The sequence below is a fragment of the Nycticebus coucang genome, chromosome 2 (assembly GCF_027406575.1).
Source record: "Nycticebus coucang isolate mNycCou1 chromosome 2, mNycCou1.pri, whole genome shotgun sequence".
Taxonomy (NCBI): Eukaryota; Metazoa; Chordata; class Mammalia; order Primates; family Lorisidae; genus Nycticebus; species Nycticebus coucang.
In genome coordinates this window covers 85,671,291-85,936,042 of record NC_069781.1, presented here as the reverse complement: position 1 = coordinate 85,936,042, position 264,752 = coordinate 85,671,291, and the positions used below count along the sequence as shown (strand labels likewise).

Here is a 264,752-nt window from a genome sequence, read left to right as displayed (position 1 = left end):
AATCAGTAATTTTACAAGTGAGATACCAACTTCCCAGAAATATAGAATTAGAAATGTGAGAGCAAAAAGGATAGCTAAAGATAATGAGATCCAAAGAAATTGTGCTTCACCCAAAGTGAATATACTTACTGTTAGTGGAAGAACTAGAATTCAGGCCTCCTAAATCACCATTATTTAGGTTGAAGGTGGCCACATTTTCACATTAAAGCAAATAATGTTCTCTTGTTGTATTAAAAAATCCTTTTCTGCTTTCCTGAAGAATAGTCAGATATTTATGCAACTAAATTTTTAAAAGAGATGGGCCAAGTGAGATTTTTAATTGTCTGTTTTTCAATGAATATAATTCATTAGGTAAGTGAGTTTAGAACTCTAGTTGCAAAATGATATGCAAATTAATGATTTTTACCAATTTTCTTTGCTTATTTGTTGCACTCCCTGACCCCCATAATATGTATTTCATAATTAGAAAGTAGCTACTTGGGCGACTATTGCTGTCAAGTGAAAAGCTTCTGTAAGACTTAGATTTCAATGTATGTCAAAGATTTAATATTATGTAGAATAATTTATAACTATCTTTCATTGTCATAAAAAACCTCTTAGGCCTGTGGCATCTTGAATTTTCCTAGAAGAAGCTGCATGGGTTGGTAGAAAGTTCTCTAGGTCTTGGAGACAGATAGACTTAGGTGGGAACTGAAGCTCTGCCACTGAATAGTTTGTGGCCATGGGCAAATTGAACTTCAGTCTGTTATTTAAAAGTGGCAGGATAATGTATTAATATACTGACTTCTGTTTATTTTCACTGTTCTCCATCCCAAGAAGGTAAGTGGACGCTTGCACCCCAGGACATTAATGGCAGATGGCAGAAGTTGCAAGGCCTCAATATGCCAACCTCCCTTCAAGGCTTCTGGAAACGGCTGAGAGCTTTAACTTGGAGTTGCTGAAGCAGAGGTAGCTTAACCTAGGAAAGAAACTCAAGATTAATTCACAGAGAGAGGGATGATGATGATGATGGTTTGATAAGAAATGTAGAGCTAGGCTCAATGCCTGTAACACAGTGGTTATAGCGCCAACCACATGCACTGAGAGTGGTGGGTTCAAAACCGGCCTGGGTCAGCTAAACAACAATGACAACAGCAATAACAACAATATCAACAACAACAACAGAGCCAGGTGTTGTGGTGGGCACCTGTAGTCCTAGCTACTTGGGAGGCTGAGGCAAGAGAATCACTTGAGTCTAAGTTTGAAGTTGCTGTGAGCTATGACGCCACGGCACTAAAACCAAGGGTGATATAGTGAAACTCTGTCTCAAAAAAAAAAAAAAAGGAAAAAAGAAATGTAGAGCTGGGCGGCGCCTGTGGCTCAGCGGGTAGGGCGCCGGTCCCATATGCCGGAGTGGCGGGTTCAAACCCAGCCCCGGCCAAATTAAAAAAAAAAAAAAAAAAAAAAAAAGAAATGTAGAGCTAATTCATAGATATCAAGAGGACTGGCAAGAGCTATGACCTTGCCAACTATCAGTAAGTCCATGCTAGTTATAAAACAAAAGGAACCACCTGCCTGCAAATCAGCCACCTGGGTCTGAACTATGGGCCTTGTGGTCTAATTCCTTCCCATTTTCCAGGCCCCCTGTAAACTATTTTTGTTCTCATATGTTTTAGAATCTGAGATTGACTCTCATCGTGGTAGAGAGGTGACCTATATCTAGATTTAGACAAATAAGATAATATTCCATCTCTTATACCTGAGTGTTGTAGAGAAAATTCATCTCTGTTACCTGATGTCTACTACGTAGTATGATTCTGAGAATTAAAGATAATGTACATAGTTTGGCACACAATAGGCATGATGGGAAATTATGAATAATATCATATTTAAATTATGAATAATTAAGTTATTTTGTTTCATCATCAAAATGATCTCCAAACCCAAGACTGATGGAGCTGGAGGTGCTTCTTTTTTTTTTCAAATGAAAGACCAAGTAGTTCATGACTTAGATGCTAGAATGCCAGAATTGGAAGGCTTCCATATTAGGGTAGGCTAGGCACCAACAGCAAACAGACACAAAAATGTGATGACTTAACCCGTTAGACATTTATTTCATGCTTACTTAAAATTCTAGGATAGACTGAGGCAAATGGTTGGTTTCTCTGTGCCACATGGTATCTCTGGAACCCAAGCTGACAGGGTTCCACCATCTTTGACAGATGAATCCCAAGATAGCCCTGGGGGCTCATCAGCTCAGTCACCAGAAGGGGACAAGACCATGAGGAGAACATATAGGAGATTTCATGGGCCAGCCCAGAAGTAGCGCACATCCTTTGTTCACATACCATAGGCTACCACTCACTTATAAGGCCACCCTACCTGCAAAGGAGACTAGCAAACGCAGTCTAACAGTATGTCCAAGAAGAAGAGAAAAGAGATTTTAACGAACAGTTAGCAATCTCTGTAAAATTAGGGAATTCTGCTCCCATTCTCCATTTGATTAAGTGTGGCTCTGGAAGGTGGGGTGTTCTTTATTGTGGTTTTTGAGAGTTGTTTTTTCTTGCCATAAAAATCCTAAGTACAAAGTTCTTGATTAGTATATGGAGCCCTTTTGTCTAACTCTCCATGTTTTCTTATACCAGGCATCTTCAAAACCCCATCAGATATATATCCTCTTTTATTTCCCCATTGTGCATTTATAATGGCAAAATTCGTTGGACATAAGAAATAAAATCTGATTAGAATGAGCATTGGCTTCACTGAATACTGTCAGTTTGCTGACAGCTATGAAATATGTCCATTGTAACTCTCCTCTCACTGCTTGGCCGTATCCATTCCCTCTGCTTCTTATTCCTCCAAGCAATATAATATGAAGTCAAATGTTTCTTGTCCTCCTTTCTCAGTTGCATATGACAAGCCAGCAGGCAAATAAAAGAGCTGAAATTTACATAAGGAGCCTATTATTATACTATACAAATGAGGGTCCTGTGAGAATGTTATTCATTTCTTACTCTGAATGGCCATGATCACTGTGAATTTTCACCACAGCACCACCGCAAAACCAAAAAATGCAAGTGGAGAGCTTAAGTATACATAAGAGATGGGAATTAACTAAATATTTATTTATTTATATGTTTATTTTTGAGACAGAGTCTCTATTGCCCGGTGTAGAGTGCTATGGCATCACAGCTCACAGCAACCTCAAACTCTTGGGTTCAAGTGATCTTCTTGCCTCAGCTTCCCTGGTAGCTGGGACTATAGGTGCCTGTCATAGCACCTGGCTAGTTTTTATTTTTATTTTTATTTTTATTTCCTTATAGTTACAAAAAAAGAGTATCTTTCTTTTGGTTAGTTTTCTGTTTTTAGTAGAGATGAGGTCTCACTTTTGCTCAGGCTGGTCTAAAACTCCTGAGCTCACGCAATCCACCTGCCTTAGCCTCCCAGAGTGCTAGGATCACAGGTGTGAACCATCAGGCCAGGCCTTGACTAAATTTTATGAGGAGCATTGAGTTCATTACATGTATCTTTTCCACAAAGTAGAAGACCTTAAAAGGTGCTCTGACTTTAAAACTTGGGCTCATAAACTTGAAAATGATTTTTAAGAGTCATTTTGAATCATTTGTTCGAAGGCAATGAACGGATGGGAAATTGAAATCCCTCAATGAAATGTTTTAGTCAAATTTTAAAATTGGAGACATTTCTAGAGTACTACCACAGAAATGTAAGATCTACCTTTTGAAGCCCCCAAGATCCATGGCTGACAGAGTGTGTGATCTTTCATAACTTTCCAGTCGCTGCTTGATTACCTTATTGGTTCAGTCATTGATTTATTGTCTTAATTAAGATTAATTTCATGCCTAGTATTTGCCAGGCATTATGCCCAGATTGGTAAAGCAGGCACTCATAGGTCTATGAGAAGACAGACGTGTAATACAACTTCCTTGAACCAAGTGCTATAATTGAGGCATTTGAAAAAATGTGACGAGAGTCAAGCAAAGAAGGGTCACTCTCTCTTGAGAGAGGACGGAAGGGATGGCTTCACAGAGAACAGTAAGCAGGTTACCTGGTAGAGAGCATCTGGGAAAGATATTTAGGGAATGGTGAGCAGTTATTTTTCTAGTTAGTGGGCACATAGTGGAATAAGGTAGGATGTAGCAAGAGATGAATCTGTAAACGATGTTTGGGTCAATCTGTTAAAAGCTTTTCATGTAATCATAAGGAGTTGAGTTTCATTATGCAGATTAGGGAAGTTAGAAAATGTTTAAAACACGATCGATTCTGAGTCAATGAACTAATGAATTAATTCTGCAAACATTTGTGAATCACCCACTGAATACAAACGACCTGGTAGAAGTATGACAGTGAGTAGGAACTTCAGGGTTGGTGAATGATTACAACCAGGAGGGATGGTTCTCAGGGTTTTCTGGAAAGGGTTTTAATTGCTCCCATCATCAACTCTTTCCAAGTTCCCTTTATGTCACCATTAATTTCATCATTGTCTTTGATGTTGCTGATGGAAATTTTCTCAAATCTTTGTCAAGTGGGTTTCTGGAAAACACTGCTGATCTATAATGTAAACCCCAGGTGAAAATGATGTTCTTAATATGCAAGCAAGAAAAAAGGATGCCCTAGCCCAGGCTTTCAATCTGATTGTCCCCTCCCCACAGTATGATGCAGCCAACAGTTATAGATTTATTGTACTCAAGTTGCTCTACACTGTGTGCCCTGAGAGACCCATAGTCCAAAGTAGTTGTTATAGTACAAGGTAGCAACTCAGAGACAATGTACACGCAGAAACTCTCCTGTTGGCACTTGGTGTGTTCGCTTGGGTAGAGGGAGGCTTTCTGGAGAAAATACTGGGGGAGAGAGGATTTTCAGCAGAGGGCAGGAGAGGAAACAAGGAGTGGCTAGCTTTGACTGGAAGATCAAGTTTTGAAATGACTTGTTCTGTTTGCTCTGTAGAAGAGAGATTAGAGGCTGAGAGTGGAATAATCATTTGGTCATCTTGATGAATAAAAGGTTTTGGAGATAGTGTTCAGACTCATTTGACCAACATCTACTCATTTATAGCCATCCAGGGAACTCAGGTGAGGTGTGAGGATAAAGGAAGCTCACTGACTGACTCACAGAGCTCTCCCATAAATTCATGCTCTTGCTCCAAGAAATCTCATAAGACAATTAAAAGTGTGCCCTGGCATAAACTGTCAGACACGTCTTCTGCCGCAGTCTACTTTTCAAGGATGTTACCATCTTTTTCATGACCTGTGTGTCCTTTCTGAGAAATTGAATGTCATATGTTTGATGCTGTTTGATTTCTCTCAGACCGAATGGACCATCGGACTAGTAAGAGATGGATCACAGAGTCTGACCTGGGTGCTCAGGGGAAGGATGCTGGGATAAAACACACAGAAAAGATCAGGTGTCTTGTATGGTGTAATCCCAGTGAATTGGGAGGCCATGATGGAGGATCACTTGGAGGATCCAGACCAGCCTGGGCAATATGGCAAAACCCTGTCTCTAAAAGAAAATGAAAAAAAGAAATTAGCAGGGTGGGAGGGCTTGTGCCTATAGTTCCAGCTACTCATGAGCTGAGGCAGGAGGATTATTTGAACCCAAGAGTTTGAGGCTGCTATGAGCTACGATTGAGCCATTGCACTGGGTGACAGAATGAGACCCTGTCTCCAAAAAGAAAAAAGGCTATAGGAGTGCATGATTTCAAAAGATGAAAATTTGCCTTTCTTCGATTTAATTTTTAGTGGAAGCAAAGGAAGCTGAAGGGTAAAATTTCTTGCAGGGAAGTGGTATTTTCTTGGGTCTCTGACTCCTGACCTTAACCCTATTAAAACAATTCCTAAATCATGAGCACATTTTAAAATTGTGCATCTCTACCTGATGTACTTTTGAGTTTCCAGAGAAAATCTTTTATTAGGCTTTGGAGAGTTAGCAAAAAAAGTGTGTTGTTCTCTGGACTAGGGAAGATTCTATTGCTCAGGGCTGCCCTCGCAGCCACTTGCCTAGCTGGGCAGGATGCTTTGGCAGGCTTTGGGAGGAGAAAGGCCATGCAAGGGCAGGCAGTCTCAGCAAGCCCATGCCCTGTCTGCTGACACAGAAAGCTTCTGTGCCTTCTCATCTTATTTTTGGCCTCACTCAGGTATAGTAACTTCCCACTGGTCCAGCCGTGATCAAGACAATCACCCCAGCCTCCGTCCTGAGCCTCCCAGCCCCAGCTAGGATTTGAACCGGTGGTCCCGAGAGCAGGATGGATTAGTGCTCCAGGGCCCCCATGCTGACTCCATCAAAGCTTTCCAGCATACATCTCCATTATGTGAACAGCACTGTTAACCAAACCTATTATCTTGCCCCCTTGGTTTTCAACTTGAGAAAGGGAAAGCAACTTTTTAATGGCCCACAGATTGATGATTAACATTTTACATGTCCCTGCTGCTAAGTAAAAGAACTGCTTTGTGGACAGTGAAATGCCTAGGAGAAGGAAGCGGGAGTCAACTTGGTTTATTAAGTTGTGCTGCTTCATTAATCACAATCTTTTTTTTATGGCAGTGCTTAAAGGCCCATCCATTGTACTTCCCGGGAATGGGGTAGATCAAAACCTAGTGCTTTTAGTGCACCTTTGACATCTGGCATAGCAGCCGGCTATCTGTGATATTGCTCTCAAGCAGTATAGGGAGCTGCATTTACTGTGACCAGGCTGGCCCCTCTGATTTAAGCTACTGCAGAGGGCAATGAATTACCTTAAAGGAGCTCCACTGCCGAACTCCAAGTTTTATGCCGGACCCCTGCCAGCTTCCCTACTTTATGAGTATGAACAATCAGACAATTGAACTGATTTGACTTTGCCACTCCTGGAGTTTCATTGCTGTGAACCTGGGGATGTAATGATGGCAGTGCCATGCTAAGTGCTGCTCTGACTAGCAGCAATGCCTGCTGCCCGTTCAAGTAGGGCACCCATTCTTGTTAGCTGAAAACTGCTCTGATTTGCAGCAAGGGGGAAAAGAGATCCCATGCAATCAGATTAACTCCACTCTGAATGTTATTTTCATTTAACACTGTGGAACCAGGCAGTGTCCCAATTTTTTTTTTTTTTTCCCTAATGGTAAACTCATTAAAAGGCAGGGTTCTTTTGCAAGGAATCTTACAGCATTGATGTGGAAGGCACCTGCCAAGTCCTGAAACAGATTGTAGACACACACACTCAAAGAAACTTACATACATAACACACATATACATTGACTCCACAGACAGGCTCCGGCTGTCTTATACAAAGAATCAGCACCATAAATATTTATTGAATTGACTAATTAATGCAAGATGATAAAACAACTCTTCTTTAAGGGACAAAAATTGCACTGACTTTTGCAATGATCAATGCTAGAAAAAAATAAAATGCTATTTACTAACTTTCAGGGAAAATATTAAAATGCATTATACTATATTTCACTGGTTTCTTGTTCTTATGTGAAAATGCAGAAAAAAATAATATTCAAATATGCATGATTGCAAAAGAATAGTAAGTACATGACTTTCTTGGATAAAGAAAAAGACATTTTCCAAAGACATTTATCAGAACACTGAAAGACGAAAAACACAAAGAAAGGAGAAAATAACAATGATAATAACAATAATATGAATAGTGCTCACTATGTGCTAGCTATGTGCTAGTCTTCTAGCATGTATATTAATTAATAAGTGCATATGTTAATCGATTTAACTCTTTTTGTGCAAACCAATGAGGTAGCTACTATAATCATCCCCCATTTCCAGCGAAGAAAGGGAAACACAGAGAAATTCACTTTTCTGCTCAAAATCATCCATCGAAGGGTGTGAACCCCACATTTTGTCTCCAAATTTCACACTTGTAGCCTTTATGCTGTACTGCTTCTAATAAATTTTTAAACATAAGATATAAATTAATATTGATTATTTTAAGTGATTACTTTACATATTTTTACAAGATTCAATGCTAAAGAAAAAGAATTTTTATTTCAAATGATATAGTTCAGAACTCCAGAAAAAGATAATGAAGACAAAAAAGTAAAGGAAGATCTCTATTAGGCAAAAATACTGAACTTTTCACTTAAAAAATTAAAAATAATTGTTTTGATTTTGATGCCGAATATAGGTTGAAGCACATTCTTAAAGAAAAAAAAGCTTTACCATAACAACTTATACAATATTTAAAAGAATGTCTAGGTACAATTCAGATTGAACTTCTGTGAAAGGCATCTAAAAATGCTGGATAAGGACATAAGATGAAATATAAGAATATCTAACTAACAAGTTATAATTTAGGATAAGTAGGACCAAAAGATAGCCATCTTGAATGAAAAAGAAAGAAAATATGAAAATGTAGAAATTGGTCCATTGGTAACAATTGTCTATGGTAATTCATATAATGAGTTTAAATCCCCCCATTAAAAGTCATTGCAAACTAAGTTTTATAAACCACCCCACCAAAACTAAATAAGTAAGTTTCTCATATCCACTGCACCTTTGGGCCCTGGAACTCATATCCCTTTGAAAAGGGCATAGATAATTGAAAAAAGAAATGTGTGGTGATGCTAATCTGTGCATAAGACACCCTTGTGTGTTCAAAGCGTACAAGCTCTGACAATTCTCGAACTTGCTTATGTTGGCAGCACTGTACAAAAGAACTCAGTAAGGCTTCATAACCCTGGTATCTCAGCAGGGCCTCACTGCTGCGTTACTGTGACACGTGGCAGTCTCTTGCTGAGTGGTGTTCCTTATTGTTGTTGCGTGTTTTTGGGTGCTGTTGTGAGAATGTCGGAGCAATGAACAAACATTAAATTTCTTGTTAATCTTGGAAAGAGTGGAAGTGCAATCAGGGACATGTTAGTCCAAGTTTATGGGGATAATGCCATGAAGAAAACGGCAGTGTACAAATGCAGTAAAGTTTTTCCTGAGGGGAGAGAAAGGGTCACTGATGAAGAGAGGTCAGGGCAGCCAGTAATGAGCAGAACTGAGGAAAACGTTGCAAACATTTGTTGAATTGTGTGTCAAAATCATCGGAGAAGCATAGCAGACCAAGTAACATTGATAGAGAAACCGTTAGGGAAAGCTTGACTGAAAATCTTGGCATGAGAAAGGTGTGTGCAAAAATCGTCCCGAAGGAGCTCACGGAGGAAGAAAAGCCAGGGGGCTCACACGGCACTGAGCACAAGGGAGTTTTTAGCCAGTAAACAAGTAAGTATATTGTAACAGCCTCCCTGCTCCCCTGATGTGGCCCCCAGGGACTTTTTTCTTTACCCAAAGATAATGGAAGCATTGAAAGGAAGATATTTTGATGACATTCAGGACATCATGGGTAATATAACTACGTCTCTGATGACCATTCTGGAAAAAGAGTTCCAAAGTTGCTTGGAAGGATGGACTAGCCATCAGCACATAGGTTCCCCAGGGGAATACTTCAAACGTGATCACAGGGATACTCAGAAATGAGGTATATAGCACTTTTTCGAGGATGAGTTCAAGAACTTAGTCATCAGACCTCCACATAGCAGTGAACCAAACCTTGTGACAGTGACAGCCTAATTGGGGTGGTGATGGTAGTAAGGGGAAGACAACAGCCTAATTACCCAAAGTTAGCTAAACTGCAAGGCCAGAGGGAACAATTCCCACAAGACTGCCCTCACTTTTGATACTATTTGTAAATTTGGAGGATGCCCCAAACCACCGCCCAGGTGTAATAATTTGCCAGGAGGACACATAGAACTTACTCAATGCTACTATACTCATGTATGTGGTTTATTACAGGGAAAGGATCCAGATTAGAATCAGCCAAGGAAGAGATGCACAGGGTCAAATCCAGGAGTCCAAAGCTTCTGGTCATCCTCTCTGCATGGAGTCCTAGATGGCATTACCTGGTGTCGACAAGCCATACAGAGTGCTACCAACTAGGGAAGACCACCCGAGTCTTTGGTGTCTTATTGGAGCTTTTATTTATTTACTTACTTAGAGACACAGTCTCACTCTGTTGCCTTGGTAGAGTGCTGTGGCATCACAGCTCACAGCAACCTCAAACTCTTAGGCTTGAGCAATCTTAGCTGGAGGGGAGGCTACTCTTAAAGGGTGGCCAGCCATTTATGGAAAAGCATTTCAGGCAGAGGAAACTACAAGTTCGAAGGCACTCAAGTGGAGCATATTTGGGCAGGGACAGCAAGGCGGTCATTTTAGCAGAAAAGGGGTGAGCAACATGCGGGCTGGCAAGAGAGAAGGTGAAAAGAGGTTGGGAGTTAGGGGGAAGCAGATCCTACAGAGCCTTGCAAGCTTTGGATTTTATTGTCATGGACATGCAAAGCCACTGGTGGGAGGCGTGAGCAGGAAAGATAGGCTATGACTTGGATTGTAAAAGTTTTGCTTGGGTCCTGAGTGGAGTAAGGGAAGTGTCAGAGAGTTCCATTAGGAGATGACAGCGATGGTGAAGGGCAGAGGGGATGGTCCCTGGGCTTGGGCAGGAGAACAGATAGGGAGATGTGGGTGGGTCCTGAATCTGCCCTACATTAAAGGAAGGAACAATCAATCAATTTGCTGATAGGCTGGGTGCCTGAAAATTCCTCATTCTAAAATGTAAACATTTACTGCATGGATTTAGGCATGGATCTTTTTTCAGGAGATTGCCTGGAGCACAGTGAATCCCTCTCAGTCTCAAACATCTTTATTTTGTCAGTCCTCGATTATTCCTCCTATTTCATTTGTTCATTTGTTTTCTTTCTTCATTGGCCAGAGCTCTCTGATTTGTTCTTGGTCTCCAGTTGTTATTTTCTCAAATCATTTTTGTCTCTTCATTTTTTCCCCTTGCATTCGGTATGTGCTTCTCAGGTTATTTGTTTGTTTCTTTTGTTAAACAGGAATGGACATGTTTGCAGTCCTAAGAGGCACATTCAGGGCTAGACAATCAGGTAGGTGGTCATTTCTAAGACAGCTTTGTGACCTGGGGCAGGAAGGGAGGTGGTCAATATAGGACCGTGACCTTCAGTAGATGGGGACACTCAGGCCTAGGGATCCTGGCAGAAGGGAACATAGGATCAGGGCTGGCCTTGCAGCAAGGGAGTTCCCGCTTTCCTGTCAAAGTCAGGTGACTCCTCTTTGTGCCCACAAACAGGGGTCTTTGGGAGAGAAATAGGAGCTCATGGATTCCAGGATTCCCTCTGCCAAAAGGCAGATGTAAATTATTTAAAAAGTTATGCCGCTCAGAAGCCTGAGAGGAAGAAATTGATAAAATTGACAGCATAGATGTACACATAATTAAATTCTCATACTAATGTCTGCTTTTTGCTCTTCCCCACTCTGCCCCATGTTCTGATCTGTCAGTAGATTGTCTGTTTTATAGCTTTGTTTTCAAAGAGTCAACTGTTCGTTTTATTGATCAATTCTACTAAATTTGGATGAATTTCTGCTTTATTTTATTTCATTCTTTCAATTTTATTTGTGATTATTTGAATTTCTTGAGCTGAAAGTTTGGTTCAGTTTAAATATAGCTTTCTGAATAGCAAGAGCACACACACATATTTCGCTAAGCTCCATTTGGCTACATACCATAAGTATTAGTATTTAGAACTTGATTTATTTTTACTTCTAAGTCATTTGAAATATAAATTTTCATTTCTTCTTTAGTCGAAGAGTTACTTAGAAGTTTACCGTTAAGTCTCCAGATTCATTTACTTTTTGGTGGTAGTGGTACCTTTATTTTATCATTTAACTTGTAATTTTTCCATTGTGTTGAGTAATTTCTTTCTTTTGGAATTTATTGAGAATTTCTTTGTGACTCAATACCCAGTCGATTTTTATGGAAGTTTTGTTTGAAAATAACGTGCATTTTTTGGTTTATTAGGTACATAGTTAAATATTTTTATCTATTAGATCAAACTTATTAACTGTGTTATTAAAATCATCCCTAAATTTTCTTGAAAAAAAATTGTTTGATCTGCTAGGATCTGATTTATCCTGTAACTTTAAAAAATTCTCCCTGGAAATCTAATCTTTTTTGCTTTATACAGGGTGGCCCTAAAGTTTGTGTGCAATTTAAAATAGTTTATTATTATGGCCACCCTGTATATTTCAAAACTACGTGCTTAGGTACATAAAAAAAGTAGGCGATAAGTGAATCTTCTAGGTGGATTTATAACTTTTTGAAATACTAAATAATCGGGTGGCGCCTGTGGCTCAAGAAGTAGGGCACCAGTCCCATATGCTGGAGGTGGCGGGTTCAAACCCAGCCCTGGCCAAAAACCAAAAAAAAAAAAAAAGAAATACTAAATAATCAACATTACAATTTTTTTGAATTTCATTTTGTCAGATCACTATTTCTACATCCTTAGAAAATTTTGCTAGCATTTATCGGGGGAATTTTTTCCATTACAGGCAGTCCCTGAGTTACGAACAACCAACTTAGATACAGCTGAGACACAAAAATGGAGGCTATTATAGTGAAGTCCCCAAGTTACAAACATCTGACTAATGTACAACTTGCACTTAGGAATGGAGGCTGTTGCAAGGAATAGGTAAATGTACCTGTTCAACTTACATACAAATTCAACTTAAGAACAAACCTGTAGAACCTATCTTGTTTATAACCCAGGGATGGCTGTATTTTTTTTCAACTTTTCTGTGTCATTTTGTTTTAAGGTTCTTTTTTTTTTTTTTTTTAAAAATATATATTTTCTAAAGAATCTGATCTGTGACTATGTCTTTATGAATGGTAATTAACAAATCTGTTGTAAAGTATTAATATGCATAAACTTACTTTTGTGTCTCATTTTTCCTTTCTTCCTTTTTTTTTTTGAGACAGGGTCTCATTCTGTTGCCTAGGTTAGAATGAGGTGGGGCATCATCACAGCTCATTGTAACTTGAACTTTTGGGTTCACGCGATTGTCCTGTCTCAGCCTCCTGAGTAGCTGGAACTACAGGCCTGTGCCACAATGCTGGTTAAGTTTTAAAATTTCTTGTAGAGACAGGGGTCTTGCTATGTTGCCCAGGCTGCTCTTGAACTCCTTGCCTCTAGTAATCTTCCCACCTCAGTCTCCCAAAGCGCTGGATGATAGGCATGAGCCACCAGGCCTGCCCCATTTTCTACACATTATGCCATCTTTTGTTTCTTTTCTCACTTTCTAGGAATGCAATATGTTCCTCCATGTACTTAAATCTTTTTTTCTTACAACAAGAGTTTATAATTTTCTTCATATAGGTTCTGTACTTAATAGTATTTATTACTGTACTGAATGACTTTTTTTCTCCTTTTATTTCTAACTTTAAATATAGATTTTTTTTCAGGTGCAGTATCTTATTTGAACCCAAACTTACGTGGGAAGTTTAGTTTATAGCTGTTAAGAGGTATTTTTCTTTATTATCAGCATATGCAGACAATAAAAGGGTCACATTACTACAATAACAACACAATGTGATGTATAATTTATTTCAGTAATATAATTTACTTTAATAACTTTATAAATAAATGGCCTTAATCTTGAATTTCTAGTAATATAAAGATCTGAAGGGCTTTATATATATATCATAGCTGTGTACATTTATGCAATCATGGGGCACCATACACTGGTTTTATATACAATTTGACATATTTTTATCAGACTGGTTAACATAGCCCTGAAGGGCTTCTTTATACTTCTTATTAGTACCTTACTTCATTTCATGGTGGGAAATTGTACTTTAGAGTGAATTTTTGGAAGTACTTCTTAGAAATATTGATCTACAATATCAATATTGATATTGATAATTGTATATTATCAATATATTATCAATATATTTTGATAATATATTTTTTTTTCTCATAATGGGCTATTGTGATACTCAAATGAAGAATATATGTGAAAATGTTATAAGATATAAAGAATTCTGCTACTGACCATTATTGTAATAGGTGTTCAATCAGTATGTGTTTATTTGATGAAATACCTAATTTGGCCACCTTCACTGCCACCTTTCCTTTTTCAATTATATATGCCCTTTCTGAAAGGGATATGAAATCCTGCGCCCAGGGACAGAGTGGATATGTGGAGATAAAATCAATTACAACACACAGCTTCCTTTTAAAGGTAGACATGAGATCTTTTTTCACTGATGATTCTGAAGACGTGTCTGTGGAATACATGCGTCCCAGTGGTCATTTTGGTCAGAACGAAGCGGAGCAGATGCTTGTTCAAGCCCTAACCACGTGGCAGGCCTTTGTTGACTTGGCAAGAGTCCCCAGACTGGGAAATTTGAAGAACACATTTCATTCCAGCTGAAGGCAGGATTATGAGTTCCTTTACGGTGAGACTCAAGGTTTACAGAGGTACCATTCAGAATGAAATGGCAAGCTTGGGGATTCGGGTCCATCAGACACAAGAAGTAGGAGCCAGAAGGTGAATTATAGAGCAAAGCTGTTTCGCCAGCTGGAGAGACTTTGCAATTCAATTCGGATGCAGGCAGAGCTGCACTTATTAACAAAGACGACCAGGCAAGCTGGCTTGGGCTTTGCCAGGGTCTGTGTCTGTAAGAAAGGTATCTTTCCATAAGACAAATAGAAACTTGGAGAAAATACCCTCTGGTTTTTCTCAGGTTGAGTTCCACAAACCACTTCTCTAATAGAAAAACAAAAAGCCTCAGATAGGTTTCTCCTGTCTTGTGGTCAGGAGCTGTGTTCAGGTGTCAGAGCTTCTGCGAATCATGTTGCTCCTTACAGAAAAACAATGCTACCCATCAAATAGTAATATTAGTCATGAAATAATTTAATAAATAGTTTTAAACATTAGTTCATCATTTATTAAATTCTAGCATAAAGTTGGCCAAGGCTGGTGATATAACACAATTCCATGCCTATGAACATCTAAATCTTTTCTAAAGATTTCTGTGAGTTTCTGGATATTTAAATGCTGAACATCACAGAAACCGTTTTGATGTTGACCTCACTAAAAACCTGGGACAGCAGGGGGTGCGACTGTTTACAGACCAGCAAACAATTTAAAGCCAAATGTTAGCCATCCCTGTCCTTAAACTCCCCCGGGCCATCTTGCCTTCAGGAATGTCTCATTGACCCATTTGGTTGTCAGAGCCCAAGTTTTGTGGTTTCTTTGAGTCCTTTCTAGGGGTTTCCTCATGTGCTTCCTCCCTTTTGGAGAGCCGTAGAAACTCTGAATTCTTCCCCTCTAAAATTTGTCAGTCCAAAGCCATTAAATCTCAACAGAACTAAGCATTTTCTACTTAACAGAAACTATCTTTCTGAGCAGGTAGTTGTGATTAAAAGTAACAAATATTCACCTCTTGGTAACCAACATAGGTGATTGCAACCAGTTCCAATATTTGAAAAAAGAATTATAAGGAACACAAATCAGCTGTTTGATCCAGCTTACGGCTGACCAGTTTGGTGAGGATAGAGCAGTAGAAACATTGAGCTAAAAATAAGCTTCTCCAGCAGGCATTTCAGAGCCTTTGTAAACAGCCTACATTTGACCTTCGTCTATCATTGCTCACCATGTACTAGGCTGTCTGCAGAACCAGGCAGTTTGCTAGTTACATAAAGAGGAAAACCAGACAAACAAGTGTACTATCTACAGGCACTAGTCAATTTTTCTGTGTGAGAATGTGGAAATTATGTTGCTGGAACTTCTGACTACAAAAGAATCTGGAAATTTTAATTTTATATATTTTCTAACGAGGGGTAAGCTGAAGAAAACACATGTGGGGCAATGTTTGGAATGCAGCTCCTAGTTGCTTTGTGTTCAACCTCTCTCTCCCCCCACCCTTTCCTCTCTCTACGCCTTTCTCACCCTCCCGCTCCCTCTTTTTTCCCTTCCCCTATACTCCTCCTTTCCTTCTCCTCCTCACTCCCTTCACGTGCACAATAGATGTTGTGACAAACATCTTACCATCCTTTAAGGCTCAGTTCAAATGACACTTTCCCCAGATTTCTCCATTTTGTCCTCTAGCTATTCCCGAATAGATTCAATCCCTCCTTCTTTTACAGTTCCCTGAGTTCTTGCTTCAAATACTTTCAAAATGTTTGACATATTTTCATCACACTGGTTAACATAGCCTTCCTGGCATTTTCTTAGTTATTGTGTTAAGACATTTATATTCCGCATTTACTAAGTTTCACATGTGTCACTGCATTTGTTTGCGGGTCAACCTGCTTTGATTCCTGTGAAAACTTCAAGGACAAACATGAGGCAGACTAATAGAAGAAAAGGCATAACACATTTCTTTAGTATATATACTCAGGATCCTTTAAATGAGGACCCAAAAGTATGGAGAAAATTGCCCATTTTTATGCTTAGGTTCACCAAAGCATGGACAGATGTGTAGAAATATGTTGGGATAAAAAGGATCTGATTTAATGCTAACAGACTGAGTGGGAAAACTCAGCAAGGCCTATTTGTTCAGAATTTTCCCTGTGTCTCTGAGGGTGCCTTCCTTCCTGATGGGTGTGGGGCAAGCCTCTCCCTGAAATGGGGGGTGGAGGGACTTATGACCTTTAGTTGAACAAAGTAGAGCAGATAATTTCTTTATGGCCAATATTTTTACATGGAATAATTTTTGGTTTTATGGCTGGTTTTTACAAGAGGGGTTCTGGTTTTTATGACCTGCCTTGAGGAAGAAGGATTTGGGTTTCTATGGCTGCCCTCAGGGAACAATGAGACTGAGAGACCAGAGGCTGGGAGGAAGAGAGAAACTTGCTTCTGAGGTCTTCATTTGGGTGACTGTTTACTAAGCTCCAACATGAACTTTTATGGAGAAAGGGTCTTTACAGAGGTAATCATCTTAAAGTGAGGCACGAGGGTGTGTCCTAATCCAATATGATGGTGTTCTCATAAAAAGGAGACATTTGAACACAGACATGCTTACGGGGAGAACACCATGTGAAGATAAAGGCAGAGATTGGGATGATATTTCTACAAGCCAGGGATGGCTAATGATTACTGGCAAACTGCCAGAAACTAGGGGGACAGACATGGAACAGGTTCTTCCTATATCCCTCAGAAGAAGCCAACTTTGCCACACCTTAGTCTTGGATACTAGCCTCCAGAAATGGCAGGAAATTAATTTCTGTTGTTTAAATTTTTTGTGAGAGCAACCCCAGCAAACTGACATAATAATGATTAGTGAACTGTCTAGTACGTGCTCAATGAACAGCAGCACCTGAATGAGTTAGTGAACTGATGTCCCCTTCACAGAGCAGGCCTGGGCCCTATCCATGTGCTAGAGTCATCATGATCTCTGCATCTCTCTCCATGACTGAAACCTTGAAGGTAGAAAAATTCTCCTCTTTGTCACCCTGTATGAAACACAGTTGTCTTTGCTGGGGCAGAGACCTCAGGAACCTGGGAGTCAGCTTTCTACTTTGTAAACATTCTTGAGGTTATGGAATTACAAAAACTTTAAGCATAAGTTTGAACTCAAAGGAGGGGAAAATAGAGAAGGAGAAACATATAAGTATCTCAAAAAAATTTCCTTCCATGATGGACAGATATTGCTCTCTTCATACATAAGGTTTAGGATCAGGTATTTTCTCACTGGGGGTCAATTGGACAGGTTAGTTGTATTAAGCATGTCTTTTTATCCCGATGCTTTAACATCATATGAATAATTAGCCTAGCTGACCTGGGAAAGACTGCCCTTCCCAGAGCTGGCTAATTCTTAGATAGTAAATGATCTGCCCACCAGTCTGGAGCCCCTGCCCAAGCACCTGCTTTATGAGGTGCCACTCTCATAAAGAGTGATGGCCACAGGGTGGCCACTCTCCCCCGACCTCGTCACCTAAGGCCAGGTACCAGACAACGAGAGTTTCGGTGTCAGCTGAAATGATTTGCACCAGTCAATTCTAAATCTGCTTTCTCCTGCCTCACCTGCTTCTTTTCATAGAAACCGCAATCAAGCCTAGGCAGATTTTAAAAAATTTCAGTAATGACAACAAGAAACTGCAACAAAGGCTCTTACCCACCTTCTCCTTGATCTCTCTGCCTCCTGATAAACTCTGGTGCTTCCCTGTGTGGTCCTACATGGTGTCACATGTGCTACCTGCTCTCAGGATTTGTGAGGAAGAAACTTTTTTCAATGGTTCAAGAGATCTCCTGATCTCTTGACCTCCCTGTACCTGAATAATAATAAAACCGACATTCTAAAACACAAATGCCTTCCAAAGCCGTGTTCTAATGCACGAGTGACTGACGTTACTGACATCAATGGTAGACTTGATGGGACCCTGCACCACTGACTTGTGTTCCTGGTTGCTCTGATGACATTCTTCAAATGAACAAAATTTGCTTTCATGAGCATATTTAATTGCGAGAACTATTTGGAGTGAGAATTTTTATTGTGCAAAAAGTAAGATGAGGAATGATTGCAGTTCAGCCTGGGCCAGGTTTGAACCCGCCACCCTCAGTATATGGGGCCAGCGCCTTACCAACTGAGCCACAGGTGCCACCCTAAGATGAGGAATGAGACTGAAAGATACATTGATTTTACCAAAGGCCTCTTAATATGACAAAGACAAGTTTAGACATACGTTTGCCCCCCTCAGTGCTAGCTTTAAGTGGAGGTAAATGATACGAGAAGAAAGATTTTATTGCCCTATTAAGAAATTAATTAAACAATTAGCATTGTTAAAAAAACAAACCCTGAATGGGCTATGATGGATGATAATGAGTTCAAGAGGAGAGCTAAGTGGAGAGTAATAATCTCCAATGGTGATAATCTGTAGGGACATCTTACAAGTTTGTTTCTAGCTACTGTAGCAGTAGTAGTAACATTTCTCCTTTATAATTTTATATTATGTCTTTGTCCTCGTGTATATTCACCTTTCTTGGACCTAGATTCTGTAAGGACAGAGTCTGTACCTGTCATATTCTGCCATCATACAGCCATCATTGTTCCGTGAACAGTGCCTGGCATCTAGCAGGGGAGCAATACATATTTGCTGAATAAGTAAGTTGACTGCGTGTTTGTTGAAGTATCTGGGGGCAAATGCAATGAGAGACTTTCCTGAATTTCTTTCATATTTGTGTCAGGGCAGCTAAATGTTTCTCAAACTCTGTTTCCTTTTCTCTGTGAGCATGAGACTAGCTGACATTGCTCAGCTGCCTCCACTGCTGTGTGGCGTTGTGGGTTAATTCTGGATGGTGGCCTGTAGGTAGGCCTCGACATGCCAGCCAGATTACTGTGTAATCCTGTCTGCTCTTTCTCGCTTCTTTCATTTCCTACCCTCATGTAAAGCCTTTAGTGCCCAAGCAGACATCCAAGATGACCTTTGACCAACTGCTAAATATGGTCACTGCTATAAATGTTTCCATCTCTTGAAAAATAGTATTGTCTCTTAAATTTCTTACCTGTGCAGTGATAGAGTTCGAGGAGTCAGTTTTCCAGATCACCATCTTTTTGACTGAGATTTTGCAATTTGATCAAACCAGATTGGAAGATTGGAGAAGGGCGTGCCCAAACCAAGCTTTTATGCTAAATTTGTTTTAAAATTAGGCTCCTTGATTTTTCTGTTTCTTGTTTCCTACCCAACTAGATTGTCCATGAAAATCTGAGAAGATGCATCTAATAAAAAATACCCTCTAAAAGCCACTCAGGTTCATCTGTTATTGCTTTTGGTTAAATCTCTAGAGAAAAGAAGGGAAAGAACATTCTTTTTTTTTTTTTTTTAATTTTTGGCCGGGGCTGGGTTTGAACCCACCACCCCCATCAACTCCGGTATGTGGGGCCGGCACTCTAGTCCTTTGAGCCACATGCATCGCCCAGAACATTCTTTCCATGTCCATTGATAGCGTGCTGTCATTTTCCTTCTCATTGTTTATGGTGAATAGCACATCAGGTGCCTCTGCTGGAGGATGATTTGCTCAAGGGCCAAGCCAGTGAAATGACAGCAACTATATAGTTGGGTGGCTAAAATCAGAAAAGGACCGTAGTTCCCAGTACACGTCGTTGACACGTTTATTGAAAGCTTACACATTTATGGAATGCCATGCCCTATCCCAGGAACTTGGATAGTTTAAAGGTCTGTGGGACACAGCCATCCAGAATTTTATAGTCTTTTAGAATAACATTTAACCAGTGAAGCTTAGCAAATTCAAATTCAGAAAACAATGAGAGAAAACTTTTATAGCCTGGAGGCTTTGTAATCTGAGACACTGCGCTGTCAGGACGCAATTAGAGGATTTGCTTCACTACTTTTTCGTCTCTAACTGAAGATGGGCGGCCACTGGAGTATCCCTGTGATAACTGACATGGCCCATGCACCCTAGCCTGGTGTGATGATGGAGATATGTTGCCAGTGCTTGTCCTTGAATAAAGAAGAGAATTCACGAACAGAATAAAACTTTATGTAGAAAAAGGGCTTAACGATCCACAAATGGATTAATAAATTGTGGTATATGTACATCATGGAATATTCTGCAGCCTTAAAGAAAGATGGAGACTTTACCTCTTTCATGTTTACATGGATGGAGCTGGAACATATTCTTCTTAGTAAAGTATCTCAAGAATGGAAGAAAAAGTACCCAATGTACTCAGCCCTACTATGAAACTAATTTAGGGTTTTCACATGAAAGCTATAACCCAGTTACAACCTAAGAATAGGGGGAAGGGGGAAAGGGAGGGGAAGGTTGGGGGAGGTGGGTAGAGGGAAGGGGATTGGTGGGATTACACCAGCGGTGCATCTTACTAGGGTATATGTGAAACTTGGTAAACGGTCTGTGAAGCTAGTGAATGATGCCCCATGATTATATCAATGTACACAGCTATGATTTAATAAAAAAAGGGCTTAATTCATAATTTTGATAACTGCTATTAAAACTTAAGAACATCATGTTATATGGTTCAAGCTGAATTAAAAAAATGGTAAGTTTTATCTTCTATTTCAATGCTGCCTTGATTGAGGTTTCTGAAGAAACATTAGATCACCTTATAGAAAAGAGTTGTATGACCAACCATTAGTGACAATTGACCTGAACCTGGGATAGGTTGAGATAGAATGTTTGTCATCTCTAATTAGTCACCCAAAGATCTCATTAACAATCAAGGGACACAAATGGAACTCTCACAGAAATATCAGGGCAGTTCTGTATTTCTGTATCCTCTGAAGAGGGCCACATGGGATACGGATGTCTTGAATAGGGATGTGCTTCAAAACATACGGCAAGTATTTTCATTAGTTCCAAAGAACGGTGAAAGTTGGGAGAAATCTCAGAGGCTGTCTTAGGCTCCCTCTGTTGTTTGCATCAATGCTTTCACTTGTAAAATCCGCTAAATCTTGCTTCAAAATGATGTGTTTGGAACATTTCAGCTGTAGGGACCCCAGTCTACAGCAACTTCCGAGCACCTGAAAAATCACTGGGCTCTCTTAGAACTGCCTTTTTCAACATCACCGTGAGACTATGATTATCCTCAATTGCTTCCTACTTCAGCCCCAAATAAGATTCAGAGCATTCATATGTAGGTGAGCACCGATTTTGGTAGTGGAACAGCTTGGTGAAGGTTTGTTAAAAAAAAAAAAAAATCAGACAAACTAAATCATTAAATATTATCTGGAGGCTTTCTTTCATCAGATGTAGGGATTATCACATCCATTTCAAATATGCTGCAACGTATTTCAACCAAGTGTTTGCAGGGGAGTTGCTTATAGTTCTGCTAGCCAGGGCTTCCTCTTACGAAAGTGCTCAGACAAGGAGAGCTTTTCTTTTCTTTGAGAGATGCTGCTCCCATTTTAATTGCAACTTGGTAAAGCCATGTGGCTAGAATGAAGTCTGGGTCTTTTCTCAATGACCATTTCTAACTCAGGCCAGGTCCACATAATAATTTCCAGAAAAATAAAATTACCCATTATTTACTAGAAAAAGGACAACTCTGCAGGTAAGAACAGGTGTAATAGTGTTTCCAAGACAAAATCTGTCTAACTTTTCCACCCCTTCCTTGTTCCCTGTGGGGTTAAAGAAAACTATTAGGCAAGACTTTTTTTTTTTTCCTTTTTTTCTTTTTTTAATTTTGTTCAGCATTAAAGGAGGGAACTTCATAAACATTGATTGTCATTTACAGAAAACATTCAGAAATCATGTGTGCATTATCTGGGAATGCTAACAGCATACAACTAATAATTTACAGGACATAAAATAACGACAGAAACCTATTACATTCTAAAGTAATATAAAACTCTTTTTTTAATCGTTAGGGAGTGCTGTTTTATTCTAGTATATTTATAATTAAGAAAAAAACAAAACAAAACAACTCAATGCTTACTTCCTAAATGACTCAGGCTGCAGTTTTACTCACATACACGAAATTAGGTCTTATATATTAAACAAGGAGAGAGAGATCAGAAAATTGTAGATTTTAAAACTATATATGTCACTGAGTTTATTCGTAGTTTGCCTTTTGCCTCTATAGGCTGATAAGAATACATGGTAATAAGGTAATTAATCTCCAGAAAAATCAATGGTGACTATAGGCGGCATTATTCTTTAAAAAAAGTAGAATTATTATGCTCTTTAGAGTGGATACTTTTATTTTACATACTTGTGACAATGCAGCTTTTGAGCGTTGCCAACAGTGGTGTACATGCTCATGAGATGTAAACGGTACCCCTGCCATGCTGCCGCCAGGGTGCAGTAGTGGTTAGTGGGTACAGCCAAGCCCCAGACAGCCCAAGGTTTCGACCTGGAGGACTTAGAGTCACTCTGCAAGTATAGGCTGGAGCTAAGGTAAAAGCATTTAATCTCTGAATGTTGGAAGTATATGAAAATCATTTCTCTCAATCCTAAAAGCAAGGAAGCATTGTCAGGGATTTAAAAAATATTGGAAAGTCTCATTTAAATCTAAATATCTTTTTTTATTATAAATCAATCATCATAAAATACTAGCCTTTTAAAGTCATATTTGGGATGCAGGAAAAGCATCAGTTTCACGGACTTGCCCCTGCCTGTGTGGCTATAGCTCATGATGCATTAGATTTTCTTCCCTCTCAGTCTCTCCCCAACCCTCCCCCAGGTTCTTCACAACATTTTATTTGGTGAAGGTCAGTTATGGCTTCAGCGAATGAATGGTCTGACCTCAGGTTATTCATATGAAATAAATGTGTATAAAAATATTTTGTTCATCAGAAAGTGGAGTTTGTTTTCCTTAAGTCAGTCCATGCAGAAAGGTTTTGGACAAAGCCATTTGCTACAAGGAAAGATGACTTAACTCAGGTACCTTTTTTTTTTTTAAACTTTCTTTTTTTCATAGTGTCTAGTTCAGATAGAGTTTGCAGGTCTTAGGCCAATCTTTAATCCGAATTCTTTGGAGCAGATTTAATTGACAGCCCAGTCCCTTTCTCAGTTGTATTACAAAAAAGAAGCATACACTTAACACCAATGACCCGCCAAGATGCTTAAACTGTTACAACCAGTTTCTTTTAAAAACTGAGAAGTCTATAACACGCAGAAAGGAAGCAAGTACATATTTGCTCTTCGTTGTTTTTCCCCTCTAAAAAAATTGTTACAAAGTCTTATGCTTAAACAGAGACATAGAAAAATCAGTGTATTCACTGTCTCCAGTTATTTACAGCAAAAATTACAGAGACAGCATACATTGTATTAGACCTTCCACAAGCATATATTAAAAGTAATTACATTTGAAAAAATATTTTTATTTTTCCTCTACATTTCTACAATACATACTCAGTTTCCCGTGGGTGTAATTTTTCTTTCTTGGGTGTGTGTTAATCAGATGAAGCAGACGGTACTGTGCTTTTCAGACATACCTAATGTGTGCCTGCATATGGTTGTGGCAGAGGCTGGGGAAGGCTTGCCACTAGCCCCAGCCAGAACAGTAGCGTTAAATACAAGGATCATGCCGCCCAGCTGGGGCGCAGATAACCCTGTGCTTCCCTGCACAGGGCTCTTTCGATTCTGGTAACCTTGTGCTTTATTTTTGGCCGTGAGAACAATCACTGAGCTGCCTTCTCTGATCCACTGGAGGCCATACTGACAGTCATGCAGGAGGCAAAGATTACTGTGGCCAATTGGCTTCGGAGGAATTTCAGCAGCTTAGGAAAAAGTGCACGAACAGACAAGCCTGTCTGCTGCATAGGAATCCGTGGTCTGCACTTGAGCACAGTGGAGGACTGCATGATCATGTCTATGGAATAAATTCTTCACATATGACTAAAGGGAAACTAAAACTTGCTGGAGATACTGAAGTCACACAGTTCAAGAAACATGTGGAGACCCCAAGGCATGAAAATCATGCATTTGACTTTCAGAAAAAAGTGGCATAAAATCTAGCCCCCTGTCTTTAGGAAGTTGGAAGTTCAGGCAAGACAAATCGAAGAGTCTTTTATAAGCCATCGTTAAATGGAATGGTTTTCGTTTTTAGACTGTTTGCTAGGTTTTAAACTGACCTCTTGCTATGTCCTCTAGTCATGATAGTCAAATATAGAAACCAAATTGAATATTAGAAGGGCAAGATCTCTACCCCCTCCAGGCCAGCACTAATACTCTAATACCATCCAGGGTTGAATCTGAGCAGACCTGCTCTAGCTGAACAGGGCCCTAGTTGGGATTTTGCTTCATACCAGAAGTGTTCTAGTATTAGTGTTCTAGAAGCCCTCTTCTGCCCAGAGGTTTTGGTCTGTCCTAAACTCTGAATCAACTGCCATCGTTTACAACTTGAGAGATTTTATAAAATTTAGAAGCTTTAGCAACACTCAAGTTCAGCTGAAGAGTGAATGTCCCCTTTTTACATGGGACATGTCCTAGCCATCTTGTGGCTGGGCTGTTCAACTCAATTGCACCAACTCCCTGGCCCTTTTAAGCTTTTGAATTTTCAACCCCTGCTTTAAATTGATAGGTACCTGTGGTCCTGAGACCTCCAAAAATGAATAGAGGGTCAGTTCTTTTTTGAAAGATCCCGGTGGTTTCCCACATCAGGCCTTTTCTCTAGTTGCTACTTACACCAGCAGTTAGAATATCAAACTGGCACTTTGTTTAAAGCAAATGAGGGGCTTTTCCCTCTTCTTCCTATAGGGAACTTGGAGCAAAGTCTCACTACCCAAGCACACTTCCAAGTTATGTTGTTGTACTGAATGGTGATTCTATCAGGGCACAGATGTGCATGGCCTGAATTTAGTGCCAATTGCAGTAACTTCGTTGGAAATACAAGTTTATAGAGAAAAAAGAGCCAGGAAGAAATTATTTCTTCTAATGTCTAATAGAAGTTTTCTTTGCTTCTGTATTAAACAGAAAGAAAGGCCATAGAACAACACTGACATTATTAGCATCTCACTGATGTTTTTTTGTTTTTGTTTTTTTTAAAGCTGTTAAGTTTTAGATTGTCTTGGGACATAAGAACTGTTTTTGCATTCAAGCCGGATACATGTAGCATTGGAGATAGGGAGTGAGAGTGGATGGGTCTGTGTGGTTTCCTACAAACAGCTTGACTGCTGTGAAGTTACATGTTGAACAAGGCAGCAGTAACAGGAAGTGCACTGTGGCCTCCCTGGCTCGTCTTGTTACTCTGCAAAGTTCATTATGATTTAGGGTCTCTTTGATTTTGTCAAAGAAATATCATCACTTAAGAGACAATTTTATTCTCTGTTTTTACCTACTCAGAGGTCCTTTAGTCCACGGCCCCGAAGAAGGTGTCAAAAAGGGGCATGTTTGTAGAATACTTCTCCACCTTCAACTTTTGGTCTTTGGAGATAAAAGGGCGACAGAAAAAGGGACGTAGAGATGACATGGACATAAGGGGTATACGTGGGGTGGCAAACCAGATTTGGAGTCTGTTATTCTTCTATTTCCCCTCCAAAATTTCCCTTTCCTTCATAGATCACAAATATGTAGGAGTTTGAATTCACACAGCTTCACACCCTCTGTCAATTTCGTCTAATGGCAGTTAGAGTTCTGTATTTCCTTGCTCTGGATTGTACAGAAAAATTTCTATAAAAGAAAGCTTGGATTTGCTGAGAGATAAATATCCCTATGAATGGGGCAGCTGGATTATTTGGCTCTTAGCAGACATTAGAAAATGAGGCTACATTGTCTTTACCCATGTGCAACTGTTCAGCAAGTCCACATAATAAAAGCAAATTCAGTTTACAGCGTGAAGTTACTGCTTGTTGGTCTGAAAGCCTTGTCAGAGAGGTCCCTCATTGGCATACTTCATTTATCCCATTTATATTTTGTTGTCATTTTCCTGTTTTTTAAACATTTTTCCCTCCTTCTTGATGTACCATTTTTTTCTCAAATGAAAATATCCCTGAGTGGATACAGTGCAACATCTGCGTCAAGCAGTGATTGTCGTTACGAAGTGTGAAGTATAGATCATGACTTGTTTCTTCCAGTGCACATTTTATCATGAGTGTGTTGTGAACATTTGTTAGTCCTCATGGGGAAGGGACAAAGTGCTGGGGTGGCATGTAAAGAAAGTTATTTTTGCCAAAATTTTAAAATACTTTGACATGTAGTATTGGGCGATGTTCAAAGGGCAGCTTTTTAGGGCTTTTGTTACCACTGAAAACATGATTTGATTCTCTTTTAAGGGGAGATGGGGCAACTGTGGTTCAAACTAGAAATCTCTTCTCACAACTGAAATGGGCTGAGCCTGTACTGGTTTCCACTGTTTCGTTATGGTTCAGTCACCAGTTCTGTTTTCTGTCCCCTAGCTTCAAAAGGTCCATGTCGTCCCAGTAAAGTGCTTGCACTAGTGGAAACGACACATTCAAAACCAGTACCTCCCCAGGCAAATGTGGGGAACAATCTTTTTCCTACATCACCCATGGGACAGAGGAGGAAAAAATTCTCAGCCACTTCATCAATTGAGCCAATTTAAATCCTCTAAGGTAAATTGGAGGAAGCAAATGATTCCCTTCGCAACTGAGCAGAAATTACAGGCTGACAATGGAAAACACTTGGCCAACAAAACAATGAAAACAAAGTTTGACATAAGTTCAAAGCTCAAAGGGAAACACCAAGTAGACACATTAAGCCTCGCCTATCACAAGCCAATCATAAAACATACATTGCATTTGGAAACGGCTTGGTTTAATTGAGTGCCTTCCATTACCCTGTTTTCCTAGCAATCAGTAAAGTAATCTTTCCATTAGAAGGAAATATGACTCTTGGAATTAATTCTTTATACAAAGAGCTAGCAGGAGTGACATTTACACCAAAAAGAATTGAGTCCCTGTGGCAGCATAATAAGCAGTCTACAGCTGTCTTCTTAGAACCAAAGGTAATTTGGTTCAATGTAGTTAAATTAATTGAATATAACAGTAGTTGAGAAAGAGATTCATTATTTTAAAGGCTTTTTGTTTTTCCCCATTGGTTTGGAATTTATCAATCATGAGGTGAGAAAAACATCCATTTTCTGAAAGGAAAAGACTAACATTACTGTTTTGATCATCATGCAAGAGTTCTGAGGCCTCTTGGAGATGGCTCACAACCAGGAACTTCCGGAGAGCATAAGAGACAGAAAAAAAAAATCAAAGTGGCCACTGATGTAAACAAAGCAGGGGTATGTGTGTCTGTGCGTGTGTTTGACAAAGACAGAAGGGCAGGTGTGTGGCTGGGCTACACGTACAAGAGATCATAATTCTCATTGCCCTGTACACAAACTTCTCCCCTAGCTTCCTTCTTTATAAAAAACGTCTTATTTTGGATCAGATAATACCAAAGGTGTAGGCCTCCAGAATGCTGGCAGAATAGTGGCCTTGGAATTGATGCTTTTTTGATGACTAATTTTATCAAGGAGCAGGTGAAGAAGTGAGAACTTGTACAAAGAAGGCTATTATCTCTGATCCTGATGTCATCCTTGTTATGATGTGCTTCTAAAAGTTGCTAAAAGCTCTCCTAGGTAACTGGAGGATGTGATTGTAATCTGCTTAGGGATCACTTTTGGTTTGGGGGAATATTAATTCCATAGAATAATACAGATTTTTTCCTAATACATCAGGTTTTTACTATCATTTTATCATATAGCACTTTGGAGTTAACAAAAAATTAGAAAAAAACTTAGAGGCCCCAGACAAGAAGGACATAAAAAGTGCTGCCTTCCCTTTATGATTACTTTCCGTAACAAATATATTAAAGAGAAGAAATATAAAGAATGACTATTTACTTTGTGTCTTCTCTTTCTATCTCTCTCTCTCTCTTTCTTTTTTTTTTTTTTTGCCAAAAAATGATTAGAGAAAAAATGTTTACATGAAATGGCATTGGGACCCTGGGTTCTGATGTGCTCTTTTAGTTTAATTTTTCTAGAAAAAATTGCTGGTGGTCATCATCCACAGACTGTATTTTTCAGCTGAAGACACAAGAAGCACCAAGATCAAGTTTTTTCACAGTTGGAAATCCAAAGGGGGGAAAAACGTTTTACATATTATGATGAAAAATAGGAAATACCTATTGTTTGGTCAAAAAAGTCCTGGACCTTACAATATTATCTGTGGCCTAATTTTTGAGACAGGAAAATGGCTCCAAATACTTCCCACCTCCCCCTTACGTACCGTCTTGACAAGGCTTTGATGTCACTGACAGAGTTTACACAGAGGCCGGGCATTATAGTTATTCCTCGGTAGACTTATTTCTGAATTGGTACCATCCTGCTTTTGACTACGGATGAAAACTCTGGCTGGGAAAATAAATCCTGATTGTCTAACATAAAGGTAACATATAACATAGAAAGTAAATAATATGAGAGAGCTTGACTGAACCTCCACTGCTAGTAGGCATGGTATTTAAGCCACAGTGCATGTGCATGTATCAGTAATAGTCATATATAATATCTCACATATTATATACTTATTACATACATGCACAGTACTTTCCAAGACAGCTACAAATTTACACATGCATCAACTATCTAAAAACATAGAAATAGGTAAGCCTAGTAAGTGGAATTTTCTTAAATTATATTTGAACAATCGACAGGAAAAGTAATCATGTAAAGTACCGCTCTGTTCTCGTACATATCTACAATAAAATTCTATAAACAGTTGTCTCCCCAAACATACCCGAAAAAATTAAAAAAAAAAAAAGGATAACACCCAGTGTCCTATATTTGTATATTTATGATCATTTCAAAAACAAACAAATAAAAGAGCCCCACTCAGGTGCATATTTACATTCTTCAAACTGTAGCGGTGAAAAATAATTCTATTAAGTGCAGAACATTCCTAATGTTGCAGTAGTGACAATTTCCTTAAGTCTTCATGAACACATTGCTTTTGTCTTAACGGTGATGCATTCCATGACGACGAGACAGTTCTCTCGTCCCCTTCATTTGCAGACCGTGGCACAGTCAGGATTAAAGAGCTCCTTGTATAACGGAGGAAACAGTGTATTCACTATGTCTGGATGAGATTGCTTAAATACCTGCAGTTTCTCCCCGTGCAAGTTGCAAACTGCTGTGATGGTGGGTATCTTGGCTATTAACTGCAAAATGGAGAGACAGGGAGGGAGACAGAGAGGGAAGCTCATTAGTGCTCTGTCTTCAGAATCAGTGTCCTTTCTGGCCCCAGATGAAGGCAAATGGCTTTGGCAAAAGACGTTCAGAAAAAAAGTAGGTTCACTTTCAGCTTCTCTTTTAGAACAAAACAAAAAACAAAATTCACCCTCCCCAACTTCGTCTCCTGCAGGAAAAATAAAGAGAAAGAAAGAAAGCAGGACCAAGCTTCCTGATTCATTGTTCTTAAATAAATTATGTATGGGAGGTAGTCTAGTTTAATAGTTACAAGTGGGTGCTCTGTAGGCAGGCTGCCTGAGTTCCAAAATAGCTTAATGATGGTGTGGCTGTGACATATGCTTCGTCTCAGTTTTCTCATTTATAAAATGGGCTTCCTAGTAGCACCTACTTCATTGGGTTGCTGTGTGCCCTGAGTTAGGTAATTCCTACAAATATGTTGAACGTTCTGTAGGCATGGAGTATGATTGTTAAGTAACATTGTTAGTATCCATTATTTCCTACAGATTTTTGTGACGGGAATATTAGATTTTAGCTTTGGAAGGTGACGATGTTGGGAACATATAACCAAACTGCACTAGGTGGGATCCATCCCTCTCCATTGTATCCCAGAACATGAAACTTAGGTTTAATCAATGGAGAATTTGGGAGGTCACTGGCACTTAGCATGTTTTAAAAACGAATAAGAGAACATCCACTTATAATTGCTAGGTTTTGATATATGTGTATAATGTAGGGTATAACTTTTTGAGTTGAAATACCCAGAAGGCAGTGTTTTATAGTAATTTAAAATGCCCATAGTTTGCTGAATGCAGCATAGGTTTTAGGAGATGAACAATTCCAGATTTTATTATACTTACAGCTCAGGAATACTTATAATCCATCATTTAGACTCAAAACTAGCTTTAACAAATGTCATCATTATCAAATTACTGTGAGAAATACGTTCTTGTATAGAGAACACTCTTATAAAAGGTAAGCGTGATAGTTCATATAGCTGACTAAAGATACACTTGAAAGTCATGATAAAATATGATTAAATAAAACTCATCTCATTACCAATTAAGCTTATCACACTCCCTACCCCATTCAATGGCAAGAATCCACTTCGGCCTTTGAAGTAAAAGAGGAAATAGACAATTAGTTACTTTGTGCTTTTTCAAAATCGGAAATTTTCACTCTTTCATTAACTTTCCTTTTAGCAACTAATGACTCAATAACCATACTCTGAGCAAAGTAAAAATAGCATCAGGATAAGAGCCGCTGACACATTCATGAAAGGGATCTAGACCATGTCAAGAAATTTGGGGGTTCAGACTCTCCAATTCAACCATCTCCACTGCTATTTAAAGACAGGGATAGAAATGGAAAATGTGGAATCTTTGTCTCATTGAATGGATGGCAAACTTTAGACTGAAAATCAAAATTAAATGTTTTCATGCTACAACATTGAAGAGTGTGCTTACTCCATAGCAGGCACTCCGCTTGACACCAGCATGCATAGAACAGTTATGATTCTTATTTGTAGTCTACTTGAAGAGGTAGGTGGGAATAGGGTGCTGCATAGTCAAAAGCAGGCTGAAAAGCTTTGGTGTGCGCCATGGAAGAATGATGGAAGGAGAAGTGGTAGATGAGTATACTTCTTATAGCAGGCCTAGGAAGGCTTCCTTGAGAAAGTGACCCTGAGGCTCAGAGCTTATGGAAGATGAGAGGTAACTAGGTTCTGGGGCAGAGGGTACCTAACAGACCCAGGATCACATGTAAAGATGCTGCAACTCTTGGTGCACTGGAGAACTGAAGGCAGGTCAAGGTTTTTGGGAGTGGTGGCAAGGAAAATGTGGGACAGAGGCTCACAGCCAGTTTACGTAAGCCCTCATAGTCCACTTTATGGTCTTTGGGAGGGTTTTATGCAAGAAGAAAGATGATCAGAATTCCATTCCAGGAGAGTTGCTTTGAGTCCATGGTAAAAAACTGTCCTTTCTATATTTTCGTAGGTACAGAGTGTACAAGTGTCCACTTAACGGGAGTCCCTTGGGAAGTTATTCAGGCTCTCTTAACCAGCTGCTCACACAGAAGGAGACTACAACAAATTAGGAACACTTCTTGCACATGACAATTCTCCTTGAAATAGCTGTTGAATGCAGCAAGGCTTTGAAAACTTTCTACAATCACCTTCCATTGAATTGATGATGTGCAGAGCTCCTGAACCTTCCGGACGCACCTCTGTGATGACTGCTAGTCGTTAGTGTGTGTACAAGTCACTGGGGTGCCTCCCCATAATGCAGGTCACTGGAACCCACTTCTAGGAATTCAGGTTCAGTCTGAGTGAGCTCCTACAAACGTTCCCTGCAGATACTGGTGCCATGGGTCCATGGGATGGAGTAAGAAACACTGCCTCAGAGGGGGAGGCTTTGTAAATTTACAACTGGCTTTCACAAGTGAAAAGTAAATTCTATATTGTATTGCGATAGTCCTGTGAGTGGAGTATAAAGTTAACTCCTTTTCAGGAGGCAAATAAGGAATGTCTATCTAAAGAGGGAGGTGTCCACCTGCTTCATTCTATTAGTTTGGTGAAAGACAAAGAATGGAGATCCCTGGGACGCTCATGTGGTACCTAGAGAAGATCAGCCTGCTTATAAAGACCGTGGCTTTGGAGCCAGGCCTCCTGGGCTTCAGTCCCTGCCCTTCATAGCCTTGGGCAAGTCACATAACTGCTCAGTTTCCTTATCCATCCAATGGTGGTAACAGTCCCTGTCTCAGAGGGATATTGTGAAGATTGAATAAGTCAACATCAATTTTTTTACAGAGCTGCCTGGCACATCTGTACATAATAATATACGTGGCAGCTGTCATGCCTCCGTTCCCACATAATGTTTTCTTCAAGGAAAGAAAGAGTTAAGGCCACACTTTTCAGTCAAGTGACATGCAGGGCAGAAAACTAGCTTATCCCTTACCCAAGCATCCAAAGTAGCATCTCTGTGTATTACATATACATGTGGGAAAATCAACCCTTGGCTTTTATTAAAATGGCAAGGCAAAATCATATTAGTTTTCGTTTTCTTGTAGCAATTCAAGTAAATGGCTCATGTTATTAATCATGATCCATAAAGTAGAATCCTATGTACTACAATCATTGAAGCACTTTTCTGCTTTTTAGTTTATTTACCTTTTTTTTTTAGAGACAGGGGTTCACTATGCTGCTCAGGCTGGTCTCAGGTGATCCTCTTGTTTTAACCCACTGGGTAGCTGGTACTACAGGAGTGCACCACCACACCGAGCTTCTTTCTGCTCCTTTAGTGAAGAGGTGGTGTGGGATATTAAATGTGTCAAAGGATGACCATATCCCTTCTACAGTTGCTCATTTGCCCTGGAAATAGTCATCTAGGTGTCTGGTTTGGAGAAGTGAATATGGACCCTTGCTTCTTTCCTGCCAAAAATTGGGGTTCAAGAAGAGTCTGGGTCAGGGCCCCGTGCTGCCCTGTTTTCTGGGATTTGGACCAGTCCCTGATGCTCATCTGAAGAATGGGTCGACTGGTGAGAATTCCTTTTTGTTAAGAGCACCCTGACCACTTGAGCAAACAGCACCGGGAAAGACAAAGAGCTTCCCCAGCCTCTATGCTCTCGGAAGAGGTTGATAGCAGGACACCAATCAGTTGAGGAAACAGAAGTGCTGGCAGGGATATCCATCACTCTGGAGGCGTGATGGGCCAGGAGGCCTTGCGGAGGCAGCAGTAGCACTTGTCAGAGCCCAGAAGGGCCTGGTGGAGGAAGCAGCAGGCAGTCACTTACTGCTCATTAATATTATGTACTGCAGCCAGGGGACCCCCATTTCAAAGGGAGCTCAGAGCAGCCTCAGCAGCAGTTAATGGCTCAACAACTTTTTAAACAGCTGGGGAGGTGATCCAGAAGCACTTGGAGATGGAGGGGGTAGGCAATTTTAAATCATCATGAAATTCCTTCATGTTTAAATAATCCTCATAGCAGAAGTAGACAGAGGGTCTATAAAAAGGCATTTTCACACTCATCCCTTTCTTATGACAAGCATTTCTTATAAGAAGGAAGCTTTAGCTTATACCTACGGGGGTCTACAAGAAGAAAAAGCAGCTGTTTGAGAAGAGATAACAATCCTATACTTGTTCCCAGACGACGGTTTTATGAGAAAATTCACAATTTTATAACTGGCACATTTGATGTTAGAAAATGGAACACGCAGAGGGTAAAACCAGTGATGTTGTAGATGTGGGCTTCCCAGCCATCAAGATGCCCCCCAACTTGAACCAGGAAGCCGGCAACAGTTTGATCAAAGTGGGAGAAACTTCAGGGGCACCGATGAAAACAGGGTGCATCAAGTAAGGTTGAACACATCTATTTCATGTGTCCATTCAATTTTCTTTGGTTTTGGCTGAGCCAGATGTAGACAGTTGGATTACAATTATGAAAGTGAATCTGAGATAGCTTTCCAGGTCATAAGCCCTCCCTTCCCAGCCTCACGCTTGGCACCCATGTTGTAGCGCGTATTCTTTCTACCCTGCGCCTGGCTGACCACTGTGGAAACCAACCCTTGACTCAGCTGGGGCTGGGATGTAGCTGAAACTACAAGTAACCTAGGGAGCTAGGAGCTTGCTACTTCATCTTGAGGACCGGGAAGCAGAGAAGACTGGATTCAGAGAGGGAAAAGAATGCCATAGATGCCTGCACAAAGACAAACAAGATTGAGAATTCTGAAGACTTCCCAACTCCTTGTTCCAGTAACTCACGAACGGCGATTGAAGTTTTGACCTTGGGTTCTGTGAGATCTCTCTCCATTATTTTATTTATTTTTTTATTTTTTCAGTTAAGGTCTTTGGAGTTGTTTCCTGTTACTTGTAACCGAAGAGTCCTAATGAATACATCAACTTGAAGTTTGGTGAATGAGGAGTAATATCAAAACCTCTCTTCTCATTTACAGATCATTAATCTGATGGACAACCCTTGGAACTTCTGCATGTTAGGCCTGGAGTGTATGCCAGCAAACTAGAAAAGCTAAACTAGATTGAAATAATCTGGCCTCTCGCTGGAGTTCCTCAAGGGAAACTGCCATGTGTCATTCCCATTCTCTCCTTGCACCTGGCACACACTACCTACACATAATAAATGTAGGTTGAAGTAGGAAACTATCCCAGGAGAGAGCTATGTTTCTTGAGTTTCGATTTGAAATTTAAAAATGTGGGGGAATCTGTGAAGCTGTTTTCTACAATTTTACCTATCCTTGCATTATTTTAAAGTCTATTTCCTTTTGGGAGGAAGCCTGAGGGGGGCTTTGGGGAAGCTGGTTTTACCTCCCTAGTGGTCACCCAGGTATGTTAACATCATGATAAGTCACTGAGCCGTACACTCAGGACTTGAGAACTTCTCACTATGTGTGCTCTATGCTTTACAAAGGTATAGACATTTTAAGGTATAAAAGGCATTTCTGACTAGAGAAAAACAGGAATGGGGAGGCTGAGACCACAACTCACCTCATCTAGGTAGGGGTTTTTCATGTGCTCCTTAGGCAGTGCTTGCTGTTCAAGATGAAATTGAATTCAACTCCCTAGTCCCACTTGCTAGGAATTCTAATATAAGACCTAGTATCTTGCAAGAAGAATAAGCAAGCTTGAGGCATCAACTTCCCATTATTCATCATAGTATAGTCTATTTTGATTTCATTGAGAAGGCAAGTACAAATCAATGGAAGTGACCTTTTGCAGTATTCATTGATCTTTCAATGAATGTTTGCTCTACAGACTCTATCTACAAACAACATGGCCGATTTTTATAAATTTGTATCCTAACAGTTTTACTTATCTGAGACTGACCAGAAATAATTTCTTTCAAGTAAAATCTCAATTATTAGTATGTAAAATAGGATTATTTAAGCCTTATATCTTTTACATTTTTATTTAATGGGTTGGTTTTGTTATAATAGAAAAATGAGCTTCCTTCTAATGTTGATGATACAGTTGTGTTATCTTATGCTGGGAACAGATGTAGAGATTATGAAGTTAGTAAACCTGTTGGCATGCATCTTTCCTAGCTCATTCTATTGTAATTCTCCCTGGGAACATACAGATTCCTGAGCCAGAAAGAGCCTCCTGAGCCTCTCATATACTTAGGAGTAGTTGCACCCAAATTAAGAGTTTGGGGACTGGAATTGGCCTAATTGGGTTTATATTCTGGCTCCCCCACTTGCAAGCTGATTAACCTCAGGCAAGATACATAGTCACTTGAAGAGATAGATAGATAAGAGTGTACTTTTGATGGCTCAGCGCCTGTAGCTCAAGCGGCTAAGGCACCAGCCACATACACCAGAGCTGGCGGTTTCGAATCCAGCCTGGGCCTACCAAACAACAATGAAAACTACAACCAAAAAATAGCTGGGCATTGTGGTGGGTGCCTGTAGTCCCAGCTACTTGGGAAGCTGAGGCAAGAGAATCGCTTAAGCCCAAGAGTTGGAGGTTGCTACGAGCTGTGATGCCAGAGCACTCTACCCAGGGCAACAGCTTGAGGCTCTGTCTCAAAAAAAAAAAAAAAAAAAAAAAAAAAAAGTGTAGTTTTGAGAGTTAAATGCCCATCTATTTAGAATCTATCAGCATAGTGCCTGGCACATAGCCCTTTTAACCATCACCAATCTTTTTATCAGTCATGTTGTTTTTTTATTTATTTTTTGAAACAAGAGTCTCATTATGTTGCCCTCGGTAAATGCTGTGGTGTCACAGCTCACAGCAACCTCACCTCACACTCTTAGGCTTAAGCGATTCTCTTGCCTCAGCCTCCCAAGTAGCTGGGACTCCAGATGTCTGCCACAATGCCCAGCTATTTTTCTGTTGCAGTTCATTGTTGTTTAGCTGGCTTGGGATGGGTTCGAACCCCCCAGCCCGGGTGTATGTGGCCAGTGCCATAACCACTGTGCTACGGGCGCCGGGCCTATCAGTCATGTGATTCTGATCATGCACCACTTTTCATTATAGTCATTGAGATACTCCACAGCATGTGAGTTTATGTCGCATATGTTTATACATCTTGCATATTTGATCCGCAAAAAATATTTGTTGAGTGAATAAAAATGATGAATCCCATAAAAACTTCTTACTTCATCCTATTTCCATGTAAATGTTTTCTTGGCAGCATGAAAGCTGTGGCTATGATGTTGTATTCAGATAGTAAGTTACGTCCTGCAAAGTTAAGGCTGCATAATTTAGATAGTGTTTCAGCTGGAAGGTGAAGGTAATGCTCAGGTCTCTCACCTACATAAAAGGATTTTGCTGAGACAGAATGGTGGAAAGGAGAGGACATGTCCGAAGTAGGCAGGAGAGGTGAATTGTCCTCTTATTTGAAATTTAAAGAATCTACATCAATGACATGCAATAGAAATATGATGAGGGTTACCGATGTAATCTAAAAATTTCTGGCAGCCACACTAGAACAAGTAAAAAAAGAACAGGTGAAATTAATTTTATAATAAATTTTATGTAACTCAAAATGCCTAAAAATATTATTGCAACATATATATATATATATAAAATCATGAAAAGTATAAGCGAGGTGTTTTACGTTCTTTTTCACTTCCTTTCACAAGTCTTTGAAAGGCTCAGGAAGGAGATCTTGCATAGAAGATATTCAAGGTAGTGCTGGCCACAGTGAAATAGGTCAGAAGTCAGGAAATGAAGGGACAGTTCTCTCCCTCATCTTCCTGAGGCCACATTAAAATGTGATGGGTACGTGCTGGGGAAAACTGGACCTTTTAAACCTGATTATTTGGATTTAGGTCAATCTTCCCTATGTCACAGCCTATATGGATTATGTCTTTTTAAAAATCCCAGCTTCTTCTCCATGGTGCTGTGGGGGACCAGGAGAAAGGTCTAGTGTTTATTCTTGGGCTGTGCTGTGAAAGAGAGGATATGCCTCCTCTGAGGCCCACTTGTGGACGGCAGTGAATCAAGCAGAAAATCTGAAAAGCTGAACCTTCAAGAAACATTTTTGTCCCTACACGGATCAGTCATTCTTCTTGGTCAGGATATTCTCTTCCCATAACTAAACTTAGAGCCCCCCTACATTTCCATCAACATGGTATAATCTTAGACAAATATTTTTTGCGGATCAAATATGCAAGATGTATAAGTGACAGCTTAGGGATGAAGGGATGTGGCCAGGACATCTACTTGGTCATTAAGAGCTTGGGAAGACTAGCTGGAAAGGAGAGAGCCCAGAAGAGGACAGGTAATAATGTTCTGGATAGCCAGAAATAAGAGGAAAGAGAGGAGTGAGATTCTGATCTTCAGCAAAAGAATTACAGACTCTTCCACATCCTAGAAGAATTAGAAAGGGTTTGTCAGCATGGAAAGAAGTGTGGTGAGACCTGTGATTTCCAGAAAACTAGCATGGACAGCTCATAGTAAGGCACAAGTACAGAAGGTTGAACATGTTTTGAGAAGTGAATTGAAGGCATGGTACTCGCTGAGTGTTAAGGCTATGGGAAAATGAAAAACAACATTTCCTCTAAGCCTGCACATGGTGAGCTGAGTGGCTCTGCCTCTGAGATACGCCAAGAGTTCTCTCTGCCTTCCTGTTTGATACACATATTGTTATAGGGTTTGCGATTCTCAAACTTCTCAATCCAGCTTTGAGCAAGGACATACCTCTAGGAGTGCTGAGAAGAACAAACAGGCTTTCTAACAACATTTCATGATACTAATTACCCAGGAGGCACAAAAGGAGAAGCTGGATGGGGCAAGGCCAACATCAAACATGGCTCTGGCTGCTTTTAGGAAAGGACTAGAAACGTGCACGGGGGGGCCAGATGAGCAGGATCCAAGCTTTGCCCTTGGCCGTGAGTGTACCACAGTCTGGCCCTAGCTGGTCTGACTCCTCCTTCTTCTACAACGTGTGCCTGTACAGTCAGGGCAAGAAGAAAGGCAGATCCAGTGCCTTTAACAGAGGAAGCCTGGGAACAGAAGCATCCGTTTTACAGTCCAAACACTCACTGCCTCTTTCTCTTTCCCCGCAGTGGCCCTGCTGTTCCTGACTGAGTGGAGAAAGAGCTTCCCAGCTTCCCAATCTTCACAGCATTCTGCACCCTGAAGTAAGCCTGTCAACGTGAGTCCCGGCAGCCCCCAGAGCGCAAACAATGGAAGGTGCATCTCCCGCCTGCAGGGAGCCTGACAGGGATGCTGCCCTCCAAACCTGGCTTTACAGACTCTGCACACTCTGCAGCTTTGGGGTTGGACTATCACCCATGACCATAGTGCACAGAGTTCTAATTCGGATCTGCAAGACTTGGCAAAATCAATCTTTGTCTTTGCTTATTGTAACGGTAAAGCATTGAAAGAGTACTTAACACAGTCACACCAGACTGAACACAGCAGGACAGAAGATGTCAGGAGGAACCTTTGTTTTTCTCCTTTCGGGAGTCAAAGAATATGAAACTGAAGGGACCTTAAAGACCAGGCAGCCCAACCTACTCATTTCCCAGACAAGAGAAGTGAAGCCCAGAGAACAGATGGGCTGCCTCCTCTAGTCATATGGGGCTTAAAAATATATATGTATATTTATTTTAAATATATATGTATGTATTTTTTCATGAGTTTTAGTGAAAGTGACCAGTGTTATCTCATTTCCTGGCTTCTCAAATCCAGGATCCAGCCAGACCTGACTATTATTTATAGCCTGAATGTACCTTATGCTTTTCTACCTCCGTGCCACGGCCCCTCCCTTAGAAAGCCGTCCTGCACGTGTCCAACCTCCCAACTTCCTTCTTGTGAAATAGTTTTCAGCCATCAGTGATTAGCTCAAAAATGCTATCTCTTGGATAAAAATTTTCCTGCTCAAATAAAATTTCTCTGTCAAGAACCACCACCACAGCCATGGTACCTCCACGTTACCTGTTATAGACTGCCCAGCTTACTTGTATTTTATCTCATTTAGTCTTTGAAATAAGCACCCTTTGAGGTGACTGGCACGGCATTGGTACTATCTGTAGTCACATTATATAAATGAGTGCTGAGGAATGGAGAGGTTAAGTCACGTGTTCAGGTCACTCAACCAGCAAGTTTGTTATAAAACTGAAGATTCATTATAAATATGCTACATGTCATCATTATGCTGATGAGGAGAGGAAACTAGATTCTTTTTTTTTGAGACAGAGTCTCACTATGTCACTCTCAGGAGAGTGCTGTAATGTCACAGCTCACAGCAACCTCAAACTCTTGGGCGTCAGCAATTCTCTTGCCTCAGCCTCCCACGTAGCTGGGACTACAGGTGCTGACCACAACGCCCAGCTATTTTTTGGTTGCATTTGTTCAGCTGGCCCGGGCCGGGTTTGAACCCACCACCCTCGGTGTATGTGGCTGGCACCATAACCACTGTACTACGTACGGGCACTGAGCCGGAAACTAGATTCTTTAACAGCGTGTGCTTTGCCCTAACCACTCCTCCCCCCAAAAAAACTTCAAGCCAGATTAATATAGAGGGACTGAAATCTTCTAGTTAATGGACACAGAATCCCTGAATTTTCAAACCTTCCCTGGGTTAAAGTTTGGCCAAAGGTAGAAAGCTTGCTACCTGAACTTTAATTTCAGGAAGTGGACATGGAGAAAGTGTGTTAGAGACTGTGCTTTCAGGAGGAAGTTCAATGAGTGTGTGTGATCCCTGTACCTCTAACCTTATGTCTGTAACACCTGCACAGGGTTGAACTGGTTGGTGGTAGAAATACTATTTTGAACATTACACAGAAAGCAGGTGTATTCCCTTCCCCCCCACTACTGCAAATTTAACCTAATTCTCTGGATTTGAACACAACATTTTGGGTATGTGTGCATTTTTCTGGAGATAGGTTTCACACCATTTACTGGATTTCCCCAAGAGTTCTATAAATGAGGAACATCAAGGATGACCATCATTGTTTTAGAGGAATTGTGGAGGCAGAAGAACCCCAGGACTACAAAGGCACAAGGAACATTTCCGAAAAGATGAGAAGATCTGTGGTGGAGTGGAACAGTTTTTCTGGTGTTTAAATAAAACTGTTCCTTCTGGAGAATTCAATGTCACTGTGTCTTATACACTAGTGGTTCGTTTGTCTTCTGGGTGTTAAATCAGTCAGGAGCTGGAGGAACTCACTCAACACTCCCACCTCCTCCAGCTCTTGACAGTTGATGAGTGTGAGACTCACACAAGTGGAGTGACTTATCCGAAGCCACAGATTTCAGAGCTGGGATAAGTGAGAATCCAATTCTCACTTGGCTTCGTGGTCAGTCTGCATTCATTTGAATAACATCCCATTAAAATGATGATTGTTACAAGAAAGGGTACACACAAAAGCCCAGGGTCTACACATGGCCTTGGAAACCAGGCTTTGTTATCTGGCTCCAGTGAATTCTATACAAGAAATCATCCTCTTCTAATGCATTCTCAGTTTTGCAGCATTACCTCTCTATAAAAGAAGAACTGACTTGTGTACTTTTCCCACTAAAGAGGGAGGAAAGGGAGTTAAATTGATCTATAGTGGATGTTGCAATTTTTTTTTCCCTTGGCATCAAATACATTTCCTTCTTCAATCTCTCTGTCTTCTTTCTATCTCAAATTCCTCAAATCACCAGTGAGACATTGAGAGGTAGAAAGGAACATAAGCATGAACATTTTACCCTCCCAAGGGAGTAATAATCACAATTTTACAGTGTGTTAGAATTTATGTGGCATATATCTCATTTGGACCAATAACACATCTGTACGGAAAAGAAATTCTATTCCTTATTTTATAGATGATGAGACCATGGTTTTCAGGCTAGCAGACAACCCCTTTGGTAGAAGAACAAAACTTTCACCTAACTCTGGGTTTTTTAAGACCTCAATTTTAGGATGGTAAATACGGGGACCAAAGTTTCTGAGAGATCCCAAATACAAGAAACATTCCCCCACATTAATTAGCCAGATGCGCATTTGCTACCTAACAGGCATATGTTCACATTACCTTCTTTTCTGCCCAGTGAATCTGAAAACATGTTGAAGTTCTGCTCTTGACTGGGAGAAACCAGAGGTGCAGAGAGCAGGCGATCTGTCCTTGACCACATAATAAGTGAAAAGCTACGTCAAAGAGAACTATCACTCCACCATGTGGAGATGTTCTTCCTAGTGATGCGTTAATTTTAACAAAATGTTACCATAATGAAGCAGCATATTTAACTCATGGGGTTTTTTATAGCAGTGCTCTGTATGTGCAAAGTAAAATCTGATGGTGTCTTCAAATAGAGTCTTTACCCTCCCCCTTTTTAAAATAAAATACTTCAAGGGCCGAGTGGGAAGGTTTTAATGGTAAAAATACAAAGAGTAGGTAGGATTCCTATCATATTTATCTAAGAATAAGCTCCATTTCCTAGTTTCTTACTCTCTAAAAAATTCCAGTTCTGAAGGTATAAAATAGTGCTGAGTATCAATCATTGAAAATAGTTCTTCTTTTTGTGATTATTGTACTTTGGTAAACAATTGTTCTTAGTGTTCTTAGTTCTTCTTAAACATCATGATTCTTAATTAAGCTGAATCCAGAAATTAATTGGTGGCATGTTGCATATATTTTGCCTGTGGGATACGTCGCCATTTCGAAAGAACCTCAGGGAAAACCCTGCTTTAAGATATTAGCATTGAAGGGAAATTTACAAATCATCAGTCTAATCTTTTACTCTGAGTAAGAATGCCAATTCACAACACACCTAGGAGATGAACAGGGCAGCAGCTACCAGAACCTGACCAGGGACAGGGAGCTCACTATTTCAAGCGGCATCCACGCCTCTGTTCAACAATTCTCATCATGGGATTGTTCTTCCTTACTTTGAGTAAGTATCTGCCCACTCTTAACTTTTGCCCAGACCGGACTCCAGAACTGGCAGAAAGTCTTTTTTTGTTTGTATATGAATTTTGAAGGCTTGTTTTCTTGCTCCAAGCTTTGGTTCTTCTCATGAAACACTCTCAGTTCCTTTGATTTGTCTTCTTACATCCTTCTCCTCTCTATCCATTATATTTTAACTAGTCTCTCTCTTAAAATGAATGCCTCAGGTTGGGCACGGTGGCTCACACCTATAATCCTAGCACTCTGGGAAGCCGAGGCAGGAGTTTGAGGTCAGAATTTTGAGACCAGCCTGAGTAAGAGTGAGACCCTGTCTCTACTAAAAATAGAAAAATTAGCCAGGCATTGTGGTGGGAACCTGGGTGTCAGCTACTTGGGAGGCTGAGGCAGGAGGATTACTTGAACCCAGGAATTTGAAGTTGCTGTGAGCTAGGCTGATGCCATGGTACTCTAGCCTGGGCAATAGAGTGAAGCTCTGTCTCAAAAATAAATAAGTAAATGAATGAATGAATGAATGAATAAATAAAATGCACACCTCCAAGTTCATGCAGCCTTTGGTAACTTTCAGAAATTGATGCTGACAAATTTCCCTTGGTCCCTAACTAGGCCTCCTTTGCCCACTGCCTTCTCTTGGTGGTAGTTGTGCTTCTGTGATCTGCAGACCTACCTTTGCCAAGGTCTCATCATCCAGGTGATTCTTCTGAATCACATGTTGAAGTGCAAAATAAATTTTTTCCTGAAGCTTCTGGACTTTCCTTGGTTCTATGAGCCAGGCTCGGTCTGAAAAAGGAAAAGGAATTGGATAAGAAGGGGAGAGAACATAAGCTTTGTTTTATTTTACCAATGGCCTGTAAGTGCCGAGTTTCAGACCCACTTCAAGTTACTTAGTCCTGAATTGCTTCTGAAGATATGTCATTATATATGCAAATCATAAATAAAAGCAATACCATGATGACAGTAATGCATGCTGTAATGGCACAGAAATCAGTTTGGAGAGAACGCAATGGTTCAAACAAACTCCTTTACTGTTTCTTATTGTTTATGACAATCTAAAGGAATCTCTCATTCCTTCTTTGGATTTAGGCTTATATTTTCTTTAAAAGCGGAAGTTAGAAATTTATGAAGAAAATGAATTATAGAAGTAAAGAAAGTCTATTCTATAGGAATATTTTTGGTAATCAGGATCCCATTTCTTTTTCTCAGTGTATTCAATAATCAGCGGCGGAAGCTATTTTATAATGTATGTGACATAAACATGAACCAATTTTGAAAATTTATTCTTGAGTCCTATTTTTCCATATTTAATTTTTATTTATTTATTTATTTTTATTTTATTTTATTTTATTTTTTTGAGACAGAGTCTCACATCGCCCTGGGTAGAGTGCTGTGGCATCACAGCTCACAGCAACGTCAAACTCTTGGGCTTAAGTGATTCTCTTGCCTCAGCCTGCTGAGTAGCTGGGACTACAGGCACCTGCCACAATGCCCTACTATTTTTCGGTTGCAGTTGTCGTTGTTTAGCAGGCCTGGGCTGGGATTGAACCCACCAGCTTTGGTGTATGTGGCTGGCGCCCTGCTATGGGCACCGAGCACATATTTAATTTTTAAATGAGAAATACGTAATCCCTCCTTCCTTCTTTTTTTCCCTCTTTTTTTACTTCTCCCTCCTTTTCTCCCTCCCATACTACTTCCCTTTCCTCCATCCTTCTCTCCTTCTCTCCATACTTTCTTTTTTCCTTTCTTCCTAGAAGCTTTATGTACCGTAGTGACAAAATTCAGCCCAGCATTAATGCCTCAGGTTGAACCTTCAATGAAGAGACACCTAGAATCTTCTGCTGAACAAACACTCATGGAAAAGAACTTGGACATGATCCTCCTGAACACCGGTCAGGTCAGGTGAGAAACTTGATTCTGTAATTTTAGACAGGGCTAGGACAAGTCTAGCCAACAGTTAAGCAAACCCTTACGTAAGTGAGTACAAAAAGCCTTCAGTGACAATTGTCAATCAGAATAAATTAAGTTTCTCTCTTTCTCCCTTCTCCAAGCCACTTGGAGCTGAATAGACAGTGGCTCTTAAGTTCAGAACCTGGAGAAGCTGGTGGTGGGGGGTCTAGCAGGAGATGGAGACTACACGGGCTGGATCAGTCTTCCCTCTCTTTCTGAGTATGGCAGTAAGCCACGGTGGTGCCAAACAAGGTATTTGGGGTTGCTGAAGCCTCTCTGTGGGGGTCTGCTATCAACACTGGAAGATTCCCCATTAGGTAGAGTAAGCCAAATCTTGTGCTTCCAGACTCCTCAGAATTTGATGGCAATAGTACGTTCTTTCTAGAAAAAGGCTAAACAGCTCAGCTGATTTCTAACTCATAAGGAACAGGCTAGCCTTCCTTCTGGGCAGTCATTTTCACAGATCATTCAGGTTTAACATTTCATGTCTTAAATATTTACTGCTTGACATTTACTGACTTGCCACAAACATATCCAAAGAGGAGAGTGACTCTTTCTAACACTTCCTCTGAACAAGAGTAAAACCATCTACTTCATCCATAGACCCAGAGGCTTAGATTTAGTTTTCTGTTGAAGTGTTCTCAATGAAAATAATCACATGCAATGAGAAATTATTTGGCATATGGTTGCTATCAGAAATAAGTATTTCTTGTCACTTCTCTCTATCTTTGTGTTTTCAGTCCTGGGAAACTTTCTAGGGTTTAAAAAAAAAAAAAAAAAGGCCCAGAGGAACAGCTTGATTTTAGACAGAGCCATAAAAGAAACTGTTAGTAAAAACACTCCATGTGAGAACTAATTTCCATTTTTGATAAAGTGGTTAAATGAAAAATAGCAGCAAATTAAAAAAAAACTCTGATAAGACCACTGAGGATCATCTTAGGAATGATAAAGCCCAACAGATAAAAAGTGTAGAGATTGATGTTATTGGCAAATACAGCTAGAATGACATATCATAGATAAGAGATGTAATTTTACATCACAGGTAAGAGTAATTTCTTCCAGCCTTATTGAAAAATATATTAGCATATAAGAAAGGAGATCTAGTCTATAGAGAGAAATGGGTTACAGAAGGAATGAATTTTTCAATCATAAAAATTAGCCTGGGGCTGGGAGTGGTGGTTCACACCTGTTATTCTAGCACTCTGGGAGGTGGAGGAGGAAATTGAGGCCAGAAGTTTGAGACCAGCCAGAGCAAGAGGGAGGCCTCATCTCTACAAAAAATTAGAAAACTATCTGTGTGTGTTGGTGTGTGCCTGTATTCGAGCTACTCAGAAGCCTGAGGCAGGAGAATTGGTTGAGCCCAGGAGTTTGAAGTTTTTGTGAGCTAGTCTGATGCCATAGCACTCTAGCCTGGGGTAACAGAGTGAGACTCCCTCTCAATAAAAAGAAAAAAAAAATGAGAGCTTTCAATGATGCCATTACCCCCCTGACTTGAAATCTAACCATACAGACAGCTAAGCGATTCAATTCTCATCTATGCGTTTATTATCATATCATTGTTACATATTATCATGATTATATGTTATGATTATACTGTTATTACATTTCAACCTGGTATATGCTTTTAAAAAGTATTTTAATTTCTATAATTCTAGTTGATCCCTAAGAGTCTCACCTTGACTTCTTTGAAAACTTTTTGGTATTTTATTGCATTTTAGAGCTGGTAGAGGTCTTAATTATTTCTGAGTCCTGCCCTCTTATTTTATAGATAAGGAAACTGAAGCTCTGAGGGGCCTGGTATTTAAGGTCTCACAGATAAATGGTGACAGTGCTGGTACCAGAACGACCAAATCCATGTCTGAGATTCTTTCCCTTCCACCAGCCAGGCTTTAGCAGGGGCCATTGTCTCCTCTACTGTTCTCCCTCCTTTTAAAGCTGTAATACAGTTGACCCTTGAACAACATGGCTTTAAACTGTGTGGGTCCACTCGTTGGCAGGATTTCCCTCTAAGTGTGAAGACATAGAGGATGATCCGCTTCCCACTTAAGAAATAGTAAATGCATTTTCTCTTCCTTAGGATTTTCTTTTTTTTTTTTTAATATTAAATCATAGCTGTGTACATTAATGCGATCATGGGGCACCATACATTGGTTTTATAAACAGTTTGACACATTTTCATCACACTGGTTAACATAGCCTTCCTGGAATTTTCTAGATTTTCTTAATGACATTTTCTTTTCTGTAGCTCATTTTATTGCAAGAATATAATATATAATACATATAACATACAAAGTATGTGTTAATCAACTATATATGTTATTGGTAATACTATGGTCAACAGTGGGCTATTAGCAAAATTTGGGGAGAATCAGCAGTTATACTGGAGTTTTTGACCTCATGAGGGTCAGTGTCCCTAACCCCCACATTGTTCAAGGCTCAATGTACTGCTAAGAAAATAGACATTGGTGTGTGCCTAAAATGAGCACAGCAACATTATCTGGGAGGCAAGAGCCAATGAAAGACGTTTAAAGAGGAGAAAGTGTACCTTTACTTATTTAAGATCCCTATTCTGAATATGGTCACCCTACTAAACACTTATTTCCTACACACTTTATCCTTAAGTCAAAATAGAATTAGCTGTAACTCAGACCACTTATGTCTTCATTATTAGCTAAGTAAAAATATTGCTTATTTGAATCCAGAGTGGTCCCTACCATATGCCCTACTCTTGCTTTTGAGACAAAATCAATTATTTTAATAAATATTAGACTATTTTCCTTTTCATTGTCCAAAATATTAAAAGCTTGCTAAAGAAAATATAGTTTTTTAATGTTTCCCCTGAACATTTTGACTTAGGTAGGTGTAATCAATGTTAAAGATAGTAAAACAAGTTTAATAAAAGGATAAGGGATCTGAGACCTCCCTACCTGGAGATATTAGAACAGCAGATGAGAACAAAGCAATCTCTTCCTCTGTCAGTTGTAAGGAACACAAATTCTTAGCAAAGTCAAATGCTTCATTCACTAGGTCATCAGAACCTATAAAGAAGGAAGGAAAATTTAATGAAAATACTTGAACTTGGAATAAGGCATACGTAAGACAAGTTTCATAATCAAAAAGTTATTCAAGGATTTGTATACTCAACATCTAGAAAAGATATTTCTAAGTTCCTAACTACAAAAAACAAAAAAAGATTTGATACTAAATATAGAACAAGGAAATTAGGCAACATCTTTGCAAGGATTGAAATCAACATTACCGAGGGGCAAATTGACACGGTACGTGTCCATCATGACATCTGGCCGGCAATACATAACCTGAATCTAATCCTATAAATTTTAAATTATTTTCAACTAAAAAAATCTTAAATAAGTGATTTGGGGAATCTTTAATGATAGAGAGAGATTCACAGAAAACCTAAATCATTACAGAGAGGGGCTAAGGATTGTTAATCTTAGTGGCACTTGAACTTGCAATGTAGAATGTCCCGGGCTTCAAACTGAGATGTAGAAACATCTTATGGAACAAAGATGAGGTATCTTTAAATATGGTAATTTCCCTGGAAATTTGATTGAGGAGCCAGAGTTTATTTTTACCTTCTAATTCACAGCTCACAGGTCAGCTACTTAGCCATGGTGAGTTTTGGCAAAATAATGTTGCACCTCTACACTGATCCCTGATAAATGTTTATTTGATGAAAGTGGAAATATACTGGGGTTGCTTGCCAAGGCTTTTCCTCCTTTCTTGAAAATCTAGCCTTGGAGATGACATGGATGTGTATCAACTGTAGACAGGAAACATTGCCAGCCCTGATGGACTTGCTGTTGGCTGCCATATCAACTAACAGCACAAGAGGTGAAAGGGCAGTAGCCTTCTTTGGTGTCTGTGGGCAGGATACGGAACAAATGACACTATCAATCACTAAAAACTTTCCTGGCATCAGCCCATCTTTGTTAACGTTTTTCTTAGCCACACCGTCATGCACTGATGACTGGATGGGATGACACATGACCTTTCCAAAGACTCTTTCAGTGCCCTCCCACAAAGACAGTCTGAGGATCATTTTGGATAGGCTGGCATTGACTCTGTCTGTGCTTCCCCAGAACTTCATGAATTAAGTGTTCTTGGTGAGAAGCAAGTGATGGAGCACATCTTTCAATTAAGTATCTTATCTCATGATTATGAATTTACATAAAAACTGTAGGAAGTCACCCCCATGGATCACTAGTGGTCTGTCTACATAATGTATTTTGTGAAACAGGAAACTAAGAAGTAAAAGAAAGGATAATTACATAAAGAATGTAATGCAGCCTATAATGCAGCCTATAATGCAGCCAAGCTCTTTCAGCATCTATCTTCATTTATTTCTGAATAAGGCCTCAATAGGTCTGTACTCAATAGAGTCCACAGTCCTCTCCTTCCCTTCAAATAAGAAATCACAATTGTAAAATCAAGAGAGGTTACCTGGACTAGAGACTTACTCGGTTCATTTCTTACTGAATGAGACATTAGTTCACATCAAAGAATCGAGACATTTCATGGATCAATTTCAATCCAAGTGGAGAAACTGATGGTAGCTAATAAAATTGTGTCCTCATTAAAGGGAAACTTACCTAAGGATTTGAACATTTGCATTCCTCCATATTTTCCTTCAAACAGAACAGTGTTGTTTAATGGGTTGAAGGCACGACACATTCTCACTAAAACCACTTCTAAGCAACCTGTGATGAAAAAAATTTAAAATCTGCAATGTATGTCCAATAATAAAGAGGTTATTACTATGCACAGGTCAAGAGACTTTCAAGAACTTTAAAACACATACATACTACACATGCACATGTGCACAGACACAGGCACACACAGAGACGCCTACATACAGAAATTCTGCAATATTCCTTGCTTCAAAATAACCATATTAGAAACAAAGTTCTCTTGGTACTTATGTGAGGAATTAAAGAGAAAATGTAGTTTACAGGTAGTTAAACTGGAGGGTAGCAACATTTTTTTCTGAAAACATTTCTCTCTATTTTTTGACTAATATTAAAGCCAGTTTCAATTCTTAAATGCACTATTAATAAAATAAGGGCAGGAACCTTGTCTGCAGCAATAGGAAATTGTGGTTATTTTGTTTACTCTTGCATCTCCAAGACTCGGGGCAAACCTCTGACACATGGTAGTTGCTTGGTAAATATTTATTGAATTAATTTGTTTCCTACCTTTGTTTTTTCCTCTGAACTTCCATTAACACGCTGAGGAAGTATTGTATAGTTTCTCCATGTTTTAGAGAAATGGGCTTTTGCCTCCACAGAGTAACACAAGGTGGGCACAAATTTGTATCTTTGCTGCATTTCTTATACGCCACCTCTTTGTATTTATTGCTATATTTTATTTTCTTTGCTATGTATGTTGACTTGATTTCTCTTTGCTTTCCCTCAGGTATGTCACCTAGTATAGGAGCTTATCCATAAGGGAGGATTTGTAAATATTAATTGAAGCAATGCTTTTCTATTTATTATTTATACATGGATGGCACTTTCTTTGGTCCCTTACATTCATTATCATATTTACTCCTTGCAATAACCATTTCAGGGTTATTTCATTAGCCCCATTTTGTAGATGAGTTATAGGAGGGTTAAAGAGATTAAGTATCCCTCCTTTTATACTTGGGTCAACATTTTTATACTAGAAGGAGATACTAATGATTATATGGTTCAGTAGTCAGCCAAATGTCAGCCCATGAGTTGGTCATATCTGGGTCTCAGAAATAAAATGAACAGGGTTCCCCTTCAGGAGATTTGGATTCCATGGGGTTGCGATGGTGTCTATGTCTCTGAACTGTTAATAATCTCCCTTGATGCTGCTGATGCAATTGTAAGTTTGGAATTCATTATTTCTAGTTCATCTATTTATTTTATAAATAAAGAAACTGCCATATAGAGAATTTAGTTCAAGGTGTGGCAGACCTTATTTTCAAAGAGGGTCAGGATTACCTTCAATTCCACATGTTTTCTAGGACCTTATCAACCCTTATCAAGGAGTAGAACTATGTCTCCTATCCTTGAATACAGGAGGGTTTTTATGACTGTCGTGATGGATAGAGTATGGTGGAAGTAACCCCAGGTGACTTTTGAGACAAGTCAGAAAAATCTAGCACACACCGCCTTGTTCCTTTGGAATGCTAGCTTTCCAAGTCTAGTGACTATGCTATGAGCAGGTCCAGACAGTCTGTGGAGAGGAAGTGAGGTCCCATCCCAGAGCCTTGGCTGAACTCCAGGCTGTCAGCCAGCACTCCACGGCTGGCAGCCTTGTCTGATTCAAAAGTGGATCCTCCTGCCCTCAGTCAAGGCTTCTCAGTGAACACCATGTGGAGCAGAGATGACATCTCCCTACCGAGCCCTGCCCAAATTGTAGCTTTGAGAGCAAAATAAATTGTTGTTCTTTAACTAAGTTTCAGGGTTGTTTTTACATACAGCAATAGGTAACTGATACATCAAGTTAATGCTTGGGTCAAGATCTGCACCAACTTGATCATTTGGTAAAGAAGCAGCAACAACTTAGGAGTAGTGTAACAATTGACATTCGGCCCAAGTTCAAAACCCAGCTTTGCCATGCACTGGCTATGTCACATTGAAGATAGCCCTTGACTTCCCTGATTCTTTGCCTCCTTCTCTGTAACATGGAAATAATAATACTAATTTCACAAGATTAAATATCATAGGTAAACACAAACATGTATGAATATTATATATATATATATGTTTTTATTATCACCATGGCGTAGGACCATGAAGAGTAGTAGAAACATGACAATGGATCTTATTTTCTATATTTTAAAAGAAGCCTAGAAAGACAAATCATTTTTCTCCTGTTTCATAATAGCATCTGCAAAGTCAATCATAGGCAGAGTTTCTCGAGCTACTTCCAAAGCGATTGTGTGTGTGTGTCAGAGAGTGTGAGGGAAGGGAGGGGGGAAGATTAGAGCTCCAGGAGCTTCCCCCCGTGTGTACTGGCTGCAGGCTACCCTCATTAAAATGATTGGAAATGACCACAGAGGCAGCGCTCAGCTAGCCCACATTTTTTTTCTGCTTTACAGAAGGCAAGGAGTATGTTTTAGCGCCAGCTCAGCAATTCAGCTACCTTGACACGCTAATTACTCACACTGCCTGTCAAGCTGGGTATCTCAACCTCCGCAATTAATAACTCCACTTTCAATGAGCAAAATTGTATTTGACTTCAAAGGGGAACTGAATGAATATCAGGGCATTTGTATAACTGAGAGTTTCCTCTGGGAGTTGGCTGACAATGTGGGTGGTAAAAACCAGCTACATCTGGGAAGGAGGATTTCCTGGAATCAACACAGAGCTAAGGGTGAACCACATCCTGGTCTAAAATGGGCCCCCCATGACTCTCCTCCTTACTCACCTGACTTCAGAAGTAGAATCTGATCATTTTGACAGAGCTCCATGAAGCCTGTTATCCGCTTTGCAAACTCCACCACGTACTGGATGGCATGAGTGATCTGGATGGCACACTGCTGCCACAGCGCTTCCCTGGACTTCAAGAGAGAGAACACAATGCAAACAGGGCCAACAGCTCTTGGGAGAGTCAGTAACATACTCAGGCTTGCCTTCCTGCTGCTGTCCGGCACTTGGCCCAAGGTGGGAATTTACATGATGCCTTTAAAAGAGGAGGGCAGTATTTTCTTTTCTTTCTTTCCCTAAGATAATAATTTGACCTGTTTGAACCTCAATATGCCACAATTATTGAAATACTGATGCTAAAATAATGGAAATATTGCTTATTATTTTTCCCTCCTTTTCTTTCTTCTCACCAAGTAAATCTTATAATTGAGGATCTTTATTCCAAAATAAAGCAATGTGAATACTGAAAAACAACAACAAATTCCTTTCCTTAAAAACTTCTTCAGAGGATCAAAAAAAAATAGCAATAATAATAATAATAATAATAATGATATGGAGTGAGTTGTCTTTTTTTATCTGGGCCCTTTTTAAATGAGTAGGGCAAGGGGAAAAAAAGTAGAAAGCTTTGTTCTATGCTTTTGTTGTGAGTTGTGACTATTATTACTGCTGTGGTTATTCTAGTGCACCTACTTCTTGCCTGGACTCAAGACGTCACCATGAGATTTCCTAGAATCATCTGATGGACACAGTCCCTGCAGTCACTCAAACAGGACAGTGGTTTTCAATAAGGGCAGTTTTGCCTCCACGGGAACACATGGCAGTAACTGGAGACATTTTTCGTTGTTACAACCGCGTGTGAACTGGGTATGCAGTGGGTAGAGATCAGGGGTGCTGCTAATATCCTATTATTCACAGGGGAGACCCTACAACAAAGAGCTATCCAGCTCAGAATGTTGATAGTGCCAAGGTTGAGAAAGCCAGAAATAGGGTGATCACAGAATAACTTCCCCATAGTTCTTCAGAGTACCTTGCTTTGATACGCCTTAATTTCTTCGTATGTGTGGGTCTGCCATGCCAGCTGGTGCAGCTCTTCCATGGTGTACTGACATGTCTCCAAATGGGACTTAATGATGTTCTGTGCAATTCGATCTATGAGAAGGAATAGTAGTTTGTTTGTGAATAAAGTCACTCTGCTCGTGAAATTTGCTTTTAACGTGTTTACTGTAGGAATGCCTTTTGGAGATACTCTAGTTTATTGAAGTGTCCAACACTACTCATCTATCTTAAAATCTCCAAACTCTTTATTGCCTTCTTTCAATTTTCAATATCTTAATCCAAATTTACTGCTGCCCCCTCTTTAGATCACGGCCTTGAGATTTGACAAGTCATAAAACATTCAGAATTATTAATTTGCAAAACAGGCACAAAATTATCATATTTCTTGCCTTTTGGCCTAAAAGCCAACTAACAGTGTTAACCCTTACACTTCACATACTTTTCAAAGTGTTTTGAAAATTATTAGAACCCTATTGTTTATCTCAGATTGGGGAAATTAAAATATAAATGCATTTACTAATATTTTTAAAAAGTCACACTTTATGGGGGCAAGACATGATTGCAAGAGGGACTTTACCTAACAATTGCAATCAGTGTAACCTGGCTTATTGTACCCTCAATGAATCCCCAACAATAAAAAAAAAAAAAGTGTAGATTAAATGGTAAACTAAGAAAAGGTTATTTATAGAGGGATAGAATGGGGAGTGGTGGAAATGTTAGACTTCTCCGATGATATTATTTTTGTAGATTTGACTTTGGGGCAATGTAAATATCTTACATAATTAAAAATGGGTGAGGCTGTATAGCTGATACAACATATGATAAAAATTTTCTTTTAAAAAAGTTAAAGGAAGAGAAAATTCCTTTAAAATTCACAATCAGTCTTGATAGGCAGTTTATTCCAGATGAGATGTATTTCATATTGTTTCTTTAATACTAATCATATTGGACTTGGAAAGTAGAGAAACAGAACCAGATAGGAGGGCTCTCTTTAAAAAAAAAATCTGCTGTGGATCCCCCGAAGGGGGACAGAAACAGGGGGTCCCTGGTGATCTCATCTGCTATTTGAACATACAGAACAAGTAACAACTTGGGAAACCAAAGTACTCAGGAATCCTGCTGTGGGGTATGAGTGGAATGCACATGACCACATCATGTGCCTGATTTCTGCTCTTGGCAGATACAGAAATGGAATATTTTTTGTGTTTCAGGTTGTGTCATTCCAAATGCAATTTCTGTTCTTTCTAAATGGCCACTTCCATTTCTCCAGAATAGCCCTCAAAGTAGCACTTGGATATCTTCTCTTTACCTCACTAAGCTTCAGGTAGACATGGTATGAAGTGAATTAAATGTCAATGAAGTCAAGAACAAAAAATGTAAAAATTTAAGCTTCTAATGAACTTGCCAAGGAAAAATCTCCTGTAGCCCATTGCCTGGCACATTATACACATGGAATAAATAGTAGCCACAATGATCACTACCAGGATGTTCTATATAGCTTGTCATCAGGGAAGCAATGTGATGCCTCTGATAAGGACAAAATTAAAGGGAGATATTTAATTTGCAATCAGTACTACCAAAGGAATATATTTCAGTATTTATTAGAGTTTTTCAATCAAATAGAATTTTTCAATTAAAATAAAGTGATACATGTAGAAGGTGCTGCCAAATGCTAACTTATGATGTGAGTTACACTCTGTTGGATTCAGCATTGAGCATTTCCAGGCTTTCATTGCTTATAATATTACAAAATTTTTTCTTTCAAAAATCCTATATTCAAAGTTTTATTGAATATCCTCCTATGGCATAAAAAAGGGAAAATATTACTCACACATCATGTTAAAATAGATTGGTATGTCATGGTTCATCAATTTTCAATTTCACTTGGGCAGTCTAATTACTTAGAATCTAAAAAAACATATTTGTTCCCCAGTAGGTATATAATGAAAACATAAGATTTTATAGCACTGTGATTTTCAAACCTTTATCTTCTTGGTATAGTTTGTTTTCATCTTCAAAGATATGCTGATTTGTTGGTAATTTATAGGCTTTCGGGTTTATAAACAAAACTATAACTACCACTCAGAATTGTATTATGGAAACCCCCTATCTGTTCCTTGGTGGGATCTCTCAGGCACTCTTGGCTAAGCTGAAGAATTCTCCAGCTTTCTGCCATCAAAACTTAGAGTTCTGTTGGTTTGAGGAGGGGTAGGCACAGTAAACACATGGGTGGATGAAACAAATGGGATACTACATCCACATGGAGGTTTCAGGACCCAGCACAGATCCCCCCGAGTCCGCAGGTGGAAGGGCTGGCAGCTATCATGTAGTCATTCTGCCTCACTTGAACCCTTATTCCACTGAGACTCCTACTGTGGTTACTGGTGTGGGTCTGTTTGATTACAGCCTTCAAAACTGGGAGCTCTTCAAGAACTGGACAGCTGAGCCCAGCACAGTGCTTTCATAGATACACTCTACAAATACTTTTAAGAAGCTACTCCTTATCAAGTCAAGGTACAAATTAACAAACAAAGGCATTGCTTTTGCTTTTGAGCATCTTACAATAATATCATTTCATATCATGATGCAATAAATGCTATGGTTATTGTGGGAGCCCAAAGACGAAAATGTCTAACTCAGTCTGGGGGAGGCAGAAACATAACCACAGAGGAGATGCCTGGGTCTTTAAAAATGAGTAGGAGTTTGTCACATGGAGAGAAAGGTAATTTGCCTCAGGCAGAGGAAGTGATATTATGAAGGCATTAATAGAAAACTAGTTCTAGGCTAGGTAATTTCTGATATGATCTTACATCTTTACAAACAATCTCCCCTTTACTGGGGAAAGAAGTGAGGTTCAGGCAGAGTGAGTGGCTCTAGACCAGTTTCTACAGAGTTAGTAAACAGTGTCTTAAAATTCAGTCTGTCTTTTCAAAAGAAGTCTCATGAGTTTGCAACAAAGGTGCCTGGAGAAGATGGGGAGAAATGAGTATCCGGTAGAATTTGTGACTGAAGCAGGGAGACGTGAGTCTGCAGAACAAGAAATTTCATCTTGTAGGATTTGGGGGTTTCATCTTTAAATTTTATCTTGTAGGCAACTGGAAACTCGTGGAAACTGTAAGGCAGGAGAGTGATGTGACCAGTGTTTTGCTTTAGAAAGGTGACTCTGGGCATGGGAAAGATAAGATGGCAATAGCTAGTATGTGAGATGAACCATGCTGGTGTGAAAAATCAGGTAAGCTATGAGGAGGGTCTGGGGTAGGTGATAATAAGAAGGATGGAGTGGGGGGAGTGGATTCAAGATAATTCTGAAGGACAGTGCACAAGACCAGGGGACGAGTTACAGAGAGAAAGAGAGAAAGGGAGAGAAAACATTAAATACAGTAGGTGCTTGACCAATGTTGAGTTAGTGAAGGTAATATTGAAAATATCCACCCATCCATCTATCCATCCATTTATTTTTCCACTGTGTGCCTTATTGCACAATAGATTTGAAAGAGTTAACGTTGATTCTCTGTTTGATGATCTTGAAGCCAAAGCACTCAGAATGGCTTTGTAGTCAGACAGTCAGTACACACAATTATTTCCCATGCCCTTCTGAGGAGACATAAAAGTCAAATCTTTTTTGGCCAAAAGGCTTACAAATGGCAACAAAGGCAAAGGCACAGTAGCAGCAGTTGCAGACGCTTTCCTCCTTGCTTTCCCTCACTGTTCTGCAGTGCAGAGGTGAGCCACGTGCAAAAATCGACTTGACCCTTTCAAAGCTCAGGTCGCTAAAACACACAGTAAAGCTAGACTTGGTCTCATGGGAGCATCTGTCAATTAGAAAGATGCCTGAACATCAGAGGAGATGGTTTGCTTGGACTGAGAGTCTGCAGTTGTGAAAAGGGGAGAAGGACTTACAAAGAAGAGATAAAGAGAGAGACAATGAATACAGTATGCAAAGTTCCTGCTGGGAGCCAAAGGAACTTTCAAGAGTCCTTGCCTGGAAAAGTAGAAAAGGTGATAGTAAACGTAGTCCTCCCTAGGGACCAAGCACATGAGAAAGTCCAGACAAAGGGGACTAAGTAAAAGAGCAGAAGATACAGAATCTTTCTGGGCAATCTCACATCCTTCATCCGTTACCCTGACTTGGATTGCAGCTGTTTCTCTAAGCTCAGTTTTTGTGGGATTCTTTAACCAGCTTGAGCTGCAGGTGGTACATGTCAAGAAGTTGTCAGCATGGTCTGTGCTAGGAAAATGGGTCCAACAAGAATGTGACCCAGATAACTAACTGATGGAAATCCTGCCACTTTGCAAGGTGATGTGCATGGACTCCACACTCTGCTCTTCATGAGTCCAGGAACAAAGCTGGAGATTCTTTAAGCAGATGTGAAAGGGAAGCTGTAGTGGGAATGCAGCTGTAAGTTCTTAGTAAATTCTCTACATTCGTTCAGTGAGACAGAGGTTTGTCCTCAACTCACTTGAGGAGTATATGGGCTGCTTTGATAATTAATAAAGGGAAGTTGAGGAAAGAAGATAACTATTTTATACGTTCAGTCCAGTCACTGCTTTTCTTTTCTTTCTTTCTTTTTTTTTATTGTTGGGGATTCATTGAGGGTACAATAAGCCAGGTTGCATTGATTGCAATTGTTAGGCGAAATCCCTCTTGCAATCATGTCTTGCCCCCATAAAGTCAGTCACTGCTTTTCAATCACAATGAGGCAAAATGTAGACACCAATGCAGGCAAGGGAAAATCAGGTGTATAAGTTAATACTAAGGCTAAGTCTTAGTCTCTATTTGCTAATTTCATGAAAAATAGTTGGCTCTCACTTTCTCTCTCTCAGTTTTTTCCCCTTCTATATCCCTGTATGTCATATGTCTAAACATATGATTTTTTTTTTTAAGAGACCCTGCCCTTTTGCCCAGGCTAAAGTGCAGTAACACTATCATAGTTCATAGCAACCTCAAACTCCTGAGCTCAAGTGATTCTCCCACTTCAGCCTCCTGAATAGCTTGGACTACGGCCATGTGGCACCATGCCTGTATAATTTTTTCGTTGTTTTGTAGAGACACAGTCTTGCAATGTTGCTCAGGTTGGTCCTGAACTCTTGCCCTCGAATAAGTCTCCCACCTCATACTCCCAAAGTTCTGGAATCACAGGCATGAGCCACTGTTCCCAGACACCACCCTCCTCCATAAAATTGCTGTTTTGTTTTAGACTTTGACCCTGATACAATTCTTGGAGGAAGGCTTATTGGAGCCCAAGATTTATATCCTATTAACAGAATTTGTAACTTTGTATGTTAAGTGACTTAATGGGATAGAAAAGACAATGTGTGATTCAAATGAAAGACTAACCCTAGAAAGCTTTAAAATAATTGATGTAGGTAAATATACTTCTTTGTCATTTTTGATGAAAAAATATTTTAAAATTTTGTTAAAATTGTCACATTTCCCTAGAAGTCTTAAGGGTAATCTTCTACTTTTGATGTAGGCAATAAGAAGAGAGAAATTAAAATTTTTTAAGGGAAAAGTAAACTAAAATTGATGATATTCTCAATAGTGTGTACAATAATTAATTATATAACCCTGGAGCTGGAACTAACCTCTTTCCTCCATTTCCAAATGGAACATATCTAAATAGCCTTAGAAATGAGTAAATGAGTTGGGTTTTCCTTCTGCCTCTTTCCCTCTCTCTTCCTCTTCTTCTCTTTCTCAGACTGTAAAGGATTTCCACACTGCCTACCCAATACACTTCATTGTAGTCTATGAAATAAATCATAGATTCCACTCATCCTCAATACACTTCACTGTAATCTATGAAATAAATCAAAGAAGGAAGGAAGTCCTTTCTAAGACATTAACAGCATGGTTGAAATGCACGTGATACAGTCTTCACAGGTAAATAGAGCTTTGAAAGTATATTGGATGATGTAAAAAAAGTAAGAATAATATTTTGAGGCTATTTAAAGAATATATGAAAAATAACTTTTGCTACATATTGATCCATGTAGTGAAACGCAGTTTGGAAACAAGTCATCTCAATTACCTAATTCAATGTAGAAAAAAGGCTACATCTGCTTATTTTGGTGAGAAAGAAGTAAACTGACAAGCAAGGTGACAGTTTCTTGTTTATAACTGTGATATTATAAAACGACGACCAGCTTGCAACTCCTAAAATAGGGAGTGACCTTCTGCAGCTCTCATTTCAACCACTCAGCAGGTTTTTTCCCACCAAAGTGGCTTATTTTAGCTCCCACTAGACATTTTAGCAAATGGTGCTCTCCAAAGGCTATAGTGTCTCAGACACAGATTGTACCGGTGGTTTCATTAGAATTCCACATCCTGGGAGTGAGGAAAGTTGAATATTGTCTTTAAAAACTGCTGCATTCAGTGTTATTACCAAGAGCATGTGGTGCCCCCCTGTACCAAGGCAGGAAAGCTGAGACTCGAGGCTATATATAGTGCTAGAGGGTGCTGCCCCAACTTCCTGATTCTCTCCTCCACCTCCTCCTCATTTTTTTTTTTCTTGTGAGAAAGAATGATTTCTTCTTGGTGAACTATACCCTCTATTCTTCCGCAAGGCATTTTTTTTTTTAAACTTGGGAGCATTCTTAAAATACTGTATCTGAGCCTCCATCCAAATTATTAATGGATTTTTAATTTGCCACTTGCCTTAAGGATCTGGAGAACCACGGAATTCTTTGTTTGGTTTATACTACCAGTGTGAAAGTGGAATTCTTAGGGGATTTACTTTGAATTAATGCCAGGATATCTCTACAGACTCGCTCAAGGCATGTTTTAAGTGTCTGTATTAGGTTTTCATAAGATCCAGATTCCTCAGAATCCTTGCTCTGAGGTAGTAACTATCATATATTGGAACAATTGGCTGAAAGGTGAAACATTTAACCAAATGCACATTTTGCCTTTTTCACAATAGACCACCAGTTTTGCAAGTTTTCTGTCATTAAATAGAATAAATCTAGTGGTAATGTCAGAGGAGAAAATGTCATTCAAAGACCTTTCTGATTTTTCTAGTCTCTACTTAGAGATCATTATTTTTAGCATAAATAGAACTCAGAATAAAAAATGTCAGAATAAAAATATCAATAGCACTTAAGTTTGAAACAGCAATCTTCTAGTGATCTGCAGCCTCAAAAGAAAAGTAGTAGGTTTAGCATTTTGATTCCTTGAATACTTTAAAGCAGAAACTGGTGCATCAATAAATCTATAACTTGTTTGTTAGCTCAGTTCATGGCCATTACTTTCCCCCAGTGAATGAGGATAACTTCCAATCACCTTTTCATGCAAATTCTCTTGCCAACTTTTATATCAGAGAATAGCATAAGAGATTTTTACTTCATGGAGACTTGAATGTTCTAAGACTAGTTTGTTCTTAGAATTTTCAGAAAATATATATATATATTCTTTCCCTCGGCATATGGGACTCGTGCCCTACTCCTTGAGCCACAGGCGCCACCCCAGAAAAAATATATTGATAAAATATAAGACTGTATTGTTAACTTTATTCTTTTTTTCTTTTTTCTTTTTTGAGACAGCCTCTCACTCTGTTGCCCTGGATAGAGTGCTGTGGCATATGGCAATCTCAAATTCTTGTGCTCAAGAGATCCTCTTGTCTCAGCCTCCCAAGTAGCTGCGGGGTATAGGCATGCACCACCATGCCTGGCTAGTTTTTCTATTTTTAGTAGATACAAGGTCTTGCTCTTCCTCAGGCTGGTCTTAGACTCAAGAATTCAAGCAATCTGCCCGCCTCAGCCTCCCAAAATGTTAGGATTACAGGCGTGGACCATGACACCCAGCCAGTTAACTTTAAACAATAATAAAAATATGATAGAAATACAATGAAAAAAATCAGATTAATGCAAGTAGTATCTGGGTAAAGATTGAATTAACATATTAGTACAATGGTTAACCTGTCTTCAAATTTCTGGAAGTTCAAGATAGCATTTGTTTTGAGAGAAAGTCTCACTACGTCACCCTTGGTAGAGTGCCGTGGCATCACAGCTCACAGGAATGTCAAACTCTTGGGCTTAAGTGATTCTCTTGCCTCAGCCTCTAGAGTAGCTGGGACAACAGGTGCCCACTACAATGCCCGCCTATTTTTTTGTTGTTGTTGTCGTTGTTTGGCAGGTCTGGGCCGGGTTTGAACCCACCAGCCCTGGTGTATGTGGCTAGTGCCCTAGCCGCTGAGCTACAGGTGCTGAGCCTCAAGATAGCATTTTACTAGAAGTAAGAAAACAAGAAATAAAGTGGAAAGAAGAACTGAAAGACCCTATATGACATTTATGTTTAATTAGAGTATACCTAAAGGAAAAAAATCACAAGCAACTAAAACAACTTAAGTATATAAGAGAGGGCTTTCTTAATTATTTAATAATGAAAAGCTGCTTTGGATCACAAGCATTTTGTTTTATTACAAGAATGCATATCTAATTATTCTTATTCTTTTTTTTTTGTAGAGACAGAGTCTCACTTTATGGCCCTCGGTAGAGTGCCGTGGCCTTACACAGCTCACAGCAACCTCCAACTCCTGGGCTTAAGCGATTCTCTTGCCTCAGCCTCCCGAGTAGCTGGGACTACAGGCACCCACCACAATGCCCGGCTAGTTTTTGGTTGCAGTTTGGCCGGGGCTGGGTTAGAACCCGTCACCCTTGGTATATGGGGCCGGTGTCTTACCGACTGAGCCACAGGCGCCGCCCTATTCTTATTCTTTTTTAATTTTTTTATTATTAAATCATAGCTGTGTATATTAATGCGCTCATGGGGCACCATTCACTGGTTTTATAGACCATTTGACACATTTTCATCACATTGGTTAACATAGCCTTCCTGGCATTTTCTTAGTTATTGTACGTAGACATTTATATTCTACATTTACTAAGTTTCACATGTACCCTTGTAAGATGCACCGCGGGTGTAATCCCACTAATCACTCTCCCTCCGCCCATCCTCTCCCTTCCCTCCCCTCCGTCTCCCCCTTCCCCCTATTCTTAGGTTATAACTGGGTTATAGCTTTCATGTGAAAGCCATAAATTAGTTTCATAGTAGGGCTGAGTACATTGGATACTTTTTTCCATTCTTGAGATACTTTATTAAGAAGAATATGTTCCAGCCCCATCCATGTAAACATGAAAGAGGTAAAGTCTCCATCTTTCTTTAAGGCTGCATCATATTCCATGCTGTACATATACCATAATTTATTAATCCATTCGTGGATTGATGGGCACTTGGGCTTTTTCCATGACTTAGCAATTATGAATTGGGCTGCAATAAACATTCTGGTACAAATATCTTTGTTATGATGTGATTTTTGGTCTTCTGGGTATATACCTAGTAGAGGAATTATAGGATTGAATGGCAGATCTATTTTTAGAACTCTAAGTGTTCTCCAAACATCTTTCCAAAAGGAATGTATTAATTTGCATTCCCACCAGCAGTGTAGAAGTGCTCCCTTTTCTCCACATCCACGCCAACATCTCTGGTCTTGGGATTTTGTGATATGGGCTAATCTTACTGGAGTTAGATGATATCTCAAAGTAGTTTTGATTTGCATTTCTCTGATTAAGGTAGATGAGCATTTTACATATGTCTGTAGGCTGTGCTCCTGTCTTCTTCAGAGAAGTTTCTCTTCAAATCCCTTGCCCAGCCTGCGATGGGATCACTTGTTCTTTTCTTGTTTATATGTTTGAGTTCTCTGTGGATTCTGGTTATTAAACCTTTGTCAGAGACATAACCTGCAAATATCTTATTCCATTCTGAGGGCTGTTTGCTTGCTTTACTTACTGTGTTCTTGGCTGTGCAGAAGCTTTTTAGTTTGATCAAGTCCCAGTAGTGTATTTTCGAAGCTGCTTCATTTGCCCCGGGAGAAATACTTGCCCAGACTGATTTCTTCAAGGGTTTCCCTGCACTCTCTTCTAGTATTTTTATAGTTTCATGTCTTAAGTTTAAATCTTTAATCCAGTGAGAGTCTGTCTTAGTTAATGGTGAAAGGTGTGGGTCCAGTTTCAGTCTTCTACAGGTTGCCAGCCAGTTCACCCAGCACCATTTGTAAAACAGGGAATCTTTTCCCCACTGAATGTTTTTAATTGGCTTGTCAAAGATCAAATAATGGTAAGTAGCTGGATTCATCTCTTGGTTCTCTATTCTGTTCCAGACATCTACTTCTCTGTTTTTATGCCAATACCATGCTGTTTTGATCACTATCGATTTATAGTATGGTCTAAGGTCTGGTAGCATGATTCCTCCTGCTTTGTTTTTATTTCTGAGTAATGTCTTGGCTATTCGAGGTTTTTTCTGATTCCATATTCTTATTCTTATTCTTATTCTTGACTCCTGAGCTCAAGCAATCTTCCTGCCTCAGCCTTCTGAATAGCTGGGACTACTGGTGCCCACCACATCACCCAGCTAATTTTTCTATTTTTAGTAGAGACAGGGTCTGGCTCTTGCTCAGGCTGGTCTCAAACTTCTGATCTCAAGTGATCCTCCCACCTCTGTCTCCCCCAGAATGTTAGAACCACAGGCGTGAACTACCACGACTGTGTATGTCTAACTTTTGAGAAATTATAGTGTTCTTTCTTGAAACTAGTTGACAAAATTGAGAAAGAATCCATTATTAAAGCATTACACTTCAAAGTTAACTTTCCTAGAGTAAAAGACCTCCTTCAGAGAACAATCAGAAAAGATTAAGTTACTTAAATGTTCTGCAAATTGGTGAATTTTAAGGGAGCTCTATGCTAAGATGGAGAAAGTCAACACTGCCCCTTTAAGTCTTTTAGTCTGTGGTTTCAGGGAAGTTACTTAACCTCTTTAACTCTTAGTTGTTGTTGTTGGTTTGTATTTCCATCTGCAGAAGGACTTGGCAGCCACAGAATTTTCCAAGGGCTGTGTGAAGCATGATAACTTGCCTCTGAGAGGCTGTGTGGGAATTTCCCTTTGTTTTGATGCCTGGGGAAGTCTTGCAGGGTTACAGAGGGCAGGAGCACAGCACACAGTCTTAAAAGCACTTGAAAGTCTTAGGTAGGATGAACAAAGCAGTACAGTCTGGAGCCATTAAAACCCTTCCTCACTCTCCTTTAAAAACTGCACCTCTACATACCACCTGAAAGACCACTCCTGGGACACAGATGCTGAAACCTAATTATGGAAATTGCTCAGGGCCATCATTAGGATTGATTTGTACTATTTAAATTTTGTTGACATATGGATTGGTTGTTAAACAGAAGCAACCTCTCTCCCTCTCACCTCCCTTTCTGACCTTTAGGAAGAACTAATTTAGCTATAATCTTTGGAGGCCATTTTTACATTTTCAAACCCTTAACCTAATATTTAAAAAGTGATTTGATTATGTCAATAGTATATTGAACTGACTATTGTTTTAAAAGAAGTGTTTTCTTGGCCAGTGGCTCACTCCTGAGAAAGAACAAGACCCCTTTCTGGTAAAAATAGAAAAATTAGCTGGATGTGGTAGTGGGCACTTGTGATCCCAGCTACCTAGGAAGCTGAGGTAGGAGGATGTGGTTGAACCCAGGAGTCTGAGGTTGCTGTAAGCTAGGCTGGTGCCGTGACATTCTAGCTAGCCTGGGCAACAGAGGGAGCCTCAGCTTCAAAAAAAAAAGTTAGAAGAAGCCCAAGTGTCCATTGACCCACAAATGGATCAATAAATTGTGGTATGTGTACACCATGGAATATTATGCAGCCTTAAAGAAAGATGGAGACTTTATCTCTTTCATGTTTACATGGATGGAGCTGGAACATATTCTTCTTAGCAAAGTATCTCAAGAATGGAAGAAAAAGTATCCAATATACTCAGCCCTACTATGAAACTAATTTATAGCTTTCATATGAAAGCTATAACCCAATTATAACCTAAGAATTTGGGGAAAGGGGAAAGGGAGGGAAGGGGAGAGGATGGGTGGAGGGAGGGTAATTGGTAGGACTACATCTATGGTGCATCTTACAAGGGTACATGCGAAACTTACTAAATGTAGAATATAAATGTCTTAACATTTTAAGAATTATTATTCTTAATAATTAAGAAAATGCCATGAAGGCTATGTTAATCAGTGTGATGAAAATGTGTCAAATTGTATATAAAACCAATATGATGCCCCATGATTGCATTAATGTACACAGTTATGATTTAATAGAAAAAAATATTTTCTTATTGCGTTTTATTACATCACATTATTCCAGAAAGAACCTGTTTGAAAACCAAGTATCATTATAGCTCAAATTTAAATAGTAAATTCTCCTCAGTATCATGTTGTCAATAGAAAGCTCACACCCACAAATAAAGGAAAATAAAACAAACAAGCTTTTCAGCTGAAACAACATTTCCAACAGGTTTCCCTATATTTATTTGTAAACATCACCGAAATAAATACTCTCCTCTAGCACAGGGTGCCTGTAAAATTGGTTGTACATTTAAGGACATGGAAGTAACCTGAACTTCGTCAACCTACAGCTCCCCTGGCATGTCTGTGTTCCACAGCCCATGTGGAACCCTAACCAGCTCTTCCAAAAACAGGTGTTTGAATATGTGGCTAACACAGTCAAGGTCAAAGCTGGCAATACCTTAAAAGTATGGCTTGTCTGCAGTATATCTTGAAACACTCAATGTGGAAATTGTTGGTAGGGACTGCTTCAGAGGTCACCTCATAGACACAACCATTCTCTCTTTCTGCAAGGCGCAGAGGCAGAAGCTTCTGAAATTGCCTTTCCTTTTGCTTACTGCAGAGTATTTTATATCTACTATGGCTTTTTGAAATTGAGTGTATAAAACGGAATGGGCTTTCCAGTAGCTTCTCAATAATGCTCTTTTTTTGTTGAATCTTCTTATAAAGTTCTGAATTCTAAGTAAAAAATTAATCTCAAACTAATATCTCCAGGGGAATTCTACTGAGCCAGATCAATTTTACACAATTTCAACTCCAAATAGAAAAGGTGCTTTAGAAGATTTATCTAGTGTAGTGAATGCTAGCACGTTAAGAACATTGTATTAACAGAACTAAAAGCATGTAGTCCCTAATACCCATACATGCACTACTAAGTAGCTATGTGTAAGTAGTTGAATTGAGCATATATGTGTGTGTTACTTGTGATGAAAATCATCTTTATATTTATTTGGAATCTTGCTAGTCACAAAGTGCTTTAAATACCTTATACCATTTATTTCAGTTAAGAGAAATCACTGTGCATATTACTAGGTGATGATAGACTATCTTTGGGGGGGTATTACAGGATACCTAGAAAGATAAGGATTTGGATGACCCTAGGAAAGTTCCAGGTACCCTCTAGAGTAATTCATGACCAGGGACTGATTAATATCATATTTGTAACCAAGGTAGAAATTCTAGGAATATGGAAAATTGGCCCCACACTTGTGGAATTTCTTTCTGAGATAGAAGGTAGGATTTTGGAAATAAGCACCCCTTGGGAGATATTTTGTGGGTGCAAAGAACAAAGTGGTGTTAAAATTTCAGGAGTCAAGTTAAGTCACTCTTCAGGAACCTAGGTGACTTGGGTAGGTTGGCTCCTTAGTAATCAAGAAAATATCTTCCTTTTATGAGCCATACATTTGGTTTCCCCTCAGAAGGGCCTTGGAAGAGATCAGGTTGCAGTGAGCTCAGGAGGACAGGTGCATTTGCCCTAAAACTGTATCCATATAGCAGCACATGCCTTAATTTGATTGTATGTCAGCTTGGGATGGTTTGGGGTTGTCTACCACGCTCTTCTGGACCTTGCTGTCATTGTCCTCCATGTTCATTTTAAACTGGTTTCTCTTTTTGTTGTTTTGTCAGGAGGGTGGATGCATAGTTCTGATTTGAAAGTGGTTATTTGCAGTGGCTCACGCCTGTAATCCTAACACTCTGGGAGGCAAAGGTGGGTGAATTGTTTGAGCTCAGGAGTTGGAAACCAGCCTAAATCAGAGCAAGACCCCGTTTCTAAAAATAACCAGGTGTTGTGGCAGGTCCCTATAATCCCAGCTACTAGGGAGGCTGAGGCAAGAGGATCGCTTGAGCCCAAGAGTTTGAGGTTGCTGTGAGCTATGATGTCATAGCACTCAACCCAGGGTGACAAAGTAAGACTCTGTCTCAAAAAAAAAAAAAAAGGTAGTTATTGGGCAGCGCCTGTGGCTCAAAGGAGTAGGGTCCCGGCCCCATATACTGGAGATGGGGGGGTTCAAACTCAGCCCCAGCCAAAAACTGCAAAAAAAATATATATATTTGGCAGGGTCATTCTACCCAGTGAGGGCCCAAGCATGGTCCTGCTCCACAGGAAGGCAGCATGCTGGCCACTGCCATCCACAGATTCTTCAGCATCATTCGGGACTTCCTAGCTGCCTCCATGCCCATGTGGAGTGGCTACAACAAGGAGCATATTTGGGCACATGGCCAAAGCCCTCCAAGAGGTGAGAAGAACCATCATCCTTCAGTCGTTTAATGCAACTGTATTGTTTTTCAGATGACGAGACAGGCTCTGATAGCTAAAGTAATTACGAGCAAGTTCACGTGGGTAGTATGCAGAGTTAGGGCACCCAATTTCAATGTACTTTCCCTACACTACTTGCAAAGGATATGTGTTTGAGGGGAGGTTAACAGAGGGCAGATTACAATAGAAGGTCACAAGATGTTTTTCCTTGAGGGAAGAAAGAAAGCTAAAGACACAGTTTTTTCTTTCTTTTTTTTTTAGATACAGACACTCACTTTGTTGTCCTCGGTAGAGTGCTGTGAGCATCACAGCTCACAGCAACCTCCAACTCCTGGGCTTAGGCTAGTCTCTTGCTTCAGCCCTCCAAGTAGCTGGGTCTACAGGCACCCACCACAATGCCCAACTATTTTTTTGTTGCACTTTGGCCGGAGCTGGGTTCGAACACACCACCCTCAGTATATGGGGCTGGTGCCCTACTCACTGAGCCATAGGCGCTGCCAAGACACTGGTTTTTCCCTTTCCTCATAATATTTAAATAATTTTTCCTTGTTAATTTAGTCTACTTATGTCTGTTTTTATGACCTTTTAGGCAGTTACTCCTAAATTGAATGCCTACCTGTATTGTGATATCACAGGACACAGGAAATATATAGCAAAAGTAAAATTCTATTCTCTGCACCATTTATGCATAGGTAGTTAAACATGCATAATAGATTTAAACAGTTATAAAATATTTATCCATAAAAGCATATGTCATTAAAAATGCTGCTTTAAGACCACAGCACCTGCTTGGGATTCTCAATAAGCAACAACTGAAACACACTAACTTTTACAGAATTCTGCAAAAAAAAAAAAAATAAAAAATAAATAAAAATAAAAACCTAAAAAAACCACTATTAGTAATTCTATTTTCCTTTGTAGGCTTGATAGAATAAGTCATATATTATAGGGACTAAATCACTTTTAGGCCAGTCTCTTCTTGTAATTTCTAACTATTGATATTCAGTTTCTGTAGTAGATTAACTAAAAAACAGGAATTTGTAACTATTTTTGATATTTAAAATCCCAAGTTTTATAACTAGAGCACAAAAGAAATATGAAAATAAATCTATGGTTAAGATGATCTACAATGAAAATATATATATGTTTAAGACTACATCATGAATATATGAGGACTATAATGAACACATTCATACAATGAATATGTTTATCTGGACAAGAAATTAATGAATGCTGGGCGGCGCCTGTGGCTCAGTCGGTAAGGCGCTGGCCCCGGCCCCATATACCAAGGGTGGCGGGTTCAAACCCGGCCCCGGCCAAACTGCAACCAAAAATAGCCGGGCGTTGTGGCGGGTGCCTGTAGTCCCAGCTACTCGGGAGGCTGAGGCAAGAGAATCGCTTAAGCCCAGGAGTTGGAGGTTGCTGTGAGCGTGTGACGCCACGGCACTCTACTGAGGGCCATAAAGTGAGACTCTGTCTCTACATTAAAAAAAAAACAAAAAACCTTAAATGAAAAAAAAAAAAAAGAACTTAATGAATGCGATAGCAAACCCAGGTGAGGCATGTGGAAGGAAACTTGTCCCCTTAGCATCATAGCTAACTTGCTGTATTTTTTTTTTCTCTGTTTTAAAAGCATTTTGTTTGGTTGTTTGAATAGTCTTGTCTTGGACCTCAAAGATAGTATACATTGTCAATCACCTTTTGGCTTAAAAGAGTTTTTGGGAAGAGTATTCATCCCGCAGAATCACACAACCCATCTAAGCACTATAGCTGAGGAGCAGAACCAAGAGGTTCCACTTTCCTCTTCTGCTTGTTTGTTGAGTATCTTCCAGCTCGTTTCCTCTTCCTGCCACCAAACATTGCAAAATTTTCTTCCCAAAGATACGACACATTCATCTTGCCAAACTGATGTAAAATTCCAGCTAAACCTAGTTAACATTTCTGTCTAAATAGTAATCTGCAGCTTACTCTTACCCTCCTTTTATTTCATGGCTTCTTTCTCCTATGGGATTTTGAAAAATTCCAGGATCTAATTCCTGAACTGTTCCATGGTTCTCCTGTGGCTTACCCACATTTTGTCTTCTATTCTCAAAACTATGGGAATAGAATGTTCCTGATAAGGGATGTAGCTCAGAGGAATCAATACCCAAGTCTCTCTCATCTCCATCAGTGTGGTACCACTATGCCCGCAGTGTGGAACGTGTGGCATTTTGAACTGCAAGGGCTCTAGGAATCTCTGTGGTGTTTCTTAGTTGGTGATGTTGGAAACCTTGCTCTGCTCTTCTTGGGAGTCTGACACATTTTAAAAATAGGATTTTGGAGAAACGCCTGGCATCAAGGGCAGTGGAAGAACTTACTATTGGAATTTAAGCTTCACGGCTTAACTCTATGCCCTGGAAACATCCTTACTTCTGACCCTTAATTTCTTCGTCTGCACAGCGGGATTTGTTTCTTCACTGCTGACCTGAAAGCATGGGTATGAGGCTCAAATTGACTAAAATGCACGAAAGGATTGTTTACATTTCTGTCCATACATAAGGCATAATTATTAATATTCTTTATCTAGGAAGTTTACAGTTCCTTTGGTAGAATTTTAGAAAGAGAAGTTTGGTTTTTCTGGAGGATATTTCTGACTCTTACAATATTAATTTAACTTACTTTTTGGGATCTGCATGCAGTCACTTATGTAGTTGTGTAATAGTCCTTAAACATACATTTTTATTAAAAATTTCAAAATCATAAGACCTTATACTACATGGAATAATCTAAAAACTGTTTTTTTTTTTTTTTAAAGATCCATTTTAAGATGACCTAATCTCAGAATAATGACCTGGTTGCACACATTTCACTATTCTCTCAGAAACCAAACGAAGCAGATCACAACTTCCAGGAGTCAACAATGATAAATTTTTTTTTAGCACAACATAACTTTGAATTCACCCTGTCAGACGGTGGCAAAAATCAGACTTTCTGTGTCGTCTGCACAGGGTTCTTTCAATGACAGGTTGTCCCCAACCAGATTGGTTTAGATGCCCGTTAATTAAATCAAGTCAAAATGTCGGCTTGTGAGCTCTGCCCGGTTTGCAGTCCTTAGAAGGACGTCAGACAGGCAGCAAACACCAGATGTTTTTCTGTGAGAATGCCCACCAGCTAGTGAGGGGCTGCCATTGTTTGATGGGAGGAAATACACTCAAATAGTTACTCAGATGTGGGTTCATATGTATTTTTTATCTTTACAAGCTCTGTCACTTCTGAGCCTCAGTTTTTTAATCTGTAAAATGGGTATACAAGAAAATCCATAACAGACTTAGAGAGATTGTTAGGAGAATTAAATATGGGACGTTGCTTAGCACAATGCAGGTACTCAATAGAAGCTAATCAGATGACTTTCAACACTCAGCGATTATTAAGTAATAATTAACTATATTAATCATATCCTTAATCATGATGATGCTTACACATGACAAGTACTGTACTAAGAACTCACCAATGCACATTAACTCATTTAGTCTACACACACAAATCAGGACTATTATGTGGTATTGGCTTAGGTTTACAATTGCAACTAAGAGAAGTTAAATAAATTGCCCAAGGGAAAAGGCTTTCAGGCTTGTGAAATTTTGTACTCAGGCAGTTTGAGTCCAGCAGCAGAGTTCTCAGCCACCAGGCTGTGCCCCCGATGTCTGCCTGCCAATGATGCTGTTAAGGACTTAATGTTCCAGTGAAATGAGTGGCAATTTTTTGGAAGGTGCAGGAAACAGCTTATCACACTACTATTGCTCATTGTTAGTACCTAAGATTTGACATTCAGGGAATGGGTTTATGTCCACTAGGTGGCATTGCTGTTTTAACAAAATGTGAACCAAGCCAATATTTAGGCTTAGGCGTCTGCTAAATTTGAGAACACTCCCTCAAACACTCATCCGACTTTGAAACTTTGCAGGTTTCAAAGTCTGATGGAAGAAGCCGCTGAAATTTAGAACATATCCAGAGGTTTGAAAAGGCTAATGGTATCTTAACATAATTAAGAAAAGTAGGTATATGTTAGTTAATTTTGCTTGTTAAGGCACATGCAAACTATTATGGATACATTTTGAGATTATCTAGCCCAGTTCTCTCAGTTCACAGAACAGACAGAGGGCCAGAGAGGAAAAATGACTCGTTCAGGTTAGCCCAGACCTGAGCCTTCTGGCTACACTTCTCTTTCCATAATACTTCCTTGCTGATGCTAAATCACAACGAGACTGTGATTTCTGAACATTTAGAAGACTTCCCTTTGGGGTATAAGGCAGAAAAAAGGGCTCAATAATTATGAGTTTTTATTTCATTAGGATTTAAATTATGTCCAAACTAATAGTAGACTCGGGAACTTTGATATCAATTACTATAAATGTGAGGAAAAAAATGGTGCCTTTTCCCTCTTGAAAAGGTTGAGTGATTCCCAATGATGGTCTCTGTTAGTTCTGATGTAGTTTATCAATACTAAACCCATGGCAGATAGCAGGTTAATGGAAGAGGACCAGGACTCTGGAACCACAATGCCTGAGGTGGACACTGGCTCTGCTGTTTAGTAACCATAGGACACTGGGAAGTCATGAGATACCTCTAAGTCTATTTCAGCATCTGTAAAATAGAAATAATGTTTTTACCCATTTTTAAAGGTGTTTGTGAAGATTAAACATGTGAAGTACCTGTGATATAGTGAAAACAAGGTGAAAGATAACAATAATAATCGATTATTTTTGTTGTTACAGTTGATGTTTTAGTTTGCTATGACTGTCACAGTCATCACAGGAGGCTTGTCAACCACCTTGCTCACTGTCACATGCCCAATTACTAAAAGGAAGAAATAATATTTCAGATTTGCAACTGTGGAGCCTCGTTTCTGCCTCAGCCAGATGGTAGAATATGGCCACGTATTTCATTATGTGTTCACAGCAGCTTAATTAAAAACACGTGTAGACTTTAGGCTCCTATTTGCAGGTTAGACAGAGAAAGTGACTGAGAAAATGGCATAAAACAATAATGGGTAAGAATTATTGAGCACTTAGCGAGTCCACCGCATTGCGATGTTTTACAAGTATTAGCTCATTTAATTCTCACAACCTCCCTGTGGACTAATGGTTTCCCGTTTTTAAGATGAGCGAACTGGTATTACGACACTTCCAGTTGAAATAAAAAGCCACAGAGCCAGGATTTGGACTCACGGCCTGGTTCTTAGTCACTGTGCCCTATCATCTCTCAGGGTGCACGGTGAGGGAGCCTCCAAGGTTCCCAAGCTCTAGATTGCGATCCCCAGTACACTGACCACTGCAGCAAAGCCCAGGATAGCCATGGTTTGCTCACCTCTTTCAGGCTACTGTCAACACACGACATTGTTACCCAGTAGGGCAATGTGTTAAGCTTATATCTATCTTTTTATGGCAGTTTATTGAGGAGAGTAGCTGTCAAAACATTTAATAGGCTTTTGAGTTTCACAGGGTTAAACAAAGTTGCAACAGGTCAGAAGAGAGCTTGCCTAAGGTAGGGCACTCTTGAAGCGAGCTCCTGGCTCCTTAGGAACAGAAGAAAGAGGATCAGGTGGCTGATGCAATCATGCCTGTGAGCAGCATATTTGTTGCTCTTGTGCCCTGCGACATTCCAGGCTACACTCTTTTCATTACTGTAATGAAGAATCCCGTATGGAGTTCTTGAATTCAGACTTACGAGAACCTTAGCTGTCTTCTGGTCTATTCCCCTGACTTTACAAAGAAGGGAACTGAGATAACCGTTTGCTTTAGATTTTAGAGGAAGAGTTGGACCCCTGTTCATTTGGATATTCTACACTGTTTCTGTATCTCTTAAGCTATTTCACTTTGAATAGCATCAACTTTGAATACATGCCGAAATTTCCCTGTTTATACCAATAACATTTTTCCTTCAGCAAGAACCCACATCCAACAGATAGCATCTGTTCTTTACAGATAGCATCTTCCTATTTATAGTTTCCTTTTTCTTCCTTTGCTTGAAATAAACTTTTATGGGGCAAGGGAACAACAACATTTATTAGAATATATCTTAATATCAATTTATTTTCTCAGTAGAAGACATGAAATGCAAGTAATTCAATTTAGATCTAAGAAAACGACCTCCCTACGTGGGACCAAGGCCACTTCAAAGCAGAATTTCCAAAAATACACTGTGAGGGGGAGATGTCCACTTACCAATTTCTGTCATTGTTATCCCTGGGGCTAACTGCCCATTGTTGAAGGAGCTATAGGTAAACAAGTTGGGTACGGACGTGAGGTCATAGATAGGTTCTTGCTTTATCTGTTTGATGCCAGTCATGTCAAGTCCTGACTGATCAGGGGATGGTTGACCGGAGTCGACGTTGTAGTAGCCCTCGGACTTGGGCAGGTCAATGACGTGCCCGTTGGCATAAGTGCCGCTGGTCTCGCTGTTCAGGCTGCTCAGGCCGTTGCTGATGCTGCTGCTGTACACCCTGGCAAGGGCCTCCGCCTCCCCACTCTGCTGCTGCCGCTGCTCTTGCAGCCGCTGCTGGTGCTTCTGCACCTCAGCATACAGGCTGTCCCTTTGCTTCTTGGACATCCTCCCAAACTTCACCGCTGGGTTGGAGAGAAAAGCAGAAAACAGCCCTTGTGGTTATTATTCTCATTAACCACCTCACATCCCAGGGGTCATGGATGGCTGTCCATGCAACATCGAATGCCCAAACTTCCAGCACCATAGCTTAAGCATGCGTTCATTTGCACTTCACATTTGGGAAACAGTTATACTCAGAGGGTGCCTGTACTGGGTTGTGTCCCAAGCTGGGAAGAAATGTAAAAAACCTACGTGTGCATTTCTCATTGCTATGAAACTAGAAGGCATAGTTTCTTGTTCTTTTTTACTTGTGAAAAAAACACCCCAAATCCAAATTGCTAATAATGCCTACTATTAAAAAGTCAACTAACATATTACTGACTTTCCTCCTAAGCATTAGGGCTACTGAATTGCTGGATAGAACCCTTTTATTTCATGTTCAGATCTATTTTCTAAATAGCATGGTGGATAAGACCAAGGATGGGGAGCAACGTGATCAACACAATTTTAAGTGAATCCCATCATTTGCTTTCATCTGGCTTTGGGATCAAATTATAAGAATGTTTGGAAAAACAGCAATTTTGTGCATCTCGTGCTTAGCAGGTGAGTTGACAGTAACTCCATTCCATCACTTCCAAGTTTTATTTTGCTCATCTTGTCTGGCAAAATTCTCAGCCATTCTGAAGAAAAAGGAGGAAGAGTCTCTACAAGTAGTCACAGTAACATAAAGATGCTTTTATTTCAATATGCTGTTTCTTAGCTTATAGAGCTTAAATTAACCTCCTGAACTATTACGATGACGATGAGAGGTTGTCAACTCCCTTTTTAGGATGGGAACATCCTGAGCCATGGGGCTGCCTTGTCTGAATCACCAGCACTATTCAGCTGATGCCAACAGTGAGGACTGTGACAAACTTGGAGGCTCCCCTCTGAGTTTCTGTTTTCTTTTGTTTTGTGACAGTGTTCCATCATCTCTTGGTGTTAGGAGTCAGAGAATGGAGAAATAAGGAAATAGATGCCCATCGACCCATGAATGGATGAATAAATTGTGGTGTATGTATACCATGGAATATTATGCAGCCTTCAAAAAGATGGAGACTTTACCTCTTTTATGTTTACATGGATGGAGCTGGAACATATCCTACTTAGTAAAGTATCTCAAGAATGGAAGAAAAATATCCAGTGTACTCAATACTATTATGAAACCAATTTACAATCACTCACACTTGCATATGAAGAATAGATCACAACTATGGCCCAAGATGAAGGAGGGAAGAGTGGGGGAGGTCAGATGGAGGGAGGGTAGGTGGTGGGATCACACCTATGGTGCTAATGCAAGGGTACATGTTGGATCTATTAGTATAGAGTATAAATGTCTTAACACAATAATTAAGTAAACAAGATGAGGTATATATTAACCATTGTGATGTAAGCATTCCTAATTCTATATGAAATCAGCACAATGTGGAAGGGCCGCATTCACTTCCTATTAGTGGGGCACGTGGGTTTCCTCCTTCCTGCCTATTGGACTGTGGACGTGAGGGTGGACTTGGAGAGTCCCAAACTCTTTCTATTTCTCCTCAATCCTTCTTAAAAACCTATAATAGGCTTTCTGATGCTGCATAAGTAGGCAAATGAAGTAGCAGTTTTCTAGTCATATTTCTGAATAAAGACAAACAATCCGATTAATTCAGAGCACACTCCTCTTTCACCTCAGTGTCACTTTTATAGGTTCTTGAATCATTTAGATTATTTTGTTTAACTTTGTAGAGACATTGTCTTTGTTAGCTTCTGTTTCTCAGAGACAGAAGGTATTTGTTTACTACTGGCAGTGATATTGCTAGTTAGTCTACAAACAGAATTCTGTAGTAACTTTTAGGACAAGCCATTTCTATACTTTCAAGTTATTCTTCCCAAATAATGTACTACATGTTATTCTCTATGAGGAAAAAAGATTTTGTGTAGAAAAAAATTGAATGATAATAAATATTAGTTCATGAAGGACATCTTTGCTTCCCCCAGGAAAGTACTGTGACGTGGCTTCTTATCTGCTGACCTTATATCCTTTGTATTCACATGGGTTCAGAATAGCTTTTTGTTGTAATTAGGAGGTGAATGCAAGATTTCTATCTATTGCTATAGATTAGTATTGTTTTTTTTTTTGGTCAGAGTAGATCTACTTTTTGACTTACTTTAGTAGAAGAGTTTTGCATTTATTTGTTCAAAATGTATATGTTAAAAAGTGAGAACCAGAGACTCTTCTCACAGGGAGGCAGAAATGCAATGTCCCTTTTGAAAACTCTTTTCAACTAATCCTTGCTTTAGATTTCTAAATACCTTATATTTAGGGGAAATATACTTTGTGTCAGACTGAGTCCATGAACGATCCTGATTCCTTTCTTATTTCCTCCAATGCCCTTCCCTACGTCAATCCATAGTGCCCTTTCATTCTGTGAGGGCACCCTGCCCATCTCCTGATTTAGGGGCATGTGACCTTCTCTGGGCCAATGGGATATTGACAAATGTGACATAAGCAAAGTCTTGAAAAGAGCTTGTGAGCGGGCACCTCATCAAGATTCAGTGAGAATACATGTGTACAAGCTATCAACTCATGCACATATATACATACATACACATGTCACCTTTTTATACACATAAACACACATGTGTATGTATTCCAAGTATTCCAAGTGGATTTGATTTTTGATTCTTTGCCTAAGAAAAATTTAAATACATTTGTTATTGGTGACTTTGACACATGCTACTAAACCAGGATAGCAGTGGAAATGCAGCTTGGGCAAGGGCAAGCCTGAGCTAGCTTGCTGGAGGATATGTTCAGGGATCTGAACATATCCATGTACACTCAGCAGAGTCATAGAAGAACCCACGGCTGACACGTGCAGAACGCTGCCATTAATCAGAGGTGTTACAACCAAAGCTAATGTCAATAAAGCACTCTGCCGAGCCCTCTGCCCTGGTAAACATCTGAAAACTCAACAGAGAAAAGCTACGCCTTTTGAAAAAAGTTGATTTATCAGGTCACTGAACAATTGACGTATTTTCAAAGGAAACAACTTAAAACTGTACTACATTTTAAAATTATCATGTTGCATCCTAAATCAAAGACTCCACTGACAATGATTATAGCATTCTAGAATGAATTTCCACTCATTTCAGAAACACTGATGAAACCATGTTTCAGTTTTATGCCCTTTCCTGCAATAAAAGTGGTGACGTATTTGGGGAAAAATTACAATACATGGCAAAAATACACCTACTGGACTTTTCTGACATAAATAATTTCTTGTCACTATTTGTAAACACATTTGTTGTATTCATAGGACTGTTTTAACAAAGGTCATGTTACTATTATATTTCAAGTATAAATTGTCACTACACCTTAATCAGACTGGGATATATTTTAATTGCCCCTCTCAAACTTGAATTATTCTGTTAACGACATTCACTTGAGTATAGAGATAGCCTCTTGCTAACCGACACCAGCACAATTTTCTATACGTTGCAAGGGCTTTTTGAAAACATTCAGGGATGATGCTATATTTTCATGATGTACCCTTAACCCTCATTTTGATCCCATACTAGCAAAGAACAATTTTATGCAAAATCACCAGAAATCATTTCATATTTATTTGAATTGTGGGATTCTAAATGGAATGACAATTTTAAAAGTGACTAAAAAATAAAAGTCATTACTCCTTCAAAGATTTCTACTTGCATTATACTTCGATAAGAGAATCCAGTTGTACAACTATCATCTATGACTTTCTGTAGTCATTTTGGAAATCATTTTATCTTACTATCATTAGTCATGCAATTCCCTACGTTTGCATCATGCTGCTTATACCACTGAATCTGGTTTAATTTAACTCTTTTCAGCTTTAGAGATTATGTTCCTTCCCCTTCTTCTGTTTATTTTTTTGCAGTGTTTTGGCTGGGCCGGGTTTGAACCCGCCACCTCTGGTATATGGGGCCAATGCCCTATTCCTTGAGCCACAGGCGCCACCCTATTCCTTCCCCTTTTTACTGCTCTAAGCTTGGTTTAGAAGTCTGGTTCAATCTACCTAACCCTATCCATTATTTTAAAATCTTCTTTTACATTTCCTTTTACTTTTTCTCCAGCAGAACTTCTTGTGATGATAGAATGGTCTCTGTGCTTTCCAATGTGGTGGCCATGAGCCATATGTGGCTACTGAATCTGTGAAATATAGTTAATGTGACTGAAAAGCTGAATTTTAAACTTATTTCATTTTAGTTCATTTAAATTTAAATTATTTAAATAGTGACAATTGGATTGGATAGTGTAGTTCTTAGTAGAAGAAGCCTGATCTGTAGGACCTGTCCTTGTAGGGAAGCTTCTGTCTTTTTGTGGAGACATGCCATTTAGGAGGACATATTCTAGATTTTTGCAAGGTACCATATTTTCTCTTTGGGGTCAATATTGTCCCACTGATGGCAACATTTTTTTTTTTTTCCCAGTAGACGCATCATTGGAAACACTTATACTGAAGATTCTTTTGTAATGGGTCCATATAAAAGAACATTTGTGAAGGGTCCAGTTAAAAAAATAAAAAGATGGTTAAGAAGATTCGGTGGGAATATACACATCCCTGCTATCATTTCACACACACATATACCTATATGTATGCATTCGCCTTTTTATACACATAAACAAATATGTGTATGTATTCCAAGTAGATTTGATTTTTGATTCTTGGCCTACGCTGAATTTGAACAAATTTGTTGTGACTGAGTTTGATGTCTACTCATTCTCACACTAGTAAACCAGTATAGAAATGGAAATGCAGTAGAGAATGAAAATCCACTGATTTTGGAACTTATTTAAGATATCTACTAGGAGCCTTGTGGTTTCAGTGGCCAGCTATGTTGAAGCAAATACTCCTGGAGCCTAATTGATAAGATTGGGCATGTTCAGGATAGCATGGCCTGACACTTGGACCCTCACTGATAGAAAGCAAATGCGTTTACCAAATGAAGGTGCCACTTTATCTCTGACGGAAGGTGGGAGGTTGTAGAAAGAGGTGAAGTGTGAGGGCATCTTGCCTTGGCTACTGGTACTAATATGCTAAAGCATTTGGAAAATACTTGCTTCATCAGTAGAAGGCAGAGATAATAAGTAAGTGGCAGGGAACTCTCCCCACCCCATTCTTGAGCCTTTACTGAACATAGCTAAATCAATCCTAGCTTTGGGGCACTGGAAGCCTTCAATGCTCCATAGTAGGCATTAGTCATCAATAGGAGATAAAACCTACCCAGCTTCCTTGGTAATTTATTTTTTATACGGTACCCTTGTTAATCGAGGTTCAGACCAAACTATATGAGATAGTTAAGAAGACAATTTTTTCTTCCTAGACAGAATCATTTTTTTCTTTCATTTGAACCTCTTCTCTGCTTCCCAACCACTATTACTATTACCACCCCTGACCCTTTCTCCTCATGATTAGTTTGTCATAGATGTGCTTAGGTGGCATTTTGAAAGATGTCCTGGGCAGCCTCAGAATTGTTTCTGGATCTAAACTTAAAGTGGATCATTGTCCTTAATACCCAGTGTCTTTAGACACTATATTTTTATTTGCATAGGGTTTTACATGCTGCAGTGAATTTCTTCCCCCTTGAGAATAAATTATGGCTTTATTCATTAAATGATCCCCCCAAAACGTTTCTTTTATGTCATGGAATTCAGACATCTCCTAGATTTTGTGAGCTGATGTTGCTGAATCTGTGTTGGACCATACACACATTCCTTGCCTGTTATTCTGTTCCCCAGCACAGACCCAGAGGACCTGCTTTTCCAGAGGAGATACTTCCTTTTATGGTAGGAAGATGTAATACAAACAATAACCCAATGGTTTATCTCTTTGCTTAATTATTAATGGGGCTCTTCAGACATCATCGACTGATACATCGCTTCCACATTTTGAGGTGCAAAATGATCAACTCAAATTCCCATAGAATTTCACAAGTTCTGAAAACTATGTTTTCTCCCTTTTATTTGTTTAGTTATATAGAAGTACACGGTGCTATAAATTTACCCTAGGTGTAAATTTACAGGGATAGTGAGCCCCGAAAAACAAATGAAACAAACAAAAACTCAGTGAGTTAATAGGAAAGTTTTGGAAATTTTTTCTTTGCCACTTTAGAAGCCACCTATAAACTAAAAGGTTTGATTCAGATTCTTTGAATTATTTTTGGTCAGATTTGCTTTTGGATACAGCCTTGAACTTCACTAGAGGGAGTGTGACTAGAGGCACAGAAGCCAGTGATTCACATAAAAAGAGTAAGTATGAGGGGTGCTGTCTATCTGTTAGCCTTTAGATGGAAGAGAATTCTATGGCTCGTCCAACAAACATTTAGCTGCCTGCTTTCGCTCAGATCCTGATGTTTCAGTGGAGAGAACACAGACAGGGCCCCAGGATGCAGGGCCACTTATAATCTGGTACAGGAGTGTTATGGCCAATATCAGTGGGGAAAGAATTAGCTTAGATGAATGTCTAAAAATGAAAACAAAGCTGGGTGAAATTCTTTGTCCTCTTTCATTAATCTAAGATGTTCAGCTGGGGAGCCACGCTGCCCAGTTTTGTTGGGAGCGAAGGTGGAGTGCACGCTGTGTCTTTTTCTGAGTAGGAGACCACCTACACAACCCTGCTAAGAGTTGGACTTCCGCAATAGCCTTTGCAATCTTTATCACAGCTCAGAGAGTCTAAATCCTGATCTAGGTAGCTGTGACCAGCCGAGGGAACTTTTTTTTGCTTGTTACAGAAGCATCGCAAGTCCCTTAGCATCTCCACACACTAAGCAACTTCTGCCCCGGTCAAAACTACCCGGGGACGACATGGTCCCAGTTTGTCTGGGACTTTCTGGTTTTAGCTCTGAAAGTCTCATGTCCTAGGAAACCCTTGTTTGCAGGAAAAACTGGATAGGTGGTCACTTTCAACGTAGGTTTATACTTTCACTTAACCTAGTTAGCCTACAGTAAAGTCCTTTTATTTCACAGGCAACACTATATTTTTATATGTTCTTTCCCCCTTAATGTACTACTAGCCCCATGATTTTCTTTTCTTCTTATCCCCAATTCCTTCTTCTAGAATTCTTCCAGTGGCTTAGATAGACTCCAGCAAAGCATCCATTTGAAAGGCCTTAAGTAAGAAATAGGAAGGCAAAGCCTTACCATCTCTCGACATTCCTAGGGCAAGACACTTTTGCAGTCGGCAGTGTTGGCAACGGTTTCTGTTGGTTCTGTCAATTAAACAGTTTCTCTGCCTTGGGCAGGAATAAGAGGCATTGTTCTGCTGGCTCCTCCTAAAGAATCCCTTGAGGGAACAAGAGAAGGGGAGGGAAAAGGATTTATAAAAAGGGAAACAGAAACCATTAATATATACATTTGCTATTTTTTTTTAAACAGCGAACATAACTGAGTTTAATTTTTAAAATTCTTTGGGTACCTTTCTTCGTATAGCTTGCAGATGTGTATTCTGGGAAAAACATGTGCTGTCTGAAGAGACATGAAGTAGCTAGCATTTGTTCACTCATTCATTTACTCACTGAATCAATGTTTGCAAAAGACATTTGTGGCTGTGCTGCTCTATGTTAAAAAAAAAAAATCCAAATTATAACAGAATTCCTGCTTCCAAAGAGCCGTAGGGAAAGAGCCGCAAAGGAGAGTGTCCCTGCTAAGTGAAACGCAGTAGAACTTGATGAGGACAATAACACTAGCTTGTGCCAAGTGCTGTGGTGGTGAGGAACTTGGGGCATTGTTCGCAATAGCTGCATTAAGGACTATGTGTTACTGTTTTAATTTTTCCTCGTTTCTAAGATAGTGTTTTTAAGATGCCTTTTTGTCCAATAGAAAATTTTGGCATTTGGCTAGAATTCATCTGAAAAGTTCTTTTTTTTTTTTTTTTTTAAGGAGTCTTGCTGTTTTGTTCAGTGGTCACAGTTCACTACAGCCTCAAACTCTGAGGCTCCACTCATCCTCTTGCCTAAACCTTCTGAGTAGCTGGGACTACAGGCAGGTGTCACTTTGCCTGGCTCTGCAAAGTTGTTTATGAAACCAAGGATGGCCTTATAATCAACAACATCTTTGAATAAAGGAACTAATATAAGCTGTTCGATAAAAAAATAAATAATAAGGAAAAACTGAATGAATAGTCCTCGCTTAGCTTCAGGTTATTGCAATATAAGAAGAGGTTTTCATGTTTGAGACCAGTGACCATTCACTACTTCTCTAATTTTTTTTTTTTTTGAGACACAGTCTCACTCTGTCACCCAGGGTAGAGTCATTATAGCTGACAGCAACCTCAAACTCCCGGGCTCAAAACGATCTCTCGTGTCCGCCTCCCAAGTAGCTGGGACTACAGGAGGCCACCACAGTACCCAGCTAGTTTTTCTAGTTTTAGTAGAGACAGTATCTCATCTGCCTTGGCCTCCGAGAGTGCCAGGATTAAAGGTGTGAGCCACTGTGTCCGGCCTTACTGCTTTTCTAAATAATCCACAGCTGAGTTAATTTTTTAAAATAATTCTTTAGGAACTACCCATTATCTTCTAGGAAACTCTATTAGGAAAAATAAGCATCTGTCCAAAGACATAAAAGTTATCCATTTATTGATGTATGTAATTGGTTCCCTAATCACTCTTTGCTCTTAAATCATCTAGAGCAAAACAGAAAAAGTGCAAAGAGAAAAATGGTGGTCTACCAAGAGAAATTTTAGGAAACATAGCCACAGCATCATCTTCAGGGAAGAGGAAGTCTAGCAAAGTTCAAGGAGAGTAAGCTCAATGTCTGTCTTGCAGAGGAGCCTAGAACAGGTCCCCTGACTTCCCTCAAATAGCTTCTGTGTTTCCCCAACTACTTCTAGGAGGATAAAGCAAGGCTGGTACTAGGTGAGGCTAATGAGGCAATCACCATGGCCACAAATTTCAAGGGTCTCCAGAAAATTTGGTAATCAGGAAAAATAATATTTTAACACAACATGTTAAAAATCAACATTAATGCCAAAAAGATACCAATAGTTTAAAGAAAGGCAGGGTTGATATTACTGATTTTTTCTTTTGTGCCAGGATCCAATACTGCTCAGCATGGCATCGTGGAGAAAAATTGGCCGACCTGTGAGAAGCCTCAGAGATGGATACGTGGTCAAGATCTCCTTAGAGAGAGAGAACCAACTGGCTTTGTGGTTTTAAGTGCAAAGCTGTTTAATAACGAGGGCTAGTTTCATCTCCATTATAGCGACATGCATTCTTACTTTGATGGACCAGTGATGGCACAATGAGACATTTGATTGTCTGGCTTGACTGGATTCATGGAACCCCTTAAAATAGAGATCAGAAATAAGACCCCAGGGATTGAAACGATGCCCTTAATATACCACGAAAACTGTCAGAAAGCTGACCTCAGCCTGATGGTCTTGATTAAAGATGACTTGAGGCTCAGCGCCCGTAGCACAGTGGTTACGGCGCCAGGCACATACACTGAGGCTGCCAGGTTTGAACCCAGCCTGGGTCAGCTAAAACAATGATGACAACTGCAACAACAACAAACTAGCCGGGTATTGTGGCCGGTGCCTGTAGTCCCAGCTACTTGGGAGGCTGAGGCAAGAGAATCACTTTAGCTCAAGAGTTTGAGGTTGCTGTGAGCTGTGATGCCACAGCACTCTACCGAGGGTGACATAGTGAGACTCTGTCTCAATTAAAAAAAAAAAAGATTTGAAATTTACATTTTGAGAAAGAATTGTGTAGTTTTTATCTCTGGATACTCTGGTGCCTCTTAGCAAAAGAGCTGACAGAAAAGACTTTTCTGAAGTCACAGCTACATCCCAAACGTAAGGCCAATTTGACATTAATTACAAAACATTTCTTGCTTATCTGTTGCTCATTATTGCAAATGAGGTTTTTGGCATGAAAAAGAGATTCTGTTCCAAATTTTGTTGAATGAATAGAAATTTGAATAAGTGCATGAGCTGAATTGATGTTATTTAAAATGGGTTGTTTATGTTGACTGGAAAACAGTATAATGAAAACTCCGAGGTTGATACCGAACGTGCTGACACTGACATCTAATTCTGAACGGAATTTCTTGAGTTTTCTATCTGGAAAAAAATGTAGCATCTCTACAAATGTGGGTTTTCCATGAGTTAAAAAAAAAATAGAGTGGTATAGTGTCATTTTGATTAAAACCTGAAAGTATGCTTCTTAACAGCATACTTTTTTTGATTGTGGATTCCTTCTTTAAATAGAAAAGATGACAGTTGTTCCTGGCTATTGGCCTGTTGAATTATATTTGTGCAGTAGTTAAATCTCTTGGAAATTACTGTTTAAAGTGTTAACATGAACATATCCCCATATTTTGAAATTAGACATTTTCCAAATGGAGCTTATACCATGAAATGCCAAACATCCCCATTCTGACACTGATCTAAAAAAACACTTTTAGTGGATATTATGTAAGCTAAACTAGAGCTCTTAAAATTGCATAACAAGCCAACAGAATGGTAGAAATGCCTTTAATGGAGAGGGCTGTGATGTTGAAATTACTATAATTTATGAGGAAAACTATTTGTCTACCTGCCCAGAGGAAGTAATAACTTATTCAGGGAGGGTAAAAAAAAATGCCAAGTTGTAATTTTGCTTTATTTTGCAATTTAATTTGCTTTATTTTGATGAGTTGAAAAATTTGCATTAAGGTGAATAACATGCAATTCTTAATTTCAGGTCTTCAGAGAAAAAGAAGGAAAGGAACATCTCACGCACAAGGTTCACTTGTGGATTATCACTCATCATTTCTAAAGCAGATCAATATGTTGACAGGTTAGTATGTTAATATGATCCCTCACCTTCCTCCCTCTCCTGCTTTATTCTCATTTATTTCCTTTTCTTTTCTTCCCTCCAGTTTTAATTCCAGGAATCCTACATTTCTGAGACTACTATGAAGAGACTGTCATTTTTTCCTACAGCACCACTATTTGATGGTTAGAGTATGTTTTGTCTCCTTTATATTTGAAAGTCTATTAAGAGTAAGGTTGTATTTTAGACTCTATGATTGGACTACATCTCCTTCAATTTACTAACCTTAAATTAATAACCCTTTTCTTGTGTCTCTGATCGAAAAGGTAATGGCTCTTGCCAGTAACTCTGCCAGAATATCACTGTTTCCCTCCCAGACCATTCTTGAATTTTATTTGTTTTGGTTCCACATGGCCCTTTAAAGTTAGTTGTAGAACTCTTTTCATTTCCCCTAGCTATTTTGTTTCTTATTTTTCTTTCCTTCTAAGGATTAATTTTAAAAACTCACTCTTAAGTTGTAAATTTCTCAGTCAGGCCTGGTGGCTCATGCCTATAATCTTGGCACTCTGGGAGACTGAGGTGGGGGGATATCTTGAGCTCAGGAGTTTGGGACCAGCAGGAGCAGGAGGAAGACCCTGTCTCTAGTGAAAACAGAAAAATTAGCTCGGTGTGGCGGCAGGCTCCTGTAGTCCCAGCTACTTAAGAGGCTGAGGCAGGAAGATTTCTTGAACCCAGGAGTTTGAGGTTATGTGGGTCCAATGCCATAGCATTCTAACCTGTACCACAGAGCAAGACTGTCTCAATAAACTTTTCTTTTCTTCAATTATCTCTTATTTCAGCTTAGGTCTATGTTAACTACTATTCCTTCAGCTGTGTATTTAAGAAGTAACTTGCTCACAGGAATTAGTTTGTCACAGGAAGGACTGGTGAAACCTTTTCTGGAGGGGAATTCTGGGCAGAGACTGAAAAATCTCGTGTTTTGGCTGTGCAGGCACTGTTTTTTATTATCTGGATGGATCTCTGATGTCGGTGAAATGTCAGCATCTTATTTATACTTCAGGACCTCATCAAAAAATGAAAAGGTTGGTCAGATGGTTTTTAGTTGCTTTAGAGATTATCTAGTCCACTTCTAGCTTGCCATGCTTCTGATTTTCTTCATTTTTTTCCCCTGGAATGTGAGAATAAAGGATGGCCACCTGCATATTGTAGCTGTTACTTTGATTTACTCTTAAGGAGAAAGATAAATACGTGCCCACCAGTTTACCATGTATAATCTTCATTTTAACCTTTTTCTTTTTTTCCCATATAATAGTAAGTGCCTGGAGTTTACTGGAGACAGTACTGCTAAAACAGCAAGCGTCAGTATTTATATCTATGTAAATGGAATAATTCAAACTTTTAAATAAGAGTCCATTTTTAAGGAGCTGCTGACCAGGTTTGCAATAACAAAAAGGGAAAAGGCAAAGGACCACGAGATCAACTCTCCCATCCACCAAGCGAGAATTGCTGAGAGTCAGCAGCAGGCACCAGACGTGTTAGCCAGCCTTCTTACAGAGGCGCCACCACGTGCTTTGCCAGGGACACCGACGCCTGAGGCAGTACAGAGCAGTGCGGTATTAAAGCCCCATACCTTGCAGCCTTCGCACGTGATGACTCCGTAGTGGATCCCGGAGGACTTATCGCCACAAATTTTGCATGGTATCACTTCAATTTGTGCTGAAAGAAAAAAAAAAAAAAAAGACATTTTGAGTTTACAAAGTTGTCTTCTTCCTTTCACTCCTCCTGCTTCGTTTGCCGTCTATCCCTGCCCTGATGTTTGTGTTTGGAAATACAGAGGTGGGTGGTGGTGTGGGCCTCATCCGTTACTGTTTGAATGTCCTTCTTAAGCTGCTTCCATCTGCTAATGTTTGCTTTGCTTTTCTCAAACTAAAAAACATAGCCAGAGACCAGAAGTTTTTTAAACTCTTGCCTTTGCTGTTTTCTCCTTTATAAACTTGACTTTAAAATAATGTGCCTTGTAGGGGCTCAGTGCCTGCCTGTAGTCCCAGCCACTCGAGAGGCTGAGGCATAAGGATGGCTTGAGCCCAGGAATTCCAGGCTTCAGGGAGCTATGATTGTGCCACTGTATTCCAGCATGGGTGACAGAGCAAGACCCTGTGTCTAAAAAATTAAAAAGTTTTAAAAATTAAAAAGAAAATAGTGTGGCTCAAAAATTCCTCAAACCCACGGCTTTAGATTTGTTATTTTGCACTTGAAATGTTAAGTCACTGAGAGCTTTCACATGGCCTATCTCAAGAATTTATTTATTTTTTTTAGAGACAGAATTTCACTTTGTTGCCCTCAGTAGAGTGCAATGGCGTCACAGTTTACAGCAACATCCAACTCCTGGGCTTAGGTGATTCTTTTGCCTCAGCCTCCTGGGTAGCTGGGACTACAGGCAACTGCCACAATGCCTGGCTAGTTTTTTGTTTCAGTTTGGCCAGGGCCGGGTTTGAACCTGCCACCCTCAGTATATGGGGCCTGTGCTTTACTCACTGAGCCACAGGCACTGCCCTCAAGAATATTTTTAATAAGTAAATAAAGCAAAACTGGGGGGTGGTGATGCATGGTAGGTTTATACATATATAAAGTATATGGCAGATGGATGTGAAATTGCTAGTAATGTACCAGTTTAGTATTTATCCAGTATGTTGTATATGTCCACTGAGACATGAAGGCTACTGACACAAGACAAGATGTGTTTATCTAAGAGTATTAACAGCCATCTCATCTTTTTCTACAATAAAAAAAGAAAAAAAATAAGATGTAGTTATGAAACCAATAATCTAATTAATAAAACAAAATTAATGCTTGGGAAAATCAGAGAAAAAAAGATAAATTATTTGGGTGCCAAGCATGAATTTAATAGGACCTTTAAATCATTTCATTGAAGAGGAAGTCATTTTTGTTGATTTTAAAAATTGTGTAGGATTTGGTTAGGTGGAAGGGAGGCAAAGAGCATTTCTGCCAACAAATAGTGGGACGTGGGCTTTTCATTTGCATGTGTGAAATTTGGTGTAATGTCCTAGCTTTGTATATGTGATGACCTCTTGTGAAGATGATTATAAATCATCAGCATAAAGGCTATGGATGACTCTGTGAGAAAATTTATTTAGAATGTAGTGGTACTTATGTCCCTGATAATATTCTAAGAGTTGTTAAAATGATACACACTATGAAGATCTCCTATTTCCTCTCCCAATTTGAAATAATTATGCAAAATATACTTTAAAATGCTTTGTACATCAATCTGTCGCTTGGATGTTTTTCTATAAGTTTCTCATTCTTGAATATACAAAACAAATAACATGGAAGACATTAACCTTCTTTTTCTTATTGTTTTATCTTTTTTAGAAAGAGGTAAAATATTAGCTTAGGATATTAGCAATATTAGCAAAATATTAGCAATATTTATCTTAGGATAGTGCATTACATTTTTCAAAATTACATATTTCACAGGAACTTTAAATTGTCTTTGTAAGCATATATTTCTACTTGCTTCTGATTCTTCTCATTTTTAGATTAGATGAACTAGCAACTCTTTTCAAGATTTTGTGTTAGGGGAAAAGCGTAAGATTTGATGTCATTCTATTCTGTTCACCAGGACTTCACCTTTTGCCTGATAATGATTGGAACTACGGCCAGGACAAAATCTCTGATTTTGTGTTTTCTGATTTATAAAATTTAGCTAACAAACTTTACAGATGTGTGAGGATCAAATGAATATTTTATGTAAAAGTGTCTTGTAAATGGTGAAGACCTAGAAAATGTCAGTCTTTATCATCCTCCTCCTCCTTCTCATAACTGATTTTGCTAACTCTTTTTTGGACAAGCCACGTAATTATTCCTTTAATTATTTTGTCATTTTAACATAACTTAATAGATAATACTTATGAGTTATTTGTGTAATGAGGGGTTGTTTTTTTTAAAGCAATAACCTTTCAAACAGTGGTTTATAAAGATTACAAAATTGACTAAAAAATCCCAGGTATCCATTGTATGGTTTTTAGCTTATATGATATTAAGTCAGAGGTTCTCTTTGCATAAATTACTCCCCAGGGAGTAACTTACATGTGGGGAGAATCTGCTTCAATAAGTTCTTAATTATAAAATGATCTAACTTTAAAGGAAATGAAAATAGAGGTAATTTGCCCCCTAGGGTAAAAGAAGATGTTTTTGAAAGCCACAAAGGTTATCTTTTACACAACTTCAGAAATACAAATGAGATAAGGAACATTCGATAGAGCATTTGCATATTTATATTTTTTTATAATCCTGGCTCAACATGTGATCCTGAAGAACCATAAACATTTTAACAGCATTTTTTAAGAGAAAAAAGTCACTTAAAGGGTATGTGTGTATGTTGCTGTGTGGGGGAAAGGGTATCAGTTTGTAAATTCTAGGACCATTTTTACTTATTACGACAGAATAAACAGCTGAGGTTCATTATAGGTGAAGATCAATTTAAATCATTTTAAAGTACAGTTCTCTTCCTTTTCATTCATTTAGAAAAATGAACTGCTTCTGAGCCACAACTTTATAGTTTATACTACGTATTTGATAAAGCACATCGTCAAGGTACAGTATTTCAGAATCTGAGTAGAACAGCAGATTAAGTTATTGTTCTAACATTTGCCATTTCTAAATGTCTTGCCATTTATGCCAGGAACAGCCTCTTGTGAATTGTTTTGCAGTGAATACAGATCTAGTGACATGTTGTTTACCATGGTTTCCAACTGGAGATCTTAGGAGGATTTGGTGGCTTGGATCTCACCAGCTGTGACAAGGAGTGTGGTAAGAGGAAACTGAGGAAAGAGTTGGACTTTTGTAATATTGGTTGACTCGTGGATTTATTCAACAATAGCATTTCTGAGAGCCAAACTTGGAGGAGCTGACATGTCCTGCAATTTGTTCATTTCCTCCCCAATTTCCTATATATTCCTCTCACTTATATTTTTTCTATTGGCATTTCTTTGTGGATATGCTTATTAAAATCCTATTTAACAATTAGTTTTCTTATTTATAAAAGCAATGCTGTACAGGTTTTCCTTTCTGAAATAATATTTTCAGTGTCAAAGAGTGTCATGAAAGACTTAAAGTACTTTAAGGCTTTACCTTATATTAGAGCAATTTATGAAGTGCAATTAACTTACTATCCCATGACTGGCATGCAGATCCTATTCAACAATATGGAGTTGTCAAAATTTGTCTCCCTCTTGGAAGATGGAAATTCCTTTCCCCAGAAGCCCTTGAAGGCCTGTTTGTTCATTGGAGTTCCTTGCCACAACTTAGCACAAAGCCACCATGTTTTCTGTCCTTCCTGTTTATTCAAACTTACACAGTTTTTTTTTATCCTGCCCCTCAAAGCACCCGCTGGTGAAAACAGGTGTTAAGATTACATAAATTAATTCAGGCTAGTGAGTAACTAGAAAATGCATCACTTTGATGCAATAAAATACCTTAAGTCTTAAAAAAATCCATCAGAAATGGTAATAATTAAAAAAATAAAAACAAACAGACAAACAAAAGAAATGGTAGTAATTAGCCGGGAGTTGTGGCAGGTGCCTGTAGTCCCAGCTACTCTGGAAGCTGAGGCAAGAGGATCTCTTGAGCCCAAGAGTTTGAGGTTGCTATGAGCTATGATGCCACAGCACTCTACCCAGGATGAGACCCTGTTTCAAAAAAAAAAAAAAAAGGAAGAAAAGAAAAGAAAAAAGAAATGGTAGCAATAACAGACTTTTCAGTCACTCTCTGGTTTGAGGAAACATTTTTACTGTGTATAATACTTTTGTGGTTATTAATGCTCACCATTCCATCTCCACCTCAACTCAGTCATTTTTATATTCTGGGCATTTTTAATCCATTGAGGACAGGGACAAGGTCATACTCCTTTTTTGTTTGGTATGGTGCCTAAAGAAGAATTTTTATAATTCCTGAAAATAATGGTCCTCAATGTTTCCTTCTTTCAGTACAACCAAGATATCTCACATACTTCCTTTTATAAAAATGGCTTTAAGCAACCCCGATTTTTCATGTTTGATATGAAGAGATGAAACCAGAGTGGGGAACATGTTAGAAAAGGCACCCAAGTGACTCTGACATTCTATGATAAGGATCCCATTGGGACTTCAATTAGTCAAGTTATTAGCTCGGAACTCGACCGTGCAAATCACCTGCAAAGGTGAAAACTCCCAGAGAAAGGCCAGATCTGAAAGTTTTAAGGAGTGACCACTTATTCTTTCCATCTTCACTTTGGGCTTGGGGTTAGAGTAGCAGTATCTTTGTTTACTGCTTTTTCTCCCCTTGAGGGGGATAAGAAGCCTCGGCCCAGCCGAGGCTGTGATTCCTGAACACTGGACACTGTGTTTCTGGACACAGGCCACATTCCTGGACACTAGGTTTGCCTGTCAGTTTCTGTTTTCCATACTTTTACAGTTATGCTAAAAGTGGGCAGAGCAATTAAATCTCTTAATGTCTGAGCAAAGCACAATTTACACATGTAGAAATTTCCAATAAAGATGACTATTTTGGTTAAAAATCCTTTTGCAGATGGTCTCAGTAGCCCAAGTTGTATCTCATCTACCCAAATTGTATCTCATCTACCATCTGTGATAAATCCAAGTTAAAATATCTGTTTGTACTTTTTCCCTCTCTCACTGGCAGACTGATAAATATCTATGTCTTTTAGGTACAAAATCTTCTGATGTCACATAACAACAAACTCAAAGGCCTATGATGAAGCAGGTATTGGTGGGACCTGGTTCCACTGTAACTGTGATAAAAATAAGACAATAGCCCTGAGGTCGGGGTGAAATTGGAAGTGTGGAAAAATGAGATCCCCCCAGGAGATAAACACCAATGTTTTGAGGTCTGGCCCTTGGATCATGCTAGGAGGTGGTGATTCTGAAAGATTCCTGAAGTGGCACCAGGAATTTTGCCCACTCTCATGTATCTCATTAGTGCAGAGTGCATTCAGAACGTGCAATCTACTGCATGCAATTTAGTCTGCTCTAATTTCTACTACAACCCTCTCCCATTTATTCTTTCAGCATCTGAGGTTCCCTCCTTCTCAAACTCTTCTCTGTGCTACTCTGGGTGGTGGGTGGTGGATGGTGGGAGCCTCGGCTCCATTCGGTGGATAGATAGAAACTAAATGCCATAAAGATACACTAGGCTTTATATTAGTATAATTCCCTTTAGTATTTATCATTGTTAGGTGGCTTAGTACCATATGACAATGACAGAAAAGAGAGTTTTTTTTCCCCAAAGGCATAATTTGTAGGATTATCACGAAGGGGGGCTGATTTATCTTCTACATAGGCACGTTTACCATCCCTTGCTCACTCTAACCTCCCAGAGGACTGAAACGACAGAAAATGAGAGCAACAAATAACAATGACAGCAATTAGCATAATCATTAGAGGCAATTACTGTAAGTTAAATACTCCCTTTGTAAGCAAAGTAAATCACTTTTATAAGTTGTTGTGGTTTTAAACTCATAATTTATGAATTAATTCCCACTAAATACATCTTGTCCTGTCAACATTTTAATTATAGTGGGATAATACGTGTGTGGGATCAAACATCAATTAAGTTGAGAGTAATGTTTTCCATGACCATGGCATTGGCATCATGTGGGATTAGGCTAAAAATGAGGTCTACCAAGACTCAACAAAAACAGTTGAATCAGAAATTAGAATTTGCTTTTTTTTGTTGTTTTTATTTATTTATTATTATTATTTTTTGAGACAGGGCTTTGCTCTGTTGCTGTGGCAGAGTGCAGTGGTCTCATAATAGCTCACTGCAACCTCAGACTCTTGGGCTTAAGTGATCCTCTTGCCTCAGTCTCCCCAGTAGCTGGGATTACAAGATTGCACCACCATGCTTGGCCCTTCCTTCCTTCCTTCTTTTTGTAGAGACAGGGTCTTGCTATGTTGCTCAGGCTAGTCTTAAACTCCTGACCTCAGTGAATCTCTCACCGTAGCCTTCCAAGGTGCTAAGATTACAGGGTTAAGCCACTGCACCCAGCCTTAGTTACCCTGTTTTTGCTTGTCTACTATATAGGTGCCAGCATTCTTTTAGATAAATATTTTATCTAATTTAATTCCAATTACAGTTGTATTCTTTAGAAAAGAAAGAAACAGAAGCTCAAGGAACATAGGCTTAACATTCAGAAGGTCACATAGTTTTTGCACGGCAGGGTAAGGATTCTAGTTAAATGCTTCTGATTCCCAAATCCCAGGTTTTGAAGCCACAATATCTATCATTCAAATGGCACATTTCCTATCAGTCTGTAGTTAGAGCTGAGGGTATAATCCATGGCTCTTTAGCAAAGCACTTCTGTAGGTAGCAAAGATGGCAAAGACCAAGCAGGGCCTCTTAGAACACCATAAAAGCCCTTTGCTTTTAGGCCCAGAATTTTCTCTTCAATGAGCTCTCTAGGATTCAAATGTGATGTTCTATGTTGTCCAGATGGAATTTTAAATTGGCATTAAGATCAAAACTTCACAGGCTTCAGGAAAAGTAGTTTCTGCTATTGCCCTTTGTTTATACAAGTAGTAGGGTAACCGAAGGGGTTAAGAAAAAGGGAAAAAAAGGCAGAAGAAAGAGAAGCCAGCATATCCCAGAAGCATCTTCTGTTACTGTGATTAACACGCAGTGGACGGGTTTTCATTTGCAGATTTCATGGTTGTTAGCTGCACCCACATGCTTTCCATATTCTAGCACTGCATGGCGGTGGCTCCTCCCTCTTCCGGAGAGTCACTCTTGGGGTTATGGTAGCCCACTCCTTCCCTGGATACTCAGTACTGACAAAGGCTTTCTCGAGAAGATTGTTTAAAAATACAGTTTTCCTGTTTTAAAAATCAAATTGCACAAAGTTTGGTAAGGTAAGCAAGTCAGGTAATTTTAGAGACTAAGAGTTGGTAACATGGTAGCTTTGGAAATGCAGTGTTGAAAAGCTGTGCCATCTCATGGAGGCAGATGAGTTAACCTAGAGTTCAATGTCCGTCTTGGAGACTCGTGGCATTCTTTTCATCTCTCATAGTAACACTGTCCTGAGACTCACCATCTCAAAGTATGGTCCCTGACCGGCAGCATCCTGGTGTTTGTTAGAAGTGTAGATGCTTAGGTCCTACCCTAGGCCTACGTAATTAGAATCTGTGCTGTAACAACATTTTTGTAGTGCATATACACAGTAAAGTCTGAGAAATTTAGAAGTTCTGGAAAAGAGAAAGGTAACACATTCTACACTTTACCTTTCAAGATTTCTGCTCTTAAACTCCAATTCTCTGCAAAGACAATGGAATATCTATCTATCTAATCTTTATTTTTTAAATACAGAGGGTGCCAAAAAATGCAAACACATTTTAAGAAAGGAAAAAAACTGTATTAAAATGGTAATACTCAATATGTACAGATAAAAAAAGATAAATACAAGTTAAATTTGAGTGACTCCTGTAATTGCAGAAGTCAAACATGACTTGAGTATGACAATTTTAATACAGTTTTTTCTTTCCTAAAATGTATATACTTTTTTGGCACCCTCTGTATATAAAGAAGACATGCACTCTACTTGATAGCTAATTTTTCCAGTTCTGAAAAAAGCAATTATTTGGCTTCAATGAATAAAACTTGTATGTCTTTAGTTCCTTAAATTTTTTGCAACCCCTTTCTCTAGTCTATGTTTAGTTGAAAACTTCAGCAAGAAGGATGTTCATGTTTATAGAGCCCCACTGTCGCTGAAGAGGAGGGATAGAGGCATGTCACAAAACTCATTCCAGACATGATTCAGAATGACCAGGTAGAGTGTCTTCCCTGAAGAACAATTCAAAAAGAGAAAAAAATCTTCTTTTCAGAAAATGAAAAAAAATGCAACTTCTCTATGTTAAAAATCAAAGTGCATTAGGAGAAGGAAGAGACAAGTCACAGACTGAGAGAAAAATTACTAAACACCCATCTGATAAAGGCCTTGTATCTAAAATATACAAAGATCTCTTAAAATTCAAAAAATGGGAAAAGATCTGAACAGATACGTCACCAGAGAAGTTGTAGGAATGGCAAATAAGCATAGAAAAGATGCTAGACGTCATGTGTCATTAGGGAATTGCAAATGAAAAACAACGAGGCACCATGACATGCCTATTAGGAAGGATATGTACAACCTAAAAATGTGACAACATCTGATGCGGGAGGTGACGCAGAGCAAAGGCAAGTGCACTTGTTGCTGGTGGGAATGCAAGATGCTCTACCCACTTTGGAAGGCAGTTCAAGAGTTTCTTACAAAGCTACAACAGTCTGATCACAGGACCCAGCAATTGTGCCCCTAGGTATTTACCACCTGAGTTGAAAACTTACATCCACACAACCCACACAAGAATATTTACCCATATGGCAACTATACTCATAATTGCCAAAAACTAGAAACAGCCAAGATGTTCCTCATAGGTGAATGGTGTGGTTCAACCATACAGTAGAATATTATTTGACAATATAAAAAAAGCTATTAGGCATGAGAAGACTTGGAAGAACCTTTAGTGCATATTATTGATTGTATGATTCTAACTGTGTAACATTTTGGAAAAGGAAAAACTATAGAGACAATAAAGAAATCAGTGGTTGCTTGCGATGGGGGAGGGGGATGAATCAGTGATGTACAGGGAATTATTGGGATATGAAACTGTTCTTTTTTTTTATTAAATCATAGCTGTGTACATTGATATAATCATGGGGCATCATTCACTAGCTTCACAGACTGTTTACCAAGTTTGTGAAACTGTTCTGTATGATATCGTAATGACAAATGCCCTGATGCCTTCATCAAACCTATAGAATGGTACAGCACAAAGAGTGAACATTACTGTAAACTTTGGATTGTAGCTAATGTATCTATATTGGTTAATTATTATAAAAACATGCCATACTAACACAAAGTATTAATAAAAGAAAAAATTATGTGTGGGGATGGGTGTGTATATGGACTCTATGTGCTCTCTGATCAATTATTCTGTAAATCTAAAATTGTACTAAAAAGTCTATTAATTATTCAAAAAAGTGAATTGCACAAAGATGCCTTTTTAGCTGGAGGTAGTGAGGATCATCTGAGACACCCAAGCAAAAACAAGTAAAACGTTCTTTAAAAATAATAAATTGAGCAAACATCTGTTTATTTTAGACTACATGTATGTGCAAAACCAAGCTTCTGTCTTTAAAATGAATGCTGTGCTTGTACAGCTTAAATTTCCACAATATGGCGACCTAAGATCGCTGAATGTACCCAAGAGAAGATGTTAATTTCAACTGGGGGAAGCTGGTGCAGGGGTGGCTTTTGAGCTGGGTCTTGGAAAGTGAACACGCTTCAAGTACTAAGTATGTAGGAAAAAGGAAACCTTAAAGTTGGTTGCTAAAGATTGAAAGAGGAAAATCCAATAACAAGAGTAAAAAAATTCCAGATTAGGTATTTAAATGAGTTTTGGGGACCTGGTTAATGAGGTTAAATTAAAAGTAAATAGTAGCAGAAGGCTTCTAGAATTATCAAATAACCATGTTTTCACCTGTAGTCACTCACCATATGTTAAGTTGAATCACATGAAATTGCCACCTTTTTGTGCAAAAAATCACCAAGGTTGGCAATTTCATAGAGTTCAACCTCGTGCTGTTATTCCCTGTGTTCTGAGATGTAGCTCCTGTGCTATCGTGTTTTCAAGAATACTTGAAAAGACTGATGATACAAGGACTTGCTGAATAAATGTAAATGTAAAGCCATTAAATTGTTAATAAGTATTCAGAGTCAGACAATTCAAAGTTCAAACACTATTTAAGCACCCTCCCCCAATATAAAGAGAATAACGCCAGTGGCTAAAGTTTGGGATGGAAAGCAAACAATATTCTTTCTCATTCTCTTCATTGACACAAGCAGTTAGAGACCATTCCTGAAGTTCCCAGCACTTGTTCAGAGAGTTTGAAAATAAGCAAAACATGTCTTTTTCTGGTTGGTGATAAAGAAAGACTAAATCTCTTGAGTGTGTTAAAAAAAGAGACAAGCCAGGACTGCGGAGAAAAAAAAGGAGGATATGTTCTAAAATATAGCCATCAGAATCTAATTTCAATGCCTTTGTTCTTGAAAAAAGAAACCTTTCAAAATAAAAGTGACATCATACCTTTTCATGAGGTATTTGGGTACATTATTGCTCCACATGAAGATGATGTCCATGTGAGATCAGATGGTTAATATTATATGAACAGTTACAGTCCTAATCTAATCACAACTTTAATTAACTGGCTCAGAACATCTCACTATTAGCCTGGGTGGCCAAAAACTAAACAATAGTATTCTTTGCCACTTTTTCATGTTTACAAACACTTTTGTTTTTTAATGTGCTCTTAGCCATTGATGCAGCAATACTTGGATAGACAAATGATAGAACATAGGTTAGATATTTACATTTGTATGTGTGGGAGAGAGACAGGGAATATGACACCAGAGATCTTTCTGCAAGAACTCCAATTTTAGGAACTCATTTTTTTTTTTATTATCTGCAAGACCTTTGATTTTTGTTAAACATCAATGATGCTATTGTGGCTAAATATGTTTTTAATTTCCATATTAAAAATTACAATGTTATATAATTTGTGTTCTAGCTAAATTGCAATTCAAGCTACATTGCTTCAACACTGCATCCTGAAATAAAAAGAAGTGATAGAATTGAAGAGAAAATTTTACTTCTAATGATATGAATGACTGTAGAGATTAGAGAAAGGTATGTTTGGGTTTACATATATATACCCTGTTTCCCCAAAAATAAGTCATCCTCCAAAAATAAGACCTACTTACAGGAAAGATAAGAAGTCCCTGAAAATAAGACCTAGCGCATCTTTGGGAGCACACCTTAAAACAGGGTATATACATACATATAGATTTCTTTTTTAAAGGAGACATATAGAATATATAGGAAAGTATTCTCACTTGCACATAGCAATTGCTTCAGGAGTAAAATGACAATTTAGAATGTCACTCTAGAAGCAGTCTCTTACAATTTCACTCCATGATAAATATCGCAAAAGGCCAATGTCCAATGTGGGACTGAGGCAAAGGCTTAGCCACCCAACAAATGTAGAATTAGTGACTGGCTCCCTCAAACACTGAAGTGCCTGTTCTGCTGATACTGCACACTTTCTTTAAAGAGATTACCAGCATAATCCTAAATATTATAGGACCCGAGCGATCTTATTTTTGAGCTCATCAGTCCAGCATGCTGCGCGTAATCCCTAACAGCTTTATTCCGTGTTTATGTAAGCTGGTGAAGTTGTGTGAATGCAATGACCATCCCCTCTCATTCCCAGATGCATCACTTTGTATTTTTGCCACACAAACAAGTAAGAAAAGATCTTATCATTTTCAAATTTTGTTGTAACAAATTTCCTCCTTTTGAACTGCTTTTCTCTAAGTGGAACTTTCAAAATGACTGTTTGGTAATACATAATAATATTTGAATGGAGATATTTATGTTTTATTCCAGTTGTTAGTTGTATTTTTTATATATTAATTTGTACTATGGGCATTTTGATGAAACTAGGTGGATTGAATTGGCAGAAAAAGGGTCCCTCCCATTTTTTAGAGGCTTAAATTACTTTTAAAGGTGCAGAGATGCTTCTTTTTTGGAGAAAATGTTAGGGGAAAAAGACATTGGTGACAACCAGAAATTACTAAGCACAGTACCAAGTCTTCTTAACTTGAAAAAAACAAAACCCTCCAGCTTTAATTTAAGATACTCCTTTTAATTTTGTTAAAGTTTAAAAGGAAAATGTAGAAGTACATTTGTTCATATTTTTCACTTAAAAAGTGAGTTGTGTGTGTGTATGAATGTACATATAAACCCCTAAAATTGAACAGTGTGTTTTATGTAAATTACAACAGAAGGTAACTTAATGTTTGTTTTTAAAAAGCAATGAATCAGAGGAGAAACATTCCTGTTCATCTGTGAGCCCCTGCTAATTGTGATTCAGACCCAAAGAGGATTAAGTACATAGACGTTAGTATGTCCAGTGTTATTAATTTCTAAACAACAATAGCAACAATATCCTGAGTAAATCTGTCAGTAGTAAGAATAAATAATTGCTTAAAGACTCCATTGATGTCAGAACTGCAATCTGCTGGTAATAGCTTATTTTACCAATGAGATCTTTAAATACATATAATTTGAAATTAATGAGTAATTGCATAGAAACAGTATCTATTTAACAACAGGCACTTATAATTCTGAATTATAATTCAGAATTATAGAATGTCAATGTACATTTTAATATTTCCAACTGTTGTTCATTGCTATCTAGTACCAGCAAAGAAATGACAAGAAATCATTTTACTCTGAAATAGTTTTAAAACAAATGATCAAAAACCTGTCTACATTATGAGACAATATGTGAGACAATATGAGAAATTGTGCACTAACTTAGTTGTTAAAAAATTAGGAGAAAAACTCAGGCGTAATTTATATCATTGTTAACAATCATTCAACCAAATATTTATTTTTCTTGAAAATAGAATTATATATGAGAAAGTGTCTGGTGTGTGTGTATATATATTATATCTATATATGCATGTATATGTATACATTATATATATATACACTAAATGAATTTTTTTAAAAATTAGAAAAGTAAAATGCTCTTAACTTCAGCAGTGCCAATGACTAAAAATCAAAGCTACAAAATTGTGAGAAGGATGTTCATATGGTTAACATAATGTTAGTGCAATGTGGTCGATAACTACTTGAATTTAATCTCCAAACGTATGCATCTGGTAATTCATCTCAGGATATGACAACATTTATATATAAATATCTTCTTCATTGTAAAATCAAGCCTGAGTGACTTCCTTATCATATACATTCCTGAGTCAGACAATATTTTATTGTTCCCACAGCTAGCTAGCTATCTAGTTTGCTGAGAGCTTATAAATGCTTACTTTTTTGCCTGGAGGATGGTTCAGACAGCTAAATGCCAGAAAAGAGAAGAAAACGTAAAACTCACCGGTGGCGTCAGCTTTGGTTTTGAGCTGGTTCTCACACATTTTGACGTAGCAATTAAAAGTCTAACTGAAAAATATTACACTTTTCACTTGAGGTCTGACGACTGCCCCTACGTTATCCCACACGTACAATCCCAACAGACTGCATTAATGAGATTAAATGAAAGAGGAGTTAAAGGCATCAACGGTTCCATTTCATTAAGTAAAGGTGAAAGGCTGCTCAGGCAAGGAAGGGAGGAGGGAGAATATTGGTTTTTCTTTTTGGCACTACTTATTTGCTGAAGAGTGCGTACTTTGCTTAATAGTAATCAGCAATTTAAAAACATAATTCTCCTCCCCAAACTGTACAGATAAATTCTCCTTTGTTTTCATCCTGTTGGAAACAGATCTGATATTCATGTAACTAGAGTCATCCCCGTGACTATAAAAGTATAACATAAATTTCCCTCAGAATGAATTTATCTCCAATGACTTTGGACCCGCTTACTGAGATCCAGTGATGAAGGACTGCATACAGAAATAATTCTGTGCCTGTTCTTGCAAATATTGGACCTATGAAGTAATTAATACAGCACAGGAGCATTTCACAGTCAAAGAAAACATGCACACATCTTACAGCAGCCAGCGCAGCAACAAAACCTGAGGACCAGTTTGAGGATTTTCACACCAAGCAGCCTTGCCTGGCCCCATACCTGGAGTCTAAAGTGATTTCCTTCTCCCACCGTGCCTCTCTAAGAAACATAAGGACACAGCGACAGACGTTTCTGATCCTCAACCCTTGTCACTAGAAAGAATAAATAGATGAATATGTAAAAATTGCTTTAACTTCTACAGGAAAAACAAGCTGTTTACACAAGCACAAAATGCTTATGTAAGTTGTAGCATTGTTTAACTTTGCCTAGAGCTGCTGAATTGCTTCAGTGACGAAACTCACATCTTTCTTTCTCTTCACCCCTCACCTCCCGTACCACCATCTACACCTCTTGAATTCTTTCTACTAATCACTATCATGAATGGTTTCTTTTTTATTTATTTTTTAAGAATGAATTTTATTGTGTGTGTTTAAGGTACACAACGTGATGTTATAAGATACATATACTGAATATAGTAAAATGGTTACCGTAAGGGGAACAAATGGATGTATCCATCTTCTCACATAATTCCCATTTTCTCACTCCCTCACCCATGGCAAGAGCAACTATAATCTCATTTATCAAAAGTCTTGAATACTCAAACAATACACTATTACTGTAAATAGTTTCTTGATCTCTTTCCCTTCTGCTTCTTTCTTCTCTTGAACATCTAAGCTTTCTCCTAGCCTGTATCATAGGAAGACTGCTTTCCTAGGGGCCCAAGGTGGCGTGGTGAGTAGAGGCGGCTGGGAAATCCATTCATTGTTGTTGCCAGCTTGGAGGAGTTGAGCCCAGTGGTGCCCATCGCCGTCACATGGAGACCTGAAACACACCGATGCCTAGGGTTTCCCCTCTTTCACTCCTTGATTTACTTGGTGTGGGGCAAAGGCATGTGGAGTTTTAAACACTTCCAAAATGATCCCAGTGGGCTTCCAGGACTGAAGACCCCTGGAAAGTTCCTCAGAACCGTAAGACACGTATGTTCTAGATTGGTCACCCCCACTAACCACTGAGTCAGAATCTGAGCAGGGGTCTGAGACACTATAGAGATGACGAGATTAACTTGGTAAAAACTTGAGGAAAGAATGTTGGACTTTGAGTAAGCATATCTAGCTGTAAATTCTTGGGTAAGTTACTTAACTGTTTTCTGGGCCTCAGGCTGCCCATCTCTGAAATAAGATTGTGACGCCTACTCATTGAGTCATATATGGAGGGAATGAGAAACTGCTTAGTAGAAATTCTGAAACAAATCAGGAATCTGGGGAAGGTCCTTGAATATGAGCTGACCTGCCTCATCCATGTGCATTTTGGCTGATGACTCTGGATATCGTCCATTCATTCAATTCTCATTAATTCACAAGTAATTAACACTATTTGCTTTGCTTTTTTAAATTTCCCATCAAATAATATATGATAAGCTCATAGCTCAGTCTGTATTTAAAACTTGTGGGTTGAATTCTATTTAGTGCATTTTATCATAATTGATAGTTTTCTGTATAATACTGGAAATCATATTCTTAGAAGATCTGTAGGTAATTGAAGATAAGGAAGAAAGCCATTTAAGAACTACCCTTTCTTTGTCAGAAAGCAAACAGATACGGGGATACCAAATGTTTCAAGTGTTTCGATATGTTAGAGTTCATATGTAGAAATGGAATTGGTCTCTGGGAACTATTTAAAGGTTATTCGATATTAATTTCAATGGGATAGAATTTATAGGCACCATTCACAGGGGACTGACAGCCAGGTATCAGGTGTAGAAACTCATGCCTCCTCATGCCTCCTGAGCTGTGACACTAATCAAACTCTTGCCCTGGCCGACCAGGGAACGGCACCCCAAGAGACAAAGGGAGGGTTAGAGCTAAGGACTCAGGTATGAGAGGTGAGTCTAGCCTGTGTTCAGGAAAGAAGGAGGAAATGGTTTACATTATTTTAAAGTTCTAGTTTTATCACGTTCCTTATCCAAAGCTTTTCAGCCCTGCAGGGTGCACAGAATACGCCCAAACTCCTCCTTGGCCTTTCCACACGGGGGCCAGCTCTGCCTGCTGGCCTTCACCTGTGATCCATTCACCTTAGCCACCCCAAACGATTCGCTTCTCTGCCTGTTTCACGCCACCTCGCTCCTCTGTCCAGGAGAGGCTTCTCTCCACTGCACTCTAATTATCCACACCCAACCTATTCTTCAGGGCCCAACTCAGCTTCCATCCCCTGTGGAAAGCATCCTGGGTTCCTATGTCTCCATTGCTCATTTGGTCTTGGAGTTCTTTGTTAATCCTGCTTATATGCTTACCTTTCACCTTGACTGTAAGCTCCTTAGGGATAAAACTTGCTCTTTGTGTCCGCTAGTGTCCAGGCCAGGGACTCCAGGACATGTCTGGGGTCCATCAGCAGATGAGTGTACACTGGTTGATCCACCACGACACAGGGACCCGTGTGTAACTCCCTCCTCCTACTGCTAGCATTTCCCCTAACTTGAGTTTTACATTGATGGCTTATCTTTGGGGTATGTTTGTTGGATTGCTGGCTGCTATTCAGTGGAGATGATGGATTGGTTAAAAAGAAAAGGACTGTCCAGTTTTTGTCTTTTATTTAATCATGGTCAGTTCTAAGTGTAGGAATAAGGAAGTTGAAACAAAAAACTTTTCTTGAGGTTTTCTTTTCCTTTAATATATTACCTTTCCCTTCATCCCCTTTGTCCAGCATTTAATTTGCACTTTGGATCCTTATCCCATTGCTTCAGGTTTCTCTTTCTGTCCTGCTGGTGGCTTTCTTCTTATTAGAGGTCTTACCACTCAAGACCAGAGGAGGCTTGTTTCTCCCCTGCACAGCTTTCCCTTGACCCTGTCCTGCAGCAGAAGCAACTGTTACACACTTTTCACACCCACATGGTGCTCAGGACGGTCCCTGACATTAGTGAGGCAAAAAAATTCTACAACCTCCCCACCCCAGCCTAAGATTCAAGAGGGAAATGAGAGTAAAACCTTCGTAAACAGAAGAAATGTCATTAAAAAGAAAGAACTTGATTTTATAGAAAATGGTTCTCTTAGCTAAGTGCCCATTGCTCAGTGGTTAGGCTACGTGCTCCAGGGCTGGTGGGGTCAAAACTGGCCTAGGCTTGCTAAACAAAAAACAAACAAACAAAAATAGCCAGGTGTTGTGGCAGGCACCTGTAGTCCCAGCTACCAGAGAGGCTGAGGCAGAAGAATTGCTTGAGCCCAAGTGTTTGAGATTGCTGTAAGCTGTGATGCCATGACACTCTACTGAGAGTGACAAAGTGAGACTTCTGTCTCAATAAAAAAAAAAAAGAAAGAAAGAAAATACCCCTCTTTACCACAGTGGTTGTCAAGTGTGGTCCCTAGACCAGCTACGTCAGCAGCAACAGTAGCACTGGGAACTTGTCATCTGTGTAGATGGTTAGACCCTGCTCCACACCTACTGAATCAGAGGTTCTGGGGTTGGGCTTGACCTCACAATGGTGGTGATGCATGCTTGTGTTTCAGAACTGCTGGTTCATAGCCTGCATTTATCAGTCAGAAGGAGCTGGACTTGATTCAGAGCTCCATCACACACTAGTTCTGTGGTCTCGGTAATTTATTTAATCTTCTGATGTTTCTGTTTCAACAGCTGTAAAATGGTGATGATGGACTGAATGTTTGTGTCCCCCATAAAATTCATGGGGTGACCCTCCTATGGTATTAGGAGGAGATTAAGGCATGCATACATAGCCCTCAAGAGTGGGATTTGTGCCCTTATAAAAGAAGCCCAGGAGAGCTACTTTGTCCCTTCCATCATGTGAGGACATGGCAGGAAAGCTTGAACAAGAGTGAGCCCTCACATCAAATCATGGCACCTCGGTCTTGGACTAACCAGACTCTAGAATTGTATGAAATAAAATTTCTACGTTTTATGGTACTTTGTTATAACAGCCCTTAACATTGGTGATAAGAATTCCTACCTGATGCAGTTGTTGAAGAATTTAAGTGAGGTTAAAAATCCCTGCAGAGTATTGAGTGCAGTCCTGAACACAGAGTAAGACTTCAGGGACTGAGAGTCCCTGCTGGGATATCAGATTAGTGGAGACTAGAGAGGGTTACATACTTTTAAAACGTCTGTATTTTTCTTTACACGTTTCTCAAAAGTTGGAAGCACATGAAAATTACTTGGGGGAGCTTTTAAAAAAGCATCTGATTCTTAATAGAGGCATGCCAGTCTAATTTAACAAGAATTTTGAGAAGAGGAGCCAGGCATCTTTATTTCATAGAAGATACCAGGCTCATTCTGATGTACAGGATAAAATACCGTTGCCATGAAGTATAGTCAATACTATCTTTTCCTGCGGGAAAGATCTGTGAGACAATACAGTGCTCAGGCAAGAAGGAATCACCAGCAATGTGAGATGCATCCGTTATTTCCATGGTTTTGCCCGAATTCAGCAGTAAAGAAGTACAGAGAAATGCTAACAGGCAGGTTCTAGACCAGGGTTTCTTACCCTTGCCATTATTGAAATTTTGGGCTGGATAATTCTTTTTTTGAGGGGGCTGTTTTGTGCTGGTAAACATCCTTGGCCTCTAGGCACTAGACACCAGTATCTCCTCTCAGTTATGACAACTAAATAGGTTTGCAAATATTGCTAAACATCCCCTGGGGACAAAGTAGGTCCCAGTTGACAACCACTGTTCCAGAGTTGCAGTGCCTGGGTACAAATCCAGGCTTTACTACTTAACAGTATGGTTAGAGCAAGCTTACTCCTCTGTGCCTCAGTTTCCCCTCTTGTGAAATGGGGATGATAATGGTACCCCAAATGATAAAGTTTTGTTTTGTTATTTGAGAAATAAAAAGAGAAAATGATTAATAAAGGACTGATAACAGTGTCTGGAATGTGGAAAATATTCAGTAATGTTAACTATCATTTATAAATGTATGGTCTCCTGTTGGTTCTAAACCACAGGAAAAAAGTCTACTAAGGTCATAACATAGTAGTTGTGTATCACAATGAGTAAATACTTATTACATCTTAGAGTCAACAGCTGGTAGATAAGACAGAAACAAAAGCAAGGGTGTGTCAATTAAAATCGTTCTGTAAAAAAAAAAAATCCCATAAAGAACTCAAGCAAATCAACAAGATCAAACAATCCTATTAGAAACTGGGTAAGAGACATGAACAGAAACTTTTCTTATGAAGATAGACTAATGGCCAGCTAACATATGAAAAAATACTTACCATCTCTAGTCATCAGAGAAATGCGAATCAAAACCACATTGAGGTATCACCCAACTCCAGTGGGAATGGCCTATATCATAATGGCCCACATCTGTATCAGAGAAACAGATGCTGGCATGGGTGAAGAGAGAAAGGAACACTTATACATTGTTGGTGGGACTGGAAACTAGTTCATCCTTTTTAGAAAGTGGCATGGAAATTCCTCAAAGAACTTAAAGTAGACCTGCCTTTTTGATCCTACAATCTCTCTATTAGGTATTTACCCAATGAAAAAAAGACATTTTTCTTTTTTTTTTTTTTTTTTTTTGTAGAGACAGAGTCTCACTGTACCGCCCTTGGGTAGAGTGCCGTGGCATCACACGGCTCACAGCAACCTCTAACTCTTGGGCTTATGTGATTGTCTTGCCTCAGCCTCCCGAGCAGCTGGGACTACAGGCACCCGCCACAACACCAGGCTATTTTTTTGTTGCAGTTTGGCCGGGACTGGGTTTGAACCCGCCTCCCTTGGCATATGGGGCCAGCGCCCTACTCACTGAGCCACAGGCGCCGCCCAAAAAAGACATTTTTCAAAAAAGGCACCTGCACCCGAATGTTCATGGCCTCACAATTCATGATCTCAAAGATCTGGAAACAAATCAAGTGCCCATCAATATATGAATGGATTAATAAATTGTGGTGTATGCATTCCATGGAGTACTACTCAGCCATAAAAAGATGGAGATCTACTATCTTTTGTAACAACCTGGATGGAATTGGAGACCATTATCCCAAGTGAAGTATTAAAAGACTGGAAAAACAAATACCATAGGTACTCAATACTAGATTGGAACTAGTCGATAAACACCTGTATGCTGATATGGAAGCAAATCTCAATGAAATTCAAGTAGTGGGGAGGAGAAGGAGGAGATGGGTAAATTCCCACCCAACAGGTATATTGCACAGGTGCATCACACACTTTCTGGGTGAAGGGCGTACGTATAACTCTGACTTTAAATATACAAAAGCAAATTATGCAACCCAAACGTATGTACCCCCACAATATTCTGAAATTAAAAACAAAAAATGTTCAATTTCCACATTTTGTAGCAATTCAGTTTTAGGAAGTGATCTCACCTCTCAGAATCATTGTTTGTTCATTTATATGTGAGAAAAAGTAATTACTATATTATGTATTTTTATGACAATTAAATCAGATAGTATAGGCAAAAGCATTTAAGCCAATGTACTGATATATAATAGGCACTCATTAAGCATTTAATTCCTTTGAAATTATAGTAGATGACAGGATAGTAGGAGACATGATGGGCATATTCCAAAGTGGCTTCTTGGACTTGACGTGGCATGACATCATTTCATCTGAATTCATGAATAAGCAGTGGGAAGAGTTTCTCCAATCCTGACAGCATTTTTTTGTGACAAATATACATTTGCAAAATGAAGTCTCTGAAGGGTACTTAGTGAAATTAGATACATGTTTTACTGTAGTCATTTCTTCACAAGACAGAAAGAACGGGTTAATCTATTAACAGTTTTGTAAAGGCATCGTTTGTGCTACTGAGCCCTAATCTTTTTTTTTTTTTTTAATTAAATCATAGCTGTGTACATTAATGCGATCAAGGGGCACCATACACTGGTTTTGTAGACCGTTTGACACCTTCTCATCACACTGGTTAACATAGCCTTCCTGGCATTTTCTTAGTTATTGTGTTAAGACATTTATATTCTACATTTACTAAGTTTCTCATGTACCCTTGTAAGATGCACCACAGGTGTGATCCCACCAATCACCCTCCCTCCGCCCTCCTCCCCCCTCCCTCCCGTCCCTCCTCCTCTTCCCCATATCCTCAGGTTACAACTGGGTTATAGCTTTCATATGAAAGCCATAAACTAGTTTCATAGTAGGGCTGAGTACACCAATTGAGCCCTAATCTTTTAGAATCCACTAAGAAACTTAGCAGTTTAATTTTGCGGCAATGCATAGTAGTGATTATTGCTTTAATCAGTAGCTACATTATTCCGGTGATTGAGTTTGTAAATCTCTTAACTTTGGTTCAAACCCATATTATAAAAAGCCTTTTACATTTCCAAGTACTTCTCCTTCACTGCTCCTATTTATTTTTCATCCAAGGGAAAATTAAATATGTAACAGAGTTGACAACAAAGAGACCAGCAATCTTCTCATTGGATGACATTAGGAGTCCAACCCCAAATTCAAACAGCAGAGATGTTGAGCCCTGATTCTTCCTTTGCTAACACATTCCCCAGCTTCCTTCTGACATTTCAGGTTTCAAACCCTAAGAAAGCAGCAGGAATAGTTTCACAGTATCATGTAAAATAGATTCCTTCTGTTACATGAGTTATGAGATAGGTAAAATACGTAAGGTAGACTTGGGGAAACTATTTTTATTTTTATTTTTTTTAAAGTGCTGAGTGTTTTTGATATTAAGCAAACACTTTTCAACTCAGTAAAAATCTAAGGTATTTGAGAACAGAAATCTGTATGTTAAAAAATGGCCCAAACTCCATACTTTGGAAATTGTGCCATTTGTTTGTTTAGCAAATACTTCTTTGTTGAGTGCATATTCCAGTACCTGAGTTAGGTCCTGGAATCTTCCAGCCCATAAACTTACTGTGCAGGAAGAGAAATAGAATGTTTCTGCTTTTCATTCAGCATCTATTTGGTGACATTCATTGATGGGGTGTCCAGCATTTTGCAAGACAGCCAGTTTCCCTATTGCTTTCTTCTGTAAACAAGTATGATTCTAGTCCGTATGTATGTAGTCTGCCTACAAAACTTGCTGAGATAAAAACATAACTTATGTGTTTTTCTGTTGATCTTATCAGTACGGTAAACCCTATCAGAAGTGCTATGGTGTTAGTTTGTCATTACTTAATTTCTGGTGTGCCCACGATGATTATCAATAGTATTACTTCTTTTTTTTTTTTTTTAGAGACATAGTCTCACTTTATCACCCTTGGTAGGGTGCAGCGGCGTCACAGCTCACAGCAACCTCCAACTCCTGGGCTTACGCAATTCTCTGGTTTCAGCCTCCCAAGTAGCTAGGGCTACAGATGCCCGCCACAACGCCCAACTATTTTTTGTTTGCAGTTTGGCTGGGGCCGGGTTTGAACCTGCCACCCTTGGTATATGGGGCCAGCACCCTGCCCACTGAGCCACAGGCGCTGCTCCACCAATAGTATTACTTCTTGAGTTGAATTGCTTTAGTAAATAATTTTTCCTAGGGCTTTGGTGTTGTCTATGGTGTTTATAGCACACCCATATAAATACGGATACATATAAATGTATGTAGATATCTTTTATGTACATAGGTAAACATTTATATAGTGTGTGTCCATATATAATATATGTACAGTATAAACATGTGTCCATAGGTAATTTATCTTTCTCTTTGGAATGTGGGAAATTTCACTTATTTCTAATCTTCTGGAAGGTTTTCATTTCCCCTGGCATCACACAAATTGTCATCAAAGAAGAAACAGATTTCTAGTTCTGCCGTGTGTCTTTCATCTGGAGACTTAAGCTTATGTAAAGCATAAGCTTGCCTGTTATAACCCTCAATTCAGTAGTGACCTTCAGTTCTGTCTTAATGATGCTTACTCCACCTCCTTTCAGTCTGACAGTCATTCTTCAGAGTGAAGGAGACTCCATACTTAGAAAATATGCAATAGATCGATAACGTAAGAATCTTTCCCAAGGGATCATAACGAGGAAGTTGACTTCAGACAAGCTCCTTTAGAGGCTTGTGTGTGATGAAGACTTCTGTTATCTGCTGTCGTGGGTGACAGCAGTAATTTTGCTTGTTGATGAATATGCATTATTACAGGATGAGCTTTGATTGTTTTCATCCAAGAAACATGGCTATCAGCGGCTGCATTTGGTGCCTAAATTATTATATATCCTTGCCTGTGCTTCATCCATACCAGCTCAGAATTTTCTAGCAAAGTCATCCCCACATCTCAAGAGTCTCATCCTCCATTGTGGTCATCAAAACAACAATAAGGACCACAAACAGAATGGCTTCTTCCTTTATAAACGTTAGTGATTTTTAACCCTAAATCTGGAGGTTCGGTTATTGCTATTGTTTAGGTCCTATTTTGTTTTCCTTCTGTACTAAGGCACTAACAACTTATTCTCGTTTACATTAGAGCAGTGGTTCTCAATCTTCCTAATGCTCCACCCCTTTAATACAGTGTTGAGAACCGCTGCATTAGAGCCAGGCGATCCTGTCAGAAATTCAGGTATAGTCATTAGTGTTAAACCAACTCAGCTTTATTCTACAACCAGTAAAAGAGGTGAGTTTCTCATCTTATATCTTCTAGGGAACATATTCACCGAGAGACAGCTTAAAAACCAGATACAGTGAATTTACTTAAAAATGTAGAAAAGTCCAAAAATGGTAGCATTATCTCTGTGTGCAGCCCCAGTTTGCTTTAGCAGAAAAAACATTTGTCCCTATAGTATCTCACAAGGTAGAACTGTGCACGGTTCTTTTCACTCACCCATCCTGGGACATCTTACAGCATCTTACAGCCAACCAAAAGCATGAATATTTCACTGAACAGAGTGAGAAAGAAATGAAGAATGTAAAACCACATAAACACATCACGTTGCCAAACTAAATGTAGATTTAGCATCCTTGAAAAACTAAATCTTTCTAGTTTAGAAGTAAAAACAGGAGTTTGGTTGACCTAAAAGTAAAAGCAGAAAATCCAGAGAAGCAATCAAAGGCAAATGTATCAAGCCATTGACTGTTTTCATTTTCAGATGCCTCCAAGGTCCGTAGAAGGAAACCGTTACAACAGCAAGCATTGATTGAGAAGTTTGTACAGTATGTACCAGGCATTGTGTTAAGAGATTTAAATGCATTGCCTCATTTATTTAAGCACAACTCTGAGTGGTAGATGTTTGTACTCTGGAATAACCGGTGAAGAAACTGTTATCTTAGATTGGAGATTCTCCAATTACCATCAGGGCTATCTCCTGCTCCTCTTGCTAGAAATGCAAATTCCATGGCCCACCACAAACCCACTGAGATGTGGTCCAGGAACTCTAGGAGTGAACAGTATACTAATCTTTGTCTTAAGATGCTCTCCAGGTGATTCTAATGCTTGCTAAAATTTTCCAACAATGGCTTAGATTACATAATTAATCATGGTGTACCAATGGCTGTTCAGGTATTTAAACCCATTCTCTAAATTACATACGCAATGTTCACAAAGGTAAGTAATATTTAGGAGTGTTTCAAGAAAGACATACTTTTTAATATTTCAGTAGTAAGTATTAATACATACTTCTTCTATTTGAAGAAATCTCAAAGAATCGTGTTTCTAACCCCTGTAATTTCAGCAGAGTTAAGTGATTCTTGCAAACAAAGACAAACTGCATATTGCAAAAGCTTTTCCCCCTTTAATCTAAGGATCAGACAGACACTGGGTGCTATATTTGCATGTCCCTTCTAAATCTCATGTGAAATTTGATCCCCAATGTTAGAGCTGGGGCCAAGTGGGAGATGTTTGGATTATGGAGGTGGATCCCACGTGAATAGATTCATGCCCTCCCTGGGGGTTGGTGAGTGAGTTCCCTGAAGAGGTGGTTGTCAGAGCCTGGCACCCTGCCTTGCTTCCTCTCACCTGTGATCCCTGCACATGCCACCTCCCCTTCCCCTTCTGCCTTGAGTAAAAATAGCCTGTTTTACCTTGATTTTCCAGGCATCAGAGTGATGAGCAAAATAAATCCTCTTTTTTGTTAATAAATTATCCAGTCTCAGGTATTCCTTTCTAGCTATACAAATTTAATAGTGTCTGCTTCTTATTTATTTACTTGTTTATTTTTGTGTTTTCACTCAATTTCTTTTTATTTTTTTATTTTTTTATTTTTGGGGATTCATTGAGGGTACAAAGATCCAGGTTACATTGATTGCATTTGTTACAACAAGTAATTTTGTGATTTCCAGGGTGGACAGACTGTCAGTGGAAAATAGAGGATGTTACTTTTGTTTGGGTTTTAAATTCCCCAAAATGTCTCCATTGGGACACTGCTGGTCCACAGGAGGTCATTGACCAACGCTATTGTGAGTTTGGGTTCTAAAATCTATCGAGGATCCTCCTATCCTTCCCTGGTGTAAATCTGCATCTGTGAATAAGAGTTGTTCTTTGCTCTTACTACTTTTCACTTATGAACATTAGGCCAGGCTGGAATTTTCATCACTACTATTTTTGCCTATTACCATTAACACCTTTGCTATACTTCATGCTGAATGTTATTTAAGGACTGAATAAAAGACTTAATCTCTATTTTCCCTGAAGAAATAAAACAAGGAAGGAACAAAGAGAAACATATGTTTGTGATCCCTTTCCTTTGCTTTCTAGGATTAGAAGGTTACAAAATGAAACTTGGGGGCTTATCCTATTTTGTCTGAACCAAGCTAAAAATACTGTATGTAGATACAATTTAGGGAATGTACCAGCATTTGCCCTTCTATTTTATTTATATTTCGTTTCTTATTCTTAATACTTATTAGGTGTCCAAGTCTCTTTACTAAGCACTATTTAGTGGTTAATTAAAGTTATTTTTAAACTGCTTGAAAAACATTATCAAAACATAGCTGCTTTGGGGGTCAAGAAAGCCTAGGGAATCGTCAGTGATAAATGTCATATAAAAGACTTAAAAGACCTCTTTGGCTTTATTTAGACAATTTTTTTTTTCCAGTGCTGAGATAAAAATTGCCAAGTAGAAATAATTGCTATTTAACACTATCACATTTACGAACAATAATTGGGTGATCTAGAGGAATAAATGTTGAATCATTGTCCTTTGGTTGAAAATTAAGAATTGTATCCCAGTGGCTGAAGAATTTTTCAGATGAGCAGGAGCGTTTCAAGAAAGGACAATATATGTTGTCAACTCCGTGTCAGAAATGCTCATAGAGTGAATAACCCAATTTGCCATGCCCTTGCAACTAATGGGTCCCAGAATAGTTAATGCTGGAATCTAAAAATTATCTTTTGTTTGCTAAAGGCAGTTGATGGGTGATGTATTGAATGAACAGCCGCCTTAGGTATATTTCAGAAAAGTTCTTATTCCGATTTTCTGAAGCACAACTAAACGGCCTCACTGACGAGTTTATATTTCAGAAAGTATGCAAAAGACAAGATCATCAGGATCCCTTAAAACAGGCAAGGATTCAAATAATATTTACCCAAAAGATGAATAAATGTGAGAATTAAGACAGAACTAATCATCAGCAATGGATAGGTCCTGACTTACTTAAGATTCTAGATCATTAGTTCAGAAACTAGGAATAGGCACTTTTTAAAGGACTGCGTCCTATATAAATTATAGGAATATGATAAAATATCTTCTTGTGTTCACACTTCCTTTCCATTACAAGGAAATAATATTGGTGTGCTCTGTTCCCTTCACGGGCAAGGGAATAAATGCCTCTCTCCTCTTTCATTTCAGCATGATGGTTAGGACAGTGGTACCCTACCTTTTAAAAAAATTTATTTTGGCACACTGAAAGCAGGAAAAAAGACATCATGGTCATCCTATTCACCTATCCCCACCCCTACTTTCTATAGCTGGATTTCCAACTGTATCTGAGCATCACATATCCAAAATAGCAAGTTTACAATGAGATATGCTAGCTTGAATTCTTGGTGATGAATTAGAGCCATTTATAAACTATCTACTAACACGTTAAGTTTCGTTTGTGAATAACAACATTTTAATAACTCCTAGAAATCAACGAGGTGACTAGTGAATTGGATTTTATTTTTATATGAAAATGAAACTCAATAGAATTTTCATTTACATACTTTAATAGCTGAATAAAGGGCTTGTGATACTTAACTAGAGGCTTGCCTAGAAGAACTCATGATCTTCCCAGTGGACTGAGAATCAAACTTTGGGAAACACTGGTGTACAACAGGAGCTTTGGACCTGGGCTTCGATTCTGACTAGTTCACGTAAGAGATACATCCTTAAGAAAATCAGCCTTTCTGCATCTATGTTTTCCTGCTAATCAAACTGGTGTGATGATTCCTACCATATAGCATTGCTGAAAAAGTAACACGAACTCCTGGTGTAAGGCGGTTGGCATGGAGCAGGTGGTCAGCGGATGGAGACTAAACCTGTAAACTCTCACCCTGCAGCCGAGGTATCCTCAAGGAGCCACACCCCAGACATGCTGAGTGCCTGCCTGGAGGGTGAGTTCTTTTAGAGAGCTGTGGGGATGTGTGTGTTTGGGGGTTGTATACCTGAAACGCCTGTGACTTGGCAGATTACATATCAACAAGAGCTGTCCCACAGATTATGCATTCATCCCTTAGAAAGGACCCAAGTTAGCTCTTATTCTGCGTAATTCAGTGACAGGCAAAATTATACTTACTGATTAATTCAGCAATAAATTCTTATCAAATGCGTTCTAAATGCCTGCGTCCATATTCATTTCCACTATCTAGTTATCCAGCTAACAAGTTGCCTGTTATTTTGGGAGAACATTATAAACATCATTATTCTTAAAAGAAGAGCGGTAATATTTAATAGTTATCATAAATAATAACACTTTATATTTATATGGCACTGTGCATTTAATGTGAAAATGTTTGCCATTTTATAAATGAAACCAATTTATATAGTGAAGAATTTCTTGACACAATAGGAGGAAAGGCATTAAACAACCAGATATGGGGAAAGGAATTTCCAACTAAGAACCGGATTTCTTTGGGTAAAAAGGTGTGATATAATTCAAGAATTGTTAATTTCATCCCCTTCTCTGTGACTATGGCTCAGTTCAAATAAAATGGCTTGGGGATATAACAGTCTATTGGTAAGGTCAGGTGCCAAGGGCAGATCGTCACTTGTTACCATCTTGTGTACGCTGTTATCCTTAGGATTTTGGGACAAAACACCGCATAGGACCTTTCTCAAAGACAAGTCCAGAAGTGCTTCTCATCTCAGCAGCAGAACTTCTCCCTGTGCTGCTTCTGTTTAGCACAAGATTCAGGGCCCAAAAGTACCATGCCTGCCTCTTCACTATTTATTCTTTAAAACTGCAATACAGGGTTCTTTCATTTAGGCATCTCTTTGAAAATTATTGAATAGTTATCCTGTATCAGGCCCAGAAATTCATTAAATAGCTTATATAACAATTTTTACATGTGGTAGTATGACTTTAATCTGAGGAAAAAGCACCAAGTCTGAGCAAAAAGGCCCTGGTGGAAGACATTTTATCCTGCTCAGGGAGACTACTCGAGAGGGTGACTCTCCCAGGTTCGCAAAGTTTCCTCTAAGCACAGCAAGGGTGGGGCTGTTGCTGATGGAGTATTATCCTGCTCCATTCAACTTGGGGGGATGTAGCTAGTCCCGTGGCCTTAGTGTGATGGAGATTAGGAAGAGCTGTTGCTCGGGTGGCCAGCCTGTAGCTCTGCCGACCACGTGCTAAGGTAAATGCAAGGTCTCTTCTTGCTTTCAAGGTGTGAATATGGTTTTTCCTTATCACCTTAGCCAGGGTCAAGATTGGGAGGTTACTCCGCTTGTTGGGCACATCTCTTCCAGGAGGTAGATGGATCTCATTTAGGCTGAGAGAGAAGAAAACTCATTCACTCCCTAAAATATAGCCAGCTAGTAGGAGTTTGGAGGGAAACTGCTTGCATGACAACTCCTGTGTCTTTTGCTCTTATTCAGAAGGCCTCTACAGATAAGTAGGCAAAGAATTCTAGTAAAGTTATGTGACTTCATAGGACATATTCCTTTTGTACTAATTTTTTTTTTTATAGAGACAGAGTCTCACTTTTATCATCCTCTGTAGAGTACTGTGCTGTCACAGCTCACAGCAACCTCCAACTCCTGGGCTTAGGCGATTCTCTTGCCTCAGCCTCTTGAGTAGCTGGGACCACAGGCATCCACCACAGTGCCTGGCTATTTTTTTTTGTTGTTGTTGCAATTTGGCTGGGGCTGGGGCTGGGTTTGAATCCACCACCCTCAGTATGTGGGGCCGGCACCCTACTCACTGAGCTACTGGTGCTGCCCCTTTTGTACTAAATTTTTTAGAAATCATATAGAAATCTTTATAGAGAGAAATAAAACAGTTGAGTAGCAATCTCTTTTAAAGCTCTAAATCTTATATGGTATTATTGAAGGAAAACAAACTTTCTCTCATGTGTTAGATATACATGAAATATCTTTGACTTGGTAAATGAGAAACTGGTAATACCAATTGTCTCTAGGGAGATGATTAGGCAGGTAAAGAAAAACATTTAATTGAAAATTTCATTACCACTAAAATATTATATATGATTTGTTCAAATATTTCCTATGCAAAATTAGATTTAAATTAAAGATAGGAAACTTCAAATGTTAAGAGATTCCTTTTGGTGGATATATAATATTTCTTTATGTGACATGCCTTAATTTATTCAAATTCTCTCATAAGTGGATGTTTACATTGTTTCTAAGATTTTTTGCCCTACCATAAATTGCACATGTGTTTGCTTCTCCTATTCCTAGAAAAGAAACAGCTGAGAAAAAGGGTATGATTATTTTAAAAGTTCTTTGAAATATTGAACATCATCTGGCGTGGCTACATTATATTCTTGCTGACACTGGACATTATTTTCTAGAAATCATAATTGCTAATGTGATAGGTGAAAAATGGCCTTGTGAAATCTTGGTGTTATAATATGGTAACATATTTTGCCCCAGATTTACTTCTACCTGCCACTTTACATGAATCTTTGGCTCTTAGATGTTTTGTATCTATGGAATTCAAATTACCAAAGCATTAGTCTAACAAAATTATAATTTTAAAGTGCAATTTACTTGACCCTAGATAGAGAAGTAGTCACTAAATTTCTCATAATTCTAGTGAAATCCACACTGTTTTGGTTCTTCATTAGAAAATAATATAGATAAATTGTCAGTGCAGAAGACATTTACACTTTAATGAGAGATTTCAGTATATTAATATTTTTAGCTCTGAAGCTTTTGAAATCTTTTAATATCTTGATATCTGAGTCTATCTCAGTAAGAAAACTATAGTAAAGCCAGCATAAACTTGGTTCAGCTTGTGTTGGGACCAGCGATGGCTCAGAAAATGATCTGAAATGATGGCTGGGGGTGACAGCCTGTGTGAGCTAGCAGCGATCTCAGGGACAGTGACTGCCCTCGGAAGGACTTCAGGAAGATTTCTACATCTCAATTAACTTTCAGTAAGGCAGTCAAAGTACCTCAAGGGTGTTTTGAATATGATCTTCTCCTATAGAAAAAATGATTAAGAACACCATCAAGTCTGAAAATACCTCATTTCTGGACTGTGCAGTGTCTGAGAGATTTCTCCTTTGATCACTTATTTCTTTAAGACATTGCTATCCCCAAGGAATCACTTTAAGGAATAAAACCACCTGTAAAAGAGACATTGCTATCCTGAATATGAATTAATATTTTAGAGGCCTGGATCTTAAGCAAAGCTCCAAGTGAAGGAGACTCAAGATGGGTGAGTTTTAATAGAGGCGAGGGATGTGTCCAGAGCTGCCCTGAAGGCCATTATTGGAAGCTAGTCTTCGTGAAGCAGTGGCAAAGTGTTGGTTATCTAAGGAGAGAACTGAAACTGGGAAGGAGATGGCAGCATAAGAAGAGAAGTTAGAAATTTGCTAAAGAAAAATGTCAACCTCACAATTTGTATAGAGTCATATACACTGTTCCTTGTCCAGTGTCTTACCTGGTTCTGGACAGCTCCATAGCTAGTAGTTTCTAAACAAGGTTGGGTTTCTGAGATGTTTAAAGTTTGTCCCATGGTTTGGCTCAACCTCAATTCCAGGGAAGCCATTAGGACCCCAGATGAAGGCCAGATATGGTGCAGGTAAAGGAGCCAGAGCATGGAGGAGGAGTTCTGACTCTGTACAGCTCAGCTTCGTGACCTTGGCCACATCATTGAACCTCATTCCTCAATGTAGCTAACTAAACATACATATAGCATTCATAATGTCATTGGTAGTGTAAAGTGAAATACTACATTTTAAAATGCTTTGTAATTTTAAAATCCTGCGCTAAGTACTGCACAACTACACAATGAGTGTTCCTGTTAATTCTACTGTTATTATTCTCTGGGATGCAGTGCTCTTCAGGGACAGCAGAGGCAAAGAGATGGCAGCCCTTGTAATCTAATCTAACTCAAAATGCTGGATACTCTGTGAACTTGTTTTAATTTTTTTAAATATGTCATTTGCCTGTGGTTGTGAGTCCCTAGTTTTGATCTCAGAGACCACTGACCTATTTCAATGCATGACATTTTTGTGTCTTGTGGAAAGACTGGAGTTGAGAGTCCGATATTTTGCTATATACAAGACAACAAGCCTGTTCTCACTTGGTTACACAGGTGTTTGTTTAAAAAGTGCAGGCTGCAGGCTGAGTGGTGGGAAGAATGGGAGATGACAGCCAAAGGGTACGAAGCCTCAGTGCTATGATTTGAGTTTGTCCTTACCAAATTTATGTTCAAATGTTATCCCCGAATTTCAGTGTCAGGAGGAGGGACTTAGTGAGAGATTTTTGGGTCACAAGAGTGGATCCCTCATAAATGGCTTCATGCTGGATTCATGGTGGTGAGTTCCAGCTCTCAAGAGACTGGATTAGTTCTTGAGAGAATGGATTATTCACGGGGGTGGGGTTGCTATAAAGTAAGGCTCCTCTGGCCGTTGGTTCTCACTTTGCATGTATGGGCTTTCTCCCTAAACTTCTCCACTGCGTTACGATTCAGCACAAAAGCCTATGCCAGAAGCCAGGACCATACCCTTAGAATCCCTGGCCTACAGAACCAGGAGCAAAAGAAACATTTTTTTCTTTTTAAATTAGCAGCCTTACATATTTTGTTACAGCAACATTAAATGGACCGAGACACTCAGATAGGAGAAACAAGTCTGATTTTTTTTAGATCAACTGTACAGCGTGTTGAATGTAGTTAATAAATGAATACTGTACTTTAAAAGTGCGAAAAGTCAATTTCCAATGTTCTCATCACAAAAATGCTAAATATTTGAGATTATGGATGTACTAATTAGCTTAATTGAATCATTCCATGTAGCATTTAAAAATCATAACACCGCTTTATGCCCTATAAATATATAAAACAATAATTTGTCAATATATCGTAAAAATGAGTTTAAAAAAGAAGGGAAGCCCGGTTAGAAAAGTATGTATGGGCTGGAGACGCACGCAGTCTTCTATGGCTGAAGGAGATTTGATCATTGTGTCTCTTTTTCTCTGAGCTGCAGATGGAGAGTAGGCTATCTTGACCTTCAGAAGGGAATAATTGCCAGATTTTGCCCAGTATTTGGAGGAAAAATAGAGAAGAAAAAAGATTATTTTCTAGCAGATTGTTTCATGGGCATTACAGACTTATGGAAGTGTAAGTGGCCCTAGTTTAGTACTCTTCCCATGGGATTGATAAGGACTGGTAGATAGGCCAACAGTGTGAGGTTCACTTCCAGACTAGCGCAGCCCAATGGAAATGTAATACACACCACATTTAAACTTTTCTAGTATTAAATGTTTCTAGTAAATTTAAAATTAAATTAAAAACCAGCAAGTAATAGGTGAAAGGGATTTTAATAATATTTTTATTTAACTCCAAATATAGTATATATTATCATTTCAGCATGTAATCAATATGAAAATGATTAAGAGATTTTAACTTTTTTTAATATTGAATATTCATATATATTTTACACTTGGACTACATTTCAATTTGTTTTCATTTGAATTTTCTCAATTTCTTTTAATGTTAAAGTTTCTTTTTCTTTTTTTTTTTTTAGACAGAGCCTCAAGCTGTCACTCTAGGTAGAGTGCCGTGGCATCACAGCTCACAGCAACCTCCAACTCCTGGGCTTAAGCGATTATCTTGCCTCAGCCTCCCAGGTAGCTGGGACTATAGGCACCCATAAGAACACCCGGCTATTTTTTGGTTGCAGCTGTCATTGTTGTTTGGCAGACCCAGGCTGGATTTGAACCCGCTAGCTCTGGTGTACTTAGCCGCTTGAGCTACAGGTGCCGAGCCTAAATTTTCAATGATTGATGCGAATGAAACATAGCTTGCCAAAATGATGTCATTGTGCTTAATGGAAATATTTCACACTGATTTTGAGATTCACAGTTAGTGATATTAAAATCCAATTCCAGTCAGTGGCTACCATATTAGACAAGGGAGGGTCCAGATAATATTCCTTTTAGGTTATAGAATCAGAGCTTGATATTTGCAGCTCTGCTCTTACCCTGGTCCTTGGCTTGTATGTACAGTAATATTACTTATTCGGTAAGTAAGTGTTGACTGAATTGAGACTGAAACTTAGGTATTCTAATTTACTAGTTGGACGTGCCAGTTACCACTCACTACTTTCTGTAAAGCAGAGCTTCTTCAAGGGTGATGCTCTGTCTGACTAGAAGCATCTGTGTTACTCAGGAGCTTATCAGAAATGCAGATCATGGGCGGCGTCTGTGGCTCAAGGAGTAGGGCGCTGGCCCCATATACTTGGGGTGGCGGGTTCAAGCCTGGCCCTGGCCAAAACTGCAAAAAAAAAAAAAAAAAATGCAAATCCTTAGGGTCCTATTCCAGACCTACTAAGTCAGAAACTCTGGGGGTGGGAACCAGCAATCTGGGAGAACCACTGTTGGAGGTCTAAAGAAATCCTACTTTCCTGGGAACTTTTCCTGGGAGCAGAAGCATATCAGGAGAGCAAAGTCTCTTAATTCTGCAGTGCTGTCTAATAGAACTTTCTATGCCTACAGGAAATGTTCTGCAATTGCACTGTCCAATATGGTAGCCCCTTAGCCATGTGGCTGTTGGCCACTTGAAATGTGGTTGGTGCAAATGAACCAAATAGAACTAAGTTCTACTTAGTTTAAATATGAATTTAGAAGTCTGCACATTATTGTTGGCATTCAATTAACTTCTCTTAAAAACAGGCAGTGGAAGCATGAAGTTCAGCAATAGTGGGAGGGGGGATCATCAACCCAAACTTGGAGTAAGTTCAGGGTTAACTCTGAGGCAGAATCTGTTAGGCGACAGCTGGATCTTCTCAAGAGCTGCTCTCTTACAATGGAGAAAAGATGGATTCACTAAACCAGCATGTATTCCAAAACCCAGGATTAGGATAATCAAAAAAACCTGTAGCCCATTGTCTGCTCAAGACCCATGGACTTATTTTTCCAGGTCAGAGGTAGAACCATGAAGTCTAATAAGGGGGCCATGTTCATTACAAAATAATCATGTTTTGCAATTAACAATTATACAAGCCATATTCTTCCTTCAGCTCCGGATTTATCAGAACTGGAAATCTATCAATTTTTTAATGGTGTAGGCTGTCCGGCTATGCTTATGATGACTTTTTTAAATTTGTTAATTCTCTTTTGTTAAAAATGCTTTCTGGAGCTAAAAGATAACTCTGCCTGTGTTCTGGACCCTTTCTCCCCTCCCCCCCACCGTTCTTGGGCAATTGCTATGATTTCCTACATTTCCAAAGTACAGGTGTTTTCCATAATGACACAGAGAAAAAGAAAATGACTGGGTTTCAAGGGATGAGAGAGAAAGCTCTCAGTGGTACAGCTCTCATTACTTGAAATAAGAGTGAATAGGAAGAAAGTGATGTGCATTTTTTTGTATGGGTCATCACACCTTACTTAAACCAACTCAAACACCTGAGTTTCCCTGAACATGAGTCATATGTGATCACTACATTGAAGTGAGCTCTGTGAAGCTGGATATAGTTCCTGATACAATTTATTCACTAAGACAGGACTGCACAGCTCTGGGGGTCTGAGGTACCTCTAAGGAGCCCATCACAACATGCTTTGTAATTTAGGTGCCCCTAAGAGAACAAGTGTGACCTCAAAGCAACTCCTGAACTTCAAGGAAACTTAGTTTGTATTTAGTTGTAAAATTTATATGACTCCTAAGCCCTTTTTACTTGCAAGAAGATATTCTGAACACATGGTATCATACAAACTGGCAAATTGGCAAAATAATTCTTCAACCAAAGGAAAGTGATAGCAAGCCATTGTTCTCCATCGGTCCACCTGAAATCTTGCTGAGCACTGTTCTCTCCCTACCTCATCGATCTAATGCTTTAATTGGCAGACAGTAAAGTCTGATGGGAAAATAATGGTCTCTTAAATACTTGAGAATGAAAAGCAAATTAAGTTAGCACAGTGTAAAAGGCAAGTAATTACATAATGTCAATCTCGTTTTATACCGTTTAGTCTTAGAGAGCATATAAAGAAAGGGCATGTTTAGGAGAGAAAAAATAAGACTGCTTCCTTAGGTGACTTAAGCTCTGCTTACGGTGCTGACAATGAGCTTCAGGGAGGTTTCCCGAATGGGAGTGGGGCTGTCTCCAAAGCTTTCACTTTCTACCGCCTGTCCTATTTGTATCCATCAGTGACAGGGTGATCATCATTTTAAGCCAAGAATTGTTTTTGGGTACGTGGGCATGTTTCTGAATAGGAAGATAATCTGACTGCATTATGGAATGGAGGGGGAGGATCCCAGCACACCTTAGGTTTCTGGGAGAGTGACTCTATGGGTGAAGGGTCACCAATCTTTGGCTGTGCCCAAGACTGGCATTGTGGCTTCAGGATGGTTTTTATCCTTGGTGCCTGGATTTTATCATTCTCTAGAAAGGGACCTTCTCAAGGACTGGCTGTGTAGAATAATCAATGGCAATGATAGGAAAGCCCCATACAAATAAAAAGGGAATGATATCCTGGGCAGGGAACAGTGAGGTGAGCCGACAGGGTAAGTGACATCTGGGAGATCAGTGAACCAGCTTCCCGCCCTGTCTCAAGTCTTTGCTGCCCCCTCCATCTTTCCCTTTTTTCCCTCCTTCCCTTCCTCCTTCCTTTCCTTTATTCCTTTCTCCTTCCCTCCTTCCCTCCCTTCTCTCCTCCCTCCCTTCTTTTTTTCTCTTTCATCCTTTCCTTCCAAATTGAAACATAGAAACTTTATACACATGTTATGTGTACTCTTTACAAACACTTCACAGAATGCAGAGATGTAAAGAAAAAGGTAAAACTGCAAGTAATTCTATCAATAAATTTCCAGAGAAAACCCACTGTGAAGAGTTTTTTCCATGCATAGTCCCAACTCTCTGTTTTTCTCTCAGGTATGTGTGTGATGATACAATATATAAATATATATTGATAAAATATGATGGATTAATATACAAACTATATACATTTGCATACAATTTTCATGATACTTTATCTTCAGATATTCTCACTTTTGAATATTCCTCAAGGAGTAAGCAATAGGATTATTTGGAACTTCCTAGAGGTTTGATTGTAATGACCATGAAGGATCTGGAAACTGGAGGTGAAGGATGTGAAGGGTGTGCTGAGGGCTCTGAGTCCGTGGATTGTCATGGAGAAATGCTCTGCAGAGTTCATAAATGTACAGCTGGGGCAGATGATGTACAAGCCTCACTCAGGCAAAAGGCCTGCAGATGAATTATGGTCCATCAGAGTGAGTGTTTCTTATTTCAGTCTACTGACATTATGCCAGGCAAGTTTTGTGCTTTTAAATACATGCCAAAGTCTCGACTATTTAGAAGTTTATAGATTGAGTCTTTGCAAATTCCCCCAAAATACTGTGGTTGCTATTTCAAGCATCATGATTTTTCAACTGGAGCCTCTTTGCATGGAGAGCTTTTTAAAATATATTACATAATTTTATGTTTCTTGAATATAACATTTTGAATATGAGAGAGCTTTCGTGGAGCCTCAGCTCCCTTTTAAGGGTCTATTGATCACTCTGTGTAAGATCACCCAGCTCTTGTGAGGTGTGTAGAGATGTAGGTATCTACACAAAACTGGCTCCGGATGCTGGAGCATCTCTTTGCTCTCTCTTTGCTGACCATCTAGTGCTCTTCTGGCTGGATGCATGCATTTTCCTGCAGCAACGCTATTGATTGTCTTGCCCCTTCCCTTCACCTACTCCACTTCACTCCTTCTTATGGAGGACTTGGGAACCAGACAGCCATGCTTGCTGGAATTATATGTAAAGTAAGTAAAGTGGGTAAATAAAAATAGAGTCATCATTAGGCCCAGTCTGGTTCTACACGGAAGAGTGATGCTCTTTAGTGAAGAGCTTTGCCACCTGCTTTGATTATTTGGAGACTTTTCTTCTTTCTTTTTAAAGTCAAGTCATGGCCATGATGCCTGCCATGCAGCCATTGATTTGAGTTGAACAAACTTTCTGGTGTGTATCTGCGGAACAACTTCCATCGCCAGGTAGCTGAGTGATGGATGGACAAGGGGCGGTATTTCAAGATGTATTGTTTGAGTAGAAAGTGACTCTTCCCAGCCCAAGAAACAGTGCACAGATACAGGAAGGTCTTCTTAAGGTTTGGGAAGCTCCTCCCAGTCTATTCTCTAGTTTCCTTTCTCCCTGGATCTTTTGGGACATTCCGGTTAGACTCCCAGGGCCTCCTTATTATCCACTGTAGGTTCCTGGACACATTACTGGCCACTGCTATCCAGGCTGTGTCTGGCTTCTCAGCATATGTACCAGTAGTATCTATTTTTTCCCTTGAAGTTTTTTTCTCTACTTTCCATGAGCACTTAAGTAATTTATTCCCAGAAATTTGGTCCAGGCAATCAGTGGCAATTAGGACAATTGTCTCTATACCCTTGCTACTTCTTACTCTCCAATTCTACGGCAATGTCATGGGGACACACCACGCCATCTTCCAAACTGTTACATGCACACACGTCACTCTTACCAAAGCAGATTCTGGTTTAATAGGTCTGGGATGGGGCCTCAGAGTCTACACTTTAAAGAAATCTTTCCACTCCAGGTAGCAAGAAAGTGAGCCCTAGTCTGGTTATTCTACAAGTTTTGCATCCCCACTGTTTATTTTCTAGGGATGTGTGGTTGCCAAAGAAGGAGTTTGAGGGCCCCAGGGAAAGTGAGTATGGATGGCTGTGGTCAGTTTCTGAGCTATCAAAATCTGGGCCATTATAGATAGTAATCTAATCACTATTTGGCAAAACCAAGAAAGAAAAACAATCAAAAAAAGGATACACTGTTAAAAAACATGATCAACTATTAATACACACACACACACACGCACACACACACACACCCCATCTCTGTAACACTGTAAGCATTAAAAACGATGAGAAACATACATGGTTAAATGTGAGAGTCAGGATCCCTTTTACTCATTGTACATTAATAAATGAAATGTACTTAATCTATCTAGTGGAATCCCTGTGCTATAAACAATTTAATGTGAATACATTTGGCTTACAGCTGTCAGTGAATTTAGGTAAATCCAGCTTTGAAGAAAAACATGTTTTATGTGAAAAACAATTTCAAATTCCACGAAAGCACCTCTTTATTATCTCAATCATAGCACACTAGGGCAGCAAAATGAATAATCAGGCGAGTCCCCAGGACTTTATGATCTATGTCCACTTAGTATCAGCTATCCACGTTAAATTACAATGTGTATGGCCTCATTTTATTTACATTATCTACCATAAATCTGGAGTTTTCTCTTCTTTGTAAATAGAGTGTGTGTAACTTTTGTGCTCTCTTCAAATATTTTTGAAGCTAAAAAACTCCATCTTCAAGAGGGAGTTAGTAAGAAGACCATGACGTTTTGCCCACTGAATAGATACTGACTCGAACAATGGAAAGAGGTTCATTCACATGCATAGGATATCATGGTCCCAATTCAAGGGTGGGGCCATGTTTTAGAGGCAATATAAAGCTAGTTGAGTTTTAGAAGTTCAGTCCACATTAAGATCCATTTTATAAGAATTCAATTCAGCCAATCAGTGTAACTGGCTTATTGTACCCTCAATGAATCCCCAACAAAAAAAAAAAAAAAAAAAAAAAAAAAAAGAATTCAATTCAGCCAGAAAGTTCCGTGCTTTCTAATAGTTGGTAGAAAGGATTTTTCATCATTCTCCCTTTTCACTGCTATTCATCTGGCTTTGAAATTTCTTTAAAAATAACCAAGTCATTTAGCTTAGGAAACTTTTCCAAAGTGAAAACACAAATAACTCCTATTGGACGGAGCATATGTGTGCTAAAAGCTGTTGTGCCTTGTGTGAGGCAGAACACCTCGCTGGCTGGACTAGAGGTCTCTCTTGACATGACAGAAGACCCCAGAAAAAGCTTACCACTGTGTGGTCAATGTGCTTAGCACATTATACAATTGCCCTACTTAGTCCCCAGGATATTTTCCATTTATCAGTGAGGAAACAGAGAATTAGGGAGGCTATGTAAACTTCCTCAAGCTACGCAACATGTGCGTGGTAGAATCAGGGCTTGAACTGAGGTCAACAGACAGAGTGGTAACCACTACAACTCTTAGACTATCACCCAGATTATTACCCAGACTATCACCCAGATTATCACCCAGATATAATAATTCATATCACAGTTTAGAAAGATTTGTAACTGATCCAAAGTCATTGGTCTGTCAACAAATGTATTTGACCATGTGCTATTTGTCAGGTACAAGCCTAGGCACTGGGGGTACGGAGGTAAACAGAAACATGTATCCCAGTGCAGAAGGGCAGCTGCTACTACTGATACTATTACTACGTGGATCCCACCATGTGCCCAGAGAGATTTAAAGGCTTCATACTGCCTCACTGAGTAGGTAATTTTGTTTTTTTGAGACAGGGTCTTGCACTATTGCCCAGGCTGGAGTGCAGTGGGCCATCATAGTTCACTGCAGCCTCCAACTCCTGGGCTCAAGAGATCCTCTCCCCAGCCTCAGCCTCTTGAGTAGTTAGGACTGTAGAAAAGTGTCACCACACCTGCATTGCTTTTTGTAGAGGTGAGGTCTCACTATGTTGTCCAGGCTGGTCTCACATCCTGGGCCTCTCGAAGGGCTGGGATTATAAGCATGAGCCACTAGGCCTGTTTGAGGTAGGCAATATTTTTATGCTTATCTTATAGATGAGGAAACTGAAACACAGAAATGTCAAGTAACTTGCCCAAGGTCACACAGGTAGTGAAGGAAGAGGAGGAATTTAAATTTAAGTGGTCTGATACCAAGGACCGTGTTCTTTTCCACTACAGCAAGCTACCAGCTATCATGAATTAATTGATCATGAGTGTGCAAATTTTGGCAAAGAAGAACAGACTCCTCAGCCTGGTCCCTGTGGTGAAGAAATTCTTCCCTGAGGAAGACCTGATGCTTGTGATTCAGAGGGGAGCGTGGAACAAGTCAGCTCAGCAAATCCCTGGGAGAGGAGAGGGTGGGCCATAGGCGAAGGCACACAAGGAGCCTCCAGGGATGCTCTAATCTTTTGTTTTTAAATTCAGTTTTCATGGATATGGAGATGAGGAAGCAAGGTATGAAACGGAAAAATAACATTTACTGAGATTTAGGCACTTTGCTAGATGTATTCCATATAATAAATTATTTTTTAGTTCTCACAAATGTCCTGTGAGATGTCTTGACACCATTTTAAGAATGAGAAATTTGAGGCTTATAGAGTAACTTGTCAAAATCTCATAGCAAGTAGGTCAAAGCCAGGATTTGAATCCGGTTCTGGTCTTGGTTCTTATCACAGACCCATGAGGGTACCTATTTGAGGAGAAAGCTCTAACCCACAGTTTGTGTTAGGGGTGGGGCAGGGGTCTGGGATCTGTGTTACTCATATTTCAGCAATTAGGAAATAGACACAGAAACTTAAAAATTCTTTGGGGTTACAAATGCTTTTGTATAATCACTGATATTCTCCTCATCTTTAATTCCATTTTCTGTCCCTCCTTTCTGTTTCAAAAATCACTAAATCCTTAGATTAAATTTAGCTGTGGACAAATGATTCCAAGGCATAATCTGACCTTAGACATGAGCAAGTTTTTGAAAGTGATGTTTCTAAGGTGCTCTATAATTGAATGCCTAGTGAGTTCCACCTGTATGAAGCTGTGAATTTTAACACCTGGTTTCATTTTAAAGAAAAATTGTGGTCAGAATCCTTCATTTGCCAAGCATTCACGTAAAACCTCCATTTCTTTCTGGGTTCTTTATTTGTTCTTTTTTTTTTTTTAAAAAAAAACTCATCTAATGGTTAGAGCCAAATCCAGAGGAAAACAAAAAGAAATAAGAAACGTTAGCAGTGAAAGCAAGCCAGAGAAATATACAACTGTTTTCCTCAGAGGATTAAAAGATATCTTGCTTTGAATCACTCTGTACCCATACAACAAGGTAATACATGTACTTTAGCTGACTAAACAAGATTCCATCGATAGCTTAAAAGCTCCAGGTCTTATGTAATGAATATACTATTTCATGTACTAATGGCCCAAAAAGAATGAGAAATGTTTTTTATCTTTCCTGCAGAAGAAAAGTTAACTGGATGATGAATTAAGAGTTCCAAATCAAAGAATACCCACCATAATGAATGACGATATATAATAATATTACACTGTTTATAATGGCATTTATTAGGATGAGTGGTAGACTAATTTCAATCACTAGCTTTGGTCCTTGAAAAGCATTATTTTATGTGTAGATAAAAAAGTAGGTATTGATTAATTTTGAGGCAAACATCAAAATTTATTGACGCGAGTTTTCCAAGGTCAATACTTTCCTCATAGGGCAATATAGCTATATGTTTATTGAATCATAGAATCAATGTTTGTATTGTTATACATATTCCATATGTCTTATAGTTAAAGAGTATCGGAGGCAGGCAGCTTATCCAAAATCCCTCAGTTTCCCAGGGAGGAGATGGAGTCTCAGGGAGAGTGAGGCAATTGCCCTGGTTGTGCCACTGCCCACACATCATGTTATAGCAAAGCTTGCCCACTTAGATCTGGTCTACTATTCTTGTCATTATATGCCCTGCCTTTATTAAATATTTTGAAGATTGCCTTCTAAATTTAGAGAAATTGTGTTAAAATAATTCCTATGAGCAATGTACAATTCTATAACCTAAAAGGCATGTGTGAAAGGGGAGAAATAATCAAAATCTAGTGACAAATTATGCAGATTTATAGAATTGTATTGGAATGTTTTTTTAGTGATACACCATGCTAGTTCGGGAGATTTTTGCAGCAACTGCCCTCAATGCTGCACATTTCCCTATATCCACACTTTCTAATAGTGCCTCCCATTCTGATCCTAGATTTGGCCCTGTGACTTGCTTTGGTCAATGGAACAATAGCAAATCTGAGAGTAGAGGAGCTTGATGTGTGTGTACACACTGGGGTTTGCCATCACTTCTTGCTCTTTGGAACACTAACACCACAAGTGATGAGACCCAAGCTAGCCTACTGGAGGGTGAGTCATGCCAGCCAAGGCCTCCATGAGCACCACCATGCTTGCAGCCACCAGATTCACTAATAAGTCCATCCCTGTTTTGGGGGTGGTTTGAGAGGCAGTAGGGTTGTGTTCTATTGAGTCCTACATGGGATAGAATGAAAGTGTACAACTGTCAAACAGAGAAGAATACGTAACAATAGGCAACAGGGCAGGTGTAGGTTCATCCCCGAAATCATTCCCAACACAAAAACCATCCAAATGACCTTGCCTTCAGAGCTGATAGCATTTCTCATACAGCAGTAACTTACTTACTTATTTATTTATTTAGATACAGAGTCTCCCTCTGTTGCCTGGGTAGAGTGCTATGGCATCATAGCTCACAGCTACCTTAAACTCTTCAACTTGAGTAATCCTCTTGCCTCAGCCTCCTGGGTAGCTGGGACTACAGGCATCTGTCCCTGTGCCTGGCTAGTTTTTCTATTTTTAGGAGAGATGGGGGTCTTGCTCTTGCTCAAGATGGCCTCAAACGCTGAGTTCATCCTCCCAGAGTGCTAGGATTACAGATGTGAGCCGCTGCACCCAGCCAGGAGTAGAACTTTACTTGCAGAATTTGGTCTATCCCATTGGGAAGTAATCAAAAAAGACGTGACAGGAGCCGTGTTCGACGGTGGCAACGGAGCTCCCAGCAATGCAAACCCAACTCCTCAAACTACAATTTCAAACTAGGCTGAACTCCTTTAATTATTTGAACTTTATTAATTCATAAGTATTCCTATTGTCATCACATCACTGTCAGTTTAGATGAACGTGTTCCTTTTACTAATGCAGAAAGTGGGAATCCAAAGTTAAACAATCTGCCAGGCAGGGCAGTGCCAGCTAACATCTGTACCAAGAAAATGGACAGATCGGTAAGGAGCTCATCAGGCAACAGATATGACTGTTAATATGGAACATTAGATAAAGAAACTGAATAGGCATTTACATCGATATAGGCAGAAGAGGGCTAGGCTGTTAACCGTATGATTAATTCAGAGTTAAACATTGTGTTCAATCTAACCAACCTCCTGAGTGATATTAACACCCACTACTAGAGTTGTTCTCTTAATCCCTTCTGCACTCTAAATTCAAATACATGGCAAGACCCAAAGAAAAACATTTTCCAGATTCAGAGAAAATATTCCAACTTTGTCCATGTGGAGTGGTATAACATAGAAGCAGGAATAAGGATTCCAAAAATAAAGTATTCTGAAAACATACACACACACCCTCACATGTGTACACTTTCACATACAATTTTATTTTTCCTGAAACAATAAAACAAATACAACCAAATAAAATACATTTCTTTACAATATAAGTTATCTGTTAGCTCAAGAACTTCATATGCCACTGGCATCTGTGGATCATTAGCACTTTGGTAAATTTCTGGGTGTGCTGTGCTTTCGTATCCTCTGTGTAAAAGAGGATTTAAAAATATATTTAAATGCTCATCAACTTATACTCCGTGTAGGCTGAGAATTGAGTGAAAATATACACAAACCATGTGACTAGTTTTCTATGGAGGAGAGAGAAGGGACTAGCTGACAAAATAGCACCAATGAGGTTATTCTTCATAATCTAATGATCAGGATAAGGCAAAAGGTAGACTATGGCTGTCAGCTGCATTCCCTTTAACACCTAGAATTCAGAAAGAGGAGAGGACTTACCAAGATTGCCAAAAGGCAATCCATTTTCAGTTTGACAACCCCAGAATAATTTATGACTTGGTTTAATAATCTGATAGTAGATACCTGGTTATATATATATATTTTTTTATAAAAGTGCATAATTTTATGTGGAATATGTTACACAACCTTTGGAGAGCTCCATTTGCTTTTGTATTTCCCTATATTTTTCTTCTTCGGTACTTGATATTTTTTGAAATTAGGCTAGAGAGAGTGGTTTCCAAAATTTGGAATACAAAGTCTTCTTTTAGAGCATGCAAATTTTTAGGCGCATCCTAAGGTGTACTTTTGGAATTTGTTGATAAGGAGTGTTCACAATCATAAAATGCCACCAATGCACTCAGTAAGACCTTTGAACAATGGCCACATTTATCTATACAACCAGTCTTCAGGCAATAATTGACGTGTAGATGTGTTGGGAAGCTCTGCCATTTCCCTGAGGTCTCTGGTTGGACTACTGCGTTAGTGCTGAGACTTGAAAGGGGCCTGGGGATGGAGACTCAGTCCACCAGAGCCCTGGGGACGTCTTCATTTTCAACACATTCCTAGCACTTGCTTCTGTGTGGGTGTTTCATATTCAACAACCTAACTTCACATCCACTGATATCCAGTCCCAGGGTCCGAAGCTTTTGTTAACATAAGTGGTGATGCAGTGTGAAGGCAGCCTCCAGACCCATCCCACTGCTTCTGCCTCACTTTTGCCTGTTCTCCCTTAGTCTAAGGGTCTCTGACAGTTTCACTGAGAGAAAACGGAAACTCTTACAGACCACGTGTCTCTGTCATCAATGAACAATGACTTTAAATAGAATAAACTCAAGTCTGGCTGAATGTGTTCTTAATGGCTTTGTGGCCTCTGTGATATGGGGCTGATGGGAACAGTAGACTCCCAGCTCTGAGAATCAAGAGACAACCTCTCTGATGCAATAAGTGGCCCTGTAAAGCTCCAGACTGCTCTTTAGAGCCCAGCACACCATGCCTCTGGAGAAATATTAATACACCAACATTTAAATGACTGCTTACTACATATCAATTATTGTAGTAAATCTTGTGCTATACGTTATCTACTTTAATGCACATAGCAAACCTATAGGTGGTTATGTTCCTATAATACCCATTTTGACCTAAGAAAACTGAGGCATAGAGAGGACAAATATTTTGCCCAAGATCACACTTGACACGATCCCAGAGTGGCTCCACTCCATCACACTATCTGCAAGTGCTGCTGAAATGACACAGCAGTATTTAAAAAAATATGCCACCACCCACATTAATTGCACAGGGGATGGAAAGAAAATTATTTGTGATTTGCTGCGTGGAACCTACCAGTATTACCCTTTTAATGATATTAATGTTCTTTAATTCCTCAGCCAGAGTCTCGAGGTTGGAGGTTGGAGAGACTGTTTATGGCTGTCAAGACTGGCACACAGAGAGACAACACAAGCTAAGTGGTGTGAAATGTTACCTCACAGAAAAGTCGCATTTTTGTACCACCTCTGCATAAAGACAACATTTGCATAAGCTTGAGCAACACCATCAAAGTGCTGAGCCTGTTTCCTAGTGAGTTTATTTTCTGGCTGGGCAAATTCTGCCTTCTAGAGGGAAAAGACATCTTTAACTTGTAGACTGCCCACCAGAACTAACACTGACCAGATTTAGTTTCAGCCGTGGGAGTCTCAAAAACTTGAGTGGTTTGATGCTAAATAATATTTACTCCTTAGATGCTATAATTCAGCCATACGCCAATACCTTCACCCAGCCTGAGTTATGAAGGAGGGATAGATCTGGTTTGTGGTCTGATTTGTTCATCTCCGTAGTTGACAGATCCTTAACATGGGGGTGACATTTAGAAGTCTATTTGATTGAAAATGCTCCTGGGATAAAACAAATATTTGGCAAATAAATAATTACCTGTAGGATTAGAAACCCAGATAAAATATATGATATGTGTTTAGAGATACAATCAATCTCCAAAAGAGAGGTAACACAGTATGTATTTTGCAGAATTACCAGTGACTGTTTACAGAAAATGGATCCAGTGTTTCTACTGGAAGATGCCTGGGGCATGTCCAGCTTTGCTAACTGCCTGCATAGGTGCAGGCCAGGTCCTCTTTAGGCCACAAGCTGCTTTATAATCATCTACTGAGGCAAAAGTTTGTAAAGAGAAATATTTATTTGAGCTCCACATTAAAAAGTGGTTTTGTGTTGGTCCTTGAAGTGGTAAGGTTTGCAGACTTTTGGGGAAAGAGAGGGGGCAAAGGGAGAGTCATATCCACTCTGTCATCTCCCATTCGTACACACCAGCCTAGCCCTGGGCCACACCACTGCCCTGTGGACAAGTAGAGCCCGTAGGACATGTAATCCCATACAGAGACTCGAGCAGGTCCAAGCTCTTGATTCTTCTCTTGAACATATAGCAACTCTCACTTTTCTATTCATTCTTCGAAGCAAATTTTGACATCTACCAAACAAGTGGATCTTTTCTTTTTCTTTTCCAAAAGATACACTACTCAGATCCTAGGACTGTTTATCTTGTCCATACAGGAAATTTAGGAGGTTGAGAGCTCAAGCACTTTCTCAGGCTTAGGTAGGTATTATACATGGTTGAAGGAAGCTGAGCCTAAGACAATAGGGTGTGGTGGTGACTGAGGTGAGCTAATGCATGTGTGTTGGGGCCAAAGAACAGCAGCTGCTCAGATCCAGCTGATTGTTGCTAAGCAAGAATGCAGACTTGAGGAGCAACCCTGATTTTTGTGTGACATGTTCCACTCTTACTATGGTAACTAGTTCAAGTGTTTATAAAATATTGGAAGAGGCAAACAAAATATTGTGGGGGGTATTTGACATGCTGCCTGCCAATATGCACCTCCTAGAGCTTTCTCCAATTTAATAATTTGCTCATATTTTTGAGTGACACTGGCATTCCTCACTTGCCATGCATAGGGCATTAATTCTGAGCCATTTTTCTAATACAGGCAAAAATTTCCACTGGCCCATTTGCTCTCTTGGGTAATTCTTTTTTGTGTACATAGAAAAAAGCCAGGTGGAAATTGATATTCAGGACAATTACAAAGCCAATTACCCTAAAACGTCTAACTGGCTCATAATTTCAAACCTAAACCTTGGTCTTATTAATATCATGGCCTACCCTGCTAAGTGTGGTTATAAACTTGCTTAGTCTTATACTTTACCCATTCCACTTAAAGTATAATGCTATTTTGGATGCTATTTTTCCCAATGGAATACAATATTTTATCCATGCTGTTAAGTTCAAGAAGAGGTATAAATAGTGACTGAATAGATGATAGAGTATTTATACTGTTACCATAAACCCAAGGAAGATGATTTTTCTTTGAAGTGATTAATACAGATAAGAATTCTTCATTTCACTTCACAAGTACAGAGATAAAATAATGCTTTTTTAAAAATGTTAAATAATAATCTGTACATGTATAAAGTGTATAGCAGGTGCCTTTGAGTTTCTAAAGCTCTAGAAAAACAGTGCTATAAAATACATATAATCAAATAATCCATCAGAGGAGTGCTTGGTGTCCTAATGCCTACTGATAGTCATGAACTCAATATCAAATGATGTTTGGCTCCCGTAGAGAAATCACTTCATTAAGAGAGTATTTCATTGTAGGTTTACACAGACTAAAGCCTCTGAACAGATTGGTGCAGATACTTATATGGAGAGTAAAATATTTAAAAATGAAGATTTAGCTTCATATTTTGTGGTTAATGCCTCTTGCATTTTGGTTTGGGATCTGTAAACACTTCCCATTCAAGCAGGTGGCAATATGTCCTCCAATCTTGGTGAAGTTGTGAAGTCAATCAATGCATTTCTGGCAAATCTCATTTGCTCATAGAAGCCTCCTTTAGCCTTACTTTCCTGTGAGAGCAGATGAAAAACCAAACAAACCTCGTTTCCTTAGTAAATGATCTCTCCCCCTCCTCCCCCTTGAAACTACTATCAGTTTATTCATCATCTGATGTAGGAGTGGAGCACATAGAGAATGTTTGTTTACAGCTGAAAAAAGAGTAGGCCTCTGGATTCTATTTCATGCCCTCTTTATACATCATGGACACACATTTTTGATGCCTAAGACTTCTCTCTGGGGCTTAGGATATTCATGAAGGTATGGGTTGAGCTTCCCAAGCTGCGGGTGAATTTTTCTGGGGGAAGAGGGAACCTAGTAAATACATCCTTACTTCAACTTGGGGACACAGAGAAGTTACATGATATCTCTGTGGTTCTGTGGTATCAGGGTCAGGGACTGCTCAGGAACCAGCCTTTAAAGTAGAGGGAAGGAGTCAGGCTGCTTTTGCATCTGAACCTCCCCACAGCTTGAGTGCGGGAAAAGCTTCATTCACATCTACACATGGAGATTCCATGGGGTTTTTGATTCTAAAAGAGCCATAACTTTCTCTTACTTATCTGTGGTCTTTCTAGAGAAACTTTCCTCTCTGCTACTTTTGCTATTACAGAAATTCCCATTATACAGTCCAAGTAACTGAGGCATCGTTTATTTCCCCAAGGCTTTACCACTTGATTGGGCCAATTTCTGTGAAGTGTCCGGGATCAGCAGCTTGAGGAAGATCCACCTGGCTGTTCTTCTATTCCTTATCAGTGTATATGGGGCCTTTCATTCCTTTTAGGGAAAGTAGCATATTACTAAGCGATCATTATAGAATTCTTTGGGGGCAGTTTCAGTGACAAAGGAGAAAGGCTATTTCTCTTTTTAGTCTTCCCATTAGCCACTATGAATTAGTATACCACAAGCATTTTACTTTAGATCTTACACTGTTTGCTAGGAAATAACTCTTGGAAAGATAATTCTGGACCCCAATCAAGGGGCAAGATCCATTAGAATAATTTCACTTTCTTGAATATACACACATGTATCTTGACAAAAGGTAACACTGGATTAACAAATTACCACAGAAACACATCCAAGTGTATTTCGTGTGAATTTTGGAGATTGTTTGTATCCACGGAAGTTTATCTTATACTGGCTGATGATTTCTACAATGGTCCTCCCTTATCCAAGACAGGTACCTTCCCAGACCTCAAGCGGATGCCTGAAACTGCAAACAGTAATGTACCGTATATTATGTTTTTTCCTATATATGCATACCTATGATAAAGTTTAATTTATAAATTGGGCATAAACAATGATAACTGATAAAAATAGAACAATTTTTATAACACTGTATCCATAGTATATTATAATCAAAGTTCTGTGAATGTGCCATTCCTCTCTCTTAAAATATACTAACATTTTTGGATTGTACTTGACTGAAGGCATTTACCCTTATTAATATTTTAATCTTGTATCATCCCAACTCTCATGCACTGCAATGTTGCAGCTTTTGATAAAACTACAAAAAAAAAGAATGACCCATCCCTCAGAACTCATTTAGTCTTGCTGTGATTCCAGGACGTGAAAGCCTTTGGGAATTCGGCCCGGTTAAAATGCTCAAAGAAGCTGCCAGCAACTTAAAATAGATGAAAGAAAAAGAGAAACATTAAATAAAAGGTGAAAGTACAGTTTGCAATGTGAAAATAATTATTAATGTATACATTAAAAAATAAACAGTTTTTCTACTGTCTAGTATTTAATATCGATCTAGTTTATAAGTTCTATGCCCATTTGCATGATTTCCTGAAAGCCCTATGAAATGGGAAATTTCTTAGAAACTAAAATATTATTTACGAAATGTAAATTGATATTTATTAGCCTCAGTGAGGAAATAATGGAATAAACATTAGCAAATCACAAAAAGATAGGAACTTGAGGATTAACTAAAAATCTTCATATATATAATTAATAGAGTATATAAACTGGCTTATTGGGAAGGGGCATTCATCAACTCACATATATAAAATCAAGGGCAGCGAATGCCCTCTTCTCACACGCAGATAATAGCTGATTGGTAAGCTGAAGTGTGGCAGGACAGGCAGAAGGCAAGGGATAAGGACACGTGGAAAAACATCGGCTGGCCGAGTACCTGACCACCGGCAATCAGAACTCGTACAAATGAATTAGAGGAAAGTTAGAGCTCCAGTAGTGATTAACCACCATGGCCTTCATATGGAAATAACGCAGAAAAGACAAAGGACTTGAACCATTTCAACTAAATCTGTGGTGCACGGTATTGATAAGGCATCCTTAAAAGAATCTCTAATTGAAGTAAACTTTTAAAATTCAAAATAAGGTATTTTCACAGCATTTTTAAGGATTCATTCCATAGACATCAGTATCATCCAGTTGTTTTAAATGACTTCCTACACGCCTTCATATCCTAAACTTAAATATACTTTACAAATAACACAGTGAAAGGGCTATGCCCAAGATTATGTCCAATTTGGATCTTAATAATTTTCTCTATAAACATTTACTGTTCCCTTTCTCATATGAATCATGAACTTAATATTATCTATACTTTCCCTGTCCTTTCTTTTTTACCCTTATTTTTACCTTATGATCTTGGTGGTGATTGAAAGTGACTAAAAATTTAGAATGAGGGTTGCTCTTGGCTGGCCCCTACTGGCCCAAGATTTTTATTGCAAAGAGAAGCAGCCAGTGTAATGAAAAATGCTCCAGGAGGCTTGAGTGTTTAGTCTAATTTTATCTTCATCACTTGCTAGATGTATGACCTGGAACCTCGCCACTTACCTTCCCAGGTCCTCAGTTTCCTTATCTGTATAATGGGAGGTGGATAGGGATTAATGCCTTTCCAGCCAGACTAGATAATATTTTGGGATTTCTTTCAGTTCTGCTACGTCAGATTCTTTGAGGTTAGGGTGGCGACTCATGCCTATAATCCTAGCACCCTGGGAGGTCGAGGTAGGAGGAGTTTGAGACCAGTCTGAGTAAGAACAAGACTCTGGGCTAGAATGCAGCGGCATGAAGACTTTTGGAGCTTCAAACTTCTCTTTGTGAATCCTTAAGGTGCTTAACAAGAACCGGAAGCAAGAACCTTCCATGAGGAAGCCTCTGGGCTTCTATTTAGGCTCCCTTTGGAGAGTCAGCTTAAAGAAGTACCACTTACAAAGTAGGGAAAGTAGTATCTTACTTCCCATTCAATCTGAGATGCAAAATCTAGATTAGAAGTTTTTAAAGGTTTTATTGTTTTAATGCACATTGGGAGCATATAGTCATTAGATCACAGGATATTTGTTGCCTATGACCATGAAATTGAATATATGATTGACATACAACTAGATTCTCAATTGAGAAGTTGTATGACTCAACATTTTAAACCATTTTCAGACTACTGTAACACTCTACAATCACATATTTTGCCCACATAAGCAGTGATATTGGACTTGGATATACTGATTGGGTGTCCATGGGATTCAGTGGACTACTACAGAACAAGTCCAAAACAATTTGGCAAAGAAAAACAATTGGATATGTAATGTCTGTCTTTATCAACAAAATTTCTTACAATATTATTTCTGGCGCATCTTCACAAATGAGACCATATATAACTGTGTCATTCATTTTTATTCTGTATCTCTGCTGATGGATTTTCCAATTCTTACTCTTTTTATAATAATATAATAAATATTTATCAACAACAAAAAAAGAGCAAGTCCCCGCTCTACAAAAGATAGAAAAATTAGCTGGGACTGGCAGTGCATGCCTGTCATCTCAACTACTTGGGAAGCCCAGACAAGAAGATTTCTTTCTTTTTTTTTTTTTAGAGACAGAGTCTCACTTTGTCGTCCTTGATAGAGTGCCCATGGCGTCACAGCTCACAGCAACCTACAGCTCTTGGGCTTAGGGGGTTCTCTTGCCTCAGCCTCCCAAGTAGCTGGGACTACAGGCGCCGGCCACAATGCTGGCTATTTTTTTGTTGCACTTTGGCTGGGGCTGGGTTTGAACCCACCACCCTGGGTATATGGGGCTGGCGCTCTACTCACTGAGCCACAGGTGCTGCCCTGAGACAAGAAGATCTCTCGAGCCCAGGGGTTTGAGGTTGCAGTTATCCATGATGATACCATTGCATTCTAGCCTGGACAACTAAAAATTATTTTTTGAGTTCTAGGCTCTACCTAGAAGCTGTAGAGCGAACTTCAAGGAAAGTCACAGGTTCCATTTATTTATTTATTTATTTATTTTAGACAGAGTCTCACTTGTCATCCTCAGTAAAGTGCCCTGGCGTTACACCTCAGAGTAACTTCAAACTCTTGGGCTCAAGCAATTCTCTTGTCACAGCCTCCCGAGTAGCTGGGACTACAGGTGCCCGCCAAAACACCTGGCTATTTTTAGAGACGGGGTCTTGCTTTTGCTCAGTCTGGTCTTGAACCTGTGAGCTGAGGCAATCCACCCTCCTCGGCCTCCCAGTGTGCTAGGATTATAGGTGTGAGCCTCCATGCGTGGCCACACAGGTTCCTTTTAGTTAAGGGACCAAATTCAACAGAAATAACCATTGCTTGACACCACAATTAATTAATCAGCTACTATGCACCAGGTGCTTTTTTCAGGTGTTCATTCAGTTCTCACAATAAACCTATAAAATCCTCATTCATGCTTCCGTTTTACACAGTTGGAAACTGAAGATCAGTGAGGCTAGCAAACTGGGAAGCAGGACAACCAGGGCAAACCCTGGTTGGTATAGTTTCTGGGTCTCTGTCTGATTACACTTGGCATCCAGAATTTTCTTGGAGGAAGTGTTTTGCTCTTGGTTTTGAAGGACATCTCTCATATACCTTGCTGGTAAGTGTCCATAGCACACTTCCCTTAAAAATAGAAATAAACACACTATTTTTCCTATCAACTAGTATTTTACATTTGAGTCATGTCCTGTGATGTTTGACAGTGTGAGTACGAATCAGGGTGAGGCAGAGCAAATGAAATACATAGATTCCTAAAGGTAGGCTGAGCGTCACCCTGTACTTAAGCTCTTGGCTATAATTTAAGGTAGTAATAATTTGGAAGACAAAGGAAAGATACCAAATTCATTCTTGAATGGGGATCTTCTACAGAACCATCATGGCATTAGTAAAGAAACTAAATCTGGTTTATAGAACTAATTGTACAGGAAAAAACTGATGAACACAGAGAGAAAGAAACCAGAAAAAGTCAATTGCTTCAATTGTGTGTTTGTTATACACACTGATATATGGTGCACAATGTAGTTTATCATGGAGTAAATATTTTCATCCTGAACATCTCTTAAGCAGTAAATATTTTCATTTTGAACATCTCTCTTAAGCAGAATATGTAGACACACACACACATACACGCAGCCTTCCTTGTAATACACATACAGTTGAAACCTCTATAGCACTAGCTTTGGCAGGCAGTGAGGTGTGGCTGGGAAGAGCATTGATTCTGCAGCCATGCTACCTGGACACAAAAACTGAGTTCTGCCAGTATAGGCAGTTAATTAATAGCAGTGTGCCCCAGTTTCCCCATGGGTTCATTATAAGTATTGCGTTAACAAATATACAGCGCTCACCAGTACGTGGCATGTAGTATGTGTTAGTTAAGTGTTTGCTATTATTATTATATAAGAATGTTCTTTAAAAAAGGCTTTTGGAACCCTACCAGCATGAAACTAAAAAAAGGCTTTCTAAATAATGTTTTCTTAGCCCACAGATTACTTTCATGGGCAGGTTGAAAAAATATACACTGATTAAAAATTTCATTTTAAAATAAAGCTAAACAGACTGATGGACAGGTTTCCAAAATGAAATCTAGAGGTTTCCCTGCTAGACTTAAAAAAAAAAAAATACGTTTGCATTATAATCGTGGTGATAGGTACAAGGACAATTCCATCTTCTCCCTCCTACTGAGCCCTCTTTTGTCCACTATGAAACCTTGAATTCCCTTCAAGTCCCTTTCTCCCTGAGCCTAGCTAACGCTATGGTCTGCCACCCTTGCCCTTCTCCCCACTTCTGTGATGTTTCCATACTTCAAGGCAGGCCACAAAACGGCAGACATACAACTGGGAATTCCTGCGAGGCTCGCTGAGTTAATGGTGATTAGCTGCTTCACATAGGAGCCAGGCCCGATGTGGATGGTCCCAAACAATGGAGTCTAACATACATCCACAAAAGCTTTCATCTTGAGAATATAACCTCTTGTGAGATATAACCAGAAGTCTCAAGGTAATTGCATTTTACTGGAATCAAACCTAACAAGTATTTTATAATTAAAGATCACGCTGGTTTCCTTTACCATCACCTGCAACTTAATCGCGCACTTGAAGCTTCCCACAAATAGTGAGGCTGTTTAATATTTATTGAACATCCACAATTACCTTTACATTTCGTTTCTCTGGAAACACACTCCTTTGGTTTGGCTTCTTGGGACCTTGAAGAAGATCATTATTTTTATTAAGAAGGAGACAGAGACGTCCTGCGTGATAATATTGACAACAATGCCAGCTCGTATTTCACAGGGCTTTTTCATTTACAAGGTGCTTTCACGTACCTTATCTCATTTGATCTCACAAAATCATGCCCAATTTGTTGATTTGTCCTTCCTACTCTGTGGAGTGTAATATTCCCTGTAGCACACTATAAGGAGACTGCTCTTTATCCTTGCCCTGTCTGACTTTTAATCCATGCAAGATTTTGGAAATAAATTTCCAGCTTAAACATGGGAAACCGTGCAATTGGATTCTGTGTCAACTGCCTTCTGAGCTGGTGGTCGGATGTTTAACAATTGGGCCTTTAGGAATAATTCACCTACTCTTGGGTGAATATCCAGGCATGTACAGATGTCTTGGAAGATTATAACGGTAAATAAAAGCTACCATTGATAGACAATTTTGCAGGCAATCCGTAAGAGCACAAGCCTCACTGTCAGGCAGATGGATTCAAATCATCCTGGCTTCACCATTTACGGTACTACTTGGCAGACGTGGGAAATGTTTCCCAACTTCTCCGGTGAAGAGAGTGGCAGTGTGATGCCAGGACGTCAAATAAACAATCAGTTTGAGTGAAAAGAGGGCTGGCTGCTACGTGAATGCAGTCTACGGGTCCTCCCTCTTCTCTTGGGCCTTGGCCTGCCTCTTACAAGTAGACACTGTCATGGAGCAATTCTGGAGCCGGTCCTGAGGCTGAGACTCAGTTTCCCTGTTTGTGAAATGAAAGGAATAATGCCATTTTGCAGGGTATTTTAGAGTAAACAACCTGATTCTTTCAGAATCTGGGCAGAGAAAACATAGTCTTGCCGTTGTTATTCAAGCACAATCTGCTTTTTCTGTACCGGTCCTGATATTTGAGGTGTCTAGACTCATTTTTGACATGGCTCAACAAGCTTTTCCAGGTTTGGGGACACACTTTAAGTAATTTTAATTTCTTATAGTTATTTACTACTATATTCCTCCTGAGCAAATATATATTCCCTTGCCCTCAAAAAGCATCAGGCTTCAGTTCCGTATAAATTTAGCATGGTATTGATGTGATTGGCACTTCATGAGATGAAGACTCTCTTTCATTTTAATACTTCTTTATGGGCCATTGTTTTCTGTTCTTTTCTGTTTGTTTATAACCTAGGAAGTCAGAATCATTAGAATTTTAAGATTTCTTCTTGATCATTCACATCAAAAATCACATCATCTGTGGCTTGGCTTCTCAATTGCATGGCTAGTTTAGGGGCTTTTCCACGGAAGTTTACATGATGAATTTACCTATCAGTTACAGAAGGTCCAAAAAGGCTGAAGTTTGTGCCCAATTCTGACTTTATAAGACTTGGTTGATTTACAATAACTTGGTTGCACTGTACTATGGATAACAGTAAATGGGCATGGTCTCACCTGGTTCCACGTTTAATTTTCTTTTTGGATCTCTGTATGGTGATAAGTTTATGCAATTGGTATTAATAGTATATTTAAATTAATAAAGAAAGATGCATCAAGGGAAATGTCTATGAGGTAAAATGGAGAAGATACTTTGAGAAATAAATATTAAAGGAAACTGGCTTGAAGTATTAAAATAATATAACACCATGACAGAATATCGGCTTCCACCCACCCACCTTAAACTCTTTCTAAAAATGCAGATCACACTTCATTTATTAGATATTGTATTTACAGAGGATGCCTGACCCTGACTTGAGGCTGGGACTGTTTGCTGATCAGACACCGGGAGTTGTACATGTGAATCAAATCTGTCCTCATTCCCTTTGGCGGGGAGGGAGTAGGTACAATAATGCGACTGCCTGACGACCAGGAAAGGCACAGTGAGGAGGCAGTGAATAAAAGCTGTGGAAATCTAGAATGGACATCATCTTCATCTTGCTGGGCTGATGCAGGCATCATAATGGCTCCTCTGTACCTTTAAAACGCTGCTCAGATAATGGCCTGGCCTCCCACACATTCAGAGAGGGTGCCTCTAGCTTTACTGAAACCCTACCCTGTCCACAGACCTCATTTCCCCTCGCAGCTTTGATACCCTGTCCAGCCAAGTGATCCTCCAGAGACACGTTTGTCGTTTCTTTCCACGTGCTCCACTGCGGCTTTAGAAATTGCTTCAAGAGCACCTGAGGACAGAATTCCCTCTGCCTTCTCCCCCCTTCCCCTCTCGTCACCCACAGACGGTTGGAGAGTTTCATTAGTGCAGTTCTGTAATGTTCATCTAGGGGATAATCTGGCAGTGGGCTGTTTTTCTCTGAAAAGCAACGAAAAGGAGTTGGGAACTAGACAGTAACCAGGAGATTTTTGGCCAAGTCCTTTGTCCTTGTGAGTTTTTGAAGCAGTGTAAGTCATTAGCGAGCCCATGCTAATTGAATTTGATTTCATGTCAACACTGTCACAGTCGCATAGAGTGCATCAATAAAATCCCAACCCTGTCTGCTGCAATCATTAGGCCCAATTTTTCTAACAACAAAAGCCTAGCCTGTGGTTGAAGGTTGTCACATCAAGCTCAGGGAACGCAGTGCTTCCTGGCCTTCCGCGGAATAAATTCAAGCACTAAAGTCGTCAGTTAGCATGGAACTAGAATTGAATGGAAAAATCAACTGGTACAAATGACATGCATGGTCCCTTGTTGGTGTGTGATGTGTATCTCCCTCAAAACAATTATAAATCATGCTTGGATTCTTTACAAGATGGACCAGTTAATTAAATGTCCAAAATGGCACCATGTATTTGGTTCCGACAAGTGAGACCAATAGAATTAAGATGTGGGAAAAAAACTTTCCAAAATTCTGCAGTCATCAGAAACCAACCATTGGGAAACTTTGGTTACCTTTATCTCAAGTTGTATACTTCATAGGTTGGGAAAATGGGGCACTAACTGAATTACCAAAATAATTTAATTCAGAAGAGAAGAGATTTTCGTGATCCACAATTAAGAGATGCTGAAGGATGAAAATTACCCTCTCAAATTCAGTCAGCTACAATTTGCTAAATTTTGAGCAGTCACTCCATAAGCAGTTTCCTCACATTCTTATACTTTGTGCTACAAGGAGGGGAAAATTGGGAATATCTTTCACAAGGTGCCACTGGGACTTGATTTAACTTATGTTGTCATGTTACACCTGGATGAGGAAACATATAAAGTAATTAAGTGAAACCTATTGAGGAAAAAGGGGATTTCAGCTGAATTTAGCTAATTAGTCCCAAGACTAGCCCTAAGTGTAGAAGAAAAAAATATTCCAAGGGGTTTTTCCTTACTGGTTTTAACTTTGCTCTGGGCAAGGGTAGTGTGATTGTGCTGGTTTTGTATCTCATTACCCTGAAGAGTACCCTTTTTTCCTCCTGTGACCTGCACTTAAAGGATGATACTATCACCTCATCAATTGCCAATGCCACCAGTTCAATAACCGGCTATCACGGTGGGACATCTTCCTTGAAGAGAGGCAACCGCAGATCGTAGCTCTCTCCAAAAATAGCCCGCACATCAGTGCCAGGGCCATCCCAGATTTCCTCAGTTGTCTAAGCTCAGGAAAAGACTTTCATACCTGCGCTTTCTTTGGGACACTTTCATAGTCAATTAAAGATTGTATTTCTCGTGACTTTGGCCTTGAGACATACCCGACCATGATATTTTCTTTCATATCAGTACCAATCATTCCCATTTTTCTTTAAAACTGGTGACAGTTGTCTATATAAATGTTATCTGTGCTTCCCCAACCCGTTGAATTTAGCAGTCTGAATTTAAAAAAGAAAGACAGAAAGATAGAGCTTTTTATTTAGCATTGCACAGTACAATAAGAGTTTCTCTAGGGAATTTGCTTTCACAAAACCCTAGCAAAAGTTGCAAATCGATATCTCAGGTGGTGATATGTTAGAGTTTAGAAGTTCTTCCCTTAGGTAGAGAAAAACGTTCCCTAGAGAGCTCTGAATTATGTAATATAATGTTAGGTGGAAACCAGGTAAGAGCCACAGAAGGGCGGAGGAGGGGCAGAGATACAACAATTGGAAATAATTGTTGACTGAAGGAATTATCATCTGTTCCTTGGGTGAGGAAGATAGCTCAGAGGGCACTTACTACCCCTTTGCTGGATACCCTGCCCGGATTCATTCTTGCCTTTCCTCCCAAAGAAGAGGGCTATATTAATATCTACAACCTCACGTTTTATCAAACAGAAGCATGAACTTTCAGAGGTGAAAATTATAATCTTAGGGACTCACACTCTCATTTCAGAAATTAAGCTCAAAATTTAAAAAGAAAAAAAACATTGGTTCATTTTTTTCGATTATGAATTGAAAAGGGAATTATGACAAAACACTTCCAAAGTTTGGGTAATATTAAGTGCTCTTCATCAATGATAATATTTGATAAAAATATAAGAGATCATTTAAGTTAAAACACAGGATGCCAATTTAGTTTCTAAAATGCTTTTAACAATGGTAACATTTTTTCAAGTAAAAAAGTAAGACTGAATAGAGAATTCTTCTTTTTTGAAGAGAATAACTATTTCCAAGCTATAGCAATTAAAACTATTTGGTTTTTTGAATGGGAAGTAGTAAGTACTGTAGTAAAAAATGTTGCCCCTGAGTTCTCTCTGCCTGCAGTATTGTAACTTACCAATTCTCATGTGTCTTCCCACCACAATATTCTAAAATAAGTCTTTAATTTGAGGAACCAATGATAAGTCATAGCCTATGTAAAAATTCTTTGTTTCAAATTTAGGCAATATACATTTAAAACCTTTTATTTTGCTTACATAATTTAATTCTTTAGGAAACTCTCTGACTTGCTGTCAATACCAATATCAACCACACGGTGTCACCAATAACTACTGTACCAACTTAACAGCGCCTTGGGGAAGAAACTTTAATGTACACATTTCTCTATAGATTAAATTATTTTCTGTCTTTTTCAAGAATTTTCTTTCTATATACCACATCAACAAGCATTTAACATTCATTTATTAATATGGTATTTATTATTAATCTGAAACTATAGTGTAATTCCCAGAATTTACACATTTTGAAGTTTGTTTCTAAAAGAAATTAGTTAACAACATTTTAAAAATAGTATCCTTTCAAAAGATCATTTGCTTATTAACCCTTATATAGGTTATGATTATAAAATTTGAATTTTGAAGGAAGAGTAGAAATTTATGAAAGGGAATGTATAGAATGCTATTTTTCAAGGTCTACCATCAGCTGCAAAATAGACACATTCGTAATACACACAAACACATGAGCTGTGGTACCCTCAAGTCTCAACCAACACAGCCTTCTACAATTCTTTTCTTATGAAAAAGATAGAAAGAAAAGGATTCTCTTGCAACTCTGAAATTGTACCGGTCATGTTTAATATTTATGTGTTGTACAACTACTCTTCTTGGCATAACCTAAGATAGTTTTAAATAATATTTGACCTCTCTTCATAAGGGCAAAGAAAGTCTTTCTTACTTCCAATTCTTTTCACAGATCTATGCTGAATTTACAAGGTTAAAAAAAAATAAACATACTGTGATTGTCAGACCAACTTTTCCCCTTAAAAGAGTTTATCATAATATTATGCTTAATTATGCAAATATGCCGGAGGCTTCTTTTATGGATGCATCAGCCAAATTCAAATACATTAAAGATGACAAATACATATTCATTTACACATTCGGTGCATACATGCTTGTATGCAGAATTCCATTCATTTACTACCAAATAATAGTACAAATATTAAAAAGTGATAAGTCATAACACAAAGCTGTGTGATGGACGCTCATGGAAAAATTCTTCCATTAACAATAACTAACTTGTAAAGAATTATATGTTTATTTTGTTGATTATTCTTTACGTCATTCCCCCAAAGGTTTCAAGGGCAGAAAGAATTTTAGTGTTATAAGATGGACATAGCTTCATTAGCCCTAAAAAATATCAACTGAAATGGTATATGTTACAATACGTATGCTGTTCTTTTTTTAAGGTATATAGGAGAAAAGGGGAGTTAAAAAAGATGATCCTAGTCAAACACTTTAATGAAATCTAAAGAGCTGGAATAAAAAGTTCAAATGTTTCCAAATATTTGGCAGAGAAAACATACAGTGGATTCATTAATTGAATATTCTAGATATTTAGACTTATTTACATACAGCTAAAGAAAGAGAAATCTGCATTTGTATTATAGTTGCTAGAATTTCATATTTGTGAAAATGCAGTAAATAATTTTTCTTATAATTTCCCTGAGGAATTTTAAAATTATTTGTAAATAAAAATTTCTTAATGTTTAAATTATTTTTGAGGCTATCAGGTTGATTCAATGATGAGCAGGGCTTATAACAGGGCTTATAACACATTTTACCTTTAAGGCCAGCATTTGTGAATACTTTTTACATTTTCTATTTCCATGCAACATGTTGCATTTATGAATTAATCTTATCCTCAGACATCTGAAAGTGAAATGTAAATAGTTATTACATTTTTGTGTGTGCAATAAACACTCTTCAATTGGCCTCACTTTTTAAACTGTCATCATAATGAACTTCAGCAAAAATAGCCCTGACATTTTTAATAAACCTGTCTAGGGCTATTCTACATACTATTAATATATACTTCAATATATGTACCTTCCTAATGTCTTTGAACGCAGTATTTTTAACAATAAAATTTTATATATTCAGAAAAACTCATATATTTATAAAAGCCAGGAAAGTAAATGCAAGCTATATAAGATAAAGCTCGAAATTATGACAAGTGTATCATTGCACTTGTCATGCACCAGCCATTTATACCATGTATAAATAAACAACCCCCCCAAATCGGACTTCCATGATAATAGTAATGATTTCATTTTTTATGATTCATTAAGAATTTTTCCAATTGATCTATGCTTTATTTACACAATTAGCAACTCAACAGTTTATATTTATTCCACTAGCAACCTGTTCAGCTGATAGCAAACTAGGCAATAGTGCATTCTTGGTAAGGTGCCTAGCTAGACATATTGTGTGTACTTAGAAGAGGATATCTCCTAACAAAACTTTTTCAAGGTTACATTTTTTTTTTTTTGTTAAATCATAGCTGTGTACATTAATGCAATCAAGGGGTACAGTGTGCTGGTTTTATATACAATGTGCAATATTTCAAACTATTTTGAAATATATCAAAATATTTCAAATATTTCAATATTTCAAACTAATTTGCAATATATCAAACTAGTTAACGTAGCCTTCCCGGCACCCTCTTAGTTATTGTGTTAAGATAAATATCCTGGGGAAACTGCAAATATTTTCATACTATGTATTTATATTTATAAATGTAATTTTAGGCTTAGATTTCAAATGTTCATTTCACTGTAGGTGATAATGCTAATTCAAGCTAATCTAACATTTTAAAGACAACTTTCCAGTTAATTTTCTTAAGAAAATGAGTGATTGCTGCTCTCACTGTTGTTTTTATTTTGCTACTTTTCATCACTTTAGGGGACCTCTCTTTATTCCTATTGTAATGACCTAATGAAAAATCACAATAGTTTTGTTTGTTTTTTATTTTCAAAAAAATTACATAAATGGATGCTGAGGTAGAGTACTTTTTACCCAAATCAAACGGCTCCTAGGAGTGTTGTCCAGTGCTGAATTTTATTTCATTTTGTTTTGTTCAGCTAAACTGTACACGTTTAATATGTGGAAGGTGTTATAAAAATCTAGACTGTTTGGACTCTATTTGGAATACACAGTATTGAGAACAGGAAGAATTGGGAAGAATGTGTTAGATTCCTAAGCAGGAACATTTGTCTGTTTTAAATTTCAGATTTATAGTTAATGAGCACATAGGAGGCCTCTCCAGTAGCTAAAACCCTGGGCTGTAAAAGTAAAGTAGCACTAGGCTTAAGAGTTCTAAGACAAGTCACCTGAAAGTTCTTGAGGTTCGCTCTGCAATTCATCAAAACGTGTTTTCTTTCTTGGCAATTCCATTCCAAAGGAGGCACAGATCTTTGTGACATGGTGGGAAGTGAGTAACAACTCACTTGGGGGAAGGAATGTGCTGCTTCAGAGATTTGAAAATAGGACTGCTAGTGTTCATCTTCATATGAGTGGTGCCATTTTCCTTATGGCTGGCAGCAAAGTTCATAATCAGGGGAGGTTATGCTGAATTCTACTTGATACCTGTTATGGCTTTGGAAAAGATGGAACCCATCAAAACTATGGTGTTTGTGGAGACCCTCATTGTCATTTCCTGTCGGGTTTATTAATGTTCCTGTGAGCTATGACATTGAGGAGCTCTGCTTTTGTGCTTTTGCTATTACCTGCTTGGAATTCCTCTCTTTTTCCTTTCCTTGGTTATGTGAGCTCAACCAAGAAGATGATGTGAAGGTCCAATTCTATTTTGTCTCCAGTGTATCTCTGCTTCCCTCCATTGGAATTCTCCCAGCTTGCCCTAAACAACAGCGTCCTCTCAAATAGAGGGTATTCCTTGCCCCAAGTAAGGCAAGTAAGCAACAGCTTCTGGAAAACCAAAATAATCCACAGACAAAACTCCTTTAAGCAGAAGCTTCCAGGTTATTCCCATATAGGAAGATCATTTATATCAATAAATGATGATAGCAATATGGCTGAATAACTGAAATACTGATGACTTCTCTGATTTAATTGAACATCTTATCCCACTTCCTTCAGCTAACTTAGAAAAGATGAAGATTTGGGGAGGGAGGTATAAGAAACCACTGTGGGAATACAAAACTGCTGAAGGTAGTATAGACAGGATAATAAAACGAATACTACTAACAAAATAAGTAGAAAACAACATAAATAATAGGTTCTCAAAACATGAGAAGAGATATACATGGATTATCTGATATCCTCCCAGCAACTGTATGAAGCAGGATGATTTTGAGATTCTAACTTAGAAAGTTTAAATTTCATACAGCCACAATGAATCTCCAACAATAAAAAAAAAAAAAATTGAAAAAAAAAATTTCATAGAGCCAGAAAAAACGGAAGAGCTGTAAAAGGTTTTGATGAGAGACATTAATGGAGAGCATCTTTCGGCTAATGTGTTTCCCTGGTCTTGGATTTTGTCATTTCCTCACTCCTCCAGTCATCGTTCTAGGTGACGGAAGTTGGTAAAGGACAGAAGAGGGAGGGAGCAGATTTACCATCTCCCTCAATAGGCAACAAACACATGGTTGACTATGGTCTTTTCTACTCCCATTCTGTTATTGCCTAAGACCAAGATTGGAATATATGAAGTATTCTTACACAACCCTTTTACCAGAGAATTTTAGGATCCGAGATCATCAGAACATCTTGTTCAAAGAGCACTTGTCATTAATCAGAGCAGTTTCATCTGAATTAGGCAATTCTGATGTTCATTTAAGAGACAGGAAGGGACGAAGACTTATGCCTAAGTATAGATGATAAAATTAGGAGATCTCACTGGACAGAATGTCCATAGGACAATCATAGATAACCTGAAAAAGATTTATTTTTGCCAACACACAAGCAGAAAAACTTAAATAAAAATGTATAAAAGAGAAGATGCTTTTTTGAGGATAGTCATCTTTTAAGATATGAAGATACATTTTTACATTCCACTTTTTGAATAAATGTAAAGATAAATGATTTTCATCTTCACTTTCTCTAACTTTAACTGTTTAGAGGTCACTTGTCTGCTCACCAAGTGGAGAGTCTTTAAAAATGAACAAAAACACTTTGATTTCTAAAGTGTGGAATGCTTATGAAAAAGTCTGATGCTAATATTATGCAGTTAAAGTAAGAACAGGCAGTGAACTGTTGCCCAAATTCATTGTGTATGTGGTATTAATCAATACACTGGTTTTAATGGGAATAAGTCTCAAAAATTTATTCTTCTGCCCAAAGTTGCTAAATGTTAAACTAAAGAAGAAACAGTTAAAATCAACCTGTTGTTTCTGTCTAGAAATTCTCAGTCATTTTATTTCCACAAATTTGTATAAACAAATGAATTTTTGCACAGGAGGCTCTCTTTTGAGTGAGCATACTGTGTTGTGTCTTTGCAAAGGGTGGGTGTTTTCAGCTAAGAGTCATCCTGATATGATATCTGCTTTTTCATGTCATTAGGTCTTGAATACCAGATTCAAGTAACATAAAATAGGAACAACCACTGAAAAAGAAGATTGCTGATAATAGGACTACTGTGTATTTATCTTCTGTGAGTGGAAGTAGAAAAAGAAAATTTTCTTTTTTTTATTGTTGGGGATTCATTGAGGGTACAGAACAAGGTCCAACTGATTGTATTTATTAGGTAAAGTCTCTCTTATAACTATGTCCTGCCTCCAAGAGGTGTGTCACACAAAGACAAATTTTAAAAGATGCTTGTTTTCTTTTCTCATACCTGACAAGTGCCCATTATACTAATGAGATTTTCATGTCATTCACCACTATTTGAAGTTGCTGGTGAACCAATATTTACTCAGCCCCTGTTGATAAATTATAAACAGAAAGATGTTCTGAATGTTTGCTGCCAATCAGAGAGCCACACTTTCTCATGCCACCAATCTAAGCTCCAGAAATCTTCACACTATTAAACAAAAGGTACTTGATTTGAGAAAATGAGATCCCATTAAATCTTAACCTGTCAGTTCTCTGTTCCATTTCATCTTTTTTTTTTCAATTCTAAGTCCTTTTGAATCCTAGTGAATGGTATGCATTTTTTAAAATGAGATTTAACATGAATATCATATTTATAGTCATTCTATCTACCTACCACTAACTGAATATTTACCAATTTTTGAAAGAACGAAAGTCAACTCTACAAAGTAGTGAGTGCAGACATGAAAAGAGGTGAGAAAAACAGAGAAACCAAGAGATAGAACAGCCAAAACAAGTGCAAATCTTTTCAACAATATCCCAAGAAGGGAGAAATTGGTGAGCTTGCAAGTTACAGTAATTGACAATTTATGCAGTCCACAGGAAAGTAGATGCAAGAAAGGCACACTCCATGAGAAAATGGTTTTCTTAGAAAACAGGTGGAACAGAGAAGCACAGACATTCTTACCTTGAACATGAGGCATAAAAACAAATCGTTGTGCTTCATTTGTTTTTAGCTTTAAGGTAATGAATTGTAAGTAACTTCATAGCTTTACACCTGTACATGTACAAGGCATAATAATCTTTCCAACTACACCACGAAGGAGATGGGCAGGTGTTAGGATGCTGCCTTTACAGAAACTCAGAGAGGCTAAGTGTCTGGCCTAAGGTAATGTGGCCAAAAGGAAGTGATATGTGGTATTAGCAATTGAGTCCAGGTTTTCTGACTCATAGTTTAGAGCTCTTTACGTGTTAAGCTTGATTGCATGTGTTGATTAGAAAAAGAATAAGAAATAGAAATAATCTCCCCATTTTCTGGTACAATGGGAATTGGTAGATTCTGAATTAATGTAGTTCTGGTTGCTTGAGAGTTATAATTAAAAATAGGCCTAACTAATTATATACCCCATATCATACCATATCATAACTTCTATACAGACTTGATATTAATATTGAGATACCTAATTAAAACCAAATTGAGAGCTAAGATGCTAGGAGGCTATTTTTTCTTCTCTCTACCCTTCACCATGACCCAGTGCTGTGTAGCTCTGCAGCAATGAAAAAGTTGGGTGGTGGGATCATCATTTATTAACAGACATAAATAGATACAAACTTCACTCATTTAATTTTACTGTGTAATAAAACAGCTTTGTGAATACAGTGTCCAATTTTAGTTAAATGGCAGTCAATACACTTTTCAATTTTTTGAATTCAAATAACACGCATTCATACTCAAACTGTTACAAAGAACGCAGGAGAGCTGTGGGAGTGATGCACATGCCCCACTGACTGACAGCACAGCCACACCAAGTTTGAACTCTGATCTTTTTCTTTTGGCTGGGTCACCCACCCATTTCTAGGAAGGTCCGGTTGCTTGAATTCCAGATAACAGGGAGTTTACTCTATTGAAATTTCGCAATGGCTGTTTTCTATTTGCCTGTAGCTCCATTCTCCACCATTGTTTGCTTTGCCCTGGGCCACAGAAGGCTGCCATTTACCAGTTACATCACTGGTCTTTTTTGCCTCTGGCTTGTCATTATAAGCAGTCATTGAGAGGAATCTACTTCCACTCTTACTGTGCTTTGGCACCTCTTCCGCAGTGCCTGCAGCCTGCAGGCCTATTGCTTTTCTGATCTCCTCTGACCTGCTGCCTCTAAGGTTCTAACTGTAAACAGGCTCCCCTAAGGTGGCAGCCACACCTCTGTTGCTGGTTCTGAGCTCCTTAGCATCCCTTGCTGGTTTGTTCAACCCTGCCCATACCCGTGTACACAGCCCTTCACTGTAATTCTCTTCAAGACATATCACTGTCAGAAATGCACAGCTTCAAACTCATTACGAGGAAACATCAAACAAATCCAAAGGGAAGAACCTTCTAAGAAATAACTGGCTTTTATACTTTAAAATGTCAGTGTCATCAAAGAGAAAAAAAAAAAAAAAAGACTGAGGAAATAGTTCAGGTTAAAATAAAAATTGGAGAACCGGGAAAACTAAAGGCAACTTGTGATCCTGGATTGGACTTTTTATGTTTTGCTGCAAAGAACAATATTGAGAAAGTAGGAGGTATATAAATGAGGTCTGTGTATTGTTCCTTTTCTCATTTTTGATGATTATAGTATGATTATATGAGATAATGTCTTTATTGTTAAGAAACAAATATTGAAGTAATTGGGGAAGTAAGGGAACATAATGTCTTCACCTGACTTACAACTGAACAGAAAAATGTATTTATATATATTGATGCGTACACGTATAGATGGGGAGGAGAGGGAGACAGGGAGAAAGAATGGAGACGCAGTAGTGATAAAGTGCTAGTAACTGGGACATCTGGGTACATAGGAGTACATAGGAGTATTTTGTACCATGCTTGCAACATTTCTGTAACTTTACAAGTGCTTCAAAATTAAAAATAAAAAACTTAAAAGAGTATTCAGTTTTCAAAAATACTAGTTCAGCATGCTGTCTCAGTCTGGCCAGGACCCTCACTTATTGGGATTCTAATCTGCACATCCACTGATGTCTGTTAAGAAATGATGATCCCACTACCCAACTTGCCCATTGCTGCAGAGCTACACCAAACAGCACCGGGTCATGGTGAAGGGTAAACAGAAGAAAAATAAAGCCTCCTAGCATCTCAGGTGGTGCAAACTCACGGGAAAGTGACATTGACACTTCCCAAAGCATTCAGAAGCTCTTGCTCTGCATTCAAATTCAGTTCCCACATAAAGAAAAATGTATAATTTTTTTTTTTTTCTTTTTTATTTTTTTATTGTTGGGGATTCATTGAGGGTACAATAAGCCAGGTTACACTGATTGCAATTGTTAGGTAAAGTCCCTCTTGCAATCATGTCTTGCCCCCATAAAGTGTGACACACACCAAGGCCCCACCCACCTCCCTCCTTCCCTCTTTCTGTTTCCCCCCCCATAACCATAATTGTCATTAATTGTCCTCATATCAAAATTGAGTACATAGGATTCATGCTTCTCCATTCTTGTGATGCTTTACTAAGAATAATATCTTCCACGTCCATCCAGGTTAATACGAAGGATGTAAAGTCTCCATTTTTTTTAATGGCTGAATAGTATTCCATGGTATACATATACCACATAATTTTTTTATATTCTTGGCATAAAATGCATCACAATAATGGTAATATACATAATCAATAACTTATTGATATACACCCTCATACATCTAGGCAGTCCCTGAGGTATGAATGACATAGGTTTTGTAGGTTTGTTATTAAGTTGAATTTGTATGTAAGTTGGACTTACTCCCTGTAATAGCCTCCCTTGAGAAGTGTAAGTCATACATCAGTTGGATGTCTTTAACTCCAGGACTTACTGTAATAGCCTCGGTTTGTAAGTTTGAGTTGTATATAAGTTGGATGTTTGTAATTCAGGGACCACCTATCCTGAAAAGATTGCAGGGATCACAGAACATTATAATGTCTTTTATTTGAATTCCTGTTCCATCATATCTGACTAACTTTGATATTTTATATTAAATAAGATATAGTGTTAGACTTAACATATAATTGGGTGTACAGTAAGATGGTAGACTCAATGTATGGCACATCTGTGTATGGAAGACTTTACTGGCTCAAGGATAGCAGAGTCAAGATTAATAATGGTTTGCAAGACTACACCTAAGTAAATGATCCAGGTAAGCACCATTAGCAATATGATATATTGACAACAGGCACCACCCTCTGATTAAATAGACTGAAAAGGACACAACATTGCTTTTATGATATTCTGGCCAAAAATGCATATCATCAATTTATTCATGAACATATCAGACAAACTGAAATCGAGCTGAGAGATGTTGTACATAATGCCTGAGTAGTACTCATCAAAAGTGCTAAGGCGATGAGGACCTGAAAGATGGAGAGATTCTTATAGATTAGAAAAACATATCATCAACTAAATGCAACATGGGATTTTAGATTGGATACTGAAAGTGAAAAAAGGACATTAGGGGAAAAACTGGTGAATTTTGAATAAGGTTTGTGATTTAGTTAGTAATATTGTACCAATGTCAATTTGATCACAGTACTCTGGTTATGTAAATTTTTAACATCAGGGGAAGTTGGGAAAGGGTGTGCGTGAACTCTCAGTACTACTTTTATAGTGTAAGCTTAAACTAGTGTATTTCAAAATAAAAAATAAAATATTAACGAGGAATTCATTCTTCTTAATAAAATGATTATACTTCTAGCTTGATTGTTTTTAGTTTTGTGAATAAACGTGGCCCATTAAATTCTAAAATGTTATTTTATACCAGACCTAGAAGGTTTATAATTTTAAACTCATATTCATTTATTTGGTACTTATAGACAAATGTCAAAGCATGATTTACTAAAGCTATTTACTTTAGCACCTTTCAGGGCAACGTAATGTTTTCTTAACTATTCCTCCTGATAATTCAGTCCTGTTTTTGATTGACATTTAGAACAAGAACTACAGAAACAAAATGCACTGGGGTGTAACTTGATGAGCTTGAAGTTTATTCCTCACATCTCTGCAAAAGACTCAATGAAGGCATTCCAAAGAGTTGAAATGTCTACTCCTACAATAGGAGTCAAATATTTCTTCTTCTCATTCTGAGAATATAGAGAAGAGCGTGGATGATTCTCTTACACAATAATGGAAAGGAAGTTGAATCTACTGGAGGTGGCATCATCTTTAATTTGCCCCAGGAGTGGGGAAAAATAACAGTTTCAATCTACTCTACCCACTGAAAGCTAGACTACTGTCTCATGCTAGATTTCAAAGCCTAATCTTGAAACCGACATAGTTTCAGAGAGAATCATGGCAAATAGTGCATATTCTCATGGCTCTAAGGCAGGGGTCCTCAATCTACGGCCCGCCAAGGACATTGATCTTCATCCGGCCCTCTGGGTGTTTTTGCCACTATTGCCTGTCCTGCTACCGTGCACATGCGCGGATGTGTGCGGCACTCTCTGACTCCCCTGCTCTCTGTCTCTCACTCCTCCTCTCAGCCTTGGGACTAACTGATGCACACTTGCATCACTTGTTACGACTATTAGTGACAAATATGGAACCAGACATTGACCATCTCATTAGCCAAAAGCAGGCCCATAGTTCCCATTGAAATACTGGTAAGTTTGTTGATTTAACTTTAGTTGTTCTTCATTTTAAATATTGTATTTGTTCCCGTTTTTTTTTTTAATTCAAAATAAGATATGTGCAATGTGCATAGGAATTTGTTCATAGTTTTTTTTTTTTTAAACTATAGTTCGGCCCTCCAACCGTCTGAGGGACAGTGAACCGGCCCCGTGTTTAAATAGTTTGAGGACCCCTGCTCTAAGGGAACTATGGAGGAGAAACTGAAGCCCACATAGTTGTAGGAAAGAATCATTTCTGTGTTTTATTTCTGAGTTTTATTGGGGGCAATTAATTATGAAACTGTGGATTAATACATATTAATATCGAAATGTTTCAGTTTCTTATTACATAAATTTATTGTTTTATTTCATTAGATAAATTATTATTAGACAAATTTATTATTATTAGATAGGTTTCAAAAGGATGACCAAGATCTTTTGAATCTGCTTCAAGATTTAACCCAACAACTTTCAGTCTCTCTTTAAAAAGATCTCAAATATTTTTACCGAAGCCAAAAACTTCTGAGAATACATACATTTTCTTTAATCTGTGAATAAGAAACCCTAATACAACTCCAACCCAATTTTTTCCATTCAATAACCTGGTTTAAAGTTGAAGGCGATCAGGGCATAGCCAACACAGGCAATTGTTAATTCACAGAACTACAGTGCTCTTGAACGCATTTTGTGTAGTATGACATTCTTACATTGCTAGAGAATTTAAGTGGAAGGGACAATGAGCCTTCAACCCTACCTCAGATTTTGAATGCTTTCATTAAACCACACTTACAAGCACACAATAGATTAAAAAAACCTTGCACTTCAAGTTGTGACCTGCAATTTGAACTTTGTAGTATAGGCTGTAACGAAAACAGCCAAAGAATGCTTGTAGAGCTAGGTCTTACTCTTACGTGACATGTTGTATGAGAACCTTGAGGTTTCTGCATGTCATTGAAGAATAGTGAATAGAAAGAGGTAACTGGTAGAGGAAACATTCCAGTTCCCTTAGCATTTCTGAATACCTTTGCTTTAGTTTTTTGAGACATGTGAATTTCAAGCAGGATCCATTCCATATGAAGATTCAGTACCAATACGTTCAGATGACATTTTGTGAATGGTTTGCAATGTGGTTGCACGGTATTTCTGTGAAATTCTGAGATCTTCTCTTTGTGTCCTTGTGTTAAAGACTCTGACAGTCCCAACTCAGCTACTTTCTGTGTGACCTTGAACAATGCCTGTAAAAGAAGCATGCCTTGGTTTCCTTATAAACAAGGAAGGGTAACAGTATTACAGCTACTGTGTCGGAATGTTATGAATATTTCAATATTGCTATCAAGGTAAATTCATCTCTGTGGCAGGAAAATGTCATAGTAAACCAAAATATTACTATTATTATCCCATCTAGCCTGAGTGATCTTTAAAAGCCCAAAGGTCCTGTCTTTATGTATAAAAATCCAGTCTGAAGTATCTGCATTTGTTTTTAAATTTTATGAAATTTCTACCTCTGTCAATAATGTGCAAAGTCAAAGGTGAAACTATGGCTATATTAAAAAGAAAAATAACTCACAGAGACTTAAAAACAGACAAGGAGACGTGGTAGCTGAGTTTATTGGGAATGAGTTTCATGGGCCAGGGTCAGGGAAGTTGTCCTCCAGTAATTCCGCATAAGACGAGTCTCATTTTCACATTCTGGCAGGAGCTACCAGCTCTGGGAGTCACCTTCCATTTCTTCCTGCATCTTGGAGCTTGGGGGACAATGTATGAAAACTCCCTCTACTTCTTCCAGGATTTTAGAAGCTACTACGTGAGATTCTGATATATAAGGTAAATAAAATTATTTGTTAAAAGGGCATATACACCAGAAAATCCTGTTTACAGAGATCCTCTGCTTTGGATTTTTCAAAATGGTAGTAATTGTATACATTGGTGCTCCCTGGACCATGGTGGTTGTCAAATCTTATGTACCATATTTGGAAAATATTGCTACCAAATTTTAAAGTTGGCAAGAATGCTCCAATCCAAGAGACTGAAGACTTAATTAAACGGGTCATTCATACTCTCCCTAGAATTTTCTTTTCATAATTCTTGCTAACAATGACCACTTACATGTGTCTGCTTTCAGTGAATTCTCTCCAAGGGGGATTTTTATTATAGCAGACAAATGCTCAGATCCTTTCCAGAGCTAAAGTCCCAGGATAACTGTCAAATAACCAGTTTGAAGGCTTATGTAAAACAACATTACATAAGTTGAAAAGCCCCTGAAGAGAAGTGGGGCTTACAGAATTTCATTTCATTTTGTTTCTTTCCAGTACTTTGTCTCTATTCTTCCTTATACTGTATTGCGTCATGATATTTTCACATTTCTATCTCCTCCCACGGACTGGAAACCCTGGATGTCAGGTACTCCAACTCACTCACTCCATATTTGTGTTCAATAAATATAGGCTGAGCGAATAAATGAATGGTGTGAATGAACGCAGTTTATGCCGGAAAGTCAATCTTCTATTCATTTCAGTTCTAGAGTCATGGCAAATAGTGCATAGAGTCAACATAGGTATCTGTTTAACAGTCTTAAAGTGGGAATGAGAACTAAGATAAAAAGAAAGAAAAAGAGGGAAAACTAGCAGAGGTGACAGGCCTCTCTGAAAGAGGAGCCAATACAAGGACAACAGATTCTTAATGATGCAGCAGAGCAGTCCTCAGCTCCGAGAGTCACTCCCTCTCTCAGGCTCTAATGAATATCCTTTCAATCCATAGGCGTAAAAGCTGGGTGTAGCTACCTGTTAGAATTCAAATGGAGTATAACACTCATCAAGATGCTCAGTTTTTTCTTCATTGCTTGAGTTGTGAGGGATGTCACCAAGAGCTCTCGGCCATCAACATGATTAAGGCCAAAGTTGTAGAAAGTCAGCTTAAGAACATATTCTTCTTAGCAAAGTATCTCAAGAATGGAAGAAAAAGTATCCAATGTACTCAGCCCTACTATGAAACTAATTTATAGCTTTCATATGATAAATTATATTATAGCCCAAGAATATGGGGAAAGGGAGGGAAGGGAAGGGAGAGGCTGGCCAGAGGGAGGGTGATAGGTGGGATTACACCTACGGTGTGTCTTACAAGGGTACTTGTGAAACTTACTAAATGTAGAATATAAATGTCTTAACACAATAACTAAGAAAATGCCAGGAAGGCTATGTTAACCAGTGTGATGAAAATATTTCAAATTGTATATAAAACCAGCACATTGTACCCGTTGTACATTAATGCAGTCACATTAATGATTGCATTAATGTACACAGCTATGATTTAATAAACAAACAAACAAACAAACAAACAAAACCCCAGAATGACAGTGAGATCTCCGGTTAAAGCAAAATTATTCTTTCAGTTCAGATGGCTCGTGTAGGCACATTTCCATATCTGAACACATTAGTATTTATTAGGTGGCATGTTCTCAACTATGTCACAGAAACCTTGACTCAAATTAAAAATGGAACAATTAAAAATTTATTAATACACTTAAAACATCCAGAGGCAGGAAAAGTTTAAGACCGAAAACAGTTAGGGATCAGATTGCTCTCGAGACCTTACTCTTCTCCGTGTGTAAGGCTTCTTTCTGGAGCTGGCTTTCTGCATGGTTTCAAGATGTTTGCCGGCAGAACAGAGCTACCTGCTTTGTCTGCGGTGGGTGTGATTGAGCATGTCTGTGGAAGGGCAGGAGGAGCTCCCCCTCAGGTATGGACTAAAGGTCCTTCCTTTCTGTTTATCTGGGCTGATAGTGATGTGAGAGAATGCTGAGTGATGCCTGGCTGAAGCCCGTTTCCAAGACCAGTCTCAGGCAAGGGAGGAGAGATAACCTCAATTCATTCACACTATGATTCAACTTGATAATGGGGTTGGGAATAGGATCAACTTTGCCTGAGTCTTATGAAGTCCATGGAAAAAGAATTTCCTTCCAGAAAAAAAAAAGGGGGGTGGGTGGGAGGGGTAGGATGGTTCTCATAGGTGGAAGAAAGGGAGCAATGAATACTGAGCAGGTAAGGGACAGTATCTATTATATGATAGTACAGTCATTATAGAGAAAACAATTACCAAGATACGAGTCGAGACATCCAGAATCAATTCCAGAGGTTGACATTAACATATGATTTGAATGTGAAGGAAGTCACAAAGTTTCTGGGTCTCAGCGACTGTAGCAATAGCAAGATGGTGTAAAAATATTTCTATGGGCACATTTAGCTTTATGATCAGGTCTTTGCCTACCACCCTCATCCTGGCCATTTGCTCCCTAGCACACAAAGTACCCACTAAAGCATATAGGTAAATGCTTTTAAAAAGAATAACTTTCCTGGTGATTTCTTTCCCCATTTATCTCATGGCAGATCAGCCAATTGCTATGACCCAGCAAAGCAAAACAGTGTGTGGTGCAATTATCTGGGAAATATAAGACCATCTATGCCATCAGATAATACAGGGAAGGGTGGGCTTTGTTTCCTGAACAATTTGCCTGGTCGCTGTGGATGGTCCCCAAATCCTCAGTTAAATGGACAGGGCTCCACTTTTCTTTGGCTGCCTAACTCCAGCTCTTTGTGAATCAGGATTAAACTCCTTGATGTAGAGATAAGATCATTTATGCCACATTTTAAAAGCAAGGGTTCCTTTTGAAAGGCTCATTTTACTCTTTCAGTGTCATATGACACTCTTTCACTATCCCAGAGGGTCCCAAGACCTACAGCAAAGGCCCTTGTGTTTCTACAATAACATATCTCAATAATAAGATAAAATGAACTGAAATCATATAATGTATCTGTCTTTCCAGAGATAATTTCAAGGATTTACAGAAATCATTTCAACCCGAATCCTTCAAATTAATATATACTTATGTTCAAAATTCTAACAAATTATTTTATATCAGTATAAAAATTACAAAGGCAGAAAATAACAAGACCACCAATTTGTAATGGAAAACTTGATCTCAGGGAAAGTGAATTAAAATCTTTCAAATACGTGCAAATAAAGAGCCATTGATATTTTATGACTTAATTAATTAAACAAAATCACCAAAATACATGTAAAAAATGGAAACAGTGCCTAAATTGTGGAATCAGCTATATGAACTCAGAGGTGACTTCTCTGAGAAATTTCTGCTGGGCTTACAGATGCTAATACCTTCTTATTTTCCCACGCTGACATCATATGCAAACTACCATGTCAAGAACGCATTTGCAGAATACATTAAGTGGTGGAATGAAACATTATTAGTTCTTATTTGCAGCTGCTGCCAACCCCTGATCCCAAGCTCTAATTGGAATTACAGTGAATTTAAAAGCAGTGGACACTCCAGGATCTGAATAATATACAGAGAGCTGCCCTCCAAGACCTACATTCTTTCAAAATGCATACTTCTGAAAACTCAAAGTTAAATAAACTACTGTGCTTCGTGACTGGACAAGTGCAGAGTTTAGGACACGTGACTTCAAGCCTTTGCTGAATTATATGTAGATTGGTTTGAGCAGTAATAAATTAAAAATAGAAACATACCATATACTTATAGGTATTAAGGTTTTATTTCTCTTCCATCAAAAGTGATTTTCAAAGAGCCATTGGTTTTTGGATTCTTCTCCATCAAAATGAGCAAACTCCCACATTAAATGTCTCCTGATTGCTGGCTGCTTCTCAGCCTAATAAAAGCTGCTAAATCACTGCTAGGACAAAGGTCCCCACTGTGGTGCATGAAAAAGAAGATTTACAGTCATATGCTATGCTGAACAGCCTTGTCCAGGGCAGCACAGTGCCCTGCGTCTGTGACAGGCTAAAACAAACCGCATGCCAGATCTGATTTCAGACTTACATAAGAGGGCAGCCAGGCTGTAGCCTCAGTGCTTAGGAGAATAAACTAGATTGGGAGGGGACCTTAAAAAAGGAGGGTGGGGGCCAGACCATGCAATTAGCATGTGCCTAGTTTTAATGACTGATTTCCTCAGATAGCCAATTCCCAATGTTGATTTCGCCTCTATGCCCCTTTTTCTCTAAGTCTTTTTTTGCTCACCTCTCTGCACACAGATCTCTCAATCACACCTGCCAGAAACACCACCCAACCATTGGGGTAACTGTATCGTATTTGGCTATATTAACAACTATAGAAAGGAGATGCCAGGCAAACGTCTAGGATGACAAGATCTCTTTTTAGCAGGGACTGAACTCGTAATACCATCTTACTAGCAAAGAAAGCAGGGGCTACGCTGCCATGGCCTGGTGCTACCAAATATTCACTGTTCATCTGAATTTTCAGGCTAGTATTTCAATTACCTTTCCACTTCTACTGGGACCTTTGTATTAACTCAGTCCTCAACAAACAAACAAACAGAAAGCTTGTATTGAAGCTATGATCAGATAAATGCATGTGAAAAAAGATAGTGGACCTCTTTTTTTTAAGTTATTCAAATTGCATCTGGAAGAGGCCGGACTTCGGGTAGCTCTACGCTCCCTTCTAAGTTTTAGCTGTGGCTAAACAGGGCTGGCTGTGCCTGCTCATTATTCATGCAGCTCTCAAAGAACAAACTCCTGCAACCGTCCAAAAAGAAATGAAAGCGCCCAGGTGCTTCAGTGAAGCATACCTTTCCCTGATGCAGGATAGGAAGGCACAGACAAAAAGCGATGATGATTAGACCCAACCTGGGTTTCTCAGGTTGCAGATGTAGAGAAAGGCAGGAAGTCCAGTTCAAGGTACAAGTACAAGCACTAGGTGTCAGGAGGCCCAGGTTCTAGTCCTGGTCTTGATGCTAAAGTGGATTATCTCAAGAAAATTACTTTACTCTTCTGGTTCTCAGTTGTTTCACTTGTGCAATCAAGTTTGGAGTAGAATGGTGGTCTTCAAGCTTAAGCATGGGTCAGGATCACCTGAAGGGTTTGGTAAAGCTCCAATTGCTGGCCCCATGTCATGTCTGATTCAGTGGGTCTACAATGGGCCCTGAGAATTTGCATTTCTAACAATTTCCTAGGTGCTGCTGATGCTGTGGATCTTACTCTTTGAGAACACGTGGACCTAGAAAGAGGCCCACTACCTTTTTTTCACTAGTTGATTTCCAAGGGATATTCAAATTCTAGGGCGGCATCTGTGGCTCAAGGAGTAGAGCGCCGGCCCCATATACCCAGGGTGGCGGGTTCAAGCCTGGACCCAGCCAAAACTGCCAAATTCTATAGTGCTACATATAATTTCATGTTAGTGCTAGTCTAGTTCACATTGCTTATGTCTAAGTCAAGAGAACCAAGAAATGGCTACACCTCACCCTCCTGTTGGTTTAGTAGGAAAGGACAAGATTCCAATTTCCTTTGTACTTATTTGCTTGATAGTTAAAACAGAAAGTGCAATGCAGAGTAAGTTTTTTAAACAAGCAATTTATTAAATTCCAGTTGGTAGTTGTACAAATTGGTCTGCAAAGATTTGTTAAGTTCATGTTGATAGAACCTGTACTTTCTCTTTGAATCCCTTTATTCCTTTTATTTAAAAACACACTGGTGACATAAATTTCATCTTACTGTTCAGTGCTGTCCTTAGTGCCTACAGAAGTGGGCGTCTGTCTAGTCACTGGCTCAGTGAGTAGAGCGCCGGCCCCATATACCAAGAGTGGGCATACCAATTATGTGACATCAACGTTGGCGATAGTTCTGTTATTGAAAAAATATAACCTTAGAGAAGTAATCGTATTACTCTGGGTCTCAAAATTCTTATGTTTAAAAAGAGCATTCTTGCCCAGAATTAGCAATATTTATTTATGATTCTGAATTTTCAAATATGTAAGTAAATGACATGTTTGGTTCCTGAAACAGAACCAAAATATACATGAAAAAAGAGGCAAACTACATAAGACTCATCTGGCAGCTCTAGATTCAGAGAAAAAATAATTGTTAAAACCCATCTGCTCTCGCCAGGGCTACCCAAAATTGGTCTTCCTGCTTCCACTTCTGCTCTCTAGTCCGCTGTGTAAAATCCGCCAACAGCGTCTCATTGCTCAGAATAAAATCCAGACTCTGTATCAAGGCGCCTACTTCTCTCCAACCTCATGTGCCCCAGGTAGTGGCGTCTTGTGGCTTCCTAAACTCTATGGTGACCTTCCTTCTGACCCTTGAACATCCCACATGTATTTCCTCCTCGTGGCCTTTCCACCAACAGTACTTTCTGTTTGAAATGCTCTCTGTGCTAGCTTCTCCCTTCGATTTAGATTTCAGAGAGATCTTCTGTGACGGCCTAATCCTTTTCTATCACGTCGTCCCATGTTAACTGCAAAAGCACTTGTTACTATTTTTCTTTTTGTGTATTTATATCTTCATTGTCTGTCTCCATGGCCATCTCCTCTGGGGGAGGTAAGTTCTGTGAGGGCAGAAATCATCTTTGCATTGACCACCCTGTCCTTAGAGCCATGCAGAGTGCATGGTCCGAGATTAATATATTGGGTTGCTGAATGAATAAGTGGGTGAAAAAATGATATTATAATCTTTTTGCTCTGTATAGAAACATGAGCCTAAATGAAACTACCTAAATACTTCCATTATGCATATTACATGCTAGGCATTTTTTAAAGTGCTAAATATATAAATTTCAGATTAATATGAGGGTATGAACGATTAAGTTACAATGTTTGCATTTGTTAGGTGAAGTCCCTGCTGTAGGTTTTTTTTTTTTTGAGACTGAATCTTACTCTGTCACCTTGGGTAGAGGGCCTTGGCATCGTCATATCTTGCAGCATCCTTAGTCTTTTTGGGGGTTCAAGCGATCTTCTTGCATCAGCCTCCTGAGTAGCTGAGACTACAAGTGCCCACCACAATGCCTGGCTAATTTTTATATTTTTAGTAGAGATGGGGTCTCACTCTTGCTTAGGCTGGTCTCCACTCCTATCCGCAAGCAATTCACTCACCTCAGCCTCCCTGAATGCTAGGATTATGGGCATGAACCACCTCACCTGGCCCTATTATTAATATATTAACATTTAATACTCATAACAAACTTAGGATGTCATCCCACCATCATATCCCTCATTTTTCAACCATAGTGAGTATAGGATTCTATTCAATAGAGTATAATGTAAGGATCACATGTAATTTAAAATTTTCTAGTAGCTGCATTTAAAAAGTGAAAAGAGGCTGAGTGTGGTGGCTCATGTCTGTAATCCCGGAGGGTCAAGAGTTCCAGTTTACAGGGAGCTATGATCATGCCACTGTACTCCAGCATGATCAACAGAGTGAGAGCCTATCTCAAAAAAAATAAAAAAGAGGTAAAAATTTTAAAATATATTTCAGTTGATCCAAAATAAAGTATTTTTATTTTTACATGCAAGCAAATACAAATTACTAATGAGATCTTTTATGTTTTTAAAGTAGTTTTCAGAACCCTTGGTGCATTTTACCCTTATAGAACATGTTAGTTTTGACTGGCTACATTTCAACTGCTCAGCAGCCAGTGGTGCCATATTGGAAAGGCAGCTCTAAATGCTCACAGAAGAGATAATGCCCAAGAGGTATTTGTTCTTTGAGCTGCCCTTTAGATTTTGCTATTTATGACTACCAGCATATAGGATTGACCTGACGATTGCTTTCTTCCAGAGTAGCTGTATAAGAAGAGAAGAGAAAATGGTTTGAAGTGACATGCTTTTCTGTCAAATGTACTGTGAAGTGGTAATTGAAAGGTGGAAGGGACCAAAGTTGGCATTGGCCAATTAAGAGGAAGTTGCAGAGAGCTAGAAATAAAAACTACTTCTCTTACATTGGAAACTAATAGAAAAGTATTTCTTAACCCCGGCTCTGCTACAAGACCACTTGTGGAGCTTTCAAAGCTTACAGTCACCCAAGCCCCACCCTGGTCTGCTAAATGAGAATTTCTGGAGATAGAGTTCAGGTTATCCTGATCTGCAGTCACATTAAGAACCACTTACCATAGTCATGGAGGACTAGAAAAGCGTGTATTTCTCAAAAGAGTGAGTTCTCTTCTTCCCAGTCATTTAGATGGGTATTTCTAAGTGATGTTTTAAAAATTACATTTTAAAAGCATAGATTGGTGTTTTTTCTTCTTTAATCCAAAAACTGCCAGAGATTAAAAACAAATTCAACTTTTAAAATATCAAATAAATTAAGAATAGTGGGAGGATATAAAATATTTCACAATACTTAAGAAAATATTAAGTGCTTTTGAATTGGTGTTTATCATATAAATTGATGCAATTATTAAATGTGGTCAGAAGAAAGGGAATTAGAAATAGCCCATGATCCTAAAAGTGGTGAAATGAGAGATAAGCAGTCTTAAAGAACGTGGATGAGAACGTAATAGGTACAACTTTGGCAGAAACCAACAACTAGACAGTATGCTTATTTCAAAAGTTTTAAAATAGTGATACCATTCAATAGGATATTCCCAATTCCATGTGGTCAAAGACTTAAACAAAATACTGGAAATTTAAATAAAAGACTGGAGTAGCATTATTTGTAATAGATTTTATTTTAAAAAGAACATAAATACCCCAATAATGGTGCAATTATTAAACAAGCACAATTGTATCCATTATCCATAGTATGGATCATTATGAAGATTTGTGAAAATAACTCAGATCATGGGTAAATCATTAGAATATTTTAAATGAAAAAAGTAGGATACTAAATTCGTTTATAGTATGGTCTCAAATTTAAAACACAAAAGTATATCCTTATACATATGTATAGAAAAGGAGGCCGAATGGAAATTCACCAATATATTTAAAACTGTTTATCCATTTTTTTTCTGTCTGTTTCTGCATTTTCTGCCTTCACTGCAATGAGCAGTTATTACTTGTGAAGTGCACACTCTTTCAGGGTGGCAGCGTCACGCCAGTCCAGGGGGCAAACAGCTGCAGTGTACCTGGAATTGTGTGATGTGCTATTTGTGCAGCAAACCCAGATTAGGCTGAAAATCCACTTACTCTGAAAAAGTAAATTGCAAAGTAAGAAACACCAAAAAAAAAAAAATTAATCTGGGAAAAATGGCGAATTCCACGGGATAAAGAAAATCTTTTCTAACCAGAAAACTCATTTCCACTATTGGGTTTGTCCCTGCATTATCTTGGGATTAGGTTTTTCTTACACTTCTCAGCTAACAAAAATGGCTGTGTTAGAGAAGCTGAAGTTGTGAAAATTATAGACATATATATTTATTTATATACATACTCTAACCTATTACCTCAATAAAGATAACACCATTTAATGCAAAGGAAATTTAGAAATGTCTAGGAGTAGAGAAGGTGATCCTGCGGGAAGCCACAATGACAACAGCAGCTAACTCACATGCATCAGCCCCAGATCTGTCCCCTCCACAACCCTTTCACAACTCTCTGCCCCCATGGTCATCCTATCATGGATAACACTGTTGCCCTGCTGCTTTGCTAAAAAATGAAGTCATCCTTGACTGATTTCTCACACCCCATATTCAATTCCTCGGCAACCTACTGGTTCTTTCTTTAAAAACTCTTTTGAAGGCTGGATGTGGTGGCTCACACCTGTAATTCCAGCTCTCTGGGATTTGGAGGTGGAAAGATTATTTGAGGTCGGGCGTTCAAGACCAGCTTGAGTAAGAGTGAGACCCTGTCTCTATTAAAAAATAGAAAAATTAGCCAGGTGTGGTGGTGTGTGCCTGTAGTCCCAGCTACATGGGAGGCTGAGGCTGGAGGATTGCTTGAGCTCAGGAGTTTGAGGTTGTTATGAGAGGGGTCAATGTCACTGCACTAAAGTTTGGGCAACAGAGTGAGACTTGTCTCAAAACAAAACAAAATAAAACTCAAACAAACAAACAAACAAAACTGTGTTGAATACTCAACATTAAAAAACAATTTAATTCATTTTCAGAGCTATGTTTAATTTCTAGCCTGGATTGTTGTAGTAGCCTACTAGCTGGTCTTTCGGATTACTTATGGGCTTCCTTTCAGTTTATTTTCTGCAGCCAGGGCAGTTTATTTATTTTTTTTAATTTAAGCATGTAAGGCCACATCACCTCTCGGTTCCACCTTTGAATGGATTCTTATTTTATTCAACATAAAAAATAATAAAAATAAATTTCTATTGTACTTAACAAAAATAATAAAGGCAAATTCTTTACAATGATATGTGGATACACAAAATATTTACAAAATAATCTCTACATTTTGGCCACTTTTTCATAAAATTTTGTAATGCAGCTGAGCAAGGTGGCTCACACTTGTGATCCTAGCACTCTGGGAGGCTGAGGCCCATGGATCACACGAGCTTACAAGTTGGAGACCAGCCTGAGCAAGAGCGAGACCCCATCTTTACTAAAAATAGAAAAACAATTTTGTAACAAATATTTCATATATAAAGGTACATTTACTACAATTTCCCATTTTTCCCTATGTATAGTGACATTTGGGGCAACTTTTAGGACTCCCTGGGTATGTACCTTCCTTTCTTTCTCGGAACCACACTCATCAATGATCTCTTTTATATATATTTTATCACAGCTTTCATCCTCTTCATCAACACACATACACACTTAGGTATCTACTATTTTTTTTTTTTTTTTAAGATAGAGTTTTACTCTGTTGCCCAGGCTAGAGTGCTGTGGCATTGCCCCATTAACAGCAACCTCAAACTCCTAGGTTTGAGTGATCGTCCTGCCTCAGCCTTCTGAGTAGCTAGGACTATAGGAGCCCACCACCACACTGAGTTAATTTTTTGGTTTTCTAGGGACTGGGTCTTGCTTCAACTCCTGAGTTTAAGTGATCCTCCTGCCTCAGCCTTCTGAGTAGCTGGGACTACAGGAGCACACCACCACACCCAGTTAATTTTTTGTTGTTGTTTTTGTTGCTGTATTTGGCTGGGGCCAGGTTTGAACCTGCCACCTCCGGTATTATATGGGGCCGGTGCCCTACTCCTTTGAGCCATAGGTGCCGCCCCACACCCAGTTAATTTTTCTGTTTTTACTAGAGACTGGGTCTTGCTCTTGCTCAGGCTGGCCTCCCAACTACTGAGTTTAAGGGATCCTCCCACCTCGGGCTCCTAGAGTGCTAAGATTACAGGCAGGAGCCACTGAGCCTGGCGTTACATTTTTACTCTTAAAACAAACCAGAATAACCCAACAACTTGTGATCCTGACATTCTTCTCCTTCACTCTGATCGTCAAAATTCTCAAAACAGTCTTTCCTTATATTTTTACCACTTCTCAACTCACTCACAGGCGATAATAGGCCCCATCCTAAATTTATTGCATCAGAATCTCTAGGTGGATTTTGATTACTGCATTAAACAAAAACAGCAATCCAATCCACAGGGAGATTGGAATGCACCTCCGGGTCTAGAACTACCCAGCACTTCAACCTCAGCCTTTAGCAGTCTGTCGGCTACTTCTCTAAGAATTGTTCCCTCTGAACTTGCCAGTGATTAAACTTCTAAGTACTGAAGCTAGTGACTTTTGCTTATCTTTCTCATTCCTGCAACTTTCAACACTTTGTGATGCCATTGAGTTTGTACTCCTTCTAAAACCTTTTTACTTGCTTCTGCAACAGTGTACTTTGCTAGTTCTTTTCCTTCTGCATTCTTTGTAAGCACCTCTTCCTTCCTCTGCCTCCTAAATGCAGATGATCCCTCCATGTTCCCCAGCCAACCCTGATGTCTTCTCTTTTTGCATCTTTTATCAGAAATAGCAGCTGCTTCAGCAAATTCAGTGATGACCTTTCTGAAGATGAGTCCTCAAACTCTGGCATATCTCCCCTTTCATGTAGTAAACCCAAATTTCTACCTTTTTCTCCCTGGAACCTCTCAATTCCTATATCTAAAATCAAACCCATTATTGTTCTCCATCATGATGGTTTCAAATCTTTAAGTCATATTTCGATTGCTTTATCTAGATCATCCTGAACCATCAGAGGCCAAAGCTCACATCCCACATATATTTCTACTGCCGGGTCTTTATGTTTATCCTTTATGCTGTAACTGTGATGAAAATTCTCATTACTACCGCTCTCCTGGACTGCAAATACAAGACAACAACCTGTAAATCTCTCCCTATTGTCAGTTTCTCTTCTTCTATTTTTATGTCTTTGGCATTTTCAAATTATTTTCTCACAAACATTACCTGTTTCACAAACACCTCTCCTGATGACCTAAACTGGAGCACATGATTAATCCACTTCTGAAACAGACTGTGATTTAGGTATGATAATGTTAGCTGTATTTACTACAAACACAGTCTTGGGGTATGTCAAAAATTCTGCTGGGCCAGTTCTTTATGTAAAATAATGCAGAGATGTGATGCATACGAAAAGGCACCACAGTATGATTTCAATAACAACTGCCAGGGCTGCAAATCCCCATCCAAAAGCTCTCTTTTGAAGCACAAAATTGTAAGAGAGAAGCTGTAGGTAAATTAAGCCATGAGCTTCATCCAACTTAACACGAGCTAGCAGTCACTTGGCAAAGCAGGAGGAAGAACTATCTTCTCTTCACCTCCCACAGTAAGTGCCATGAAAAATCCTGGTGGCAATGGAAGTAGAAGGGAAGAGCAGATTGTTGTGTTGTGTAGTGAATAACAATTCCCCTAGACCTTTGGATATATTCCACTTATGTAAGTGCTACAATATCCTCAATTACTGATCCAAATTTGAAGATGAGGTGAATGAACTTCCGGAGGGTTAAACGGTTCCCTCCGTTGCACCCAACTAGTTAGTGGCCATATCAAATGTAAATTCTAAAGATTTGCTTTCAAATAAAGATTTATTTGTTTATTCCTCTAGAGATGATGGAGACCTGGCTGTGGCATTGACTCTCTTTCTGCAGGTGGCATAGGAGATGGAATTGGCTGGGTAGGAGAAGACTCCCCTCAGGATTCCTGAGCACACAGAGGACACAGGAATCTGTGCACCTGTTTCTGCCATGCATGATAAAAACATAGCAGACAGCTGGCCATGATGGGGCTTCCCTGAACTAGAGCATCTCATGACCGCCTGGTGAGGTAGGGATTGAAGGGAGAAAATAAGCAAGAAGAGAGGTGGAGGAAGATACTTGGTTTCTGAAAATGAACAGCAATTTAGCACAGAACTGCACCTCTAAATCAGGGCTGCAGCCCTCAGAGCTCATTTATTTATTTAGACCCACTGTATGCAAATGAGAAAATTATGAAGCAATCACAAGAGCACGTCCCTTCCCCCTACCTTTGGTTTTAACCATTTACAGTACTGAATTGAGCAAAGACACCCTGTTGTCTCCAGAAACTAAAGCACAGTCTTCACATGTGTGGGAGTGAGGGAGTGAGGGAAAGAGGGCTTGCTGTACTGGTGTGGGCCATTTCAGCCTCCATCATGTGACCAGATAACAATCAATATCAATGGCTGTGTTCTCAAATCAGAGGATAATGATAGAGAACGGAGCAAACAGAGGCACCTAGGCAAACGGCAAGCCTGAGAGTGTTTGGAGGAGGTGGGAACGGAGGCCAAGAAATGAAGACAAAAATAAGTAAGTGGAAAAGGTATTGTGTGTGCTGACAGTACATTTCACTGGCTCTTCTCCGCCAGAGAGTCACTGCTACAATATCCTGAAAGATTTCATCCAATTTAAACCTCAGGTCAAGGGCCTGGAGACAAAACCCTCCAGCAGCTTGTGTCTAGCTTCAAGGTGTTTTACTTAATTGCAAGCCTATATCACATCCTAGTTTATACCTATCTATGAAACTCGGTTTCATGTTATATGCATTTAGCCGAGATTGTGTTTTGCAGTAATTTCCTTCCATGCTCTGATGAAGCAATATTAATTTTCTTTGCATGTCTGCAAAGGAAAATATCTCTCAACTCTGTTTTTAAAGATCATTGATAGAGGATTATGTTAGTTTTTGATAGAAGTGATTAGGGAGATGTTACTTATTGACTCAATTTGTTTTCATGTGAACACATGTGCATTATTTCAAAATGGTTCCAACTCCTTTGCTACTTCTCCACTAAGCTAAGGTTCCTTTTATTTTTAACCCAAAATTCCTTGGACTTCTGAATTTACCTAGAGTGTTCTTTTGAAAATAGCCTCAGAGCTTCTGGAACTGATAGGGTCCTGATGTCAAGGCTAAAACAGGGTCTGGCACACATAAAAAAATGGGCTCAATAAATCTTTGTTGAATGAAATAATAAACAGAAAGAATTCTTAAAAGCAAAGGGATCCCTGTAATGTTTCTATGAGACATGAATAGGAGGACAGACATGTCATGGTGCAAAGGGGAGCTTCCACAAAGGGACATCCCAGCCCTCTGCCTATACCTGAAGTCTGAGACACCCTCTGGAGTGAAAACCAGGATACTTGCTTGTGAGTGGATTGGTTTTGTCTGCTTACTCTGTGTAGTAAAAGTAAAAAAAAAAAAAAAAAAAGAAAAAAAAATCATGTTGGCCCCTATTGAGCTTGCTGGTGTGATAATGCTAAAATCATGGAATGACGGGGTGTACTGGACCAAAGGGCTCCAATTGGTTCTTGTGTCTAAAACCCCTCACTATCAGGCTTAGAAATTAATGACATGAAATGGAAGTAACATGTCCTAAGTACCTGAACTATTGCTGGGTATTTTATATATGCTACAGCATTTAATTTTCATAACAAGAATTCCCATTTTAAGTATAAGATGAAGCTCAGAAAGGTTAAGTAACTATCTTGACACCACAGAGATAAGATATGGGAACACCATAACTCGATCCAAATTCTTAGGCTCCCAGAGGCTTTCCATAGTACCACACTACTTTTCAAAAGGTCCCCCCAAAAGAGATTGAGGATTGTGTTCCGGGGAGAAATCCCTAGGATTCTCAGATAATTAATATTGAAATTATGAGCATTTTGAGTAAAGTTAGCAAAAAAATTGGGGGGAAAGATACTGGATGAGAAGAAGGGAAGGGAAAATTTTGCTACATCTGAGGAATAATGCCTTTTGTTAATTATGCAAAATTGCAGACAGTATTTTCTTAAATATTGCCTCAGACTCATTTTCTCTCTCTTCTCTTTCTGCGATTCTGATTACCTACACATAGACTTTCTTTATCTTCCATCTCTTCTTCCTTCTCTTTTGTGTTTTCTACCTCTGCCTTTCTGTGTTGCCTTGTGGATGATGAAGACATATTTGTCTTCACTGATTCTCTCATTTGTGACTACTTTGTAATTTAACATGTTCAATGAGATTTAATTTCAATCAATATATTTTTCATTTCTATAAGCTTTCATTTCTTTTAAGATATGCTTGGTCTTATGTATTATCTCTTATTATTAACATATTATGCATCACTTTTTATTTCTTGAAACATAACAAATATACTATTTTTTACATTTTGGATCTTATAATTCCAATATCTAAAATGTTAATGAATCTAGATTTTCTAATCAGGGTTTCAGTTAGAGTATTGTGTTTCTGTCATTTTTGACTATTTATGTTTCTTAGAACTTGATCTGTGTTAATTATTTTAGGTCTACATTAAAGTTTCACTTTTCCAGAAAGAATTGCATTTGCTTCTAATAGATATCTGAGAGTACTACCAATTACTTAAAATAAATTTGGGGATTGGATTGGGTTCCCACTCCCAACCCACACACAAGTAGCATAAATTTGAGTTCAAAATCCATAAGAGTTATTTACTTTAAAGAATTCTTTGTAGTTATTAATTCTCAAAAATTCTGAAATGCCAAGATTTAGGGTATTACTGACCCTTTTCTGTTTTTTGTGTGTGGCGGTCTACCATGAGAAGCCTGATTGGGGGAAGGTTCCAAGATTATTATCCTGTCTCCTGTACTTCACATAGATATCAAAATGAAAACTCATGAGGGTTGGTGGATGGTTTAGGAATAAAAGGCAAATCTAATGTCTCCCTTCTTCTGGATTTAAATTTATTTAAAGAAAAGCTTATTTTCTACACAAAGCTTTGTATTAATATTTAAACTTTGAAGGTAAACTCTCACCTATCAGATACAATGTATGGGTATATGGCACACCTCCTGGCTGAAGGGCTCAACTGAAACTTGGACTTTACCTAAATAATGCAAACAAAGTAACCCAATCATATGTACCCTTATATTAACCTGAAATAAAAATAAATAAACTTTGAAAATCCCTTCTAATTTAAACACACATCAAAATTATAAATAACCCATTTCCTGGAAGTATGTCATCTATAAAACTGCAAAATGTAGTTTAGGAAAATAATCATAGGTTAAATAATTTCAGTTTAGGTAAATGAAGGCAGGTTGGAGGATGAGATAGTTGATTTCAGGAGATATTGTCCTTTTTATTACTGTATACGTTGCTCCGAGTTTTTATTATAAGAATTATTTTCATTAAACTGTTGAAATATAGTGGTATAATAGTATAGAAACATAACATAGACACAGTTCTCTTCATTCTAGACTTCATATTGTTTGTTTGTTTATTTAGCTCTCCAGAAGGCTTTACTTTTTTGACCCAAAAATGGATTTTTAAAATATGTCCTCTTATGCATTTTCATAGATTCTTGGTGGGGTAGAACATGGTACAACCACTACGGAGAGTAATTTGGGAATATTCAAAAAATAACAAATGCATTCACCCACAGATTTACCTGCATACCTACAAAATGATACATTTATGGGGTTTTTCACTGAAGCATTGTTTCTAAGAGCAAAAGACTGGAAACATCCTAAAGGATCATTAATAAATAAGTAGTTAAATCAAATATAGTACGTCTATTTGATGTAATACTGTATAGCTACGAAAAAAGAATGAGAAAGATTTCAATACTAAAATATTCTAAGTGAAAAATGCCAAATTTCAAACTAGAGTATATCATATTCTACTTTTTGTATAATAAAGGTGGAAATTACCAACATATTTTCTTATGTGCTGTATATATCAATTTACTTAACAAACACAGCTTGCGCTTTCCACATTTCATTTATCAGGATCTCTTCCATATATTTTTTATTAATATGAACCCAAATAATCTTCATTAAGATACTTTGATATGGATACTGTTATCCTCATTTTTTTCAGATGAAGAAGCAGAAGCATAGAGATGTTAAATAACATGACAGAGGCTATGGCTTCCACGACTGGGAAGTGGAAGGATGTATAAGAGCTAATAAGATGATAACTAAAGGGGTAAGGTTGGGACACAAAAGCACAGGTAGGGGAGGGAGAAAACATTCTCAATATATACACTGTTATATATGCTTTTGTTTTCAAACTCTGTGGATGAATTATATACTCAAACACATGAATGGTATTGTTCAAAAAAAGTATTCAATATTTTTAGTTATTTTCAATGGAAAGGGTTAAATTTGCCATCTTGCTAGAAGAAGAAGATGCAGAGTTGATTGTAAATCCTGTTTACTCCAGCCTTGTCTGTCTCATCAAGCAAAAAAAACCAAAACAAAACAAAGTGAAAACAAAACAAAAGCCCTTTTCATTCAAATAAAATAGTTTTTCCTTTTCCATTTTCAATTTGAAAATGATGATTGCTTTTACATCTGGGAGATGACTTAGGGCTAAAGCAAGAAGCAAAATTACTTTGCTTTTCTTTGGAAACTTTTTTTTTTTTCTTTTGAGGCATTAAGAGATACTAGGTGATTTGGTAATTTAACCATAAAACTGAAGGTTTTCTAGAATGGTGCTCAGAATGATATTTTCTTTCTACCTACACATGGAATTTGTAGGAAAAGGTGGCCCCATCCCACTGCACCCTGGTGTGGCTGCCACCCTTCATTCCCCTGTCCTGCTTTCATTTCCTTCATGGCATTTATTAATAACTGCCCTTTGTATCATTTTCATTGTCATGGTCATGGGCTGTCTCCCCTACTGAGCTAATGACTAAAATGCTCTAGGAGGGCAAGAGGATTATTTGGCTTTATAAAGCCAGTGTCTCAAACATGGCCTGTTTTCAGTAAATATTTATTAAAGTTATTAATAGAAAGTCCCAGTTTACATTTGAAGTGAGCAATTTTGTACATCATTTTCCCTTGCTTTTATTCTCATCTGAACAGCAACCAATCTTGGGATGCTGTGCACTTATTTTCGTGGAATGATAGAATTAATTTCTTTAAAGATGTTGCATTTCAAGGGGAAATACAAAGAGAGACCAGCAATATCTAAAGGAAAGCTAATGCAAAACACACCAATAAGTTTCATAATAAGTATATGTCTTTGATGTTTGCTTACAATTTTCTGCTGTGGTTCTTAATTGATTGCTTACCTCCATGCGGTATTGCTCAATATGTGAAGTGTTTGCATGAATACCATTCTATAGGATTTGTTTAAAACTTGCCTTAATCTTTCTAACCTTACAGAAAATGAACTTTGGCATTTTTTTTTTTTGTATTTCCATATGATTATAATCGGAGAATGAATGTAAGTCAGAATTTTATTTTTCAATCTATCTTTTTCATTTATGTAAGTTTTTGTTTTTTTAAAGATATATTTAATTGCATTAGAGTCTATTAGCAAAAGCATATCAGGAACAAAAACCATGGCAGCCATAGTTAGCTCCTTTGAGATGGACATTCTTATCTCTGCTTTATTGATGCTGGGGCTGGGGATCGGGAAGGTTGAGTAAATTGTCCAAGGTCACACAGCCAGGACATCTTGGATTCAAACCCAGTTTTGTCTGACTTTATAGGTCACGCTTTCCGTTATGACTGAACCATTTTCCTTTTACTATATAGCTCTTCCTTTTACCCTTGTTTATTTTTTGCATCTTTGGCTTTTGCTGTAAGCTACTCAAAATTATTGTATTAAGTAGATAAGGCATAATATATATACATACACATATGTACATATACAAATAAATACCTCTCAAAGTTCTATGATTTCATTTTTACCTTAATTGAATAATTAATAATAATAATTATTATTTTTTTTGTAGAGACAGAGTTTCATTTTATGGCCCTCGGTAGAGTGCCGTGGCCTCACACAGCTCACAGCAACCTCCAACTCCTGGGCTTAAGCGATTCTCTTGCCTCAGCCTCCCAGAGTAGCTGGGACTACAGGCGCCCGCCACAACACCCAGCTATTTTTTGGTTGCAGTTTGGCCGGGGCTGGGTTTGAACCTGTCACCCTCGGTAAAAGGGGCCGGCGCCTTACCGACTGCGCCACAGGCGCCGCCTGAATAATTAATAATTATTAATAAATTATAAATAATTGATGTGTACCATATTTATAATAGTACCGTTGAGGCAAAACGCTTAGCAGAAACGCTTTCACAATAATTTATGCCAAATAGATAACCTCTTTAACTGTTTCGCCTGCTTGTCAAATCCTAAAGTTTTGTTTATTTCACCGGTCTTTAATTTTTTTTAATAAGGGGGTGAATAGTGGGCAAAAACATAAATTTTTCTAGTGATAATGTTTCTTTTTACTGTTTCAAAATTATCCAACAAGTATTCCATGTTGTGGAAAATTCACTGTTAGGTGATTTTATTGTGCAAACATCACAAGGTGTACTTACCCAAACTTAGATAGCACAGCCTTCTGCACACCTAGGCTATGTGGCACCGCCTACTGCTCGTAGGCTATAAACTTGCATAGCATATCATTGCCCTGAATACTGCGGGCAATTCCAATACATGGCAAGTATTTGTGTAGCTAAACATAGAAAAGGTACAGTATAAATAGAGTATAGAAGATAAAAAACGGTGCGCATGTGTAGGGCACTTACCATGACTGGAGGATGCAGTGGGGGAAGTTTCTCTGGGTAAATCAGGGCGTGAGTGTTAGTGAACACAAAGTCCTCTGGGAACTGCTGTACACTAATGTAGACTTTATAAACACAGTATACTTAGACTGCATTAAATTCATATTTAAAGAAAAGGAATTTCCCTATCATGTCATAACCACTCTAATAATGACCAGGTGGTAGGAATTTTTCGGGTACATTATAATCTCATGCATGACCATGATATACGTGGTCCATCAATGACCAAAATGTTATTATGCCGTGTGTAACTGTATTGTTTGTCATCAGCTAACTTTTTTTTTATTATTTCTATGTCTATACTGCTAAAACTCATCAAATGATATTTAAAACTTCAAATAGCATGCGACTAGTCAGCAAGGAAGCACTTTGAAAATGTTTCATTTTGAACTAATGAATAAAATGCTTACTTTTGAAGCAGAATGAGTAAAGTGAAATGTCATTTTTGCTTTTAAGGAAACAAACACCGGCTTGAAGATTCCTTATATTTAACCAGAGTTGAGGGTTTCACGGGGAGGAGTGAAACAAATCAGCCTTTTCAAGTCTCAGGAGATGCTCTGGGAACTTTCTTCTGAGTAGACAAAAGTGAGTAAGAGAAAAAAATAAAACCTTAAGAACTCTAAAGAACTACAAAGCCAAATATAGAAAAATGTCTTTTCTCTGCTTTCAGATGCTTAATACATTAATGCTTCATTCTCCTCTATTTACTACATAAGAGAATTCATAGTCTTCATTCTTTAACTCCTCAAGCAACAACAGAGATTTGTGTCAGGACACATGGGGAGGAGACAGTGATGAAGGAGGCAGCATGATGTTCTAGAAAACAACATTCAATTCAGAGAATAAAAGGCTACATTCTATTTCCAGCTTAGCTCTGAACTACTTCTACTACTTGAAGTCAGTCACTTCATTTCCTGGGGCTCAGTTTTCTTATCTGTAAAATGGATCTTATACCTGCCTTATATATATTACCAAATGATTGTGGACATCAATTCAAATAAATTAACTGCATGTGCAAAAAATAAAAGTGCAATATCAATATAAGAGAAAAATTCTTCCTTAGGTGGGGATGACTAACACAGCTTAGGAAAGTTTAATTTTCTTTTTTTTACGTTCTCCCCTCTCCCCCTGCTGAACCCTCTCTCCAAGTTAAAAACATTTTGAATGGCAGATATTAAATCGCTGTCTTTATTGCTGTCTCACCAGGTGACCTTGGGCTAGTCAGCTGATGTTTCTTCTTTGTAGCTTTTACATCTTCAGAATTTTCTTTTTTCTTTCTCTTGCCATGGGAACAATTTAATAAATGACTCCAGCGAACACAATCCATTTTTGGAACCTGAAGTGACTGACTTGGTCTTACTACTGCAGGGCAGTCAGAATGAGCAATTGGTTTGGAATAATATTGTCAGTTGAATTTGCTCCAGACAGTGAGAGAAAGGGAGATTCAGAGTTGTTTATAATCTTAATTGACCAAATATTTGGACAAAAGGTAAGCTCATGTCCCCCCAAAAGAGAAGAATTTCAGTTAATGTATTTCCAAGGACTTAGATGAACTTTAAGATCTAGTTGTTAACACAGAGTGGTCCTCTTTACATATTACCCTATAGAAATATGTTAGAGTTAATATAATATTTCCAATGTCCACTTCCTCTTCTGTTACATCTTCCTATCCTCTTCCTCCTTCTTTACTTGGCTTCCTCCTCAATATCCTAATCAATTTTAATGTAGTATCTTAGCTCCTTTTCAGTAAATAGATGCAGTAACTGGCTCCTCCTTTTTTTAAACCTAAAAATAAGACGTTATTTTAATTATCTCAACAGAATAAGCCATATACTCAATAAGGTCTTATCTTTTCTAGTGGAAGTAAGTTAATGGAAGAATTTAATAGTTCGTGTAAGCAGAGACATTTGTTAGATTTTGTGATAGATTTACATTTTACATGTGATGCCATTGTTTCCATTTGGGGATATCTGTCGAGTCAATGACTTAAGATCGTCCTAAGACCAGGATTCACTAGCTTTCATGTCTATAATTATTAGATAACAACAACCTTAAAATCCTACATCATTTTATTTTTAAGTCATTTGTTCTTGTATTTAACTTCTGGTAAATGAGTAATGTTCAAATACAGTCATTTGCATATCACAACCCATAAATTTCAACAAACATGCCTTATTACTAGATTGCTTTTATTAGCAGGTGCCTGCTTTTTTCTGAATTTGGATAGCGGTGGGAATGATTTTCACTTCATACCCTGAAACATTTTTGAAGCAGCCAGACATCTTATTTTGTGAATATGCTTACCATAAAATGACAAAGGAAGTTTCTCTAAAATCTTTGCAAATACCAAAGCCATTTCTCAAAGCTCTTAAATTGAACCATACAAGTTGGAGGCTTTGACTAAAAAGAAGCCTCCGGGGAGTGTATTTTACTAGATCCAGAAGGAGAATGATTGGAAAATGTATCCCAATATTTTTCTCTTTGCCATCCTAGCCATAACCCTGGAATCCCAGTGACACGTACACATGTTCTCATTAGCTAGGCACTCCCTTGATTGAGCCATTCTGAGTAAATTAGAAGCAAGTGGGGAAAAAAAGATCTGGTTAGTCTTTATCTAATAGGCAATGTAAATCCCCCTTCTCCAGCACAAAGATTTGCTTTTTCATCTCCTTCCCCCATGTATTTTAATCAAGTGAATAGAACATGTCTCTTTTTGTAAGATAATGTGCACACACACACACACACCCCTATGTTGCTCTGGGAAGGACTGCAGTTTTCATGTAAAATAACTGCATGTTTCACCTTGTTCTCTAGGGCTCCAAATTGCCAATCTTGTGATGCGCTGTCACAACTTCTGCGTGACTGACTGGTTACAGAGCCCGCTGATCTATATGGAGAGGTGAGAATTTGTCACTGTGCATAAGCAGAAAGATCAGTCAGATACAGTGATAGATCTGTTCTTTGCCTGGATTCGTCTGCTGCTATATTAGGGTAGCTCGGCAGCTGCCAAATCCAATTGTGAGCCTGGTTTTGTGGTTGAGAAAACAGAAAAAGAAAAAAATGATGTCCTGACATAGCCACTTTGGGGTACAGTAGCTTCAGAGTGAAAATATTATTGTAATCATTATGCTGAAATACTTTCTGCCTCCGTATTCACCAGAGAGGGAGGAGCGGCCACTTCTGCATCTTTTCTCAGGCACCACAGAATTTACATGTTGGGGCTTTGGGGTTCAAGTTAGCATCTGGGGTGGAAGAGGGTGGACAGGCTCACACAGAACTCAGTCTGACTTTTTCCAGGCCTGCTAATTAGAATTAGCATCTGTAATTAAAAATGAAGCCATCTCCCTAGCGCCAGGGGCAAAATGTGGTCAAATGACCCTTAAACAAGCTGCAATGGTGTTCTATGAAAATATTACCGATTTTGCAAAACTCATTAACGATGTTAAAGACAATGTGCTCGTTAGATCGGAGGGTATAAAATGCGCACAGTGGCTTCTTGCTTTTGTGTTCATTCACTCGGCTGTGTTCATTACTATTCATGTGGATTAAAAAGGGGAGAAAAGAAATAAGATCAAAGAAATAATATCAGGCCATTATCAATCATATTTAACTAGTGCCCTTTAACAACCAGTCTCCATTTACTACTCCATCTCTGAGAGAAACTTCTTTCTCAGAACCCTCTTGGTTCCCTAAGGGAGTGCTAAAAAGGATTTTATTTATTCTTTATCCCTATATGAACCTGGACATTTTAACCATAGGAAGAAAACAGCAAACATAGGAAATAGACACTTTCAAAACAGAAGAACGAACTTCTATTAGAAAAGTTACATTTGGACGTAGTCTGCTGGAGAACACTCAGCAGTGATATGAATAATGTTGTCAACAGAACAGTTATTCTGACACCAGAGAGGCCATTTACTATTTGGATGGATTTTCTTCCTAATACATGATTAAATAAACAAGGCAATGGTTCATGTCCTTCTTTAAGTGGCCCTAGACCAACTTTATTGGATGCATTTTTTTGCAAACTGTCAACAACTTTTAACTTTTCAGTAAGAGGACGTAATTCATATGCTTAAAAAAACCTGAAAATTTACCAGCACTACATACATTAAAAAAGAATTTAAAACATTTCTCTAGGTCCCTCCTAAAGAATCATAACTCCTGTAGCTCATGGATATCATAGCAAAGCCAAACTTGCGAGAAATGGAGCTATTGATTGATGCCTAGTCTGCAATCAATTTAACTAAACTTGACCAGGCCCATTCAGATTAAATTAATTAAAAAAAAATGTGTGTGCGAAGATAGATTAAAATAACAACAACAAAAATATAATAATAACCATTAGGGCTTGTTAACCCTTGGAAAATCGCATTGTGATTAAACACATATAGGTCAAAGGAACTCTGCCTCTGTGCTACGGTCATTGGTATTATTCCAGGTTGGGGATGTTGCTCACTGCCATTGTTAGTAATTTTTTCAGGACGTCGTACAGAATGTTTCAAAAATGCAGATCTCATCATATTCTCAGAGTGGAAGCAGCTGCATATAAACTATAAAGAAAAGTCCTGTGAAATTTTGCATAAATATGAAGAAAGCCCTAGAGAAAACATTTTGACACTCACTGGATCCTCTCAGAGGAAAGTACTTGTCATTTTCCCTCATGGAGAAATTCCAATTTTGAGATGAATTAGAAAGCCTTGGAACAATGTTTGTGAGGAGCAGAGGTAGCAAACACAAACGCCTGAGAGGCCAGGCAGGTAGTGTAAGGAGGGAAGCAAGTTCAGAGGACACAGAAAACCTGGGTGTGGGGGGCAGAGAGGGAACATGCCCATTGGACAATGGAGGCCATGTGGCCATGTCTCAGCTCCGATACCGCTGACTTATGGGAATGGGGGCACAAATCTCCTGCCTTGTTAAAAGAGAAACGGGAAATCTGGATTTTTGCAAAGTTTCCTGCTTTTAAAATGAAGGCAACTTATTTAAAAGGTGCCCAACAAAAGCTAACTATAGGACTCATTATGCCAGCTGCCATTTCTAACTTATGGAGTATGTTACCACTCTATCCACATTTACCCAGGGTCTCCTGGTAAGGTGCTCAGTACTGATGTGCTGAAGGATATGCTGGACATCAAGGATAGGTCAAAGATAAGAATTTTACTCCCATAGAGTAGGATGTGTGGCTGAACCATTAACAAAGCAGGTCTCCCCTGGTCCTGCAAGTATATAGTAAAGTGTTGTATTCTTCATCCTAATTAGCAATACTAGGAGGAAAATAGAATTCTCAAGGAATAAAGACTAGAAGGAGTGAGTGAGAGTGGAAAGGGAAAATGAAAACTTAAGCTTAGAGTGATGTTTTGGAGCTGATATTAAAACTGAACACTGAGAAAAAAGAGGGGTAGTGTGGAAAGTCTGGTAGGTTTTAATGATCTTCACAGACATCCACATCTAGTTAATGTGACTGCTGTTGAAATAGAATTGCATGTACATTTGATCATTCTCCTATTATAGAACAGCATTGCAAAGGATTATAGAAATATTATTCAAGTTTTGATTCTTAGAAACTATTTAATGATACTGACTTTAGAGGTCATGGATAACTGATCAAGGACAGGTAAGCTTGAAACAAATTTTATGATTGCAAACAATTCCACAGCATCGTATGTTCTTTTATTTTTATTCACAGTGACAGTGTGTCAGCTTAGATAAAAAGAAACACTGAAGGTTTTTCATGGGCTTCAAACATCACATAGCATTTATTCTAAAGAAAAAAAATTTCAAGGCATGACTCTAAATGGTGATAATTTTGACACTATGAATTTCAAGACTAAGAATTCAATACCCCTCTATGAAAACTGCACCCCATTTGCAAGAAGTGTAACAGTCTTTACAAAAAATTCTCATGTACGGTTTAGCATGTTTACACTCAAAATGTACTAGGGAAGGGTGGAAAGAGAAAAGCTATTCTGAGTTCATTTCTATTTTATTTTTCTTTCAGAAGAAGATATAAAAAATGTAAGGCTTTTTTTCCCTCTTGTATAGTAAAGCCAAATAACAATAAAACTTGATTGTCGTTCTATTTAAAGAAGGACATTATGCAATGGTTATATATACCAAACGCTCACACGTCTGAACCTAGACGTCTGAGCCCTGTAAACTCATCTCCTAAGAGAACTGCATTTCACAGGGGGATATGATGACATAAAACCACAGACTCGGTATTTCTGAATGGGAATGCCGTTTACTCAGGAAGGGAAATTTGGTACTTCCAGATCTTCACTTTATACTTGGGTATAATATGCAGAAACCTGGCTGCTCTGGGACCATTTCTGATTTGGTGGTGTGCATGGACTTACTCTACAGGTGAATCTTCGCACCCATTGGCTGTAAGAAGCAGCAGAAGCTTGACAGCCGCACTTCACTTTGACCCGTCTTCATCACTTTGTACAGTCATCAGTGAAATCTCAGTGTTTAGGTCATCGGTTTATACCTTTGAGAAGGTGTGTGCTCACTCATTCTTACTGTTTCAAAGTAAACTGCCTCCCTACTAAAGTGTTCCCATGTTTTGGAGGTTTCTTCATGAGATAAGTAGTGTCATTAGGTAGTGTTATATTGCAAGATAGGATCATATTTTATAAAACAGCACAAAAATGAAGAGTTATAAAAAATTGACATCTGGGATAAGAATAACATTTAATAAATAGGTATAAGAAGGAAAACGCTATTTAAAAATGTCTCAGTCATCGGGGAAATAAACAATTAGCTTGCCATAGATAGAAAGCTAGTCATGCCAGGGTGTCTCCTGCTGGTAATCCTGGCACTCTGGGAGGCCAGGGCAGGAAGAGCCCTTGAGCTTAGGAGTTTGAGACCAGCCTGAGTAAGATCAAAACCCATCTGTAGTAAAAATAGGAAATTACCCAGGAGTGGTGGTGGGCCCCTGTAGTCCCAGTTTCTCGGAAGGCTGAGGCAGGAGGATCCATTTGAACCTGCGAGTTTGAGGTTGTTGTGGGCTAGGCTAATGTCATGGTCCTCCAGGCTGGACAATGGAGTGAAAGTCTGTCTCAAATAAAATAAAGGAAAATAAAATAAAGAAGTCCACCTTGAGGCCAGTGTGGAAGGGGTCCATATTTGTAATTGATACTTATAGAAAAGAGAGATATAAAGAAAAATAAATGATCTCAGGCCACAGGTGTGATTTCAGATGTTTCTATATTTTCCTAGATGAGTGCTTTCTGATTATCAGTACAAATAGCAGAATGTGACAATTTTTCCTCTGCGTGGTCCATCATCCCTGCATCTGTATGACAAGGAAGACCAAATTTCCTCTCCAGATGGCTATATGGCCAATTTTACTTGCGGAAAGCAATGCAAAGTTTTCATAGCAGTGTCCATAACGTGGTCAGTGTCCCCTTTAGAGACCCTGGTTTTGTTTTAATTCTCCAGAGTTTATTTGGTTTCAATTTCAGGATATACCAAATATGATAGTTTTGATTTTTCTAAACTTAAAAAAAAAATATTGAGAAATTACAGATAACTCTCAAAAGGAGTGAACAGAATCATGTTTTCTTTTCCAAGCACTGAAATGTAATAGGGAATAGACTTTTGCTTCTGTTTGGAAAATATTTTGCTAATGTATGTGACTTTCCATCATACGTGGACTGGAATTTGGATTTATCTCAGAGATTTGTGGGGACAGAAAGGGAAGATTAATTTTCAGAAATATGAAATGCTTACATATTTGGGGTGACAAAGTATTTACACCACATCACCTGCATGCTGCCAATCTCATGTAGTTCTCTTTGATATAGCTCTGGAGTGTTGCTAAATTTATTAATACACCAACTTAATAAAAAATCCTCATAATTTAGGGCAAAGATGAGGAAATCAGTTTTTGTGTCCCTAGGTATCATGCTTGCACACAAGATATGTAATAATAAAAAATTATAATATCCAACACTTATTTAGTGGTTATATACTAGGTACTGTTTATAGCACTTTTAAAATGCTTTGTATTAGCTCTTAAAATAGGATTTATGTTTAAAAATAAACATAATTAATGTTTGTTCATAGTAAATTTTACTATTTAAAATTTACTATTTGTCAAGCAAAGTCATTATTATTATGCCCATTTGAGGCATAGATTAGAATTTGAGGCCAAAAATCATCAATTCTCAAAGGTTTAAATTCTGGATAAATATGCAGTGATCCTATAAGTAGAAGAAATTAAATAAACTTTTTTTTATTGTTAACAACTAAATTGTTAAGTATGATCTCAGTGGTATTATTTTTCTAGCCTTGCATTAACTATTCATAGCATATTCCTTTCTCATTTATCTTTTTTATTCTTTTGTTCAATCCTCTTGTCACTATAAACTATCGTTCCTTTTTTCTTTCTTAATTTTTCAATAACAAATCAACTTTGAGAAGTCCTTCCCTTCCCTCCCCTCTATCAAGAAAACAAAGCCCACTTGAAAATTTTATAATAGCAAGAGGGATAAGAGGGACTTTTCTTAGTTGTGAAATAACTGATGCTTGCAATGATACTTCTCCATTCCTCAACCATCTTTCATGGATATGACACTCCTCCTAGAAACAGTGGTCAAGTAAAGAAAGTTCAATCAACCCGTTGTTGAAACAAGCTCCATGAACTTGAATCCTGCTAGTCTGAAATCCTAGCTGCAAAGCTCATCAAAGACATAACCTTATGAATGCTATCTGACCTACCTTAGTGTCATTTTCTCATGGAAAATATAGTATTAATAACAATATCCACTTCATGGGATTGTCTGACTAGTTCTGGGGTAGCGTAGGTACACAATGAATGTCACTCACTCTTCTCAATCTTGCAACAAAACCTAAAGAACTAGCACCTAATAGCTCGTCAATAAATGCTTGTTCAATATTATAGATGAAGAAGAAAATAACTGTAGTCATATTCTAAAAGAAGATGTTACGTTCAGAAGAAATAATATTCGGGTTATCCCTAAATGGTATTGGGAACCCAATTCTGCTCGCATTTAGAGTGTAAAAACCACTTTAGGTATAGCCACAGTCCGTCTGTGTCTTTCCCTCATTTGTTCACAGTTTACAAGTGGAAAGGGTAACAAGACTTTGGCCTGGCACACTAAATCCTGCATTCAAACATCCAGGGCTGCTGCCTTTCCCACCGCCAGACGGATGGCTGTGTGAGCAGAGATTAGGAGACACTTGAGACGTTGATGCCTGAGGCTTGCAGTACTAACCAGAATAAACATTTTTCTTTTTTCAGTAAAGCAAATATGCAGGGAGCAGCTGCGCTAGGAGAGTAGTATTTTCACAGTTACTTCTAGTAATAACTGCACTTTAGAAGTGTTTCAACACTTGGACTCTAAGCACCCCCCAGTCTTTTATGTAGATCCCAGTTTCACTCAAGTTGGGTCATTTCTTGCTTCTCTTCTTTCAAGGTCTCTCTCTTGCCCCAACAGAAAAATGATCTCGACTTTTATGTTACTAAAGTTTAGAGAAAAGGGAGTGACAGATTTGGAGTTTCTTTTAAAAACACATAGATAGTTTAAAAATAAATTATAGCAAACTATATTTATGGTCATCTGTTGATAGTCTATATAGATCTCTGTCTTGGAAGAGTAGCTCTGAAACCCCATTTGGAATTATGTGAAATTACGTCACCACTCACAACATGGTGTTAGCAGCCATCTATCTTCAAGTGCAGGAAGTCAACCTGCTACCCTATAAACACGCTGCTGGTGAGATACACAGAGAGAAATATTTTGGAAGAGTGAAAACATTCTTAGTCAAAGTCTGGACTCGTTTGCTCGTTTGTAGTGACAAAACGAATTTGAAGGGACAACTTCTAAACTCCTAAGAGAGGAACAGGATACAGCACAGAGAGCACTGGTCTCCATGTGAGTGGACTTGAACTCAGACCTTGGGAATCTACATCAAAATGTGAACTGCTGTGGGCTCTGTTCTCACTTCTGTGGAAGCAGGGGGTTGAGCTAAATGACGCTGAGCTTATAAATCCTAAAATAATTCTTGGTAATAGATGTGATTTTACTTTGATCATACAGAAGGAAAAAAATAGGAATAATTATCTGTAACTTCTTATAGAGCCGCCACTCTCTAAACCCCATCAATGCTTTGTTTCTCTGTGTAGAACTTAGCACCATCGCAAACACTATTGATTTTATTTTATTTTATTTTTGATTTTTATTATTGTCTGTCTCTCCCTTGTGAAATATAGGTTTCTTTGGGGTAGGGGTCTTTCATCTTTTTTTATCACTGTTGCCTTCCCAAATTTTGGAACAGGCACTAGAACATAATAGGTGCTCAGTAAAGACTTAAAGAATAAATGACCAGAAGTGTGTAATTTATCACACTGTTTTCTACAGTGCAGTATGGTAATTAAAGCTTCTCCCTGCATCCTTTCTAAAAGGTGCTTGAGAATAAATTTCTAACTTAAAACTTGAAAAATCATCAAAGTCTTTTCAGGCTGAAAAATGTATTAGTACTAACAACAATGGTTGACTACCCATATTTTTGGTTTCTAGGTCCAAATCCTCCTGAGATTTTTAATTAGCTTTAATTAATTAAGGTGTCTTTCCCAAATTGTCCTTTGTGAGTAGGTGTAAATACATCCATATAGAAAAAAAGCACTGGATAGAATCTAGAACTTTAATTCCAACCTTCCTTTCAGACAAGTTTATGTTTGTGAAATTCTCCGAAAGGCAACTACCCCAAGCTCTCTTGAGCGCGTCCGATGTTAGAGCCCAGTGCAGCTCTGTTACTGAACATAGTTGTTATGTTTGTTTTTTAAAACATACATTTCTAAAAGGTGTATATACATATATATATATTTATTGTTGGGGATTCATTGAGGGTACAACAAGCCAGGTTATACTGATTACATTTGTTAGGTAAAGTCCTTCTTGCAATCATGTCTTGCCCCCAGAAGGTGTGGCACAAACCAAGGCCCCACCCCTCTCCCTCCTTCCCTCTCTCTGCTTTTCCTCCCCCCCCATGACCTTAATTGCCATTAATTGTCCTCATATCAAAACTGAGTACATAGGATTCATGCTTCTCCATTCTTGTGATGCTTTACTAAGAATAATGTCTTCCACTTCCATCCAGGTTAATACGAAAGATGTAAAGTCTCCATTTTTTTAAATAGCTGAACAGTATTCCATGGCATACATATACCACAGCTTGTTAATCCATTCCTGGGTTGGTGGGCATTTAGGCTGTTTTCACATTTTGTCTATTGTAAATTGAGCTGCAATAAACAGTCTAGTACAAGTGTCCTTATGATAAAAGGATTTTTTTCCTTCTGGGTAGATGCCCAGTAATGGGATTGCAGGATCAAATGGGAGGTCTAGCTTGAGTGCTTTGAGTTTTCTCCATACTTCCTTCCAGAAAGGTTGTACTAGTTTGCAGTCCCATGAGCAGTGTAAAAGTGTTCCCTTCTTTCCACATCCATGCCAGCATCTGCAGTTTTGAGATTTTGTGATGTGGGCCATTCTCACTGGGTTTAAATGATATCTCAGGGTCGTTTTGATTTGCATTTCTCTAATAGATAGGGATGATGAACATTTTTTCATATGTTTGTTAGCCATTCGTCTGTCTTCTTTAGAGAAGGTTCTATTCATGTCTCTTGCCCATTGATATATGGGATGGTTGGCTTTTTTCATGTGGATTAATTTGAGTTCTCTATAGATCCTGGTTATCAAGCTTTTGTCTGATTGAAAATATGCAAATATCCTTTCCCATTGTGTAGGTTGTCTCTTTGCTTTGGTTGTTGTCTCCTTGGCTGTACATTTTATTTCTGATCAGCCACAAGGGTCTCCCATCTTTTCCCTAAATGTCTCTTTTATATTATTACAGATGTGTATGTATTCTGAAATTGGTTATAACTACATAATTAAAAAAAAAAAACAAAAACAGAACGCACGGCAGCCAAAACACAAATCACAGAACATTGGCCATCCAACAAAATATCCCTGCCCTACACTTCTGGCATAAGCTTAACTTTTTGATGGTCAGCAGAAGTTTGCATTGGATGTCTCACATACGCACCCTCAGTAACTTAAAGACGTCATGGGAAATTCTGAGAAGCCGGGGTTTGATGAAGAGAGACCTGTCCCATTGTGCCAGCCCAGGTCTTAAGAGCAGCTTCAAAGCTGAGAAAGCAGAAACCAGGTGATGGAGGAAGCGATGAACAGGAGAAAAAACATGAGCTCCATGTCAGGATCATGGTTGCTGACTGTCTAGTTGAGTCTGGATAAGTCTTTTAGTTCTTTTCTCACTAGTTGCTCAAATTGTAATGTTAAATGGAAGCCTTTATTTCCCTGAGTTAACAAGAATAATGAATCTCAAACTTCAGTGTTAAGAATTATGTTGGGGTCTTTTTAAAAAGTGGATGTTTGTTACATTATTGAGTCCCTCTCTTTTGGTTTTGATTCAGTAATCTGCATTTTAAATAAATTCCCTGGTGGTTCTGATGCAAGTCAGGCACCTACTACAACTTGAGTGATTCCAAATCAGGAGAGTTGATAGTCCATCTCTTATTGGAAAGGGAGCATGTGTGAAGAGGCTGTAAATTAGATTCATAGAAAACTCGACTTTTTCTTAAAGTTGCTGTATTCCGACCTTGTATTTTCTAACTAATGCTTTGCAATTTTTTTCCCTTTTAAAAATTTATTCACAAATTTGTTGGCATTTGTTTTCTTAACGTCACTCATCCTTAGCTCTATGTTAGAACTATCCGAGATACTTTTAAAATGAGATTCTAATTTAGTTGGGATTTTCAGGAAGCAAAGGAGAACACCCATCAGGGTGCTATTGGAATGAGGATGGAAAGCAAAAACACCAGAATTATATATACTTATAAAAACTAAAACATGTACATTTTAATTTATTTATCTTTCTATGGGAACGTGTGAACATAAATCAGGTTTCCCACATACCTGACTACTTGCTGTGTCTTATTGGGTTGGCACCATATATCCTTGTCCTTTTAAGAAGGACCAAGGAAGAAAATCCTGGCTAGTTTAATAACATGTGAAATGCAAGATGGGAAGTAGAAGATTATTTGATCAGTATATATAAAGAGAAATCTCTAGCTTTCTCTAAAGAAACAGTAACAATAAAGTTCTACCACCCCACTGCCTAACTTTATTAACTAGACTATACAACTGTTTGGTTTCCCACTGATTGCTAAAAAAGACTTCTCCCCACTTTGATGTTAGAATCCATTTTATATGGCATGAAAGCCTTTAGCTAGTAATGAAAAATCAGTGTAACATTCAACTCTTTATAAATTCCACGTACTATTTACAAAGGAATTAGTAAGTCACAGTAGTGATTAAGGCACATGAACACATTTCTTTCTCCACTGACTTGACAAAATGAAATATTGCTTGAAAATTTGGAAATTGGGAGCTTGCATTATCATTGTTGATCTAAAGAGTATGTCTTTGGGTTAATCTTTTGTGTTTATTTGCTGGCAGTACGAATGTAGATCACTAAGCAGACTTAGATTTAAGTAAAAGTGAATATAATTTGATGAGTAATTTTTGAGTATTTTGTATATCCTTAGCTTTGTGGTACAACAGATCCAAGGTGAATATAATAATTTCCCTTTTTAAAGATCCTACTTACTAGGTTAGTAAATTATTAGAATATATGATATTAAGTAATTAGAATCAAAGCCCTATTTTCCAAAGGATTTTTCACAAATTTAAAGCATGGTCATTAAATTTCCAGATGTGCTCTTTACAGGCTATATAACACTTTTTATTTTCATTTTTTATTGTTGGACATAAAAGAAAGAGAAATATGATAATTTTTTGAATTTGGATTTTCATATTTGCATTATGATGGTTGATCTAAGCTTTGATTACTGGACAAGGGAAGAATCAATAGTGGATGGAAAAAGTATTTACATTATGCAAACAGAGAAGAGCCACAGGAATAGTTTGAGCAAACAATACAATAGATATTTAAACATTATCTTCTCCTATAAATTAGTTGACCATTTTCATGTATGTGTTTAAATCAACAGCTCATCTTACAGAAAGGAAATGAAAAGGTCAGGAGAAAATGAAGTTAACTAACTTTTCAGCAGAAATCAAGACCTTCTGATTTCCTTCAGGATTTCTTAAGACTTAGGATCTAAGAGATGATAGTAATTATGTTGTAGTATCAATCATTTATGGCAAGTTTTTTCCAATTTAATTATCTTTCATAACTGGTAAGAAGTGGATCACATTTTGGACATTGCTCTTGCTTAGATTGATGGTAACACTTCCTTTCTTTGAAAGAATCTCACTCTTCTTCAGAGCTTTCCTTACCCTTACCTTCATCTGCCACCCAAGGCAGATGAAATTCCCTGTTTTGTGACTTCCTAGAACCTTCTATAAAACTTCGCCCTGGCATATCACTCTGCCCTGGAATTACTGGTTGATCATAGCCCTGGCTTTCTTGATGATGAGATTTTTACTTTGTTCCTCTTTTCCCCCTCAGAACTAGCAGAAGTTTTGACATATAATATTTGCTAAAAATGTGTGGTTCACCCAATTATAAAAGTCATGCCAATAATTTTCGTGTGGCAAATTTTAAACTCTGGTGTGATGTACCATTGACTTATCCTCAAGTATTTCACAGCTCAGGAATTAAGGACCGAGTATAAACTCCAACATGCTCAGCTGCATAATCAATTCATTAAAATTATCAGGCCATACTTGATACTGATTCTAGAATGAAGATTCAACAGGGGAGAAAAGATTACTTATCCTTATCAAAGAAATAAAGTTTATAAAGTATTTGGATGAACAATTTCCTAGACAAAGGGTCTAGGAAAACGAATTAAGAAAAACCTATGAGTGGTTATTTTCATTTTAATGTTCTGATTATGGGGCACTGACAATTAGGTGATCAATTTTATTTTGAAAGCTGTGACTAGAATTTTCCAGGTGTGAAATGTTCATAAATGTAAAATAATACCCATGTGAGGCAAACACACTTTGAGATCAGCTCCATGGCCTATGAACATGGGTTTATGCTTTGTGTTTGAACAAAGTCATGCAGGAACAAGAAGGAGTTTTTTCAATCTTTCTTAATCCAGTGGCAATTTTGATAAACTTTTGTCAAAGGTGGAAATGTTTAATGAAAAGACCAAACATAGACACATTAAAGAAAAGGAAAGTGAGTCAAACAAAATCTTTCAAAGTAAATGAAAAAAAATTTAGAAGACTATTGAAATAAAATGAACGAAAAATAGAAAATAAAAGAGAAGGTGAAAGGAATAGAACAGGAGAGAGAAGCAATCTATCCCAATAGGGAGAACAATGTGAGATGACGGAAAAACTGTGACATGACAGGAAAAAATGATATAAATTTGTAAGAGGGAAACATAAGACCACAGCAAATTAAAGGACTTACAGTGAAGAAACTGTAAGAGAATCAACAGCTAGCAACCAGAATCAAATCTCGAGAAATATCTACCAAATGTTTACTGCTCATTAAGCACCCAAACTCAAGTGGCACCATCTCTACCCCATAAATCAGTGTGATGTGCTAGGTTAATAAGGATTAGCTAAAGCCAGGTGCTAGAAAAGAGGTGCTCACATGCATTTTACATTCTGCTGCTTTTTTTTTTTAGGTTAATAGTGATTTGCAGTGACGTCCCTATTCATCAAAACACTTCCTTCCATTCTTTGGTTTATTATCTGGGAACAGTGGAGAGCCAAACAATGACTTCAGCTTACAGGTTGTTCCTTGTGAAGAATAACCTGCACAGATTCTGATTTATGTTGTTCCTCTTTTTGGTAACCATTTTTAAGAACTGAATATCAACACCATCCTCTAGGGAAGCAAGTGACAGACAATGCACTACATTGTAAATGATTTATTTTAGCAAAATCAAAGAATTAGGCTTTATCCTTATTGAGGTAAATACCCATCCACTGCTGTATTACCAGTTTGTGATCAGCTCTTGGGTTAATAATGTGAACTCTGTTTCTCAGTTTTTACTTGACCTACATACAGATAACTCAGAAAATAATGTAATAAAATCACTGTATGGAATAATGTTGGTCAGTATTTTCTAGAGAGAAGGTAAATTCTACCTTCTGTTTTTTCCTAATGTTTGTGAGTTTTTGATGTCAGTGATTTTGGATCTAAAAATGCTTGATCTTGATTATTATGTTAATGATGCATCAAGCAATGGGCATTTTCAACATGCTCAGTGGAAATCAATAAATCCAGCACAATGCAATTCTCCAAAGAAAGTCAACATTTTAGAGGACTGAAAATGTAAATTTGAAATTGAAAGCATTGAAACATTCAATAATTTTGCTAAGTTTATTGCTAAAATTTGGTAAGGTGTTTTCTGGAGAAAGTTATTTGTCTATCTCTCTATCCATCCATCTTCTGCTTTGTTGCAAAAAGGTCTTAAGTGACTGCTGAATGGTTTTAATGTACAATGTATTAGTGGCATTAGAAAACAGAAGCCAGCTGGGAACAAAACCAAGACAAGAGCAGAATTGGGAGACATAGGAAATAGTACAGTAGGAGCATATTTGTGAAAGATTGAAGAACTGCAGCAACATTGCTTCACAGTCCTTATAATTGTGTGCAAACCATACAAAGGAGGCCAATTGTGCTTTCATATTATTACAGATTAGGAAACAAAGTGTAGTTCAGTTTCCTTGGTGCATTCATTCGATAGATAATCATTGTGTCAGGTACCATGTAGAGCAATAAGCAATTTGCTTTGTTATAGTCCAAGATCAGGAATAAACTGTAGAAGCCTCGTTCTCATGGTTTATCCATGTAACTTACTCAGTAACTTTCCCAGATGATATGAACAGGAGGTTTCAGGAGAGTCCTATGAAAAAGTTCTAAAATACATTATTAAAAGCTGTGCTATTTACTGTAGAGATATCATTCATTGCTCAAACTTATTTGCTGTGAAGACTTCCTTTTGAAGTGTTGAAAAGGCTCACTTTGGTGCACGTTTCCATTTTCTTTCTGTCAAATTTTAAAATCTGAATTTAATTATGTACACCAGAGTAGATTACGGCCCCCTGATTTATCCCACTAAAGGTCATGGGCTAATCCTTTTAGATTATGGTGATGGAAAAGAAACACTTTAGTTAATTATAGAATAAGTTTGCATGATTTATCACCCCCTAGATCTGTTATGGAAAACTTTCAAGGGATTCAATATACATGTGGTTACTTTTCTGGATGATACTGTTGTTACAGCTGGAGTTCACCATCTGAATCATCTTGGGCTTATGATTAGACCCATAAGTGAAAAATTATTTTGAATAAATCATCGTCCCAGAATAAAAACAGGAGTTTCAGCTTAAGCTTTGTGATTAATGCAGTGGTACAATCAAGTTTTCATCAATGGCAGAACTTAGGGACCGGAAAATGCTATGTCCATGTATTTTTCTAGCTAGTAGGGAATGCCAGTCAGCATCCAGTTGCCCCATAACTAAGCATAGGGTTAGACCCACAATGATCATTGCCTCCATGAAACACCTCGACCTGGTCAGTTAATTTCTCAAATCACAGAATTCCTCCTTTTATTTTGTGTTCATGTCTAATAGGCCTGCAATAATATGGAGCCATAGACTGTAAATAGACTACAGGATGTGAAAGACTCTAAGGTTAGTGACCATGCTTTACTTTGTTATCAGGCAAGATGTAAGATCAACAGAACCACAGGCAGGTTCACACTGTGAAGAAAAGAAAGCCAGGCCCCAAAATGGCATATTAAATGCAGCATCGCTGTTGGAAGCCAACTTTTAAAACTGCAAATATTATATATTGTTGCTGTCTATCAGATAATAATACAACTAGTTGAGAACATGCTAGTTTTGATATTTATTGCCTCATTTAATTCTTACACCTATCCAATGAAGTAGGACTCATTATCATACTAAACAGGTGAGGAAACTGAGACTCAGAGGGGCAAGTAAATGATCCCAGCTGACTCAGAACCTAAGTAGAGCAGAAAGACATTAGATTTCAAAGCTCAAGGTTTTCAAAGTGCTCTGTTTGTTTGTTTGTTTTCAAGTCAGCCTGCCTTCCAGTACTACACTGTTAGAGCCGTCCACAAAATTTGGGCTTTTTGCACTAACAACTGTATATTTATGTGGCAAAATTGCTTGTGAATGACAATTTATTAGATTTCGTGCCTGCCACAGAAGAGAAAGAAGAATGTCTAGGTTCTGGTCTCATCCTTTCCATTGATTGCCTATGTAAGGAGCTGATTTTTTTTTTTTCTTTTTACGATACAGCATTGGAAAGAATGTCTTAACTCCATAGTCTGTGAATCCTTAAGGGCAGGCCTCTTCCAACCCCCCTTTTCCCTAAGTTTCTGCGTGCTGCTTTTAGCAGTTAGTAAAAAGTGGATCTTTTGAAAAAGGACAATAAATAGTGCATTATTGTACCTGCCTCTCAGAGGTATTTTAATTGATAGTAGTTAACAAAGGATGTGGTGATGTTCTTGGAAATTGCTGTGAAATGTGAATAAAAAAACAATCAGCTACACTAGTGGCCACAGCTTGTCTGGCCTGTTTTAATTTGCATTTATGTAACTTTCCTATTTCTGGACATCCTAGGAAGGACACATTTAAGAAATTAAAAGGGAAAATTTATTTTTCTGAAATGTTTCCTGACCTTCACAGCATAAAACCCAAGGCACCCGAGCTTCTGAGAGGACAGACTGTCGGAAATTGTGAAGATGATTCGGAAAGCAGGGCATTGTTTGGCGGGAGGAGCTCAGCCTTCCTCTAACAGAAAAGTCTAAGTCAGCATTTACTTAGAAAATTTCTTTTAAAAGTTACAGAAGCAGTGCACAAGTATCAATATTCCCTGTACAAACTCATATCTTTGTTCTGTTCTCTTGCTCTTGTGCCGTCTCTTTTTGAATTTCCTATAAAAGCTAAATTAGGTCTCAAGGGTTCTGCACCACTAAGCAAGGATCTCTTCTAGTCCATTGTGATGGAAGTAAATGTACTCAGGAGGGAGATGTACTTGAAGGAAAGGCTAAAGAATCTCCCTTCATTGAATCCCCTGTCTCCCTCTCCCTTCGTTGAATCCCCCTGCCTCCCACACAACCTACCCGCCCTGACTTTTCTAAATATTTCGGTGTGCTAACGCGTGCGCACACACACAAGCCCTCCAACTACCTTTCAGCAAAATTGTGCAGTAGGTAGGATTCTTCTCTTAAAACAGCACAGCCTTACTGTGTGTGCCCCACCGCAGCTTTGTCAATTGGGGTGGAAGGATCTTTCAAGTTTTCATGCCCTCAAGCTTTCTCCCTATACCCCTATGAAATAATGTGCTCTTGGGAAAAGATTCAGTAAACCCATTTACTAGGATGTAAATAACATTAAGACTGAATTTCTCTGTGGTATATACCTTATATTAGCATTCAGAAACAATCAGACTTTTCTGATCTCTGTGGCTCTTACCCCACAGTATATTATATTATTAGCATATCATAGGACTATGGGCTATGTAGAAATCAACTGTAATGAGTTGGAGAGCAGGCATCTTTTAGGGGACAGAGATACAGAATTTTAAAATCACAAAGGACAGCCCAGTTCAGGTCTTTCAGGATCTCATGGTCCTGAAGTGGAATCCCAGCGTGCACATTTTGGTTTTAAACAGATTGTGTTGTCTATTAAAGCCTCTGTTTCCTCCAAAACAAAATCAGTTGAAAACCAATCCTGCTGACAAGGTAACAAATTTATTGTCCTTTTTTTTTTTTTTATTAAGTCATAGCTGTGTACATTAATGTGATCATGGGGCACCATACACTGGTTTTACAGACCGTCTGACACATTTTCATCACACTGGTTAACATAGCCTTCCTGGCATTTTCTTAGTTATTGTGTTAAGACATTTACATTCTACATTTACTAAGTTTCACATATACCCTTGTAAGATGCACCGCAGGAACCTTGGACTTTGCAAGCTGGACGTGACCCTGGAGACGATCTCATCCCACATTTTCATTTGGAAATGAGGCAGGTATGGCCCCAAGAGGTGACTTGCTCAGGATCATAGTTAAGGGCAGCAAAATGCCTCCTGATTTAAATTCTAGAATTCTTTCCACTGAATCCCCAGAAGACAGTCTGTCTTTTGTGTGATAGCAAAATACTATTGTGTTGGATACTGCTTATACTTGGGTGTGAGCCATATGTTCTCAAATTAAGACAGGTTGCTCAGGGCCAGGTGCAATATGTGGTCATTGGTGGTAATTTTTTAAATGCATATTTAATAAAAAGACATGTTTTCCAATGATTCTGAATGATCATGTTTTCATTCCAGATGTTCAATTAATAGTGCCATGAAGGAAGCTCTAATATTATGCATGATTTAAAAAGGAAGACGAACCAGTGCATTTTTGCAGGTCATTCTCCTCACTTTGGCTTGGCTGGAGTCAGGGAGGCATGTGAAGCTCGTACATCCCAGAAAGGGCCTCTGAGACAAACAAGACAGACCAAGAGGAGAAGGTCAGCTTGAAGCATCCTGTGGCCATAGGTGTGTTAGGGAGGACACAGCTGTTAAAAATCTCATTTGAATGCCAGCAACTCCAGGTGCTATCTGTGTGACCTTGGACAAATGACTTAATTTCCCTGTGCTTTTTTTGTTTTTGTTTTTCATCTGTGAAATGGGGATAACATAATACCAATTTCAGGGGTTTATTCTGGTGATTAACTGAGCTAATTCCTTCATTCAATTACTCACCACAGGGCCTGTCACATAGTAAGTGTTCAATAAGAATTAGCTGTGATGATGATGATGCAGATTTAGACTAACACCAGGGGACATGAACCTTATAATTCAGTTTTATTTACATTATACATTTATAATATTTTTTTTACAAGATCACTTGTAGTGCCATTTTTAATAGACATTTCTCTTTTTCTAGAAATTGAACCTTATGAAGTAACATAATGTTTTTTGGGAAATACCCAATGCTTTTAAGAGCACTGGGTTAGCTCTTTTTTTAAAATTAAAAATGGCTAGTAAAAAATATTTCTTTTTCTGGATTCAAATAGAAGCTCATCAAATGCCTTTCAAACATTGCAGCTTTTATCTATATAAAACTTTGTATTCAGAAATAGGTTCTGCCTGAGAAAGCAGGTTTTTGACTGCTAACAAGGTGCTAATATCCACAGCACCACACTGTACCTTTTTGCCAACTGACTTGGTTTGTATTTAATTAGACCTCAAGATGTTGGACTGAGTATAGTGCAAGTTACATAAGTTTCACAATTTAGATCTCCTGATGTCCGTACTTTCCATTATAGCAGAACACGCCATTGAAATTATGGAATAAAGGGAATCTTAAAAATGAAACGATGAATAAAAACACTGACTTTAAACAGAAATGATGAGGAAATTGGAATGTTTTTTTAAAGATGCATACTTGAAAGTAGACTCAGATGAAAATTTGAGTTTTTCTAATAGAAAAAATAATTTTTATTGAGAAAGAAAGACTCAACTATTTAGATTCTTAGAGGCATCCTTAAAAATTATGTGTGAAGTATGATGAAATGTAATATTGGATATCTCCCATTTAAAAAGTGGTGAGTCTTTCATAAAATAATCCTTTAAAAGAACAAATAAACTTTCCATAGCTATGAAAAAACTCGCAATGGGTATGATAATATTCAGTGAGATGGTATGTGAGAAAACATTGCAATTTATATATGGTAAATATTATGCCTATAAATTATTTTCAGCCAGATTGTGCTAAACAAATGTAAATAAATAAAAGGAAAAAAACACCAGGCTGAAATCGAATACCTCAGGTATGTTCAGAAATGTTAGGTGGGAGTGAGGACATGTGTTATAATACAGGATTTGGTGGGTAACCGATATGTCAGCTAAATTTCTGCTTTTTTCTTGACTCTTCTACCTATCCAATGGCCCCCTAAATCATTAAGGGGCAAGTTTTAGATATTAATACAAGAACAGTCATGAATTTCCTTTTGTTTCAAAAGTTCAAACACTAGGTCCTCAACATTCTCAATTTATCTCAGTCCAACAAAACTCTTATTTTGACATTTCAGCATCTGTCAATTCTTTCCTCTCACACCACATGTCTGCTCCCTGGTGGGAACTTCCTTGGAGGCATATTGTACTTGGAAGATTATACATATATGATAGACGTTAGTCTGTGACTCTTGGGAGAGTGGGGGGAGAAAGCCTCCCTTTTGTCATTTGCAATTCTGAGATGACAACACTTCACATTTTTTGTGGGACAATAAAAATCAAGAACAAAAACAATCCATTTAATGAGGGCTAAATACCAGGCACTATGCTGAGCCCTTTACAATGATATCTCATTTGATTTGGCTCTTATAATTACCCTATAAGAGTATCTTCACTTTACAAAAAATTGGAGGCTCAAAGAAGTTAAGTAACCCAGTAGGTAGTAGAGATAGGATTGGTACCTGGACTGCCTTACTACAATGCTTGGGATTGTAACTAGCTCCCTAGGAGGTCAAGGGTCAAATGTAGTATCTGACACAGGGTTAGGGTAGAGTTAATACTGGTGTCCTCTCTTACACTCTATTTCATTTGGGATGGTACACCTACACGATTTCTGCCTCCAAGCTTCTATTCACTCTGACCTTCCACCTGAAAAGTTTCTCCGTGATTCTTTGTCAATGCAGGCAGTCCCAAGGTTATAAACATCTGACTCATGCTACCAAATGGAGGCATTATATGTAATAGGTAAATGTACCCATTCCAACTTACTTACAAATTCAACTTAAGAACAAACCTACAGAACTTATCTTTTTTATAACTTGGGGACTGCCAGTACCACTCCACACAATTTGAAGGCCTGGTTCAAGTGACGTGCCATGAGGTCCTTCCTAACCACTGTAACATTGCCTTGTTTCTGAACCACTGTAACTTTTATTGGTTATAGGTGTTAAATGGGAATACCATATGGTGTCGTATTCTTACAAGGTCTGAAAATTAAGTTCTCTAATTCATCCTGGAAAACATGCTACATACCTCATTGCTGAATATCACTATGCTTATCTTTAAAGTACTCCCCTTATGCAGCTATGCACCAAGCCAGGGCCTAGTCCACCCTGCAAAGCAATTTAGGAACTCTTTTTCTGGAATAACCATCAGAGCTGTTATCCTCATATGTGGTCTGACAATTAAGTTTGCAAACCTGCCACTGTGGGTCAGCTCCCATAGCTCAGTGGTTGGGGCACTGGCCACATACCTTTGGGCTGGTGGGTTTGAACCCGGCCTGGGCTAGCTAAACAATGACAACTACAAAAAAAAAAAAAAAAAAAAAATAGCCCGGCATTGTGGCAGATGTCTATAGCCCCAGCTACTTGGGAGGCTGAGGCAAAAGACTCACTTAAGCCCAAGAGTTTGAGGTTGCTATGAGCTGTGACGCCACAGCACTCTATTGAGGGTGACATACTGAGACTCTATCTCAAAACAAACAGACAAAAAAAAATACCAAAAAACTTGCCACGGTGCATTTACATTGGCAGCAATGTACAAACAACTTGGTAAGGTTCATAAACTTGGCATAGCAGTGTCTCACAGCTCTTTCATGTAGACATGTGGTGGTATCTTGCTGAGTGGCATTCATTATTGTGTTGTGTGTTTTGTGTGCTATATGTCAGCAGCTCTCACGATCATTTCAGAAAAAGAGTTCCAAAATTGCTTTGAAGTGGGGACCAGGCGTTGGTGTCTATGCTTTGCTACCCAAGGGGAATACTTTGAAGGAGGACTTCGAAGTGATATTTAGCAATGAGGTACGTAGCACTTTTTCTAGGATGAGTTTGAGAACTTAATTGTCTAATTTTGTATTTGTTTAACGGACATATTTTCCTCATTGGCTGTCCTTCAACAACAACGTAACATTTACAAAATACTAGATATACCACGTTTGTTGGTTTGCTCATTGTTTGATTTACTTTACCTTATATATAATTAGTTTGAAGTTTCAATTACCTTTATGGAGTTGGGGATTCAAGGATGTCTGATTTCCAGGGGTTCAAAATATAATGAAGATAAACATAGTAGAAGTTATACTTGAACACTAATTACTCAAATTCTATGAAAATAATTGCATACAGCAGCTTCATTCTATTATCTGTAGCCAAGCTACCTTGTACTTCTAGAAATGTGATTTCTTGGTTAATATCTAAGCTCTATGAGGTTTACAATTCTTCTCGTATTCTCCTCTATTATTCATTATATTGCAGCATATATATTTTTTAATTAAATCATAGTTGTGTACATTAATGTGATCACGGGGCACCATACACTGGTTTTATAGACCGTTTGACACATTTTCATCATACTGGTTAACATAGCCTTCCTGGCATTTTCTTAGTTATTGTGCTAAGACATTTACATTCCACATTTACTAAGTTTCACATATAACCTTGTAAGATTTTATTTTATTTATTTTATTTTTTTGCAGTTTTTATCCGGGGCTGGGTTTGAACCCACTTCTTTCGGCATATGAGGCCGGTGCCCTACTCCTTTGAGCCACAGGAGCTACCCCTCTCTTGCAGCATATTTTAAATAGACTATTATCCTCTTAAGGCTTGAATATTTCCACCCGCTTATTCAACATTCCTTGGGTTTCAGGTTTTGTGCTAGTTGATGAGAATACTAAGTCAATAAAGTTCCTATCCTGTCTTCAGGGACTTGATAGTCAAGTGTTGGATTCAGCAAACTACTGTCCACCCAAATCTAGTCCATCACTTGTTTTCATAAATAAAGTTTCATTGGAACATACCCACGATCATTAATTTACACATTCACTATGGCTACTTTTGTGTTATTCTGACATTTTGTACTATGTACAATGTCGAAGATCAAAGACCACATGGGCCAGAAAGTCTAAAATACTTCCTACCTAGGGCTTTACAGAAAAAGTGTGCCAGTACCTGGTCTAGTGCAATGTACAGCAAGGTCTCTTTTTTTGAGGATACTGTGTCTTCTAATTCAACTAATGCAATTTCTAAGCAATTAGAATACTAAGTTCATATGAACCTGAAAAACCATGGCAGACCATCAAAGAATAGGAATCAGGAGTTCTAGTGCCTTCTCTTTCATTCAGAACTATTATAAAAACAGGCTATCTAGTAAGTACAACATCACTGCAAAGGGTGTAATTTCTGGGGCATTTTAGATTTAATATATTAAAATCTGATGAGTTGCTCTTTACATATACTACTGGAATCTAAATCTTAAAATGTTTTGATACCCATATCATATATTTGAAAAGAAAATGCATAAACAAGTATTCCTTCAGCAAAAATTTTACAACATGTACTTTTCTCCTTGAATTCTTACTTTCCTTTTACTTACCCCACATAATTTTATTCTAATGTTAAAATTCTCATACTTGACAGTCTCTTCTTAACCTTACTTCTCTATAACAAATTAGCAAATATATTTAAATTTTACATATTTTTCCTCTGAGAACACGTTTGAGTTAAAATTCTTCTGGATTGAATTATTATTATCATTATCAGTAGGATATGATTGATAAAAATACATTATACACAGTATAGTACATCAGTATATTATAAAATTTATATTTACTGCACATAAAAATGTGTTTTTTTTTTTTTTTTTGCAGTTTTTTGCCTGGGCCTGGGTTTGAACCCACCACCTCTGGCATATGGGGCCGGCGCCCTACTCCTTGAGCCACAGGCGCCATCCTGCACATAAAAATGAATGTTTAATGGAAATTCATCTCCTAGTAAGCCAGATGGGCTTTTTCTTCTACTTAATTCTGGTACTTACATTTGAGTATTATTTACTATTAGAACATAATAGGGTTTAGCACCAATTCTGGTCATATCTTTGTTTTTAGAAATATGTTCTGAATAACTACACAAATATATCGAAGAAACAGAAACTAACTTTGCCATAGTAATTGAACTCATTTCTTCAAACTCCTTTTGAACTATATGCTTCAAATCACATAGCATTGTATCATCAAACTCTGTTTTTAATGACCCATGATGATTTGCATAGGTTGCCCTCCAATTTTGTTGAAATAAATGGAAGCCACCTGACTTGTAAAAGGATGTTTATTTTGCTCATTCTTTAAAATTGCTTGCTTCCTAAGCATCCATATCAATATTTTAAATTGTCTCCTTTTTCAAATGCCGTGGAAGTTTGTTTTTCCACTAGGGAATTATAAATATAATAAGATTCGAAATGAGTGAGAGTTCAGACTTTATTTTGTGGGGAGTAGAAGTAAGGTTATTGTGAAGGGATGTGGAAAAGAGGAAGCAGCTTTCTCAGAAACTAAATAAGAAAACTGCAGATTGAAATGTGATTCCATTTGGAAAGCCGTCAGCCCCTCCTAGGGCAGCGTTTCTCACTTCAGCATTATGGGCATCTGGAGCAGGAGAATTCTTTGCTTCCCGGACTGTTCTGTAGGTTGTAGAATGTTTAGTGGTATCCCTGACCTCTACCCATGGGATGCCAGTAGCATCTCTTCAGTTGTGGAAATCAGAATTCCTCTAGATCAGCAGTTCTCAACCTCTGGGTAGTGACCCTTTGTTCCATTTGTAATAACGCAGCAATCAGGAAGGTTGAGAACCACTGCTCTAGGTCCTGTCACATATCTCCTGGGGGGTGGGGGTGAGGGTAAAATTACTGCCTGTTTTGAACTGCTGTCTTAGGGATATGAATTTCCATCTATGAAGACTATCTTAGTTTAATATGATGTTTCCTACATCATATTAAATCCAGCCTTCTTAAAACCAATGAGTTTCTAATAGTCTTAAGGGTAGTTAGAGTTCATCTATCTCATCTATTCAAATCATATTTCTCACCTATTCAGAGCACAGGAATATTCAAAATGTTCCCACAACTCCACCAATAGGATCAATTCATCATCTAGTTTCTCATACAGCAGAATCTCTGTAAGTTGGCCACCCAAGGGACTGGGACAAACTTGTCAACATACAGAGGTGGTCAACATAAGGAACTAGGCCTACGGTGCAGATACATACATGTGGTGCATGTCTGGTCTATGAAAATTAGGTCAGCTGAAGGAGGTGGTCAGTGTAGGGAGATGGTCAATTATGGCGGTTCTATACTATTTTGAGATCCGAGTGTTTCTGTGTTGGTATGCTTTAACTTCCCGGGGGGAATGCAGCAATGCCTCATGGTTTTGTGGGAGGATAGATACAGGTTAGTTCAATGGAGGTGAAATGAAGGTGAGCTAATTTCTCTGTATGCTGATCTTAATTCTGCTATTTGAAATAATAATATATTTCCCAAATTAATCTGAGACTTCCCAGACAAAAAATGCCCACTCTTGAAGAACTTAAGGCAGAATGTTTCTTTTACTAGTGATGAAGAAATTCTTCATTTAAAACAACTTGTTCTACTTCTGCTGCTTCTTCATTTTATTCTGTGTATTATTGCTATTTCTAACTCACCTATTGTGAGTTACAGCATATGGCTAGACTACACTCTAAGCTCTTTAGAGCATGGGCCTGAATACTATTCACCCTTGTATCTTGAACACTTAGAATAGTTCTGGTGTGTAATAAGCCCTTGATAAACATTTAGGGCTGATGAATGAAGGAGTAGTGGTGCAAATATCAAATAAGTTAAGGTTCTCAAAGAGCCATTAAACTTTCAACCTTAACCTTACATGAGACTACCTTAGGCAAATGGATAAGCTAAAGTGCAATGAATGATAAAGTACAGACTTGCTACGATGTCACAGTAATTGAGCATTTAATTTGACACTTAAAACTAAATGTGGGGAATTTTGAAAATATAGAAAACAAATGAAGAATAAAATAGTTATCTAAAATATTAATATCCAGAGGTGATGCAAACTGTTTATACATTTTCTTCAACTTCTCTTTTATTCATTTTTATATAATTTAGATCATATCACACAAACAAATATATATTTTTTTGTGTTAATCCTTAGATTTAGTGATGTCAGGGATAATGTCTTTTTTGCTCACCATTTTATGTCCAGTACCTAAAATATGTCATTGAGTGTATATATAGGCACTTAATGCTAGTGAAATATATTGCAGACATGGTGAGTATACAATACCATACACAGTGAATACGCACTACGTGAAAGTTTATCAGAAAGAGCATTACAACAGAGTTTTTCCTATAGTATTGAAAACATCACAATGAAGTTGCAATATGTAGTTAGGTATAAAGTCTTATTGGTACTTTAGTTTATTTTCTTTGGAAAGATTCCCAGAAGGTGAATTACCGAGCTAAAGAGTATGATATATATATATATATATATTTTTTTTTTTAAGAGCTTAAGTTCAAAGATTGTACCACTATAAACTCCTACTATAGAATATAAGAGTATTCAATTCATCACACCTGCTATACTTTGACAGGTAAAGATGCCACTCATATTATTTTAATTCTTTTAAAGTGAGATTGAGCTATCTTCCCCCAAATATTTACTAGCCATTTATACTTCCCTTTTTATAATCCAAATATTTATGCTTTTGATGTGGGACTTTTTTGGAAGTGTAGAAATCACATTTTTAGACTGTTTCAAAAAATAGTCTGTATGTCAGGTTTTTCTTTGGCTTGGCTACTTTGGGCACTTGCCTATGTTCATACCTGTCCTGCATTTCTCAGGAAATTGCTAAGCATATTGTCAAGACAGTGTATACGTAGACTCGTGGAGAACTAGACAGCTCAAAACACAGGCAAGATATGATTATAAATTTTAACTGCTGTTGCATTTGTAAAGAGATGAGACTGAGTCCGTCAGCTCCTCTCAGGTTTACATAGTTTCTTTCTTAAATGTTTTTGGAATTTTCCTTAAGAGCAACTGCAGTACAAAGACTGGCAGAATTAATGAGTACAAAGAAACATACTCCTATTTCTAAACTAGAGCAAGCACAGAAGTTATTTTCTATGCAGTTAAAACAAAGAGGATCACCTGAAATAAGTCTCTATAGTATATTTCAACCTGATATTGTTAAACAGTCCATATTAAATATAAGATGAAGGTATAACCCAGTGCAGTTCATTTTCTTTCTAATGGTATTTGTGGTCAAATTTAGTCCACTTGTGGGAATCAGGACAGGTTTATAATATGATCAATTGGAGTCCTGGAGATTAAATAACAGGGCAGGGTTGGTGATTCAAGCTGTGTTTTCTACAGTATGGTTTAAATAGAAGCAGTTTGAAAAACCAATAACAGGGGACTAATAATTGTGCTTTTAAAGAAATGCAAATGGACTTAATTTGAAAGCATAGAAATTAACCATATAAATGATAGCTCAATGTGAGGAATATTATGTCTCAGCCAAAATGCAAAACAAATTAAATTGCAATATTGTTAAGGAGGAGCGTAACTCTGCATTTCTTTAGAGTTAATGTCACATTTAATTGGTTTTTTACTTTATATCGCTGGGCACAATTAGACATGGCATCTTCTTAATGTTGTCAAGGTTCTTTCCTTAAGAAAATATCTTATGCGTGTACAAAACATAGAAGGATGATAATAGGCCTTTGATACAAATAGTGTGTTGATGACAGTTTCAATCCCAGTGAATCAGACACAATCAATTAAAATCAGGTGGATAAATGGTGGTATGCTAGGCTATTTAAAATGTTTTTTTTTTTTCCCCTTAAAATGCTTATGGCCAAAGATAGATAACCCAAATCTTGACAGACGTAAAATTCAGAGGAGAAAACTAACAAGCCGAACATTAAATGAGTATGCTCACATCACAAACTAAAAGTGTGTATTGGTGAATGAATGAAGAGGAATTCTGTACTTAGCCATCAACTGTCTTTATAACTATTTCTCATAAAATTGCTTCTTTAAAGTATATATAGATTCTTAGTGGGGGAAAATTATAAATACATAATTTCACTAGAAATTTAAAATCCACATAAAAAAGATATATAGGTGAGTTTATGAAATTAAATTTTTAGAACCTTTGAGGGAATAATTATGGTAAGAAAAAACTTCACTATTTGTATATGGAATTTGTTATTATTATGTCTGCATAGTTCATACTCAGAACCTATAGACTTTTCTATAATATTTATTTTAATTTTTGCTAAGATTAGTAAAAGCCATTACCACTATTTGGGGAGTGAGAACTGTGAACTATGGTTTTCCCAAGATTGTCTTATAACTAAATTAATAGTTTCACTATATTATTCTCTAATAAAGACTGATGAGTGTTCCATAAAAATAATTATCTTAAGAGCCAACACTGGCCAAATGGTAGTGAAGGTTGCATCAGGACTTAGCAAGCATTAATGCCATGGTTGTTGTCTGCAATGGGTATAGAAGTGGCAAAAATTAGTATGGTCAAAGACAGAGAGCATAAATTAATGAAAATAGAGCTGGACTTGAAGTCAGAAGCCCTGGTTTCCAGTCAAATTCTAGTATCAATTTCTTTAACAAATAATTATGGATAAGTAATATTCTTTCTTCCTTTAGAAAAAGAAAAAGGGACATTTGAGAAGTCCAAAGGAAACAAGTAGAATCTAAGGAATTCTTTAGGATTTTTATAAGAAATGGAGTTTTGTTGTGCTTGAGACTGTTACCTTGGAGGGCCTGGCTTCTCAAACATTATAAGTGCTCAATAATCAAGATTCGTTGGATCATGTTTAAAACGGATCCACTCCCGGAGGTGTCACTTACACCTTTATCATATAGTTCCTTTATGTTTTAAGCATTTTATATATTATTATGAAAAAAAGTATATTGTTGACTCTAAATCAATACTTGAATCAACTATGTTAGACAATCTTTTAAAAATCATTAATGAAAATAAGGATACAATGAAATTTCAGTGGAAAGAAATTCAGAACCAATTTATTTCATTATAAAAGAACATTTTCTAAAACCAGTCACATAAGTTTTAATTTAATATTCTCACATGAGTGGCAGCCGGACTGATTTTTAGTAATATTAGTAAAAACAAAATAGAACCACAACTGGAAGGATATTAATGCTGTCTTACTACCCTGTTTTCCCGAAAATAAGACATCCTCCGAAAGTAAGACCTACTTACAGGAAAGATAAGACGTCCCCTGGAAATAAGACCTAGCGCATCTTTGGGAGCACACCTTAAAATAAGACACTGTCTTATTTTCGGGGAAACGGGGTAGTATTCTTACTGTTGATATTTCTGAGCTGTCCGTGAAAAGATTTACTCTAAAGTACTGTGCCTTTGGTACTTAATTTTTAAATGACAAGAATTAAACTGTAGGTGCATGGATAACAGTGCTTAGAATTAAATCTATTAAAAAGCAGTCAGCCTTTAAAAAAATAAAACTCAGGATATTGGACTGTTTGTTTTAAATTTAGAGCAAACAGATTAATAGGTTGAGGGCCTAAGGATTTCTAAATAATTTATTTAAAGTATTTTTAGTTTTACAAAAGACAAATTATTGCCAAGAAGAACTGTACCTTAATGATACAATGTTTTTACTGAACACATGTTCCTCTATTGTACCAGACTGCATGGCATTTGCTCATATTCCACAACTGTGGAAATTTGGAACAAGGTTTCTTTTCCTTTCTTTGAAAGTGTTTAAATCCTTTGCATATGCCAGGCACAACTTATGTACAAATTAACAGGAAGTATTTTATTATTTGACCTTGTTAACAATGATAATGATGGCTAATTATAATTAGAAGAAAGTTCTTTAAACTTGTGTGTTATTGTTTGATTCTGAAATCCAGAAGTTAACGTCTGCTGTATGATAAAATATGGTTTGAGTATTCATTCTGGTTTAAGGTATATAATAAAATTTTTAATTGGGAAATTTAGAATATGAGTTTTCATGCTAATGTGGAATTGCAAAATCCATATGAAGCATTTTTTTGATCCATGTCTTGGACAGGTGAAACGAAACATTTTACATGGAGTTTGTCAAATAATTAGTTTCATTTATTTTCTATTTAGGCAAATAGTATGACTGAATTTCGTGTTCTCAGAGTTGATTACAGGCAGCCTCATATTCTGACCCTATTTAATAAGACTGTTGTTACCTAGTCTTTTTAATGGAAAGATCAGAATAGTGGTTTATTGTTTACTAAGTACTAGACATGTTTACATAAGAGCTAAAGTAAAAAATCTTGACTTGTATTACATATACTACTTCAAGTAAAACCACTGTTCTCCAAAGTTTCACTCTACATTTACCACCCAGAATAATATGCTGGCCCAGGCATAACATGAAATAGTTGTACTTATCCACTGTCACATAACATAGGGGCACGGGACAGAAACCACAGTGAGGCATGGCAGAAAACAGATTGCCTTATTAAATAACTGTTTAATCAACACTCTAAAAGTTGGAGGGGTCTTCCAACTTTTGGGGGCCTTTCATCTTTTTAGAAAGGCCTCAAGAAATGGTTTCATTCATCCATGTCTTAAATTTTTCTAGTTCCAAAACATGAACAGAGTATGTACCATAGCCATTATATTATCTGGATGTTGTTACAACAGAAAAGTACAAATTATTAGTCCAATAAATTCTAGTTAATAATCGACAGTTTAAAAAGTTATTTATTTATCAGAACTGAAAAAGTGTCATTCTGTGGTCTTGCTCACTGTATGGAAATTATGAGATTCATGCTAATTCAGACAGTTATGGCTAAGAGTGACAATTTGGCTGCCTGGAAGTTTCAAATGGTGGCATTTACTGATGTGAATTTTCTCCAGTCCAGAGTCTGTTTTTCAGCTTTGTAGGCTCAGAAATTTGATCTTGCCAGGGTTTCACAGTGAATTAGACATTAGTATGGGGAACCACATTAAGTTCACAAGAGCTAAAATATAAGGTATGTATCAGAATGCTTGTTCTTGACTGTATATCTTAATTTGGGTGCCTAAAAATGAGTTGGTCAGCAAGTTTTACAAGGTTTTCAGAACAGAAGGGAATCAAGTATAATTGATTTCAAATAAGGGGAGAAACTTACACTTGAAAGTATTAAAAACAAGACAAAACAAAGCTGATCAGAAAAGAAAAATAAGAATCTACTTTTTTTTTTTTTTTTTTTTTACAGCTAAATAAAATGACAAACTACCAGGTCAAAATGAGGAGCCTTCACTGTGAACAGTTGTAGACACTTTTAAGCCTGCTTCGTGATTCACCCATCGATAATGCTGGGATGGATTGGCCCATATTTACTTCTCCTATCCAGGTTTACTACTAAGAGTCTTTGTAATTTTCCTTCTTTAAATATGCTTAAGAAAGAGAATATCTCAAAAGTCAGAAAGACCATTATGTGTTGATTTTATAACTGGTATTTAGTAATCTAAGATATTCTCCAGAGAAGACACTGCTACTTTCAGATAATAGCTTAAACATTAAAGAAAATTAAACTCTTTAGGTATCAGCCACTTCCCTATATTAAGAAAAAAGAATTTCCTTATAAAAACACATGCTTAAGAATATTGTATTTTCATATTTTTTCTTGATGAGTGATTTTTTAAAACAAGCCATACTTTCATTTTCACATGGATAGTTGCCTCCTTCAGTTATTTTCCTTTTGTAATTTTAAGAATTAACATAGAATTTTTTTTTAATTGTCACTTGAGAACAATTTCACGGGTAAAAGTTGTATTTGAGAACAATACCACTACCTGTGCTTTGTTAGGTGATGGACAGTTCTCCCGTATCTACTTCATATTCTACTAACTGTATGAGGCATCCGAGCAGGACAAATGATAATAATTTAATTGACTTTATTTATGATGAAGAAATTAGCCACAAGAAAGACTTCCACTCATCTGAGAGGCCCATCTCCAATATCACTTCCCCTGCAAGAGCTACTCTGAATTTCTAATAGCATCCTTCCAATATTCTGTTCTGCTCTCACTTTGACCATAGCTCTGACTCTACCAGTTGACTGCTTTATCATTTTCAGTGTTACGAGGATCAGTCCTGTATTTTACTTTAGGGAAGGGTGCGCAATAAATCTTGAATAAATAAATGTGTGGGTCATGTACATTTCTGTTAGGGTATATATGGCTGTAAAAGATGAACTCTTTAGCTGATCCCTTTTACAACTTAAACTGAAACATTTATCATCTCATTCTTGTTCTTCAGAGTATATCTTAATTTGGGCTCCTAGAAATGAGTTGATCAGTGAGTTTAACAAAGTTTTCAGAACAGAAGAGAATCAAGTTTAGTTAATCTCAAATAAGGAGAGAAATTTATTTGAAAATATCAAAAACAAAATAAAGATGATCAGAGAATTAAAATAAGAGTCTACTTTTTTTTTTTTGCAGCTAATAATACTAACATATTTCATGCCAAGTTCTAGTTATAAATGCCAAGGCCTTTTTAAAAAAAGCTTTTGCTGATTCTTTTTAAAAGTAAATTTCTGCCTAAATTCAGAGAGTACCATTTGTACTTCTAATTCAATATTAAAATATTATCTACGTGCTATCATCACATGATTATAATACAATCTAATGAAAGTCAGGTAGTGGGGTAACAGTCTTAAAAAGAAGGATGCTTTATTGGACATTTGTATGAAAAATTTTTAGAAATGTATAACTTAAACTTGCCAAAAGCTTTCCTGTGAGGTAAAATCTATGTAGCAGTTTCTTTAAGGCTCCCAGATCTTTTGTGTGACCCATGGTGCCAGGATATTTGGCTTCCTCGAGCACAAAGTAGTAAGAAGGCTAGAAGAAAAGCGTCATTTGGTAAACAACCAGATTAATTTTCTATTCCTTTGCTGATGTCTGGGATTCCTCTAAATTTGAGAACTACGACCCAGGATCATATGATATGACAACTAATCACACAAAATTGACCTTAATGGACACCCATTCTAGTAAAGCAATTTACAAATTCAGCATACACAGCCGGTTAATATTTACGATGCAAAGGTAAACATGTTTAAGTCAAACCAAATTACATTTGCTCTTTTATAAGAGCATATTTTGAGATAAGTTTTTAGCTATATACTCTGGCTTTTGTAAGAACAGGTCTATGTCAAGAACACCCTAATTTAATTTTAAAACAAAATGTATTGTCTGATTATTATGATACAAAGTTATAATCTATTTCTAATATTTATAAAATAGCTACTAACCAAGTAGAATGCATGCAAATATTAAGTTTAAAGTACTGTACTTTCTAAGTGTCATTTTTAAATGTTTTAAATGCTTACTATGTACCGTGTACAACAATGTGGGTAGAATACATATTGAATAACAGTTTCAACTCCTCAGATAGGCACTAATAAAATCGTATGTATTACAGAACCACCGAATCTGGAACTTGAAATATGAATGGCTGCCTAGATATATTTTGAAGGTAACCTGAGCAAGCCAAAATTCTGAATGGTTTGAAATGTGTAATAATTTTGTCACACTACGATCACAATATTTCCTTTCATAAGAATCCACCCCCAATGCCATTAGTTAACCACATGGTTATTATATGGAGCTCGATTCACTCTAAATGCCGTTATAACACCTGTGGTTTCCCTCATTAAGAATTGAATGGATGGGGTCAGGGGTTGAAAGGGCAGCATATGCACTATGAAAGAACTAGTTAACACAGCCTATTATATTGGTGCACTGGTAAATCTCATTTCTATTCATCAGATGATTAGTTCAATCAATATTTATTCCTCTATGCTCCCTTTGTCTTGTGCTACAAAGGAGGCATCCTTCAAATTCATGGCATAAGCCTTGTTATCTATGAATTTGTTGCTTAATTTGAGAGGGAATATTTTATTTATTTGGCAGTCCTGAATTCTTTGATTCCTTTTCCCTCTAATTATCATTAGGTAGTATAATGGAGTTTTGTGCAGATTATTTATAAATAGATGCTATTAACAGTTTCTTTTTTATGCGGCTCTAGTACCACGTGTATTCATATTTTCCCTTTGAATGCTCAGGAAAGTTGCTTCTGTTTCTCTAAATATGTTTGAGTTTGGAAGTCTGGATTGTGAAAGCAAAGATAAGAATGATTTTCTCTCTCAAATATTCATTCTTCTTGTCTGAGTGGGTGGTTATAGGCACATACATATACATATTGCGTATCAGTGTGTATCAACAGACGCCTCCAAAGACTGCTATTATCTGCTAGGGATTCTGTTAAGTCAGAAATTCTATTCAAAGTGAGATAAATATTTGCAAAAAGCTGTAATTGGAAGATGATTACAAAATTACAAGAATAACGCTTTTTGTTTAGAGTGCTTATTTTATCAAAGATCGTCATTCATTATATCACAAAAGGTTTATTTCATTAGTCTGCTTAATTTTTATCCTTTAGATAGGAATAGATGGAATAGCAGAACTATAAATAGAAAAAAACTTACAGTAATTATTAAGCACAATTTTTATTTCTAATATTTACTTTTCTGTACATTTTAACATCACATAAAAATGTTTTGTTATTGGTAATTAAAGTAATGCCAATATAATTAAAAGCCTTTACTTTTTTTTGTCTTTGTGGAATAAACATGAAAATAGTTTAGTTTTAAGAAATTTTCTTTGTATTACTAGAATGATAAAATATATATTTTAAGTCACTGCCATTATTAATAACTTTTGTACTCATAGCTTACGTGCTCATGAACCTTTGATTTGTTTCAGTTTGGCCAGAACTTGACAGTCTTCACGTTAGCTTTAATTCTCTTATTTCCTAATGTGTTTACCTTTAAGGCTTACATTTCACCAATGTACAGTGGCACTAATGTTATTTTACACAATTTTAATCCTCACTTCCTTTATAAATTTGCAAAATCTCAGCAGACCTATGTGTATAGAATTATTTAACTTAATAATCTACTGTAATAAAATTAAACTATTAATTAAATGCTATAATATGTACTTTAAAATAGAGGTAATTATTCATTGTGGTGAAAAAATCTAGTTAATGTGCTGCGATTCACACTTTTATTTCTTAGAATGATTGTAATGAAAGGTATAACAACTATATAGGCCATCTTATATTCCTAAAAGGTGAATACAGGTTTTTAAAATGTGAAGTTTTAGCTGAAAAATTGATTTAGTATCTTTCTATGTAGAAAAACTTCCTGAATTAAATAATTTTAAAACCTTGGTGGCAATTGTGTATATGCTACATTTTAGAAAATGTAGGTATTATTATAAAGTTCAAATGTCATTTTCTTGAAGACCAACCTTGAAACTATTTTCTTCGTGTTATAGCCTCTTAGGTTTCGTGACTTAGAAACACTTAAAATATAATCTATGGAAATACACACCCGAATAGTTGCTTTTAAGGCTGTTAATAGTTTACTTTTTATCAAATTGTTACCAAAATAAGTAAATGTTGACATTTATTTCTTGTTGAAAGTATAAAATGACGTGCTATTTATGTTGAGTTATCACATAAAACCACTTTAATAATGGTGCAAAAACCCATCTTTTAAGGATTCTCTAAAGAGTGAAAGCTATATTGTTGTTGATAGAAAATCCAAGGATTTCTAAATTTTAAATAAATGCCAACAAAGGAGTTTTAATCTTGTATCCCCTATGTGTATAAAGCCTACTGCTCAAAATTTTTTCCTTTACATTTCTATCTTGGTTTCCCAATCCTGATTATCTGAAAATATAGCAAAGCAAAAGCCGTGGTGGTACTTAAGTCTACCCTAGAAGTCCAGGATATCAAGCACTTCTGTGTCACAATACTTGATATAAATTCACCCATGATGTCAGGGGAGCGAGTCACCAGATGTAACCATTTAAGCAAATAATTTGCTTTTCTGGCTATATATTTTTTTCAATAAGACTTGAAGTACAGCTTTAGAATTTTTCTTTAAACTGTTTGAATGATTACTTTTCTCGGGATAAAGATAGCTTACTGATGATTACTTAATGAGCAATTATTAATGAGCTATAAATAGAGATGCCCTTCCAATAATTTTTTTAATTGTGGGAGGTGGAATGTCAGTTAGAAATATTTAATTGGAACTTGTGGAGGAAATTAAGAGCAAGAACTTGTTTAGGAAATCTAAAGGCCCACCAGCAGGACATTCAGAGAGAGAACTCCGTATTTCTGAAGGGTGGCCACACTCCTGAGAGCAAGCTGCCTCTTTCCTTAAGTTTACAAGTTAATAAATATTAACTACCTGCAAAAAAAACAGATAAAAGCTGGACTTTAGAAAAGCCAAGCCCCATCCTTGTTTACAGCAAGCATAAAACCAGATTTCTAATCCTCCCCAGAGACAATCACCTATTGATTGCCACAACATCTGTGCCCCTGTTTTTGGAAGCAGGAGTAAAAAATCCGACCATTTCGGTGCCCCTGTGTAATAAACAGCTGACAAGATCTTTCAGGAGGGAGCCTAGAAATCTACACATAGGCTTCCTCCTTTCTCACCAAATAGATGGGCAGTTAAAAGTCTTCCCTTCAGCCTTCTGAAGTTATTCCTTTCAATCCAGAAAGAAGCGTCTCCTGAACTCCAGTGGACCCTCTCACAGACAAAGGGTGAAAGGCTTTATGCACCACCAAATACAGCCTCCTCTTGGCCTTCGTTCAGCTGGGGGGTAGGACAAGGATCTTAAAGATTAGAGCTTCCTAACCCCTTTCTTAGCCCAGGGCTTCCCTGGGGATAAAGTCTCTTAAATACCCTAGGTCGGGCGGAGTAAGGTGGAGAGAGGTTTTCGTGATTGGCCCCTAGGAAGACCACTCAATCCTGGGCTAGGTTTGCCTTGAGCAAAGGGCGCTGACCCAGGGCTGTTGTCAGCTGCAAACTGTGAAGCTCAGGCACTGACTGGGACCACGTAGGGATGGGAAGCCTGTGTGTGAGGGTGAGATGGAACAGGCCCACTTCAAAGCCCAGTTCAAAACCCGCCTCTCATCCCAATAAAGGCTGCTTAGTAGCCCTGCACAAGCGAAGCTGTTTTTGTTTCTCGCTTTCACTTCTCAAGTTCGCCCTCAAGTTCAACCCCAACTCCCACAAGACGTCTGAGTAGCCTGGATCTTTTCTCAGTTTCATCCTTAATGAACAGCAGCTGATGATGCAGGAGGGCATTGTCCGCAGGAAACTCCAAAGGACGATAAAGAGAGACAGTAAGTGATCAGGATAGGGAGCCAGAAAGGGTGAGAGAGACCTGGCAACCTTTTATGCTTACTTTCTCTCCAGCGCGTTCACCCCAGGCCGCGTGAGAGCTACCTCAAGTTGTAAGCTGTCGCGGGCCACCTGGCAAAGCTGTCGTGGACCCTCTGGCACAGGGTGTAGGTTTACACTGGCTTTCTCAAGGCGAGCATGAGGACCAGCCCCTGGCTTTTAATTCTTCAAGTTCTTGGAGTCCCTGCAACACCAACGTGGCGAACCCGGACGGACAGTCATCTGCAAACTGCTCCTTCAGGAGCAGCGCGATCCAGCTCCAACCCACTTCCGCCCCACTCCACTCTCCACTCTACAACACGAAGAGACAGTGAAAGTCTCGTATGCCCTAGGTCCTAGTGCCGGGTCCAATCTGACCTGAGGAGGCTCGTGGTTTCCGACCTTCGGAAAAGTGTGAACCTAGCCATAAGGGGAATGTTAGAAGGGAAAAGAAGAGGAAGGACAAACTGTCAACCCCAGAGCAGAGCAGGGCAAACCGAAAGGAGAGTGGATGGGGTGCAGAGATAGGACAGAAATAGAAAAACAAAGACTGGGCGTCTCTAACTAAGTCTCTGTTCACAATGGCCCAGGTATAGTTTCTGGGAATACTTTGACCAGTGGAGCAGGAATCTATCCCCCAACCTGGAACAATCAGCTGGAGTTAGCGCACACACGATGGGGTGCCCCTCTCCCAGCGCACCTCCACATGCAGTCCGTGGTCAATCAAGATTATCCCAACAGGACGTCCTCGTTTCTTATCTATAGTTACTCCCCCCAACCCCTCCAGACGGCTTTCCTCCATTCCTCTTCCTCCTTCCCTTTTCTGCCACATCCCAGCGTCCCTCCAGCTAACCCGGTCCCTGCCTCTGAGTCCAGGATTCTGGCTCCCTGTGTGCGGGCGGGGCTGGGGGTGAGGCCCGCTATCTCCTGGTCAGGCATAGGGCGAAGTGGGTGGGAGAGGAGCGCTGCCTGTGGAAAGAGAAGAGTGAACGCAGCTCAACTCTCCCAAGGGGGTCCAGGACGCAGGAAGGTCCGGAGCTGGCAATTTCCAACTTTTTGTTGTCAGGACCAGGTGGTAAGGGACGTATGAAGGTTAAAGAAGAGCTTCCCAAAAACCTCAGAGAGGTCAGGAAGAAAGATTGCAGGGTGGGAGTTAGGCGCCCAGAAGCTTGCACATTTCAAGTGAGCACCTATTGGCCTCTTTAGTAAAACTAAAGTTGTGGCCGGACACAGCGCTCACGAAACATACAGGTCCCCACCACTGTAGGAGAGGAGACGGACAAAGTGACTCCCTAAAACCAACCAACAAGCCGTTCTGCGGCCCAGGGTGCAGCCGGAGCAGGTGTAGCGCTCCTGTCCCTGGCGCGCCGCTCCACAAACGCCAGCTTGCCGGGGGTCGCACCGCCGCCGACCGCTGTAGTGGCCAGGGTCCTGGCCCCAGGGCTCACTCAGCACCTCCTCTCCTACCCGCCCTTTATCTGACAAAAGAGCGCTCTTAGCTCTCCAGTCACAAGTAGCTTGGCCTCTCCTCGCCTTCGGAACTTTCTCAATACAACTTTTTTGGGGTCTCGCTTGTCCCTGGGCCGCGCAGGCTGGGGCACACAGACCCCGCCGCGGCGCAGCGCGGGCGTGAAGGCGCGCGAAGAGGACTGTCCCCTCAGCCACGTCCAGTCCCGTGACACTACCTCTCTGCCTACCACTCCCGCAAAAGGACATGCCTGTTGACCCGGAGGCTAGTTGGCCTCTTAACCCAAGACGTGTGTGCCCGCGCGTGTACACCCCGCCGCCTGCCGGTGCGCCTCGCGCGCCCAACCCCGGCCGGCGCCCGCTGCCCGCCCAACATTTCCAGCTGCTTCTTCCGGAGGCAAACCTCTCCCAGCGCTTTCCTCATTCTGGGTCCGCATCAGCGCCCGAGAGCAACGCGCAAAAAAAGATTCCGTGCAACTCAAGGACTGGTGGTTACCAACTCGTCTCTCTCGCATCTCCAAAAAGCGCCCTCCCGCGTCCTTTCAGAACTCCCGAGAGGCATCAACACCTTCCCTACAACTTTCTATGCCCAGCCCATTCGCAGCGCCACCTGCGAGCGCCGGGTGCGCCTGGCCAACCTCTCTCCCCTGGGCTGAGTGCCCTCCCCTCCCCCAGGTCCCCGTCTGGCTGGAGTTGGCCGGACCCGGGAGCCTGGGCGCCCTCGGGCTCGCTTACCTCGCATGGTGTGGCTGCTCTCCGGCTCCGCGTAGTCATGAAGCTGCTCCCAGCCCGAATCCCGGAGAGCCCAAAAATCCCGCTCAGCACGAGTGAAGAAGGTGGTCGGTGAAGAGCTGCTCTGCGGAGAAAACCATCCCTTTAGGCAGACGCCGTGGCCGCAGGGTGACGTTTGCCGCTGCCGCCGCTATGTTAACAGTTTGGTGCTGTTGGTAGTGACTGTTTTGATGGTTGTTTGTTTGTTTGTTTTCAGGAAGGGTGAAAAAAATGTTCTGGCTGGCTGGTGCCTGGGTTTTGTTTTGCTTTTGTTTTTCTTTTTTCTTTCTCTCCAATGTGCTTGCTTTTTAAAAATGCCACCGCCTCCGGCTCAGAAGATTTCTTTTGTGATCACTTGGACTGAGGAGGAGGAGGAGGAAGGGCAGCAGCGGGAGGAGGAGTTGGTGGTGGTTTTGTTAGTTACAAAGAAGAGGGAGAAGGAGCAAGGGGGGAAAAGGAAACAGAAAGAAAAGAAAGAAAGGCGGTGTGGATGGCAGAGCATGTGCGTTTTCACATGACATCTGTGCCTGTTAGCGGATCCACAACGTGAATTTTCACTGTTCAGTTACAGGAGGAAGGGAGCAGCGAGAGAGAAAGAGAGCAGAGATGGAGAGAGAGAGCTGAGAAGGGGCTTATACGCCAGGGCGGGTTTGGCGGAGACTTCCAGGCCCCGCCTCCTGTCAGCCGCGCAGCCAATCAGCGCCCGCCGGCGCTCCGAGAAGCCGGGACCTCGGGGAGGCGAAGCGGGTGGAGGCGGGGCGGGGACTAGGGAGTCGCGGGCAGCGGGGGCTGCCACTGGGAACCCGAGCCTGTCCGAACTGGGCTGAGGAGGAGAAAGACCAACTGAGAGGGTGGGGCAGGTCTGCAGGTGACAGTCACTTCTGACCTCAGCAAAGAAGAGGGACGTTGACCCGTCCCTCGGAGGCAGGAGACGCGGGGCTCGCTGGGCCCCGGGTTTTGTCCCTCTCGCGCAACGCCCGCGGGCCGGGCAGAGTTAGTTTTGAATTTATGCCGCAGTTTGCATTTATCGCTTTGCCGAGTGGTTTTCCGGCAAACTCCCCATTTCTGACAGGGGTTTCTGTGGGCAGGTCGCTTTGGTTTTAGTGGCTGAATAATGCAAAGCCACTTGCATCACTTTTTCACACAACTAAAATGCAGTCCCATGCAAGTAGCCCTCTGCTTCCTTTAAAAACGTCCTTCGAATCCTTCCTGGCCCCCCCCCGCCCCCAGCTTGAAAGAAAAGAAAAGAAAAAGCCATGAGCGTGCGTGTGTGTGTGTGTGTGTGTGTGTGTGTGTGGTGTGTTTTCTTTTGTCAAGGAAATTGATTTTTATTCGCATCTCGGGAGAATCCCGGGAAATGGGCTCCATACAGGACTAAAGGATAACAGCCCAAATTGACTGTGTGGTACCTTTGTAGTGCATGGCAGAGGGCTGAGGGTAGAAAGTGTGATTGTGTGGTGCTCTTTAGAAGGGTCAGGGATTTAGGAGGAAGAAACTTAAAGTTTTTTTTAATTGCTATTCGGAAGGGGACAATTACCTGTTCAGAGGAGATTGGCTATTAAATATGTAGGTAAAGTTATTTCTGTTCCTTAGGTGTAAATTGTCATCTGTGACCATCTATTTGTACTTTGATAAAAATCTAATACTTATATCAAAACTGTTTCGTTACAAGATTTTCCCTCTCCGCAGACAATGTATGCATATAGATGATTATCTCTATTTCTTTCCCCACAGTAAGGAACTTCTTAAATACTTTGGTTAATTGTTTACTCTAAAAGACTGGGAGGTGGAGAAATTTGCCTCATTTACTCAGTCTCAAGGCGGTGAGACATCTCCTTATTAATGTACCTCTTGGTAGAGTAGGCCTCATCACTGTTTAGGTATCCAAATAATTTGATTTTTACTAGTATTTATTCATGGTATGTCATGTAACACGAATAATTGCCAATTGCAGAATTGGCAGTTATTTAGTTAATGAGAACACTGTACTCTGCCAAGTAGTTTTTAAATAAAAAAAGGGATTACTCAGTGAATTTTCACCTGTGTTAAATTGACATAGCCCTGTTGTATGCCCTTCCATGTGCAAAGCCAATGTGTAATTTAGGAAACTTTTAGTATTAAGAGTGCAAGTTGATTGAGTCATTAATTAAATGAAATGAACAAAAGGAAGTTACTATTCAGAATAGTTATTCCCTTATAAATACCTTTCTCCTAGATTTGTAATTGACACAGTAGTTAATCTTTTAAGATAATATTTAAGGCTCCCTGGTTTTATCATTTTTAATAAAGTAAAATATATTCATCATAACTACATTAGAGCTGTACTCAGTTATGCCTAATTTAGTTGCTTCATTAACAATTACTGAATATAAAATAGTGAAGAAACAATTTTGTGACTATATCATTTTAATTTTATGTGTTTCAAGCAGACATAGGAATATTGAAAAATCTCAGTCTTTGTAAACATTATATAATTATTGTTATCATTTTAGATTTCTATTTCTCTGTTGAGTAAAGAGGAATTTCAAAATTTAAGGATTTTAACTTTTATGTAATCTTAAATTTCTAAACATTTTTATTGAGTTCTGAAATTTCTTTTTCCTGGCCCATTCTTACACATTTTTATTTGTCTTTGCTTTTTGGGTTCAATAATGCATAATTTTGCCTAGATCATATTTCTTAATCCCTTCTAAACATTTTGAAAAACAATGTTAATTAGAAATAAAGATTTAATTACATTATTTCACTTTTTACAACTGGAGGTATATTATACATACATGGCAATGCAAAAGTATTTATTTTCTCCTTTAGCATAAGATAAATGCTGATCATTGGTTTATAATGTAGTGATTTGGGATATTTTAGATCTTTCTAAAAAAATTTAAAAACTGAGTTCTCAAGGGTTTCTAATAACTTTCACATTTATTTCAACTGAATAGAACTCGTTTATGTAAAATAAATATTAAGCATCAAATGAAAGAAATCAGCATTTTCTAAAAAGTCACAAAATACCTGCCTCTAATCTAATGGTTTTGTAACCTATCTGCCAGTAAATAGCCATATTTCAAGTGGCATAATAATATTAATATAATGTACTTGTTCACATGAAATAAAGTACAGTGTCAGTAATTTTATTTGAATGATTATGGAACTGATTTCCAATAAGCTTAAAACAACTCTGTTTTTGCCTTTGGGACTGAAGGTCTAAACTGATAGTCAAATTTTGATTAATTTAAGTGAAAGTCACAGAGCATTGTCCTCAGTTCTCAAGAATTGATGTAATTTTCCTTAGGCATGCCTGCTTACCTGCTTTTCTGACACATCAGCATGCCTCAGGTTGAGCCGTAAGGCCGTGAAGCCATCAAGGATTGATGACAAGAAAGATCCCGCAGGACACAAAGCTTTAATATGAGCTGCCCAAGTAGGGTGACCATGACATTTAGGATTATTTCAATCCTAAAATGCTTAAACCAAAGTAGGATGTCATAGCTCATTGTATTCTGAGCTGGTCAGTCTATATAGAGAGACTATTTTAAATAATTACGAATCTTGTAATAACATTGGCAATACTGATAACACTATTACATTCAGAATGACTGGAAGATTGTTTTTAACTCTGTTTAGAGGGGTGGGTGGTTGTGAAAATTCAGAAAGAGATACAAATATTTCTTTCCTTTAAATATTGGGAAACTAGAGAGATGTACGCACTTTTGAAATTTAAACCTTTTAAAAATAGAAAACATTAAGTACTGAGCTCCCTGTTGCTGAAGGCATCCAAGAAAAAGTTTAATGACAGGTCCTGGTAAAGATGTGCTGGCATACAGATTTCTATAACCGATTAGAAATTGTCTAGATTACCTTCAAGATCCTTTGCAACTCTGAGTGTACAGTGAGCCCTCTGTGTCCAGCGGATCTACATCTGTGGATTCTGCTAAGCATAAATCAAAAATATTTGGAAGAAAAATCATCTGCAGTAAACATGTACAGACTTTTTTCTTGTCTTTATTCCCTGTACAATACAATATAACAATTATTTACATAGCATATTATTGTATTAGATAGCATAAGTAATCTAAAGATGAGTTAGAGAATGCAGGAGGATGTGCATAGGTTATGTGCAAATAGTACACTACGCCATTTTGTATCAGGGACTTCACCATCTGTGGATTTTGGTGTCTGTGGTATGTCCTGGAACCAATTTCCTAAGGATACCAAGGGACAACTGTATTCACATAGACTATAGGTAGCTAGTAGCTAGCACTCCCAGCTAGCAGCTGCATCGGAGCCACTCTCTTACCTGGCAATGTATATTCTTTAAAAGCCAGAAACAGGATTTTCTAGAGTTTTACAGAGTTCCTGGTACTTTATTGGTGATAGAAACCTTTTTCCCATTAGATGTGAACTGCAAATGGAATGAATACCTGAATAAGACCTCTTCTTTCTGAGTTTCCTAATAAATGAGAAGTGGGTGAGGGGGAAGAGACTGCGTTTTAAACTCTTCTAATTTAGGGAAGAAAAAGTGATAGTTGAGATAGGTTACGTAATTATGAAAGAAAGCTAAATCTAGTTATTTTCATATTTATTACTATTCTCAATTTTATTACCAGGTAGAGAATCTTCTTCATAATCTTTTAATACTTTATATTCGGCTTCATTTGAAAGTATGGATATGAGCTCAGCCAGTTTTCTTTCTTTTTTTTTTATTAAATAATAGTTGTGTACATTAATGTGATCATGGGGCACCAAACACTGGTTTTATAGACCGTTTGACACATTTTCATCACACTGGTTAACATAGCCTTCCTGGCATTTTATTTTTTTCATTCTTTTTTTTTTTTTTTGAGACAGAGTTTCATTTATTAACCCTCGGTAGAGTGCCGTGGGGTCTGTCACAGCTCACAGCAACCTCTGAATCCTTGGGCTTAGGTGATTCTCTTGCCTCAGCCTCCCGAATAGCTGGGATTACAGGTGCCCAACACGACGCCCGGCTAACAGCCTTCTTGGCATTTTCTTAGTTATTGTGTTAAGACATTTACATTCTACATTTACTAAGTTTCACATATACCCTTGTAAGATGCACCACAGGTGTAATCCCACCAACCACCCTCCCTCTGCCCACCTCCCCCCTCATTCCCCCCCCTTTCCCCTTACCCCTATTCTTAGGTTGTAACTGGGTTATAGCTTTCATGTGAAAGCCATAAATTAGTTTCATACTAGGGCTGAGTACATTGGATACTTTTTCTTCCATTCTTGAGATAATTTACTAAAAAGAATATGTTCCAGCTCCATCCATGTAAACACAAAAGAGGTAAAATCTCCATCTTTCTTTAAGGCTGCATAGTATTCCATGGTGTACATATACCACAATTTATTAATCCATTCGTGGATCGATGGGCACTTGGGCTTTTTCCATAACTTAGCAATTATGAATTGGGCTGCAATAAATATTCTGGTACAAATATCTTTGTTATAATGTGACTTTTGGTCTTCTGGGTATATGCCTAGTAGAGGAATTATAGGATTGAATGGCACATCTATTTTTAGATCTCTAAGTGTTCTCCAAACACCTTTCCAAAAGGAATGTATTAATTTGCATTCCCACCAGCAGTGTAGAAGTTGCCTTTTCTTTCTTTTTTTTTTTTTTATTGTTGGGGATTCATTGAGGGTACAATAAGCCAGGTTACACTGATTGCAATTGTTAGGTAAAGTCCCTCTTGCAATCAGAAGTGTTGCCTTTTCTCCACATCCACACCAACATCTTCGGTCTTGGGATTTTGTGATATGGGCTAATCTTACTGGAGTTAGATGATATCTCAAAGTAGTTTTGATTTGCATTTCTCTGATGATTAAAGATGATGAGCATTTTTCCATATGTCTGAAGGCTGTGCACCTGTCTTCTTCAGAGAAGTTTCTCTTCAAGTCCCTTGCCCAGCCTACATGGGATCACTTGTTCTTTTCTTGCTTATACATTTGAGTTCTCTGTGAATTCTGATTATTAAACCTTTGTCGGAAACATAACCTGCAAATTTCTTCTACCATTCTGGTGGCTGTTTGCTTGCTTTACTTACTGTGTTCTTGGCTGTGCAGAAGCTTTTTAGTATGATCAGGTCCCAGTAGTGTATTTTTGAAGCTGCTTCAATTGCCCGGGGCGTCCTCCTCATAAAATACTCGCCCAGACTGATTTCTTCAAGGGTTTTACCTGCACTCTATTCTAGTATTTTTATAGTTTCATTTCTTAAGTTTAAATCTTTAATCCAGTGAGAGTCTATCTTAGTTAATGGTGAAAGGTGTGGGTCCAGTTTCAGTCTTCTACAGGTTGCCAGCCAGTTCACCCAGCACCATTTGTTAAATAGGGAGCCTTTCCCCACTGAATGTTTTTAATTGGCTTGTCAAAGATCAAATAATGGTAAATAGCTGGATTCATCTCTTGGTTCTCTATTCTGTTCCAGACATCTACTTCTCTGTTTTTGTGCCAGTACCATGCTGTTTTGATCACTATCGATTGATAGTATAGTCTGAGGTCTGGTAGTGTAGTTCCTCCTGCTTTGTTTTTATTTCTGAGTGATGTCTTGGCTATTCGAGGTTTTTTTCTAATTCCATATAAAACAAAGTATTATTTTTTCAAGATCTTTAAAGTTTGACAGTGGAGTTTTAATAGGGATTGCATTAAAATTATATATTGCTTTGGTTGTATGGACATTTTAATAATGTTGATTCTTCCCAGGAATGAGCATGGTATGTTTTTCCATTTGTTAACATTTTCAGCTATTTCTTTTCTTAGAGTTTATTAGTTCTCTTTATAGAGATCTTTCATGTCCTTTGTTAGATAAACTCACAAATATTTCATCTTCTTTGGCACTACTGTGAATGGAATAGAGTCCTTAACTGTTTTTTTTAGCTTGACTATTGTTGGTATATATAAAGGCTACCGATTTATGAATGTTGATTTTTTACCCTGAGATGCTCTTGCTGTTGTAACCTCCTGCTGGGTTTGGGATTGGAATGGTCTTTCTTTTCTAGTTGCTTGAGATGTCCCATTAAGTTGTTAACTTCCTCTCTTTCCATTCTCTTGAGGAAGACTTGCAGTGCTATAAATTTCCCTCTTAGGGCTGCCTTTGCAGTGTCCCAGAGGTTCTGATAATTCATGTCTTCATTGTCATTTTGTTCCCAAAATTTGGCAATTTCCTTCTTAATCTCATCTCTGACCCAGCTATCATTCAGCATAAGGTTATTTAACTTCCATGTTTTTGTATGAGTATGTGGATTCCTGTTGTTACTGAGCTCAACTTTTATTCCATGGTGGTCCGAGAAGATGCCAGGAATCATTTCTATTCCTTTAAATTTACTGAGGTTAGACTTGTGACCTAAGATCTGATCAATTTTGGAGTATCTTCCGTGGGCTTATGAGAAGTATATATATTCAGTTTTTTTGGATGAAATGTTCTGTAGATATCTGCTAAATCCAAATGTTGGATGGTTAGGTTTAAATCTAAAATTTCTTTGCTTAGCTTCTTTTTGGAGTATCGATCCAACACTGCCAAAGGAGTGTTGAAATCTCCAACTATTATGGAGCTGGAGGAAATCAAGTTGCTGATGTGTGTTAGAGTTTCTCTGATAAATTGAGGTGCATTCTGGTTGGGTGCATAGATATTAATAATTGAAATCTCATCATATTGAGTATTACCCTTAACAAATATGAAGTGACCCTTCTTATCCTTCCTTACTTTTGTCGGTTTAAAGCCTATTGTATCTGCGAATAGAATTGCAACACCTGCTTTTTTCTGATTACCATTTGCCTGAAGTATGGATGACCATCCTTTCACCCTGAGTCTATATTTGTCTTTTAAGGTACGGTGTGACTCTTGTATGTAGCAAATATCTGGCCTGAGTTTTTGTATCCAGTCAGCTAACCTGTGCCTCTTTAGAAGACAGTTTAAGCCATACACATTAATGGAGAATATTGATAAGTCTGGTAAAATTTTGGGTATTGAGTTTTTTGAAAGACCAGTGGACATTTTTAATCCTTTTGCCACTGTGGAAGTTGGAGTTTGATCAAAAGTTTCTGAGTGAGTTTACTTCTGTGGTAGAGGATTGGGCTGTTCATTATGGAGGATAGGTCTGAGAATATCCTGAAGAGCTAGTTTGGTTATGGCAAATTTCTTCAACATATGAATGTCATTAAAGCATTTAATTTCTCCATCATAAATGAAACTCAGTTTAGCTGGATACAGGATCTGGGGTTAAAAGTTATTTTGCTTTAGGAGATTAAAAGTCGATCACCACCCTCTTCTGGTTTGAAAAGTTTCAGCAGAGAGATCTGCAGTCATTCTAATATTCTTCCCTTTGTAGGTAATGGATTTCTTACATCTGGCTGCTTTCAGAATTTTCTCCTTCATATTAACTTTAGTGAAGTTAATTATGATATGCCTGGGGGATCTCTTATTCGGATTGAGTCATGCTGGGGTTCTGAAACTGTCTTGCTATCTGAATTTCAGAATCTCTTGGCATATCTGGAAAATTCTCTTTCATAATTTCATGGAGAAGGGCCTCTGTGCCTTGCGAGGCCACTTCATCACTTTTAGGGATTCCAATGAGGCAGATATTAGCCTTCTTTGAATTATCCCAGAGCTCTATGAGAGAATCATCCATTTTTGCTCTCCATTTCTCTTCCTCTTTGAGATTTTGGGATTGTTCAAGGACTGTGTTTTCAATGTCAGAAATCCTTTCTTCTGCTTGCTCCACTTTGTTACTGAGGGATTCTACTGTTTTTCAGATCTTTGAGGGCTGGAAATTCTTGCTTCAGTGCATCAAAATCTTTGGTGGTTTGTCTTTAAATTTGTTAAATTCTTGAGACAACTTTTGAATTTCTCCTCAAATTCCTAATTCCAAATTTTCCTCCATTCTATTAATCTTGTTTGCCATCCAAATTCTGAATTCAATTTCTGACATCTCAGCCAGCTGTTTTGAAGGGGATCTTCAGTTACATCTGCCGTATCTTTCCTTGGGGGGCTTGATCTATTCTGGTTATTTATGTTACTAGAGTTTTTCTGCTTATTCCTCCCCATGATTGTTTTATACCATTTGATTTTTCCCCTGGAGTTTTGTTGAGGACCTGTACAGTGCTATGGCCTGAGAAACTGAGGACCTGTTTGGTGTGGTGGGGCTGAGTGGTTCTGTCTTGTTTTCAGCTGGTCTCTGTTCAACCCTAGTGAAACAGTTACTCTGGGTTGAAGTCTCAGCTGTGGAGAAATACCAGCAATTAAGTCACCCCGTCCCCCACAGGCAACAATTGAAAAAGGAAAATCAAACCTTCCTGCAACCACACACCTAGGGCACCACCTGAATAGTCTTCGGACAATTGGCTCAGTTCAAAAGGTCCAAATCAATTGTCTCAGTCAGCACCTGTCTCAGGTGGGAGAGTTTAAAAGGTCTCTGGCAACTGGATCGCAGGGTTCTGGTGACAACTCAGATATGGCTTGCTCCAGTGGTCTGTGGAGTCAGGAGGACCCACCCAGCAAATAGATCAGTCTGGGAAGGTTGATGCCTCATTCCCCACCTTGCACCTCTGTCATACCCATTCACTGATAGTCCCGCAGGGTTTGACCCAGTTGCCTCCAATGAGCAGATACTCCAGGGGTTTGCACCTGCCTGAATCACAAGGAAATTTATTTCTGCTCAGCCAGGCTGCTGCACTCTGCCTCTATCTAGCAGGGGGAGGTGAGGCCTGACAACCTCGGGTGCTTGATGGAGGCAGGGGGGTGTTCACTCAGTTTTGGCCCTGCCCCTGATTGATGTTTCTGATAGAACAGAACAGAACAACTTTGTGGGAATTTGTTTCTTTCCCTGCTAAATTCCCCTGTAGAAGAGAAGCTGTTTTGAGTTCCCATTGCCTGTGCCTCAGGCCTTGTCTTTGCTCCTGCAGGTTTGTATTCAGTTGCCTGTGAATTCTAGCCTCCTGTCTTCCTTTGTCTATAGGCTGACAATCCTCTGAGGGCTGGATGCGTCTTATGCTCAGTAAAGCGGTCCTCTGGGTCAGCCCTGCCCTGGGAACTTCCCAGCTCTGTGTATACATTTCTAGTCCCTGTGCTCCACCCAGGCCAGTACTGCCTCATGGGGCCTGCGTTTCCATCCCAGATTTGTTCCGTGGTATTTGCCACCTGAGTAGATGCCCGGCCTCCTCTGGTTGCCCAGGGAGACAGGGGGTATGGCTTCAGAATATCCGGGAGTGAGCCCTATTATTGCTAAAAGACGGCTGCTGCTTTGCGCCTCGGGGCACCGCCACTCCAGTGTGGTTCCCTCTCAGCCGACCATCCTTTCCTCACTCCCGTTTCCCAGAGTCAACACTAACCAGCTCCAGTTTAGGCCCTGTCCACACCCCTTGAGAAATCACCCAAGAATCTGGACTCCTGGGGGACAGGACTCTAGACCTCAGAGTGAGAGTGGAGGGGAGTACTGGGAGCTCAGAGTTGCAGGTAGAGAATATATACAGTTTTATACAGTTTTATGCCTGGCAGGAGAACACCGTGGCACCCTATTAGGGGAGGTAGGTCCAGTTTTTAGAGGGTCTCTCCTGTGGCGTGTAGTGGGAGGACCTTTGAATTCTGCTCGCTCATTTGTGGGGCACTCCAAGCCATTCTCATGGGGGAGGGGACTCCTGTCCTCTTGATGATGGATTTTGTACCTTTTGTTTATATCCTTGGGGTCACAGCTCACCTCAGCGGGGTTGATGTGCGTTCTTCAACCCTCTATCTTGGTGCTGCTCAAATCCACCTGGTTACTTGCTAAATTTCTGTCCTTCAACTCTCCTTCTGGACGGGAACCTCTGTGGAAAGCTGGCTTCTGTCAGCCATCTTGTCTCCCTTAGCCAGTTTTCAAAATATAAAAAGAAAGCAAATGTTAAAAATGTTTAGCTTGTGCTTTATGTAATAAATTAGAAACAGCATGGGCCAAAACATAAATAAACCCAAATATGTGAGATAGAGGTGAGTAAAACTATTTTTAGAAAAAGGACAAAACATATAGTTCAGACAAAAAAAAGAGTTAACCTTTAGTGGATAAATCACAGGATCCACTGGCCTACGTTCTTTTTCTTACAAGAACCTACATTATACATTATATCTTCCCCCACCCCCTTTTTATGGCATAAGGATCAGTAGCTTGGAAACTTAAGTAACTTGTCTAAGGTCACATATCTAAAAATTCTGGATCCAAGATTTCAAACCCAGGGATAGCCGTTAAAATGTAAATTTCATGAGTTCAGAAACTTTCTTGAATCTTGCCTGGTTAATACAGATACTTAGAAATACACTTGTGAGTAAATAAATGGACATTTGAGCTTTGTACACTGCATAGTAGTATATACCCATGTCCTAGGAACTAAATGCAGAATGGTGAAGTTTGACATTGGAAAGAAAAAGAAACTGTGAAAATTGTATGAAGCAATAATAGGCTGATTCAGTCCCTTATGGAGTTTAGGAAAATACTTTTATAATAAATATTTTAGATTGTAGATAATGTAAGCCTGAATTTAATTGGCATCAGCAAAAATGAAAAAAAAAAAAAAAGAAAGAGTGAATGCAAGAAACATTTTGTAAGAGTTGGGTAAAGAGAGGATAAGTGAAACCAAAACTTCACAAGTGGGAGGCTGGTAGAATGAATATAGCCCATTAATACAAATCAGTGAGTGGGGAAGAGCAAATTCTTGTCTAAATAGAGGAAAATCTTTAGATTCACTTTTAATTTTAGTGCATGTTAGTGACAATGTCCAGTGGGCAGCTGGGTATGTAGAACTGGAAATTGGAAACACCAAAGAGAAGAGAAGCAATATGATATTTAAATGTAAATAAATAAGTACATAAAATAATTGAATCACATTTTTATACATATTTATATAATACTTTAGACAAATTTCCTAAATCAGGAAATGCAGATACCATAAAGTTAGATATGTTTTACTACATAAATATCAAAACTTAATTGTTTTATTATTAAAGGTAATGATCCCCAAACCCAATGTTAATAGACTGGAGGAAATCTTTGCTGCATAGGTGACAGACAAAAGATTAATAGAAAAGGGAAATAATTTAGTAAACAATTTCTTTTCTTTTTTATCTTTTTTGATGCAGGTGATCAATTTCTCCTTCATGTTTATAGCTCTGTGAATACTGTTGAAAAATTCCTTTCTAGATCACTTGACAAAGCTTTAGGATAATTTCTTGCATGTTTGTTAAAATATGAATTAAAATGCAAATGCAATAATTACTCTGTATAATTTCACCTGTGTTGCTGACACTTTCTAAAATTTATCTTAAAATGGTTACTTTTCTCTATCTCTAGTTACTCATCAATCCCAGCTACTGTCCCTCTCCTTGCTAGATGGGAATATTATTGTCAGAATATTCTTTCTACCTCCATTTTTGTATCTTATCTCATTAATTTTCCAATTGACAGTTAGAGAGACCTTTTAAAAATGTAAGTCAGATAACAAATAGTCCCCTGCTAAAACGGCATTAGCACCTTTCTATTCCATTTAGAAAATAACCCATATGCCTTACCTGGCTTAGAGGTAGGGTGCATATATATATATGGTTTGCCTGAAAGCTTGCATAGTTATTAAAAGTGTCCATTTCATCTTCAAATATGTTCCAGTTTTGGAAATACACAATAGAGCTCTCCCGGCTTAAATGTTGTTTTCCAAACTGTCCCTCATTATAACACCTAAAAGAGCACTCATTTATAATTTTTTATCTGAGTATCTCTTCGTTTTTTTTATAGCACTTACAGAATTTGATTATTTATTAATTTTCTTTTATTACTATCTTATTAAAGAAATAATTTATAATTGATATTATTATTAGCTTTTCAAAGTGGTAACCACTCCTCTTATTTTGTATTACATTATCAGTGCCTGGTACAATGGCTGACACTTAGCATATGCTTAGTACGACTATTGAGAGAATTGATAACTTGCCACTACTAAAGTGACATAAGTAATACTTTCTTCTTTTTTTTTTTTTTACCTTTTTAATACTTTTTATTTATTTATTTTTTTATTTAATCTTTTTTTTTTTTTTTTTTTGCAGTTTTTGGCCAGGGCTGGGTTTGAACCTGCCACCTCTGGCATATGGGGCCAGCGCCCTACCCTTTTGAGCCACAGGTGCTGCCCACTTTCTTCTTTTTTAAAACTTGATTTGTGTATTTATTAAGATGTCTCTGTAACTCATGATGGCCATATTAAGGTAATTGACATACAATGATGACTAAGTGTATTGGTTCTGAAGCAAAATGAAATGCAGCTGTTTCATTCAAAAACAAAACTGTTTTTGTTCCCAGATCTGCTGTTTGTGATGTAACTTCTAGCTAGCTGCTGAACCTTCCTATTGTGCGCTGTGTCCCCTCCAGGTTCATATGTTGAAGCCCTAACCTCCAATATGATGGTATAAAGAGGCTTTTGGGAGGAAATTAGATATAGGTGAGATCATGTGGGTGGAGCCTGATGGTGGGATTAGTAATAAGCAGAGGAGGAGACCCCAGAATTTCCTATCTCTCTTTGCCAGAGAAAGAAAATGGCCATCTGAACGCCAGGAAGAGAGCCCTCACCAGACTCTGGCTGTATCTGTCAGCAATTGCCCTTGAAATACTTAGCCTGCTGTGAGAGGTAAATGTCCGTTAGTTAAGCCACTCACACCCCATCTATGCTATTTTGTTTTAGTAGTAGGAGCTGCCTGAAAGTGTGTGTGTGTGTATGTGTGTAAAATAGGGCTAATAAACGCAAAAAGACAAAAGGAGATATACTAATAAAATGCTCAGAATGTCATAATTAAGCAAATGTCATAAGCTATTGACAATTTTTATTATTTGCTTGGGAAAACCAATTTCATGAATTAGCAATAGCTAATTTTTCAATTCTTGTCAATTAGGCTTTGTTCATCACACTCTGTGGCTATTTCTAAATGATCAACAAATGAACAGAATATAAACTACGTACAGGTAGTCCCCAGCTCGTGGATGACCTGACTTACGGTGTCATGTACTTCTGAACAGGTTCTCAAAGCTCCCCGTAAGGATAATTTATAATTAAATGATTACATTAGTAATTTGGGAGCTAGTTTCTTCTACATATGTAAACAAACCCACATGGCATAAGCAGCTTTTTGGCACAGCGTCTTTACACCAGTGGTTGTTTATATAGTTACTTATGCATTTGTCTTAACTTTCTTAATACTTTTGTCTTAACTTTCTTTTTTATTTATTTATTTATTCTTTTTTTTTTATTAAATCATAGCTGTGTACATTGATATAATCATGGGGCATCATTCACTAGCTTCACAGACTATTTACCAAGTTTCACATATACCCTTATAAGATGCACCGCTGGTGTAATCCCACCAATCCCCTTCCCTCTACCCACCTCCACCCTTCCTCCTTTCCCTTTCCCCCTTCTCCCTATTCTTAGGTTGTAACTGGGTTATAGCTTTCATGTGAAAACCCTAAATTAGTCTCATAGTAGAGCTGAGTACATTGGATACTTTTTCTTCCATTCTTGAGATACTTTACTAAGAAGAATATGTTCCAGCTCCATCCATGTAAACATGAAAGAGGTAAAGTCTCCATCTTTCTTTAAGGCTGCATAATATTCCATCTTAACTTTCTTATTTGATTTTGCCAATCTTTTTTTTTTTTTCTCTTTTTTTTTTTATTGTTGGGGATTCATTGAGATTTTGCCAATCTTATTTACTTTATGACCATACCTCTAAAGCAAAAGTCCACTACAAGTTTAGGTGAGTGTACAGTGAAGAGAAAGATGATTACAATGGATGCAAAAGTAAAATAATTGGAGAAAGGCCAGAGGCAGTCATTCATTGGAAAAACATTAGAGTTTTGTTGCTGGACTATTTGCATAATTATATAGGATAAAGTGAGAATGATGGAACATGTGAAAGGCATCAATTATTACTAAACAACACAGTGGATTGATTAATGAAATGGAAAGGTTATTATTGATATTCAAGATAGTGTCAAAATAAGTATAACATTCCTATTAGCCTGGTGTTGATGCAACATAAGATGAGTGTTAACCTTTAACAATTTTTTTTTTTTGAAATTTCTCCTATCTCCTATCTAAACTTTTTGTATGAGTTTGTTTTTGTGTTCTGTTTGTTTAAGTTGAAAGAAAGAGCACAACTGTGTCTGTAACTTATTTGTATAGTACAGGGGTATTATTATTAGTATTATATTGTGTTATTATTACCATATATAAACTGTAATAGTATTGTAATCACTACTGTTATTATCATATATGCACTGTTCATCAAGGATCTGAGTAACATACAAATCTGACCTAAAGATATTTTCAGGAACCTATCTACTGTGTAACCTGAGGACCACCTGTATTTAATATTTACTGCTTTATTAATTGTGTTCAATTTGATTTTTCCCACTTGCTTTAGGACCACTCCTGTTTTTCTCTTTCTTATTTTGAATTAGTCAATTTTGGATTATTTCATTTATTTCTCTTCTGTATACTGGCTATACATTCTTTTGCTATTCTTCTAGTAATTCCCTAGAGATTAATATGTTTATGGATTATTAAAATTAATATTATTAATAACATATTACCATTGATATCATATTATTATTAAAATTATATCATCAATTGTATATTATATAATAACTCTATATATTATTAAAATTATATCATTAATTATATGTTATATAGTAATTATATATATTATTAAAATTATATTAAATTAATATAAATTAGTACTCTTACAATATTCTTGTTAATGCTAAGACTTAAACATTGAACTCCACTAACCTTCCCCAACTCTTTGAATGCTATGTTGTCAGGCATTTTAACTGTCCATATATTTTAACTTAAGATATTATTACTGTTTCCATTACTGTTATTATTATTATTTGGGATAGTTAGCAATTTTTTTGAATTTGCCCAAGTTTAGCCTATCTAGTTTTCCTACATTTCTGTGTTTCCCTTTGAGGTTGCTTTCCTTCTGCTGGAAGAACTACCTTTAGCAGTTTAGCAGCCTTTTTGTTTATGCTACCAATGATTAATGTGCACAAGTGTCTATGTTGCTTCACTTCTAAAAAATTTCTTCATTACTTGCAGATTTTGTTTTTCCAACCTGATCCATATCATTCCATTTCTTCTATCTTACACCTTCTCTGTTGAAAAGTCCATAATCAGTCTTATGATAATAAGACTTTGAAAATAATGTATTTTTTTTGGGGGGGGGGTCCTTTTGTGATGTTTTCCGTTGCTTGTTTGTGATGTGCTTAGTGTGATTTTATTTTTACCTTCTCTGTACTTTGGAGAACCTCTTGAATCTGTGGCTTGTTATGTTTCATAATTTGGAATGTTCTTGATCTTTACTCTTGAATTTAGCCCTTGCCCCATTCCCCCTCTTCTCCCCTTCTTTAGGGAGATGGTGTTGCATGTATGTTACAACTTTTCACCATGTTCCAGATGTCTTTTTCACTCTTCTATGTAGTTTCTGTCTTTTTTCTTTTTCAGACTTCCATCAGGATATTTTATATTTACCTAACTTCTAGTTCACTAATTCTTTCTTCAACTATGTCTGTCTTCTAGCATGTTATTAAACCTATCTATTAAGGTTTTTGTTTCAGTTATTGTATTTGGAATCTATAAAATGGAATAAAATGGAAATTCTAAGACTAAAAATACAATAACTGAAATTGTCTAGTAAATCCTCCATCTTCTGTTTTTTTGAGCATATGACTAAATAGTCACTTTAAATTTCACATCTCATAATTCCAATATATAGGTTATTTGTTCACTAGATGTATTGTTTATTTATTCTCTAGAATTTTTGTTACAGTTTGGCTGGGGCTGGGTTTGAACCCGACACCCTCGGCATATGGGACCGGCGCCCTACTCACCGAGCCACAGGCGCCGCCCAAACTTTTTTTTTTTTTTTTTTTGTGGTTTTTTGGCTGGGGCTGGGTTTGAACCCGCCACCTCCGGCATGTGGGACTGGTACCCTACTCCTTGAGCCACAGGCACCACCCCCTATTCTGTAGAATTTTTAAATTGAAATTCTGGACACAGTTTGAAAAATTAAAAAATTTCCAGATGTTCAAAATGTTACTTTTGTTGGAGGGTGGTAGTGTTTATCTTTCATTGTTCCAGAGAAGGTTATAATGGAAAGAGAAAAAAGAGGTCAAAATAAGTTTGAAAATTTGAGCTTGAAAGGCAATTCTTTTGTCTCTGCCTCCTCAGTAGCTGAGACTAAAGAGGCCACAATGCTTGGCTATTACAGGATCTTGCTCCTGCTCAGGCTGGTCTTGAACTCCTGAGCTCAAGCAATCCACTGGCCTCAGCCTCCCAGAGTGCTAGGATTACAGGGGTGAGGAAAAAACAAATTGAATTTGATAAGACATTTGTTGAAAGGTGTGTACATAGATCAAACCTGACCAAGGGCATTTTCTACTAAGATTAAAGATTTTCTTGTTTATTTCCACTTCCCACGCATCAAAATTGTTACTGGTGTGTTGCTGATGTTTACAATATAACTAAAAATGTTATTCTCTTTTCAACTCACTGACCAAAAATAAGATCATTTCTTAGTACAAAATATTGTTTTTATCTTTTCTATTGCTTTAAGAACTAGACGGGAATCTGCATTTTCCCTTGAGATTCCCCAGTGTAGTGAGATTTCATTCTTGGAATTTACTGCCATGTTTCTTTCCTTGAAATAAAAAAATATACAGCTAACTGCAGCCACTTTAGGGACCAAGATTACAATCGCCATGTCCCTCCCTCAGAATGAATCCACATAGGTGCCATGGGTTGCCTGGTCTGAATGCTTGGCATTCCTGGAGCCTGATGGCATTTTGATAAATGATTCACATACATAATTTAAAATTTAAAATACTTTGGCAGAGATCAGGAGATATTTGTGTTAATAAAAGCATAATTTTCTAGATCAAAGCAGACAAGATGGCCAATTTTCTCAGATGAAGGATGCAGAATCTGTTCAGTGAATGAAAAGAGAGGGAGAGGCAAAATGAACTCTTTAAATAAGGGCAAAGTACTTTATCAATCCAAACCAGTTTTAGAGTAGTCCATCTTCCTCTCCGGAGGGTCCCTGGGAGCAAAGGGATGAAACCAGCATGCTTTTAAAAATCTCTGAACAAGTCTATCTGAACTTCCTAGTGGGACACTTACAACCTCAGTCAATTTGTATCAAAACCTGAAGAAAAAGTTTTATTCAAATGTAAATTCTGTTCACTCAACAGCCAGGACTTAGAAGGGGAGAAAAAAATATGAGTGTGAGATGAAAGGTGGAAATAAAGCAATGAGAAAAAAGATGGGAATTAAGGAATTTAAAAAGCCTTGAGAGAGACAGGGAAGGCATCCATATCTTTAACATGGTCTTAACAAATGTGTGTGTAAATTCAGTGGGACGTATTTTGGATTAGTAATTGTATCATGAATGAGGAACAGTAGGGCTGGGGTTGTAGGATGGAGGGCAGAAAAGGAAGAAGAAAGGATAAAGAAAAAAGAGAAGAGGGCGAGGGGATGGGAAACTTTGACTTTGTTCATTGGCTTCTGTGAAGGGAAGGTGATTGCTTAGAACTGGAATTAATTGGTTTCCTGAGTACTGGTACCTGGGTGTTTGTCATTTATATTTTTGGCAATTGAGTCCCAAAGATGGTGTTCTCACAATGGCTCCTCTAAGTCAGTCTCAATTTTTTTGTTTGTTTGTTTTGGTGCTCAAAAATATTTTACTCCTAGGAATGTCTAGAGTAAAGCAGGAATGTCCGTCCTGCAACCTGCAGGTAGCATGCAGCCCAGCATAGCTATGAACGTGTCCCAACACAAATCATGAATTTACTTAAAACATGATGAGACTTTTTGTGAATTTTTTTTTTTTTTGGTGGAACTTGGTTGCATGGTTCTTAAGTGTGAATTTGTAGACAACTACGCTGTGTCACAGTATCATGTAAAATAAACATAAGCACCCTCTCACTATTTGTACAGTGAGTCTTACGATGGTGTGCAGCTTCCAGTGTGTTGTCTTCCAAGTTCAGACAGTTGAACTGTCCTGCTTTACTCTAGACATTCCTAGGAGTAAAAACCAATAGACATTACATGTGTTCATGGCGACTTGGAGAGGCTTATGCCAATAATATTTCTTTTATTTATTTATTTATTATTAAATCATAGCTGTGTACATTAATGCAATCATGGGGCACCATACACCGGTTTTATATACCATTTGACATATTTTCATCCTACCTACCTTCTCAACATTATGCATTTAATGTTATTTATAAGTTAGATAAGTTTTTATATTTGATTTTTTAAAATTTTGGGTTAATATGAGGGTATATATGATTAGGGTACATTATTTGCATTTGTAAGGAGAAGTCCAAAGTCTGAATTATAGTCTTCCATCCAGGAAGTGTCCCATATACCCCTACATTGTACATTGTACCTGATAAGTGAGAATTTACTGAGTCCCTCCCCCTTTCTTGAATTTAATTATGTTTTTCTTTCATGTGGGCCTGTAGTTGTTGATCTACTTGTTTCAGATTAGTATTGAGTAATGGGATGCTTGTTTTTCCATTCTTGAGATACTTTGCTTAAGAAAATGTTCTGTAGGGTGGCGCCTGTGGCTCAAAGGAGTAGGGTGCTGGCCTCATATATCAGAGGGGGTGGGTTCAAACCCAGCCCCAGCCAAAAACTGCAAAAAAAAAAAAAAGAAAGAAAATGTTCTCTAAATCCATCCAAGTAAATACAAAAGATATGAAAACTCCTTCTTTTTTATGGCTTACTAGTATTCCGTAGTACACATTTACTACAGTTTATTATCCATTCATGGGTTGATGGGTACTTGCTATTGTGAACTGAGCTGCTATAAATATTCAGGCACAAACATTCTTATCGTAAAATGATTTCTTTTCTTCTGGGTGGATACCCTTTCTTTAAGAGGTATGATCTATCATGGGAAGGGAAAGTGACAGGCTTTTCTGCTTGGGTTAAGTTTACATCCAACATGTAAATATGAAACCAATAATACAAGGCAACGCTGCAAAGTAAACCTATACCCGTTAGCTAAGTTGTTTTATAAAGATTTTTTTAAAAATGTACTTTTGTAGAGCTAGTGTCGTTCATCTGGAGATAATGTAAAGTTAATAAAATTACTGCTACAAGACAGCTGTATGTTAGAAAGAAAAAATTTTCTTCTAAATCCTAGAGAATCTGAAAAAGGTAAATACCTTCAAGTGAGTCTCTTTTTTTTTTTTTTTTTCTTTTTTTAATTCAATACGTTTGTTACAGTCAAAATGTACCAGGGACAGGAACAAAGAATTTTCTAAAAGAATTAATTTTTGTGGGCCATGAGTCTCAAAGGGTTATGTAATCAAAGTAGAAGCAGAGAAGTATGGCTTTGAAAATAATTGGTCATGTTGTACTTTAACACAGTACACACTCTGTAGGTGTGTCCCCAGAGAAGGCTAATGAGGTTATTTCATGTTTTTAAACTCTACAGTAAGTTGATAAAGAGTCACAGAGATTTACTTAGATGGCTTTTATCTGCTATCTTTGCTTCTGGAGATCCTGCCAGAATATAAATGAAGTGAGTAAGTGGAGGGGTTGGGGCAGTAAGTAAGCTTATGTTCTCCGCCCCATTCCAAAGGGTCAGTTGCATTAACTTCTTGTCCCAACAGATTTGGAAATGGAAGAACGGTGTCCAGGAGAAGAAGTAATGGCTGGTGGCAGTGATGCAGGGTGGTGGCACCCCAGCCAGCTGGGCCGAGGTGAGGGGATGACCTGCCGCTTTCACCCTGGCGGTGTTGGTGCTGAGGTAGCTGGCAGAGGAACCAGCAGGCTGGAGAGTAGCCTGGAGGAGGCCCAGCAGGAGGCTCCAGTAGCCAGAGGGGGTCGACAATAGCTGGGGAGACACCAGTGCCTTAGTGTTTCCCTCCCCTTGCCCATAAGGCTAAACAGGGAACCCTCCATTTTCTAGGCCTGGTCAATTTCATGAATGAGCTATAATCATTCATTAATACACTTATTCATCTTGCCCTGGCAGAAAGAACTGTATCCATTCGTTTGTTACCAAGTGCTGGCCTAATATAACTACAAAGGACCCATGCGATTATATATATGCCCTAGACAAAGAGCATGAGCTTTCTTCCCACTTGGATTTTTCTCTCTGCTAGGAGCTTTGGTGTTTTTGTCTCTGTATACTTTTATGTAAAATAAATCCTGTCTTACCACGGATCTGTGGTCCATGGATTCATTCTTCAAATCACCGAGACCAAGGACCTACTGAAAAGGAAATTCCAGTATGAGCAGGACCTGCAATGTCTTTGTTTAGAAGGAGCCAGAGATCTCATCCACACAGGGTGACTGCAGTAAAAGGGACCAGCCCCTTGCCACGCATGGGGAGCTAACTGTAGACCACCAAATCAACACTTCAACCTCCAACCCACTGAACTCAAAACTAAATATAACAACACATACACATTGACCTCAGTGGTGGTTATTTCACTTTATTTCACTTTGACGGTAACAAATCTATTGAATTAAAAAAAAGAAAAAAGGAGAGACTCACTTGGAGTTATTTATCTTCTGCATATTCACTGGAATTTGGAAGAAATTTTTTTTCTTTCTGACAATGCTCCAGTGTGGTTATTTTACTTTATTTTGTTTTTATTAAACTAGAGCATATAGGAATGAGGAGGGACCAGGGAAACGAAGATAAGCTTTTTATTTTTCAAAGTTATCTTCAATCAAGAGTAGTTTAGTACAGTATATCTTATATTTTTTATATATGTTGCCTGTCTGTAGACTTTACATTTTTTTTCCTGGTAAATTTTATGTTTCCTTTAAATGTTAAAATTGCTAGGTCTTTAGTAGCCTGGCTGCAGATTGGTCTTTTTACTTTGGAAGGCTACCTCTTCTGGGTAATAATAGATCCTTACACTAGCTCTCAGAAAGCTCTACAGTCTCCCAAAAAGAATTTTTTTTTTTCCTAAGGACTAAAAGAACTTGGCTATAACAAAAGGACAGTAAATGGAAACATTAAAATGCCTAAGGAAAAGGCAGGCAGGCTTTGATCCTATGATGAGTGGGAGCCAACCAGTGCCTGTGTGAGGATCCTGGACTTGGAAGAAAAAATGTGGCAGGTATAGTTACAAATGATTGAGATAAAACTCAAGGGAGGAAAAAGGGAATTATTTTTTAAAAAGCACCATTTAAAAAGCAGACTTTGTAAAGCCATGACTATATTTATAGTTGGATTTTTCACTCATTTAAAAATTCACCAGTTTGATGAAAATATTTCAAATTGTGTATAAAAGCAGCACATTGTACTCCATGACTGCATTAATATACACAGCTATGATTTAATAAAAAAATTCAATGAATACAGCTCTAAGTAAAACCTGCCATCGCAATCCCTATACATTTCAACGGCAGTCAAATCTTGAGTAAGTTCTGTTACAGAGACAATAAAAATTCTTAAAAATCACAAGCCATCCAATTTATATTAAAACAGAAATCTTTCTATAAAATATCCTAAGATAGACATATGCCTGATAAATTTTGGCCCCATATAATATTGTTTTCCAATTTATGTAGAAAATGTGTGGGAGTTATACAAATGGAAAAGAATATCCTAAAACCAAAAAAATTAAGCAAACTAATTAGAAAGCAAAACTAAAACTTATTGATAAGATGATTTTATGAATCACATTAAAATGATCATTTTAATAGACTTATTTTTTACGGTCATTTTAGGTGTATGGAAAAATTGAGCAGAAAGTACAGGGAGTTCTCATATGCACACTGCCTCTCTCACACAACAGTTTCTCCTATTAATAACATCTGGCTCAAATGTGGTCATTTATGCATAGTTTACATCAGTGTTCGTGCTTTGTGTTGTACAGTCTATGGATTTGATAAATGTATAATGATGTGTATCTGCTGTTACAGTATCATACACAGTAGTTTCACTGCCCTGAAAATGCTCTGTGCTCTGCTATTCATGCTTCTTTCTCCCCAATTCATGCCTCTTTTCTCCCTAGTGCTTGGCAATGACTGAAGTTTTTACTGTTTTTGTAGTTTTGACTTCTTCAGAATGTCGTATAGTTCCACTCATACGGCCTTTTGTACATTGCTTTCTTTCACTTAGTAATATGCATTTAAGTTTCCTTCATATCTTTTCATGCAATGATAACTCATTTCTTTTTAGCACTGAATAATATTCCATTGTCTGGATGTACCACAGTTTATTTATCCATTCACCTGCTGAAGGACTTCATGGATGTGTTTGGATTTTGGCAATTATGAATAAAGCTGCTATAAATATCCCTTGTGTAAGTTTTGTATTGGCGTACATTTTCTTTTTCTTTTTTTATTAAATCATAGCTGTGTACATTAATGTGATCATGGGGCACCATATACTGGTTTCATAGACCGTTTGACACATTTTCATCACACCGGGTAACATAGCCTTCCTGGCATTTTCTTAGTTATTGTGCTAAGACATTTACTTTCCACGTTTACTAAGTTTCACATATACCCTTGTAAGATGCACCACAGGTGTAATCCCTTGGTGTACATTTTCAATTCACGTGGGGAAATACCAAGAGCATGTGATGGCTGGATCACTGGGTAAGAGTATATTTAGTTTTGTAAGAAACCAACAAACTGTCAGATAAAGTGGCTATAGCATTTTGCATTCCCACCAGCAACAATTCAGAGTTCCTGTTGCTCCACATTCTCACTAGCATTGAGTGTCAGTGTTTTGGAGTTTGGCCATTGTAATAGGTGTGTGGTGATGTCTTACAGCTATTTTAATTTGCAATTCTCTCATGACATATGATGTTGAATATCTTTTCATATGCATATTTACATCTGTAAGTCCTCATTGGTTAGGTGTCTGTTCAGATCTTTTGCCCAATAACGATCATTTTAAAATTATAAAATACATAAAACTATTAATAGAATAAGTTTGGAAAAAAGAACATGTTTTTCATGGTCATATTTAACCACACAATTATTGTAATTCTTGTATTCTTTTCTTCCCAGTGTTTGGTCATTATTGTTTAAATCCACAAAGTAATTATTATTATGTGTCTACCACCTGTTCCTTTTGTTTAGTATTATAATGTATCTTATAGTTATTAACATGATTTATTATAAATAAGTGGATATACTAAAATTCACTTAATCATTTTCCTGTATTGAATTTTTAGGTTGCTTCCATTTGTCAGAAAACGTTTCTAAAAGTCTTTTAACACCATAAATTTATAGATTTATTTTAAATTAAAAATGCAAATCCTGCCAAATCTTTATTTTTTGGTAGATTAAAATTCCCCTCTGTTGGCAATGTAGAATTATTTTGTAGGTATGTGTGTATAGAAGATACTTTCTTTTTTGAAATTTTATTTTAATAGATTTAGGGGGTACAAATGTTTTTGTCACATGGATGAAAATGGATGGGGTAAGTACCTAATATGTATGGACCCTCAGTGTACCCATCACCTAAATAGTGTATATTGTAACTGATAGATAAGTTTTCATCCCACGCGTTTCTCTCATCCTCCCTCTGTGAGTCTCCCATGTCCACTACGTCACCATGTATGGCCACGCAAACTCGTTGTTAGCTCTCACTTATAAGTAAGAAAGTGTAGTGTTTGGCTTTTCTTTGTCTCTGAGTTACTTCAATTAGGATAATGGCTTCTGCTTTCATCCAAGTTGCTGCAAAAGATATTATTTCATTCTTTTTATGGCTAAGGAATATTCCATGGTGTGTATATACACATCACATTTTCTTTATCTATTCATTGGGCAGTGGGCACTTAGGTTGCTTCCATACCTTTGTAATTGGGAATTGCACTGTGATAAATATACAGGTGCAGGTATCTTTTCTTTTGGGTAGATACCCAGTAGTGTGATTGCTGGTGGATCTATTTTTAGCTCTTTGAGAAATCTACATGTTGTTTTCCATAGAGATTGCACTAATTTACATTCTCCACAGCAGTGTATAAGCTTTCCCTTTTCACTAAATCCATGCCAGTATCTATTGTTTCATGACTTATTAATAATGGCCATTTGACCATTAGGGGTAAGGTAAGATTTCCTTGTGGTTTTACTTTGTTTTGCCCTGTGACTAGCGATGCTGAGCATTTCAACAGATGCTGAGGATCTGTTGGCCATTTATTTCTCTTCTTGTGAGAAACGGCTATATGTCTTCTGCCTACTTTTTAATGGGGTTATTTTTTTCTTGCTTATTTGTTTAAGTTCCTTATAGATTATGGATATTAATTCTTTATCAGGTGTATAGCTTATGAATTTTTTCTCTCTTCTGTAAGTTGTTTGTTCACTCTGCCAATTATTTCTTTTGCTGTGCAGAAACATTTTAGTTTAATTAATTCTCATTTATTTATTTTTGGTTTTATTATATTTTCTTTTGGGGTCTTACTTATAAATTCTTTACCCAGGCCAATGTTGAAGATTTCTTCTAATACTTTTACAGTTTCAGGTCTTACATTTAAGTCTTTAATACATCTTGGGTTAATTTTTGTGTGTGGTGAGAGACAGGGATCCCGTTTCCTTCTTCTGTATAAGGTGATCCAATTTTCCCAGGACCATTTATTGAGTAGAATGAGAAGTCATTTTCTAAGGAAGCTGTTGCCTTTAAGACTAGAGACATACAGTCTTTCAATATCAATAGGAGGTTATAGATAGAATGATATAGATCATTTTAACATGTAATAAAATTCTGACAAGGCTTTGTCTTGGTGAAGTCTCCAATATATAGTATTTAATCTGGTGGTTGTATAAAACCCAAAGGTAGGAAAGGGTCTTCTGGGGATCTGGCCCTGCCTTTTATAAAGGCTCTGCTGCTAGCCTTTTCTTTGAACAGCTTCTTAGAGGTAGTACAGTTTTGAGTTTTAGAAGTTTTAGTATGTTCTCTGTGATTTTAACATTTCTAATAAAAACTTTAACATTTCTTATGACTTATTAGACTCTTGTGCTGGTGGCAGGCTCTGCAACCACCTTACTGAGCTAGAAGATTGAGGTCAGGAGGAAGGTCTCTGAGCCAGGAGAGAAAGAGTAAGGATATACAGTCAGGCATTAACTCCTTCTCTTTCTTGTCCTTCATCTGCAACCAGTCTAATAGGACTTCCTGAGAATTCAACGGAGACCTAATTATTATTATCTGCATCTGAATCTGTTTTTTGGACCAACTCCTCTTACCTGTTCCTTCCTATTCATGGTTTACTAAAATTCTGATTATTGAGGAAATCTGTGGTTTATCTGCATGGTCTGGATTTTACGAGTTGCAAGGAAAGAACACTCTAGAAATAGCACTGACTCAAGAAAAACTGGGAATTTGTTAGCTTTTTGCCAGAAATGGCACAGTTGGATCCAGAGCCTCCTATAATATCATTGGGCTTGCCACTTCCCACCTTTTGATTCTAACTCTGTATTGATGTCCTTCTTAGGTACCCAGGAAATGGTACCAGAAAAGGAAGGGACTCAACCTTCTAGCTCATATCCTACGACCCAAGTGAACTTCATACAAAAAGAACATCTCTTTTAACAATTTCAGCAAAAGTTCCAGATCTAATATTGATTGGCTTGGCCTCAATCATGTTCCCATTCTTGATTCAATAATTGTGGGGGTCTGATTGGCATATCTGAAGGGGTCCTTGGTGACCTTAGAGGGGGTCAGCCCTACCAGAATTATGGAAAAGGAGAACGTCCCCCAAAGAAAACTGAGTTTGGTAGGGATAATGAAATGCATATTATTACACGTTTATGTAACTCTTTCTATGGAACATTGCAGGAGAAAAGGAAGGGAGACAAACACATCTATTCCATTTGTTTTTGCCTGAGCCAACTGCTCCTGCCCTGAGAGTTACAAGAGAGCAAGGTTTGGGGAAAGAAAGGAGTTGCCACTGTCTTCCCTTTCCACTTTGCTGCTTAGTCCAGTTCTATTCCATTCCCTTGCATTTTCACTGGGAGCTCTCCATAGGTAAGGATGCAGTTTGTGAATCACAGAAAGACAAGTTCATCTGCAGAGGACTCAAATAGGGTGTTATTATTATCACTTTACCCAGCAAGAAGGCCAAAGGTAAGGACAGTACGTATCTTCATGATTCAGTCAGGGACCCAGGGGGCTCCAATCTGTTCTCAGACACTTGGACAGCATGGATTTTGCCCTTATGCATTTTCCTTGGAGAACTCAAGATATTTTCTCCACCTCCTGCATTACCTCAGGAAGAAGTGGAATTCAGCGGGAGAAGGTGCATGCCAGCTAACTGTCCTCCCTCAGAGACAGAGAAAGAGCAAAGGGGCCCCTGGCAGCCAGGAACCCGCCTGGCACTCTCAATGGGACTCATGGTTGCTAGGAGCTGGCCTGGCACTCACAGCTAGGCCTTAGCAACTGAAGGGACAACGCTAGAGATACTAGAATTATAGAGAGGGCTTCAGAGAAAAGGGGAGAAAAAAAAACCTTTGACTATTCACAAGTTGGACTAGATTTGACCCTACTCCACAGTACACTGCCCAGTGGACCACTGTAAACATGGTCCCCAAAGTTACATTAATTCTCTATCTGAATTCATGTAAATAGACACAGAGAAAGCAAACTGAGAGCAAACGGCAAAACTGTGAAATTCAGTTCTATTTGCCAACAGGAGAACCACGTTTTGACATTTTCTTAAACAAACCAAGATTTGGTCTTTAAAAAATTAAATAATGCAAGTGACACATAAACATAGATGTATTATTACAAGAGTGTATAGAGTAAAACTTCCAATCCTCCTTCCCTTCCTCCAAAGTCTTCTCTCTCATGAGCAAAAACTGCCACTAAAATATTAGTGCGTTATTAGAAAACCTTTCACTTTACAGTCACGTTCATAATTTCAGTTTTTCTTTTGTGCACGTTAGTGTGTATGTGCGTATTTATCATTTTCTTCACTTCTGCATTCAAACGGCTTTCTCAGCATAACAAGTAGAGAACTTCTGAGTCAAAGGAATGACTTTAACACTTTGGGGGCTATGGCCAAATTCCAAGGTGTCTTTTCCGATTGCCATTGCACAAACAGTGTTCAGAAGTACTCATTTCCTTTTATCCTCACCAACTGCAGAATCATTCTTTAGTCCAGCACTTGGTAGCTCACTGTTGCTTTAATTTGCATTTCCTTGATTACTACTGATGCTGAAGGACCTTTCCATATGTTTAGGAATTCTTGCTCTAGGAATTGTTTTCCTTTATTCCTCCATGGCTGATTTGTTGGGATGGTTTAATCCTTTGTTGCAGTCATATGAATTATAAACATTTTCTCTTATTCTGCAGCTTAATAGATTAACTTATTCCAATGTCTTTTTATTATAAGACATTTAATTTTTGTGCATTTATGTGTATTTTTTGTTGATATGAATTTTAGGATTACCTAAACTCCATCAGAAAAGTCCTGTTGACATGGATGAGAATCTTTGTTTCTATAGAAATTTATTTGGGATTGCTATGATAGTTATGAATTACTTTAGGGACAATTAATATCTTTACAATATTGAATTTTCCTGTAAAGACAAGTTCATATGTGATACACTGCTCCACAATTTTGTGTCCTTTGGTAAAATGTTAGCATTTTCTTCATGTCTTGCATCTTCGAGTATAAACTGTCAATAATACTCTCAATGTTGTTACTGTTGACTCACATATGGGAGCAATATGAAAGTCTTGTTATATCTTAACAATCTTGACTTCGGTGAGAACCCATCTCTTAACCAATCTTTGTAACAAGAAGAACATGCACACAGCTGGTTTGAGCTTAATTTGTGTATCCCACCTGGAACTCCTGGGCAATAGGGCAGTTACTCATATCTCTTATTCCAATTTGGGGGTATACTTTTCTCCTACACTGACATTTGATCTGCTTTCATTTATTTATTTATTTACTATTTTCCCAAGTATTTTCTTCAGGAGGCACTTCTACCTTATAAACTGTCTGAGTCCTTGTGTGCCTGAAAATGTCTCTTGATTTCTTGCTGAAATGAATGCTAAAATGTTTAAAATGTTCCATAGTCTTCCTTTATTTTTATGTAGTAAAGAAGAAATTTGACATCTGCCTGATTTTCTTTCCTTTCTAAATAACTACGTTTCTCTCTCCAAAGAAAGCACATAATATTTCTCTTTATTCTTGAAATTAAAGGCTTTCAGGAAAAAGGCTAGGTAGGAGCCTTTTAATGTGCTTCCTGCCCAGCATTTAGTCTGTATTTTTGATATAGATTTCAAGTATTTAGCCTATAAAAGTTTCTTCTATTAGCTCTGTGATTTTTTTTTTTGTTTTTTTGTTTTGTTTTTTTTTTCTGGAACTTCTATCACATACATTTTATGTCTAGATTTATCTTCCATATAACATATTTTCATAATCAATTATATAATCAAATACAATCTGATTTATAATAGAATATGTATTTGTATGTGTGTAATACCTTATTTACTTAGTGTTGGGTGCTACTTAATTGATGTTCTTTTCTATTATTTAGTTCTTCCACAAAGGATTTACAAATGGAAATCACATTTATTTTATTTCAAAAGCATTTTTTTGTTTCATTGTCATATCTTCTCCCCTCCCCCTCCCTCCCTCCCTCCCTTCCTTCCTTTTGCATTTTAAGATTATTACTTTCTTTAGATTATACTCTATCTTCCTTAATAGCCCTTTTAATGCTGGTAGTTATCTTGGTCTCCGCTGTGGTCTGAATGTGTCCCCTGAAGTTCATATGTAGAAACATTACCCCCAATGCGACAGTGTTGAGAACTGGGACTTTTAAGAGGTGATTAGGTCAGGAGGATTTTGCCCTCATGAACGGTTATAGGTCATTATTGTGGGAGAGAATTTGTTATTATGGAAGGGTTTTTTATAAAAACTGGTTCAGCTCTATCTTGCTTTCTCATGCTCTCTTTACCTGTTCACCTTCTGCTATGGATGAAGGAGCATGAAGACAGTCATCAGACATGGACCCCATGACCTTGGACTTCCCCGTATCCAGAACTGTAACAAATAAATCTCTGTTCTTTATAAGTTACCCAATTTCAGATAGTTTGTTATAGCAGCACAAAAGAGACTAATTCCAGACTATTTTAGTCTATATCCTTGAAATGATCACATCTCCTTAAATAATTTTTGTTTCATTTTTCTGTGTCATCCTATGTAAATTAGGGTGATTTCACTCAGCAGTTTGGGCAGTGCCACGTTGGCAGGCAGTGGGGACAAAGGATGTGGTTTATCTTCCAATTAGCTGGCAGGAGTGTCTTTCTAGGACTAGAGAAACAAGAGGCTGGGATGCTTTTTCTATGAACTGAGTGGATCCCGTAACAAATCTGTTGGAAACCTTAGTGAGCCTCAGAATGGAAGTTCTCTGCCCCATGCTTTGCTAGAGGACGCAGACTTCCTCCTGCTCTGGTTCCTATTCAGTTGTAGAGACTCCTACAAGTCTTCCGTGGTTGCACCTGAAAGCAGATCCTCAGATGTTTGCATGGTTTCCTTTGGTCTTTAAAATTATCCACATTTCCCTACACCTCCTCTCCAAATGCCCTACACACCTATTACTGCTGAGTCACCTCAGCTGTACATTAGCTAAGAAAAGAAAAGGATCGTATTTAGGCCTCTATCTCCTGAGAATTATCTCTGATTTATCTCTCGATGGACTTATACACCATTGGATCTGGGGCTACTCCGAAAGTCCATTCCTCTCTAGCAAATATGAGATGCACCACTTATTTTAGTACAGTAAGTCCTCACTTAATGTCATCAATAGGTTCTCAGAAACTACAACTTTAAGAGAAGTTGTGTATAGCAGATTCTCAGTGAACATAATTTTGTTCTAATGGTGAGAAAAGAATTAGTTTTGTTATATGTCATTCTGTTTAAAATCTCAGTTTCAAGAACTTGTTAATGACATTGGGGAGGGCATAATATATATCATTTACTTTTTGGAAACTTATTTATATTCCTGAGCTCTTGTAACCTAAAATAATTTATTTATCTTTGTTTATGTAATAGATAGACCTCTGGAGGATATGACAGTTTTTCAGATATGCTAGTAGTTTACCATTGCTTAGTGGCCATACACATTCATTTTACCAAATCATTTATTCATTCAATAAATAGCTTTGAATGCCTTCTTTTTGGTAGATACTGGACTTGGTACTGAAATGTCTTCCAGAAATCTTTACTGTTTATTATGTAGCACAGAAATTCCTGGGGTAGAGGACTGTCATGCGAATTAATCTGTTCTATTGCTTTTATTAATTATAGTTTTCATTTATCAATTCAAAAAATATGTTTAGAACTTTGTGGTAGATTTTTTTTTTTTTTTTAGAGACAGAGTCTCACTTTATGGCCCTCAGTAGAGTGCCGTGGCCTCACACCGCTCACAGCAACCTCCAACCCCTGGGCTTAAGCGATTCTCTTGCCTCAGCCTCCCGAGTAGCTGGGACTACAGGCGCCCGCCACAACGCCCGGCTATTGTTTGGTTGCAGTTTGGCCGGGGCAGGGTTTGAACCCGCCACCCTCGGCATATGGGGCCAGCGCCTTACCGAACTTTGTGGTAGATTAAGAATGTGGTCATAATCCTTCACTAGTCTCATATCCAAAATCTTTGCAATATGACTTGTAGCTCCTTCCATAGAAAGGTAGAGACAGTGTCCCCATCCCTTGAATTTATTTATTTATTTATTTTCTTTCTTTCTTTCTTTTTTTTTTTATTAAATCATAGCTGTGCACATTAGTATGATCATGGGGCACCATACACTTGGTTCATAGACCGTTTGACACATTTTCATCACACTAGTTAACATAGCCTTCCTGGCATTTTCCCAGTTATTTTTCTAAGACCTTTACATTCCACATTTACTAAGATTCACATATACCCTTGTAAGATGCACCGCAGGTGTAATCCCATCAATCCCTCTCCCTTCACTAACTTCCCCCCTCCCTCCCCTCCCTTTCCCCCTTCCAGAAATCAAATCGTAATAAAGATATTTGTACCAGAATGTTTATTGCAGCCCTATTCATAATTGCTAAGTCATGGAATAAGCCCAAATGCCCATCGGTCCACAAATGGATTAAGAAATTGTGGTATACGTACACAATGGAATACTATGCAACCTTGAAGAAAGATGGAGACTTTACCTCTTTCATGTTTACATGGATGGAGCTGGAACATATTCTTCTTAGTAAAGTGTCTCAAGAATGGAAGAAAAAGTACCCAATGTACTCACCCTTATTATGAAGCTAATTTCGGACCTTCACATGAAAGCTATCCCTTGAATTTAGACTGGTCTTGTCACTTGTGTTGAACAATGCATGTGGCAGAAGTGACACTGTGCCAGTTTTGAACTTAGGTCAATGGAGGTCATTAGCGCTTCCACTTTCTTCCTTAAGTTTCTGCCGTCACTCTGTGAATTGGTCTGGGTTGGCCTGCTGAGTGGAGATGAGCCATTTCAGCTGAGCCAGGAGGAACCATTAAGCTAAACCTGTCCCTAGTTGCCAACTTGCAGAATTGTGAGCTTAAATGACTGTTTTTGGTAAGTTCTTGGGTGTTTAAAAAAAAAAAAACAACTGCGGCGGCGCCTGTGGCTCAGTGAGTAGGGCGCCGGCCCCATATGCCGAGGGTGGCGGGTTCAGGCCCAGCCCCGGCCAAACTGCAACAAAAAAATAGCCGGGCGTTGTGGCGGGCGCCTGTAGTCCCAGCTGCTCGGGAGGCTGAGGCAAGAGAATCCCGTAAGCCCCAGAGTTAGAGGTTGCTGTGAGCCGTGTGACGCCACAGCACTCTACCGAGGGCGGTACAGTGAGACTCTGTCTCTACAAAAAAAAAAAAAAAAAAAAAAAAAACAACTAATACTAAATTGAAAATTTTATTGTAATGACTTCTGATAGAACCTGTATTAAGATATTAGAAATTGATATCAAAGTGATTATAGGCATTTTGGTTCACTTATTTTTATTTTGACTTTATCTGTATCTGTGTTTAAATTTAGATGTGTATCGTCTATATCCATAGTTATAGCATCATTTATATGCAAACATTTGTATCTCTATCTGTTTTAGGAGGGTTATCTCAGTTGAAAATGGAATTCAGAATGTAATGAATCTAATAGGCAGCTGAGCTGGATGTTCTAACTGCACATTTAGGTGATTTAGTTAGGAATGGGTACCTCAAGAAAGAGATTCTCAAGCCCAGGATGGTGGACACCCTGTGGGCTTCCTCTCCATTTCTGTGAAACATCATTTGGTTTTGGTGAATGGATGATTGAAAGGAACTTCATTTGCCACTTGTGATAGCTAATTTTAGGTGTCAACCTGACTGCATTGTGGGATACCTAGATAGCTGGCAAAGCATAATTTCTAAATGTATCTGTGACAGTGTTTGTGGAAGGAGACTGGCGCCTGATTTGGTGGATTGAATGGGAAAGATCTGCCCTCAGTGTGGGTGGAAACCATTCAATTGACCTTTCTGTTCTGTGTGGTCCCAGCCAATTGAATGGTGCCTACTCACATGGACACGTTTAGAAATGATTTTGATTTTATTCCTACTTAATTACTCCTTTTTTTGTGCTCTACTACCTCACTGCTCTAAATAGAATGCTTTTCAAAAGCACACCCTTACCTCTTTCATCTTTATTTTTCTCTTTCATCTTCTCTCTTGTTCTTTCTCATCTAACTTGATGGCTCAACAGCAAAGATAACTCCTGATTCCTTTTTTTTTTTATTAAATAATAGCTGTGTACATTGATATATTCATGGGGCATCATTCACTAGCTTCACAGACCATTTACCAAGTTTCACATATACCCTTGTAAGATGCACCTCCTGATTCTTTACCTCCATGCCTGTCTCTTTCACTTCCTTTCATCTCCAACTTCATTGGCACCTTGGCTCTCTCTTTCTTCACACCTAAACCAAAAGGTCACCAATTCTAAGGCAGCTATAGTCTATGAATAGTTTGCAGCTACTCTTTCCTTTCTGTTATTTCTGAAACTACCCCAATTTGTATATCAATTACCTCTCACCTGGGGCAATGTATTAGTAATCCCACTGATTATTATTTTTATTCATGTTTTAATGGGTTTGCTCTCCCATTAATTTGATTACAATATGCTCTTGTTTAAAACCTCAAAATGCTTCCCATTGCTCCTGAATAAAGCTGAAATGTATTTTTTTCCATTTAAGTTCTTCCATTAAGACCTACAATTCTAAATGTATTTTCTGCTGATTTTTTTTTTTTGGTGCCATAAAACTTGCCAAATTCTTTTCCATACCTTTTTCTGTGCATGTACAATAATTTCCTTCATCTGTTCTTATTTTCTTTATGTTTTTTGTAGTGCTGGATATTTTTCTTTGCATACCCAAATACTCAAATTATATTTATTCATTAGATTTCAGTTCTAATATAATTTCTTTTACCAGCTAAAATTTATCTATGTTAATACAAATATATTGAGCATTTACTTTAGTTTTTATGGTAAGTACATTATCTCATTTAACTATAGAACAAGATATTAGTATTCTCATTTACAAAAAAGGTGAGTGATTTGTGTGAGGTTATAGAGATTGTAGGTAGCAGCAGCACTCATTCCACACTACCACATAGCCTTTATCTTTTTCCTTCCATCAATGGCAATTGATGTCTCTTTTCCCAACATCCCTAGCATTTTATCTGCACTATTATCTATCTCCTTTTCATTACACTTAATTATGGTTTTATGCCTCTTTCAAAACTGGAGCAAAAGCCATATTTGATTCATCTCAGTATCTCTCACAATTCTTTGGGAACGGTAGGTGATCAATCAGTATAAATGGCCAAATAAAATATATTTGTAATGTTTACGTGATTCTATTCTATTTATGCCTATCTTGCATCATAAAAAAGGACTTACAAGAACTTACAATTTTAACATTACAATTTGAGAAAGGAAATAAGAATGAAGAAAAGTGGGGGCAGCACCTGTGGCTCAAAGGAGTAGGGTGCCGGCCCCATATGCCAGAGGTGGTGGGTTCAAACCCAGCCCAAGCCAAAAACTGCAAAAAAAAAAATGAAGAAAGGAAAAATAAAGTGAATCCACCTATAAGATTGGATCATAGCAACCGTGCAATGTGGTCTAGTCTTATTTGCCAGAGGTGGTCCACAACATTGGTGGCGAGCCAAGGGAGTAAGAGAAATGCAAGCATTTATTCACAGTAAAATCAGTGATCATGAGATTATCCTGACATAGGAATTGACAGACATTTTTCTAGGATGTCTTTGCCAGGAGGATTTGTTTCATGTTACAAGTAGCATCCTCACCAGCATACTTTAAGTGTAAGCAACATGCGTTACCTCAAAAACAAAACTTGTCCTCAGTGCTGTGCTCTCAAGAATGACAGGTAAGTTACCATGGAATAGAAACAACTGCGTAATAAATAGTCTTCTTTCAGGGGTGGTGAGAGGGTCACATATTATTCAGGTGGCCGCTGTATTGGGCTGTTTCATGCACATTGTTGAGGGCACGATGATATTCCTCACATGTTATTTCTTCTTTTTCCTCCCTGTCAAAGCAGAAAATGAGAGAGCAATTCAGTGTTGTAGTGGGTTTCTCAGGATTCTTGGACATTATTAACTATGTAGGGGGTCCTTGTTACAACCCTTGCACATAATGGAAGGAATGACAGATTTATCACAGTGTGATTATGTATGTTTTTGATATCAAAACCATACTCACAGGTGTTAGAGTCAGCAATGACAGCAGACAATAACAATTATATACACACGTATATACATCCGCACATATGCACACACGGACACACATTTCTATATATATTCAGTGTTACTTCACAAAATAGTCGATCACAAGCTATTTAAACTTGGCTTTCTTCTCTCTCGAGGTCTAATCCTTTTTGTCAGATAATTGTCCCTTATAATGATTATTCTGCTTTTGAGATGATGAGGCATTTTATTATTACAAATAAAAAAATCTTAAACAAATTGCTTCTTAAGAGTAAATAAGAATTTGTCTGAGATGACATCAAAAAAACCCTTGAATTTCCTCCCTGATGTTTACTGTCAAAAAGTACAATGGGCATTCAAACAGGTTTTTGTGAGAAAGAATTCTGTTTGTTTTGTCACATTTTTTCCATTAATTTAAAACCCAGCGAAAGCCTGGAAACAGGGGAAGTGTGAAAATAACCCCCAATTTTGAGTTTTCTAAATGCTCTTGGGAAGCACATTTGGTAGATAATTGCAAATGCTTTGTGCCAGAGTTTTGGAACTGCATGAGCTTCTGGATTCGGTGTGTATCATTTTGGAGCATGGCAAATCTTTCCATGCTCTCTCATACTCTGATGAACCTCCTCAGCCCATGCTCATTTGAACAGCTCTACAATGTTTGTTAGATATTTACTAAAAATCATGAAAAATAAACATTTGCTATAGTTCTGAGAATTAATAGTTCCTAAGAGTCTAATAATTTGACCACACAACAACAAAAACAATACCCTCTGTAAGGGATTGGTATTGTCCCTTTGGAAAACATGAAATTACATAGCATTGCCATCTAGCATATAGCATATCTGAATCACAAATGTCTGTTCTCTTCAATAGAACAATTTTTCCTTTAATAGCTAGCCCTTAGATTTGGTTAGAAGAAAAATCTAAACCTCTGCATTTATTTCCCATATGATTTAGTAATAACCTCTTTCCTGAGACTTTGAACTAATTGAGTGGGTGTTGTATGGGTGCATGTGTGTGAAATAGCTATAATTCAGTATTCAGTAATTATTTTTTACTAAATGGTGAGATATGTACTTTACATCTATTATCTTTTAATTTTTATAATAATTTTGTTTGGTAGCTATTATTATATCAATTGTAGACCTGATAAAGATTGACCTCTGAAAGATTAATTAACCTGGACACATCACAGCTAGAAACTGATAAAATGCTGGGATTACAACATTTGTAAATCTGACTCCAAAGGATGAAAGCCTTCACCATTGTTGTTGTGTTGTTTTGTTTTGTTTCTGCTGGCTGACCAGCATTTGAGGTTGTACTCAAATCTTACTTTCTCAGATGTGGATGAGAGAACATTAAGAATCGTCACTCACAGTGTTAATCTCATTTAAAGAAGCTGTTGATGTGCCGTACAAACTTGAAAGTGGAAGGTCACTCCTTATTTCCCAGCTGTCTGTATATTCCTGGAGATTGTGCCTCCCTTTCCAAGACTACAAGATAGGAAAGGATGCCTTTTGTCTACAACATGTTCCCTACTCACAGTTCTGGACTGTGTTTCTGTGTGGGCTGAAGCTCTGCCACCCAGGCTCTCTGTAGCCAATGTCTTTTGGCTTTTCAGTGGGATGGGTGATTCTCTTGCTGGTAAGTCTACAGGTCCCTAGAAACTTCCTATGCCCTTTGAATGGTCTTGGATTTCAGAAGACTCAGTGGAACTTAACTCAAAGCTTCCCCATAGTCAGTGTTCATGTGGTCCCTTGAACCTTTTTGATAACATCTTTGTTCAAGGCCAGTAGAGTTAATGAAGGACACCAGCTAAATGCAAAGTCATGACATAAGCTGAGCATCAAAAAGGGCATTTCCACCAAAGAGGTAAAAGAAATGTCACCAAGAAACACTTGTACACTGAAGTGCCCTTATAAATTGAGGAACTTCGGAAGAGTTAAAGTAACATTTTGTTCATAGGAATGAACTCACTTAATCTTCACAATAGCTGTATTGTTTAACTGTTCACTACAACATTCACCATGTTGTGGTGTTGTTTATTTCTTTTGCTATCTAGTATTCCATTAAATGAACATTTCACAATTTATTTGATAATTCTACTATTAATGCACATTAGCCCCATTTGGCACTATTAAAAACCATGCAGCTACAAAAATCTTGTGTGTGTCTGTTGGTGCACATATATATGAATTCAAAGGAATACTTTAGATAAATCCAACAGAGTTTATCTGAGCAAAGGACAATTCGTAAATCACACAGCACTCAGAAGCAGAAGCAGTTCAGAGAGCTTCACTCTGTAGCAGGAGTAGTGCGCTTTCATAGGCTAAACACAAAAATTAAGTCGAGAAATCAGCTGACTGGCTAGAGTGAGGCATTGGCTTTATTTGGTCATGCCGTGATGAGGCATTTGCCCTATTTGGGCATAGTCTGATCAGTTGGCTGCCTTTGACTGGCTGAAACTAGGCTATTTATTATAAAAAATATGTTACTAAGTTAGGTTTCAGTTTGTTTATGTACTAAGTTTGGTTGTGGTGTATTTTGTGGGAAGTGAAAGTTTAGAGACAGCATCAGGCTAATGGCTAATTTTATTTTACAACTTTCCCTTTTTGGTCAGCACCTCAATATTAAGAGATTGACCACAACCTTGGATAGTGACACCACTGTCTGTCACCATCATAATGGACTTGTTTGGTATTAGTATGGAATTCACAGGTCAGGAAATCAGGTCAATTAAATGATTCTTTATGTTTTAATTGTTCTAACCCCATCAAGACCATTTTATGTGCACTGGATGGCTGCATACAAGCCTTTCAGACTCTTGAGAGGATGCAGTCTCCCTGGCTATGATGGCTATCAGGAGGGTAATATCAAGTGCAGCAGAGTATGTTAGCTATAGAACACACTTACCCTTCTTCACCAACAGAGAGTCCATGGCAATTCTGTTACCTAAAACACTTTTAGCAAGGGAGTTTAAAGAAGATTGTTGGACAACAATAGCTTTTGCAGTAGAGTCAATTTTAATAGTCAATGTTTAAGATGGATTTCTAATTATAATTTCATTTACATTTACATCAAGCTAAGGAAGACTCAGTCTCCCAAAAGACACCCATTTAGGGGGATTTGTACCTGCTGGAAAATTCTTCTTTATTCTGTAATACAAATTAAGAGTTGTAGACTGATGTTCTTTTTCTCATTGGTTACGGTGTGTCAGTGGTAGCATAAAAATCCATAACCCACATTGACCTCTATTTATTTTTTTATTATTTTTATTTTTTATTAAATCATTACTTTGTACATTGATGCATTTATGGGGTGCAGTGTACTGCTTTGATATACAATGTGGAATTCTTACATTGAACTAAGTAACACACCCATCACAATTATTCTCATTTCTTAAGAGTTTGGAAATGTACCATTGCATCATGCATATTAGGTGAGGCCCTTCCCAATATCCTCCCTCCTCCAATATCCCCCCTCCCTCCCCCTCCTCTTCCCTCTACTTTCTGGACTATAGTTATGTTTGGCCATTCATATGAATGTGTAGGTGATTATATATTGATTTCATAGTAGTAAAGAGTACATTGGATATTTTTTTTTTCCATCCTTGAGATACTTTACAAAGAAGAATATGTTCCAGCTCTATCCAGGTAAACATAAAAGATATGAAGTCTCCATCTTTTTATGGCTGCATAGTATTCCATGGTGTACATATACCACAATTTGTTAATCCATTCATGGGTCAGTGGGCACTTGGGCTGTTTACATGTCCTGGCAATTATGAATTGGGCTGCAATAAACATTCTGGTGCAAATGTCTTTGTTGTAAAATAATTTTTGAACATCTGGGTGTATACCTGGTAGAGGATTTGCAGTGGACTCACCCATATATACAGATGACAATTAAATCTTTTTAGATAAAATATATCCTGGAGGGGCACAACAAACATTTCCCTGTGGAATGCCTTTGTGTTAGGGATCACCAGTAGGGAAGCACTTGTATTTATCTCAGGCTCCAATATTGAATTACTATGTGATTAAGGGCTACTGATAATTAGAAAAGCAGGGTTATGTATTTGTCTAACATTTGCTTAATTATCTTTCCCTTTGGTTTTCTTATTTGACTTCTGGCATAATTTAACTACAAACCCGTCAATATAGGATTTGTCAACTGTTATATTGAAACAAAGACTATGAATACATGAATATAAAAGCCTAATCTTATAGAAAAAAACAGATGTGCACCTTGACTAGGAGTGGCACTTGGAACATCAGTGGAATTTGTCACGGGGTTAACCAGAGGATCCCTATGCCCATATAGGGATTTAGGCTTAACATGACAGATCCAGCATTACTGTTGAATCTATCCATTGTGAAATCATAAATGTAGTATTATCTTGCCATGCCTAAACAGAATGATGGCATAGGGAAAAGAGGAAAAGGAACACATGTTTTAGAATGACAGAGGAGAGAAATCTTAATCTGTGATCTTGGGAAAGCTTTCCACATCAAGGATGTCATTGGCTTCTGGGGAGAAACCTCCCCGGTCAGTTGAGGTCTCCAGCAGGTGTGCCCTCTGAGGTCTGGAGGGGCCCTTTTAAGTGGAGAGATGTAGACCCAAGGTTCATAGCACTGCAGTTCTGATGCAGTGTGAGTGATTGCTGAGAACATAGTATAATGTGGCCAACAGTCTTCAAGGGCAGTCCCTCTCTGGTATCGTTTCCAAGAGATTCAATCTCCATTTCCTAGAATATGAAAGGTCTGGTTGTCTTTTGTGGGTCACTGAAGGCTTCTTTTACCTGGTAAAAATATATTGTGGCATAATGCAGTAAAGTCTTAGAACATTGAGTCATGTCATAGTTTATAAGAGCAGGAGATACATTAGATTTTATTATTAAGGGCACGAAACTGTTTCATAAGGGGTTAACTTGTGTTTTCCAGGAGAGATGGACATAATTTCCATCAAGGCCAATGATAATACTTTTATCAAAGCAATTCAGTTTATTTACTTAAGTTTGCCAAATTCAGTTTTAAAATGCCACTTGTCTTCTTTTAATTTTCTCCAAAGTCTGAATATGATAGGGGCAAAGGTAATGCTACTATATTTTAATATCTAATTTAGCTGTTTTATAACTTGTTCCATAAAATAAGTAACTTTATTGTTGAAGATTTGTCCAGAATGCCTCATAAAGGAAACACATTTTCCCCTTATTTATTTTTTAATTGACAAATAAAAATTGCACATATTTATTGTGTCTAATATGTTGTTATGAAATATGTATACATTGTGGAATGGCTAAATTAGCTCACTTATAGTAGTCCCTCCTTAACAGTAGTTTTGTTTTCTGTGGTTTCAGTTACCTGTGGTCAACAGCAGCATGAAAAATGTTACCTCACTACATGCATTTTGGGGCTTTTATCAAATAAAATAAAGGTTACTTGAACACAAGCACTCTGAGTGGTGCTTGTGGCAATCAATCTGATGACCAAGACAGCTACTAAGTGACTAATGGTCATTGGGCAGGATGGACAGTGATGGTGTGAGATTACATCATGGCTGCTCAGAATTATGTGCAATTTAAAATGAACAAAATGTTTATTTCTGGAATTTTCCACATATGTCACAATGCCAAGGTCTTTCACCTCATTGCATTTCATTACGTAGGCATTTTGTAATATCATGTCATTGCAAGATGAAGAAGAGTGAGTCCAATATAATAAAATATTGTGAGGGAGTGACCATATTCATATAACTTTTGTTATAGTACATTGTTACAATTATTCTATTCTTATTGTTATTAATCTTTTACTGTGCCTAATGCATAACTCAAACCTTGTTATAGGTATGTGTGTATGGGAAGAATGTAGTGTACATAGGGTTTGGTACTATCTATGGTTCCAGGTATCCTTTAAAGGTATTAGAGTGTGTCTGTATCCTTCATAGATAAGGGGAGACTACTGTATTAATCATTTTTCTTTTCTGGTGAGAACATTAAAATGTACTCTCAGCAGTTTTCAAAAATACGAAACATTTTTTTTTAATAATCCTTCAGTTACTTTTATAGCCTTCCTGCGTGGGAAAACTTTTACCAATCAGAGAACACACAGACTATTATAAGAATATTTTGATTTCACATTGAGGGTGGAAATTCAATGCAATCCATCTGTAAGGGTCAAATGATCCAGTGGGTCATGGAAACATAACACCTGACATATTACATTGGCTTGCCAGGATGATAGATTTGACACAACAAACAAACATTGATTATAAACCATTTTAACAATTTTAGAACAATCAATACACCATTTTCCCCGTAATTTGTATCATTTTTATCTACACCATAATGAGTCATGGAATGCAGAATTTTTAATAATGGAAGCTTTGAAGACACAGAAGGATAACGTAGCCATGTAGGCATTTATAAGTCTGTGTTTAACCTTAAATTTATATTTTTTTAGATATCACTTTTGTTTCTTTTCAAATAAGGTGCATGTAGTAGTCTCATAAAGTTCATTCAAATAGTATACTCTGACTTAGCATGAAAGCTTGCCAAGCCATTTCCTTGGTATTCTATTAATTCATATCCTGCTTGATGTTAGGTTAGTGATCTTATAAACCAGTTCCTTCATTAGGTTTGTAGGAATTCATTACCTAGTCTAATTGTTTGATCTGAAAGTTATCAGAAATCTGTACTTGTCAGAGCTTTTTCCATGGATGTTTTAAAAGACTAAGTACTTTCAGTGTATAGATGCTTGTAATAGCTTTCAGGAAACAATGAACTATCTGTGTATGACACAAAATGTCCAGAATCACTTATTCCTTGCCAATGCTTTCTAGGCAATTTAACATATGAAGTAAGCCTAATTAGTTTACATTTTCCTTTTTGTAAGGAGAGAAAAATAATTCTTTTGAGATATTTCAGAGGCCCATCTGAAAGCTTCCAAAGTTAGTTGAGGTTAAAGATATGAATTTATAATTTGATTTTGGGAATTTGTCAAAAATGCCAAAAGATTCATGACACCATTAAAATAGGATCATAGGTCCCTATAAAGCAACATTTATTATTGAACTAGAGTAATAATTAGAAGACCTAAGAAGTGAATACAGAGTGTCACATAGTTGTAGAAAAACCTTAGATCTTTTAATAGAGAAGACTAGTTTGCATAAGATGATATGAAACACAGGAAATTATCTTGATAAATACAGAATCTTTGTTTTATAGGCCAACTGTTTAACAGGTGAAGAAAAACCTTTCACAATTTCTTATTAAGAGCAGACTCCAAGAAAACCTTGTTATTTTAGCAGAGAGGACCAAATTCTAGTTTTACATCAATTTACCTTTTATATTAATTCTCGTTTTGAAAATTGTAAATAATTCCTTTCAAATAGTTGGTGGCTTGATCACATACAATTTTTTTTCCTTAGTATACCTCATACAAACCTTCTGCAATATTCTTATATCCATTCATTTTTTGTCCTATCCTTTCCCTTTTCCTCATTGTGGAATAACCAGTCATTCTATTTTAACAAAAAATCATTTCTTTTTCTTTTAACAGAATAAACTATGTCCTCAAACTTTATAATGTTTTTGCCCAAACTACAGTGTTTCCCTTGTTATTTCTAAGAATTTTAGTTACATATGTTAATTAGAATTCTTAACTCTTAATAACCTTAATTTCTAGTGAAAATTAAGAGGCAAGCAATTTCAAACGGCCTATCATGTACCAACGTTCTGTAATTTAACACTATTTTGTAATTAATTCTGGATGCATGTTTCCTCACAGTATAATTTTCAGTGTGACACAGGATGTGTTTAGTACCAAACCCAACTATCTTTAGTTTCTCTGTAATAAGAAATTTCATGGGAAGCAATAGTGTATCTCCGTTGTCTTGGTCTTATTAGCTAGGCCTAAGAATTGTTGTTGGTACTGATTTTCCTCAGCCTCAACTTTCCGTCCTTGATGAGAATGTTGAAACCTTCTGCTATACGGAGGACATTTTTTTACATGAGAATTGTTATCTTTCATTTATTCAGTTCACTTGTTTTTAACAATTATACTTGGATTGCTCATGAAATTGAGACATTAAATGGCCATAGTTTTAAGTTTTTTTATTTTTTATTTTAGGTTAATGTGAGGGTACAAACAGCCAGGTTATAATATTTGAATTTGATAGGTGGAGTCCCTCTTATAGTTTTGTCCTGCACCCAGAAGGTGTGCCATACACCCCTACATTGTGCCCATTAAGTAGGAGAACCCAAGACCACACTCTTTTCCCCTTCACCCCCTCTTTTTGTCCCCCCTCCTTTCAACTTGAACTGAATTGAGTTTCACTCTTAAGGGATTTTTTTGCTGATAGATTTTATAATATAGAGATAACATGAGATTATTTTACCAGTAAACTTCAGTAGAAAAAATTGTGCATCTGTGTTGTATCTCATATTGAGAACTCTGAAGACATATGTAATTTAATCAGAGTGACAAACTTTAATTTTTATTTTGCAAAGATTATTCCAGATCATGTGAACTCAAAAAGCATTTTGGATTAGCTTCTACTTTTCTAAGAGTTTAAGGAAAATTTAATTTCTATGAATGCTTATTTTTCTTCAAACCAATTAAGGAGAAGTCTTTTATAAATTAATTTTGTCAATGCCACATGGAGATCAAAAAATATCACACATATATGAATACATATATGTATCTACACACATACATAAACGTGTGGATAAAAGTAGATCGTACAGCTTTTATTAGGAAGTTTTAGCCATGTGCCAGATACAATAACGCACAGCTCACTAATTTATTAAAACTTATCTGAATCCAAGTTGTTTTTTTCTGGTCGATGGAATGAGATTACTCAACTAGTGTGCTAAAGCTTTTTACTAATATTTGTGAAAAATACTTCTATTTCTCATTTGACTTTCACAGTGGTATTTAAGAGAGGCAACTTTTGCTACATTAAGTTTTCTAGAAGCTTTTGCATGCTAAGCAAAGATACTTTGCATTGTATTTGAGATGTTTTGCATTATTTCTTTTCTAAGGCACTCCTCAAGTTAAAACTTCCCCATTGTGGCCAACGCAATTTTGAGTTGTCCTTCTAATCCATTTTGTTCAAAATACACAGTTTCCAGGCCCATAATCATTATACATATAATTAGCTAATGTCTCAGAAAGTAGAGTGCCAGACTCCCAAAGTTCTAGACTCCTTAGACTTGGAGGAATCTCTTTTCACAAGATACATACCTGAGGCCTCTAACTGGACCCAATCTAGTTGTTTTTCAGATCAAATCTGATTTTGGGCCCAGCCCAAGTGAAATAATTGCTCAAATAAAGTTGGAGAGCTCAAAAGCAAATGTGTG

The 264,752-nt window shown here is 38.1% G+C and overlaps 1 protein-coding gene across 1 annotated transcript; it reads right to left on the bottom strand.

Annotated features, from left to right (window-relative positions):
* Positions 1-22,343: 22,343 nt before the first annotated feature.
* On the bottom strand, positions 22,344-220,216 carry RORB (RAR related orphan receptor B). The gene is made up of 10 exons (XM_053576450.1): positions 219,574-220,216; positions 86,176-86,261; positions 80,935-81,076; positions 73,349-73,750; positions 52,686-52,807; positions 51,660-51,792; positions 48,851-48,958; positions 47,165-47,275; positions 42,961-43,073; positions 22,344-29,412 (listed from the first exon to the last, which is right to left on the bottom strand). Exons 1-10 carry the CDS (start codon positions 219,578-219,580, stop codon positions 29,257-29,259), a joined length of 1,380 nt encoding a protein of 459 aa, XP_053432425.1. The 5' UTR covers positions 219,581-220,216; the 3' UTR covers positions 22,344-29,256.
* Between the last annotated feature and the right edge of the window lie 44,536 nt (positions 220,217-264,752).

What these genes read in the sequence shown, in the direction of transcription:
- RORB (XM_053576450.1), bottom strand. An exon ending in TTAAGGCGTATCAAAGCAAG is followed by an intron (nt 51,793 to 52,685) that starts GTACTCTGAAGA and finishes TCTCTCTTGAAG; the next exon opens with TCCAGGGAAGCGCTGTGGCA. An exon ending in GATTCTACTTCTGAAGTCAG is followed by an intron (nt 48,959 to 51,659) that starts GTGAGTAAGGAG and finishes TTTTCATCACAG; the next exon opens with GTTGCTTAGAAGTGGTTTTA.